The following is a 284,023-nucleotide window of genomic DNA, read 5'->3' as shown; positions in this document are numbered from 1 at the left end:
TGTTACCAACATAACCATGCCTGCAGATTTCATCAGTATTTATTTATTCGTTTATTTGATTAATTTGTGCATAACATTGCGTCCATTTGCCACTGCAAATACTGGTCCACCCTTCAGCTAAATCGCTTATCCAGTACAGATATCAGAGTGCAATAAACATCTGCACAATCTCCATGTCATTACCTTAGTATGTATAGAAAGATAACACATAATGACTCCCCCTGTATTCACAGCAGTGTCAGGTCAGCTGAACGTGACCTTGGCCGACTAATGAGCTTTATAATACGGCCATCATCTTTGTGTTGCCTTAGATTCAGGAAGAATGAGCACTGGAGGGTCAGTCAATGGCCTCTGGGGTGGGTCTCCCTGCTTACTGGAAGCCCCTTCTGGTCGTTGGGGTCTGTGAATTAATGTTTCACAATGGGGCCAATTATAACCAAGGAATCTAAGAGAGTCTAGCAGTGAAAGGCCGCTGTCACACAAAGGTCCATTCTCTGGGATTTCTTCTTGCAGGCTGAAGTAGCTCATTGATTGACACACTGTATTAAATGCTAGCATTTCATTATTTTTCTGTGGACTTGTGGGTAATGGCCATTGTTTCGGTCACATGGGTTTTCTATTTATTTTTCCCCTCTGATTTTTACAGCTGAATCACTCCACAAAGGTAAATCGCTCTTTTTGCTGTACCGCAGGGCTCATCCGTGGACTTTCAGAGAACAATACTGTAAGAGTTCCTCAGCTGTGGAATCAAGGGCCAAGTTTAAGATTTAACACAATAAAACAGAAAGTAGAATCAAGTAGAATAAAAATCCAAGGGCATATTCTAAAAATGAAAGGACCTTACAAGAAAAAGACCATAATTTGACATCATTGTAGTTTGGATTTTTTAATTTTTTGGCATGACTGGATCCTGGTATTTGCCACTTTGTTTCTGAAATATTTAAACTGAAATATTTTCCAGGAGCTCTATAAAGAAAATGTGGTTGGACAAAAGACATCATTAGTTGGCTTTCTTTGGTGTACAGAAGGACAGATGACATCATTAGCTGGGTTTCATTGGTGTACAGTATGACAGATGACATCACTACATAAGAACATAAGAACATAAGAAATTTACAAACGAGAGGAGGCCATTCGGCCCATCAAGCTCGTTTGGGGAGAACTTAGCTAATAGCTCAGAGTTGTTAAAATCTTATCCAGCTCTGATTTAAAGGAACCCATGGTTTTAGCTTCCACTACAATAGCAGGAAGACTATTCCATACTCTGACTACACGCTGTGTAAAGAAGTGCTTCCTCAAATTTGTTTTAAAATGTTCTCCCGCTAATTTCCACTTATGGCCACGAGTTCTAGTATTTAGACTAATATTGAAATAGTCATTTGGCTGAACAGCATCCAGACCCGTTAGAATCTTATAGACCTGAATCATATCCCCCCTTAGTCTCCTTTGCTCAAGGCTGAACAGATTCAGTTCCGCTAACCTCTCCTCGTAAGACATTCCTCTAAGACCAGGAATCATTCTCGTAGCTCTTCGTTGCACCTTTTCTAAGGCAGCAATGTCCTTCTTGAGGTGTGGTGACCAAACCTGCACACAGTATTCTAGGTGGGGTCTTACCAAGGAATTATATAAGTGTAACATCACCTCCCTTGACTTAAACTCCACACATCTAGAGATATAACCCAACATTCTGTTCGCCTTTTTTATTGCTTCCCCACATTGGCGAGAGTGGGACATGGAAGCATCAACATACATACCGAGATCTTTCTCGTAATCAGCTACCTTTATTTCAGTGGAACCCATAAAATATCTGTACTGTATATTTCTGCTCCCTGCATGGATTACCTTACATTTATCTGTGTTAAATTTCATCTGCCAAGTATCAGCCCATTCGCTAATTAAATCCAGATCCCGTTGAAGCCTCTCTGCTGCTAGATTAGTATCTGCTACCCCGCCCACCTTAGTGTCGTCTGCAAATTTAACCAGTTTACTGTATGTATTCGTGTCAATATCATTAATGTAAATTAGGAACAATAGTGGTCCTAAAATTGAACCCTGCGGTACCCCACTATAAACGGAGGCCCACTGTGACATAGTGCCTCTAATAACTACTCGCTGCTTCCTATCAGTTAGCCAGTTTTTGATCCAAGCTGCCACAGTTCCTAAAATTCCTGCAGCTTTAAGCTTTAACAAGAGCCGTTTGTGGGGGACAACATCAAAGGCTTTCTGGAAATCTAAGTAAATCACATCATAGGCCTTTTTGTGATCAATTTCACTTGTAGCTTCCTCAAAGAATTCAAGCAGATTCGTTAAGCAGGATCTACCTCTCCTAAATCCATGTTGGCTATCCTTTATAATGTTATTTGCATCTAGGTAATCTACCATTTTCACTTGAATTATAGCTTCCATTATTTTTCCAGTAATGCTAGTTAAACTGATTGGCCTATAGTTTGCTGGATTACTTCTATCCCCTTTTTTGAATATGGGTGTTATATTAGCATGCTTCCAATCTGATGGTACCACACCGGCAGATAACGATTTCTGGAATATTAAAGTCAAAGGTTGGCTAATAATATCCCTCATCTCTTTCAAGACTATAGGTAAGATGCCATCAGGCCCCTGCGATTTATTTATTTTGAGTTTAGCTAGGCTTAGTATCACATCAACCTCAGTTATACATATATTGGTCATAGACGATGCTGTATTTGTATTAATTGGTGGCAAGTTACTTGTGTTCTCTATTGTGAACACCCTTGAAAAATAATCATTAAACTCGTTTACCATATCAATTTCGTTATCAATTATAAGGCCCTTACTATCCTGCAAATTAGTGATTTCAGCTTTTAGTGCTCTCTTGGAGTTAAAATATTGGAAGAAACCTTTACTGTCATGCTTAGGTGGCTTTCTTTGGTGTACAGAAGGACAGATGACATCACTAGCTGGGTTTCTTTGGTGTACAGTATGACAGATGACATCACTAGGTGGCTTTCTTTGGTGTACAGAAGGACAGATGACATCACTAGCTGGGTTTCATTGGTGTACAGTATGACAGATGATATCACTAGGTGGCTTTCTTTGGTGTACAGAAGGACAAATAACATCACTAGGTGGCTTTCTTCGGTGTACAGAAGGACAGATGACATCACTAGCTGGCTATCTTCAGTGTACAGATGGTCCTGGGCCCTCATTCTCCACCCTATCCCAAACCCCGGAGGTATTAAACTCCTTTTAGTCCATTTGCTACATCCTGTGCATGTTTTACAGTCGCCTGTGTCAAGCAAATAAAGAACATCTTGTGTGTGTGTGTGTGTGTGTGGGGGGGGGCACTTTAAAATATTCAGTAAACAAAGGCTGGAAAAAAGCAGCATTCACCTGCATCTGTACTCCATGTGCTGGTATGTGAAAATTCTGCCATCAATCAAACAAGCCTTTTGCTCTATAGGTGTCCTTGTTAATGCCTGCTGCGAGAGACAGAGAGAGAGAGGGAGAGAGAGTTCACAATAACGGGGAAAGCCCGAAATTTCTGCATTATCATTGCATTATGAAATCAGAACATCACTTCCTCATAAATGCATGTGCTCACTGTCCTGTCACTCAGAACACCATCCCTCCAGGGACTGGCGTTCCGTAAAAAAGCAAGAATTAATGAATGAATGAATGAATATGCACCATAGAACAGTAGGTGTAGCAACATTAGATATCTTAAGCACATTGAATATTATATTCTAGCTTGCAGTTGAATCTTACACACAAATAAAATCTGAGGTGAAACGTTTCAACAGACAGCATCGATGTCAATACTGGAGTCGGTCCAACAGTCTGTTTTCTATGTGGATTGATTTCAAGCATGAATTAAAATCTGAATTTGATTTATAGAAAGCCTTACTGGAAAGGATGTGCCAGTGCACCTCACACCACAATTATCCCAAAGACTTTTGTTTTCAACCACAGGTTAACAAAATCCACACGAGAGATGTGTCCTCCATTCCTTATTGAAACCTGCTCGCAATTTCCAAGGTGTATTCAAGTTTCAACTTAGTCAGTAACATGAACTTAAGATATGGTTTGAAATACAACAGAAGACATGATTTAAGCTGTTACCCCAGGAATACCTTAGGAGTATTTGATTTGTTCTTACAATAGCGCCCTCTGTGGGAAGACCATGCATGAGCTCCTGACACTAATTAATCAAAATGGCTGGGTTGACGGAGGTTTTGAGAAAGAAAAACCTTCCAATCGTGGGATCAAGTGTTCTTTATTTGTAGTCAGTTCCCTGCAAAGTGTTGCTAGCAACTGAATTCATTCCACCTTCTGTGAGTTTTGCACCCCGGTGGGGCACTGAGATGCTCGTCTGTAGTGCTGACTTGGTCATGGAGATGCATGAGCAGGGTTATGGTTACAATGGTACAGAGGGAAGGGACATCAGTGACACCTGAGCCCTCGAGCCACACGACACGCTAACCCACTAAGCTTCACTGACTCTGCTAACAGACGGCTGGACAAAAGGGCCGCCATCCCAGGTCGAAAAGCACATTTATGTGTGACTTTTATAAGCTTAACATGCCCAAGGGAAGAAGGCCGCCCCCCCGCGGGCCGTTAATTCCCCTTATTCAGACATTCTCTGGCGACTTCATTTACCAACTCATCCCTGCTGAAAAAAACAACAGAGACCAACATGATTTTCATGGTTTGGTGCTGGTTAGTGTTGGTTTGCTGCTGGTGTAGCTCGTGCACCAGCATAGCTGTGCTGGTCTACCTACACATGAAGGTAGAGCAATATTTCATTAATGGTTCTGGTCCACTGCAGGACCAAAACACAGCACATGCTGGTTTAACCAGTATGCATTATGCTGGTCATGCTGGTAACCAGATATGCTGGTCTATGCTGGTTTTCTCAGCAGGGATAACTCATATTGTCATCCTATGAGCCTCCAACCATCCATCCATCCACTACCGCTTGTCCGGGGTTCGGGTCGCGGGGGTAGCAGCTTCAGGAGAGATACACAGACCTTCCTCTCCGCAGCTACCTCTACCAGCTCCTCGGGGAGGACGCCGAGGCGTTCCCAGGCCAGCCGAGAGATAGAATCCCTCCAGCGTGTCCTGGGTCTGCCCCGGGGCCTCCTCCCTGTAGGACCTGCACGGAAACCCTAACCCTAACCTCATTTCGGCAGCCTGTATTTGCGATCTCATTGTATCGGTCATTACCCATAGCTCATGACCATAGGTGAGGGTAGGGATGACGATGGACCAATAGATTGAGAGCTTTGCTTCCTGGCTCAGTTCTTTCTTAGTCACGGCGGACCGGTTAAGCGCCTGCAAAACTATAAACGCCGCTCCGATTCATCTGTCCAGCTCCCTATCTCACCTACCCTCACTCGTGAACAAGACCCCGAGATACTTGAACTCCTCCACTCTTACAGTACCTCTTCCCTGACCTGAAGAGGGCAATCCACCAGTTTCCGGCTGAGAACTATGGTCTCGGATTTGGAGGTGCTAATCCTCATCCCTGCCACTTCGCACTCGGCTTTGAACCGCCCCAGTGCATGCTGGAGATCCCCAGCAGATGAAGCCAACAGGACGACATCATCTGCAAAAAGCAGCGAGGCAATCCTGAGGCCACCAAACTGGACACCCTCAACACCCTGGCTGCGCCTAGAAATCCTGTCCATAAATATTATAAACAGGACCGATGACAAAGGGCAGCCCTGGTGGAGCCCAACACGCACCGGGAACACGTCCGACTTATTACCGGCAATGCGGACCAAGCTTCTGCTCCGTTCGTACAGGGACCGAATCGCCCACAATAGCGGACCCCGGACCACATACTCCCAAAGCACCCCCCACAGAGCACCTCGGGGTACCCGGTCGTAAGCCTTTTCAAAACCCACAAAACACATGTAGACTGGATAGGCAAACTCCCAAGCCCCCTCCAGTACCCTTGCAAGGGTATAAAGTTGGTCCAGTGTTCCATGGCCAGGACGAAATCCGCATTGTTCCTCCTGAATCCGAGATTCGACTATCGATCTCACCCTCCTCTCCAGTACCCTGGAATAGACTTTCCCAGGGAGGCTGAGAAGTGTGATCCCCCTGTAGTTGGAACACACCCTCCGGTCCCCCTTCTTAAATAAGGGGACCACCACCCCGGTCTGCCAATCCAGCGGCACCGTCCCTGACCTCCACGCACTGTTGAGAAGGCGTGTCAGCCACAACATCCAGAGCCTTCAGGTACTCTGGGCGGAACTCGTCCACCCCCGGGACCCGACCACCACGTAGCTTCCAACCAAATTTATTTTTGTATAGCGCATTATCACAACATTACATCGTCTCAAAGCGCTTTACAGCATCCCCACCCAAAGCCCCCAGTGAGTAAGCCATAGGCGACAGTGGCAAGGAAAAACTCCCTAGAAGGAAGAAACCTTGGGAGGGACCAGACTCAAAGGGGGAGCCCATCCTCCAGGGGCCAGCAGGGAGAGTCAAATACAGTAAATTTTGAGACACAAACGGGGAGCAGGGGGGAGATGGCAAGCCGGTGCCAACGCTCCCTCCAATCGCCAGGCAACCAGAAGGCAGGGAACGGGTCATACATGGAAGATGACACAGGCAGAACGGCAAGCTGGATGCACGGACGTCATTGGTAGAGGCGACGTCACATGTAGCAGGGTGTGCTGGACATCTTGATAGATTGAGGGCTCCAGGCTCCACAGCTTAATGCACCGAGCTGTGGGGCCACCAGTAGCCCCACCCCAGTCCGGCGTCGCTCACCTGCCTCAACTCCAGAAGAAAAGAGCGTCCAGCCCCTCTCCAGGAGATTGGTTCCAGAACCCACGCTATGCGTTGAGGTGAGCCCGACTATATCTAGTCGATATCGCTCAACCTCACGCACAGGCTCCTTCCCCACCAGAGGTGACATTCCATGTCCCGAAAGCCAGTTTTGTCAGCCGGGGATCGGATCGCCAGGGCCTCCCTTGGCCGCCATCCGATCCACAATGTACCGAACCCCTGACATTCCCCTTGCGGGTGGTGGGCCCACCTGGCGATCCTATGAGCCTGTTCTTGTTAAATCTTCGTTAATGTTTTGAACGATGATGCGTTTCTGTGTGGGACTGCTCGTGTTCTGCAGTCTGTAATGCACGGTGTGCTTCATGATAGGCAACAAGATTTATTAACCATGAATGTGTTTCGTTTGATTATACTTCACAATCTTCCCCAGTGTGGACTGGGAGGAAAGTTTTCCTGTTGGAATGACGTCCAAGTTCCTGTCCCAAAGAGGATTAGGAGGCAGCAGCGGATAAAGGAGCGGATCACATTTCCCAGTGCCATGTCTTGGAGGAGTTTGCCTACCACACGTCTGCCAGGGTCCAAAATAAGGAGATGGGCGGCAGCTGTAAGTGTCATTGAAATTACAGTAAAAGCCTCCTTCCATGCCAGTCACAGATCGCAGAGCTGGAGTGAAGCCAGGGGGTGAAGCCAGGGGGCGCTCCAAGGCTGGGGCTTGTGACGCAGGAAGCCGGTGTGCGGTCAGGCCTGCTGAGGCCGCGGGACGGTCAGCAAAGCCCGTTACGTCGTGTCATATGTCATCTTCTCCATTTGTTACTCTAATGGCTTCCTGTGTAATCCTATAATGCTAATGTACCTACCCATCAGTCCAAATCACTGACAGCTCAATTTCTACAGCAATTTCCCCCATACAGAAGGCAGGCAGGAGTGGTTAAAGGATTTAGACTTGAAGGTTAACTCTCCGAGTCTGCAAAAGGAGAGTTCTGCCGTTACTCTCCTGAAAGGTATGGGTTAAACACAACCAGAAAACACAGATAAATAATCTTCATAATCTCAGGCAGATTTAGGACCCAGGGGATACTACAAAGGTGTCTTGCTGGCTCTGATTGGCTGATTGTCTATCCTCTATCTGCCTGCACTTCTCCTTTTACACTGAATCAATATGGCAGAACAGGAAATGGAACAAAACAGAGCTGGGAAGAGCTCAGTGGTTATAGCAACATGGTAATAAATGCAGTCTGTTTTTTCTATAACACAATATGCAATTTGTTTAACAGACTTCCTCATTCAAAGGTGATTTACATAGCCGACCTTGTCGTATTTTACTTACTTAAACAACTAGACTTTTTTTTCAGCTGGTTAGTTTTTTGAAAGGCCCATTCAGCACCTTCCAAACCCTCACATCACGGTTCATTTTAGTCCTTTCCGTATTTTTGAAAAAACACCGTCCAGGCTCTTAGCCAATCCTGAAGGCCGAGACCAAACTGGGAAAACTGTGTGTTTATTTAATGTTCACCACAGTATACCTGCACAGAGCTTTATAAAAGGTTTATAAGTGATTTTTTTGGAAAAACCGTTAATTGATTTGAGAATGGAATTATTGCAGGGAGCAGAAATTCCACCTCACAGGCCATGAACACATGCAGCCGGCCCGCAGAGCTTTTCTGCAGAAAAATCTAAACCACATGTCCAAATTACAAAGGCAGAAATAGAGAGAATTCCTCCAGCTTTGACGATCCATGTCAAACCCAGCAACACAGTCACCATGTCGCCGCCCGCCTACAACCGGTCACCATCCAAGCCGCCGATCACTTCTGATCTCATAAAGTCTCTCGGCGTAGACGACGACACAATAAAAGTGAATAAAGCTTAGGGTTAGTGTCAAGCGGGAGCGCCGGTGAAGTGAGCTGCTCATGAAGGGGAATCAGCTGCAGCAGTGTAGCGAATAACAGCATCCACGGCGATGTCACTGTTTGGGGGCCATTTTTAAATTATTAAATGTGCCGTAAAATTAAATATAACATTCCACCAATTACACTTCACTATAGTTATGTATGCATTATGAGACATCCTTGTGTGATTTAGGACTATATATAACATTTTTGTTTTTCTGTAAGTTCCTCTGTTCCTGGTTCCCATATGGGAAAACTCTATTTTACAAAAATCTGTGACCGCAATGAAAAAGCTAAAAATGCAGAAACTCTTGTATTTTGTTTGGTTACTTATGGTTATGGTTAGGGCTGGGTAGGGGTTAAGGTTGTCATAGTTAGCATTAGCATTTTTCCCATAGAAATGAATGAATGAATCCCCAAAAAGATATGATTAGATGACTGTGTTTGTGTGTGTATGTGTGTGTGGGTTTGCATAGATCACATTTGGGGACCAAAATGTCCCCAAAGTGCAGTAAAACCTGAAACTTTCTTACTTTTGGGGACAAATCTGTGAATGCAATCAAAAAAGTTAAAGTTCCAAAAGTCTTGTATTTCGGGTGGTTACTTACTGTATGGTTAAGGTTAGGGATGGGTAGGGTTAAGGGTGTCGTGATTGGTATTAGGGTTTTTACCATAGAAATGAATGGATGGTCCCAGTTTAGATAGGTAGACCAACTTATGTGCACGTGCGTGTGTTTTTGTTGGGAATGTTGTAGCAGAGAACATATGTTCTTTAAGAGCAGAGAAGAAAAGAATGAAAATGATGTAAGTGTGCAACTTTCTACAGCTTCTTAACCACTCAAGCACTTTGAACTCCCAGGGCGATGTCTTCAACAGAAGGCTTCTAGATGTTTCTGTGTGCACTGACACGTGTAGACCAGGATCAAAACATATTGTACAGAACAGCTGGAGGCTCGATTGAGACTTTAGATATTCTCTTGGATCATAACATAGGAAATCGAAACATTTGCTGTACGTGTATAATATCCGCATCTCTTGAGAGCAGTGTTGGAGTATTGGAGAAGCAGGCTCTGCCATACTGTCACAACTGACCAGAGGCTCTTGCTCAGTTCTTCACCAAAAACACCCAACTAAAGCAATTGATTTTGAATAAATAATGTTCTGTTATTTTTGCAATAGCACCAAGGTTTTATAGATTATAGTTTTGGGGTACTATACGCTGCCCCAACATAACACAGATTATACAGTACACTGACTACCAGATAAATTTGGTTGTTAAAACAGTTTCTTTCCACTCTTTCCAAGATTAGGACCATTCTCTCACCAGCTGATCTGGAAAAGGTTATTCATGAATTCGTGACCTCTAGACTACTAGTTTGCTGTATCTTGAAATTAATCAGCCTCTTTTAACTAGGACACTATCACATCACCCTGACCCAGGCCTCTCTTCACTGGCTACCTATTAGAAATAGAATTAACTTCAAGATTTTGCTGCTGGTGTTGGAAGCCCTGCATAGACTGGCCCCATCATACCTTTCATATCTTCTGTCTCTCTTCACCATCACACTCTCTTAGATCATCCCACTAGTTATTAATTTCTCCCTGGTCTAGGGGGAAAAGGGGGTGATCACACGTTAGCAGTAGCTGCTCCAGAACAAGCTGTCGTTGCATGTTAGCTCTGTCTCCTCTGTTAGTCTCTTTAAGAGTAAGATAAAAACACACCTGTTCTCTGTGGCTTTTTGCTAAGTAATCTTATATGATTGTTTTGTTTTTGTGTGTTTTTTTTTCTGGAAAGCACTTTGGTGTCTGGAAATAAGTAAAGATTAAGTTGAGTTGAGCTGAGTTGAGCTGAGCCAAGTTGAGCTCACTTAGCCGAGCCGAGCTAAGTTGAGCTGAGTTGAGTTGAGTGCAGTTGAGCCGAGTTGAGCTGAGTTGAGTTGAGTGCAGTTGAGTTGAGTGGAGTTTTGTGCAGCTGAGTTGAGTGCAGATGAGTTGAGCTGAGCCATGTTGTGTTGTGTTGAGTTGAGTTGAGTTGAGCTGAGTTGAGCAGAGTTGAGCTGAGCTGAGTTGAGCATAGTTTAGCTGAGCTGAGTTGAGCTGAGCCAAGTACACTCACCGCCCATGGTATCTCTCTACCTCCTATCATACCATTTCCCCATTATAATGGCCCATCAGATGCGAAAAGGATGTGATTCGGCTCTTCCAGAAACAGAAAACCAGGAAAACACCGGGCCCAGATGGTGTCTCTCCCTCCTGTCTCAAAGTCTGTGCCGACCAACTGGCAACAGTCTTCATGCAGATCTTCAGCAGATCCCTGGAGTTGTGTGAGGTCCCCTCCTGCTTCAAAAGCTCCACTCTCATTCCAGTCCCCAAGAAACCCTCCATCAAATGAATGAATAGCTACAGGCCTGTCGCCCTGACGTCTCTAGTCATAAAGTCGTTTGAACGACTGGTGCTAGTCCACCTGAAGAACACCACTGACCACCTGCTCGATCCCCAACAGTTTGCCTACCAGACAAACAGGTCAGTGGACGACTCAATCAACATGGGTCTGCACTTGATCCTGAAACACCTGGACTACCCAGGGGCTCATCCACGGATCCTGTTTGTGGACTTCAGCTCGGCTTTTAAAACAATCATCCCCGAAATCCTTTCCTCCAAACTCTCACAACTCCACATTTCCCCTGCCATCTGCAAGTGGATCACCAGCTTCTTAACAGACAGGAAGCAGCATGTGAGGCTGGGGGACGTATCTTCTGGTACACGGACAGTCAGCACTGGTGCCCCACTGCTCTTCTCCCTCCACACTAATGACTGCACCTCCAATGACCCAGAGGTCAAATTCCTGAAGTCACTACAGTCATCGGACTTATCCTGGATGGTGACGAGTCTGCATAGCGGTGGGAGGTTGACTGGCTGGTGTTCTGGTGCAGTCAGAACAACCTGGAGCTTAACATGCTGATGACTGTGGAGATGACAGTGGACTATAGGAGGCACCGTCAGGCACTTCTTCCTCTCACCATATCCAACAGCCCTGTGGCGACGGTGGAGACCTTCAAGTTTCTGGGAACAACCATTTCCCAAGACTTGAAGTGGGAGCCCAACATCAACTGCGTCCTCAAAAAGGCCCAGCAAAGGATGTAATTCCTGCGGCAACTAAGGAGGTACGGTCTGCCACGGGAGCTGCTGAGCCAGTTCTACACTGTAGTCATTGAGTCTGTCCTTTGCTCATTGATCACAGTGTGGTTTGGAGGAACCAGGACCAAGGGAGACTGCAGCGAACAGTGAGGGCAGCGGAAAAAATCATTGGTGCCCCCCTGCCCTCCATCCAGGACGGAACGGGCAGATAAAATCATTGCAGATCTGTTACACCCTGGACACAATCTTTTCCAGCTCCTCCCTTCTGGCAGGCGCTACAGACCTCTGTACACAAAAACCACCAGACACAGGAGCAGCTTCTTCCCTCAGGCCGTCACCCTCATAAACAGCTAAGCTGTGTCTCCTGCCTTCTGTCAATTTCCCCCCTTAAACTCTGTTTGCACTCAACCTCGCACCTTAAACTTGTACAGTGTTACCCATGTGTGTATATTTTAAATGTTATTTCTTGTATAGTGTAACTTATTGTTTGTACAGTGTCATTTATTGTCTGTGTACTAGGGAGTCTCAAGCAGCCAAAAACAAATTCCTTGTGTGCCCCAGCACACTTGGCGAATAAAGCTGATTCTAATTCTGATTCAGATGGGTGTATAGTTTCATGTCAACATCAGGAACAAGATTGCTGCAATTCAACTGACCACAAAAAACTAAATAAAAACGATACTCTGAAGTGTACAAACGCGCTAGAGGCTCATGGGAAGCTTACGGTGTTTGTTACATGGGAATTGGAGTGTGTCTCCCTATAGTCCTCTTGTAGTAAAGTCTTGGGCCATGCCTGGAAAATCTAAGTATAAAGCTGACTTTGCTCACATGGACGGCCCTCAGCTAAAGAGTTTGTTGGGATTTCATGGACATTTTGAGTGGATAAACAAGTCTAATCAGAATCCAAGCCGTTCCATGCGGGTAGAAAATTACATAGGGACAATGACTGTACTCCCATTCTATGTGTCCCCCAACATAAAGGGACTGTTTGCTAAAGCATTTTAGGGTGGACAACCACCGTCCATTTGGGCTTTTTCAATGCAAATTGTTGTGTCCATTAAAAAAGTAGCAGAGACTATTGGCAGGCATAAAAACATTAAAAAGCCCCAACATTCCTGCTTAATACACACAGCACAAAGCACAGCAGAAAAACGGTTGATATTGGAGTTAATTGGTCATCTGTTTTTTGGAGATTTTTTTAACCCTAATGACTAAAGTGAATTTGCATTCAGGAGGCTGTAAATTATGGGATGCACACATAACCATTCTGAGGGACTGAGGACAATCGTGCCCTTTAAAGTGGGTACTGAAGACATTTCCCTTTTTTATTACTGAAACTGCCCATATTTCATTACTCCTTTATAGATCCCAGTCATGTGTCTGAATGCCTCGTGCGTGAGGGCTCACCCTGTAGGTTAAATCTTTATAGACCCATAAACGTCTGGCGAACTGGAGGGATGCTTCTCGTTTTAGCCCGAAGAGCCTTGATGAGGACTTGCTGAGGGCTGCTTTTCACCTGGAACGCGACTAAGTGCCTGTTTATCGAGTCGAAGGATACTTCAGGCGAACCGTTCAGCGTGACTTTCAGACAGGGGCCCGTTCCATTCGAGACACTTTGGAGCTTTTTGAAAGGTTTATGGGTCCAAGCAAAGACATTATATTTACACCCCAGCCTCTACAACCACCCCAAAGACATTTTGGTTTTGTAAGAGCATACTGTATGTGGACATTTTATTAATTCTACATTGTCCTTTTAGTAAAATGTGAAACCTGCTTTCTATACTGCACTTGATTTCACTGATGACACCTGCAATCCTCTGTGTATTACACTGAGTCATAATGACCTACCTACCATCTGTTTTGTTAATATGAAGAGTTAGTATAGAACAAATTTAAGCTGGACACTTATTGCACCCTTATACCACCTGAGAAATTAAAAAAAACATTACATCATTCATTGTGTAAAACTGCTTGTTACAGTAAGTGTGCACGGCCTATTAATCCGCAAAGCCTCCTGGAAGAAGATGATACTCCGTCTTCATATTCTTGAAGTTAAAAGCCAGAGGTCCTGGTGTTGCTTGTCTTAGAAATGCAGACTTTCTAACATCCATCCTGTCACTCCCAGCTCCGTACGATCCTCGTGTGTGCCACGCCCACCTCGTTACCTCGTGTTATTTCCTAATTGTTACCACCTGTTTCCTACTTGATTTTGACTTGTCTTGTGTATTTAGTCCACGTCTGTGTTATTATCCCCAGTCCGGTCATTGATGAGTGTATTGTCTTCAATTAAACCCCGTGTTCCCGACCCCTGGCTTCCTGCCCATTTGTCTGCGCTCCGGGCGCTTATGCATCTTGACACATCCATCCATCCATCCTTCCACTCTTCAAGCGCTTATCTTGGTCAGGATTACAGGAGCTTTATTTACTTAAATATCTTCATTTATCTTTCAAGTATTTTTGTACAGTATTTTAAAAGGTTCTTTTTAGCACCAAAATTTAAACCACTCTGCTCAGCTTCCAAGATTACCGATACCCACAGTTTGGTCTGATGTAACTACAAGAGTAATATTTAATGAGAAATAACTTTCTGTGTGCAGGTCAGTGTGGTGGCACAGTGCCTCACAGCTCTGGGACCAGAGTGTCTGCCATGGTTCCAGGCATGTGGAGTTTGCATCTTCTCCCCATGTCGATGCTGGGTTTCCTTCCCATTTTCTGGTTTCCCCCTACAGTCCAAAAACATCCATCCATCCATCCATCCATCCATCCATCTCTTTTCTGAAACCGCTTGTCCTACTCAGCGCCCTGGAGGCTGTGGCCGCAAGGCAGAGGTCAACCCAGGATGGGGCGGCAAGTCCAAAAACATGCTGAGCTTAATCGGAGTTACTAACTTGCCCATAGGTCTGCCTGTGTGAGTGAATGGTGTGTAAGTGGGAGTGAATGGTGTGTAAGTGGGAGTGAATGGTGTGTAAGTGTGAGTGAATGGTGTGTAAGTGTGAGTGAATGGTGTGTAAGTGTGCGTGAATGGTGTGTAAGTGTGCCCTGCAATGGGTTGGTGCCCCAACTTGTTCCCTCTCTTGTGCCGGGATAAGTGAATAGTAACAGGGTGTGTTTGCTGGAATACATTACATTCAGAAAGCCTATTCTGTCGTGAAAATTGGGAACACAAGTGAGCTTGAAACGTGGCCCAGGAAAAATAAGGCCGGGTGGGGGGGGGTGCCAGTCCATCACAGGACATCTTAAAGCGCATCACCACTGGGCACCATAATGCACACTTTAATCATAATAATAATAATAATTGATACTTTATTGATCCCCGTGGGGAAATTGTTTTTACACCTCCCTCAACTTGCTCTTTGTAGAGCAAGCTGTCCGCGAAGGGCAGCCACCCATAGCGGCGCCCAGGGAGCTGGGGATTGAGGGTCTTGCTCAAGGACCCACAGACGTGCTGAGGCTGGGCTTGAACTGGCGACCTTGTGATTACAGGCACACGGCTTAACCCACTAAGCCACACGCTGCCCCCAGTACTACAGGAGATACAGTACTATCTCCGCAAAAACAACCCAGCTGATCTTCAGCAATGCAGGGAATCATTTCAAAATACTGAAATATTATCTAGCATAAGAATGGATTGTCCAAAAATTGTTCACCAAATATGTACTTTTAGCTTTTACCATAAACGCAATAAGTGCAGTATTCAGATTTCAGCGACCATAATGCACTTCTGAATACGCCTTTTCTTTGATTTCACATCCAACCATTGGATCATTGTTCTGTAATATTTGAATGCCTGTTTGGGTTAAAAATTGGTTGATCCTGGGAAAACATAAAATATGGATTCAGAACCCAAGAAAGCAGCTCAATACGGTTTATTAACCTATTTATCTTGGTGGAGCACAGGTTACATCTTGGCTATCAAAAGCCATTTCCTGTTCTCACCAGGGTGGAAACTCTCTGCATCCTTTACGTCTGGAACAGTAGCTCGTAACACAAAGGTGCAAGTTGCTAAATGACAACAGATGTTTTTTTTTGGATAAGATTTCACATGAACATCATTTTCTCCCCCAAGTTTATTTTGCCTTGGGCAAGCATAGAATATCAAATTATAATTTTATATTTTAATTGAGGTTTGATTGGGTTTTAAATTGGATTTTGTGACTGGAAATTTTCTGTGTGAGTTTCTATTTCTACACAATCACAGCAAGTAATTTTACCCAGAATTCCTTTCATTATGTCATTGAAATATCTGTTCATATACGTCACTCTCAGCACTGGGCCATGTCTGCTTATATCATTGACTCCCATTTCCAGTGCAATATTCCGGATTCATCTTTATTTAAACGTATTCAGGATTTATGATATGGGAGAGACATAAAAACAGCCCTGAGCTTGAAATCAAAGTTTGGAATTCCATTTTAGTCATCAATTCAAGTTTCCATTAGTTCCATTAGTGTTTAAATAGTTTTGTAACTTCAGACGACTTCTAACCTCTGATTATTTGTGACTTTGTTTGTACATAATCAGTCTGTCTGATGTGCACAGATGAACATTTTCATTATTACTGAGATTTATACAACCCTTATATAATATAATGCAAAATGTTAATTATCCTTTAAGTTCTGTAAATGCATTGTTATGAGTCTTGTATATAAAATGTAAGGGTGGCTACTGCATCTGAACAAAGATCATGATGTTAAACCTCCAGCCATGGTTAGTGGTTAATTATACTTATTTATTTACCAGAGTTATGTGCTACCTTTGGCATATGCAAAGAAGATCCTTTTAGGCAGGGTCTCAAATGACGGCATCCTCTCTTCTCTGAACCTAGCCAAGGAACTGAAAAGAAAGGGAGTCAGTCAATCAAAATTGTGAGCCAATAAAAATCTTGAATGTTTTCATGATTATTACAAAAAATCAAAATGTTCAAACTATATTTGCATCATTTGCTTTTCAGTAATACATTTGGAATATGTCCATGTTGCAGTCAAGTGTTATTTATTTAAATGTCACAGGGGTCAAACTGAGCGATGTTATTAATTTATGAAAATTCAGTAGCTTCTGTGCTAAATGCGTATCCTTTATTTGAAGGGGAATTTGGCTTAAGAAGTGAAAGAAGCCCTTGTCTTCTGGAAATGCTTTCAGGGCTGTGATGTGGGATAAGAAGAGACCCAAACCGAAGAGGCCAAACTCTTTAAACTTTGTCTCGGCCACAAGAATATCACTGAAGCATGTGATTTTGGTTACACTGCTCCGCCATCCATCTCGGAGACTGACTGACGGCATCTTCGTGATAAATGATGTTCACGAAGATGTTCACAAAGGAAATGAACTGAGCTCTGGAAATGAAATCTGAGGCATCCAGCATCCTCCTGCTCAGCAGGTTATTGGTTTCGTCTGAGAATGACGACTTCTAATAAGGATGCGATAGGAAGAAATGACTATGCAGAAAAATATTTGGGAATTCATGAGTTTGAAGAACTGAAAGGTCAACTTCAGCTGTCAAACACCATACTTCATGTTTGCAAAGAGCGATCTGACTGCTGTGTCCCTCTAGGGCTTATATCGATATAGAATTTTCTGGAGAGGATTTACCATGTGCAGATGATATTTCCTTTAGTGAGCTGGACAATTCAACATGCTCCACAAAGTATGCTGATTTCCAGCTGAATCATGTTTCTCACATCACAGATCTATACCGATCAGCCATAACATTAATACCACCTGGCTAATATTGTGTAGGTCGCCCTCGTGCTGCCAAAACAGCTCTGACTTGTTGAGGCCTGGACTCCTCAAGACCTCTGAAGGTGTCCTGTGGTATCTGTCACCATCCATTACCAGCAGATCCTGTAAGTTCTGTAAGCTGTGAGGTGGAGCCTCTAAGGATCGGACTTGTTTGTCCAGCACGTCCTAAAGATGGCCGACCAGATCGAGCCCTGGGGAATTTGGAGGCCAAGTCAACACCTTGAACTCTTCTTCATGTTCCTCAAACCATTTATGAACAATTTTTTGCAGTTTGGTTGTATGCATTATCCTGCAGAAAGAGGCCACCGCCATCGGGGAATACCGTTGCCATGAAGGGTGGTACTTGGTCTGCAGCAATGTTTAGAGAGGTGGTACGGTGTCAAAGTAACACCCACATGAATGCCGGGACCCAAGGCTTCCCAGAACATTGCCCAGAGCATCTCACTGTTTCTGTCGGCTTGCCTTCTTCTCATTGTGCATCCTGGGACAATCTCTTCTCCAGCTAAATAATGCACACGGACCCGGCTGTCTGCATGATGTAATACAAAATGTGACTCATCAGGTCAGGCCACCTTCCATTGCTCCTTGGTCCAGTTCTCATGCTCAGAAAGTGTAAGCACCATTTTAGGCACTTTTGGTAGTGGACAGGGGTCAGCATGGGCAGTCTGACAGCTCAGTGATGCACTGTGTGTTCTGACACTTTTCTATCATAGCCAGAATTAACAGCAGTTTGCGCTACAGACCAGACGGGCTAGCGAGATCGGACCAGACGGGCTAGCGAGATCGGACCAGACGGGCTAGCAAGATCGGACCAGACGGGCTAGCGAGATCGGACCAGACGGGCTAGCCTTCACTCCAGATGCGCATCAGTGAGGTTTAGGTGCCCATGACCCTGTCAACAGTTCACTGGTTAGCCTTCCTTAGACTACTTCTTGTAGCTACTCAACAGTGCATACCGGAAACACCCCACACGACCTGCCGTTTTGGAGATGCTCTGACCCAGCTGTCTAACTATCACAATTTGGCCCTTGTCAAAGTCACTCAGATCCGTACTCTTGCCCATTTTAAAGAACTGACTGTTCACTTGCCTAATAAACTGTATAATGGCCCCCTTGACAGGTGCCATTGTAACAAGATAATCAATGTTATTCACTTCACCTGTCAGTGGTTTTAATGTGGGTATGGTGAGTAAAATCAACAGGTAGTACTTAAGGCTTCCAGAACAAGGTGTCTGTTGTTCCTCATATGAACCAAGGAACCCAAACACACGTCAGGGCAGGACTCGTATAGTCAGGTCAGCCTCGTCACCTGGTCCCTGTGGCCGAGTTCGACACCTTTAGAAATGAATATAAGCAAACCATTTCCAAATCATTATCTGATTGGTAAATATGTGCCTTTTTAATAGTGGCGTCATGATGAGATTTGAGATTTTATCTAATCATATGATATTTGTGGTTTGTAATTTTCACCAAAAGATTTTCATCCAATTGTTTTTCCCCCAGTGTGTCTCAGTTAAATGAAAATTAGGTTTATTTATTTTGGAATACAATGACCCCCCCCCCCCCCCCCCAAAATTGCACTCATTGCCATATTCACACCTTTTAATATCCCCTGGGGGTTTTAAAAATCTGCTTCCAGCTGCAGTGGAGCTTGGCGCGTGGTCAGACACCCACGGGGCAGCGGCGTTTGCTGGCCTGCTGCTTTCTCCTGGTCCCTGGGGGCAGAAGTGTAGGTTTGTATGGAGGTCTAATGGTGCCAATAATCATTTTATGGGCTGTGTGGACACATAGCTCCCTCTTTTCACTCATTTCTCCTCGTTATCAGATTTCCCATCATTTGGAAATTTCTCACGACACCCAAAAAAGCCGTCTGTATACTGAAATCCATATTGCTCTGTATTCTGGAATCCACATTTCTCAGAAACAGAACTGAAAGTTTCAGCTTTGCGTAGGGTTACAGAAGAAAAAAATCCTAAAAAATTCAATCCTCCCCCTGAAACCTGAACAGACACCGTCACCCATTCCCGTTTCTTTTAACTCTGGTCCGCTGTCTTCTTACACAGCTTGTCTGTAAATAACCAGGACCCCCCCCCCCCACCCCCATCTCCCACACACGGACAGGAGGATGTCAGTAGACTCTGAGTAAATTCCTCTCTGATCTATCAGTCGCAGGGACCTCAGCAGGCAACCCAGACCCAGGAGTGTTCACTAGTGTTCACTAGTGTTCACTAGCTAAATCTACAAAGCCCAAAGTTACTGCAGCTGTCAAATTTATTATTTTTCTTGCTTGTTTCTGTGCATAATCTGTCTCTAAATATGGTGCAAATTGGTTACGGTGCTTCTGGGTTTGAAATTCACCTTGAGATTGTGTTCTGCTGCAGAATGATGGGGACTGTATAGAATCATGTGTTTATATTTTGAAGCTGCTCAACGGCTGTAAGGAAAGTCATGAATGGTTCTGATTTTCACAGCTCATTAGCTCAGCTCTTCCCATTTCCATTGAGATTCAGCTTGAAGCAGAATTGTGAAGAACTCCCTGGGACACAGTGAAGTATGGATGTTAGGCAACAGATTCAAACAGGGAAGCCAACATTACGTGTTTGAAGTGGCGTATCTCACACTATAAGGGAGTAACAGGGCTTACCAATCCATTGTACCCTTGCATATTGTCAGTTATGGAAGTTCTGGAAAAATAGATGTGTTTTTAAACAGGATTATGTGAGAGAGAGTGCCTGATGTTTTTATGTGGCGTTACGTGCTGCGTGACACACACTGCGTTAACACCTGCGCAGTCAGATGTCTCAGCGTGTGACGGCTTTCTAATGATCCTGTTAGCAGGTTGTGCAAATGGCTCCTCACTGTCATCATGACCATCAGCATTTTTGTGGCTGGGGGAGCGGGTGTCTCTCTCACTGTCCCACACCATAACTCACTGTCAGGACTGAAATCCCAGCTTTTGACCACCACTGACTGGGCCATTTGAAAAAAGAAAATGAAACTACAGAAGGACGGAGGAAACTGAGAGAAAAAGGAGAAAGACACACACACACACACACACACACCAAAAGGTCACATTACGGCAATAACAATGAATCCACAGAAACGTCTATCTATGATAATTAGAGATGTCGCTTCGGCTGCTGGCACGGGCTTTGGTGACAGACAGGGGTCTTAAAAACACGGCCCCCGGGGCAGGCGTCAACCCCACGGGTCAAGGGGAGGAAGGAAGCACGGAACAGAGCGGCTTTGAGAACACAGGCCGAAGCATGGGTGCATCCGCTTACAGCACCGCGGCGCAGCCTGGACAGAAAGCCAGCGGGCCGGAACCTTGGGAGCCCAGGCCCGGAAACATTTACCACACGCGTCCCGGCAAACAAAGGCCCTGCTTTGTGGCCTGTCGGCATTCACCGGCACTCAGAACTCTCGCCCCGGCATAGTTGCCAGGCCAAAACACCCGTACCTCCAATATACAAGCTAGTTTGTCTAAAATAATCACCGTCAATGTCAATGAACTAGTGGTTACATGCTTCTACTGTCACACATGATCATCACATATTCTGCTTTTTATTCTGTGGGCCTCTGAACAAATGCATTCGAGACCCGGAGCATACAGAGTATTAAAATCTGCATGGACGTACTTGATTTACGAGTTTTTCCATACTGCCTCCACCCTCAACTTTCAAGAGAGTTTTTATCCATGATCTTTATTTAATTTTAAAAAAATGGCAGGCACCTTGGGAATTATTAGCAGACATGTATTCCGAATGTCTGAGGTAGCTCACTCGTCCACAAAACATTTCTAATATGAAGTTGACATCATCTAGATCAGGGGTCACCAACATGGAGCCCCTAAGGACCACATGAGTCGCACGCGGACCTGTTCTAAAAATAGCACAACTCACCAGTGAGCAGCGTCTAAAATTAAATTTTATCCTGTTGCTATTCTTCTTTAATCACATTTGCATTTATATAGATTTGAAAATGACAATATCTAAAAAAAGCATTTAAAACATGTTTATTATACATGAAGTTTAGATAAGTCTAGGTAAAGACTGTTCTGGTGGCCCTTCGTATGGCTCAGCACCCGCAAAGTAGCTCTAAGTTTCAAAAAGGTTGGTGACCCCTGATCTAGATAAAGACACTTCGGAAGTTTATGCTTTATCGAAAGTGTCCCACAAGCAGGGCATGTACTCTATATACAGCACCATCCCAAAAAACTTTGTTGGCAACTGTATTCTAAAAAAAATCACTGGTTTAGAAACCCCCCCACACTGATTTACGGCTCCCGATGGGCCGCGCAGCTCATAGTTACAGTTCAGCCACATTCTCATGTTCATTGTTTTGAGTGAGACATGGGAAACAAACATGAATTCACTGGTTGGATTTGCCCATACACCACTTCCTGCAAGTCTGCTCTCTTCTCCACTGCGCACAGCTGAATTCAGTTTCCCCGATGGAGGATTTAAGGGGGGCTTCACCTGCAGAAGTAGCAGCCAGGGTATTTGGTTGCTCTTTGCCTCAGTGGTCAGCATTTAACCTGCATGCATCTTTTACATTCATACGCTGGGGCCTGTTTCACAAAGCAGGATTACTTGCTTAGCCAGATAACTTGCCAGATTTAAGGTAGTCTGAGCTAAATGTAAGTTGATGAAAATAAGGTCTATTTAGCCCAGACTACCTTAAATCTGGCAAGTTATCTGGCTAAGCAAGAAATCCTGCTTTGTTAAACAGACCCCTGGTCTCCAAATATTTTTTTAAAAACTGTCATAAGAGTGCAGAGTTCCGTCACACCTACATTTCTAGGTACAGATGTGGAGATTTCTTACTGTTAAAATTGTGTATACGACTTCATGCAGGTGCCAGCAGACCTGGACATGAGGTAAAGGCTCTCTGGGTGAGAGACTTCACCATATGAGACACTGGATTGTTTAGTCCTTTTGCAGGTGACAGCTGTTCCTTTTGCTCTGAGCTGTAAATGTTTTTTAAAGCGTAGCACTCCAGACATGCTAGCGTAGCCTATCACTGTGAAAACGATTACCGCTGTTTATAGAACTCCGGAATACCTCGGCATGCTTCACTCTCCTTAAACTCACTCTTCTCTCTGGAAACACTCTTCTACATCTTCGTTTGGTGCGACTGAAACAGCCACACATCTACTGGAGGTCTCTTTCACCGCTTGGAGAACATGCAGGATGGAGATGCATAGTGACTTAGAGAGTGTGCTCTCTGCATGCGCTGCAGTCATTTCCTGGCCTTTGTAATTCTGCCCCATGCTTATGACAAAGTGCTAAAGAGCCCTTTAATGAAAAACAGCTCAGGGAGCTCAGGGGGCAAAGCGTGGCTGTTTCTTTATCCTGCTCTGTCACATATGCTAACCATGTGCCAGTGGAACGGAGGATGTGTCCTGTGTCTCTGATCGCTTGAATAATAATAATAATAATAATAATAATAATAATAATAGTCTTAAAATTAATAAGATAAAAGAGTTGGTTCAAACAAAACAAAAAAATTGTGCAATGCATGTTAATTGTTTTTGCAAATGTGTTACCAAAACAAAAGGAAACAATTAAGTTAAAGAATAAATGAACAACAAAGAATGTTGCCACTTCTATGTGTTTTGGTTCAATTCAACCATGTTTCATTAAAAACAGGGGATGAGATGCTTGCAAGGTGGTCAGAGGAACAGACATCATCAGCAGTGACAGGCAAATGTACACATCCCCCCTAATGCACTTTTATCTTATTTACTATTTTATATTGGCTGCATGTTGTCTGTTGACTGCAAGAAACTTCCCACTTTATATATTTCTGTCCTCTATACACCGTTCTCTTGTTTTATGTAATTTTAAGCACAAGGGCAAGACAAATTCCTTGTAAGCGTGAACTTACATACCCAATAAACACCATTCTGAGTCTGATATGATGCAAGAGAATCCGAGCAACGTGCTCAGGGTTAGTGTCTTATAGATCTCAGTCTAAGAAGGAAGCACATTGTGAGAAGATTCAGGGTCCTACAAACAGCTGGAAAGGTGACACACGAGCAGAGCTCTCTCTCTCTTTACAAGCTGTTTAAAACTCACAAAGATAGTTAGTGATGTAGCAGCTACACTACACACCTCTGGGGGTATCAGTGAGCGGCCTAGTCACTGTCACGGGGCACATTCACTGGTGAGGTCCACCGACTCAGTAGAAATGTACTGGACTTTATGCATGGTGCTGGTGTGGGCTAAGTATCATATATCCCGTTAAATGTGCTGAGGTCGAATCTCAGTAAGCAAATAAAAGAGGACTCGTTTGACATTTGTGCAAATGTGTTTATCTGTTTCGAATCGTAAGAGCTTGACAGTAATTTCACATTATTACGAGCAGCTTGCAGTTGCCACAGCACTTCCAGATGTGATCACCACAAATTATCAGTATGCATACTCTGAGGAAATGTACGTTCACAGTATTTCTGTTTGGAAGTGAAATGGCATCGGTGTTAACCAGCCGATTTCTGATTTTTTACCAAGGATCAGAAAGGTGGAAAATGCTCTTAAAGAATACAATGTACTCAAGGCTAAATGTAGAGGACCATCTAAAACAAAATGTGAGCAACATCTGTAATCATTATAAGAAGCTTTTGAAGTTCAAAATGACCGACAGGGAACAGAGCTGCTGTGTCACATATAGCTTAATGAAACCTCTGCATTAATCTGTGCTGGAGCTTACTTTACTTGATAGCTAACGATCACCAATCAACAGAACTCTGGTAACAAAGGGAGCACATTGATTCCGTTTATTTACACACAGTCTGTTAGCATAAGCACTAATGTTTTAAACTGATGCCGGTTCAGGGTCTTAAACTTTCAATAGCTTTGCCGCCACTTAGAGTGACATAAAACGTTCATTTTGAGAAGCAGTTTCCCCACCCCCCCCCAACATGGCTCTATATCTATCTTCCATCACACAAGTTTTCTGGGTGAACAATATCTCGGGGCACTTAGCAAAGTGAAAAAGCATCCACACATTTCAGCCTTGCTAAATGAATGCAATATGGAGCAACCCACCATTTTAGCAGGGAAGCATTCTTCAGATCAGATCTGCTTTGCATTGTGCCAATTCCACAGATACACAGTTCCACTTTTGCAAGGAAAAGGGATTCACATTAGAGTGCAAATAATGTGTGACCAAACAATAAATTAGATTTTACTACAAATTATTTTCTATTTATAGAAAATAATGAACTCGTATACATACTCATTGTCATGCTCCGCTCCGTCCGCTCCCGATGTGTGCCACGCCCACCTCATTACCTCCTGTTTCGCCCTAATTGTTCTCACCTGTGGCTCGTTCTCCGTGGCTTGTCTTTTGTATTTAGTCCTCGTCTGAGTCAGTCTTCCCCAGACTCGTCATTGATGTTGCCATTCGGTCTCCTCCGTCCTGTGTTTTACCCCAATAAACCCCGATTACCCGACTTCCTGGCTCCTGCTTACCTGCTCGCCCGGCCACCGAACGTAACAGAATGACGAGTCTCCCCAACAACGCTGCGCAGCAGCAAGAGGACGTTTGGCTCGTCCTGCTACATGAAGTAGCGCATTGGAGAGGGCTGCCAGAGGTCCAGGAGGACCCAGCGATGAGCGACCTGGTGAGCCAAAGCTGGGATCTCCTCCAGGGCGTACAACCGCACACGGAGGAACGCGACTTGGCGGAAGTGCGTTCCCTGTTGCGGCAGCTGGTCCTCCGGTTAGAGGAGAAGAGGCTCCAGCCGCTCACCTTTGCGGAGGAAACCTCGCCTCCACCTAAAGGAGCCGGGCGGCTAAAGAAAAAGAGACGCCGGGGAAAAGGGGAGGAAACTGCCCCGACGCTCTTCTTAGGGGCGTGCTCCCTCGCCGCAGCGCCTCTTCAGGCAGAGGCTCAGGAAGAGCCCCTCCTGGTTCAGCAGACCCCGGAGATCTTCACTACCGCACTGCCCCAAAGACCATCTACCTCGCCACTTCGGGACAGCCGCCTGGAGTGTGCGGGGATCGCAGCGGTGTGGGACGCCATTCCGCGGGTGCCGAGAACCCTTAAAGGGGCATCGCCGACTCACTCGGCGCCTCTCCTGCCGCCGGTACCGGACCTGCAAGCTCCGGATCTGCCCGCGGCACTGCCTGCTGCTGCCGCCGATTTGCCCACGGCTGCGCTACCTGCTGCGGGCGCCGATCTGCCCGTGGCTGCGCTACCGGCTGCTGCCGCTGATCTGCCCGCAGCTTCGTCTGCTGCGGTCGCCGATCTGCCCGCGGCTGCTCTACCTGCTGCTGCCGCTGATCTGCCCGCAGCATCGTCTGCTGCGGTCGCCGATCTGCCCGCGGCTGCTCTGCCTGCTGCTGCCGCTGATCTGCCCGCAGCACCGCTCGTTGCAGCTGCCGCCGCTCTGTCCGCGGCACCGCCTGTCCTGCCTGACCCGCCTGTCCTGCCTGAACCGCCTGTCCTGCCTGACCCGCCTGACCCGCCAGTCCGGCTGGTCCTGCCTGCAGTCCTTAGAGCTGCCACGGCTTTGCCGACGGTCCTGGCCGAGGTGGCCGCGGATGCGCCCCCTGCTGGCCGTGTGATGGCGACGCCCCCAGTTGGCTGCGTGATGGCGGCGCCCGCCGCGGTGCCCCCTGCTGGCCACGTGAGGGCGGCGCCTGCCGCGACACCCCCTGCTGGCCGCACTCCAGAGGCACTCGCCGAGGCGCTCCCTCCTGACCTGCTTGTTTCGCCTGTCCTGCCGGCACCTGAACTGCCTGTCTCGCCTGTCCTGCCAGGCCCGCCTGCGGCCACGCCCGCGGCTCCGGCTGCACCGCCTGCGGCCACGCCCGCGGCTCCGGCTGCATCGCCTGTGGCCACGCCCCCTGCTCTGCCTGATCCTACACCCTCGAGCACCTCCCTCCTGACTCCCTCGCCCTTGCCCCGACAAAGCCAACACCACCCGGGACCCCGCCTTTCAGTGTCCCGTAAGGGAAGAGGACACAGGCGTCGGGTCCGGGTCCCGCCCTCCCTGCATCCCTGGCTCGCCCGTTCGGCCCCTGGCTGTGGCCCGGTGGCTGCCTGCGGGTCCTCCGGCTCGGGGTCGGCGGTCTCCGCCGGGTCCCCCCCTGGTTCCGCGGTGCCGGCCCTCGGTCCCGCCTCCGGGTCCTTGTCGGCCGCCTCCAGGCCCCCCTGCTCCGGCTGCGCGTCGGACGGCGCCTTCCCCGGCTTCGCCTCCGCCTGTTGTGGCTTCCCCCTCCTGCCTGCCTGCACCGGTGTTCCCTCCTGCTCCCTCCAGGTCCCCTCCGTCACTCCCTCGTCCCGTTCCCTTGGCCCCTGGGTGGTCCCCTTCTGCTCCCTTCTCCCTCTCTCCTGCGGCCCCTCCGGCCGCTGCCCGTTGCCCGCCTGGGCACCCTCGGGCTCCCCTTTGTCCTCCTTCCGTTCCGGTCTGGTCTCCCCTGTCTGCTCCTCCTCCCTTCGTCCCGCCTGTCTTTGTTCCTGGTCCCTCTGTTCCTCCTCTGTGCACTCCTGGCCCCTTCGTGTCGCCTGTGGGTGCCCCCTCTGTGTCTCTTCTTTCTCTCTGCCTGTCTGCGTTCCCCGTCCTCTGTCGGGTCCAGTCCTTCTTCTCGTCCCTGTTTCTGTTTTGTGTCTCGGTCCTGTTTCCCTGGTCTCGTTGATGGTTTTGTTCTTGTTTTTCAGGTCCTGTTCCCTCGTCCCGTCCGTCGCCTCCTCTCGGGCGCGCCCGGTGTGCGCGCCTTTGGGGGGGGGTTATGTCATGCTCCGCTCCGTCCGCTCCCGATGTGTGCCACGCCCACCTCATTACCTCCTGTTTCGCCCTAATTGTTCTCACCTGTGGCTCGTTCTCCGTGGCTTGTCTTTTGTATTTAGTCCTCGTCTGAGTCAGTCTTCCCCAGACTCGTCATTGATGTTGCCATTCGTTCTCCTCCGTCCTGTGTTTTACCCCAATAAACCCCGATTACCCGACTTCCTGGCTCCTGCTCTCCTGCTTACCTGCTCGCCCGGCCACCGAACGTAACACTCATATACAGTTTTGTGATTTTTAAACTGTATTCATGTGTTCTGTTAGTATGGATTTCACAGGGGTGGTATGGTATTGTTGTCACAGCAGGGTATGAAGGAAGGACGACCATCAAGTAGAACTCAGACATACATGATATAGAAAGGACCTGGGGGGTCAAAACAAAGGCAGGCAAGCTGGAATAGGATAAACTAAGGCTGGAACTACACATGATGATAGGCGGGGGGGGGGGGGCAATGAGGGTCATTGACACTGACCAAACACTAGGGTTAGGAATAACAAGGAACAGGTGAGAGTCATTGACAATAATCAATTTTAAGTCACCTTATTCATAATAGCAGATACATTTAAGTGCAATTTATAATTACATTAATGGCAATGAAATAATATTGACATTTCTTTATTCAGCAGAAACTTTGGCTCACTGTATAAGTGAGGCAGACACTTATTTTACTAAAGCTGTTTAATTAAAGTCAACAAAGGTTTAGGGTGTAGCATGGAAACTGGTCTCAAACAACTTTGAATGTACTCTGTGAAAACACATTTAAATACTACTTTGGCCTCAACATGTAGGAATTTCTGCTGTGAGTCACTGCATATTTATGTAGTATACTGCGAAGGAGAGTTCATACAAGAAAGCTGCAGATCCATCATATGAAACAGCGACTCCTGCAGGGCTAGTTTGAATCTTCAAGACCACCAGCTCTGCTGTTGGATACAAGCCAAATCGGACAGAAGCGATTTGGGCATCGATGTATTGTGTTCTAAATTAGTTTGAGTTCATTCAATGGCCCTGTTCCTTTCCATCTTCTGTGATATTGGCAGAGCTGAAACTGGTGAAGAGCCGAGAGGTGAATTCATGCAGCCCATAGTTATGATCTGATGTTCTCATGAAGGTTATGTTCGAAAGCAGGTCTCCTGAGTTTTAATACTAGTACCCATGTGCTTTTGGACGTTTGGAGCTCCTGGTACCAAATTCTGATGTAGACATCTATTGAATGGCTATTTCAGGATCATACCGCATTCCGCATTTTAGTTTGCTAATCATTTGCTGACAGTCAAATTCATACCCTTTTGAACTGCAGCTCTAAGGTGAGGATTGTACAGCACTAGGAGAGTAAAAGGAATAAATGTGGATTTTATCAGTTCCTGCCGAGATATATTTGTTTTTAACTTCACTTTAAGGTGCAGAAAGGAACGGTTTGCACTGGTATTAAACACATGTTGGTGGTTAAGGGGAATGGCGTGGTACCATGACCACGGGACATGGTACGGCGTACTGTGATAGACACTGGGCCTTTCAGAAGCACTACAGCAAATCAAAAGGCAGCATTTTAAACAGGATGGAAGCAGGCCTCTCCCATGAAGAGACGGTTACCTGATACCCCACCAAGAGAAACCTGCCGGACTCACAGAAGAGCTTGCTGCTGCGATTTACACAATTAATAGCTTTTAAAACAGGTTTCTACAGCAGGAACGGGTATCTCAAACAGGATGTACACAAACGCCTGAGCTGTCACATTTAACAGGTGTTTTAAGCGCATATAGTCTGAGGTACACTGATCATCTCATCATTCATTCTCCTAAATTATCAAGAGCCTTCAAAAGTTATTTTTTGCTGTTACTCCCCTGTTGATCTTCTTATGACCCACCAACGTCGTACCATAAGCCTCAGCTTTCTGAATGGTTTATGAGGTATGAGACCTTGAAGATAAGTGCCCCAGACTCCGAAACAGCCCTTCTAGGAGAGGTTTTTCGTAAGGTGAACCTCCCGTCATGACTTTTCATGACTCCAAAGTGGGTCTGTACCACAAAACGGCGGAGCAGAGAGATATGCGAGCAGAAGAACAATGTCTGAGTTCATCATTCTGAATGACTCGTGCTCAAAAATGCTGTGTATGATCAAAGTGCCTTTCATAGTCAAAATGCCAGCTGCCAAATTGCATGGAATGTTCTGTATGTTAATGGTATTTACGTTACACTCATGTTCGTCACAAAGGGAAAAGGAGTTGCATAACTTCCCAGACAATAATGCAATATAATTTCAGAAATAACACAATCAACATAGTACACAGAGAGAATGATCTCCTGCCTTAATAATAGCATTTAATGTACTTTTGTGAAAATGCAGTACTCTATACCTTTTATTATATGCCAGCTAAACATTGGCCAAATTCACACAGATTTCATGAACACAGAAGCTTCACTCTGCTCGTTCACTCGTCACAAGCTTGTACATGCGTGTAAATTCGTTTTAAACCGTGTGAACTAATTTGCTGCTTGTTTTGGTGATTTTTTTAAAGCCTGTTTATTATTCAGAGGTAGCAACTCCAAAGGGACTTTTAATGTTCTAATAAATACTGGAAACAGCAAACGAAAGTGACACCTTGACAAAAAAGTAAAACTGTAGGACAATGTCAGCACGGAAAATGCTGAAATGAACCTGACTGTCATTTCCCCTAATTTATAAGGTGAGGGTGAACGTTCTAGCACTCACAGGTTACACGTCAGCACCACGCTGAAGGCTTAAGATTCAACCCCACAGAAGTGAACTCAGAAGGTTCCGTTAACTTTACCACTAAGTGTAAACCGTTTGTGGCGCCGTCTCAATCCTGCTGTCGTTGTTTTATTGTCAGTTAATTTTAGAAGTGGCACCTGTGAAGAGCACTTTTCAAAAAATGCAATGTGGGTGAGGCATGTCAAACCACAGCTCTGTAATGAGCACTAAATGCATCCTGCAGTTTTATCTGAAATATGCAGCACCTCTACTGGTAGGAATACTCAGGGATATCGCAGTAATACAATGATTTCAAATATGTTAGATACATCTGTGTACTGAGCTGGATCTATCATCTACTGTGTTCTCATCCCGCATATCTAGAAAGTTAAAAATCACAAAAAGAAAAAACTCTGGTTGCTTTGTGTTCTCACAGTGCCTTTGTTTGTGGCAACACCACAAAACAGGTCTCTGGAATGGCCATTTCAGATTTTTAAAGAAGCACAGAGTAGCCACGTTGGACATGTACATATTTATCGTGGTGACTCGCGAGTTGCCCGTTGACTGCAACGCGATGCCTTGCGAATCTCTAGCTAGGCTGGAGTTGCCACATTCCAGCACCCGAATGAAGTCAGATAGTTAAGGAAGAAATAGGCTGTTGCTCCAGTGGCTGGTTTCAGCAGAAATTGCCCCAAAAAGTAACAATATAAGATTGGGTTAGGGGTCACCTATCAGTAATGTACAGCAGGAAAATTTATTTTAAAAATGAATTATATTTTTCACAACTGAAACGGACTAGAGAGGTGTGTGTGCGTGTCTATATACATCACAACCCTTTATACACCTGTTTCAGTTATCAGAGTTAGGGCAAGGATCTCTGTCAGAAATTCCATTAGAAGATATCTCGACCAACAGCCCCTTAGGATGCAGTGCTCAATGGCCAATCGAAGTCAATCGCTGCCTGTCTTTTAATTCATTTTACCTTGAAGGCAAGATGAAAGTTCCCCATCATCTAAATGCAAAACTGGACTAAAAGCCCAAAAGGAATCAAGGACAGGCAATAAAACATACCTCATGGGGTGGAAAACATCACAGCTCCTGATGCTTGTGTCCTCACCCAAACCCCCCCCCCCCCAATGATGCACAGGAAGAGTAGAGGAGAAACAGAAAAGCCACAAGTCACGCCACGGTGGATGACAGGAAGAGGCACATGGCACAGGAGGATGTGGGGCGTTCAGGGCAGGGGGAGACCTCAGCCAGCCCAGCGAGGCACAATCGCTGTTTTATTTGCTTGCCCTTTTTCGAGGTGAACTGCGCTGGACTTCCTCAGACAGCAGCTGAAAGGGCAGTGACTTCAAACGAAGAGGAAAGATGTCCTGCAGGTTCTACTGCGGCCAGACCGCTGAGGGAGGATGTTTGGGGTTTTTTTAGGCGATTACTATCCTCCTTCGGAGCAAACTCATACCAAAAGCCCAAAAGACTATGAAAACTGCTTAAAACAAGGAGTCATCTGATAATTATATATAAGAAACATTAAATATACTGTATGCTTCTGTGCCTGAAAACCAGTTTAGACTGAGCAGATGAGAGCTAAGTGACTACACGCCGGCACAGGGTACCAGAAAGCAATACTTCAGGTCAGAGCTAGTTTTTTTCAGATGGTCCAAGATATTTAAACTGCATTTACATTTAAATGGTAAGTGGTCCTGATGTAAAATAAACTGTACTTAAAAAATACCACAAAACAGAACTTTTCCCACAACTGGGCCTAGCGTGTCCTTTGTGAAGTGTGAAGTTGTTGGTAGTTAACAGCAGAATCGTCCCTCAGCAAACATTTACACTCATATCCAATTACAGTTCAGATAAATGAACAGATGGAAAAAACTGCAGCATTGATTTGTAACGATTTATTGCTTTTTTCCACCTCACGCGGAGGTCTTGAAACAATTTGATTCTCTAGTTAGTCGTATCCGGAATGGGAAAAAACGGCTCATTTGTCAAAATAATTACCCTGTATGCAGAATCCAAGATGCATTCTCACTTCAGCCTTTGTGAGGACGCAGCGTTGCACGCGTGGCTCGACGTGGAAAGTCAGGCCCTAGTTTCGTGTTTTTTGTTCATTTTTTTGTTTTCTTCAAAAACCAAACTGATTAGTATGTTGTCTATGAGAACCAGACACAAACATGCGTGGTCCTGCTTGATTAAGCATGAGATTGCTCAGTTTCCTAAATCAAAATATACTGCAAGATAACCAAAAGAAATGACGACTTCCACCTCAAAATAAATCCCTTGGTTGTAATGCCATTTTTTCCAATGTCGGTGTTATTTTCTGCGTTGCAACCAAACGTGCAAAATAAATCAGATCAATGTTTTAGATCTGATCAAATAAGCAGATTGTCGATTTCAGACCACCGGTGGTAAATGAACTGCTTTTATAAAAGATCAGCTACCCCAGCAGCGCGACCCACTCCGGGCTTTGCGGGACACTGCGCGTCGCCCGTGAATCGTATTTTCTGGTGGAAGGTTGCCCCCTCGTGGGAGAAAACGGACTCGACCGAAGAAGCGCAACTGTTTTTAATAGTAAAAACGTGAACATTCATCACTTTACGTTTCTTTGTTTAAATAAATAAACAAACAAATAAATAAATAACTTGCGTTTCGGGTCATTTTATTTAAATGCGGAATGATTAGGTTAACTTAAGTTTAGGGATGTGAATGAACCCCTCGGACATCAACCCCGGGCGTCGAGTGGCATGGAGACCCTGGCAGATTCAGGGCGTCCAAGGTTACAGTTTATTAAGGGGGGCAGAATTTTTAGCTACGCCCTTATTATAATCATTAACCAGATCAATTAAGCAGGCAAGTGCCTGAGCTTTGTGTGCCTTATACGCTAATAAAAGAACAGTTAAGTAATCCTGTACAAAAATCAGCGAGAGGAACTAAGATCTGGAGTTATATATCACAAAGTTTATAATGCGCTCTGCGGTCCCTTCAAGTAGAGAATCGCAGTAATATAGCTATTTGCGTATGAAAGCAGGTATTAGCGTCATAAATAGTATGATACTGCCTAATTAGCTTGGAAATGTTTTGCAGTTGCAGGAAGCACGACTTTCATACTACGTCTAGGTTTGCATCAGAGACTTGATCTGTCCCCACAATGTAAACCCGAAAATTTACAATAAACTCGCCCAACCGTGGAGATTCGCTTTAAATAGAAGCCCAATTAAAGCTTAAAAAAGTCAGAACCAGTAGTATAACCCGTTCATGTCCATATAATCAGGGAAATCAAAAACAAAACCCTAATCCTAGGTTCGATCTTTTGTACCGGAAGCAATCGATCCTCCACACCTAACAAAACGGTCCGTGTACGCGGACCGAAAAAACACTGACGGTCCTTTTAAACTTTAAGCCTCGAAATAGTGACTTACAGATAAGTGTAAACAATATTATTAAGAACTTATTTTACATGTTCATAATCAGCCTGCTGAGTTTTGCCTAAACCAACATACTGCAGGCTTGGGATGATCTTGGAAATGTTTAACAGTGTTATAATATGTAGCGTACGACAGATGGCAGTACAGGTGTATCGTCACAGTAATCCTTATTATACACAATTCAAAAGTGGCAAAACCGTTTTTTGGGTTTGCATAATACCGCAGGTTAATATTGGACCTAATATGTGTTCCACCTCCATTCTCCAGCCAGTTGGGTCGTTATTGCCTGTAATCATTTTATTTTCAGACAATGACATGCAAATTGTCAGTACTAACGATATGTGATTGTGAAAATTGATAGATAGATTGTAAAATGCAGTAGTTACAGAAGAGCTACATTATAAACATTGAAAGATTAAAGAATGAAGTAGTATATTGTTGATACTAGAGGAAAAATCTGCAGGGGTATATCATCCATAATGAGAGTGAAGGGCTGTCCAAGGAGGCCTCAGATCAAGGCCGTCGTGCTCAAGGTCTCCTGCAAATTCAGGAAGATTCCACTGCCTCAGTTCACCTGACTCAGTAAGGCTGGTCCTTCCAGGTGAATTACAACAGGACAAATACAGTAGGAAGGAAAAGTTAGTAAAAGCAGCAATAATACCTGGTCAGTCCCAGGAAGGCCGTACTTGGTTTTTGTTGGTAGGGTGGGAAATATTGCTTCACCAGCTCAGTCTTTACCTAAGGCTGCATCTTGACATATCCAATCATGAAGCACAGGTAGTGAGCCTCAGTGAAGCCCAGGTGACATTTGGTTGGGTTAGCTGTGAGCCCCACCTGCCCGATGGAGTCCAGCATCCAGCAGATGCTAACAAGGGGCTCCATCCCACTGCTGCCATGGATGACTACTTCATTTTTTTACTTCACCTCAAACTGGGACCCAAGCGCCGCCAGGCTGCAGGCGACGCCTCAGCACTACACCAGCCCCAATTCCCAACAGGTCTGACCGTATTGCTCTCCGACGGTTTTGACTCATCTGGGGATGGGGCTCCCGAAGGCTTTCCCCAATCCCTTTCATGGTGCGTGCAGCCTTCCTACAACTGCAGAAAGCAGAACAGTATAGTGCTTGTTTAAATCAAGCAGTCATGAGTTGTTTCACAGTGGCTGCAGTGCCAATCCCACCACCAACCCCCAAAGAAATTGTTTCCCTGCAAGTTGGAGGACCACTGCAGGGCCAGGTGCAGTTTAACGTCATACCCAGGACTGAAATGTTTACGTAGAAATGTTTACAATTCATTATTAATTCTGGTCCGTAGATTGATCTTTTGTTTGCAGAATAAAAGTCAATCCATTAACTTGCACCAGCAAGTTCCATGTTAGAATACTAAAAGCAAGTTTCACCTCTTTTTCTGAATAAAAAGTTAATATTCGAGTTTAGTCAGGGACTGTTCCAGTCCTGTTCTGACCCCGCCCTCCTTCTCCTCCGCATTTGACCAGCAGGTATTGCTGGCCATCCTGTCTTTTCCCCTTTCTGTAGTCATAATCTTCAACTCCCATGTGTTTCCCTGCTCCCTGGACCACCGCATCAGGACCAACGTGTGGCTCAGAGTCTGAACTGGTTGTGGGTTTGAGGCTGTTATTAGTGTTTATTGGTTTCCCTCACATTTACTATGTTCCACCTTGATCTTGTTTATGTTTAAGTTTCTTGTTAATTTTTCCAAGGTTTTGCTTTGTATTTTTTTGATTGTGTAATACTTGTCTTTGTTATTTTCCTAGTGGTAAGATTCTGTCTCCTAGTTGTACTGTTAAGTCTTTTGGTTCAATGGTCAAGTGTATTATTAGTTCTACCTGTTGCCAATTTTCCTGTGCCTAGTGAATGTTGATTGTCTGTTCCTCGTTGTCCCACACCCCAGTGCTTCGGTCAGTTGTCTGATGTTCCACACCTGCCTTTCCGTAAACCTGGTGTAGCTTGTACATCTAAGTTGCTACTTGTCACATCTTGGGAAGGACAGAAACAAAGACAGGTGTGGGGAAAACTAAAAGGGGTTTTATTAACTGAAATTACAGGCAGGGCAAAAGGGAATGGACCACGAGGGGTTAATTCAATTTTAGGACCACTGTTGTTCCTAATTTACATAAATGATATAGACACAACAACAACAACAAATTTATTTTTGTATAGCGCATTATCACAACATTACATTGTCCCAAAGCGCTTTACAGCATCCCCACCCAAAGCCCCCAGTGAGTAAGCCATAGGCGACAGTGGCAAGGAAAAACTCCCTAGAAGGAAGAAACCTTGGGAGGGACCAGACTCAAAGGGGGAGCCCATCCTCCAGGGGCCGGCAGGGAGAGTCAAATACAGTTTAGTCTGAAACACAAACGGGGAGCAGGGGGGAGATGACAAGCCGGTGCCAACACCAATATATACAGTAAACTGGTGAAATTTGCAGATGACACCAAGGTGGGTGGTGTAGCAGATACTGAACTAGCGGCTCAGCAGCTACAGCGGGATCTTGATTTAATTAGTGACTGGGCCGGTACCTGGCAGATGAAATTTAACATAGACATCCATGACATCACGTGGAACTCCTAGAGATCCCTTACACTAAGTGTCTCTACTGGTGTATTGGATAAAAGTACAGATGATCCTCTTCTTACAAACTTTCAACTTGCGAACTTTCAGACATACGAACGAAGAGGACTGAAAGTCCAAATTGTGTTCATTGGGCTCCCGTTTCCTGTCCGCAATATCAATTTTTTTTTCCTGCACGCCAATAACTACAATTACAGAAAACTGGTTAAATTTGCAGACAGCACCAAGGTGGGTGGTGTAGCAGATACTGATCTAGCAGCAGAGAGGCTACAACAGGCTCTTGATTTAATTAGTGACTGGGCTGATACCTGGAAGATGAAATTTAACATAGATAAATGTAAGGTAATCCATGGTATGAGCAGAAATATAAAGTACAGGTATTTTATGGGACCTACTGAAATAAAGGTAGCTGATTATGAGAAAGACCTTGGTGTGTATGTTGATGCTTCCATGTCTCATTCTCACCAGTCTGGGGAAGCAATAAAAAAGGCCAATAGGATGTTGGGGTATATCTCCATGTGTGTGGAGTTTAAGTCAAGGGAGGTAATGCTAAGATTATACAATTCCTTGGTGAGACCTCACCTAGAATATTGTGTGCAGGTTTGGTCACCATATCTTAAAAAGGACATTGCGGCCTTAGAAAAGGTACAGCGTAGGGCCACAAGAATGATTCCTGGTCTTAGAGGAATGTCATACAGTACGAGGAAAGGTTAGTTGAGCTAAATCTGTTCAGCCTCAAGCAAAGGAGACTGAGGGGGGATATGATCCAGGTCTATAAGATTCTAACAGGTTTGGATGCTGTTCAACCAAATAGTTACTTCATCATTAGTTCAAATACAAAAACTCGTGGCCATAGGTGGAAATTAGCAGGAGAACATTTCACACTGGATTTAAGGAAGCACTTCTTTACACAGCGTGTAGTCAGAGTATGGAATAGTCTTCCTGATAATGTAGTACAAGCTGAATCCTTGGGTTCCTTTAAATCAGAGCTAGATAAGATTTTAACAACTCTGAGCTATTAGTTAAGTTCTCCCCAAGCGAGCTCGATGGGCCGAATGGCCTCCTCTCATTTGTATAGTTCTTATGTTCTTAAAACAGGGTAGGGTGAATCAAGCGAGAACACAGGGCAAGCTTAGGAGCACATGCAGGCAGCGATATCAATGACTGGACTGCAGAGCTTAAGACAGGGAGGCACTATATACACCACTGAGAAGCAGACGAGCGGCACCTGGAGTGATCCACACAAGGGCTGTAACGAGAGGCAAGATTAAACAAGTAACAGGTGTGGCTCATTAGAAATACAACTCGTTAGAGCCACAAAATGGAGAGAATGAGGGAGAAGGGATGCAGGGTGTGACACTGCCTGTGTTCCTTAGTGGGTCATTGTATGTGCTTGTGTAGGTGTTACTTTGTCAATAAACCCCTTGTGGTCATGTAGCCGCGAGTGGATCATTGCCTTCTTTATTCCTGCACCATACCATGCTGTAACAAATTTTCCTTATTGTGTTGCACTGTAACATACAATGCTGTATTTAAACCTGTCTTGAGTGATTTTAAAAGGATAGGTTGCTTTTGGGAAGATCAATAAATTTGAATGTGTAGCACTTTCTACTTAAGCACTTTTAGAAGCTGCTATTTTTTGTTAGAAGTTCTACTGGCCATAGATAAAACATCAACATCTGTCCAGCTCCTCACATCATTATTTCTGCCTTTCTGATAGGCAACAGATAACCAGAAGAAGCAGCAGGTGCACCATGTATCAGATCCAAGCCTAGAGAATTTGGATTCAACATTTTGACAAATGAAGTGTTACTGGCAGAGATGTTACGACCACTGATTACTATAAGCGAGTAGAAACAAAGGAAAACGATAAAAAGAGCAAAATAACGAATGGCCTTGGTAACTGGAGAATGAATCTGTCCTGTACTGATCCTACTCTATCAATAAAGGATAAATAAATCGTGACTGAGTATGTCACATCTGTCCCTGACTTTCTAATCAGTTAATTAAGCCTGTTCTGGGTTGGTGGCAATTAGAGCACAACCTTACTTAAGCAGAGCAGTGAGTAATTCTCACTGCTTGGTCGTCACCATTGTTCTTAGAGCATAGGGCTCACTTGGCTTTCAGTCAGAGGTCTGTTTTCTCTGTGCCTGTCAGTTGCCAGCAGGTACTGGTTTTTGGTGGCTTGGGGATCATGGTTCCTGTTGACAACTACCTCCACCTCCGGCAACTACCCTCCAACCTGCCTGCCCTTGGCTCAACGCGATGCCTCGCCATCCTTCGATGCGGCTGTGCCTCTATTAATCCTGCCATCGTGCATCAAGCACCCCGTGCCTGCAGCGGTCAGCCACTGCATTGAGACTTATATTTCAACCCCTGTATTAGCTTAGTCATTTCATCTTGTCTGTATTAGCTTAGTCATATCATCTTGTTTGTTTGACTCATCTGCCGGCCCCTGGAGGATGGGCTCCCCCTTTGGGTCTGGTTCCTCCCAAGGTTTCTTCCTCTTAGGGAGTTTTTCCTTGCCACCGTTGCCTTTGGCTTACTCAATGGGGGGTCCTTACGAGGCAGAAATGTAAAGCGCATTGAGACAATGTAATGTTGTGATAATGCGCTATATAAATAAAATTGAAATTGACTGGCATCTTGCTTTGGGTTTCTGATTAATTTCTGGTTTGGGGATTTTGTGTCCCAAGTAGTTGACAATCCACAGCTGGTGTGTTGTGCTGCTGGTGTCCTGTCTTTGGGGTTTTTAAGTACCTGCCCCTTCTAGGTTCCCTGGTTCCTGATCGTCAGCTCTCTGCATTTGAGTCTGCCTTCTGGTTCCCTTCATCCTGGAGCCGTCCATACAGTCAGTGGCTGGTCCTCATAGAACTCTGTCCCCCTGGGGGGGTATTCCATGAAAGGAGCTAAAAAAAAAACAGACTTTCCAGAAAAAGACACACTCAAACTAGCGGCATCCCTAAACTTAGCCTCAAGTCATCCCACTAACGCAGTTCGGCTTTAACTAATCAAGGCTCATACAAGACAGACTTGCATGTCCTCTTGCTCTCCAGGAGACCGAGAGACAGGGACCTGGCTGGGATCTGCCATGCTGGGGAGGTGGTCGGGGTGACCCACCGGAGGGATTCATTGGGGCAATCACCAGGGAAATCCCGAGGGGTCCCACTCAAGCTTCTCCATCTCCACCAAGGGGGAAGGAGTGTTGGTCCAACAGTCTGGGACCTCCTCAGGGCTTGAGAACTGGGACAGGAGTGGGGGCTGGATGAGGGACTGGATGCATGGGGACTGGATCTACGGGAGCCGGAACCGCTTGGACAGGAACCATGGGGGCTGGAGCAGGAACTGCCAGGACAAGTACCACGGGGGCTGGAGCAGACCCCCTTCTTATGCAGGACTTGGGGATCTGCAGGATGGCATCCTCGGACTTCCTGGCACCTTTCCTGGCTAATTGTGTCCCCAGGAAGTCACAAGCCTCGGACACGATCTCTGGTATCCGCAGTGCGGACTTAGGATGCCGATCTGGGCAAAGTGGCAGCAATGCGGCCTTCAGGTGCGAATACCGCTAAGTCGAGAACCAGGAGGGGTTCCTTCTGATGCGCAGCAGGAGAGGCAGCAGAAACCGACACAGGCCCCAGTGGTAAACACGGCCTTGTCCCAACTTTTTTGAGACGTGTTGCTGCCATGACATTCAAAATTACCTTATTTTTTCCTTAAAATGATACATTTCCTCAGTTTAAACATTTGATGTGTTTTCTATGTTTTGTTATGAATAAAATATGGGCTTATGAGATTTCCATATGATTGCATTCTGTTTTCCTTTACAATTTGCACAACATCCCAACTTTTTTGGAATTGGGGTTGTAAATATATCTTTCTGTTCATATTATTTGAACAGATTTTTTTTTTCAATTTTATTTCATGTTTGACCTTTGTAATATGGGTGCACTTTTATTTTAATTATTTTGGAATTAATTGGAATGCTGAGACGTGATTTTTTTATAGGCTTTATTATATTTATTATATGACATGATTAGTGAGATCACCGAATTTCATCCGACAGAACGACCTTTTGGGAACCTGTTCCCACACGTTGGACATTCTTTGAGACAACGCCTAAGCAAGCGTCACAGTTAACCTGGTCTGAAGCAGACTTGTTCACTCGTGTAAGTTACCATGGTAACTCAGCAGGAATTAATTTAAGACACGTTGATGGAATGGAACTCCAACTTCAGTGAGCCAGACTTGTCGAAATAAGTCAGACTTTCCCTTAATCCTGCTTCATGGAACACCCCCCAGGATAAATGGTTGGAAGATGAGTAATGTTGTTGTTGTTGTTGGTGGTGGCGATGATGATATCAGTGGTAGTGATGACAGTTAGAACTTTGTTGACTGCGGCAGGTATGAATGACAAACTACTGGCTAGCAGCTGCCTAGAGGAGCCAGGGTTAGTCTGCGCACTGATTGCTTCCAGATGGCCACTGTGGCAGCTTGTAGTAGCTGGACCGTGGAGAGGGAGGGAGGGAGAAGGAGAGCGATAGAGGGAGGGACGGAGAGAGAGAAGGAGCTGGAGTGCAGGGGGAAGCAGAAGCGGTACATATAATGTATCTGTAAGCATCTGATGTAGGGGTGGCATTCCTCTGTGGTTCAGGGTCCCCATCTTCTCCGTGGGCTTGGGGAAGGGTGAGGTCCCAAACGCAAGAGAGGAGAAGCATCAGGCTCCCTCTACCAGAAGCACCATGATGAGCTGGAAGGTGGTGATCGTGGCTCTCGTCTACTGGAATGTACACATGTGTGGAACTCAGCGCCGGACCCGAGGTAAGGACCTCTGCACCTGCCCATGGTTCATCATGGTATTTGGTTGCACCTGCATGTGCTTCATACTGGCTTCATTGCAGCTTGGTGGCTGGACTTTCCTTGAACCCACTGCTCAGCATTGACTTGACATGACATATTTGCGAAATACACAATATGGGCACGTCGACAGATACTTAGGAATGAACAGACCAGTGAAGGTCATCCTAACTGTAATAGGGTCTAGATCAGGGGTCACCAACCTTTTTGAAACTGAGAGCTACTTCACAGGTACCGAGCCATACGAAGGGCTACCAGTTTGATATACTCTTCTTAAATAACAAATTTGCTCAGTTTACCTTTAGCTAATGATACTCATCTATGTGAAGACACTGATCACATTTATGATTTTATCAATAAAATTATAAAATTAAATTTTAGACGCTGCTCACTGGTCCGCGGGTGACTGATGTGGTCCTTGGGGGCATCCTGGTACCCGCGGGCACCATGTTGGTGACCCCTGGTCTAGATCCTTTTAGAGGTTCTTTAAAATCATAATGACCTACAGTTCCAACACACCCAATGTTGAGATATCAGTAACAGAATTTGTGTCAGCATTTTCCAATTTCCCTATGACCATGTACTGGGATACACATTTAGAGGATGGATGGATGGATGGATAATCAGTGAGCTACAGTCAAAATTTGAAGTGGTCAAACCTTTGTATATATTCATATCGTATGTAATTAAGACCATTTGTTTGAAATCCATGTCGCATTTGACAGCAGAACACGCAATGAGGGCAAACATACATTTTTATTTGCAATCTTTGGAGTTTACTAATCAAGCCTAAGTAAATGTTATAAAATGATCAACAATCATAATGCAGATATTATTTAACAAATAATAGCTGCGTAACTTGTGGGTGTGAGTAGAGCAGTGGGAAAGGAGGAAGGGGGGGCTTTTAATTTCCCGTCAGTATCATTTCAAGCTTCCCATGTTTTCTTGAAAACAGGGCTGCCTGGATTCTCAGGAATTTCCTCTAATAGACAGAATCATGTTTCTGTTTAGTTCCCAGTTCACCCCCCACTCCATAAATTTTTACTGCCAGCTTTGAAGCTATGACTCAAACAGGACTCAGACAGGAGACACATTTGACTGCTGATTTCAGCCATCATTCTGTACACCTGCAACCAGGCCCACCTGAGCAAAATCAGATCTCAGATCAGCATGGTTTGACAGAACCAAAAAAATGGGTTTTATTCTGAGGAACGATACATGGAAATTTGTTTACTTTAACTATTACATAAATGTAAATATTTAAAACTAGTCTGTTTTTCAGCTTATTTCAGGCTTTCTACTCCTCTTTGCCTCTGCTCGCCCACATTTCAGGATCCTCAAGCTTCTATTGTCATGATCTTCTGCTTCGTCCCCTCAGCTCTTTGTATCTGCATGGCCATGGTCATCTAGTCGTTTGATTTCCTGGATCGTTGGCTCCTGCAGAAGATCCCAGTCCCTCTGGCTGTCCTCCTCTCGCTCTTTCCTGCTGTTTTTCTCCGGATCTTCTGGAACATTCTCTGGAACATTCTTCTCAGATTAGCATTAAAGCTGAAATTGTTTTTTTCCGCCACAAAGTAGCAGGGGTGTGTACAACACCATTAACCTGAGAGGATCTCCCTACACAATGTAAACACCCAAATGTGAAGCCACCTTCTTTTATCTGTTTGAGATACATCACACTTTGGATTTTAAAATTATTTTCAATATAATATAAAAGGGACCAGAATAGACAGTTGAAATCAATGTCTCATAAACAATCTCAGTAAATCCACAGAATTGAAGGTAAAATGTTACTTTACAGCTATCATTGGCTGTACACACGTGACTAGCAAGGCATATCTAACTGGCTTGTATCAAAACATTTATGCAAAAAATATACATATGAGTACAGTGTTTTTGTATCCCTATCAGAATTATTTGTTAAAGTGTTAGAGCTTCTGTCTTCTGCACTAATTTGATGTCTTTGAGTTGTGTTTAACTCAATCAATAGTTATTGCTAAAAATAACCACAGGTGTCTGGCAGTGGACCTTATACTTTGCTATCTGTGGCTGTGTCATTCAGAACTGGGACTCCTTGTAGTATCTATTGGTTCATCGGACCCAGCTGCTTGTTTATGCCGGAATAAGCCAAACATTCCTGGCTGTGCTGATTCCACCGCAGACCGGCTCGGAGTGAGAGCCTTTCCTCTGCATCCTGATCTCTACCTCATATGGCTCGTAGCTACGGGGCTGTGGAAGGCAGGAGCACCACGTTTGGGCGAAACGTTGTTTTTACAGCAAGCTAACATGCTCCTGCGGCTACACCTGGATCCAGGAGACGAATGTATAGCCCCAGAGTGAAAAGCTACGCTGTGCGTAGCTGCGGCGTATGGTTCTGCTTTACGCTCATCAAAATAATGTGGTGTCCCGCGACGTTCCAGCTGAATCGGCTTCCTTCGCATCGACGGCACCCTTGTCTGCTCTCCATGTGTCGGTTTTTCAAATCCCGTGGCCTCTGGACCCCCCTATTCCTTTGAAGCCTGATGTTATGCCCCATTGATCTCAGACATTCCCTTGGTCATTGTTAGGGGCTTTCAAAGAGAATCCGAGATACTGCTCAGCCCTGTTGTCTGGCACTCGTGGTGCTGGTAACAGTAGCAATAAAGCCCAGCCTGATGATCGTTAGATCAGGTTCATTCATCACACCTGCAAAGATGTATCTTGGGTGTCTATCATTCATCTCTGTGGTGCCATTCTTAATGCTCAACTCACTGAAGTTACACTCATGGTCTTTAAGGCAATGCAGATACTTAGTAGTAACTCAGTTACTACTGAAGTACAAATCATGAACAAATCATGAACAAATGTAATCGCTACATGATGAAAAATGTGTCGATTCATTAATAATGAACAAACATGAGATCAGTATTTCCCTTGTTATTTATTACTTGTTGCTTCAGTATTACACTAAGATTTACAGATATAGTGACAAATGTAGGAACTGATTAGGATAAATGATGCTTCACAATTCATTAATGATGAGATCAGTTTGTAACTAACAATTTGTGGTTAATTAATACATACATGCATAATATGATATAATTTTATGTTCCCTTAAGTGTCTTAATGGTCTTTCTCTGTCTTAGCTCTGTACCCCTCTGCATTGAGAGTGAAGAGAGGCACTGCATCCATGCTTAACCCCGTCTTCCAGAATTCCCTAGAAGATATCAACCTACTCTTTGAAGTGAGAGAACCCAAAGAAGATATCCATGAAGTGTCTGAAAAATGCTGCTTAGGTTACATACTGTCACTGTACGATTGCAGTTGGAATACACAAACCCTCCTTAACTCTTATTGGCATCCTTGTGAGTTGTTTTTTTTGTGCACTCAATGTTGTGCAAGACACTTCTGGATCTACCTATGAAGAAAATATTCACAATAAAAGAGAGCAAAAACAGCCGTCCTGATATGCAGATTGCAACGCTTCTGCTGGGACAGGCTGTCAGCCTAAAGATATTAAAAGAAACTTGAGTTTCAAGAAAAACAAAAATTATACTGGGGGTCATAAACAGTAATAAACCACAGATAAATTATCATATGTATTCTAATATAAGTGCCATTTACAATTTGGTATAAAACGGTGCCTGATATTCAGGAATGCAGAATGAAATTCAGGTAGGGTGTTAGTTAATTATCAAACCAATTTAGCTGTTTGTCTTATTGTGCATTTATGTGACCTTTTTGTACAAATGCTTGTGTGACCCCGCTTGATAAACACTCATAAAGACTATCTACACAGTTATTCATGTTTATTGACTGTTTACTTATTCCCACCCCCACTTCAGATCCTGATAGCGGGAGTGAAAATGGAAGATGAACGCAGCCCATTGACCGTACTGGATGAAGAACTGGCATCTCTGCGCCGCACCCAGAAGCTGGAGGCCATCTGCGAGGACGTCGTGCCCCGGAAGCTGACAGACATCCGACGGCTGACCTCCGACCTGCTCCAGTACCCGACTGTCCTGCGCAAGGAGGACTTTGAGCGCACTGTGTTGACAATGGTGTATGCCGCTCACAGGATGGGCAACACTGATGGCCACCAGAGGGCGGCCTGGACAGAGTCCTTCATAAACCTGTACAAGGCCATCAAGCAGGACCTGATAACTGCATGAGGCTGGACTGCGTCCAAACATCCAAATCTGTATTGCTCTCAGATTATGTATAATTGAGTATATTTTCTAAAGTAAAGTTATGAGAACTGCTGAGGGATGACATTAAAATGTGAAATTCTTAATTTTTTTTCTCAAGGATCCAAGGAACAAAATTCCATTGTGGCATCGTCTTTAGTGTAAAATACAACTTACTTCATACGAAATTGTCCAGGTTTTGTCAAATATAAGATACTTATATGTATTGTATATATTTTGAATCATGTTAGTTGATTTCAGTATACTGTAATTGAGTACTGATTTACACTATTTGACATATTCTTTCCTTATTTTTGTATTATAAGTAAATGTGACAGTTTTTCAATACGTAAGTTGTCTTAATTTTGTACAGGACTATCAACTCTCTTCAGCTAATTGAATATACAATAGTTTCAACCTCCATTACACGTGCAGTTACGCGATGCAAGGCCGTTAGACTCACTATCTCAGCTTTGAGAAGGAGACTCACAGACCGTTTGTCTTTCCGTCACGCTTGGACGTTAAACAGGCAGAGGCTAGTCAAACGGGGCAGGAATTCAGTTCAAATAACCTACACAGATATGATCATGTTAAAAATGCATATAACCATATCTGAGATAGATTACCCTCTATATATAAACCTGCGATGGACTGACATCCTTTGAATAAACTCCACAAGTAGTATTTCACAAGTAGCTTCACAAGTAGTATTGTTGCTATTTCCCTAGAGGGAAAAAATGGTCAGAAAACCAATATAAACCTATTAGAGACATAAAACATTAGTACTCAGGAAACCCCTTCAATCTGGCCAATAACTTGTTCAGAATAATTTTAATGATTGGCGTATTTTTGAAGTGACAACTTAGCGTGACCTAAAAATAGATAATTTGACCAAATACATAATAAATCAATAGCAGCTATAATTCATATGAATAGATACATAAATAAACACACAGATGCTATTAAAAAGGAAACAGAATATTCCATTGCCTTGTGTTTAACAAACAGGTCCGTCGGTGGGTGTCTTGATACCGGAAAAGGAGGGAGAATCCCAGCTGGGCTTTATTGTCTTACGACCCGCACAGAGGCGCACAGAGCAGGAGTCAGCATCCCTTCGGGTTCACATTGCAAAACACGGACAAAAAGCACTTCTATTGGGGGAAAAGTCACGGGGGCACTGCCCCTAGCTGAAAGCCGATTGGACACTGGAGTGCCCCCCTCTCCAGTTGCTCACAGATTCAAGTTATACCATTAGCAAATGATTAGGTTGCCCCCCGCCCCCCATCCTTCCACACCGTAAAAAATCCTTAAATTGCCTTGGACTTATAGGTTTGTGGACTTATGTTTAACTCACATCAAGAAGACTTTACGAAAGACCGTACATCACGCAAGCCTGTTTATCCTCTTGGCATTCATAAGGCCACTCCCACAATGACATGTGATGCATCAGGCTTCTCCGCCTCCTTGCTGTCCACAGTGCCGATGTCCGACTGGGCCACGGGAGTGACGGGACTGGTGGGGGGGCAAAAAGGCATGCGCTGCACCCAGGGAGAGGAGGCTAAAAAGCTAAGGCTGAAAGGAAGACCGTACACCTCCCCGCTGTCCAGGGTAACACCCGAGTCCTCCTCGTGACTGCTCTTCCACGCCACAATGCCTCGTTCCACCACAGATCCTGTAGGCACCCAAAGTAATTCAGGAGAACAGACTACCCTTGACTACCCTTACTGTACATCAAGTTAGTTACAAATTAGGGCAGGAAAATTTATCACATTTACCAAAAGCATTAATTTTAAAGACATTTATTATTTTTTCTTTGATCGCATTAATGCAAGTGGCATTTCATTACGCAAATGGGAGAATAATATGAACGTAGATTTTATTAGTAACCTGTAATAGTTCTTCCCAGTTGTAAACAAAGTGAGAGCTGGTATCATTATGTTGCACAGAATCTCAGAATTCAGAGCTAATATCAAAACACTCAGTCAGAATCTTGTTCAGTTAAAATTTAATGTGTTATGGTAAACTTGTGACTGACCAATGTACTCCCCTTTGTGTTAATTCTACATTAATTTGAGGATTCAGCATCTAAATATTTATGAGTATGGGTTTTACTATTAAGTGAGAATAATTGCAGTTTATCATAGAAAACAGTATGATTAATTAGTTACATTTTTTTAATCGATTCCCAGCCCTGAATTGGGACCACAGAGGAGGGGGAAGACATTTAACCCCAACATAAGTCTTTATATTTATCTTTATAGATCAATTTACCAGCACAAATTCTTCCAAACTAAGAACTGACTTACCTGGAATGGTGTTGTCAAGAATGAACCCAAAGAATCCTCCTACGAACATTCCAGTCGTCAGGAGAACATTAACCACCTGGTCAACCTCAACAATTCCTATGGATTGAAGTAAAAATTACTGCAGTACTGTAAAGTGATCTCTATAGGACGCAGAAATCTTGCAGGAACATGAGACATATTGGTGACACAGTAGGGTCTGCAAGGTCTGCTCCTGCAGCATGACTGAGGTCATTTCAATCTCCTATCTTTTACCCATCTCATTATTTTGTAATTGTGACTGTAATTGAATGACTAACTCCGAACTGAGCTTGTCTTGCTGTGGCAGATGGCCGTACCTGTTGCTATAGCTGCAGGATTCTTCAATGCCCAGTTGGGAATGGCCAACCCAGTTAACATGGAAAATCCAAAGATGAAAATGTTCCTGGAGGAGTTCATATCTGTGTACTGGACAGATAGCATAAGGTCAAAAGGGGGAAATCATCCTTCCTCAAATAACATCACCGCATGCTGTAGATCACGCTGTAGTTTCCCAATCAGGTCCTTGGGGACCCCCAGAAAAAAAACCTGGACTGATTGGGGTTCCACGCAGACTGGAACACTGCTGCAGGTAATACTCACACAGCTCTAGCTCAAATATCATTTGGCTTTGAGCTCCTTTTCCATCTTGCTGATTACTTGAAAATACCTGCAGGTTGGATACTCCAGCAGCTGATATAACCCCAAACATGACTAAGAGCATGCCGCCGACCACGGGAGTTGGTATGGTGGTGAAGATGGCGCCTATCTTGCCAAACAGCCCCACGAGAATCATCAAGATCCCACTGGCCAAGATCACTGTGCGACTTCCTACCTGGGGGGTCATATACAGAATTCATTCACATTGCATCCCATTTAAGGTCCCTGAATCCTTATTTGTTGACTTGTTAATCTCATAATGCTTCAGTAAATGCTCCTTTGACTCCCCTCAACCAACTATGTCCTTTATGAAGAAAGCCTTTATGACCTGTAGAACCTTAAATCATTTGAGCCATGCATTCCTATAATTTTAAAATGGTAAGAACCAGCAGAAGGAACAACAACAGCCCAAGGCTGGAGTACAATGACTTGTGGTACTCAGAAATTCTATCACCCTCTTACCCTCTTACCCTGGTGATGCCCAGCACTCCCACGTTCTCGCTATAGGAGGTGGTACCGTTGCCTGTGCCCCAGGCCCCGGCCAGCAGACAGCCCACCCCCTCTATGCCCACCCCTCGGTTGATGGCGTGCCTGGGCGGAGGAGGGGCTCCAGAGAGCTTGGCACAAGCATGGTAGTCACCTACGGACTCTACCATAGAGGATATCACTCCAGCCAAGATCCCGCACACCCCTGCCAAACTCACAGTTGGTACACCCCATTGACCTATGAGTGAAACAAGAATAGTAAAATCATTGCCTTTACCTTTCATCTTGTAAAAAAAATTTAAGCTTTATTACCTTTTGATAATGTATTTATTTAGATTACATAACGATTAATAATATTCTAGAAATACTTGGGAATTCAACTTTCGTGCCTGGGTATGGGAACCTGAACCAGGGGGTCTGGTTCACGACATCCCCCTTAACATCAGTACGAGCCAGGAAGCCATATTTTTTTGGGTCTGGTGGCAGGACGTCATATATGGTCAGGAGGTGGCAGAAAAGCCAAGAGATGGTGACACCAAGGAGCACCTGCCGCACAGAAATACACTGTCCTGTCCTGTACTGTCTTTAACAATCCAGCAAATTACCAAAACTAGCACACAGGTGACGATAAGCAGTCTTACTTTACTGAATCTTTTATCTCAAGCAATTACATATTTTATACTATATCTCTTAATTCTGTAAACCTCTATGAACTACTGAAGGAACTACTGAAGGAACAAGTAATGAATAACACAAGTGACATAATGATTGCATACCTTCTCAACTACAGACTATATTTGTTCATGATTTGTACTTCGGTAGTAACTGAGGTACTGTTAAGAATTTGTGCCCCTCAAGTAAAGTGTTACCTAAAGAAAATTAAAGCATACATTACTTTCCAGGCCTTCTTAACTTATGTATCAAAACATTTTTACACATTTCTAACTCTTACACATCCCATTAATGTTCTTATCACCATAAATTTTAATGCCGTCCCCTAACTTCATATCTATTCAGTCTTGAATAGATATTGATTTTTAAGGCATACATCTTGTGCTCTTTGATGTGCATGTCTCCCCTTCAACTTACAGGAATAACCTGAAACAGGCACATCCGCGAGGTGTGGAACTTCCTGGCCTTGCTGTAGGCAGGAATGGGAATGCTGACGTGTCGAAGGTACTGGGAGAACAGGATGATCAAGGCTGCTGTCCTGTGCGATTAGATAAATAGGCACCATGAAATACAATACGAGTGCTTAATATTACGCTTAGGTACATGTTATAGAGACTGAGCAACAGAGGAAGAGGTAGAGAACAGGAGTGTGGATGGTGGATCCTGGTGGCCACAGAAGATGCACGCACATGGCAGCGATGCCCCAGTGGTGCCCCGCACTCGACCCGGCTGAGTCGAACAGGGACAGCCCGATCAGGGAGATGGTGGGAGCGACAGTAAGAGGTCCGATGAACCTCATGAGGAAGCCAATGAGGCCAGAGAAGCCCACCAGGATCTGGAAGCAGGAAGCCACCAAGATGGAACCCTGCAGCTGAGCATGGAGAAACAAGCAGATGGGGAGGTTGGGCCTGGAGTTACATGGTGATGGGGCTGGAGTTACATGGTGAAGGGTCTGGAGTTACATGGCGGTGGGTCTGCAGTTACACGGTGATGGGCCTGCAGTCGTACAGTGATGGGTGTGGAATTACACAGTGATTGGCATGGAGTTACACAGCAATGAGCCTGGAGTTACACGGTAATGGGCATGGAGTTGCATGCTGATGGGCCTAGAGTGACATGGTGATAGACGTGGTGTTATACAGTGATGAGTCTGGAGTTAAATGGAGATGGGTGTGGAGTCACACAATGAGGAGCGTGGAGTTACATGGTGATGGGCCTGGAGTTACACAATGATGGGCCTGGAGTTATACGGTAATGGGCCTGGAGTTACACAATGATGTCTCATGACCTGCTTGTCCAATCCTCCTGTGTGCCACGCCCTCTGTTACCACATGTGGAGTCCAGTTGTTGTTAATTGATTCTGTGTATTTAATGCTTCCATGTCCGTCTTACCCCTGTCTGGTCATTGACATTTGTTTCTGTGTAATGTTGCTGTGTCTTGGAGTGTTACCCCGTAATAAACCCTGTTTGTTCGTATTCATGGCTCGCTTCGCCTGCTTCCGTGTACCCAATGTAACAGAATGACTGGACCAAGAACGAAGACGCCTCCCCTCAGCGAAGCAGAACACCTTGATCTTTTGGACGAGGTAAATTACTGGCTCGGACAGCCCGAGGTAAAGGAGGACCCCGCAGCGCAGGCCATTGCTTGCTGGTCGAGAGAGATCCTAGAACGGATCTCCCCTTCCGAGGATCCGCACCTCCTCCACATTTGACCCGACTTAGAAGCTGGGTCACTGAGGATATACTCCGCCAGGTGACCATAGACTGTGGCTTCCTTCCTCCCTTGCCGTGTGAGCTGCCGGACCTTGCAGCGCCTGCTCGCAGGAAAATTAAATGGAGAAAGAGACGGGAGGATGTGCTGAGCGTTTCCCTAGGGGCCGTCTCAATCTCCGCCATTTCCCCTACGGTGTGCCAGGAGGAGCCCAGCCCGGCAGTGTTCGCGCACGACGCCTGTCTGCCTGCTGTCTCCACAGTCCGTCTGCCTGCTGCTGCTTTGCCTGCGCCCCCGAAGCCCAACTGCCTGTTGCTGCGTTGCCTGCCGCCGAAGCCCACCTGCCTGTTGCTGCGTTGCCTGCGCCTGGAGCCCGCCTGCCTGTTGCTGCATCACCTGCTGCCGAAGCCCACCTGCCTATTGCTGCGTTGCCTGCGCCCAAAGCCTGCCTGCCTGTTGCTGCGTTGCCTGCGCCTGGAGCCCGCATGCCTATTGCTGCATCGCCTGCCGCCGAAGCCCACATGCCTATTGCTGCCTCGCTGTGCCCAAAGCCTGCCTGCTTGTTGCTGCTTCGCCTGCACCCGAAGCCTGCCTGCCTGTTGCTGCTTTGCCTGCGCCCGAAGCCTGCCTGCCTGTTGTGTCTGCTCCGCCCCCAGTGGTTCCTGATCCCGTGGACCCTGCCCCTGCCCTTGTCCCTGAGGAGGTCCCGGACCATCAGACCGAAACTCCTCCTCCATTTCCAGGGGGGGAGGAGCTTGATTGGGACCCCTTGAAGATATCCCTGGTGACTGCCCCGGTGAGCCCCTCTGGTGGGTTGCCCCGACCATTACCCCAGCGTGGCAGATCCCGACCTGAACCTCGAATCTCTGTGTCCAGAAGGGGGAGAGGACACTTATGTAGGGGTCGGGTCCCGCCCGTCCTGCCCCCTGGCTTGCCTGTGGTCCCCCTGGCTCCAGCTCGGCGGTCGCCTGCAGTGCCTCCTGCAGCGTCTCGTCAGCCGCCTTCGGTCCTGCCTCCTGCGGCATCTCGGTGGCCACCTGTGGTGCCCCTTGCTTCGGCTCGACGGTTGCCTGCGGTGCACCCTGCTCTGACTCGTCGGTCGCCAGTGCCTTCGTCTGCCGTGGCTTTTGCTCCCTTCTCACCTTCTCCAGTGTCCCCTTCTGCTCCCTTCTCACCTCCTCTGGTGTCCCCTTTGCCTCCCTTCTCGTCTCCTCCGTCTGTCCCTCCATCTTCTTCCGCGCCCCCTTCGTCGTCCCCTCCAGTTCCTGCCTCGCGGTCGCCTAGGGTCCCTCCTGCTCCGGCCTCATGGTTGCCTGCTGCCCCTGCGGCTCCCGCTTTCTGCCAGCCGGGGTTCCCTCCGGCTCCCTGCTTCTCGCCACCTTTTGCTTCCCTGCCTCCTGTGTTTGCTCTGCCCTTGTTCCCTCCTGGTCCCTTTGCTCCTCCTGTTGTCCCTCCGTTGTCCTCCTCATTAGGTTCTCTGTTGCTGTTTTTGGTGCCCCTGTGTCTTTCTGCGTTCCCTCTGGATTGCTTGTCTTAGTTGTTGTCTTGGTCCCTGTTCTGAGTGTCCGTACTGTTTCCTGTGGTCCGTTGATGTTTTTGGTTTTGTTTCCCTAGGTCCTGTCCTGTGCTGTCCCTGTTTCTGTTCCCTCCAGTTCCTTAAGGTGCGCCCAGTGTGTGCACCTTTGCAGGGGGGGTTCTGTCATGACCTGCTTGTCCGATCCTCCTGTGTGCCAAGCCCCCTTGTTACCACATGTGGAATCCCGGTGTTTTCAGCTGTGTCTAGTTGTTGTTAATTGATTCTGTGTATTTAGTGCTTCTGTGTCTGTCTTACCCCTGTCCGGTCATTGATGTTTGTTTCTGCGTAATGTTGCTGTGTCTTGGAGTGTTACCCTGTAATAAACCCTGTTTGTTCGCATTCACAGCTCACTTCACCTGTTTCCCTGTACCCGACGTAACAGGATGGGCCTGGAATTACACGGTGAGGGGCCAGGAGTTACATGGTAATGAGCCTGGAGTTACACTGTGATGGACCTGAAGCTAAGGCAAGAGTGTGGGTACAGTGGTGAATTTCACCTGCTGCTGTTGTAAATGTTCAAGTTGGGTGCAACTTCTACCTGACTTGGGTTCCTGTTTATAGATGTCACTGAACTCTAAAGCAGGTTTAGGGGGAGACACACCATTATGTTAGTGTAGCTGTCCCTGCTGTGCACAGGGTGATGTTGAAATGTGTGCTGCAATCAGGTTTAATGGGCAACTTCCATCACCATTCCACAACTGAACAGCAAATTTCCAAAATTCATTCAATCAAAGGGATATGTGATCAGGATTAGTTTGTAAGTACAGTAAGTACCGTTTCTGTGGACATGGTGACTTTCGGAATTTTAATGAAAGCTCTTGGATTACACAATGACTGAGTAAGTTTTGGTTCCCGATGCTGTAATATATGATGAGCAAGTCTGACTTTAGGTCTTTGGTGGTCTCATCTCAAACAACAATAAAATGACTGAGTGAGTTTAGGAAATCTGCATTTCAATCAGCCAATAAAACACTGTGCATATTCCTTCTGTCTTGGATGCTCTGCTTGGAATTCTCAAGTGAAAGTAAGGGTGACAATACACAGGACAACTTTTTGAGCAATCTTGCCAGGCGGTCTTGCTGATCAGTGTTGTTCTGGCACTTTCCCATTGATAATGGACAACAAATTTCAGTTTGAAATACTTAAATTAGCAATGGGCAACTTTTTTGCAAACATCCAGATCCAGATGAGTTGCCCTCATCCGGTTGGCAATGGCTCTGCAACATTGCTCAAAACGTTACCCTGTGTATCATCACCTTAAGGGAGAGATCCACAGAAACAGGTAGCCTGTGCAACATTCTGGGATACTTTCAGTTTTTGTCATTGAAATCCCTTCCAGAAACATGCAGGCCTTTCCATAATATTCCCCTCTTCTCAACCTCAATCAGCAAATGCTTCTCCTCTTGGAGACTTAGGGCCTATGGCTTTGATTGCTCACAATGAGAGACCCAATGTCCTCATGCCACAAAGAAGGCCTGTGCATGAGCTCAGAGACAGTGTCACTCAGAGTCACCTGACCGTGAGGTATTCACCGTGCTGGCATTTTCCGGTATCACTTAATCAGGGAGACGCCTGTGATTGAGACAAAACTTTATGCAAAAATTAAAAGAGAGATCATCATAAGATGTATGGAGGGCATGGATGTTTTGGGGGAGGGGCAAAGTTGCAGGACAAACCCCTGTAATTAGTTGAAATTATATAGAAATGGGGCAAAGTGAGAGAGCCAGGGAGTCATGGTCCTGCTTTTGGGGGGTCATGGGTTGTTTCTTCAGTTACTTTGTACATCTGCTCAGTTCTCCCAGCCATTGTATCCCGTGGCCGTCAATGAAATGACACTGTTCTATCCTCCAATCATGGCATCCCATGGACATTGTAGGAGCTTTAATATATTTGTGATTGATAATTTAAGTTACATATTGATTTGAGTTTATGGATTGAAGGTATAATAGGTCTTATGTTGCTGATGGAAATTATTGTGTAATTATTCTTTCCAGTGATATATCAGATGAATGTTTGTGCCTTTAAGGGCGTCATAGCGTGAGAGAGGAGGTCATTAATAAGTAATTAAGTAATTAGCCTGTGGAGGATGGAGCCACATGGTCTTTTGACCTCTTTCTCTCTCTCACTTTATTTTTGAAGTACCTCAACACCCTTTATTACATGGAAAACTTCATCTATACTGCCGTATTATTTAATTCGGTAAATCGTTCTAAGTTACGCGAATGATCTCATGTATTTTCCCCCCTTTAATTTTGCAGATCGGATGAGAGACAGTAAAAGCATCAACCTAAGGCTCTGTTTTCGAGACTGGAACCTACAGGCACGATGGCCAGACGTGGACTTTTTCTGCTACTTATGTGCTGTAATGCTGCCTTTTTGGTTTAAGCTGAGCCAATTATATTCGAAAAAGCCCGTGAACCTCTGTAATCTGTGGTAACCACTGAGGGGATTATATCTCACACGCAGTCAGGGAGAGGGAGCAGAGAATGAAGGAGAACATAACAAGTGTGTACGACAAGTTCATGGAAATATCTTATTTTGTGGACTCAGCGGTTATGAACAGGCTAAAAATAAGCGAGACTTTACAGTTGGTCTGTGTGTGTGCGTGTGTGTGTGTGTGTGTGTGTGTGTGGATTAGGTTTATATTACTTTGTGGGGACCAAATGTCCTGCCCTAATGTGATAAAATCCTGTTTTTTGACATTGTGGGAACCATTTTTGGGTCCCCACAGAGATCTGTGAATGCAATGAAAAAAGTAAAAATGCCAAATGTTTTGTTTGGTTACTTATGGTTAAGGTTAGGGCTGGGTAGGGGTAAAGGTTGTCATGTTGTGATTAGAGTTTTCTCCATAGAAATGAATGGAGAGTCCCCACAAAGATATAATTACAAACCTGAGTGTGTGTGTGTGTGTGTGTGTGTGTGTGTGTGTGTGTGTGTGTGTGTGCGTGTGGTTTTGTGAAATGCACTGAGTCATTTGAAAGACATTGTTTTAAAATAAAATGTGCAAGCTACCAAGAAAAACTGCAACCGTTTCAAGAAAGCAATTCCTGTTTAGGGAAATACTGCCCAAGCAATGAGAAAATGAATTTTAGTTTTCATACCACAGAGAACAGTCATCACCTCCCTACATCTGTGTGAAACAAAATTCTTTCATACTTTCACACTCTTTTTCATACTTCCATTCACATAGTTTAAATTTACAGTGAGATTCATTTCATCGTCTGGGCCTTTGGTGCGTTTTTGCTTCTAATGACTCAAAGTGCCTGGATGTTTCCGGAACTGACCTCCCTCAGGCGGCTCTGCCACTCCTCCATGAATACTGGTGAGGAGATGTTCACCAAGGAGGCGTTCTGAGTCCAGGCTGGGCAGGTCCACTTCGGGGTGGACAGTAGTGCCAGGGATGGCGCCAGAAATGTGAAGGTGCCACCCTGGAGGATGGGAAGTCTGCGAGGGGAGAAAATTAATCACGGGTGAAAATATTTTTCACGCTGAGGATAATGACTCAACAACCTGTCACTCACTCAGTTTACTCAGCCCCATTTCTGTCTGCAGCTAGAGGTGGCCGTGTTTCTCCCTATGGCTAGAGGCGGCCGTGTTTCTCCCTATGGCTAGAGGCGGCCATGTTTCTCCCTATGGCTAGAGGCGGCCGTGTTTCTCCCTATGGCTAGAGCCGGCCATGTTTCTCCCTATGGCTAGAGGCGGCCGTGTTTCTCCGTATGGCTAGAGGCAGTCGTGTTTCTGCCTGTGGCTAGAGGCGGTCGTGTTTCTGCCTGTGGCTAGAGGCAGTCGTGTTTCTGCCTGTGGCTAGAGGCGGCCGTGTTTCTGCCTGTGGCTAGAGGCGGCCGTGTTTCTCCCTGTGGCTAGAGGTGGCCGTGTTTCTCCCTATGGCTATCATCAGGCAATCATGTTTCTGCCTGTGGCTAGAGGCGGTCGTGTTTCTGCCTGTGGCTAGAGGCAGTCATGTTTCTGCCTGTGGCTAGAGGCGGTCGTGTTTCTGCCTGTGGCTAGAGGCGGCCGTGTTTCTGCCTGTGGCTAGAGGCGGCCGTGTTTCTCCCTGTGGCTAGAGACGGCCGTGTTTCTGCCTGTGGCTAGAGGCGGCCGTGTTTCTGCCTGTGGCTAGAGCCAGGCGTGTTTCTGCCTGTGGCTAGAGCTGTTCCTGTTTCTGCCTATGGCTAGAGGCGGCCATGTTTCTGCCTGTGGCTAGAGGCGGCTGTGTTTCTGCCTGTGGCTAGAGGCGGCCGTGTTTCTGCCTGTGGCTAGAGGCAGCCATGTTTCTGCCTATGGCTAGAGGCGGCCATGATTCTGCCTATGGCTAGAGCCATTCCTGTTTCTGCCTGTGGCTAGAGGCGGCCGTGTTTCTGCCTGTGGCTAGAGCTGGGCATGTTTCTGCCTGTGGCTAGAGCCGGGCGTGTTTCTGCCTGTGGCTAGAGCTGTTCCTGTTTCTGCCTATGGCTAGAGGCAGCCATGTTTCTGCCTGCAGCCTGAGCCAGCCATGTTTCTGCCTATAGATAGAACTGGCCCTGATTTTGCCTGGATCTGGCCCTGCCTGTGATGGACTGCCATCCTGTCCAGGGTGTACCCTAGCCTTGTGTGCAATGCTGCCTGGGATAGCGCCCAGCCCCCCAGTGACTCTGACTAGGGTATGCATGAATGAATGCATGTATTATTGTGCTTATTAATATAAACCTTGGTTAATCCTTAACTAAATGGGGAAGGTCCAGACCTTTGTCACTTACTGGACTTACTAAATGAGTGATATAAGGGATGAAAGAACACAGCAATAAAGCTTTGCCCCACCCCCACCCATTCCCATATCACACGGTTCTGCTCGCAAATATAAAAGGAGGAATAGCAAGGCTAGTGACCTCGACCATGTCATACGTCAGCAGCTGAGACGCCGGGGCCTCACCTGACCCCGACGGTGACCTGCAGCAAGGTGCACAGTCCTGAGACAAAAAAGATGGTGCTGATGAGGTGGCTCTGGGTGACACCGTCATGCTGTAGGCACAGGCTTTGCGAGAGGATGAGTGGGATGGCCACGATGCTACCAAAGGCGGTCAGGAAGTGCTAGGGGGGGTACAATAAATCCTTTAAAACTGCTACTCTCCAACCATGGACTGGACATCGTAACACTACAATGAATGCTAAAGATCAGTACTATCAGTATCACAATTCCCTGATGTCATTGTTACTACAATAAATGCTTAAGAGGAGCTTGATTCCGGGCTGTGATTGTTAGTACTCCTCTTTAGCATTCATTGTAGTAACAGTGATATCATGGTATCACAATACTGACAGTACTCCTCTTTAGCATTCATTGTAGTGTCAGTATCACAAGTCCTCGTTACTACAATAAATGCTAAAGAGGAGTACTGTCAGTATCACAATTCCCTGATGTCATTGTTACTACAATAAATGCTAAAGAGGAGTACTGTCAGTATCACGATACCCTGATGTCATTGTTACTACAATAAATGCTTAAGAGGAGTACTGTCAGTATCATGATTCCGGGCTGTGATTGTTAGTACTCCTCTTTAGCATTCATTGTAGTGTCAGTATCACAAGTCCTCGTTACTACAATAAATGCTAAAGAGGAGTACTGTCAGTATCGCAATTTCCTGATGTCATTGTTACTACAATAAATGCTAAAGAGGAGTACTGTCAGGATCACGATACCCTGATGTCATTGTTACTACAATAAATGCTGTAGAGCAATATAAGAAAGGGGTAACGGTAGGTTACTGGGATACTCCTGCCAAGCTGGGAACTGCATAATGGGACACACTTAAGAAATGGCCCTACTTGAATCCCCAGGATGATGCACAGGTACCAGGGTGGGACATCAGTGACACAATAAGCCAGTTTGTTCCTGTTCTTTTCTGCAGACTGGCTCCCATTCTTGGCACCTTCCTCAACAGGAAAATCAAAGATATTCTCCTCTCCCTCAATCTGTAGGAAAGACATAAAAAGTCCGAATTACAAATGCTACATAAAATAACACATGGATGGATGGATGGAAAAAAGCAAGTCTTTATTGGTCTAACAGTCATATGCATATTTAAGTTGTAATTTCACTGCACATTTAAGCTAATAACACTGCATATCTGTGCCATTTGTTATACATCTATGCTTACGTTTTTATTTTGTATCGGGTATTATTACAAGCAAGTATTGTACAAAGTACTTTGTTTTTCGATAATTATTCCAATCAAAAATGAAAAAAAGACAATGAATTAGAACCCCTGGGCAAAATTGTCTACAGGAAGTACAAAAAAGCAATTGTGTATAGTTTTTATGATGGAAGACAGAAAATGGGAGCAAGCAATAATCAGCCGACACAGACAAGTGTGTCAGCAAGTTGGATCATGCAAGATGCTTTCCAGGCACTACTGTCAGCTCTTTGTCTGGCCCAGATGATTATCTGCCATCTCAGGGTCGGGCTTTGTGTTGATCAATAGCCATTGCAGAGCTATCCAGGGGGGTATTCCAGAAAGCAGGTTATGTGACATACCCGGGTAAGTTTAAGGGTAAGTTAGTGATAACCTCAACTTTCGGTTCCAAAAACGGAGGTTAACTTTCTGGGTATGTACGTAACCATAGCAGCTTACTCTCTGAAGATAACCTGCTACTGAGCAGGTTATGTTCCAGGGTCAGTTTGTTGCAGAAGGTTACTGAGCATGGCGTGCCCTTTTGATGACGGTCCTGTGGACGTGGAGGCATAAATTATACGAGGTTTTTTTCGCCGGGAGAGAGTTATAAGACCACGTATTGATATCTTTTCATTTCCTAATGATTATTTGAAAAAGCGTTATCAGTTTTCAAAAGAATCGTTCATTTACTTAACATCTCTTGAAACCGCACATTGCAAATGTCACAAACCCAAACCGCGGGTCTGCGCTTAGCACAGAAAACATTCTGTACACAGCGCTTCGGTTTTTTGCGTCAGGGCATTTTTTGTGCAATATGGGCGACGCAGAGCATGTAGGAAAGGCAACTGTGTGTAGAGCCGTTCGCACAGTATGTCTGGTACTTAACGCTTCTTACACACGTTTGTACAGTTCCCTGTCCATAAAGCTCTGCGTGTTATTGAAGAGGAATTCCACAGAGTGGTAGGTTTGTCCTTTGTAGTAAAATCTATGATGCATATTTAATATGTAGTCATACTATTTATATCTATAGCCTACATGTATTCATCCTGCACACACACACACTTGATACTTCCATATATGACTTTCTATTTCAGGGTTTCCAAATGTAATTTGTAATACATGTATAGTGACAATAAAAGGCATTCATTCATTCATTCATTCATAATTGGGTGCATTGATGGCACCTACATTCCTATTAAAGGTCCTTCAATAAATGAGGGAGACTATGTTGATAGATAGATAGATAGATAGATAGATGCCTTTATTGTCACGATACAAGTACAGCGAGATAGCGTAGGAAATCTATTCATAGTATCAATGTGCAGGTAACTTGATTTTGTATCCTTAATTTTTTGCCTTGTTAAAATCATCAAACTCATTACTTTTTTCCACTAACTATAGGTAATCATTACAGGACAGTACAATGCTGGTTACCACTGGTTGCCCTCAGATGGGGTGAGGGGAGGTGGTGGTGGGCCCCCGCCAGTTAGACGGGCTTCAGCCTTTTTTCCATTAGCTACATGACAGAAGGAATATACTAAATCGTGTTTAATAAATAGTTAAGTGATCGTGTAATCAATTACCTTTTTGCAGAATGTTTTTGTGTTTCATTTTGACTTGGCTCAAAGTTCTTCTGGCTCCAGAAGGAATACACCTTATTAAATAAGAAACCATATATTCCTAGTCGATACACATTGTTATTTTAACCTAAAGAAATGAATGGCAGGAAAAGTAAATGCTTTCATAGTGATTTAACAGTCAAAAGGATACGGAAGGGTTACGTGTTTAATTATTTTTCATTATAATAAAGGGGGAGGCGATGTCAAATTTGCAATTTAATACACACGCATTTACTCTGTCCGTTATTTTTTGCCAAGCCAACTCTTTCTTTAGCCGATGCAGCCGTATTGCTTTTTTTCATTATTATTGGCTTAAATTCGTCATATGCGTGCATTAAAACTTCCAACTCCGCCTCTGTGAAGTATGCCGCTCTCTTTTTTTCACTTTGATTTTCCATTCTGACTCGTGAAATCGGCGATCAATTGAAAACGTCTTTATTTATGCACGGTGCACGCGCCTTAACTCTGGGTAACCAATAGGAGGTTGATTGAACTTACTCTTCTCAGGTGTTTTGGAACCGACATACTCATGGTATGCGGGTTTGGCGTATATCAACCCAGAGGTTAAGATTTACCAAATGGTAAGTTAACCAAGCTTTCTGGAATACCCCCCAGGTTAAACATTAGCAGAGATATCCAGGTCTTTCTATTAAAATAGAACAATGAAGGAATAACACAACCGTGACAGAGACCTGAGTCTGTCAACACAAGCAGAAGACATGAAAGAGCTTCTGAGGAACATTGTATACAATGTTAGAGTGACATTGGGCATTTGCGGGTAGATTCTTCCAGCAACAGGAACCCTGCAAGGGAAGGTTCTACTGCTATTTGCATTTAATAAAACATGGTACCCTGCATCTTCTCACTCAAGTAATCAGGGTGGAATGCAAGGGAAAAATACACACTGCACATTGCTACAAATCTATTTAGGGAAATTTACATCATGCAAATAATATCCCCAAGGCACAGCATATATACAGGAAGTAGTTTGCTGGATCCAAATCAGATCCCCGGGGAAGATACCAGCATATTTTTACAATTCATCATTTATTCTTAACAATCAGGGAGCCTTCTGACAGATATAAGCCCCCAACATTTAAAGCACCTGTCCACTGAGACTAACCAAAGATGATGGTGATGTGTGTGACTCCAGAACATATCCCACGAAAACTGTTGTTTTGTCCAACATGTTTCTTAGTGAAAAGGGGATGCTAATCCTTTGCCTAGGACCTAGTATATGTTTGCCAATGCCAGGTTAGAGCTAACATATTAGTTCTGTTAGATTACCTATTAACTCTCCTGTCTAAATGGTTATGAGCAGAAGTTTTGCCAACAAGCCTAGGCTGTCCAACACTGTTATTTATTAGCAGTTATTAATTCCTTTTGTCCACCACCTTCAAATTCAATTCAATTCAATTCAATTTTATTTATATAGCGCATTATCACAACATTACATTGTCTCAATGCGCTTTACATTTCTGCCTCGTAAGGACCCCCCAGTGAGTAAGCCAAAGGCAACGGTGGCAAGGAAAAACTCCCTAAGAGGAAGAAACCTTGGGAGGAACCAGACCCAAAGGGGGAGCCCATCCTCCAGGGGCCGGCAGATGAGTCAAACAAACAAGATGATATGACTAAGCTAATACAGACAAGATGAAATGACTAAGCTAATACAGGGGTTGAAATATATGTCTCAATGCAGCGGCCGACCGGTGCAGGCACGTGGTGCTTGATGCACGATGGCAGGATTAATAGACACACAGCCGCAGGATGGATGGCGAGGCATCGTGTTGAGCCAAGGGCAGGCAGGTTGGAGGGTAGTTGCCGGAGGTGGAGGTAGTTGTCTTGCAGGCCGCAGAGGCATAAACTCTTCAACGACATTGTGCTCCAGGGAGCACACCCCAGAAGGGGTGAGGGAGGAAGTAAGAATAATTGTGTATTAGCCAGAGTTGAGGAAATCAGAGGCAGTGCAAGCAAAATGATCGAGTGCAATATTCGTCTAGGCTCCGGCAGATCTGAGTATAGCAGCATGAGAAAGAGGGAGAGACAGGCGGGAACACAGGCATGGGGACTCCCTGAACATCAGCACTCTAGTGTAGAGCTAGAGTGACAGCACTGACGCCTCAGTTTATCCAAAGCCAATGACACCGATCCCCACCCAGCTCATCACCTCATACTGTTAGTCTGACTGGGAGTGAGCGACTAGCTGGAACCAGAACTAGGTTTCCTATACGCTAAGCTATACAAGTGCGTTTTTAATCTAGACTTGAAAAGCGAGAGTGTGCCTGAATCCCGCACATCCGCCGGGAGACCATTCCACAGCTGCGGAGCTCTGTAAGAGAATGCTCTGCAGCCTGCCATAGCCCTGTCTACTTTAGGAACTAATAGATATCCTGCTCCTTGTGAACGAAGCAGGCGAGAAGGGTTGTAAGGGACCAGAAGATCATTGAGATATTGTGGTGCAAGGCCATTCAGAGTTTTGTAAGTCAATAGTAATAATTTGTAGTCAATCCTAAACTTGACTGGTAGCCAGTGCAGGGAAGACAGGATAGGGCTAATGTGATCAAATTTTTTAGTTTTTGTTAGAACTCTGGCAGCTGCATTTTGTACTAACTGAAGTTTATGAACCTGTCTTCAAGCCCTGGGGCCCCAGTTGATCGACCTTAATCAGAGACAGTAGGTAAGATACTGAGTGAGGAAATCAGATCTTTAACCACCTTGGGTTTGTTGGATCAATGTTTTCCATGTGTGTTTCTCAACACTATAACAATAGTTGTGATCTTGGCAAGACCGATCTTGCTAACTTGCCTCTCTTCAACAAACTTGGGCTGCAACGAATCATGGGATTGGTCTTGTTTGGCATGGACACAACAGATGTGTCCTTGCTATTTGGAGTGAGGCAAGAACTATATCCAGGGATTTTTACCATCCTCTGTGCTCCTGTTCTTGAGTATTGGTTCTCATCTTCAGCATTGGAAGATGATGTAAAACGGGCACAAAAGAACACAAGTACGGTCAGGTACGTGTATTGAATTATCCGGACCGGAAATGCTGTAAGTGACGTCAGACGCCGGAGACTTGGCGGAAAATCTGAATGAACAGCGAGCTGAGCGAGGACAGCGAGGGGAAGTTGGAATCACTCGAAGAATACATTGACTGGTACTTCGACACTACAGTCATGAAGAAGAACATCAATACATCTTCCCCGGGAAAAAGCGAGACGCCGTCATCCAAAAGAAGTCGCCCGGCAGACTCCCCCGGAGCAACTTCGCCGACTAGTAAAGACTTCGCCGACATATTGGAGTCAATCGACAAGCGATTGTCCAGCTTCGACGCGAGGTTGTCTCTGGTCGAGATTTTGCATCAGGAGTTCACATCCCTGAGGGAGTCTTTGGAATTCAGCCAGCAACAGGTGGAAACACTCGCTGCTGAAAACGCCTCACTACGGGGCTCGGTCAAGTCTCTAACTGAGAATGTGACCAATCTAAAAGAAGAAAATAAAAAAATAAAAGAGACTGTCATCGATCTCCAAGCCCGTAGTATGAGAGATAACCTGGTGTTTTCAGGCATCCCGGAATCTGCTGAAGAGGACGCAGAAATTACGGTTAAAACATTTATCAAGACCCACCTGAAGCTTCCAGAGGACACTGTGGAAAGCATCTGCTTTGACAGAGTCCATCGGCTGGGAGCTAAGAGGCCTGGTGCCCTGAGACCGCGTCCTATTGTGGCCAAATTCGGGAATTTCAAACAGAAGCAGCAGGTGAAGAGCCGCGGCAGGGAGCTGAAAGGAACGGACTTTGGCGTAAACGACCAGTTCCCCAAAGAGATTCTGGAGCGACGCAAAGTTCTGTTCCCAATCCGACGCAGCTCCATCCAGAAGGGCTCCCGAGCTGTCATCGCCGTGGATCGGCTCTACGTGGATGGACAGCTCTACCGCGACCCTAACATCACTCCCTGGTTATATTAACGCCACCCCAGATAAGAACCTGTTATATTTTTCTTCTTTTCCCAAATCCTCTTCTGTTTAATCTAGCTTATACATGTTAATTCCCTAATTTAATGTTATGTCATAACAAATACACTGCCGTCAGTCTCCGCAGCGCTTCAGTCCTAACAATGTTTCCGTTTCTATGTTTCTTACTTACACCCTTACTCGCGTGCCCCTTTGTATGTCTTTTTCACTTCTCCCTGCTTTCCCTGCACCGATCACCTGCTTTAAATTTCTACTCAATCACACACAACACCCTCGATTTTTACACATCTGCACGACATGATAATGTACATATGTACTTAGCTTCACCACAACCACTCCGACCTTATAGTGCACACAGACATATAGGATACACACGCACACAAGCGCTCACACGCTCGTTCGTATCTGACTCATTTGCTCGTGCAATATTAGCTACACACACATGTCTATGGGCACACTAAGGTTTGTCTCATGGAATGTGCATGGAGCTGGCTCCAGAGAGAAGAGGTTAAAAATATTTAGCCAGCTTAAAAAACTACAGGCAGACGTTGTTTTATTACAAGAGACTCATAGACCTGCCACAGCTACAGATGAACTTAAAACACCTGAGTTTCCTAATGTGTTCTCAGCCTGTTATAACTCTAGGCAAAGGGGAGTAGCAATTTTAATACATAAAAATGTTAATTTCACATTACTCAACACAATTATAGATCCAGAAGGTAGATTTATAATCATTAAATTGTCTATACTTAACAAGAAGTTATGTATTGTTAGTATATATGGTCCAAATGTTGATAACCCTTCATTCTTCCACGTTTTCTTTACCGCACTCTCTGAACACCTAGATAGCGCACTCGTTCTTGGGGGCGATCTCAATTTCGCACTAAATAAAGAAATGGACAGGCTCAGTGCAGCTGCTCAGCGCAATTGGGAATCCATAAATATAGTTAAGCAGTACATGAGTGACTATGGTCTTCGTGATGCATGGCGTTCTCTTCACCCCAACCGTAGGGAATATACTTTCTTCTCACACGTCCATCACTCTTACTCTCGTCTGGATTATTTCCTAATCAGTAGCTCACTGCTGAGTGACATTTCAGACACTGAGATACACCCTATAGCTGTCAGCGATCATGCTCCTGTATCGTTAACCCTAATAAATAAGAAAGCCATTCCACCAATTAGAAACTGGAGATTTAATACATCATTGCTTAAAGATGGAGATTTTATTAACTATTTCAAAAAAGAGTGGGCTTTATATTTAGACTATAATGACCTGCCTGGAACATCAGCATCTGTTCTCTGGGAAGCAGGCAAAGCTGTGATGAGAGGTAAAATAATCTCATTCTCATCACATAAAAAGAAAAGAGAAAACAAGTATATTCAGGAATTAGAAGAAAACATCAAATCCTTAGAAGAAGCTTATGTATCATCCCAGGAACAGGAAATGCTGAATAAAATATGTAAAGCAAAATTAGAATTAAATGAAATTATTCATAAAAAAACACAATTCTTAGCACAAAGACTTCGCTGGCAAAATTATGAATATGGTAATAAATCAGGTAGATTTTTAGCTAACCAGTTAAAAATAAATAAAGAAAAAACAACTATATGTGCTGTTAAAGACTCAACTGGGGATACAGTATATGACCCTGAAAGAATAAACAACACTTTCAGGGACTTTTACAAATCTTTATACTTACCACAGATAAACCCATCTAAAGACGAAATTGATCAGTTTCTTGATAGTATAACCCTTCCGAAATTATCAGATAATCAAACGATAGAACTGGATTCTCTGCTGACACCAGGTGAACTCCAGGAAGCTTTGAACAGTATGCCCAATAATAAGGCTCCAGGCCCAGATGGATTTCCAGTAGAATTCTATAAAGAATTCTGGACAATTCTGTCACCAACATTCTACAGAATGTTGCAGGAAACCAAGGAAAATGGTAGACTACCACCAAATATGAATTCTGCCAACATTAGTCTCTTGCTAAAACCAGGCAAAGACCCTATATTGCCTACCAGCTATCGTCCAATATCACTTATTAATGTTGACCTTAAAATAATCTGCAAAGCTCTCTCAAAAAGAATAGAGAAGATAACCCCTCACATAATTCATCCTGACCAAACTGGTTTCATAAAAGGGAGGCACTCATCAACAAACACACGTAGATTACTCAATCTGATAGACTATTCGTGCAATAAAAACCTTCAAATCATAATATTGTCTCTAGATGCAGAAAAAGCATTCGATAGAGTTAGTTGGAGTTTTTTATTTGCAACATTACACAAATTTGGTTTTGGAACCTCTTTCATAAACTGGTTAAAAATATTATATAGTTCCCCAACAGCATGTGTTAGGACGAATGACCAAACATCCTCTAGCTTCTGTCTCAAGAGGGGCACCAGGCAGGGATGCCCTCTCTCCCCCTCACTGTTTGCAATTTTTATTGAACCACTAGCAGCAGCAATTAGACAGGCTATAGTGATTAAAGGCATCAAATGCAAGAATGTGGAACATAAGGTCAGTCTTTATGCGGATGATGTGTTACTTTTTCTCCAGCATTCACAAACCACTCTCTCTGAGGTAATTACATTAATAAACTCTTTCTCAAGAGTCTCAGATTATTCAATAAACTGGTTAAAATCTACAGTTCTTCCAATTAACTGCTCCTTTCAGAACTCTTCCTCCACTCCACTGCAATCTGGGGATATTAAATATTTAGGTATTAATGTTTCACCTAGGCTGGCAGACTTAACTAAATTAAACCACATCCCACTTTTAAAGAAGGTAGAGGATGAGCTGGTTAGATGGAAGTCCCTGCCCATATCACTCATGGGACGGGTTGCATCAATAAAAATGATGGTGTTACCAAGAATTAATTATTTATTTGCAATGATTCCAAGTAAACCATCACCTGACTGGTTTAGATCTCTGGACTCCGCCATCTCTAAATTCCTTTGGAAAGATAAACCACCGCGTATTAGCCTAAAAACGCTGCAAAGGACCAAGGACAAAGGAGGACTAGATCTGCCTAACTTTCACCACTACTTCTTAGCCAACAGGCTTCAAAACATCTCAGGATGGCTAAAACATACCTTCTTAGATGAACCTTGGCTAGACGTAGAACAGGCTCTATGCAATAACATAGACATTTCGGATCTACCATTCATTAGCTCAAACATTAAACGACATGAATGCTTCAAAAGCATCAGTATCAGCTCTTCTCTGACAGCATGGTGGGAGTTTCTTAAAATGACTGAGTCTTCATTAATCCCATGCAAACGTACTCCCATCTGGAACAACCCTGACATACTACTAAACAATAATATCATAAATTTCCCGGATTGGAGTTGTAAAGGTATTAAATACTTGGAACATATATTTGAAGAAATAGACTTTATCCCCTTTGACTTATTAGTTAAAAGACATGGGATTAACAAGAATAGATTTTTAGAATATCAACAAGTTAAATCTATAGTAAAAAGGAAATTCAAGTCTACTCAAATCAAATTACAAATACCACCAAGGGTGGCAGAATTCCTTAATCTCAAAACCCCCAAATTACTGTCTAAAATATACAGGACACTTTCTAAAATGGATGATTCAATATCCCTTCCTATTGCAAAATGGGAGGCAGATTTATCAATCAGCTGGAACCACAATTTCTGGTCTAAGACATGCTTAAAAACTTTTGAACTGATTAGAAGTCCCAATTTACAATTAATACAATACAAAATCCTGCATAGAGTGCACTATACAGGGCATCGGATGTTCAGGATGGGTTTTACATCTTCTAACAACTGCTCACACTGTCAAGGGGATACACCTGACAATTACATCCATGCTCTTTGGTTCTGTCCACCTGTTCAGATGTTTTGGCGCAGGATTTGTGAGGACTTATCAAAGTGTCTGAAATGTATCATTCCAGCCTCTCCTTCAGTCTGCTTGTTGGGTGACTTAGATGGTGTCACTACCGAGATTAACACAACCCACATGGCTTTCACTGCTTTATGCATTGCTAAGAAGACTGTCCTCATGAACTGGAAAAATAAAAATAACCTTAATATCAACCAATATAGAGAGAGTTTGCTGGACCATATTAGTCTTGATACAGCTTCTGCCGCCACATTAGACCAATCTCTCTGGGCTCCTTTGATCAGCTCCATCACCTAGTGGCGGTGGGGGGTCGCAGGTTTGTCCCGCTTCGGTCTTTGTTGTTGGTGTGGGGGGGGGCCTATGGGCTTGGGGTGTCTGGGGGTTCCCTGGGGGGGGGGGGGGGGGTTTCTGGGGGGGTTCGGCGCTGGGACTGCGGTCCTGGCCTGGATGGGGCTTTGGTGGCTCTTGGGTGGCGTCTTTCTGGTGGCTGCATGCAGCGCTGCTGGGGTAGCCTGTGCCGGCGGACGTAGGGTACCAGCCTGGCGGCCGTGCTGCTCCTGGGTGGGTCCGGGGCGGGCTTGGGGTTCTGGGGGCGCTCTGCCTTCGGGCTGGGGTTCCGGCTGGGCTGGGGGGGCTTGGGTCCTGGTGGGTGGGTCGCCGGGGTGTGGGCTGGCGCGTGCACTGGGGCCCGGCCCCGGCGCGGGGACCTTCGGCGCATTGGAGGGGCTGGGGGCCTCTTTAGCTGGTGGGGAGGTTGTTACCATCTGCCCGCAGGTGGTCCCTGCCTTAGGGGTATCCACTCTGCGGGGGTGGGGGGGAATCCAATAGAGTAGGAGAATGGACCAAACCTGGGTGTCTGTTGTCTTATGTAGTCTGGGAGTTGACTGAATGGTGGGGTGGGTGTAGTTTTTCCCTCTGTGGTGGGGTCTGGTTGGCTGCCCCGGGCTCTGTGGTGCCCGGTGGTGCCGCTGCTCTGGGCCCCCGGACTGGATGGGCCTCGGCTCTCCCGCCCTGGGTGGATTTCGGGGAACGGGGGTGCTTATGGGGGTCAGCGGGGGGGCTGGCTCCAGAGGGGGGGTACTTTGCCCCCCCCGATCCTTTCCTCCCCATCCCTAAATGCTTCCCTCCTCCCGCTCCGTCACCCCAACACACATATAGGGCTTTGAGGTGCAGGTGCGTCGCTGGGATGCAGGGGATTCCTCCTCTGTCCCCCCGTGGCCACCTGTGTCTCAATCACACATCACAACTTAGACACTCTCATTACTTACTCTCTCATGACACATACATTTAGGGCCTTGGGGGTGGGCACAAGGAATGGCGTCCAGAGGTCGGTCTGTTCATTCAGCCTTACCTCTGGTGCCAGTGCCCACTTCTCAATTTTAAGTTGCATATAGACATTGAGGGTTCTGGGGAGGGGCCGAGCTGACACCAGCTGCTGATTGGCAGAGGGTGGTTAGCACCATGCCCTTCCCCTGTTTTAAAGCACTTTAGAACAACACGCACCAACACCACATATGAGCGGGCGGAGGGAAGCATGGGGTCTTTTCACACCCCCGTTCTCTGTTCACCATCTGGGGCCGGGGGCTGGGAGGAGCTGGCCGTCCGGTCGGGGTCTGGGCTGGTGGGCTTCTCGGCTGCTGTGGGGTCCGGGGTGGTCTTCTTGTCCCCATGCCAGAGGAAAAAAGGGATCCATCTCCGAGGTCTGGTGGCGGATTGCCCCTCTGGGGGCGGTGGTGCCTAGATCTCGGAGTATAGAGTATATATGGGGAGTGTGAGTGTGTGTACGGCGTTCATTTCTGTGTCTTCATGTTGGGCGAATGGGTGAATATTTGTTTATGTGTGCATGAGGGTGGGAACGTATGCTTGTGTATGTGTGTGCCTGTCTGTCTATACGTATGTGTCAGGTTGGGTCTTAGACTCCACCTGAAATAACATCTCAGGCTCTATTACCCCCCGCCACACTCCCTGCTGGTGGATGAGGCCCCCGGCCGCCGATGCGTTGGTGGCTCTCGATGTCTGGGGCTGGATGCTCTGGTGTGTGCTGGCTCACTCTCGGCGGTTGCCTGCCGGGGCCTGGCCCTTCCGGCTCTGTCGGGGCCCTGGCTGGGGGGTGGGGGGTCCCTTGGATCTCTGGGCCCGGGGTCCGGTCTGCCCTGGTGTGGCCGGCCGCCGGCGGGGCCTGCGTGCTCGTCGCCACGGCCCCCTGGGGCTCCTGTGATGTGGCTGCCGGATGGCCCCCCTCCGGAGCGCTCCTCTGCCCTTTTCTCGGTGGGGGCTGCAATTGTCCCTGCGTTGGTCCTCCTGGGGTTCCCGTGCCCTGGGGGGCCTCTGGATATCTGGGGCCCGGGTCTCCCCCGTGTCGACTTCATGTCCTGGGTGGGCGGGGCTGTGGCTCCCCACACACACTACTAGACAATTACTTGGAGAAACCTTAGGAACACCAGCGCGCTGACACACAGGTGTGCACACAGGTGCTCACGGACACGTGCTCACGGACACACACTGTCTTGATCGGCTGTTGTTTCTGGGCATGGGTTGTAAGGCTGGTTGTGTGTGCTGTTCAACAACATTTAACGTTTGATGGTCGTTGTGATTAGTACAGATGTTGTATGTTGTCTTTCTCTTTTCAACAGACATGGAAGCAGATTATCTGTTTTGTTTTTTTCTTGGTTTTTTTGTTTTTTTTTTGTTTTTCTTTTGTTTTTTTTTTTTTTTTTTCTGTTTTCTTTCCATTCCTCTCTCTCCCTCTCTCTCTCTTCCCTCCTTCTCCTTTGTCCCCCCCCCCCTCCCTCTCCTTCTTTTGAGGAAGTAAATAAAAATATAAAATAAAATAAAAAATAAATAAATAAATAATAATTTAAAAAAAAAAAAAAAAAAAAAATAGATACAGTCCCCTGCAGAGGGGGGGTGGAGGAGGGAATATAAAAAAAAAAAAAAAAAAAAAAAAAAAGGTACGTGTATTGAGAAACAGCCCATGAATGGTGTCATGGGTAAAGAGAAAGAAGTATTGTGTGCATAAGGAAGAGCTGAGAGAGGAAGTGAGGCTCTGGATCTGGGGTGAGGAATGAGGAAATGGCTGGAAGGCAACACATACAGCGATCCCAAGCAGCAGGACAAGGAGGAGACGGCAAGAGGGCCACACAAGCAGTGATCCCTAGCAGGACGAGGGACACAGGGACAGAAATCTGAGAAGAACCCCTTCCTCCTCTCTGAGCAGCTGAACTTCTGGTTTAGGTGTTTGCATTATCTCAGCCCTTTACTTTATGCAGGACACAGCACAAATTCCACTTTATGGTATCGTCTGACCAATTTTAGTAACCATTTTGTTCTAGAACAACATGCCGCTAATAATAATATTACACCAGTTCCGCAGTATTTGTGTAGGGACTGGCTATATGGGTAGACGAAGAGATTTACTCATTAACTGATTAGGCTGACACTTTTTAAACTGAACTTGCTGGACTGACGTTCTCCCTTCTGTACAAACATGTAGTTCTCAGTGAAAGCTATACGCTGTTATACCCTGTTGTGGGCAGTGGTGGCTTAATGGTTAGGGAAGCGTACTTGTAATTGGAAGATTGCAGGTTTGAATCACCGACCAACAAGTCACCACTGAGCAAGGTATCATCCCCAAGCACTGCTCCCCGGGCACTGACTTAGCTGCCCCCTGCTATGTCACATACAGTATGGGTTAAATGCAGAGGACACATATTGTTGTTGTGCACTGTGTGCTGTGGTGTGTCAACAATGACCATTGATCACTAAATTCAAAAGAAGCAATCTTTGGCCTTCTTAAGTGCAACCGAAAACATGTGCATTTTCCAACCTAAATTAATCAAATTAGCCTAACATGTATGGATACATAGACAAATAAACCCAGCTACAAGACCTCTAAAAACTTCTAACAGTTTCCAACTAGTAACACTATTGTTATTACTGATCAAAGTCACATTCATTAGCTTATAACCTCACGTCATACCTATCGATTTGCACTAGTGACAAAAGAAATCCAAACAGCAGTAGCAGTAGCTATCCCGGGAGGACAGGAAATCTCATACTCACAGCGAAGCCATAGTTGTCCTGGCCATTGGAGTCCTTCTTGAGAGGCATGGGAGAGTGTGGAGCATCAGGACGTCTCAGGTGTGCTCAGGCAGAATGGGAAGGCGGAGCTGGATTTGGGGAGAATGTGAGATCGAGAGAGAGAGAGGGAGAGAGAGAGAGGAAGAAAGTAGTGGGACAGCAAACGACAAAGGTACAGAGGAAGATGAATACAGTTGTGCAGCCAGGTCTTGTTGGAAATCAAGCCTCAGCGCTGTTTCCCTTAAAGCCGACAGGAAGGAGCCTGCGAGGTGGTGGCAAGGCAGGCAAAATCCACGTTATAACTGCTGCCACGGCGGCGTATGCAGTATGAGCGGAAATACTCGGCTGTTTCAGGAAGGACGGTGCTCTGGTGGTGCTTCTGTGTTCGGCGCCCTAATCCCACAGGATTTCAGGTCGTAATCCTGCCTGAGCCACATGGTCGTGGATCTGAACTCACATTCTTCATTCTCAAATGCACCGAGGTCACGGCGAATGTGTCACTGTTTGTGTGTTTGTGTGTCACAGTGAACGTGTCACTGTGCATGTGTATGTGTGTGTCAGGCCTCTCTATTCAGTCTCCCTGATGGTCCGTGTTGGATGCTTAACTTGATTAGGACCCAGCGTAGAGCCGGATTAAATGTGGACTGTGGTTATGACCTTGCTTTGGTATTCGGATCCGATTTCTGCTTTTCTATGAATCCTTCATTATTACACAAAAGGGCCTTTTGTTTCCTTTTCTCACTGACATTTCAGTAAAACGAAATACAGTTCTGATGGAGATTTATATGTGTAGTAGTTTTTTCCTTCAAAAATGTGAACTGCAGCATAAAGATAAATAAATACCAGCTGAAGGCTGAAATCAACAGAAGCAAAGGTTTTTCAGGCATGTCTGTTTTGGAAGAGAAAGTCACCTAGATCATTTTAAAAGCTAACAGGTCTGAGTTCAGCTCTCTGGAAAATGTTTAACTTATTGTTCCTCAAGTTAGGGTTTTATAGCATAAAGTTCAGCTTATTTATTGTTTATGTGAATGCCATACATAAGCTATCCATCAAACTTCTACCTGCTTATCCAGTACAGCTTTGTAGAGAGCCTAGGATTGTGCCCTTGGCTTTATAAACAAACTTTAAAGATGTAAAGAAGTCTGGCTGACTTCAATGTGTAATGTCTATTTATGTCCTCTAGGTGGTAATATACTCCGTTTAAAAACCCACTTAATCACTGTATCAAAGCAACTGATTAACCCATCACAACAGCCAGCAGCATGCCAGACCTGAGCAAAGGTGAAGCAAGTCTGTAAGAGGCAGAGTTTCATACATATAATTCCAGTAATTAGAGATGAACACTCTCTATTGTATTATTATCAAGTAAGACATCTCTGAAGTCCATCAACTGCAGGAAAAGGTAGCCTTCCCTGTTAACCAGCAGGGATACACAGGCCAGAATCCTGCAGTCTTGCTCCATAATGGAATCCCTGAGAAAAACAACTATTTACCCTGGGAGCTTAAAGGACTGCAGCAAGATGGGCAGCAATTCAAGGGTGTACAACTGTGCATAAAGCTTCAGAAAACAATGTAAAATACACAAGTAACACTGTGAATGTTGGTAATTTGAGTGGCTGCTGATATGAGTGGGAGAGTATTTTAAGAGTTAAGAGTTATTTTAAAAACAAAGGTTAGAATTTGATAGACTTCATTTACTTTTCACCAACATCTATTTTGCAAGAATGGATGTTTGTGATCGGCAAAATAAAACAAAAAAGAACCAATACACTAAGGGTGTGTCCGAAATCACGCACTTGCGCACTTTTAATGCGCGATTTTAGGGCGTAGTGCGATTCACACTGACAACTAAGCCAAAATTCAGTGCACTGAAAGTACCCGGATGGTGCACTGAAAACGGCCAGAAAACGCAGTGCAGAATGATGGACACTACTCGCACTAAACGGACGCCATTTTTACTACGTAGCGGAAGAGGAGGGACTTTCGGCAAGTTTTTATTGTTAAATTAAGGCGGACAACAACACAGACACGTAAGCCCAAGCGGAGGCAACTGCTTCATATAAATCTAAGTAACGTTAATATAATTATTTTACTGATGTATACTGCGGTGTGTAGCCTGTCACTCTCTGACGACAGTCATAGATAATTTGTTTGAGTTGAGTTGTTTGAGAGCCCCCAGGTTCCCACCAATACCAGATACCCAATGAGAGAGCACCACAGCGTCAGATACCCAATGAGAGAGCGCCACAGGTTCCCACCAGTACCAGATTCCCAATGAAAGAGTGTCACACCCTCTCTCCAACAACCGGAGGCGGCCCTGTTCTCTGTCGAATTTGACATATTCATGTCTTGATTCACCTCTCCTGGAGCGGACACCTTATCGTGGTGGAGGGGTTTGTGTGTTTTATGCCCCTGGTAGAGTCACCCAAGGCAAACAAGTCCTGGGTGAGGAACCAGATGAAGTGCGGCTCATTAGACCCCTTATGATGACAAACAACATGGATTCATGTTTTCCTTCGCCCGGGCACAGGTCACCACCCCCCCCCCCCCCCCCTGGAGCCAGACCTGGGGGTGGGGCTCGATGGCAAGCGCCTGGTGCCCAGGCCTGTACCGATGGGGTTTGCCCGGGCAGAGCCTGAAGAAGGCTCGTGGATCCCCCCTCAAATGGGCTCACCACCTATAGGAGGGGCCATAGGGGTCGGGTGCAGTGTGAGTTGGGCAGTGGCCGAAGGCGGGGACCTTGGCAGTCCGATCCTCGGCTGCAGAAGCTAGCTCTAGGGACATGGAATGTCACCTCTCTGACAGGGAAGGAACCTGAGCTGGTGCGCGAGGTTGTGAGGTTCCGACTAGATGTAGTCAGGCTCACCTCGATGCATGGCTTAGGTTCTGGAACCAGTGTCCTTGAAGGGGGTTGGACCCTCTCCCACTCTGAAGTTGCTCGCAGGTAGAGGTGCCGAGCAGGGGTGGGCATACTTATTGCCCCCTTGCTGGGTGCCATAAGGTGGCCGGTGCCTGTCGCGACGGCAATCCCTGAACCCGCTCGTGGACACCGGCGGTGAGGGATGCCGTCAAGCTGAAGAAGGAGTCCTATCAGGCCTTTTTGGCCTGTGGGACTCCATAGGCAGCCGATGAGTACTGGCGGGCTGAGTGCAATGCGGCTTTGGCGGCTGCTGAGGCAAAAACTCTGGTGTGGGAGGAGTTTGGTGAGGCCATGGAGAACAAATTTGGATGGCTTTGAGGAGATTCTGTCTGCCATCCGGCGACTCAGGACAGGAAAGCGGTGCAACATCAACACTGTTTATGGTGGGGATGGGGCGCTGCTGACCTCAGCTCGGAACGTTGTGGGTCAGTGGAAGAAATACTTTGAAGATCTCTTCAATCCCACTGACACGCCTTCCAATGAAGAAGCAGAGTCTGGGGACTTGGGGGTGTACTCCGCCCCTGTCTCTGAGGCAGAGGTCGCTAAGGTGGGTAAAAAGCTCCTCATTGGCAGGGCCCTGGGGCTGGATGAGATCCGCCCCAGAGATCCTTAAAGCTCTGGATGTTGCAGGGCTGTCCTGGTTGATACGTTGATCTACAGCATCACGTGGACATTGGGAGCAGTGCCTCTGGATTGGCAGACCGGGGTAGTGGTTCCTCTCTTTAAGAAGGGGGACCAGAGGGTGTGTTCCAACTATAGGGGGATCACACTCCTCAGCCTCCCTGGTAAGGTCTATTCTGGGGTTCTGGAGAGGAGGGTCCATCAGATTGTTGAATCTTGGATTCAGGAGCAGCAGTGTGGTTTTCGCCGTGGAACAGTGGACCAGCTCTGTACTCTCGGCAGGGTCCTGGAGGGTGTGTGGAAGTTTACCCGACCAGTCTACATGTGCTTTGTGGACTTGGAGAAGGCATTTTACCGTGTCCCTCAGGGAGTCCTGTGGGGGGTGCTCCGGGAGTATGGGGTGCCGGGCTTCCTTATAAAGGCTGTTTGGTCCCTGTACGACCGGTGTCAGAGCTTGGTCCGCATTGTCGGCAGTAAGTCGGACTCGTTTCTGGTGAGGGTTGGACTCCACCAAGTGGGACCCTTTGTCACCGATTCTGTTCATAACTTTTATGGACAGAATTTCTAGGCACAGCCAGCAGCTGGGATGAGAATCAGCACCTCCAAATCCGAGATCATGGTCCTCAGCCAGAAAAGGGGGGAGTGCTCTCTCCGGGTCGGGGGGGGGGTCCTTCCCCAAGTGGAGGTGTTTAAGTATCTCGGGGTCTTGTTCATGAGTGATGGAAGGATGGAAATGGAGACCGACAGGCGGATCGGTGCGGCGTCAGCAATGATGCGGGCGCTGCATCGGTCTGTCATGGTGAAGAAGGAGCTGAGCCAAAAGGCAAAGCTCTCGATTTACCAGTCGATCTACGTTCCTACCCTCAGCTATGGTCACAAGCTGTGGGTAGTGACCGACAGAACGAGGTCGCGAATATAAGCGGCCAAAATGGGTTTCCTCCGCAGGGTGGCTGGGCTCTCCCTTAGAGATAGGGTGAGACTCAGAGTAGAGCCACTGCTCATCTACATCGAGAGGAGCCAGATGAGGTGGCTTGGGCATCTGGTGAGGATGCCTCCTGGACGCCTCCCTGTTGAGGTGTTTTGGGCATGTCCCACTTGGAGGAGGCCCCGGGGAAGACCCAGGACACACTGGAGAGACTCTCAGCTGGCCTGGGAACGCCTCGGGATTCCCCCGGAGGAGCTGGACGAAGTGGCTGGGGAGAGGGAAGTCTGGGTTTCCCTGCTTAGTTTGCTGCCCCCACGACCCAACCTAGAAAAGCAGTAGAAGATGGATGGATGGATTTATGGATGGATGGATGGATGGATGGCAGAAGCTCCGAAATGCTGGAGGTATGGGTGGCTTAGAGGAGGCGGTGGGCACATCCAGACCAAGTAACCCATCAGAAAGGTGAGCTGAAATCAGTCTAACTTCAGGTTGCTTACTGTGTACTCAGGGAGGGAAGGTGATCTCTGTGTCCAACCTGGTCAGTTCCATCCCACTGTGTCTGTCCTTCCCCGGATCAACCAAATTTCCCTCAGATCCACACCCCAGCCCAAGATTCAGCTGCAGCTGATTAGCAGATATCTCTGGACTGGACCTGTATCACTCTGGATCGTGCCCGTTGAGATTTATTTTCACTTAAATCACACCAATAAGCTTTTGCCATTATAAGACTGCTAACTGCTAAAGAACATGATGGTATTAAAGAGCATACTTTTCAGTATTACCCTTGAATGACCTCTGATTCATTAAGAGTCAGAATGCCATTCCTTCACCCCAAAGAGGGGGTATGAATATATCCACCAGCATCCACTAAACCGGCAGCAGATGGTCAGAGCTGACAGGTCTAAGTATGCAGGTCACAACTTCCATCACTGCAAAGAACCAAAGTGCAAAAAGACGCAGTGTCATAAAAGCTCAAGTTAAAGAGGCATAGGAGACTATTAGTGACTAGGGCAAGAAGAAGAGGGCAGGAGGATGAGCGCATATGAAGCTTATAACAGCATCTTAGAAAGAGGAACACAGACAAAACAGGAGAGAGCTCCATGAATATGAGGTATTTAATATCGTGTTATTTTTATAAATCTCCCAGCATGTGTTGTATAATAAATGGTGTTTCACTGCCCAAAATGGCTGAAATAACTGTGGAGGTTACTAAACAACCAAAAAATGCAGAAAGCCATGCTTCTTTCAATTTGTATCTCATGATACAGACCTGATCCCTTACCTACCATCCCGTTCTGCTCATAGTAATCAACAGTTCTTTAGCTGTTTACAACCCCAAATATGATATGATATGAGCCTCTCTTAAGTGAACAAACTCCCCTCGCTGTTAGAGAACTGACTCGTGTTACTATCACGTCGACATTAGAGTGCTACCCATGGTTTCCTGATTACAGCTGTTGACAGAGTGTACAGCAGGGTCCATAAAACAGATCACTTCCCAGAAGTGACTCACTTTTACCTGCTCTTCACTTTTGATTGACGGACACAGTATTCACCCTGAAGAGAGATACAAAATGACTAATGAATGACAGACCAAGATGAAGAACCTTGTTCTTTCCTAAGCAGTGTCACAATGTTCATTAAATACACTTGAATACAGAGAGACTTGTTTTTTATGGATTACTCTGAATTCCAGAGAAAACACAAAACCCATACCCTGTACCCCAATTTTCTTATTTGTTTTACCTGTGAAGGGTGCTGTCATGTTGTGTGGGACGGAGGATGCGACAGCAGGGGAGGTTGCAAAACTAAAGGGGGTTTTACTGACTCAGCGGAACAAAGACTGGAAATAAAATGGATCTCGAGGTATCAAAATAGGAGGAACGAAGGAAGGCAGGGCACAGGCAACACAAGGGTCTGACATCACTGACTGGACTGGTGAACACAGGACTGGGAAGCACTTATATACAAGACTTATGAGGGAGCTAATGAGAGGCAGCTGGAATGATTAACACAAGGGTTAGGAACAAGAGGCAAAACAAGCAACAGACATGGCTTGTTAGGGCCATGCCCAGGAGGAGACAGGAGGGTCAGGTGGACGTGGTGGGCAGGATGTGACAGGTGCATTGTGGGACAGTGACTCTGGACTGATCTCTGCAACTGCTTTTAGTCCAATGGCTTGTGTTATTGCAGCAGTTGTCTTGTTTCACTGTAAAATACAATATAACTTTTTAAGCTTTTAAACTCTTAAGCTATTCACCCACCTCCCTTGAGGTGTAGTTACTGAGTGCCATAGTTTGGTTACTCGCAAAATAGCACTGATTGTGGATATTTTAATCCATGTAAAAGAGTCACTGCAGATCAAACTTACCCAGAGGCTGAAATAATGTCATTAAGCCCATAAACAGTTACAGTTTGATATAATGTCTATTAACCAGTCCGGCATTCATAAAGAGTGCTAAATATGGTAGCAGGAGCTACATGGTTATAGGAAAACAAGGGGGATTTTGTATTTCACTGTTACTGTTTTTCTCAAATGGGGGTAGTAAATATAAGAAGATATAGATACAGTTTAGAAACATGGATTAGTCACCCTAGAAATGTACAAGTATGAAAATCACATTAATTGAATTGATATATTGGCAAGCATTCAGGTAAAGGCAACTTATATTCATTAAATGTAAACTTACAGTTTTGCTAATTCTATTAATTCTGGTCATTATCTCCAGGGTCATTATGTCCAGGGTTCAGAGACTGCAGGGACAGACGCCCACCCTAGGGCGCTAATGCAAGCCGCCACTCGGTTACCCAGTTCAGAGGAGACAGGGACAGACGCCCGCCCTAGGGCGCTAATGCAAGCCGCCACTCGGTTACCCAGTTCAGAGGAGACAGGGACAGACGCCCGCCCTAGGGCGCTAATGCAAGCCGCCACTCGGTTACCCAGTTCAGAGGAGACAGGGACAGACGCCCGCCCTAGGGCGCTAATGCAAGCCGCCACTCGGTTACCCAGTTCAGAGGAGACAGGGACAGACGCCCGCCCTAGGGCGCTAATGCAAGCCGCCACTCGGTTACCCAGTTCAGAGGAGACAGGGACAGACGCCCGCCCTAGGGCGCTAATGCAAGCCGCCACTCGGTTACCCAGTTCAGAGGAGACAGGGACAGACGCCCGCCCTAGGGCGCTAATGCAAGCCGCCACTCGGTTACCCAGTTCAGAGGAGACAGGGACAGACGCCCGCCCTATGGCGCTAATGCAAGCCGCCACTCGGTTACCCAGTTCAGAGGAGACAGGGACAGACGCCCGCCCTATGGCGCTAATGCAAGACGCCACTCGGTTACCCAGTTCAGAGGAGACAGAGACAGACGCCCGCCCTAGGGCGCTAATGCAAGACGCCACTCGGTTACCCAGTTCAGAGGAGACAGGGACAGACGCCCGCCCTAGGGCGTTAATGCAAGCCGCCACTCAGTTACCCAGTTCAGAGGAGACAGAGACAGACTAAACGTGTACTTCCATGCTTGCTCACTAAATTTTGCTTTTATGTAAGTATTGTGTCTTACGTTTTCTAGTTAACTAGCCTCTTCAAATTTAGATCTTCTTGGAGCTTACTACTACTACTTATATACTATTTAAGCTTAGATCTTCTTGGACGTATCACTGCTCTTCCTCCACGAGGAAACAAAGTTGATCTTCAGAGATTCCCTCCCAACGCACAGAATATTTATAAAAATAATAATAACTGGAATTTCACTTTTTCAATGACCTCTGCGCGTTAAAATCAGCATTTTACAGAGCCAAATAATATGACCCGATTCTGGGTGGGGGGAGATTCCAATAATATATATATATATATATACATATAAACCGATGTCTCTAGAGTGATGCCTGAACATTAAGAGCAGTAAGAACTGCAGCTTCAGTCCCGTTATCTTATCGAGAGCCCGGCGGAGACCGTGACGTCACCCAGCAGAGGGATGGATGGAAGCGGTGCGCTGCACACTCGGCTTTGGGGCGGCCGGGAGGCTCGGTATCTAGTTCTGCATGAATAAGCAAAAAACACAAGACAGTGGATGTCTGGATTATCGTGGCAAGGAAAGCATGCCATAAGGGGGCTTTAATACCTTACTGTTTTAACAGTAGCACATTGGGGGCTATTTGGATTCCTTTTTCTATCTTTAACGGATCTCTCTTCTTGCCGTAGAGAAGAGCGCCTGTGCGCTTGATCTTCATTTAGTCTTGGGTTCCCTTTAATCTGATACCACCGAAGAGAGATTTTCTTTTACTATTTTCTCGACCTCCGCCTCTCTGTCTGTCCGACGCCAGGACGGGTGTGACGGGGGAGAGAGAGCGTGCGAAGGACGATGGCCGCTTGCAGAGAATGCGGGGAGACCGTGGATCGGTACCGGGCTGAGGTGGAGCGGCTCACACGGGAACTAGCCGAGGCGAACCGTGAGAAGATCCGGGCGGCGGAATGCGGTCTGGTGGTGCTGGAGGAGAACCAGAGCCTGAAACAGCAATACACTGACCTGGAGGCGGACCAGGAGACACTGAAGCGGGAGTTGGAGAGGCTGCAGGAGGTACGGTCATTCACCGCCGCAGCTGTCACTGGTTCATAACTCCCAGTTATCGCGCTGTTTGTCTGATCGCAACATTTGTTCCTGATCGATAACGGAGAGTAATTTATTTTTAACGAGAGGTACGATGCAGACCCGTCCGGTTTATATTTATTTGTTGTTACTGGGGAAGTATATGTCCAAGGTACGTCAGAGATTCAGGTGAGGTGTATATATATATACTGCTTATTGTAGTAGTAGTAGTAGTAGTTGTTGTTATTATTATTATTATTATTATTATTATTATTATTATTATTATTATCCGAGGGCTGGCTGTGCATTTGGGGAGGTGCAAAGGAAAACTAAACTAGTCACTAATAAGTGCCATCGCCCTATGCGTCACTTACTATAGTGCTGTATTTGTGCGCATGGTTCCTGGTGCAAAGCGAGCAGAGGTGGCAGCTCTCGCTGTCAGGCGCGCATTCTTGCTCTATGCAGGCTGAGCTACTTACGTCGGCGTAAAGTGCTTGGTTTTCTGATTCCTGAAATGTCAGGTAGGGTCCAGAGTCACGAGAATGAAACAAATGTTTTCCCCCAGAAGCGTGTCCTAATGGAGGAAAACGCGTGTTACGGAAAAGTGACTATAAGGATTCTTTGTAAGAATAAGCCTTTGTGTCACAGTGCAGTGGCACCATTTTGGCGTTCGACTGGCACCTCTTCCTGTCCCTTACTTAATGCTGTGTACATGTGGGTCGTATAGGGGCCACAAGCCTTACATTTCCATGTGGTGAGAACCCATAACTTAACCTGAATCCACACTCCACACCTCTTTTTGCCCAGGGATGTGGACATCCCCACATCAGTAAGTGAGTCACATTTTATTCTGAGACCCTGTAAGTTATAATATTTAGATGTACTGTTATTGTGGCTTTGTGGTGTTGCTATGACAGTGTTGAGTTAATTAAGACACTCCACTCCACAGCAGCGCTTTGTGGTTTCCTGTGAGCCCTTCTGTGCCAGACCGAGCAGACACCCCCACCGCGTGGGCACCACACCCGGTGTGTAGCATGGCACAGTGTGATACTGTGATGGCCTCAGACACGGCATGGGTGCCTGCTGGACTGTTCAGCTGGGCAAGGGCCCATTTGTCCACCCTGAGTACAGGTGGTGACAGCGAGGGGGCACACTGCCAAAAGGGTCACAGCACGGCCCCCCAGTACTGACAAGCGTCTCAGCTCTGACAAACTCCAAGGCATTCAGAGGCCAGTTTGCGGGGTTGACATCAACCCCTGTCATATGGCTTATGCCTCAGATAGTTCAGTATACCTATTTCCTCTCAACATCTATCCATCAAAGATGGGATCTTGTATCAAAGATGGGATCTTCATTTTAATTGTGTAAAATTAATGAATGTTTATAAACTAGAGGGGTTTCAGATTTTGAACTGAGAATTGTTCAGCATCGAGTATCATTCAGCATGAATTACTGACTGTATTTAATAGGTGTAAGTCAGCCTGAATAGGCATATGTGTGTCAGTAAGGAGATGTGTTAGATATCACTGTTTTTTCAGTCCGTTAACCAAACATAGGGTTTGTGTGTTATCCCTGAACATGTTGCATGCAGGGGTACTGGTGTTGTGAAACTGGACTACAGGCTTCTCTATGTGCGGCCTGGTACATCACGGGGTGCTAAACTGTCATGGCGGAGTCTGGACATCAGCCTGCTCACCCTGTAGGTGTCAATCACTTGTCTCATGCCCCAACGTAAGCTAAGTTATTTTGGGAAATAACCTGTAGTCTTCTCTTTTTTACACGTTTGGTGTCAGCCTCTGGTCTCTGTACTTTTTCTGACGCTATTTATGGTCAGTTGCATAACTGGTGCTTTTACCCGAAGTGACTTCAGGAGACCTCTGCCAGATGGCGTCTCTGTAACCCCGAGACCCTCCCAAACGCTCTTAATGAGCTGGATAGAGGTGGGACACGCAGTATTTTTACCTCGCTGGGTAGTGTGGCTTCTGGGTGTGTGGCTGCTTGCTCTGTTTCTCTCCATGCTGGTTGTATCTGTCAGCCTAGTTCAGTGCTGATAGGGGAGGTTCCGGGCTGGTGGAGCCTCGCCCTCCTTATGGCTGTTCCCCTCATCCCCTTGCTGATACCATAAACAACCTGCAATAGCTTCTTCAGGTGTACCGTTCTATTTGACCTCTTCGGGCCACCATACGACTTCCTTCATACTCCAGGATCCCATATATTGGCTGTGTCCGAATTCAGGGGCTGTGTTCTTCGACGGTTGAACAGAAAGCAATTGTCAAGTGGGACCTTATGGCTACTGATAATTTGGTTTTTGCACCAGTTGTTCCCGCTCTCACCCTTGAGTCACAAAACACTGCTCCTATCGCCTAGCGAATGGGGTACAGGAATGGGGTACACGCCCATTTCAGCGCAATGAATCTTGGGATATGTTGGGCTGCAAAAGATCCCTTGGGTGGATCCTTTGCAAGTCGGCAAGAGAAGGACACATTTATGGACCGTATTTGAAGGAGCCTTCCAAATGGGAGGTTCTTGTTGTGCTGCTGTGATGTTTTCCGACTTTTAATACAATCTTAGAAGGATGCAGGCCCTGAATTTGACCACTGCCACTGAAACTCATTATTCTAACTTCTGAGGCTTGAGTTCATTTTAAATCCTTTTGTGTTTTGATCTTCCTGTGGCAGACCAGGCATCTCCAGCCACCTTTCCCTCCGTTCGTACCGACGGCCCTCAGAGATCCGTTACTTATGTTTGTCCATTTTACCCTAAAAGAAACGACTAGTCAAGCAGCTCTAATTACGGAGGACATGGCAGTGACTGATGAAAGGCACGGGTTGGACCTCACTCGTCCATCCATTCTCATCACAGGCCAGACTATCGATCTGCTTCGCTGCAAAGTCGGACCTCTCTTCAGGATCGCTTTCCCACAGTGGTACGACGGAAGCTGTCGACTTCACTGTCTCATCGTGCCCTTCTGCTCTGCTAATTCTGCAACCGTACTTCATGTGTCTGTTTAAGCTTTTCCTCCCTAAACTGAATAATCTCTTTCGATGAAACATAACTTTGTAGATCAAAGTAAAAACCTGGTGGAGTTATTCATGTCTTAGTGGTCCTGAGCTATTAGTTATGCAGCCTTTGAATGTGATCAACATGACAGTATTATTTAGCTACTTAGCTTTTCATGTCAGCTGTGAATATTACCAATATCGATAATAGTTTTCTATCCAGGAGGTTAATAAACTTGTTCATATTACAGGAGAAAACTAGATGCAATGTCTGTAAAGACTTAGCCAGCCTGTTCTAGAAAGGAAGATTATATAGCTGGCTGGAAAGTCGCAATGGGCTTGTTTGGTTTCCACAACCTCTCAAAGTGAACAAAATGCAGCAAGATGAGATTTGTTATTTTCGGCAAAGTTAGGCGAAGGTGTAGTTTTTTACTTTAGTTTTTTATTTTGATCTTCTCTCAGTTTGTTTGCATGCAGGTTTCCTCCAAGTCCTTTGTCTGTAGTCCAAAGAGATATGTGTCAAAGTTGCTCATAGTATATATGTGTGTGCGTTCATATGTGTACGTGCGTGTGTGTGTGTTCATGTGTGTGTGTGTGTGTGTGCATGCATGTGTGTGTGTGTGTGTCTGCACGCTTGTATGTATGTGTGTGTGTGTGTCTGCACGCTTGTATGTATGTATGTGTGTGTCTGTGTGTGTGCATGCATGTGTGTGTGTGCGTGTGTGTGTGTGTCTGCATGCTTGTGTGTGTGTGTGTGTGTGTGTGCATGTGCGTGCACCTTGTGGTAGACTGGCATCCAGTCTAGAGGTTACAGGTGCCCTGTGTTGCCTGGAATTGGTTCCAGACCCTCCCATGACCCTATGTTTGATTACCAATTGAAAGCTGGATTGATTGATTTAACCACAGTTGTCCAGGCAGACAGGAAGCATTTCTAGCAGTGGCCTGCAGTAACCAAAGCAGTGAGGAGAATGCAGAAGATCATGCATTAAGCTCCACAGCCACGTGGAAGCACCTTCCAGCAGAGCCCCAGGGGGGCGTCGCCTTGCTGCCAACCTGTGACGTCATCTCAAGAGAGACAGCAGACGGGTCCCAGAGGCCGTGAGGCCAGCCAGCCTCCTCATAGCAGCCATTTGTCCCTCATCACCCCGACTCTGCCTGTTGGTCTAGGTGGACCTTTCCCTGAGTTTGGTGTGGGGACCGGATCACAGAGAATAATGTTCAGAAGATTCATCAGACCACTAATGGGACATCATGCATAACTATGCAAATTAGGTCTTTAAGATAACATATGGATGAGGTTCTGCAGTGTCTCTGTTAGGGCCAAGCTCAGGGCGACACTACTGCCTTAAACGCACTGCAATGGCGGAGGGGTGGAGTGCAGTGTACTAAGCTACATAAAAGCTCCTTTCCAGAAACCACAGCCTTACTTAGCCTTCTTCATACAGCCTTCAGTCATTGTGCTTAACATTGTTTCATAGATTGTTCCGATTACAGTGAATATTTAAACCGCTACAGATTTTCTTGTAGTGTCACATTTAAAATCTCAATGTTATATTGAGAGCTAGGAGTTAACAGAGAGCTATAGTGTGGAGAGTAATGAAGAGAGGGTGGCTTCTGGGCCTGGTGGAGGAGAAGAGCGATGGAGCCAGCTGAGGGGAGGAGGAATGTGGATCAGCATGGTAATGTTCTACATTCACCGCTTACAGACCTTAGCAGGCATAGTGACCCTCAACTCTCTAACAAACGAAAGGAAACCAGGCCAGCAGACCAGAAGCCCAGGTCCAGGAGAATGAGGAACCTGGACCAACAGCCAAGATGGCTGTGAACCAGCAGAAGGGATCAGAGGTGGAATGTTTCAGGTACAAATGCAGACCAACATTTTCAGGTTCAGGATAAAAAGTCACATTCATATTGGACTTATTTGGATTGTTGGGACAAAATCTTGGCCTGGATTTGGACCCCTGGACCTGACCTTTCCACCTCTGGAATATGGAGGTCCAGTTCCAGGAGAAACGAGGAACGTGAAGCAGCAGCCAGGATGCCCGGTTCCAGTGGAAACAAGAGAAATGTGAACCTGCAGAGCCAGTGCTTGGTTCTGAGAGAGGTACAAAGTACATGGGTCAACAGAAGCCAGTGCTCAGTTCTGGTAAAGGAATGTGGGCTGGGTCGATGGAATAAGTGGATTATATATTTACATATTTCGTGCCCCCCGCCCCCAAGAGACTATCAGTGTCCCCAGCATGGGCCTCAGCTCAGATATGCGGGGACAAGGAGAGTGTACATTGATTTTCACCTCATTTGTGTTAACATATTGCTTTTCCCTGCATGTAGAAATCTACAGTGTTCTCTTTCTGATGTCCTTTGAATAAAAATCAGATCCAGGTCCATATTACATTGTTCCACTATTCGTATCGTATTTGTTTCAGGGCTGGTGAAAACAGTTAAATGTTGCTGAAATATGAGCGGCTAATGTCACTGGGACGCTGGATTTCGTGATGTTTGCAGGGACTTCTGTGGAGAAATTTGTACTGACTTCTTGAGAACGGACGGGTTTTGTTTCGGTTGGTCCATTAAATTTTTGGGTCAGTTCCAGTCTGGACCGCTATTTTGAATTATCATGAATGACACAGCCAGAACAACCAGTAATAATAAAGCTGGTTCACTATTGGCTGAAAACAGAAATCAGTCAAATCACGATGCTTGTTACTGTGCAGACCCATTAAATCCAGGTTTTTTATCACCCTCAGGCTCCTCCCCTCTCATGGCTCTGAAGTGAAACCGATTTCAGCTCAGCCTCTTGCAGGACTGTGGGGGAAATCAGGTGAATAGCCCTGTCCCCCAAGCAAGTGACATTGCTCAGTAGAGCCTGCAGCCCTGCATCGTGGAATGACGCAGATGGAAAGTGATGTGTGCTGGTCTGCATCCCCACTGACTTGGGCTGACTTGCGTGTAGACAGTGTCAGAAGGTCGAAACAGGGGCTCGTTTTGCGAGTGTTTCCAAGCAAGATGTTTGCCAGATGTTCAATGGCCTGATACTGAGGCTGATTTTTGTTCCAAATGACTAATGGTGTGTGGCAGCTCTCCATATTGGGCAGGAAGCTGGCTGGATTCATAGAAAGCTTGCTGTGTTAAACAGGAAGCTTGCTGTGCTGTATAAGAAGTTTGCTGTGTTAAACAGGAAGCTTGCTGTGCTGTATAGGAAGTTTGCTGTGTTGTTCAGGAAGCTTGCTGTGCTGTATAAGAAGTTTGCTGTGTTGTTCAGGAAGCTTGCTGTGCTGTATAAGAAGTTTGCTGTGTTGTTCAGGAAGCTTGCTGTGCTGTATAAGAAGTTTGCTGTGTTGTTCAGGAAGCTTGCTGTGCTGTATAGGAAGTTTGCCATGTTAAACAGGAAGCTTGCCGTGCTGTATAGGAAGTTTGCTGTGTTGTACAGGAAGTTTGCTGTGTTAAACAGGAAGCTTGCTGTGCTGTATAGGAAGTTTGCTGTGTTGTACAGGAAGTTTGCCGTATTAAACAGGAAGCTTGCTGTGTTGACAAATGTCCCCCGCCACGGCACAGGAGTGTGTTCCTCCCCTGACTTCTTTTCACAGCACACAGATGTCAGGTCTTCCCCTGCATGTCTCCACGGGTCTGGGTGTGAACAAGGTGCCAAGTATACAGAGCAAAGGAGACTTAGGCCAGCTATTAACAGGTGTATTTACTGCAGTCAATGTAAAAACAATGAGATGAAGGAAGGAGAGGAGTGGATGGTAGTTAACTGAAAAAAGCAAAAAATAATAAAGATAAAGGCTGCAAAAAGGATGTGGTTTTCTTAAATATAGTCATTTTTACCATATCTCATATGCAAACTCCACTCTGCTGCCCCTGAATGAGTACACCGTAGCTCATTTACACCTGTAAAACATTTCTGAGGTGATTTTTTTAGAAAACGAAAGTTGAGAAATGAGTATTCTGGAACATTTCCACAAACTCCTATACATCATGGGCTGAAAGTACCTCTGCTCCCTGCAAACTGCAAGACAGAGCATCTGCTTTCTTGAGGAAAAAAGTGTTTCATCCTTAAAAGCAGCTGTGCTGATTGTGGGTTTGGCCGTTTGGTAGCTGTCAGTTGCATCAAACGGTGCTGGCATGTAGAATCCGCCTCATCTTCACCTCTCTTCACCGTCTTCAACCTCACCCTGACAGCTACAGCAATTTCTGCAGCCGTTAGCTTGGTCTAAATGACTTCTGATTATTTATTTATGGTTCAATTTAATTGTTTGGTCTCCTAGCGTGGAACATACATTAGTTTAATGAATTGGATTGGGAGCCATTGGAACAAACTGGATTTTTCACTTTGAACGTCTGTCGGAGTTGTGAACACAGTGCTCTAACCCTCTGGCTCAGATGGCCAGTAGGAGAACTTAGACATACAGAAAGTCCTCATTAGCTTCCCGCTGGGCTGAGTGTCCCATCAAACCATACTGTAGCTGTGGTGTGAATCACTCATAGCACACGCTCTGAATCACAGTCTGCTTAAAGCTTAAAAAAAGCAAACTGATAAATCAATCTTACAAGGCAAATGGAATCCCTGGCGATGATAGTGTTGACAGTGTTGTCCGCTCAACATCGATCTCCAAGTTTGCCTTCTGCTATCACTTGGGTGTTCAGTGCTTTGCCTCAAACGGAAAGGCACTATCATCTATACTGATAATTGTCAGCCAGAGCTGAATTGAAGCCACAGTGACTTCCTGTATCTATATCTTCTTACAGTTTCATCCAGGACTGGAAATTAAGCTCGCCCGCTCACCTGACGTGAGTGATTTAGACAAAAGGCAAGTACAAAAACTGAACATTAGCCTAGGGTAGCAAAAAACATACTACAATTCAATTTTTACGGCACTCGGTTGGCTAGTAGCAAAAATTGTTAAGTTCCGTCCCCGTTTGCAGCCACTGTGAATTTTGTGAATGTGTTATGAATGACGGCATGAATCAACACACCAAAAGAAGATATTGAATGGAAGTGTGGGAATGGGCTATAGTGACGGCAGAGGGAGCATTGTGGCATGACAGAGCCCATTTGTGTTGGTGCAGAATCACGTTTGCGTGGGGCTGGAATCACAGCTGAGCTGGACAGTCTGCTGGGCTGGCAGTGAAGGACCTGCTTTGTTCAGAGGGTGACGTCACCGTAGCAAAGTCAGTCTACTGCCAACCCCCCCCCGTTTTCCCCTTGCAGAGCTGCTTTGTCGGGTCATTCAGGGTCCTGTCTGCCTGGGAGTTGTGGGACTTGTGTGTGGCTTAGTGGGTTGGGCCAATATTCCTGGAAGGTCGTCAGTTCAAATCCCAGGGTCATTCGATTGATTTCGCTATTGGGCCCCCAACCAAGGCCCTTAACCCCCAGCTGTTACAGTGATTGGCTGATCCTGCTTTCCTGAAATGTTCATCACTTTGGATAAAAGTGCCTGGTAAATAAATAAGGTAAATCGTGGCAGGACAACACACTGCTGAAAGCCTTGAAGTAGCATTTTAAATAAATGTTTGCTCTATCAATGTGTGTGAGAAGAAAGTTTCTTGACAGGTTGAGTCTGGCCGTGAGGCAGCAGACCTGGATCAGCATGATCAGAAGGATAACAGGTATGGATTGGAGGTGGATCCCCGGTGCTGGCAGCATGTCCCTCCTCAGGGCCCCTGTGTGGGTCTTGGATCTCAACAATGACAAGTGATTTGTGACTCAGTGTTTATGGAGCTCAGAAATGCATAGTCCAACATTGAGCCGGAAGGTTTGTTCAGAACTTTTACAAAACCTTTGAACTGACCTCCAGTGGTTCAGTGGGCTAAGTCTCTGTACCTCTGATCAAAAGGTCACCTGTTCAAGTCTCGGCCGAACTGTCGTTCATATGCTCATGGGCCCTTGAGCAAAGCCCTTAACTGTCAGCTTGACAGGTGTCGCAAGTTGGCAGGCCTCACATTGTGACCCCCCCAAACTATGAAGAGCAAGAGCAGGGAGGTGAAGAGAAAAATTCCAATGTATCTCTACCCATACTGTAGTTGTGTAAATAAAGGATTTCTCATTTATTTATTTTATCAGAATGTCTTTCTTGGCAACAATTCTATTGAGGGGACTCCGGGCCAACATGGTTCTCTACTCCATAATCAATCAATAAAATCAATCAATGGCACGGCTGCTATCCTGAGTTTCATTTTATGGGAGGGGTCTCTGACTCAGCCCGATCTATAATCTCGACAGAGCATCTCATTCGAGATATAGAGCGCCGCCATCATCATCTCATCCTTCATGCAGCCGCGGTGACTGGATTTCCTCTTCATTGTTGATTATGGAGCCTGACACCTGCCTTCCGGTCCCAAGTGCCTGAAGCCTCAGTGGTGGACGGTGGCCAAGCTGCACACTCAGAATGTTACCAAGTCACATTGAGGAATCATTCATTGGGCAGGCCGTGGCGATTGGACCTCCTGCGTTAAGGTGCCGTGTCCTCTCCAGCTCTGCTGCCTCTCGGCACCATGTGACCTTACGAGTGGTCACATGACCCTGGTTAAAAACACTTTGTCAAGTGACCATGTTCACGAAGAGACTTGGCGATTTGCATCCACTATTGGTGCTGCACCTCATGCAGTTTTGAGTGATGGACCAGAGAGCCGTTTTCAACAGGGTAGAGTTATGATAGCAGTGTTTATCAGAAAGCCTGTCATCTGGTCTTCCTGTAGCTCAAGTACAGCATTATGCTGACAATGCCAAAGTCTCAAGTTCAACTATATGTGAATAGTAGCCCTTTGCTATAATTTGATTTAGGAAAAATGAGTAAAGTAAGTTTCTCTGTCCATTTGTCTCACCACGTTTCCATCTCTTATGCCGTTCATCTAGGTCTCTGATTCAGTCTGCCTCTGATGAATTTTAGGTCTGCCTGTTACTCTTTGTCTGTTTATTTGACAGACGTTTCTCTATGCATGTTGACTTCAGTGATGTGTGTGTTGATGTCAGAGGTGACATCAGCATTGCGTGTTGACATTAGTGGTGTGCGTGTTGGTGTCAGAGGGTGTGCGTGTCGGCGTTTGGCCGTTTCTCTCCACACACTGTGCTGTCTCTCAGAGGATGGTTTACACAGCATATGTTCTCAGCTGTGGGGCCCAGTAACATCCCTGTAATCCTCATCCGGCCATTAAAAGAGCCAGCAGAGCAGTACATCAGGACAGGGTGCCAATAGCAAGGACAGAGTAATGTGGCTACAGATGGGATGGACTTGTCTGGGAAAGAGTCCAGTTTACTCTAATGTATGCAGGTCTACAGACCTTTTGTAGATCTATACAAAAAAGATAGTGGGCTAAATATGTAGTTTTTTCTGAGGACAAGGATAAACCAGTGACCTGGAATGAGTTGTCTCCTGCAGTGCCCAGTGCGGCGGACCGTAACGCACATTCTTTTGCCCGCGTTGCTATATCGATCCCTTTATTTTTGGGCTGGAGTCATTTGAATATCCACAGAGACACTGGCTGTAGGCTACAGGAGGAATCGGCGAGCACGGCGTCTTCCGGATTAGGCAGAGGGACGCCTTATATTTTACTCAGCCTGCAATCAACACTATGTGGCCAACCGCCTGGGCATCGCTGGGGGGGGGGGGGCTTCAGCCTCATTAAAAAAAAATCCCCCAAGTAAATGTATACTGATTAAGGGCCACTATGTGGCTCCATGGGCTACACCTCTGTGCCTGTGATTTGTTCAAGCCCAGCCTTGTAGGTCCTTCAGCAAGGCCCTTAACCCCCAGCTCCTTGGGTGCTGCAACAGGTGGCTGCCCTTCACAGATGGCTTGCTCTCATCTGTAGAGAGCAAGTCAGGGGAGGCGTAAAGAGAATTTCCACACTAGGATCAGTAAAGTATTAGTCATTATTATTAAACAGTGCGTTGTCATTCATTTTCATTAAAGTCAGATCTGCCTAGTGAAGGCTTAGCCCCCATATTCATAAATATCTGTTGTTTTTCCTGTCAAACTCAGGATCAGTTTCTGTCTGTCAGAAGGGCTTCCATGCACGTACATGCATCTGTACTGCTCAGAAGGGCGTCCGTGCGCGTACGTGCGTCTGTACTGCTCAGAAGGGCGTCCGTGCACGTACGTGCGTCTGTACTGCTCAGAAGGGCGTCCGTGCGCGTACGTGCGTCTGAACTGCTCAGAAGGCCGTCCGTGCGTCTCTACTGCTCAGAAGGCCGTCCATGTGCGTACGTGCGTCTGTACCGCTCAGAAGACCGTCCGTGCGTGTATGTGCGTCTGTACTGCTCAGAAGGCCGTCCGTCCGCGTACGTGCATCTGTACTGCTTTTACCAGCTGAGGTGTGTAGCTCACAACCCCTTGCTGAACCTCACATGTCAGGCACACTGTCAGTTACTGGCATCTTTCTGAGACACACATGCCTGAACCAGGACCCTTGAGGCCGGATCTTTCGTGCTTTGCAGCACACTGTAACTTATATTAAACACATTAGTTTATTTATAGCACTTTTTGCAGGTGATTTTGTGATTTTTCTAACAAACTCCTCTCAGCAAACTCAAAAGGGACCCCCCGTGACTTAAGGTGTCACCAAATCCCTGAAAAGGCTGTATATTTCACTGTGCTTGCGCTTTCTGTCTGGTACAGGAGGTTCTTTGCCTTTCCCGCCCACATCGATGCTGTGGCTGCTGAGGCCACGGCAGCTGATCTCCGCCCCCTTCCCCGCTGATGTGATGATACGTCACGATCTGTGATCTCGCAGGTCTCCCCTCTCCTTACATCACAGCCCACTTCATAAACTCGCCAACCATCAGGTTTTTGTTACTGGACTTTCTGATATGTCAAAATTTCCTGGCTCTTGCTGCCTGGGTCAGAATATCTACCAGACTTAAGCAACTGTGTGCATGTAGCTGCAAGCCATCGTTCCTGGCATGGTTCAACGTGATGGGAGGCTCTCCATCCATGCTTCACCTTCTCCATGCTGCTGAAATTCCCAGTGTGGTTCCACATTTCCTGAGCTAGCTGACGCTTCACCACATCCACGACCTCCACACCATGCCTCAAACACACCATTGAGATCACAGCACTGGGGCCACATTTAGAAGCCATTTTACTTCATTTAAAGCTTAGTCTCATATGTGAATAACAAGTGACATTTTACCTCATTGCCACATTCCGGGTTGCTACACGAGATTCCAGCTACATAGAACACACAAAGGCCTTTAGTCGTGGAGATTGTTCTAGAAATGAGTCATTTTACCATCTCATTGGGTCAGACACAATACATTGGATGCTGTGTGACAGTTCATTAATAATAGTGATAATAGCTGACCTTGAGATCTTTAAACGTTTCTTATTTGTCCCTAAAAACCAAAATACTAACCCTGAAACTGAATGCGGCCTCATTTCGTATTAGAGTGATGAGAGGAATTAGCTGTTATTTTTAACAAGTAATGGGATTAGGCAATGGGAACAGGACAGAGATTAACTACAGTTCCAGTATCATTTTGAGTTTGGCTGTTTCCCTCGTCATGCCTCCATGTTCAACAGGGACCCAGGGGGACCATCCCAGTGGTCATTTCTATCATAGCTGATTGCAAGGAATATGCTCACTAACGCTGAAAATTTATCTAATTAATGGATTTTACAGTAGTGGGGCACTCCGGGTAATGAAGCAGTGCGGCTCTTGCATCTGGATGAAGGGGTGGATGCCTGGTGACCAGACGGGTGTAGATCACCTTAAACAGAATCACTTTCATCAGGTGACCTGAACTGTGCAGCTGTGGGTCAACTGCCGATTATCTATAGAGCTTATTGGTCCCACCAACACAGAGTTTAAGTCTGGAAATGAAATTCAGGTCAAATTCTGTGCTCGTCCTCAGCTGTGGGGTCCCTTATTTGAATAAGAAGAAGCAGGTGGTTGCAGGAACTTCAAACCAAACACCTAGGAACTACGGTCTGTTTTCCTGGGGGGAGGGGGAGGAGGGGAGACAAAGAACAGAAGTTGATGTCTTGCTGGACTAGCTAAGCTTTGACGGAATATGACCCTTGTTTGGCTCATTTTGAAATAAATGAACTGCAATGACTATGTTAAAAACACTCATTGGGGCGATGGGGTCCATGCAAATGACTTTAATAAGATTCATGTTGTAGCAAGCAAGACTCACAGATTAGAGACAGATTACTCAAACTTCTACCGGCCTCATGTTACCTTTGACCGGCAGTTTTAATCTCCGATCCAAGACATGGATAAGAATTTATAAAAGTGACTGGCATGTGCTCTTTGCAGCACATCGCCGTGTGAGGTTAATATTTAACCTCTTAATATTTTATACTGAACGTGACGCTCCAGAGTACTCTCCCCAGAGTCCCCTTCAGAGGACCCTTCCCATAGTGACCCTCCCAACAGTCCCCTTCAGAGAACCCTTCCCATAGTGACCCTCCCCACAGTCCCCTTCAGAGAACCCTTCCCATAGTGACCCTCCCCACAGTCCCCTTCAGAGAACCCTTCCCATAGTGACCCTCCCCACAGTCCCCTTCAGAGAACCCTTCCCATAGTGACCCTCCCCACAGTCCCCTTCAGAGAACCCTTCCCATAGTGCCCTCCAGAGTACCCTCCCAACAGTCCCCTTCAGAGAACCCTTCCCGTAGTGTCCTCCAGAGTACCCTCCCAACAGTCCCCTTCAGAGAACCCTTCCCGTAGTGTCCTCCAGAGTACCCTCCCCACAGTCCCCTTCAAAGAACCCTTCCCGTAGTGTCCTCCAGAGTACCCTCCCCACAGTCCACTTCAGAGTACCCTTCCCGTAGTGCTCTCTGGAGTACCCTTCCCACAGTCCCTTTCAGACTGTCCTTCCCGTAGTGCCCTCCGGAGTGCTCTCCCCACAGTCCCCTTCAGAGGACTTTTCCCATAGCGCTCTCTGGAGTGCCCTCCCCACAGTCCCCTTCAGACTACTGTCCCCTTCAGACTACTGTCCCCTTAGTCCCCTCCCCATGGGGATATCCCCACAGCCCTCTCTTCCACTGACAAGCCAGCATTTCTTGGCTAAGGCTCATTTTTCTCCCTGTATCGAGTTAGTTTCTGTCTCAAACAGCAGGCAAATGAACACTGATGAATTGCCTCTGTAGGAGAAAAGTGCCTTGGCTGCTCATTAGCTCGTGGCCGGGGTCCTGAGCAGCGCTGTGGATTTTACACTCGTGCAGCCAATGCGAGATGCATTTATAAAAACTGCAAAACCAGCACGGGCCTCTTGCATCACAGCAGACATCCCTGGTGGTGTGATAGGGGGACACTGACTCTCCTGTTACCCCCAGCTGTAAAAATGACACAAATTGCAAATTGACTGAACTGTAGCACCGAGTGAAGAATTATGGGTATATAAATGGCCACACCCATGGCTGTATAAGAGGCACTTTGTGGCCCCCAGGTGCCATGACCCCTCCTAACCATCATCCCTCTGCAATATGACTACTTTCCAGTGACGGTCAGGATAGATGATTATAGTACAGCTTATGAGGACTTTAAGCTCTGCTGTGTGTATTTCAGGCTGCACAGTGGAATGATTCAGTGCTGGTGGCTTGTTTACGTGCCTGAATTGCTTTAGGTCCATGCTCATCATCCCCTTTCCTGCAGCCTTTGGTGTAGCCTTTCCGCCTGTCCTTGGGTCATGCTGATATACATTTTATTTAATTTCCCTTGATGGGTGTCTGTTGGCTGAGGCCTTCTTTTACCCAAATGCACTTTTTTGAGAAGCCTGGTTGTAGAGTATCATCCTCAGGACCAGCCCAAGGCTGAACTAAGCGGTAGATAAAGGTCCAGCAGCCACTGGGGGCGCCCCGACCTGATCATCCTGTCAGAATGTGGTCATTCCCACTTGGGAAGAAAGCTTCAGCGTCAGCCATGGTATCTTCCTCCTCCTCTTCCTCCCCTTCCTCTCTCTGAAAGTCTGCAATCAGCTTTTCCTTGGGAAAGCCTCTCCAGCTTCCCGTTCAACTCTCATACTGATGGAGAACCAGTGAGCTGCTAGGTGACCCTGCCGGGAATCAGAGGCGAACCGGGAGTCAGAGGCGAGCCGGGAGTCAGAGGCGAGCCGGGAGTCAGAGGCGAGCCGTGAGTCAGAGGCGAGCCGGCAGTCAGAGGCGAGCCGGGAGTCAGAGGCGAGCCGGGAGTCAGAGGCGAGCTGGGAGCCCTTAATCGGGTACCTGTGTTAGCTTGAGTAAACATTCCGTGTGAATGTCCGGCTCGCCTCTGACTCCCGGAACATATCATTCGTGAGGGCTTCACGGTGGAGTCACTTTATCGTAAATTCATCTGCATTTATGATAATAGATGGCTGTGATTGGTTGGTGCTGTGATTGGTGGATGGATGGATGGATGGATGACTAATAAGCATGGCCCTTGTGCTTGTATTTGCTGCCATAAGTACTGGTTATGTCATTCGAAACAGCCGCCAACACTGAAAGTGGCAGCAGCTCCAGGATCAGCCTGACTCTGGCGACCAGCCTCTTGGCCTTTGTCCAGCCCTGCACCACTCATCAGTCTGGAGGGAGCGTGGCGGGCGAGGTCGGGAAGGGCTCCGGTCGTGCTGTGAATGTAGCAGCGGAATAGCGTGAAACTCCATGTCATGTGACACGGCACCTGTTGCAGCATTGGCGGGAACATATCATTAGTGAGGGCTTCTGGGAAATGCATTTCACAACTGTTTACTTTTTAAGAATGTTGTGATTGGTTAGTTTTCGATGTAAGAGTGAGTCATGTGGGTGTGGTCAGCCTATCAGTCAGCCCCTCTTCACCCGGGCTCCTCCTCCTTTCTCCCTTTTACCAGGCGTTCGGGCAGGCGTACTCCACCCAGCGCAAGGTGGCGGCGGATGGCGAGACTAACGAGGAGCACCTCCTGCAGGAGTCGGCCTCCAAGGAGGCGTACTACACGAACAGGCTGCTGGAGCTGCAGGCAGAGCTGCAGCAGAACCGCGCCGTGGCGTCCAACGTGCAGGCTGAGGGCGAGCGGCTCAGCGCACTGCTGCAGGAGCTGCGTGAGGTGGGGCCCCGCCTCCCTGGGATGGGGGGGAGGGGAAATATGCGGCCAAGGTCTCCCCTCAGGGTTACGCAAGGTACCTCACCCTGGATCTAAGGGTACACCAGTCAGGGGGTGTGGCTACGGGTGCCACCCAACAGTGAGACCAAATGTACACAACCAATCATTACTGATTTTGTGGTATTCTTCCGGGACCCCCCCCATAAGAGAGAGAACTTTTACCATCACCTTTTATCCCCCCAGGGCCAGATTAAGAGTGAAGAGTATTAAGCGCAGGGTTCAATTTTAGGACCACTATTGTTCCTAATTTACATTAATGATATTGACACCAATAAATTTGCAGACGACACCAAGGTGGGTGGTGTAGCAGATACTGATCTAGCAGCTGAGAGGCTACAACAGGATCTTGATTTAATTAGCGAATGGGCTGATACATGGCAGATGAAATTTAACACAGATAAATGTAAGGTAATCCATGCAGGGAGCAGAAATATAAAGTACAGATATTTTATGGGTTCCACTGAAATAAAGGTAGTCAATTATGAGAAAGACCTCGGTGTGTATGTTGATGCTTCCATGTCCCACTCTCGCCAGTGTGGGGAAGAAATAAAAAAGGCCAATAGGATGTTGGGTTACATCTCTAGGTATGTGGAGTTTAAGTCAAGGGAGGTGATGTTACATTTATATAATTCCTTGGTAAGATTCTACCTAGAATATTGTGTGCAGGTTTGATACCTTAAGAAGGACATTGCTGCCTTAGAAAAGGTGCAACGGAGGGCTACGAGAATGATTCCTGGTCTTAGAGGAATGTCTTACGAGGAGAGGTTAGCTGAGCTGAATCTGTTTAGCCTTGAGCAAAGGAGACTAAGGGGGGACATGATCCAGGTCTATAAGATTCTAACGGGTCTGGATCAGCCAAATGGCTATTTCAGTATTAGTTTAAATACTAGAACTCGTGACCATAAGTGGAAATTAACGGGAGAACATTTTAAAACAAACTTGAGGAAGCACTTCTTTACACAGCACGTAGTTAGAGTATGGAATAGTCTTCCTGCTAGTGTAGTGGAAGCTAAAACCCCGGGTTCCTTTAAATCAGAGCTAGATAAGAGTTTAACAACTCTGAGCTATTAGTTAAGTTCTCCCCAAATGCGCTTGATGGGCCGAATGGCCTCCTCTCGTTTGTTAATTTCTTATGTTCTTATGCTCTCCTGGGCAACAGCACACGTGACGTGAAGAAATCCTGAAATGCATCAACCACAGAGAAAATTCACATGGGCTTTTCAGTGGAACAACGTACACTCATGTTAAAAGATTAACGATTAAATCACATTAACGCCTTAACAGATATTTGTGATTGGGAAGGTTGGGGGTTATGGGGAGTCACCCTGTCTGGTGAAAACACTACAAAACAAAAACAGACCTTGAGGGGTCAAAAAAAATAAAAGGATAACTAATGGTAGAAAACAAAGGATTAGGGACCAGAAGCAGGTTGGTAGACAGGAAAAGAACTAAACACAACTAACATACATCATATTCTGGCAACATACAAACTTTGCAGACATCTAACACTCAATGAACCACTAGCAAACTAAACAGAGGCAGAGACTTAAATACAGAGGGGTAACTAGACTAACAAGGGGCAGGTGAGGGTTGGGAAAACAGGTCACAGGTGAAACTAATAATTAACTCAAGGAACTAAAACTAAGAACTAACCAAGAAACAAGGAAAACAGAATCTAACACTGGGAATAACAAAAACCAATAAAACACAACTAAGGCTCCAAACAAAAAACCAAAACTGGACAAATACAAAAATCACCAGACACAGGAACTAGAAAAACTCATACAAATGAAACACAACAACAGAGGAGGCAGGATTCAAACACATGACAGAGGGGATCACAGACAACCACAGGATCAGTGAGTTGAGCCATGCAGCTAACAGAGAGCAGGGGAAAACACAAAGACTGACAACACGAGGGACAGGATGACCAGCGACACCTGCTGGCCAAATGGGGAAGGGTCACAGAGTGGGCATGGGGCTGACCCTGACAATATGAGATATATTCAGCTGTATATAATCTATACATAAGTGACACGGTCACAGTGATGTTGATGTGCTGTGCAATATAAGCACAATGTGTAAAAGACCTGAGACATGTACCGACAATTTAGACAGTATGAGCTGAGTGTAAACAGTACTCATGGGATTATGGGCACAATATGCAGTGTGCATGACAGTACACAGTGTGCACAGTGTGATGTCAGTGTGACGTCTCCCTCCAAACCTTTCTGGAATGCCCATCCGTGGATGGCGACGGGGCAGATAAATCTCATTAACAACGCAGCATTAGGGGAGCTGAGCTTTATAGAATACGAGGCTGTTAAATGGCAAAGGTGTTTCCTCCCTAATGAAACTGTAAGTGGGCGCAGTGATTCCCTGTTACTCACTCTGAGTGGGCCTTGGCACTCCCCAAATATGCCAGGCTCTGAGCCGGGTGATCGACAGAAACTGACTGAATGGAGAATGCCATCTTGCCGTGGGGGTGCCTGAGTGTGTGGCAGAATCAGCCAGGGGGGGGGTGCAGGGTGGGGGTCAGCTGGAGGGCACAGGCCCAGGGCACAGCGGGGTCACGCTCAGACAGCACGGCCCCCCATTGTGAGGCGCAAATCCGGCAGTAAGCTGGGGAACAGAGAAAGGGCCTGAGCTCGCACATTGGGGGGGGTAACGTGCCGACGCCCCAGCCCCCCCCCCCCCCCAAATTCCAACCCCGTGTGCTGTTCCAGCAGCCTTTTACCCAGGGGGGTTAACCTGACCTCTTGGTTCAGGGAAGAGAATGAACCAGGCAAAGGTCAGAAACAAGGAAGGAATATCAGCACACAGCGGGGAATATCCGTGCTAACATTTAGCACCCGTCGTTTGGTCCAGCAGGCACTCTTATACGTGACAGAAGGGAGAGATCAAGGCCACTGATCCCTATACCAAATGAACAGCAGACATTGCGCTGTGAGGACACCTGGAGGCAGGGAGGAGTTTCTGCCCTGGCTGGGGGCAGGCTCTGCTGTAAGATAAGTAGAACGCAAATATAAGTGTGCTGCTGGAAAGTGGGCGGGGCCACGCTGACCTGCAGCCTCAACAGAGGGCGGGGCCACGCTGACCTGCAGCCTCAGCAGAGGGCGGGGCCACGCTGACCTGCAGCCTCAACAGAGGGCGGGGCCACGCTGACCTGCAGCCTCAGCAGAGGGCGGGGCCACGCTGACCTGCAGCCTCAACAGAGGGCGGGGCCACGCTGACCTGCAGCCTCAGCACAGTGCAGATCGGTGCCGTAGCCCAGACCATGGGTCTGTGTGTATGAGCCCAAGGCCAGTCCTGAGTGCGTAGGCCTGCGAAGAAGAGACACACAGGGGGTCTGTCCTGGGGGAGGCCCCACCCTCCCCACCACCCTGTACAGGAAGAAGGAGGGCGGACATTGGGCTAAATATGGGGGAATAGCAGAAAATATTTGGGTATTATTTTAATATGCGCACTTGTGTACCTGTTTTACTCATGTACCTGGTTTACTCGTGTGCCTGGTTTACTCGTGTGCCTGTTTTACTCGTGTGCCTGGTTTACTCGTGTGCATGGTTTACTCGTGTGCCTGTTTTACTCGTGTGCCTGTTTTACTCGTGTGCCTGTTTTACATCATCTTCCATTGTTGAAGACCAGTTCCAATACCCAAGAACAGGATTACAGAAGACAGTAAAAATCCCCGGATGTCGTTCTTGTTCCACCCCAAATATCAAGGATTCATCAGTTGGCTCCCATGATTCATTACATCTCAAGATCGTTCTAGGGAGGCGAGTTAGCAAGAATGCTCGTCACGAATGCTTGTACGATCTTTGCATTCTTGAGATTGAGAAACACTTTTTGTCACTGAAGATTTCAGAATGAGTCTCTTACTCTTTTTTTGTTTCTGTTCTGGATTTCCTGTTGAATGGCCTCATTGTCCTGGCTGTCACTTATTAAGGTGAGACAGTGATTGATCGGACTGCTTAACTAGTACCAGAAGTTGTTAGCAGTGGTTTATGTGCCTCGAGATGCAGTTTATTTTGTTAACCAAAAGTCTTTGCTCCGGCTTTGTTGCAGAAAGCAGCTCATTAAAGTCAACAAACGTTAATAAATGAGAGTGTGAGCCAAAGTGTTCAGCAGCTAAATGTGTGTCTGGGGTGTGTCTGGGATATTTATATTTGCAGTGTGGTTTGCAGGGACTCAGTGACCTCATCCAGGGGCTCAGGCTTTGCTCTCTGCAGTAGCCAATGGCAGGGATCTGCTCACTGCACCCACACTGTTAGCCTGAATGGGCACCTGGAGGACCTGCTGGCCATTCTCCACAAAGCATCGCCATGCAAGCAATACTGTTTTATTGGAAATTCAGGCTACTGTAAGTACTAGAGTAAAACAGAATTACCTCTCCCCAGATCGAGGGCTGTAGCAGCAACTTCTGATCACTTGTGAAACTTTATTAATTGATTTAATTGGGCTTCAAAAACACAGTCATACATTAATTGGGGAATAATTCTTAATGGACTCGTTCATTTAAAAGAACAAAATCATTTAAGAACATCGGGTAATTATTCTTCATCATAACAGTGACAAACGACACATTTAATAACAAAGAATAATGTGTGCCTTCTGCCGGGAGATTTGAAGCAACAATTTTGATATTTCATGTTTAATAAACCATTGAAATATTTAAACTGTGTACATTTAAGCAATTCGCTTACCCGACAGCCCAATCAAACGTAATTAATACCGTTAAAGTACGTTCATGATAAAAGTCGCTATAGATTCTTCGATGGACTGGTGTGTTTTCTTTGTATTCTAAAAACTAATGTTTTGCTACAGTTTTCAAGTTAGTTCATGCATGTATGGAGGGAAGGGGCATCATGGTCAGCACTGTCGCCTCACACCTCCGGGACCAGGGTTTGAGTCTCCACCATGAATCCATGTGTGTGAAGTTTGCATGTTCACTCCGTGTCATTGTGGGGCTTTCTCCAGGTACAGTGGTATCTTGGTTTGCGAGCATAATTCATTCCGGTGTTACGCCAAAAAAGGCATCCCTGCCTTAGAATGCATGCCGGTGTTCCGACGAGTTGAGCTTTTAAGGGTTTTTTGGGGGTTAGGGTTAGAGTTTTACGGGTTTTTGGGGCTATTGATTAGCACTATGGTAGCCTTATTCGACAAAGTAGCTCAACTCGTTTCAGATCAGCGACCAATCGGTCATTTAGAGACAGGCATGCATTCTACGGCAGGGATGCCTTTTCCGGCATAACACCGGAAACATGCTTGTAATCCAAAGCGCTCGTATATGAAAGCGAATTTTCGCATTAGAAATAATGGAAATTGATGATTCGTTCCACAACCCAAAAATATTCATATAAAAATGATTAATATAAAAATATTATAAAGCAAAAATACATAAAACAAATTAATCTGCACTTTACCTTTGAAAAGAATCGTGGATGGTGTGAGGGAGACGAGAGAGAGGAGAAGAGGAGGGTTATTTTGTAGGACGACTTTCACTGTAACTAACAGAGTCACTGCTATCTGTTGGTTCACTGGAATCTTTTTCTTTTTGTGCGACTTTAACAAGGAACCTATCCAATGACAGCCGCTTCTGCCTCCTTTTCGATTTTGCGGAAATGTGGACATTGCATTGTCATCAAACAGATTCATCGCTTGGACTGCTACACCCTTATTCGTGTGGTGCTTTTATACTAAATTTTGACTATCTGAGTGAGGGACGCCGACTGAGACCGAACACGGTAGCCGATTACCCACAATCCCGCAGCGAGAGAGAGAGAAGAACCATTGGCTCAGTTGTGATCACGTGACGCTAGGTAGACAAAGCATATATGTAATACTCGTATTGCAAGACCTCGCTCGTTTATCAAGTTAGAATTTATTAAAAAAAATTGCTCGTCTTGCAAAACACTCGCAGACCAAGTTACTCGCAATCCAAGGTTTTACTGTACTCTGGTTTCCCCCCTGCAATCCAAAGACATGCTGAGGTTAATTGGAGTTACTAAATCGCCCGTAGGCATGAATGGTGTGTGAGTGACTGGAGTGTGAGTGAGCCCTGTGATGGGTTGGCATCCTGTCCTGGGTTATTCCCTGCCTTGTGCCCATGACAAGCAGTTACAGAAAATGGATGGATTTACGGAGGGAATGTTTTTGTGCTGAGAGGTCAGTTGGTTTGCCAGCGCCCGATGAAATCGCTTCATAATCACCACATGGATTATTTATGGCTGCGATTATGGCGCTCTGATTGATTAAATGTGTGCAGCAGGCCAGAGGGGCAAGCTGCCCCAGCGCGTAGCAGCGTCCAGTCTCCCACCCCAGGATGGCATTCCGCAGAGCCCCCCAGCCGCTATTCTCCTTACCCCTCCCTCTGTCTCGGCTCTTGCAGACCCCACAAAGTGTTTATTCTCTGTTTCCGTAATTATTAACAGCCCATGCAGTTTTTGTGCTGATTTTCTGATTCCTTGCCATGGGGACCAATATGTTTCAAAGGGTCGTGAGTGTTTGAGCTTCAATTCAAGCCCATTATCTGTATTTTTCAGTGGGTGTGATGGAGGGGAAGCTGTTTTCCTGTTGTTGAGGCTACAGCAGCAAGGTGTCATGGGAGCTGTAGTTCATTCAGTGGCTTCAGTGTCCCTGAGGGGCAAACAGCTGATATTGTTCAATATAGACAAGCGATGGACAAAATGATGCTTCATGAACCATTTGCTGTATTTCTTGACCCCACTAGATGGCGCTCTTGGTTAGCTTTGGGGCATGCCTTTGTGCCCTTTTTTGAAGGGAGAGCATCATATAGTGTAGTCAGAAAATACAGCAAATGGTTCATGAAGCACCATTTTGTCCATCACTCATACAGAAGTAATTAAGCTTGAGGTGCTTGTATCAATACAGTGATAGCACGTGCATTTTAAATGGATTAGGGACAATATGGAAAACGTTGTGTGAGTGTAATCAATAAAAAAAAAGCCTGCTCAGTTTTCCGTATGTGTGTGTCTGTGAAGGGCTTGGCTTCAAAGGGTTGCTTCAGGTTAGACACATTTAATAAGAAAGACAGTTGTGGTCAGACTTTTTTAATCTTTAGAATAAAAGGAGTTCATGTTTTCATGAACGAGAGAGGTGTAGCTGTAGCTGTAACTGATGCATGCTTTTGAGCCCATAGGCGCCTGGTCTGCATGAGTCAAAGCCTCCCTTATCTTTCCTGTGCTTTTCCCAGAGTAACGAGATGCTGGAGCTCCAGAGGAACCGGATGAAGGACGAGATCCGCGAGTACAAGTTCCGGGAGGCACGGTCGCTGCAGGACTACAGCGAGCTGGAGGAGGAGAACATCATGCTACAGAAGCTGGTGTCCACGCTGAAGCAGAACCAGGTCAGAGCCCGGCCCACAGACAGGGAGACGGACCTGTCCAGAGGCCCACATACCCTCACTGCTATCCAGAGGTGGATAGTTCAGGTCCAGAAAGTAAAAATCCAGATCAAGATTTTATATCAAACAACCAGTTGAGTACTCTTTGTGCTCAACTGGTTGGTTGAAACAAAATCTTGGTCTAGATTTGTAATCTCTGGACCTGATCCACCCACCCCTGCTACTGTCCCCCTCCTGTACTCTCCCTTAGGTGGAGTTCGAGGGCCTGAAGCATGAGATGAAGGTCCTGGAGGAGGAGACAGAGCTTCTGCAGAGTCAGCTGGAGGAGGCCCTGCGGCTGAAGCAGATCTCAGAGACACAGCTGGAGGAGGCGTTAGATGCACTGAAGAGCGAGTGCGAGCAGAAGAACAGCCTGCGCAAGGAGCTGGCGCACTGCATGAGCCTCAGCGACAGCGTGTACGGAACCCACCTGGCCCTTGCCGACGGCCTTAAGTTTGCTGAAGAGGCAGCGACCAACGGTACAGCCGCCACCGGCTCGCCCAACAACCAGGACAGCAACAAGTGTAACGGGCACACGGCCAAGGTCAACGGCGACTACCGAGCAGCCGGCCGGAAGGGCGAGACCGCCAACCTCGTGTCGGACCTCTTCAGTGAGCTCAACCTCTCTGAGATGCAGAAGCTCAAGCAACAGCTACTGCAGGTGAGCTAGTAAGGGAGGTAAGGGTCAAGGGTCATAGGTGATGTATTTCTCAACTAGACAGAAGCCAGTTGTGCTGTAAAGTGACCTTTTCACTTCATCAGATCCTCGCTATTGAACATCCAGGATGTCCAGACAAAATAAATGTATTGATTTTTTTCATCTAGAATATCTTCCCAACATGCCTACCTAGATTCACCATTCCTGACTGGTTTATTTTCTTCACACTCTACAGATTACATGGGGCAGAATAGCTGGTGCTGATTGGTCTATTTACATCCTATAGGTCACACGGTGCATAGAAGCTGGTTCTGATTGGTCTGTTTGTGAACTATGTCAATATGCAGGCTAGTGCTGATTCGTCCACCTGCTTTCCTCTCCTTGTCCGCTTTCACAAGGTGTTCATTCGGTGTAATTTTTTTTCCCTGAAACCAGTTTAGCGCAGATCACACCCCACAGCCGACTTTAGCGCAAACCATGCCCAGCAACTGTGACAAAGCACAACATAGAGCTCTGAAGAAACCTCAAGATCAATTTCATTGGACAGTATGACAATGCTCATCCAAACTGTAGCGCAAATGTATCCCAACAAAGAAGGTCACCCCAGACAAGAATAACTGAATTTAATTAATAGCAAATATTAATTTGGCTCAGATATGGAAGAAAGAGCAACCATATGATTTAAGATGGAATTTGTTATGTGGTGGCGATTTATTTGCTTCACTACTAAATCCAATGATATTTGTTTGACATGCAAATTCAGATGATGCTACATAAGATACAATCTCAATTGTTAATTAAAAGTGATGAAATTTCCTTTCATTAATATAATAAAATGTTCAGGGTAAAAGTCAATTTCTGGAACAGTATGAGCAACACATTTTACCAACGAAAGAACAAAAGTACATTGATAAATCAATGTAATACATCAATTATGATAAAATGTATTTGGGATGTTTACCTTCTCATATTTTTTTTATTTAAAACATTATAGATATTTTAAAAACATATAACATTTTATAGACCAAGGAAGGTTCTACGGAGCATGGGAGTCTTCTACGGAGCAGGGGGGTGTTCTACGGAGCAGGGGAGTCTTCTACGGAGCAGGGGGGTGTTCTACGGAGCATGGGAGTGTTCTACGGAGCAGGGGGGTGTTCTATGGTGCAGGGGGTGTTCTATGGAGCAGGGGGGTGTTCTATGGTGCAGGGGGGTGTTCTATGAAGCAGGGGGTGTTCTACGGAGCAGGGGAGTCTTCTACAGAGCAGGGGAGTGTTCTACGGAGCAGGGTGGTGTTCTATGGTGCAGGGGGTGTTCTACGGAGCAGGGGGGTGTTCTATGGTGCAGGGGGGTGTTCTATGAAGCCGGGGGTGTTCTACGGAGCAGAGGGGTGTTCTACGAAGCAGGGGGTGTTCTACGGGAGCAGGGGAGTGTTAAGAACGTTCATCTTTCATGGGACACCTTTCACAGTGGGCCATGTCAGAAAACATGTTGAGTATCTGGAGCATATTGACCCCCCACATCGATCAAGGTTACAAAAGAGCTGTGGGCTGTGCCAAAGCACAGTCAGGGGGGATGTCATCTTTGGGCACAATCGAGTACCCAACAGGTCATAGAAACCTTACTTCAGGCCGTTTCCCATGGCTCTGATGTCGTCTCTTCACAGCCGGGCCGTGTGCCTTTAAGACCTGCAGAAATGCCTTGTGTGTGACTGGATCATCTTAGAGGAAAATGCTCTTTCCTTTTAGCACTGAAAGCCAAGGGGTTGACCATGGCTGGTCGCTGCTCTTTACTCCTGTCCTCCGTTTGCTCATAGTTGTATAACAGCGGTCGTCAGCCAGTCGATCGCCAAAACATTTTTAGTTGACCATGACACAACTTCCAATCCCCCCATGCCCTGTTTGGCGAAACATACCAAGCCCCCCCCCCACTCTCCCCGGTTAAAAAATATGCCAATATAATGTCCTGGGGCAGCATGAAAATCTATGGGGATTCTCTGCTCACGCTCTCACCTCGTGGACTATAATAGATCAATGGGTAGTATACCTTGTTATTAAGTGCAGGGAACGGTGGCAATAGTTGGAATTGTAGATCGCTGTGTTCTAAATTTCCATATGATTGGATGGCTCGTTAGGAGCATTAGCATACAGGAAGTGATGCATTAACGATGTGTCTGCCCCAACGCAGGTGGAGCGGGAGAAAGCCCTGCTGCTGACGAACCTGCAGGAGTCGCAGACGCAGCTGGAGCATACGCAGGGAGCCCTGACGGAGGAGCATGAGCGCGTGCACCAGCTGACGGAGCATGTCGATGCCATGCGGCGTCTGCACTGTGACAAGGAGGTGACAGAGTGCGAGAAGGCAGCCAACGGCCACACGCACCTGGACGACACCCACGGCCTGGAGGTGCTGGAGTGCAAGTACAAGGTGGCCGTGACGGAAGTTATTGACCTGAAGGCGGAGCTCAAGAACCTCAAGGAGAAGTATAACCAGTGCGTGGAGGGCCAGGCGGAGGAGCGAGCTCGCGGAGAGGCCCGGCTGCAGGTGCTGGACGACCAGGTGAGCAGGCTGGAGCAGAGCTGCCGCGAGAGCCAGCAGCGCATCATCAGTCTGGAGGGCGAACTGCGGAGCATGACCATGGCAGCTGGCGAGAACCAGGCCCTTCTGAACGCTGCCCAGGACGAGCTGGTGACCTTCAGCGAGGAGCTGGCGCAGCTCTACCACCACGTCTGCCTGTGCAACAACGAGACGCCCAACCGCGTCATGCTCGACTACTACCGGCAGGGCCGGGCCGCCCGGGGGGGCAGCCTTAAGGGCCCCGAGGACCCGCGTGTCCTGCTCTCCCCCCGCCTTGCACGTCGCCTGGCCGCCGCCTCGCCTCCTGAACCCCGAGGCGATTCCCCATCCAAAGACCCCCCCACAAACAGCAGCAAGGACCTGCAATCGAGTCCTGCCCGTACCCCCATGGGCTCGCCGGTCATCAGCATCTCCCCCTCGCCATCGCCGACGCCCGCCACCCATGAACCCGGCGCCGACCCGCGTCGGGAGCCCATGAATGTTTGCAACCTGAATGCCATCGTGCGCGACCAGATCAAGCACCTGCAGCGTGCCGTCGACCGCTCACTGCAGCTGTCCCGGCAGCGGGCCGCTGCCCGCGAGCTCGCACCCGCATTCGACAAGGACAAGGAGGCCTGCATGGAGGAAATCCTCAAGCTGAAATCCCTGCTGAGCACCAAGCGCGAGCAAATTGCCACACTCAGGATCATCCTCAAGGCCAATAAGCAGGTGAGCCGGGGGGGGGGGGCGGAGCATCCACTTACCGCCTTCATCAGCTTCATCATCCTCATCCTCACAAATATTGCTTATTATCTTTTTTATTACAGTTATTTGCGGTAAATTTCAAATATCCAAATCAGATGCTGATGTTTAATGGATGAGAAGTTTTGCCAGGAATTCCCCCAGCAGCTCTGTGATTCCTCATTAACCCCGTAATTCATCCACCACCCGGTATTTCGGAGCCTCGTCTCGTCCCCACAGACCGCAGAGGTGGCGCTGTCCAACCTGAAGAGCAAGTACGAGAACGAGAAGTCCATGGTGACAGAGACCATGACGAAGCTGCGGAACGAGCTGAAGGCCCTGAAAGAGGACGCGGCCACCTTCTCCTCGCTGAGAGCCATGTTCGCCACCAGGTGAGGGGAACGGACCCCAGCCCATAGCGGGTTGCTATATTTTTTGCTGTTTGGCTGCTTGCAATCACATAGGATATATAATCCCAGGGATTTGAGAAGAAAGACCAGCCCACCAGGGAGATTCCCGGACTTCCCAACAGGCCGTCCTCCGGATGCCCCACTTTGGGCTGAGGAGCGTGTGGACAGAGCAGCTGGTCACTCCCTACCTCTGTGATCCCCTCCCCCCAGGTGCGACGAGTACGTGACGCAGCTGGACGAGATGCAGCGGCAGCTGGCGGCCGCCGAGGACGAGAAGAAGACGCTGAACTCGCTGCTGCGCATGGCCATCCAGCAGAAGCTGGCGCTGACGCAGCGACTTGAGGACCTGGAGTTCGACCACGAGCAGTCGCACCGCGGCCGCGCCAGCAAGGCGGCCAAGCTCAAGGCCAGCCCCTCCAAAGTAAGTGGAAAGGCAGCCTCCACGGCGCCCCCTAGTCCCACTGCCGCCTCTGTGCTCGTCTCGCCTGTGGCTCAGGGTCCCCCAGCCCCACACGCCGTCAGCCTTTCTGCTATCAGCAGCCCACCCCCCCTGGACACGCCCCACTCGGCCTCGGGCTGGGCGGGGTCTCCCCAGTCGTTCCTCCTGAGCCACCCACAGTGGGCCCTGGGTGTCCAGGCTCTCACCACTGATACCCACAACTTCAGCCTAGACTTCCATCCGCACCCGATTGCCGTGAGCCCGAGCTCCGCCCCCGCCTCGCCCTATCGCTCGCCGGTCCTGGGCGTCAGGTCCTCGGTACCCAGCGCTGGCAGAACTCGTACCCTTGCCGATAAAGCGCATGCCACCGCCCTGAGTGCCTCAGCCCCCACGCCCTGCCACCTCGACTCCCGCACCTACACTTCCCATCATCTCCATCACTGACTCTTGCCAGGAAGTGAGGCCGGGTGACACAGACAGGAAGACAGACTGGTTTCCTGTCATTTCCCACCAGTAGCCACCTTAAAGCCACCGGAATGGACATTCCTCAGGGTTTTGTATTGAGATGCCGCACATGATGGCCGCTTTCCCATGGATGCCGTTGGTTAGTCTCTGACAGGCTCTGTCTTAATAGCTATTGTGGGGGTTGGTTGTCTCTCCCCATCTTTTCTTGTCTTTCCACAAGAGGAGACATTAATTCACCTGCATGCACTGTCCCATCTTACTCACTTCTGTACCTGCAGAACTGAATATCACAGGACCAAAGTCCAAGTCAACCCGAGAGATTAAATAGATATTTTGGGAACCTGAATGTTTTTCCAAAGCTTGTGGGTTTTTCTTTTAGACATAAGTTATGATTTTATGTCCTTTTTTTTAGCGATATAAAACATCATAGCGTAGCATAGATAGATATTACTGATTATGATTTTGGACCAGGTTGTTTGACAACCCAGATAAAACATATCTGACGTTTCCATTTTTGACAGTAAAGATCACCTGAGTCTTAATAGTCAACTGTCTCTGCAATGCCTTTAAAACTGTCCTAGATTGATTTTGCAGAAAACTGTATGATTTTTTTAAATCCAACACGCATTAAATTGAAAACAATAATGTAAATACTGGGACTGTGGCCTTACAGCAGGAAATGATGCTTAAAAAAGATTTGTGCATCTTTGCTGCCACCCAGTGATAAACTTTGGAAATAACAAGTAAGGTTTATGCTAAGGTTTAGATGCCTTGCGACGTCTACCACTGCCTTACAAAGCAGAGCTCAAAATACGTCAGTATGTGTTATGTGCATGTAACTCAGGGACTTTAATGCACTGCCCTGAAGCTCATACACGCAAAGTGTGTGTGGAGGATACAAAACGTCATTTGGAGGAAGGAGGCAGGTAGTCATTGTTAGCATTGATAAAATAGATCGCAATTTGTAACAGACTTTGTAACAAAAGACCTTGTCAGCAGACCTGGGAATGCATGTTGTGTGAGGAAGCAGTTATTGGCAGTAGTTTCATAATAAGATTATTAGATTTAGTCACTTTATTTATTCATTCGTTCACTTTATTTGTTTGTTTATTTGATTGTTGACTGTGATATTTCATGCACACAAAGAGAATTCCAGAAGCAAATCTTCTAAGTGAAATTCCTGCTTAGGCTCACGGTTATCCTTCATGGAAAAACTGGGCTCTGTCATTATATATTTATCGGAGCAAAATGCATTTGACAGATATAATTTGGCCGCATGATGTTTTCACAAAACATCTCCTAGCCTGCAAAAAACAATAGGCACAATTCATGATCATTAAAAAAAACTTCAATCGGTCGGCATTGTGGTCATTAAGGTGGCAATATTTGGTCGGTTAGAGGAACTCGACCGTATTCGACTGCTATCCCCCGGTAGCCATGGCAACGCAAATGAAAGTAGGATCTAGCTGACTTTCTTGCATCCTCTGTATATCATGTACCTCAGTGTCTCCCCTGTCCAGCTCTGTTCTTATGTCTGTCAGTCTTGCCTGACTTTGTCCACCAGGGGGCAGAACACAGAGCATGGATACAGAAACCTGTTATAGCAATGAGGCGTCACACGGTGAGGAGACACAACTATAGCTGAGTTAGAAATCGTCGGGCTCCTGATAGGCTGCTTTGAATTATGGTGCATTCCTGCCTCCTGGAGTTTCCAGCCAACTTCAGCAAAATCGGCTCGTGATCCCGGCTTGGAGCCCTGACTGCAGCTGACTCAGAGCTCCCCAGTGCTCTACTTGTGACATCATTTGTTCTGGCATCTCTCCACTTTTCTACTACTTTTACGACGTATTTTCACCATTTGCAGATCCCTTCTGATAGGAGACACTGAGCGGCATCGCTACCCATAACGCCCTGATTTCAGTGACAGACGCAGTATCATCCCCCTATTTTCTATGCTAAACGATCCCACAGATGCATTTTTCCTGAATGACGAAGGAGACGGAAAGGATACTAGTAGAACTTCATGCAAGGGTGTGGTCGCTGAAAGAAGGGTATTCGAGAATCTCAGGGATTGTGTCTTGGTTAAAAATGCTAAATTTGTTAAACTAGAAACCAGTGTAACCTGTCTGTGTCGCCCAATATCTCAGTTTCGAAGACAGGAACATAGACACCCCCAACAAGCCAGCGCGCATATAGACCCATTCACATTCCTATGCATATGCAGGCTCCACCCGATCCTTTCAGCCAAGAAGACGCTACTGACGATAATCGGGTTTTCGCCACTAGGTGGCACTGTTTAGTCACTCCCCGTATTCCATGCACTGTCATTTAAGAACGTGTCTGAAAATTCCGTCTAATCTGTCAAATGCAGTTTGGCCTACGTATGGGTATTTATTTGGTTTTATTGGAAACGTTCTGTTAACTATTACTTCTTACATTATATGGTTTGGTGTATATGACTTTATATGTATATGAAGTTATATAGCTTTTCAGTATGACTGAAGGGGTCCTGAAATATTTTAAGATTCTGTTCATTAGACTGTGCTGGGGCGTTAATACGTTTAAGGTATTTTAAGCAGGAATTGAATGGTAAACGATACACTCTTTTTACCGGTTTACCGTCATGTTTGGTCATGTTTCTCCAGTCAAAATTTATGTTGTGTTTTGTGTGAAACTGTTCAGACGTGTAGTGTGTATAAATGAGTATGTGTTTTGTTTTGTCTGTCCGTTGAATGCACTATAAAATCTGTCTGCCGTAATGGTGTGGGATGGGCTGAGAGGAACGATTGCTCAGTTGTGGTAGCATAGTACGTTTTTTTTTTGCTTATTTTCAGTCTTTCAGATTTAATCATTTTATTTTTTTGCTTCCTTCACTGAATATTTCTCCGTTAATGTTAATATGTAACTGCAGGTAACTGAAATGGTAATTGTTCATGGAACATTGGTGTAGACTTATGGCATCATTTGTTTCGTGTCTCCCTGTAAATGGAAGTTGGATGTGCTCCGCCGCCTCAGTTTTTCCCTCCGCCTCTCCGTCTGTCTCCCCCCGGCCTTTTTAATAACGGACATTCAGGTTTTGTGCGATACGCACCGTGGTGTTTTGTTTAATATTTGAAAAGCAAAAATAAATGTACATTTTGCTCCATGTCAAAGAGACCGCTTATCCACAATAAAAAAATAATTTACCAGCTCTGCTGATTGGTTTGATTAGTCGTCTTGGATGGTTTTGTGTATGAGATTACCATATATTTCACCAGTGTAACAGACTTTTTAAAATGTGATACTATTTTTGTGTTGGAAACGAACGGCATACTCTTCATCAGTGGGGTGAGAAAACTGTCAAGGATCCTGCCCAAAAAAAAAATACCAAGGACCTCAGCCCTGTGAAGACTACAACAGGACATAGATGAAGAATGTCATAGGCATGGTTGCAGCTCTAGACCAGCAGGACTTCACAGCAACAACTGGGAAGATGCAGTGTCCCCTCCATCAGGAGCAGGACATTTTCACTGGTCACGGTCACACGGTTTGTTGCTGTTTGTGGTCTTTGCTGGAAATCTGATCCCAGTGTCAGACCACTTTGCGGTCCTGTGGCTGGCCCACAGGTGGAGTTCACCTGTCACCTGCGTGTGTGACTACCTCCCCCCTCCTGTCACTGTTGGTTTAAAGGGGACACCAGGATACTTATTTCAGCTATTCTGGTCTTCTGCAGCAATTCAACACTTATTATATAACTGCATTACTCATTACATGATTAATTACATTGTGCTTTTCAGTTAATAATTAATCAATTAAAGTAAATACACATTAGCCATTCCGCTTGACGGACCAGTTCTTGTTCAATGGCCCTGCTGACCTCAGCGTCTTTGGCAACCCATTAACCTGGACTTCCACTGTTCTGTACATATCGCCAGCCCAGGAACAGATCGAGTACCGTGCATCTTAATCATGCTGTTATTAAGTCGAAATATCCAAAGTCAGGCTTCCCCAATTCCGGTCCTGGGGGGCCAGAATCCAACACAGTTTGCAGATTTCCCTGAACAAACACACCTACCAAACCTGGTAATTAGCTGACATAGATTTGTTTCTGAAATCTGCAAACTGTGTTGGATTCCTGCCCTCAGTACTGGGGAACACTGGTGTACTGTCACAGTCTCTCTCTGCAGCCTTTTACCACACAGCTAGGGGGGGCACCGTCCATTTAGCATGCAGGTAACGTCCTGGCCATCTAGGGAATCCCTCCTGTTGTCACGGTGACAGCTGTCTGCTTCAGGCCATTGATGTGTATTTGTAGTTTTGAGGGTTTCTGTCCTGACTTGCTGGCCATAGATTCCCACATTCATGGTTTTGCTACTTTTTGTCCTGTAGGAGGCACTGTGCGGGTCCACAGACACTCTGTATTACCACGCCATTGTGTTTTCATTTATTACACTGCATTTATTTATGTAGCAGACACTCCCAATGCAACATATGTCAGGCAGATAATATTAAATATACTGTAGTATTAAAAGCAAGGACAGAACTGCAGCATAAAGCACTTCGCATAAAACTACTCTTAAATATAAGTGTCATACTTCTTACATACATTGTGCCAAATCCTTTCATCCCACATGTTTATAAAGGCGAAATACTTTCCCAGCAGGAAAAATATCAAAATCCATTATGATATGTCTCCAAGCTGTTTTTTCTCATGCCAAACAATCTGCTCTTTTGGTTAAACCCCTAAAATGGACTGTTCTCCAAGGTTTTAAACGGCTGGGCTGCACTGTCCCTCTGCCCTGTGTGTGTATGTGAGTTTTATTCTCCTCAGATTTCTCTGCATCTCCTTCTTCCAGCACCATTTACGATGGATCGTTGTGCCTCTTTTTCCCTGACGCATTTCATTACCTTTTTTTTCTGTGTGTGAACTAAGTACGACACCAGAGGACATATCTCTTCTTCCTTCTTCCCCTCTCCCCCTTCTTTTCTTTGTGTTCTTCCCCGCCCCCTCCTCTCGGGCCCCCACCCCCCGTCAGTCATAGCGCTGCGATGGCCGTCCATGTGGTCCCGGCCTCCAGTTCCTGGCAAAGCAACAGCAGAGGCGACAACGACAGCAGCCTTCCTTCCGGTTGGGCTTCTCACCTGTCACTCACAAATGTCTCCGCCTCCTGGCCTATAATCTGGGTTCATGGGTGACCCCGCCCTCCCCAGTAACTGTCAGCAGGCCCGTCCCACTGGCAGTGCTGCCCCATACTGGCAAGACAAAGACCATTCAGTGCGCAGGATATAGAGACAGCTCTCTGACTGAGACTCGCCATGAATTGTAACCCATGTCTTCCTTCTGCAGTTACTTTTTGTAACAGTTGCATTTTTTCTGAAACAAACGAACGTGTCCGTAGCTGGTGGCCACGCCTTGGGCTGCTCTTACGATTCCAAGGCCGTGGAGGTCAGCCTGCTACTTCAGATAAACAGACAGTCACTGCAGTTCAGGCAGCATGAAAATCTTTATTAAAATACTTTAACAGTAAAAATCCAGGGCATGGATGGTCTATTCCAGAATATTCTGAAAAGAAAGTAAAAATCATTACTGTGTGACCATCCAAAAGCTGAGAGACGCAATTTGCTTTTTACTGAGAGGTTGTGGACTGCTGAGACTCTCTGAAGGGATCCAAAACACTGCATGGCTTTTCCACAAACAAAATGTTACACATGTGATTTTCACATAGTCAGGTGAATTATAACTTTTTTCATTGGTAACTAAGTTTGGAGGAACTTGGCTGTATGGTTGTTTTGAGTTTTGTAATTAAATTTATTCATTTAAATTAATTAAACTAATGTTTACATTACAGCTTCACTCACTCAGGGTGCTTTGTTTTGTATACAAATTTTGCAAATGCTATGTAATAAATCTTGTATTAGTATATTATTTTATACCTACAATGTGATTCAACTCGTCCTATAAGGTCATTTGTTTTGGGTTTTGCTCTTGGTTGGTTGATTTTAACACAGAACATAGGTGTGGTTATGGAGAGAGGATCAGCGTGTGAGCAGAGAGGCTACAACGGGATCTGGATTTAATTAGTGACTGGGCTGATACCTGGCAGATGAAATTTAACACAGATAAATGTAAGGTAATCCATGCAGGGAGCAGAAATATAAAGCACAGATATTTTATGGGTTCCACTGAAATAAAGGTAGCTGATTATGTCCATGTCCCACTCTCACCAGTGTGGGGAAGCAATAAAAAAGGCCAATAGGATGTTGGGTTATATATAGGTGTGTGGAGTTTAAGTCAAGGGAGGTGATGCTACGATTATACAATTCCTTGGTAAGACCCCACCTAGAATATTGTGTGCAGGTTTGGTCACCATACCTTAAAAATGACATTGCTGCCTTAGAAAAGGTGCAACGGAGGGCTACAAGAATGATTCCTGGTCTTAGAGGAATGTCTTATGAGGAGAGGTTAGCTGAGCTGAATCTGTTTAGCCTCTAGCAAAGGAGACTAAGGGGGGACATGATCCAGGTCTATAAGATTCTAACGGGTCTGGATGCTGTTCAGCCAAATGGCTATTTCAGTATTAGTTTAAATACTAGAACTCGTGACCATAAGTGGAAATTAACGGGAGAACATTTTAAAACAAATTTGAGGAAGCACTTCTTTACACAGTGTATAGTTAGAGTATGGAATAGTCTTCATGCTAGTGTAGCGGAAGCTAAAACCCTGGGTTCTTTTAAATCAGAGCTAGATAAGATTTTAACAACTCTGAGCTATTAGTTAAGTTCTCCCCAAACGAGCTTGATGGGCCGAATGGCCTACTCTCGTTTGTAAATTTCTTATGTTCTTATCTGCAAATTGGGATCGAGATGGGAGTGAAGCTATAAAAACACAGTGAACAAAATCTATTAAAATAGAAATTAAAATTAGGCTTTTCTGAAACACAAAACTATACAAATCAGAATATTTTACGGTAATAAAAGTATCACTAAAACTAAAGTGGTATTAATTTTAGTTTTCTCTGTTTGGGTGTGTTATTTGAGAACATTTTGAATACAGTAACACTGCGCAGAGATGTAAACGGAGTAGAACTAGTGGCGTAAGAGTATCAGAAAAGTAACGCGTTAAAAAAAAAAAAAAAAAACATACAACAGCCTACTAAAAACGATTTAAGGCGACAGAAAGGGGCGCTATGACGGGAACAGAAGCAGCGCGGAGCGGTTTGCAGCCATCCTGACAGATACTGATGATCTGTTTGTGGTGCTGATCTGTGCAAAATACATCATCTCCCAAGACTGTCCAGGCCGTATGGGAAAGCCACAGACGAGCGATTAGTGTTTGCAGTGTCTTATAATGAAATCTAATATATGACTGTGTGTTTATAGCCATTGTCTTAAATTAATAAACCTATTTTATTGTGATGTGCAGTGGTGTTGTGCAGTTAGCTCTGCTCCTGCTTTATGAAGCACGACGTTCTCCTTGGGATCCACAGAGCAGGCGGGGTTTAACGGTGCGAAAACTCCAGATTCATTTGCACTAACTCTCTTGTTTGGGTTATTGGTTTGATAGTTATTGTTTGATAAAGTTCAACCCACTTTATATCGCTCACGTTAGTAAAATTGAAGGGAAGAGGGCGTTTTAATGCCTGGCCCGGGAACAGCTGAGCTGTTTGGCTGTGGTCGTTCGCGGGGGAGATTTATCTGTCTCTGATCCACGACTAAACTGACTGGGCTAATGAACGGCAACTCGGATCAATAATACATTCTTTAAATAATGCGCAGACTGTTTTTGATTTAACTCTTCGTACTACATTTAAACAATGTATTGCCTCCCAGTCTGAATCCAAATAAAGTGTCTGCACTGGTATTTCAAATTTTAATGTGTCCTTGTGACTTTATAGTGGCGCATGGTTAACACTAACAGCAATCGGTGTGTGTCCAGTTTGCATTGATCAATGGCAGTAACTCAAGCAAAACGGGAATATTCAGAGGCTATATCGTAATATAAATATATAGACTATTACAGGTATCCAGATACTGAAACCGGTTCTATATATGCATTTCTTATTAAAGTATTTTGTGTAACGAGCAGACTACGTAAGTATAGAAACAAATAAATTTAATGGTCTGGATAGTCCATCCGATACAAACTAAATTACGTTCCTCATAGATTATTCACAATTTACTATGCTATGTTCTGTTGTGGTTAACGTAATGTTTCGACATTAAACATGTTTTGCACCCCGTCCGGACATCGCATTCCGGGATGGAGCGCCGACAGACCCCGCGGCCGGAACGCCCCCGCCGGGAGGCTGCGCCCCAGCGGCCGGGGCGGGCTGCAGGTGGCTCCCGAGGACACACACCGCTGAGGATACGGACAGGGGGGATACTAATACCTATTACAGGAGGGGATGGCGGATAAACACCGCGGTACTGAGTGGTGATCACTGTGAACTTCCCCTGCTGGCCGGAGAAAAAAAAACTGGCAAGATCCTCATGTCGCAGTTAACTGCGTCTTAAACGCTATGAAAAACATTGTGGTTTGATCATTAGACGCGCTGTTAGATACTTTATGAATTAGACTGGGAGGAAACACGAATTCATTCATGAAAGGGAAAAAAGGTTTTCCGATGCACGACCCGAAGATTGCGCAGCATGTGGAGGAGCTGAAGCGGGCTACGAGCAGGAGACCCCGCCTGGGAGAGTCGGAGGAGGATCCGCCAGACGGCGCAGGTATGACGGCTGGGCTCCCGGCTTCTCACGCTCCTATCCTAAACACATGAATATCGCTGAAGGCCACGGGGATCCAAGGCGCTTAAAGCGCTCGGCTTTTAAACGGTGCACATTTAAGTTGAAAAACAAAAAGTTTTAAGCCGCCGTTCTGTTTCAGTTTTTGCGTCAGTTCGACACTAAAATTAACTTTCTGTACTTATTTGTTATCAATAGCTCATAACCCACACCATAATGGAGTAATAAGCCATATATTATTATTAATAATAGTGATAATAATACATTTAAACGAAATCTATAGATAGATTGATAGATAGATAGACAGACAGATAGATAGATAGATAGATAGATGTTATCTATAATACGTTTTCACACTTCTAAAATTAATATACATTTGTTCACCACAAGCTTCTTTGAATTATGTTAGCGTGATGCGATTATTGTCAGCTGTTGAAGTAAATCCAAATAAAAGGGTTTATCCTTTTCCGCGACGAAACCCTGTTTCCATCTCTCTCCTGTTTTGGAGCTTGGATCCGGCTACAGGGAGTCATACAGGCCAAAGTCTGCCAGAGGGTGTAGTGGGGATTTAGTGTGGCTCCCTTCTAGCTGTCACTAGAAAAAAATGCTTTGTTACTAAAACAAATGAGAGAAGCTAAAATAAACGGCAAATGAAGAGGGTGCAAAAGAATTAATCAGCAGCACAACAGCAAATCTGCAAGCGGCTGCACCCTGGAGCAGCAGTGAGCGGAGCTGAGTGGAGGAGGTGCTGATGCTGACACTGACACTCCAGCATGAGCTCACCGGGGTCACGGCCACCGGGATTTGTCAAATATTGTAGGGACATCTGTTACTCAGTCAGGAAGCCTCTGTACGTAGCGGAGCCGACGAAGCGCCTGGTGTTAAAGTTTAATGAGGACGCACAACTGCTGCAGTTTGGTGTATAGCCTATATGACTGCTGCAGTTTGGTGTATAGCCTATACGACTGCTGCAGTTTGGTGTATAGCTTATACGAATGCTGCAGTTTGGTGTATAGCCTATACGACTGCTGCAGTTTGGTGTATAGCCTATACGAATGCTGCAGTTTGCTGTATAGCCTATACGACTGCTGCAGTTTGGTGTATAGCCTATACGACTGCTGCAGTTTGGTGTATAGCCTATACGACTGCTACAGTTTGGTGTATAGCCTATACGAATGCTGCAGTTTGGTGTATAGCCTATATGAATGTTGTAGTTTGGTGTATAGCCTATACGAATGCTGCAGTTTGGTGTATAGCCTATACTAATGCTGCTTTAACTCCAGCCTGGAGAGAGGTCATACAACATATTTCAGAATAGTTCACGTAGTAAAAAATACAAGTTCACAATAGTAAACGCGGTTTGTCATGAGATCTGGGGCATTTTGTCAGTGACCTGCAGAATTTTGTGCGAATTATGTCATAATTATAAGAACCGCTCAAGCGGTTTTATGCATCTTGCGATTTGTTTTGCTGCAATCTGGTGATCCGTAAAGAACTGTTTTTTTTTTTTTAATTCCTCAGCAGCAACCGTCCGTGGCTGTATTTTTTAACAGTATGTCACACATCAGTGTTTTTTCTTTACTGTGTTATTGGGGAACACAGTTGTTTAAATTCTCACTTCTGTTATGGCTTTTCGTTCGGAATTCATCGTTGCCCTGGGACAGTTGACCTCAGGCTAATTTACAGATTACTAGCATTCTTGTATTTTTAAAATCTCTTCTGGCCTTTTAGCGGAGAGGCATGTGAATGCGAGGCTCGTTTGGCGTGGCTGACAAAGGGCTTGTGTCCGCCGGCGATGCTAATAAGGCGGACTTTCTACGCCGCTCAGCAGGCTGAGTTAAAGCCTCTGTAGCCTCATTGTTCCTCCAGTCACCCTTGTTATTGTTGTTATCGTTTCCTCACACAGGTCTCACATTCTGTAATTCTCATGTTAAATATTAAAGCGGACAGATGAGCGGTCAGGTTTCTCCAGACTATTCTGCAGTCTTCTCGTAACGTGGTGGAAAACATTACATTTATCTTGTGACCTCTATCCAACAAATGAATGATTGTGTCCGGTTTGCTCAGGAAGGAGCATCTGTGCAGTTACTGGTGGGCGGGTGCGGCTCTGTTATTAAGGGGATAGCCCCCCCTCTCCCAGCACCGCGCGACACCAAAACTCAGAGTTGGCTCCGCTCCCGTGTCAGAGATGCCAAGGTGTAATGTTTATTATTATAAAACCTCCCAGTCCCGTGGCTCGTATTTACTCAACAGTACTTAAAGTAATTGCAGACACAAATAGATATATCGTATATTACTCACTTTATATTAAGTGCGGTTGTCTTAAAGTTTCTTTGATATTAAGGTTTGTGCATTTACACACATAAACTTTTAATTTATTCAAGGCCCTGCCACATAATGTGCCGCTAGAGGGCAGTAAACACGCGCAGGACGAAGTGATGCTTCGAGAGTAAGGGAGGCATTACGAACTTTAAAACCTGCCTATGTAAAACCAATTAGAAAACATTGGATATAAAAATGAAAGCTTCTGATAAAAATGAAGCGATCATTGCATTTTAGAGACTGATAAATATCTATGATTAATAAGCGTTCCACTTGGCTTGTCAAGTTCGCGGTTTTCACGCCAAGTTGGGCACTCCATATGTCATCACTTTATTATTTTTTGCGAAGACCTGGCAACCCGGCATGGAGACATCCTGGGCCAGGTCTATGATGGTTTAACCGAGCATGAAACAAGCAGGAATCGCATGCGTAATTTTAAAATATAGCGTGAGCTCAGTCATGATCCGCTCATTGAACAGCATAATTACGGCTGCAGCTTTGCAGCTGGTCTTGGACCGGCTGTATCCACCCCGAGCCGTCATGCGGGCGGGGACCAGCTGCTCCGCGCCCCAAGCACCCGGATCGGGCACAATGCCCCCCCCCCTCCGCCTTGTTTGTTTGTCTTTAGTGAAAGTCTGTTAATCTAGCCTTAAGCTGTCCGTCCCCGAGATCCTTTCCAGCTCCCTTTTAACCGGAACCTTCTGCTAAGCCATCCGCGTTACTTGGCCGAATCGGGGATATGCCCCGTTTTAACAAATCCCCAGCGTGAAATGAGCCCTATTCATTTGTTTTACCGACTGATTAAACTCTTTATCTGTCGATAAAAAAAGCGCAGCCCGTGGCGTTTTCCTTGTAAATTAAGCGTTTTGTGTAAACGGTCAGTTCATAATTCACTGTAACTAATGCGGCTTGATATAATGGCATCGGTTGAAATGGCTTCTGCTTAATTTAGCGGTTTGTGGGCACCGTATGCTCATGGTCTGAGGTAATTTCCATGCAGGTGTTCGATATTTAATTGCTGACTCTTGTTTGTCATCACTGTTTTTAAAATAAACTGTATTATCTATAGTTAAATGTCATTTTTAGTTCTGATCTGGCTACCTGCTTTATTATAATCGTCCAAGAAGTCAACATCTCAAAATGTAAAAGAGTTTGAAAAACACAGTCTGCTAATTGAACTAGGAATACTGTTATCTTTAAATTCTAAACCAGCTGAGGTCTTTTCGTGACAGTCTGAAAGCCTGAGTCCGGATAAATACGGCAGATAGTTTAATAGGCATACTTGTCAGGTGTGTGTTAATTTGGTCTAACTGGGTTTGTCAGGATTAATTTTCTCACTGGTTGATGCTTGACCTCTGTGATTAGGCAGCCGTTTGTGCTGTTGTGTATATCAGCTGTGGCCAATCTTATCCGCAATGGGCCGGTGTGTATGCAGGTTTTTGGGATAACCTGTAAGTCAGCTGCTCAAACCCAGGTGTGAGGACTCTTCAGCCAATCAGTCCTCTAATTAGAAATATAATTAGGGAGCAGTGAGACCTGACACACACAGTGCCTCTTTCTGAATAAGATTGCCAACCCATGTATTATATTATAATATATCTATACTGCTTTATCCATCTGGGTCATGGGGAAGCTGGAGCCAATCCCAGCATCTTTGGGGGAGAGGCAGGGTACACCCTGGGCAGGCTGCCAGCCCAACACAGACAAACACACTCACGGGAAATTTAGAGTAGCCATTTGACCTAATCTGCATGTCTTTGGACTGTGGGAGGGAACCGGAGCACCCAGAGGAAACCCACAGATGCACAGGGAGAACATGCAAACTCCACACAGAAAGGCACCCTGGGTGACCCAGGGACCGAACCCAGGACCTTCTTGTTGTGAGGCGACAGTGCTGACCACTGCACCACCCTGCCACCCCATATTGTGTTACATTACATTACATTGGACAGCCAAAAGCTTGGGAGACTGTGGGGATCAGTGTAGGTCCCCTTAAAACACAATGGATCAGTTCCGCCATGGCCTTTCACGTCACATGCTGTTCCTGCAGTGAGGAACACGCAGCTCTGTTCCTCTATGTGCTCAGAATACTGTTCTTTCAGTTTTAAGTGGGCTGGACCCTATTACTGTTCCTTAGTTTTGTAACCTAGGTGTAGAAGTAAATCATGAGTAGCTACTTGCTCTGTTCATTTTGCCAGCTTGCTTACCCCTGTTGTTTTTTACGTAAAGAGTAAAAAGCCCAGGTACACCTTGAGGTCAGCCGTGACCGCTCATCCATCTGCATCAATATAGTGAAACAGGAGTCAGCTTTTAGGAGTTGGTATAATAACAGTAAAATAATTTTCTTAAATGTGTTTAGAAAAAAAAAACAGAAGCCAGTAAATCAGATGATAAAATTAGTATGTGAAATGCTGTCCACTCCCTCAAACTTCATAAATCTTTGCTCACTTAAAACTTCCTGAGAACGGCATCAATCGCGGCATTTGTTATCAAATGGTTTTGTTTTTCTGAGATAAGTGCACGGTGAATTGTGTTCTTTATGTAGCATGTATTCTCACTCTATTGGTCTTCCTGTTAGTCGGGCCAATCACAATGAGATGCTTCAGACTGTCAGCAGGGGGCAGTAGTGTAATCTATTCTTTTTAGAATTCTTGCTCTTCTTCCTGCTTTTCACATGTGCTTTGCAGTGTTAATCATTATCACCAGCATGTTCAGCAGAATGTTCATGTGCCTTTTTGTTTTTCATCATTCTTTGCATGAAGCTGAGTTATGTCCATGTGTGAGAATGTGAGGAGCAGTCGTAATGGATGTCCCTCCAGTGGAGAAAATGTGATGCAGTGCTGTATAGGGTGTCTGTCCATGTGTGAGAATGTGAGGAGCAGTCAGTCGTAATGGATGTCCCTCCAGTGGAGAAAATGTGATGCAGTGCTGTATAGGGTGTCTGTCCATGTGTGAGAATGTGAGGAGCAGTCGTAATGGATGTCCCTCCAGTGGAGAAAATGTGATGCAGTGCTGTATAGGGTGTCTGTCCATGTGTGAGAATGTGAGGAGCAGTCGTAATGGATGTCCCTCCAGTGGAGAAAATGTGATGCAGTGCTGTGTAGGGTGTCTGTCCATGTGTGAGAATGTGAGGAGCAGTTGTAATGGATGTCCCTCCAGTGGAGAAAATGTGATGCTGAGCTATATAAAGTGTTCTTACAATTGGGTAAACTTGAGATGCACTCTGGGTATCTTTATATCTTTATAGTAGAAAGAACTCATGAAGTGCCCCTTGCAGTGTCCTTTCAAGGGAGCAAACTTGGTTAAGTGCCCTTGTAATGGAGACAAAATATCTCTGATCGCTGCCCTTCCAGTGAAGAATGTGAAATCTGCTGGCCCACTATGAGCTGCAGTTTCCCATACACGCAAGAGGGCTACTTCACCTTGTATTGGGGTGGGGGTGGGGGTGCATGTCATGCAATAAGTGCCCTTTCTATTTTTTAGCCCCTATGCTTCAAACAGTCTGAGTGTGCCACTGTTTAAAAGAGGATGTCAACAGCAAACTGAAATCAAAATAATCTATCCCCACAATGGTGAGTGTTTCTCTGCACCAGCCGATGGAGCAATTCCCTTCCTTTATCATAAAGGGGAACCAAAAATGCAGTTGGTCACTCTTCGGAGAGTGCGCTTGACCGTACGCTTTCTACACTGTCACCCTTGCATTGGTCGTGCTGGAGTCGTGTGGAGGGCACCGCAGAAGGGCGACATTAGATATTACAGCCGTGCAGTATAGAGTTTCCTCTTCCTTTAGTGAAGTGTTATGCAGAGTTTTTTTAACACGCTGTCAGTAGCAGTATAACTTCATGTGGTGTAAGTTCAACACGTACAGCCACTCCATGCACATAAAGTGTCTTTGCGCTGTGAGTGCAGTGGGACTGCACTGACATTGCTGCCGGTAGCTGGACCAACGGGGTCACTGAAAATATGTGGTATTGGTCTGCCTGGGCTGTGTTGTAAGAACGCGTCACGTTTTGTAACTTTCTGGTTCCTTAGTGCAGTGCTTCTGTTTTCTGGAAAAAATCCTCGTCCTTGTAGAGGAAGAGGAAGAACGAGAGAGAGAGAGAGCAGCGCTACACTGGTCGGCATTTACTGCCTGTAGGCCTTTGGACTGTGGGAGAATATAGGGCTTAACTGCTATCATCTCTTGTCATTATGTGCACTTATGACATAATCTATATATATCGGGCTGCTATGAATGCAAACTATTATTGTTTAGGAGGAAATAAACTGTCATTTAGTTAGACATTACTTCTCCATTGAAAACCACCTCATTTTATTCCCATTTATATAGCTAGAATTTTTATAATCTGCTATCCACTCTTATCAACTTGCTAGTTGCCCACTACTATGCTACCTACTGCTGTCAGCTTGCTAGTTGGTCATTGCTATGCTACCTGGCTGCTGTCAGCTTGCTAGTTGCCCATTGCTGTGCTACCTACTGCTGTCAGCCTGCTAGTTTCCCATTGCTATGCTACCTGGTTGCTGTCAGCTAGCTAGTTTCCCATTGCTATGCTACCTGGCTGCTGTCAGCTTGCTAGTTTGCCATTGCTATGCTACCTGGCTGCTGTCAGCTTGCTAGTTGCCCATTGCTGTGCTACCTGGCTGCTGTCAGCTTGCTAGTTGCCCATTGCTGTGCTACCTGGTTGCTGTCAGCTAGCTAGTTTGCCATTGCTATGCTACCTGGCTGCTGTCAGCTTGCTAGTTGCCCATTGCTGTGCTAACTGGCTGCTGTCAGCTTGCTAGTTGCCCATTGCTGTGCTACCTACTGCTGTCAGCCTGCTAGTTGCCTATTGCTTTGCTATCCGCTGCTGTTGTCCTGCTAGCTTCCCACTACTATCGTTGTGTATTTTAAGCAAAAGTAAAATGACCTTGTTGGGTATTTTGTAGTCAGTGGGCATCAAGACTGGCCAGTAAACATTTATCCAGGTCATTTATCCAGGGTCACAGGGGACCTGGACCTTGTGATATGTAGCATAGTGGAGGTACACCTTGGATGGGATGCCAGTCCATTGCAAGACACACACGTACAAACACTCGCACACACATGCACTCACACACACACACACACACACGCACGCACATGTAGGGTAAACATATCCTTATGGGGACCGCTCATTCATTTCAATGGGAAAAATGCTGACGCTAACTATGACAACCTTAACCCCCACCCTGCCCTAACCATAACCATAACTAACCTAACAAAATACAAGAGTTTTTGCATGTTTAGTTTTTTCATAGCAGTCACCGATTTTTATAAAATAGAGTTTTCCCTTATGGGGACCAGGTAGCTGGTCCCCATAAGGGAAAAAAAAACGGATATTTATTACGTTATGGGGACATTACGTCCCCATAAGGATAGGTAAACCCATTCACACTCACACACGCAAACACACACACAGATGCACTCACACACGCTTGCATACAAACACACACAAATACAGACAGATACACACACACATACACACACACATGTGTTTGTATCCATATCATTGTGGGGACTCCCCATTCATTTGTATGGGCATAGCCATAATCCCAACAATAGCAACCTTACCCCCTACCCAGCCCTAACCTTAAATTAAATTTGTTTAATGAGTAAACAAATTACATACTTTTGACTTTTGACATTTGTAGTTTTTTGATTACAGTCACAGATTTTTTATAAAATTAAATTTCCCCTTGTGGCAACTGATTAAATATCCTCACAATGTCAAAATAACAGGATTTTAGTTAATTCATGGTCACTTGGTCCCCAGAATGGGACACACGCCCACACACTCACACTAGGGGCAGTGTGTAGAGGCCAGTTAGCCTGACTGCATGTGTTTGCACAGTGGGGGACGCCCCCGTAGCCCATGGAGAATATGGAGAATACATGGCGGAGGTGGGGGGGGGGTGCTGTCCACTGAGCCACACTGCCCCCCCATTAGTCTTCTCACACACAGTAATATCTGTAATTAAGCTGCATTGGTGAGCAGTGATTTATGCCATGTGATTGGACCAGATCACACATGCTGGTTCACTCCAGGACCAGACCTGTAAGTCAGAGTGCTTGCAGTTTGGAAAATAAAGGGACATTAGCACGAGCCTCCTGGGCTGCCTCTCGGCCGCGTCCCTGATCCCTTGCAATTCTAGCTGTTTTCTGGTCACGAGCCACTAACCAACTAGTGAAGCAAGTGATGTTTCGACATCAAGCTGGTCCCAGAGCTCGAGCCTCCGCTCCCCCCCCCCAGCTTAAGGTGGTTTAGTCCAGCCCGCATCAGGAAACGGCGCTGCTGGATAAATGACATTTAGCATAAAAGCTTATTAATTATGCTTTCGGTATGTTCTCATTACGCCGCTCTCCTGCAGGGCCGGGGGCTTATAATGAACCGATTATGACTTTCTGTGATGCCGATCTGTTGGCTGGAAGAAGCTTTGGGTCCCTTTTTTAAACGTGAGGTCTAATTGCGTCCAGGTTCAACATGAAAGACGGCGAGCACCGGCTCTGCCCCTCCTCCAGGGAGGGGGGCTGCTAACTGAAGTGTTTTTAACCAGGTCTGAGCCCATCAGGAGCCCTCAAGTCCCCCAGGGCTTTCCTGTGGTTTGTGTTGTGTACCTTTTTATTTAATCTGGTAGGCTGTTTGATCAGAAAATGAACAGTAGGGGGCATCGCTGTAAGTGTGGGTCCACTTCTGAGGATGGTATCATGCCTGGGGAGCAGGTTGAGTCACAGTTGAGCTCCCTGACTACTCCTGCTCTGCATCTGCACAGATTAACAGGCCTTGACCACCATGGTAAATACCTCAAATAAGGCCAAGACCTAACCAGCCAATCAGGGTCACAGATCCTAACCAGCCAATCGGGTTCACAGATCCTAACCAGCCAATCGGGTTCACAGATCCTAACCAGCTAATCGGGTTCACAGATCCTAACCAGCCAATCGGGTTCACAGATCCTAACCAGCCAATCGGGTTCACAGATCCCGCATGGTGGAATGTGTTTGGGATGTAATGGGACAGTCAGCAGCTAGCGATTAGTGTGTCATGGCTGCTGCAGTGGGACATGGAAGAACCCGTCTCACAAATGCTAATTTGCACAATAAACTGTAGAATACATCCTGTCTGAAGAGTGTAACTGTATCTAACAGGGATAACAGACATTTCCTTTGGCAGTTATTATGGCTTGTCCACCTGGTTCCTCTGACCTGCTGGTGGTGCTCCAGTATGGACCACTTCTCTGGCACCTAGCATGGAAGGGACGAGCTGTTGTGATGTTAGATATTTCAGTGGAAGCTTCTCCCCACAGTGTCCTTGGCCAGGGGGCTGCTGGGGCTGCTGGGATTGGAGCACTGGTTCATCTGCATTCAGAGGCGCTCGGCCGGATGGTTCCACCCCTTCCTGTCGGGGCTTTGAAGGCGCTGTGGTAGCTCAGGACCCCCCACCTTGCTAATCTGTGCAGCTTTTTGACTCTGTCTGTCTCTCCTTTGTGTACCCCTCCCTCCCTACGCTTTACAGACTGTGTGTGTGTGTGTGTGTCTGTGCGTGCAGGCTGTGTGTGTGTGTGTGCGTGCAGGCTGTGTGTGTGTGTGCGTGCAGGCTGTGTGTGTGTGTGTGTGTGTGTGCGTGCGTGCAGGCTGTGTGTGTGTGTGTGCGTGCAGGCTGTGTGTGTGTGTGTGTGTGTGTGTGTGCGTGCAGGCACGCGTCGGCCAGCACCTGCCAAACGACAGCAGCAGTGTTGCTGCGGCCACTTCCCCTTCTTCCCCTCTGACAGACCTCCCCAGCACAAAGGCGTCACTTGTGTGCATCCGTACGGGCTCTCTGTGCGCCCCCCGTCCCGTGTCCCCCGGTCGGCAAGATGCAGCGATGCTCGCTTTTGTAGAGTCAGAGAGGGAATTTACCCAGAGCTGCTGGGCAAGCACCTCAAAGCTGTGAGTGCTGTCTGTCCTCAGATATGCCATCGCCCCCCCCCGATCTGATGGCTGGAGAGAGGAAGAACGAGAAAGAGAGAGAGAGGGGGGGAACGTGGAAAGGAGAGAGGCAGCTAGCAGTGGCGATTCAGCGTGGACCCGAACTGCAGCGCAGACCTCAGCAGAGAGAGTGTGACTGTGCAGGGTGTCTCACGGTCGAGCACAGCCTGGATTACAAGCAACTCCTATCAGCTCAGTCTACTTCCCCAGCTGTATCCGGCTTCGCCCGGCTACCCTCACCTTCCCTTGGCGGTAATCTACCGCCGGTCCCGCATACTCCTGTGGGACGGACGAGGCTCAGACCTGGCGAACGGGAAGGTACGTTTCAGAACGAGGAAGGACGGCTGCTGGTAAACAAAAGGGCGGGGGGGGGATAATATTGTCACTGTCATTTTCAACAAGCATCCTCTAGTAGGGGGAATGGTAATTATAGAGTGTGTTTCACGGCTCTGCGCTGCTGGAGGTAAGACATGCACTGACCAGACTGATTTTACCTGTTAATCCACTGAGTGATGTTTCATGACAGAGATGTGCTTGTATCAACAGGGAACAAGTTTAAGGTTGCTTGACGCTGTGGTATTTACAGATTCTTGGATGTTTAAAACAAACAAAAAATACTTGTATGGTTTAAGGACAATATCCAAATGGGTTGTGAGGTCCTGAAGGACAGATCTGATGTTTGGGGTTAAATGTATTTCGGGGTTCTGTGCTGCCTGGGTCCGACAGAGCGGGACCAGGTCCTGCTGACGGTGCCTTTAACCAGTCCGACGTGGCATAGTGACCCGCAGCCCCAAAAGAGCTCCCCCAGCCTGAGAGGACAGGCAGGATGTGTGTGTGTGTGGGGGGGGGGGTTGTGGAGATCTAAGGGAATTTGAGGGGGGATTAAATGGGGGAACGGCTCACAAAGGGCAGCCAGCAGAGGAGGAGGGGGGGGCTTTTCATCAGCACGCCTGCTGAGCTCAAGTCCTCAGCCTCTAATGAGGCGTCGCAGCAAATGGGGACGGGAATCAGGCTTGTTTCGGGGGTCCGATCTCTAGTGCAAAGCCGGCCACTCTCACACCTGCATGCAGCTCGGCCCACACTGCTCTGCTGGTGCTCAGAGCAGCAGGTTTCACTCTTGTGACACAGTTTCTTGCGATGTCTGTGTTTTTTTTATAGTTGTAGAGGAAGCACCTGGGGGTGAACACGTTTCTGTTTGAGTCTGCGTCTGTCCTTCAGGTTCAGACCGTGAGGATGGGCTGTAACCTTTTCAGGGGGCAAAGTTAGCGATTTTTCAGTCTCCAGTCTTTCTCTTTCAGCCTGACTAATGGGCGTCACGCACCCCGAGTGCTGGGCCCGTTTCCTGCCAGTGACCGGACCTCTGGATCCGTTCCGTGGCCACATTCCCGGCCTGATTGCTGAGGTCAGGCTCCCCTCCTCCCATACACAAGGGCTCTTTCATGATGCCTTCAGTGAGGAACATTCTCTCGTTCATCTGCTCTTCCGTCCGTGCTTTCGGGCCATGCGATGTGGCCTCCCCAGGAGTGGTGGTTCTTACTGTGGCACGGTCATTTGTCCACTTCCTCCGTCGTTATTCCGTAAGCTAATCGCAGAACTGGCTTGAGAGAGGGGGTCAGGGAAGAGGCAGCATATCGAAGGGGTGCCTCGAGTTGCGTTTACCGCTGCCTTTACTCCCCCAGGGTCCCCGAGTCAGAGACCTCTGCCTCAGAATAGGGTCACTGACTCAAAGCGACTGACGAATGCACTTTCTTCACGATCTTGTGCAAAAGGGAAGTGGAAGTAGGAAAGGCAAAAGTCCACCTGAAATAGAAGCACAGAAGTGTGTAAGTAGTGGGCAAGTGCTGCCGGGGTGGACAGCAACTCGAAATCGCAACACAGGAAAGTTTGATGTGTCCCGTGTCATTCACTGCAGGTTGTGACCTTTGTGCAGAGCAGCTGGGCAACTTTCCAGCAAAGCTGCGTCTTGTACTCAGAATTGATCTCTCAGGTGCACTGCAGCAGGGGCCTCAAGACTAGACGCTCTTTGCATGGTTGGATTGTGGCCGTGGAGATCCGCTTGCCTGTGAGGTGTGAGCGAGGATCTTCTCGAGAACTTCATAGTCGTCGTCAGGCTCACTCTATCATGAGCAGGACTGTTCTTTATGGAAGAGTCACTGTTTATATTTGCGTCCTTAGTTTTTATTTGCTGTGGCTGAGAACCTGTGGTGGTTCAGATTGATTTGGAGATGATCTCATTATCACCACAACCTGTTTGGAGTGAATCTCCTGCATGTGGGGATTCATTTTCTGTGTTTTCTGTGCTTTAACATGAAGATTGATTTTGAAAATGATGATGTAGATGCAATCATTTTGGTTTTTGCAGACCTCTTTTAGCAGTTCATTGTGAACTGTTACCGTGTATTGCATTGATCCCATTGTGAGTGGATTTCACAGCCGAAGTGTTGATGTTTATTGTGAAAAACTCTCCTGTACGTTGCGTGTGGGTGGCCGTCGTGAATGGAGGCTTGTTAGCCAGCCTCAGAAGTGTGGGGGGGGGGGGTATTCCATTCTCGCTGCACCTCTTCATGACACCACTTTCCTCCCCCTGGATTCGAGAAGCATGTGATGAAGACTAACTGTTCGCGGAACCAGGTTTTGCGTAGAGGGTGTGACTCATGTCAGCAGATATTTGATCACATGGTGGACATCTCGTCGTTTGCTGAATTATAGAGCTCGGCTTCTAGCTGGGTCATAGGTGCCACAGAGGAATGAGGTGCTCCATCCACAGATCCAACCATCTAAGCACTTAGCCTGGTCAGTGCCACAGGAAGGGCCTGGAGCCTATCACAGGACAGCAGTCTGGAGGACACCGAAGATGGGATGCCAGTCTGGAAGGAGAGATCAACACACAGTTCTGCTATTATGTGACTTTTAGCCTGAAAATTATCCATCAAATGTTAAATAGGGGGATGATATGAGTATAACACAATTTGATCTGCAACATGTTTACGTTTTGCATTGTGGAAGAAGATCTGAAGCACTGGTCCGTGAAGGCGTTCCCCACGGCCCCCTGGCTCATGTGTTTTGTTTTGGAAATATGTATCTTCATCATATCTGCTTCTCTGACATAATATCGGGTGAAGAAGGTGACAAGAAAGTGTCTGAGAAGAGAATTTCGGATATAGATATTATTAAATTTGATAGTGTTGGATAGACATTTGGTTTTGAGTGATTTTCCCCAACCCTGTTTTTTTCTAAGCTGTTTTTCTATTGTGCAGTTTTGTACAAGGCAAGGTTTTACGCAAACATATCTGGTGTAGAAATCTGAGAGAAGGGAAGTCTTAAATACGCATTTCCTGCCTTCACTCAGGAATTAATGCATCTGGTCAAGTGTTTCCTGGTCAGAGAGCTCATTGGCTGATCTCCCATCTGGGTCAGACACTTTACTGCTGGTTCCTGAACACCAAATACAGATTCAGGAACCTCAAACCTTCATACCTTCATGGCTTTCACCTCCATTACCCTGACCCCATATTGTCGTTTGGGTTTGTCCTTCACCAACAGGGTGGCGCTGTTGTCACTCCTCTTGTAGGAACTCCATTGTTTCTTGTCAGGCTTTACTGGGTTGGGCATGGCCAGATGCTGGGCCCTGGATTGCTGACCCGCTGGCTGATCTAGATGGACGTGTCCAGATGGTCATTGGAGAACCTATAATCCTAGGTCTCAAAACACTGAACCCTGTAGACATCCGGTCCCCTCCCTGCTACCATCATCTGGAAGAGTCGTTGCGTTTTAATTTCGAATTCTCCAAGCAAAGCGATTTTACATGTGGCAGAGTGCCCTGATTACTAAGCAGTGGCTAAGTTTGCCTTCAGAATCGGTGCTGAAGGTATTCTGTCATGAGGCCACATCCTGGCTGTGACATTCAGTGACATGGCAGCAGGTGATATGTGGTTCTGTGACAAAGGCTTTCTCAAACTCACTGATCACATCATGTTTAACTGTGTAAGATAAATGCACGACTGTACGCTTGGTCAAAGTAGTTGTAGTCGTGAGTCCTGCAGTCTTCTAAAGCACTGACATTGGTGCATAGCTGGGTGTGAGTTTTGTGTCAGGCACTGAGTGGTTTGTGTTTATTTCAGAGGCGAATGACGTCCATGCGTTGGTGGATGAAGAGGCTGATGGTGGTGAACATCGGGTGAGGTTGAACGCCTTCCAACATAAAGGTAAGGGCTCGTTTACGGCCACTGCCCTCACACTCCTCACAGGGTCGTCTTTCTCCTTTTGGTCCAATTCGTCTTCATGTGATGACTTCATCTGGTTGACATCAGAGGCAGCTGCGTTGAGAATGGACGTGTTGAGCAGGCTTAGCGAATGACGTGGGCAGCTGTGAACCTTCACGCTAATGTTTGTCCTTAGGTACAGAGCAATTCTGTACTATTACATTTGTTGAAACAAAGTTCTTCTAAACCTCTTCAAAGAAATGTAACGTCCTGTGTGATTTATGTGGGGCCAAGATGAGAAGCTATTTTGGAATGAAGTGTGTCTTGATAACTGCAGAGTGTTAACCTCAAAGTGGTGGTACCGTGGGCTGCTTCCGAGCTACTGCAGACCTTCAGTTTTTCAGAGTTAACCTGCCTTTTAGGTTTCAGATGTAAAGGAGATTTCAGGGCCCAGGTACAAAAAGTGGCGGGGAAAAGGCTTCTGTACATGGTGGGTGGGATTATCATCTGCCGTTGGTCATCCATTGGTTTGATCCCTTTATTATGGGTTTTTATTGGTTCCCGATGAATTAAACCAAACATTGATAGGTCAGGTAGCTGTTATCATACCTTCTATTATTTTATTCATTTATCTGATGGTTTATGTGTCTGCCCCGGGATGTGAACCTACAACCTTTACATTGATTAGCACAATGCTCTGCTTGTTGAGCTACCAAGGATGAGACAAGGCCCTCAGCTGGTCCTGATGTGGTGACCCTCCCCCCAGCAGTGCATGGAATGGTGAAAGCCAAGCAGTGGGTATTTAACAGGCCAGAGGGTGACCGGTCTTCAGAGCTGAAAGGACACATGGCCAATCTACAGGGCAGCATCCCTAACTGGGAGGCTGGTGTTCCACTAAATGAGGAAGAATTCACAACAGATGGCAGGTATATATGTCTGCTTTTTAAGTACACCATGAATGAGAACCGCGAAGAGCATCTGATAGCACATTCTCCCAGTGCTTATCTGGCTTAGCCACCTGCTGTCTAGCGAGAGGCTACGCTGCAGTGCCCCCGGTGGCGGAGGCAGGTGCTGTTCACTGCAGCAAGGAGGAAGTTAAAGCCTCTCATTGCCAGTAAATTTAACCCAGCGCATAAATTGTCGAGGTGGTGCGTGCAGGCCAGAATGTGACAGATGTTGGCGTGAATTCCGGACTAGAAATGTGGCCGTTTGAACTTTTAGTTGTTTGAAAGAACCAAGTGCTCTTCAATTTTATAAAAATATACCGTTGGTCCTCCTTCTCTGTGAGGGATTGGTGCCAGGACCCCCGGCAGATACTAAAATCCGCAGATGCTCAAGTCCCTTATATAAAATGTCATAGTATTTATATTTACACAAATACGTACTGCTCAAATAACACGGGGACATACAGCAGCCAAATAAATGACTTGATAATGTAAAATAAAATTCTTTTTTTTTGCCTTCACTCTAAAGACACGGGATCATATGCCGAATTTAAAACAATATCTTTCATCATCAGCACAGTAATCATCACAGCATGGGTAAATGGGAAAGGGGAGTCTCTCTGGCGTTCAGTCTCACCGATACGGCAAATCCGAAGGATAGGAGCGTTTTACTTTTCTTGAATATTTTTCGATCCATGCCTGGCTGAACCCGAGGATATGGAGGGCTGGCTGTATATATGAAACAGGCTGTCAGTGACGTATCGCCTGTGCGACTCAGGACCACTCACACATACAACTGGAAAGAACAAAACGTAAATGTATGTGAAAATAAACTGCGGCTAGCTGAACGCCTGGCAGTCCTATCCTACCTAGCCGCTTACAGGATATACACGTGTGTATGTAATAACTGATCAACAGTAATAAAAATTTTGAAAGAGAAGTTACAGAATCACGTAAGAAAATGTCTAACAAGTCTACACTGTACTGTATAAACCAGGGGATCTCAAAGAAATGGACCGCATCACATTTTTGTTAAAGTCAGCATTTCAACTTTAATGAATTAACAAAAACTTTTGGTATTAGACATCAGTTTATAACGCAAACAACGTTACCCACTTCAGTCAGCTGGCTGGGGTAAGATTTTCAATTAGCGACAAGTTTGCACAAACACAGATGTAGTAGTTTTGGTGAATGTGATTAGTTGTTGAAACACCACAGCAACAAAATGCGTCCCCTGTCTTTAACCCATATGTGACACAGCAGGGGGCGGCTAATTCAGCACCCAGGGAACAGCACTGGGGGTAGGACCTTGCTCAGGGTAGCCCAGTCGTACCTTGCCAGTGGGGGATTCGACCCAGCGGCCTTCCAGTCACAGGAGCACTTCCCTAGCAGTTAGGCTACCGCTGCTCTTACCACCGTCACAGTTTGCAAACTACTCCAGCACTTCTGATGTAGCTAATTTTAGGTTTGTAATGGAATAGATTTGTCGTAAGGTTTCTTGCGCGAGAGTCTGAAAGCATGAAAGTTCACAGCCCTGTTTAAAGGCTGGTTTAACGCTGGCTGATCCTTTCGACACTTTGTCATTTGGGAGGAGGGGGACTAGGATGAGTTGTGTGTTTCGGGTTTGGTGGTTCTACATTGTATTTTTGCACTTAAAACCACATTAAGCCTTTTTACGTCAACCATATTGATATATAAGGTGCATCATCAGCTGCGTCCGGATTATCTTGTGGTTTGGCCTGTGGTCCGGACTTTGAGAATCCCTGGTATATACCAGTCCTGACATATGTCCATTTATAAATACACCCTGATGTGAACGTAACCCAGACACAAGTCGGGGACAATCTGTACGTGGGTCCTTTGAAGGTAAGAGGAAGTCCCTTTTTCACTCCCCCACCCCCCCCCCAAGCCGGCCAGGGTGTCCTTAGCGTGTCTGAGCCGCTACGGGTGGGTCACCAGGGGGCAGTGAGGTTCTCGCCCACACGGGCCTGCAGCTCTCGGCCTCGGTTTGTTCACACTCTGGGCCGCATTTTCCAGGTGCCGCTAAAGGGAAAAGCACAGGAGAAAACAGATAACAGCGTCTCAGAGGCAGCAGCACAAACTTCCTGCTCGAGGTGCAGCTCAAGCTCGCGGTGGCCTTCGCTCTCAGGAATTTTAGTGTTCATCTGACAGGTCGCGCGTGCTCCTGCATTTTTGTGCCGTGATACCGTAGTCACATGGCCGAGTTTCCCAGCGAATGAGCTGCAGGAGCTGCATGAGGGGGCGGGCGGGGCTCCGATCCTGGTACAGATCGGTGCGCTGTCGCGGGCCGTGAACTTAGACCCCGCTGGCAGGTTCAGGTAAGCGGACGGATACGATTTGCTCGTTTGCTCGGTACCTGCTTCTCCTGATGCCAATGCTTTTTGCTGACAGGGTTTAATTTAAGTTTCAGGAATGTTAACTGCAAAGTCCTCCAGGCTTTTTTTTGTGCCAGTTTAAACCTAGTTTATTTACATGCGTCTTGGGTATAAAAGCAGTCTATTCCAGTTTTTTTCTTCTTTTTACTCCTTGATGGGATCACCTGCCTCTGGACTATTTATTAAGGTTCTGTGTGAATGAGGGCAGATCTGGGGTCTGCCGTGTCCTCAGAGAGGAGTGTCGGGATGGGCTGACCGGCCACTTGCTGCCTCGTGCTACTGTGATTCCTGTTCTTACCTGAGATGAAGGCAGACATATCGTATCTCCCTGCTGTCTCACAGACTTAGTAAATGTTAAATCTGGTTTTGATAAGGCCCCGCCTTAATGTACTTAAGCAAAAACATGTCTGTCTGCTCCACCTGCTAATCTGGACTTGCTGAGTATCTTACCTGGGGCTAATGCGTATTTCATGTCATGTAATGCTTTGCTATCTGTGCCACGTACAGTCCACCGTCAGATGAAACGATCTTCCTCCTGATCTCACCGTGGAACATTTATTACACGACAGACACAGCAGTGAAAAACACAGAGTGATCTGTGGTGCAAAAAAAAATCCTGTACAATTATTAATAATTTAAGGGGAAGAGAGAGAGCAGGAAGGCCACTAGCAGTTTTTAGTACATAACATCCCATGACATAACGTAACAAACTTTCCACATTAGACAAACAATAAACAGGCATGCTGCGTAACCCTGGGATGTTTGTGCATGGAAGTTCTGTCCACATCCCTAAAGTGGAGCTTCGCAGTCAGCCATTGAGAGTCTCGGTTGAGGATCACATCACTCAGATGGCCGCCCTCAACACGTGCTGGTGGTTGCATTCATGAACAGGCCCAGAGCTCAGGTCTCTCTCCCTAAGCTTGGACACAGTCGGGGGCCTGTATGCGCAAAATGAGGACAATGTCCCCTTGTCCAGGCAGACCTGAGGAATATCTAAGTACATATCACCGTCAGTAGTGGCAGACATCTCCCCATTCGATGTACATCGTAAGTCTCTGCACACACTTCCTCATTCATGACAGCACTGTGTCAGACTTTGGTAAGTCAGGCCGTGTGCAACTGGGCAAATGTATTAGAAATGACTAATTCACTTACATAATTACAGTATCCTATGTTTAAATTCATATTTAAAATCAATTTCAAAGTCTTGTGGTGATCTAAAAATGGCTTATTCCACACCGCCATCAACATCAGCAGAGCCTTCCATAATTTCTATAATTTTTCATTCTTCCTCGCGCTGTCTTCCATGGTAAATGTGTATTTTTGTGTTCCCTACCTGGGGAAAATTTACCCCTCCTCGTCCCAGATACCCCAGGAGGTGGGGCGCTGTGGGTGGGGCTTCTGGTTATTGGAGAAGAGGACTGGGCTACGTCTGTGCTACGCTCTTTGAATATCCTTCCCCTAATTCTTTTTCACTTCTCTATTTTGTTAAATGCTCAATTTCTATGAAGTCACAGTGCCCAGCGCGGGCGGCCTCACACCCGGCAGGCCAATGAAAAGATTTAACCCAGCATCTGCGATTGGATGAGGCCGCCAGGTCAGTGAGGGTGGCACAGTACGCAGTGACTGCAGTGTCATGTCAGCAGCCAGGTTCCCCTTCACTGCAGACACAGTAATATGTCACACAGGTGTCTTTAGATGCTTTCTGCCATGTATATTTAATGTGGAAAAAGCAGTTATTTGTTTTGTCCCAGCAACCAGGTGACCAGGCCACTGTGGCTCAGAGTGTTAAGATGCTGCCTGTGTGTGGCAGGTTGCTGGTTCAAATCCCATGACTAGAAGGGTGATATGACTTTCAGAGCCTGGAGCAAGGCCCTTAATTCCCAGTTGCTCTTGGAAGTGATGCTGCTTACAGATTGTACCGTGATCCATCCATTCTCTATACCCACTTGACCTACTCAGGGTTGCGGGACTCCAGAGCCTATGGGCACAAGACAGGGAATAGCCCAGGATGGGGTGCCATCCCATCGCAGGGCACAAGACAGGGAATAGCCCAGGATGGGGTGCCATCCCATCGCAGGGCACAAGACAGGGAATAGCCCTGGATGGGGTGCCATCCCATCGCCGGACACCCTTCACACCTATGGGTGTTTTGGTAACTCCAGTTGACCTCAGCATGTTTTTGGCCTGTGGGGGTAAACTGGAGTAAACCCCACGATGACACGGGGAGAACATGCAAGCCAGTTGTTTGTTGCTTTGTATTAAATAAATAAATGGGAAGCTTGCTCTGCAAGTGATCCTCAGTCCAGATTACTCAGGTCACCTGTGCGTATAGATCAAATAGAATTGCTTTAAACCGTTTCTTCTTGAAGGTTGTGAATGTAATGCTGTAATTCTTGCTGCTGGAAAGGTTTGCATGCCTTGTGACTGGGGTATGCACTGTGTGTGTTTGTTCTTAATGAGGTGGTTCGATTCTGTGGGCGCCTACGGGGAGGATCTGAGAGAGAGTTGGTACGAGTGGCTGGGCTGTGCGGCTGACCTTAAGGGGTCGTGCTCAGTCACAGCCCCACAAATAGCAGAAACGCTCGGCCAGAAATACAGACGCCCCCTCAACGTAAAGGCCCCCAGAGCCACAGGCAAATGCAAAGACAGACTGTTATCAGCCATGATCACTGCCTTCATGAAGGCTGTCAGCCGCCTGGGGTCGGCTGCATGGAGGGAAGTATTTCACTTCCTCTTTCACTCAGTCATGTGATCTGGGCTCCAGCACTGACCTGCGGAGGCTTCAGGCCACTGGAATGCATGAGAGGCCCCTGAGATCCTGTGACCTCTCCTGGTTCTGAGCCTAAACCTGACCTTGATTAAAGCCAGAATTTGGTACCTGGGGTCGGTCCTCCAGCTGAATCTGAAGGACACAGTTCCATGTCGGTATGTTTCTGCAGTGATCTGTTTTCTGGTAACCACCTACTCCACGTCAGTGAGGACAGGTTACTTCAGGTTTTACAAACTTCTTTAAAACTGAAAGCTGTGTTTGGCTAATTAGTTCAGTTCTTCTTGCACTTTAACTGGTTTGTTTCGTTGATTGAAGGACTCGTCCAGCTGTTTCACGTTAACATCAGTGACATATGCATGATTGAAGGAGACTGACCAATCGGCACACAGCAAGAACTCAGCGCTTAAGTGAAATCCAGGTCTTTTTAATTGAAATGGCAGTTTACAAACCCTGTCCTATCTCAAAATGTCCTCCCTGACATGGTTTATCTGGACAATCTTTCCTCTGAGATAGTCAGGAAAGTCCAGGACCATAAAAAGCTGTAAATAAACAGGACAGATTCAGGTACCTTAAACAGCACCAGAAGTGGGTTCTTCAGAGAGAGCAGCGTTTCAAGACCACATTTCAGAGTTTTAAAGACACCGAAGAGCTAGGAGTGTGTAAGCTGACCCGGTTAATCAGAATCAAACATTTTCTATCCTCAGTGACTCCAAATAAGCCTGTTTATTTCAGCTTGTTAGATGTTTGCTCTTAGCCAAGAAAATATATGGTGATTTTTTTTTTGTTTAATTGTCTGATCTGTGCTTTCAACACTTACAGTCCCTCATGGAGCAGAACTCAAAGTAGAGAATATTTAAGAACCAACAGCATTTGGTTCTCTGTCAGAAAGGGCTCCCTAGTGCCAGTGATGTGGGGGACATATCGGCAGAGGCCAGGAATCCATGCCAGCCGTCGGAAGGTTGCCGGTTCAAATCCTGTGAATGCTAGGAATGATCCTACTCCATTGCGCTCCGAACAGGGCCCTTAACCTGCACTGCTTTGTCCTGGGTATGATGTTAACCTACATCCAGCCCTGCAAGCAGGTCCTCCAACTTACAGGGAAACATTTGGGGGTTGGTGGCAGGATTGGCACTCCAGCCAGCAGAAGAAAAGCTCACACTGTTCCATTCAGCCTAGTGTGGTCCTGAGGTATCACCTGCTGCACGGCTGCACTCGGGTTCTCATCCCTGGGGTGGTTTGCTCTGTGGTGGGTGCAGCAACGCGCCATATTGGTTCATGCTCCCTACCTCCTCCCACCGCCGGGGTAAATTTGGTCCCCCTCCCCAGTGCCTAGAGCCGACCGGCTCGCTGGATGCCGATCGGTCCGAGATTTCGGGGGAGGCTGCTCAAGGCAGGCATTTCCCTCCGCTGCCTTATCAGACAGGGAAGTAACACTTTTGCCAGGTCTTGGTGTGAGACTGGTGTGCAGCACACAGGCGTTTGTGGGAGTTTTCACAAAGGTCCTCTCTATAAATATCTTGGTTTCAACAGGATAAATGTGGCTATTAATGTGAATTGCTGAAAACGAAGGAAAATGTCATGCAGCTGTGTAAAATGTGTTGGTTGTAGCATGAGTTAATGTCAGCTTTTGACATTTCCAATAGGTCATCCATATTAATTGCATCCAAACTGTTTAAAGGGGGTGTTTTGGACTCAGTTCGTGTGTGTTATTGTTTTGGAAGAAGGTGTCATTAACTGTGCGGTATTTGTTTAAACTCCAGAATTTTTACACAGCATGATTATAGTTAAGTTCTCCCCAAGCGAGCTCGATGGGCCGAATGGCCTCCTCTCGTTTGTATAGTTCTTATGTTCTTATATGACTATAGTCTTGGTGTTTGTTTTAATGGCTCCTTAATCTTGTTGTATCTCCTTTTTTCCTTTGCACTGTGTTGTCATTCAGCTCTGGAACCAGTTTTTACATCAGTGGAAAACCAACACTTTGAAGTACCGTTATTTTTGATATAACCGGATGTTTATCGTGGAGGTTAAACTTTTTAAGGTGCACGATCTTTGGAGGGAATTTTGGATGGATTGATAGAAAGGTAGAATTACGCTTTGGCGGAATTATGGTAATATGGTAATGCCACAGGATCTGAAAATCTTGGCGACCAAAAAAAATCACTCGGCAAAATTTATCACTGTGATATTTCCAAATACCAGAATGGCGTTGCTTTTGAAAATACCACCTCAATTGCCTTGTCCAAGACTCAGCATGCATTGTGTAATATCTATTCTGTTCTGTGGCGATATGACCTTACCAGGAAGCAGCCATTAAGGAAATGCCATAAATGATTCTGTCATGGTTTAGAGGTCTTGTAGAGCCTTACGACTGAGGGCCCTTATAGGACTTTCGCTTGCCTGACCGGTAAGCACAGTGCTATCAAACAACACGTTTACTTCTGTCAGAAACATCCAGCTAAACAGCATTCCAGTTACCTTCACTAACACGCTGCGTTCTGCTTCACCAGCCACTATCCGCCAGCCCTGTGAACGTGTCCCATCCGGCGAGACAGCCAGCCATGTGCCTGGGAATGGCGAGAGGTGTTTAAATGGACGGGGACTGCCGCCCAAACCACCAGGTACGGGTCCAACCCGCACCCCCCGATCTACAGGCACCACTTTGCCACAGGAGGCATCTGTTCACTTAACATGCGACAGGAAAATGTACAATGATGCTCAAAGTCAACTGTATCGTCATTGCGCTCGTGCACCACGAAATGAGGTTGCAGACCCTCCGACTGAGAGTGTCAATCATTCTGAAAGTAATATGATAGAAAATAGAATAGAATAAGTAACATTTTTAAAAAGTGCAATAATTGTGTTGCACCGTGACAGTATTTGTCAGTACTTACCTAGTAAGTTGAACAGTACTTACAGTATCTGTGCTGCAGTGTTTGGCACATGGCATTATTTATTTATATTATATATCATATTATTTATTGGCTATAGCATTAGTTCTGTACTTGTCATACTTTCTTCATGGAAACATTTCTGTTGCCTCCCTGTGGCCCTTCTGTGATATGGCACTTTTCCTCCATCAGTGCCTACCAAGCCGCCTCAACTCCAGAACCTGCTGACAGAACTGCATCCAACTGCTGCCCAGACGGGAGATCTCGGAGGCGCAATGGAGGAGGGCAGGGTCAGGATCCGGGAGAGGAAATCCCAGGTGTCTGCCCTCATCAGCCGCTTTGAAGAGAACAGGTAGGAACTGGGAATCTTGGGCAGAGCACAGTGCAGGACAGGGCTGGGTATCTGTCAGTGTGGGCATCTCCGCTGACCTCTCTGAGAATGGTCTGGAAAGTCATTTAATCCTTCATTGTCATTATTCATACATTAGAACAGTGGTTCTCAAACCGTGGAACTCGGAGCTTCCCCAGGTGGTAGGCGAGAAAATCTATGATATAAACAGGTATTGAGCGTTTGAAATCAATGTTACATTAGGTGATATAAAATGTTCTAGTCATTTTTAAGTTGATTAAGATGTTTTTCATATTCTCTCCTTGGTTACTTTGGTTTGATCCGAAGTGGAACTCGGGCCAAAAAGTTTGACAGCCACTGTATTAGACAATATTGCACATGAGCAGTGCATGTAAGATGGATTTGCTTTTGGCACTCAGATCTTGGATTAAAAAACATTTAAGTCAATATAGCTTTTGAGACTTGACTGAGAGAGAAGAGTCTGCTGCCTAATTAGCTACACCTCAGCCAGAGTTATCTGCGGATTGCGGCACTAAACCTCTGCTGTACGGATGTCAGAGAGCGTGGGCAAATATCCCCAGATAATACCTGGACGTAGAAGGTCATGTCATCATTTCCTCCTCCTTAAATAGTCCTAATTGGGGGGGGGGAGCTGGAAATCTGCTGTTTCCTGCCGTTTGGGCACGGAGGGCAGGTGTTGGGCAGGTGGGCTGGATTGGCGATGCCGGTGGGGTTGGACGGCCTCCTCTGCCCCAGGTCGGGGGTTCGCCCAGTCAGCCACGCCGAGCTGGCCTCAGTCTGGCAGGCCTGCTTGTCCCCTGCACCCCCACAGTCAGCAGGTCAGCTGGGAGCTACTGTGTCTGTCTGTGTTTTCCTCCAGTTATTAATAATCCCTCGGAAAGGGGATTGTTCTGTTTTTTTTTTTTTTTTTTCCTCCAATGCATCTGCTTCAGGTCTTTTTCTGGAAGTGTCCGTGCCAAATTTAGCCCTCAGGGAGGTGTTTTCTGTGCGATTTAAGTAAAACAAATCAAATGTGGGTCAGGAATACAGCGGCACTGCGTACCGGCTGCCGCACTCTCCAGAAAGATCATCCTCGTTTGTCTCACTCCTTCGTTCAGCCACTTCTCTGGCCTGTAGCACATCCTCCACCAAAGCACACATACAGGAAGTCACAGTGCCTCCTTTCGCTGTATTTACCCTTCCCACACAGGCTCTAGTGCCCTACAGCTGCCCCCCCCCCCCCCCCCCACCGCCTGTTCGTTCTCTCTCTCTCTCGCTTTGTCTCTCTCTCTTCCTTTTGCTCTTTCACTCACTAGCTGTTGGGCTCAGTCTCCTGTTTCAGTCTCTGGTTGTCTGTTCTCTTGCCTCCTCCCCCCCCCCCCCCCCCCAGCGAGGTGAAAAGGGAAGGCTCGCTGCAGAGATCGCCCCTCAGATCACCCAGCTGCAACCCAGGGAGCAGACCCCCATCGAAGTGGAAGGAGCCCCTGCAGGAGAGACCCACCCTGAGCGCGAGCTCACAGACCGCGACGAATGCCCCAGAAACCGCCCCCGATGACAGCAAGATGGAGCCTCAGGCGGCCACCGTGGTCCTGGTCAACGGGGATGGAGAGGACAAGCACCCGGAGCCTTCAGCAGAGATCGAAGGCACATGTGCAGAGCTGAGTATAGCGACTGACATGCAGGAGACGGAGGAGGAGGAGGGGCAGCATGAGGATGAGGGTCCGCATGAGGATGAGGGTCCGCAGGAGGCGAGCAAAGACGAGGAGAAGGAAGAGGCAAAGGTGAGTGGTGTGGACGGGCTGCCCCATATTGCTGCTTCCCTGCTCAGACGCCGAGGCCTCTTGGGAACCTGCATTCGTGTCACTTTTGGTGGCATTTCAGCCACCTGGTCGGCGTTTTCTGCTCCAGAGGTCGCAGGGCTGCGTAACGGTAACTAAATAACACAGCTGGCTTGCATAAGGTCGCCTCATGAATAAGAGATACCACAGGTGCTCAAGCAGGCACCTGATCCGCCGCCTCATCTGAGCCCTGTCACTCATTTATTAATTCATCCTCACCTTATTCTCGGACCCGTTTGTTCTTAAGCGTGTTTTAATACCTCCGGTCTTCTTTAACTGAAGCTGAACCCGCTAGACATGACAGACGGAACGGGGTAGAGTTTCGAAGAGCGAGATAGAAATAGCTACAGGAAATGGTTTGCATGGGGCTCGTCTACATACAGAGCATAGTTTGCCCTGGGGCTCTGACTTTGTGCATCAACATCAGCCTTAATTGCGAAAGCATGTCCGCTGACGGCTCTGCTTTTTAGTGTCGATATCAGAGGTATTGCTTAGCTTTGGCTTCTGACAGTGTGCCAGTAGTAATGGTAAGATCATCCGCACCTGTCCAGAGCTTGATAGCCTAGAAAAATTCGCCTTGGCTGAAAATAGGACTCAAATAAATCCTGTTGTTCTGCAGGGAGATGCGGTGATTTCACTAGAGGACAAGTGTAGCTGTGTTAATCATTGCACCATGGTGGAGGAAGAAATGACGCTCTATACTGCTTTGTTAATGACGCTAAATATGTTTATAAATAATTAGGGTTGTGAAGCTTCGTCCTGTTGTTCACCTTACAGCTTCAGTTTTAACAAGGTCATGCAGCAGCAGAGCCATAGCGGAGTGCAGCATGTCTGCAGTCTCTGCTGTTGATGGTAGGTGAGGAGCGGACTGGTCACAGCACTATTATGGGAGTGTAGGGACAGGAGAAGAGAAGGTGATTGTGTGGCCTTCTGGAGGGTGATTGCATTTGAGCCTAGAGGAATGTAAAGGCTTGCTTAACAACAGACATCCGTTTTCCACTTGTTGGCTCATTCCTCATCCTTCCCATAATGCATCAGCATTTCGCCTCATTTCCTGCCACATTAGCCCTGCCAACAGTCAACCTTCAAACCCTTGTAGTGCCAGTTCCCATCTTAAATGCTAAGGACCGTTGTGAGAATCCTTGGCGCCTGGCGTATTTGTAGTGGGGTCGTGCACGTGGCCTTGTACAGAGGGCTCACACCATGGATTTGCAGACCATTCGTTTCAGTTCTGTCGCCATTTTAAGGGTCATGTCGTGCGGCTTGGGCTGAAGGGGAAACAGGCCAGCTAGGGGAAGTGGGCCCAGGCTCAGACTGGGCGTTCTCATGCAGAGTGGCTAAGAGCTGCATGAGCAAACCCACCTGGACACAATGGAGCTGGGTGTGTGTGTGTGTGCGTGAGTCTGTGTGTGTGTGCAGTCATTGGTTGTGTCTCCCACGGAACTGGAAGAGGCCTAATTGTGATGAAAATGGAAGTATGACAGGGGCTGTAATTTTTAGGAAGTCCTTTCAGCAGTAGAATGGTCTGATTTTATAGCCGGAAACATGGTTACGGAATTAGCCGTATTGCTCTACGTGTAGATTTCCCTACACTGGTAATGCAGAGCTGTCCAGTCGCCGCCCTGCCTGCTCCTACAGCAGCCTTTGCTTGTCATACACTCACTACTATGGGTCTTAATACTTAGTATGGTAATTTATGATTATTGAGGTAATAATTACAATACTTCATTGATTCCCATGAGGAAATACTCTTCATTTACCCCATATCGCGCTCCATGACACACATGTAAGTGGTGCCCATGGAGCTGGGGGTAAAGGCCTTGCTCAAGGGCCCACGGACGTGAGGCCGGGGCTCGAACCAGCAACCTTCTGATTACAGGCACAGAGGCTTTGCCTGCTGAGCCACACAATATCCCTTGTTATTCTCATGTCTCATGTCAGTACAGATTGTACTATAACTGTATATGTCACAAGTAAGAATGTGATTGGTTACAGCCATGGTTTAGGCAAATGAAACTCCTTTATGGGAATCCCCCAAAAAAACAGAAAACATCACTTACAGCTTTGAGGGATGATTATCAGCTCACTCGAGGACCATCTGTTTCGCTGTAGGAAAGCAATGAGGAGAAGCTGTACAAGATAGCCAATGAGCTGCTGATGACAGAGAGAGCCTATGTGGCCCGACTCAACCTGCTGGATAAGGTCAGTGATGAAGCCAGCTGCCATCCCAGCAGGCCATCGCGTTATCTGTGATCTGCTTTTGCTGTCTGAGTCCGTTTACACCCAAACATCCTTGGAGCAACAGGCTTCCCACAACTAATTGAAAGTTTTTCTCCAATGTGGCTTCCTGTTTGATCATCCATCTTCTCCGCCAATTAGCGTCTCACATTATGCCAGAAAATTTCCATTTGGAAATTCTTACAACTGATTTTCCAACTACCTTGGTTATTCTCTGGGATTGATTTTTATGGTCTTTTGGAGTTGGTAATGTTGTCTAGGGGTCTCTCCTGTATTTAATGTACATTATATTCACAATCTTTTTATTAAAGTAAAATGGAATCGTAATTGAGGGGTAATTAATACCACAGTCTTGTAGTACACAGAACAGTGTGTCAAATGAGTGGCCACATCGGTTTCCTGACAGCTGCAGTAAGACTCTGTTTTGTCACAGGTGTTCCGTGCTAAATTGACAGACGAGGGTCAGAAGGGCACATACCCAGTAGATGTGGTGATGAATATCTTCTCCAACATCTCATCCATCAACGCCTTCCACAGCCAGTTCCTGCTGCCAGACCTGGAGAAGCGCATGAGCGATTGGTGAGGCGGCTGGGACTGTTCGCGACGGGAGCGTGTTGCATTCCTGATGTGTCAGTTTGCAGTACGATGCTGGTTTACATATGTGTGGGAGTTTCACATGGGTGTGTCTCCTGCCAGGGCATCGCAGCCCCGAATCGGAGACATTCTGCTGAAGCACACACCGTTTCTGAAGATGTACGCTGAGTACGTGAAGAACTTTGACAAGGCCATGGAGCTGCTGAAGATCTGGACAGACAAGTCCCCTCAGTTTAAGGCCATCATTCATGACATTCAGGTCCGCAGAAGATGCATGGTGTTATCGCATTTAATGCATTATTCCTAAAACAAAGGGGGATCTCAACATCTTATGAAAAAAAGGTCAATTACACATACAGATGCGTTCAATCCAAGAAGCCATAGAATTTGCCATTTTTAACTAACTGGTTTACTTTCCAGACCTATGTAGCCAAGATCCAAAGTTGAGTTCACGTCAACATAGATCCTTAAGTGCTGTGCCCATTTTTCCCATAGAGCCAGGAGGAGTGTGCCAGCCTCACCCTGCAGCACCACATGCTGGAGCCCGTGCAGAGGGTCCCACGCTACGAGATGCTTCTCAAGGACTACCTGAAGAAGCTTCCCCAGGAAGCTGTAGACCGGCCAGATGCAGAGAGTAAGGCAGACCTCAGCGACATGCCTGAGATCTCCCCCCCGCCTTTTCATTACCCGTTTTGCTGTTTTTACTGCCTGTTTCAAGCTTCAGTTCCTCAGCAGTTTGTTGGTTTTAAACACTGGCCAATGTTGTTAATCAGAATCTTTGGAGATCATCGCCATGGCGGCAACTCATTCCAACAGCGCTATTCAGAAGACGGTGAGTTGGGCTATATTAATGTACCGTGTGGGTGCATTAGAACCAGTTTTCTCGTTCGAAATAGAGCTCTGCAGTGCTAACTGAATGAGTCAGTTAGCTTCGCTCTTCTTCGCTCGCTTGCATAGCCCTGTGAGGTTTAACACGGAGGTTAGATGTATGGAAACACATTTTTTCATGGGGAGATCCCGCGAGCTCAGGGTGGCACTTCTGCAAGCTCAGGACTTTCCCGTATTTTTGCTGAGAGAAACACTACCATGCTACTCGGTGACATAATACAGCCTGCAGTCGTGCTATTTTTGAGGTCCTGCTGGAAACAAATGGAGGTTCTGATCTTTATTCTTCCTCCCCTGAGTTATTAGAAACATGGTGAGCTTAGGGAGTTTATTAGTAGTGATTAGGTTCTGTTAATAAGAAAGAATATTGTGATGCTTTTGGCGATAGGGATGTTATGCTATTCCTGTGCTAAGATATCCATGAAAAAGTCCAGCTCAACTTTTGACATTTCCCTTCGAAGGAGAACCTCAAGAAGCTGTTGGAGATCTATGAGATGCTGGGAGGCGAGGAGGACATTGTGAATGCCTCAAATGAGTTCATCAAGGAGGGTAGCATCCTCAAGCTTGCGGCAAGGAACACTTCTGCTATGGAGAGATACCTCTTCCTGGTGAGGACAGAATGAAGGGCTCCCATGCAGCCCTTGGGCCTTGTTGGAGAGAGATGTCTGTTGTTCTGATCGACTCTGCCATCCACTTTTTCAGTTCAACAACATGCTGTTCTACTGCGTGCCGAAGTTCAGCCTGGTTGGACAGAAGTATACGGTCCGCACACGCATCGGCATTGAAGGTATGGAGGTGCGAGCCACCACCAATGAGGACTACCCCCACACATTCCAGGTGTCTGGGAAGGAGAGGACACTCGAGCTACAGGCCAGGTACGAATGACTGGTAATTCATCTCTGCATGAAGTTCAGGCAAAGAGTCCCTTGTGTTTAATTATCGAATGTTCTTCCTCTTTTAGTTCTGCAGAAGACAAAGAGGACTGGATAAAGGTATGCGATTTCTCAACCAATGACATCTCTATTGCTAATCCAGGGTAGTGAACAACTGATTTAGTCTCCGTTTTGCAGGCATTCGAAAAGACAATTGCCGTGTTCCACCAGAAGAACGAGACCTTCAAGACTGCATCAAAGGAGGCAGAGGATGATATGGCAGTCAGTATGCTCTTTGCTGGGCCCTTTTGTAGAAAAGCATAACATTTGAGAAGAAATCATACCCATACATTTGCGTGTGTGTGTTTAGACTGCTGAGTTGGGCAAGCGTGCCCCCCGCTGGATCCGGGACAATGAGGTGACCATGTGCATGAAGTGTAAAGAACCCTTCAACGCCCTGACGCGCCGTAGACATCACTGCCGGGCCTGTGGTTACGTAAGTGAGCCTAAATGACCCTTTTACAGACCATGTGTCATTTGGTCACCACCTGGCAGCCACATCCGTATGGCAGCCGGTATAGAACGAGCAGGCAATGAGGTCTGTGGAAAATCATATGATTCCCACATTATATGACTGTCCTGCTCTCTCTGGGGTCCCGATATAAAGGTGGTGTGCTGGAAGTGTTCAGACTACAAGGCGGCACTGCAGTACGACGGCCACAAGATGTGCAAAGTGTGCAAGGACTGCTACTCCATTCTGTCAGGCCAGACAGAGTGCGAAGAGAGAGCCAAGAAGAAGGGCATCTTGGAGGTGGGTTAGTGGGTTGGGGGCCAGTGTGTTGTCGGTCTCTCGCGAGGACATTGCCTGCCATGAGCTAATTCTTATCCCCCATCCTCCCCAGATTGAGGCAGCCCAGTTCTCGGGGAACAGCATTATGTGTGGCTTCCTACAGTACAGCGAGAAGACCAAGCCCTGGCAGAAGATGTGGTGTGTCATCCCTCAGACGGAGGCCCTGGTGCTGTACTTATATGGGGCACCTCAGGTAAGAACTCAAACTCACACTTGATGTTTGCAAGCCACACATGTCCACCCATGCCTTGGTAGTACCGACCTCCCCTACCTTCTTTCACAGGATGTGAAGGCTCAGTCCACCATCCCTCTGTTGGGCTATACCGTGGAGGACTCCCCCCGACACACGGACCTACCCGCCAGCTTCCGCCTCTCCCAGTCCAAGTCGGTCCACAGCTTCGCAGCGGAGACTGAAGACCTGAAGCAGCGCTGGCTGCAGGTGATCCGCATGGCGGTGAAGGGGGAGGTGCTTCAGCCGTCGCCCAGCAATGGTGGTACATCGGAAGGTGCAGAGGAACCCAACCCTTAGACGTTTGAGACGCCACGGTGACCACGATGGGTGTATTTGGGCCCAGTTGGAACTTTTCACACTCCTTCAAATATGCTCTCAAGAAGAACATTTTCTGACTTGATGAACACCAGACTCCTTCAATCTTCCAAATAGTGCCAATTGGCCTCTGCAAGGGCTACTCATCCTGGCTGGATGGTGCTGGAAACGGGTGCAGAACAATCAAATCAACACTAGAATCTGTGGTCTTCTATCACCTCCAACATGACCCTACTGAGGTAGAGTCCCAGGGACTCGCATCTTTTCCCATAAGGCAGAAGATTATTGGACATTGCTGGTAGGGAGAACAGACTCTGTATCAGAGTCTGAACAGGATAAAGGAGGACACAGCCACCAACCGTAGTCAGTTCAGTGGTACCTGGTGACCTCTGTGGTATTATCTGTAATCAGTCATACTGCCTGGCCACAAAATCAGCAAGAGGGAACTAGGACAGCAAGACTGGGCATCTATCATGGATGTCTCCAAACACTGCAACTCATGGCCGGTCAGAAGTGTTTTACTGACTTGAGACTATTTGCGAAATTCAGTTTGAGCTGCAAATAAGCAAACCCTGGTGGGGAATCAGAGCAGCTGCTGGGGACTTCCTACGCTGCAGCTGCCTCCCGTCCTTGGTACTCTGAAGGCAACTACATCTAATCCCTCAGGTCTGTCTCTGGGAGTGCAAGGCACCATGGGTAACTTTTTTTTTTTTGCACAGTTCTGTCAAACAGCTGGTGGCATCTGCCATAACATTTTTGCATTTGATGTGTACAGTATTTCAGCCTGCTGGATAGAGCAGTGGTCAGCCTTATTCCATCTTGTGTAATTAATGTAAAACTTGCTTTTGCTGATGTGTTGGCGTGTATATTGACAGTTAACATGGGTGCAAAGGGTTTGTCTTGCCGAGCTGTATGCACATAGACTAAAAACAATCAAGGCCTGTGAATGCCAAGGCCTATAGGTAGGTGAGAGATGCATAAAATGGTCTATTTTGCAAATTAAAGTTTGCTCTCTCGCATGTCCGTGTAATTCCAGCTGAGCTCTGCAAAGCTTTCAAGCTGCAGAATAAGTCACATGATGCATATTACATTTAACCAAATGTGGTAAATGGAGGTATTTCTTTAGCAGAGTAAATAAACAGCTTGGATTCACTATTTGTTTTCATTTGTAGAGGGGGGAATCCAGCATTGACATCCTAATGTGATGTGGTCAAACTCGAGCAGAGCGCTCAAATGTAAGAGCAGCACATTGAGCCCCAAGACGACTGCAGTATGATGTCCTTGATTTAGTGCCGAACCTGAAAATGAGCGCCGCTGTCCTTCCATCTGTTCCTCAGATAAGCCATACTTAAAATGTTAGTCTGGAAAATGTACTTTAAGTATAAATACAAAGCAGAATAGGGGTGGTTTTTGGGTACATAATTGTCTCCCCAGGTGGTATAAGCAGATGCCTGTTGAATATCCGTACATGGTCTCAAGTCCAATAAAGCAAACTCCTTGCCCCTTAAAGTGGTCTCGTCTAGGCGCCGTCCACAGAATCCACTTCAATTTGAGCCAAACGGGACAAAGGACTTTCACAGCACCTTTTATACCTTAGAAAATTTTATTAGATTTTTTTTTTTTTACAGAAAACAACCCACAAGCCTTTTCTGAGTGTAAAATGAAAGACACATCAAGGAGAAGCTGGTTAAATTGCTGGGTGGGGTAGAGGGGGGGCGGCAGTACCCAGGGGGTGGTCGGGGGTTAGCTCTTGGGGCGACACAGCAGACCGCGAATCCTGCGCACAAGGGCCTGGATGAAGGTGTAGCGTGAACGCATCTGGCTGTAGAGGCCCTCCACCTCCAGCAGCTTCCTCTGCAGGGACTCACTGAAGCAGCACGCCACGTCACTCTGAAGCTGGGGGTGCGAGTGGCAGGTCAGGCTCTGAGCATAGGGGGCGCTACACACCAGAATTGGCATTCTGCTCACCTGCTCCAGGTCCTGCTGGCTGACATGAGACAGACCCAGGCTCCGCCCACCACTCCCCTGCATCACACCAAAGGATTCTGGGAGACAGATTAGAGAAACCATGCAGTGGTTCTGCATGCAAGCTGTACATGTAAAATAAATTTCAGCATGGTAGAAGTGCTTACCATCTCCCACACGGGACCTGTATGCACTAACATTGGGCAGCAGGGAGTCTTTCGGATCACTGGGCATGCAGTACAGCAGGTAGTACTCCAGGTGGCGCCACAGCACAAACAAGCAAGTCTCTATGATATCTTCGTAAGTAAGCAGTTAAGGCAACCAGAACTGAATGAACCGTAGAGCAGAACCTTCTTCATTACAATGGGGAAGTTCACCAGATCTCACTTCTCTTGCCACAGACGTGTTTATATACAGGTGAGAGTAAGTTTTGGGGTCAGAGCACAAGGCCAGTGTCCAGTGCCAACTCTTGGCTGTGGGATTTGAACCCATGACCTTCCATCCATAGACACAGGTCCTTAATTCACCAAGCTGCGCACACGCCCTCAGTGAGGCCACAGGACCGCCCCGCCCGCCTAAAACCAGGATACATGAGCACAGAGCCAGCAGCTTGGCCCGATTGTTGATGAGCTGGACCAGGCGCCTTTTGGCCAGAACGCTCCGCTGGACCGAGGGGATCTTGTCCACGCCGCCGGAGGTCGACACTATGGCCTGGCAGAGCTGACAGGAAGAGGGAGGAACAGGGACACTCAGTCACTATTCTGACAACATTACCCAGAGAAAGAGCATGCAGACTACAGCTGTCACCATTACTCGATTACAAAAAAAGTATTGATTGAAATTTTCCTTCTCGATTCCTTAGTGATATGGCGAAATGGCGATGGGGCACAGCAGATGAACATGAGAATGAAGCGCGAAAACCAATCAGTTCTGTGGAAGCACTTCACGTTAAAAGTGAATGAAACTGAAGCCACCTTTCAGTTTTGCAAAGCAGAACTTCAATATCACCACAGCACAACTGCAATGCAAATGCATCTTAAAGACGACTTTCGGTTTGACAGACTCGCCCAATAATGCGAGCTTAGCCACAGATATGTGCCAATTAGCATCGCGGAGTAGCCAGCCTGTCACTGTCATCATGTGCGCTTAAATTATTTTGCTTAATTTCTTCGATCCCTCTATGTCAACATATTAATAATCACTGCTAAAACAAAAGTAAGCCCTGCCATTTAAGCCACATCTCAGGTAATATGGTAGATATTAACCATATTAATTATTTTTTGTGAACATTTTGATGTATTTGTGATATTTAAGAGTTGAAAATTGACTATATATCAAAATCAAACATCTACCAACAGAATCTGTCGAATACGTTGTCGGTTTTGCTATTAATTGTACCGAGACACAAAGCAGTGCTGGCAATCACTTGCTTTTGCTCAAAATCATCTCCATAGAGTGGAAGATGAGCAGTCTTCATGAGCAGCTCCTGTTGGCTTCCCTCCTCTTCATGTTTAATTTCTCATGAACGCACCACATGGTCTATGAGCGAGTCAAACAGCAGGACGAGCATGATTATGATTCTCAGAGCGTGCATGAAGAACTCGTGCAAAAGTGGCAAACTTTAGACAGATTTTTTAAACATATACTAAATATTTTTGAAAAGGAACCATCATTAGAATTGCAAAGCTTGTTCAATTTAGGTTCCCTGACCAAAAATGTTTTAGCACAACGTATTGATGGTGTGAACCCAGCAGACTATTGCGGTCCTTGTGAGGTGACAGCTGCCTATGCATCAAATGCCCTGTGGATATTAACATCGCACATCATGCAAGCCTCCCCGCGCTGTCGCTGCACACTGCCGTTGTGTGTGAGCGGAGTTTGAACGTTCACCCTGTGTGGATGGGGCTTTCTGGCGGAGTCTCCGGGTTCCTTCCACTGTTCAGAAATATGCAACTTAAATGTCTTAAATTCACCGTATGAGTGACCATGCAATAGTTGGTAGGATCCTGCCTGGCGCTAAATGCAACGTGTCATATATTATATACTATATAATAAATGATTATTCGATGGAATCGCCAGGTCACTCGTTTATTGATATAATAGACTATGACAGCCCTAGTACAGACTGACCACGGCTCATCTTCCTGCAGACATTCGGTCTACAAACCCAACAGTCAAGAGTGCAGGTGGGTGGGTGAAGCCTTACGCTACCAGGCTCACCTACCTCCTTGACCTCGTCCGGGGGCAGCTGCTCCAGGCCCTGCAGCTTGTCCAGGTTCTGCCGGTGGTCCTGATGGAAGCGGAAGAAGTCGGAAGCGGTGTTCCGTAGCAGGTAGAGCACGAGACCCAGGCTGGGCACGCGGGAACATGGAGCGGAGGGAAGAGGATCTGGAGGAAGGGGTGCGTGGATCCGTCAAGCACTAGTGAGGTTGTGGAACGTCATCTGGAACAAGGACTGCAATCTATGCGGGGGGAGTGCTGACCTGTACGGGGACCATCGCGGCCAGCCGGCTCCGCCACGGACGGGCTGAAGAGGCAGACGCTGAACTGGGCCTGGGCAGAGCTCTGCAGCAGCAGCGTCTGGCAGTACTCCATCACATTGGCACAGATCTGCAATGGGGCGGGGCCAAACACCGTCATTGGCCACCCGCCTCTCGGTAGGGCCATGTGACCGACGGGGGCGGGGCTCACCTGCTGCATGGCCACCTCCATCTCTTCGCGGCGGTTGGGGGGGTCGCGCGGGGAGATGCTCTCCTCCGCCAGCTTGAGCAGACGCACACGCTCGCTTCCCGCCAGGCGACCCAGCAGGGACAGGGACTGCCGCTGAAGGGACAGGCCACGTGTCACCGCCGGCAGCCATCACCACACCAGAAATTAAAGCTTATCCGGCGGAACAGTGTGTACCTGGAACCGGCTGATGTGACTCTTAAACTCCATCAGGGTGGGGCCGCTGGCATCCTGGCCAAGCTCCAGGGCACCTGACACACGCACATTAACCAGCAGTCAGACGATGCCGCTCGGAACGTTCCGGATGGCAAGTGGCTGTTTCCGGGTAAGCTTACCAGGCAGCGCGGTCTTGCTGATGATGCCAGTGAGCAGGGCCAGCTCCTGCAGGGATGCCACACTCAGCTCCTGGCAGCGCAGGATGGACTGGATAGTGTCCGAGTGCACGATCAGCCACTGCAACACCTGGGGGCGAGCACGCACGCACACACGCAGCTATAAGGGGCATTAACCTAACGACCACTGTAATGCTGGCATTTTAAGCACCTATAACCCACACATCTTCCAAAAATTGTTCAGCATACAAGAAATGTAATTTTTACCTGTGCTGCCCCCTGCTGGTGCTGAGTGGAAGTGGAGGTGAGGATGACCTGAAAGAGTTGAAGGGCTGGGAGCAGGATCTGTCTGTAGCGATCCAGGGGGCTGGGGATGAAGCCAGAGGGGTCCCTCTGGCTGAACATCCTGTAGGTGGGAGAGAGCCAATCAGGTGAGGAGGGAGGGGCTTGGCCAGTTATCCCATTTACCCACAATCCATCTCCACAGTGTACCTATGGGCGTCGCCCTCCGGCAGCATGTCGTACACCTGGCACTCAATCAGGTGGGCCACCAGGCCGCAGCGCAGCAGCTCCACGGCGCCCTGGGCCGTCCGCGCCACCCGTGTCAGCAGCGCCTGAGTCGAGGGAGGGGGAATGAGACTACAGGTGCACCGATGCAGACCTATGGGGCGGATTGGGCGTCGCAAAAGTTGTGAGGGAACGTAAAACTGACCTCTTAGGGGCTCCGTAGTAATATATCACTAATCGTGAACAAACATAGATGAGAAGACGTCATGCCCTTTGCTGCCCCAGCCAAACCCCAGTTAGACTTCGCCCTTGATCTTTTCTATAGCTGGAAACTATTACATATAACATACAAGGGGCTGCCATCGCATGTATGTGTCTGACTGCATTTTAATCGAGAATAGTGAGATCTCTCTCACACTCACCTGCGCGCTCGTGTGTGTGTGTGTGTGTGTGTGTGTGTGTGTGTGTGTGTACGGGGCAGCACACGCGCTCGCTCGCTCTCACACACGCAGCAACGTGCAGTGCACACACAGAGACTGCTTTTAGTGATGGCGGAGAGAACTCAACGTTCAAGAGTGTAATTACATTTCACTGGAGTCGATGCTGACAATGGCCAAGTCTTTTTGGATATAAGGGCAGAAACACAAGCAGCCTGCAAGGACATCTAGCAAAAATCCCTCACAAGCGTAAGGGGAAATGCACACTTGGCCTGCCCCGATCGATGCCAGCGGCCTACAGCCCACACGTGGTATTAAACTATATGAATATGGATTAATGAGTAAAAGTAAGCACTAGCTGGCTGATTGTAATAAATAATTCAGCGTATACATGTGTGTGTATTTGTTACACTGTCTTAAGTTAGGAAGACAGTATTTAAGCCTGATATTACTGTACACATAACAGAATAATTTCAGTATCGGATCGGTACTCGGGACCGGCCGATGCCAAGAACCCAGGTATTGGTATCAGTATCGGAACTGAAAAAGTCGAATCGGTGCATCCCTAAATGAGACCCAATAAGGGAGACTAAAGAGGGAATGACTGCAGTCTCTATGCTCAGCTGATCAGTTATGGTTCCCGGGGGCCCGACCCGGCCCCGCCCCACCTACAAAAACATCCTTAATATCTCAGAGGGATTTACATATCTAAGTTCAGGGTAATCCCTGCTGCGGGCCCTTAATTCTTGGGATAGGAGACAAGCGGGACCCTTGGCGCTCACCATCTTGGACTCGTAGATGTAGAGGGGTTTCAGCAGGGGGGGCTGCGGTCCCAGCAGCGCCTGCAGAGCCGCGTCGTCTTGCCGTAGGCTGTCCACCAGCACGCGCAGGTAGCCGCTGTTACACATGTAGATGAGCCACTGGCACTGGCGGTCGATGGAGAGGACGCGGTCCAGCACGGCCAGCGCCAGCATCTGGGGGGACCGACGGGGTCAGACGGGGGGACCGACGGGGCAGACGGATAGCCGCAGCCCATCATCCACCGAGGAGGAAACGAGAGCACCGGCGCCACCCACCCTGCCGATCTCGTGGCCGTCGCACGCGTCCCGGCACACCACCTCCATGAGTGCCGTGCCGTAGCTCTCGATGATGGCCAGGTTCTCGCGCTGCAGCTTAGAGAAGCCGTCCTCCGGGGCCGTCAGCCGCTCCCACATGGACGTGTCCCCTGGGCACGGAGAGGGAGGGGTGTAAAGACGACAGGCCCAGCGACCAGCCCTCCCATCCCCACCCCCCACCCACAGCACCTTTGGCCACTCCCATTCCCCCCACCCACTGCCTGTTTGCTCCTCCCACTCCACTACCAACCACACCCCCCCCCCACTTGCCAATCACCCCTCTCATAGCCCCACCACTGCCTGTTCCACTCCTCCCATTTCCCCACCCACAGCATATCTGGCCCCTCCCCTTGTCCTTCCCCCCATCCCTGTCACACCTGTCTGCAGTGTGTCTGCCTCCTCTGGTTTCTGGGCAATCTGCAGGTAGTAGAGTAGAGAGCCGTAGAGATGGGCACGCAGACGCTGGAAGCCACCACCTGAAACACACACACACACACACACACACACACACACACACGTTTGAATCCATAACCTTCTGGAAATAGGTGCAGATCCCTGACACACAGGGCATCACCAGCGTGTGGAGCGCTCACACGTGTCCACCCAGCATCTCAGGAAGGCTGCCTCACCGGTGCAGAGGATGAAGTCCAGCAGCTTCCGCAGGATCAGGTGCAGCGCCGAGTTGGCAATGGAGGCGAAGCCCGAGGTGGCCCCGCCCTCCAGGCCCCCACTCTGCTCTGACAGCACTGATTGGCTGAGCTGCGCCGTCAGGGTGAAGACCGCTCCAGCCACGATGGGCATGAGCTCGCTGGCGGCGTCCTCGGAGAGCACCTGGGGGATAGGGGCAGAGTCAGCATTCGGGTGACAGGCCCCCACCAGGACGACACGGGGCAAGGCGACACCCACCTTGTCGTGAAGGTCCAACAGCAGATCCCGGATGATCAGCTGCCGGATGTCTGGCGGGATGAGATCAGGGGGGCAAGCAGTCAGCATGGTCTCCACCAGCGCTCTCCACGACTGCAGGGCCTGCTGCTTAGCACTCAAGCTGCGCCGAACACGGTTCCTCTCCACGACCTGCTGCAGGATGGAGTTCACCTCCTGGAGGGGGTCAAAGGTCAGGGGGCACACACAACGGCACCATAAAACACTTTGTCACTGTTCTGAAGTCTGGAGTTGTCATCATTATGCAGCCAAAGGCAACGGAGTCGAACTGCAGTACATAAGAGGGTGATTCTGTGAAACAGGAAAACCTCAATGGAAGCAAGGATTGTCATAAATGTATTTTACATAAGAGTGGTACGTGAGGTATGTTCACATGTAACTTTTGTGTTTTTCCTTGAGCCTTAATGTCATCTCGATAAACAGAAAATAGTGCGTCTTGTCAAAGTTATCAAGTCGCAACCGTATGGTTAGTTGTGCAGCCGAATGGTAACATCATGGACAGGTGTTAAGTTGGTGATACCACAGTAATTTGTGTTAAAGGAAGTTTTATGGAGGTTAAATCAGACGTTCTGACTGCTGGAGGTGTCAGGCTTCAAACGTTAACATGAAGTTAGTTCTTGCCCAGCGTGGTCCTGGCGATGGGTCGTCCGGCAGAGATCAGGCCCCAGGGCCGGGAGGAGCAGCCCTGACTCACGTCATACCTCTTGGTAATACGAAATAATGAACTTGTGGCACTGTGTGTAAGTAAAACTAATTTGCTAATGTGCTTACATTTACATGACGTTAAGCTTAGTACCTTTTTCCTCTTTAAGCATCATCTTTGAATCCATCTTTGAGAGTGAATTAGAGAATGAGGCACTTGATTTTTTTTTTTTCCAATTATATGTCAGATATGCACTTATTTATTGCAGAAGTATGAGGGAAAAGGTGAATCCCTGTGTAAATGGACTGCATTTATATAGCGCTTTTCTACTCCTAATAGTACTTAAAGCGCTTTACAATACATGCCTCACATTCACCATCCACACTCACATTCACACGCCGGTGGCAGAGGCTGTTATTGAAGCTGCCAACCTGCTCACCGCGAGCAATTTGGGGTTCAGTGTCTTGCTCAAGGACACTTTGATGGGGTCAGGAGGAGCCAGGGCTCGAACCTGCAACCCTCTGGTTACTGAACGATAGCACCACCTCCTGTGCCACCATCTACCCCAACTGTGTACTGTGTACAGTGCTTGCAGTGCTCATGAATCAGAAGATGGGTGCTAGGAGTGTGTAAATATCCATCCATCCATCATCTGCCGCTTGTCCGGGGTTTGGGTCGCGGGGGTAGCAGCTTCAGTAGAGGCACCCAGACCTCCCTCTCCCCAGCTAACCCCACCAGCTCCTCGGGGGGGACACCGAGGCGTTCCCAGGCCAGCCGAGAGATATAAATAAAAGTGTGCAAATCAAATGCTAAAACAACCCATGTCTCTGCACTTAGTTAGCAGTTGTGTGGCTTTATGGATGTACTGAATAATTCACAGTTTAGGAGCAGCTGTAATCTTTCACCCCACTGCACCAGAAGCAGGACTGGGTGCCTCAGCAGTAGCCTGTCTCTTTATTACAGGTTCATCCTGGTCCTCGTGACCCCCTGTCCTGCACAGGTATTTCCTACCCAAAACACCTGACTCTACACTGATTGCATGTGTAGGACAGTGGATTGCGAGGACCAGGAACGAGTACCTGTTTCTACGGGAACGCCCCTCACTGCAATTCGACCCTTCTTGCCAAAGGGGACATCAGGAGTCCTACCCACCTCCATCAGCAGGGGGCGCTGGCCAATGGCGGCCACTCCTTGCAGGGCATTGACCTCCGCAATCAGCACCCGGTGGAGCAGCTTCAGGAGGGCGGAGGAAGACGGAGAGGTACGGTTACTGACAACGTCACTGACACAGACATAGCGGGCTGCAGAATCGGACAGGGACACGGACACCAAACAGACCTTGACGTTGCATACGGTATGGCCATGCTCGTTGACATGTTCACAGTTGCTGATGACCTGCTCGATCTGGGCACGCTCAAAGAAGTCCAGCTGCAACAGCTCAGGGACCTCCTGGCTGAAGTCGATGGCATCCAAGACGCTGAGGAGCTTCCTGCGCACTGAGGCAGGGACATCGTGACCATCACCGCCCCTGAACCCATCCCCGCTGCCCCTAGGGCCTGCCTCGGGACTCACCTTTAGTCGCCGTGTCAAAGTGAAGAAAGCCGCTGACTGACCGGTTCTCCTCATCAGTCCCCATCTCCCCGTCGGCTGCGGAGACAGAGAGGGGCGGCTGAAGCGGGGCTTGCGGCGCGGACAGGGAGAGCGCCCCCTGGTGGATGTGCATGTTACCTGTGTGCAGTGCATGCGGCTGGTCATCCAAGAGCAGGTTCAGCAGCCGCTGTGTATGGGAGCGCTGGCGGTTCAGCGAAGTCACACGCAATTCAATGGCCGCCGTCTTCATCAGCCAGGACATTTGCGAGAGGGCAGCGATCCCGTTCCCTGGTGGGGGGGCGGAGGGGTTAGGGCATGGACACATGGATGGACAAACGGACGGACACGAGGCCACTGAGCACGAAGCACCGAGTACCTGGGAGCACGAAGGGCAGATGCTGCAGGTGCGAGTACAGGAAATCCTGGCCGGTCCGCAGGTAGCGCATGGTGGGTCCAGACGTTTCCGGACAAGCGCACAGCAGGTAGATGACCTGGGCGGGCGGAGCACACGGAGAACACTCAACGCCAGTCCTCTGACGGCTGGCCCACCTGGACCAGGAGGAGGTTCTGAACCTCCGCCCGAACGCTTAAGTTAATGAAAGCAAATTGGTCTCTGGGTAACGGTGCTGTTAGGGGTGTAAAGTTTAAAAACCTACAAGCAGCACGACCAGCTGAGATCCGGTCAGCTACATTCACATTTGTTTTACTTAGCGAATGCTTTCGTCCAACAAGATGTACAAGTGAGGCAAACAACATTAGAACGTATCACAATTCAGGTGCGTTCGCAGGGATTCAAACCCACAACCTCTGTGTTATTAGCGCAATGCTATTCGTTGAGCTACAGGTGCTATTAAACATGCATGCATAAAAGGCCTTGCTCTGGGGGGAGGGTGTCACCTGGTAGCAGAGCTCGGCGAGGTGGGGGGCCTGCCGGCTGAGCAGGGGGCCCGAGCGTCTCTCACTCCCCCTCTGAAGCTGGCTCAGGATGGCGTGCAGGCAGCTCCGCGGGCAGCCCAGGACCCCTGACACCCACAGACACACGCCCATCACAGGGTCACAGATGAGAACGTATGGAGGGCCTATGCCTGCTTGGCAGTGCCAGGCAGAGGCGTCCCGTTAGGGTGGCATGTCCAGCGGCTCCCTGTGGGCGTGCCCGTACCTGGGTCCTGCAGGTTGGTGGTGGCGATGGGCTTCTTCACCTCGTAGCCCAGCAGGTACAGCGCCAGGTTGGGTGCCTTCAGCTCCAAAGACGTGACCAGGAGGTTCAGGATGTGCACCTGCGTCTCGTGCCGGAGCCGTTCCACGCATTTCTCCGGGTCGCCATCTGTGGGCGAGGTGTCCGTGAGCATCCGACAGGCGGCCGCGCCCCCCGGCGGGCACACGAGGGGCCCAGTCACTCACCGTCTCCCTTCTCCGTGCTTTCCTCAGTCTCCTCGTTGTCCAAACACTCCACAAAACCAGCCATGAGCTTGTCACTGACAGCCTAGAGGGGGGAGCCGCACCCCGAAACCTTTAATTAATCCGTAATACCACAGATCGGACAGCAGAGGGCAGCAGGGGTCAACCTCACCTGGTCGTGAGTGAAGTCGCCCACCAACCGCGCCTGGATGTTGGGGTAGCGGGCAATGTGACGCAGGATCTTGGCACTGTGGAAGGCGGCCTCCGGATTGGAGGTGCTGTGGTACAGGTACCTGGGAGGGACACACAGCGCCACTGTGAAGCGCTGGTAGGGGGCGACACAGCGCGGGTAGGCCGGAGCGCGGCGCGCCGTACCTGGCGATGTTAACGGTGTGGTCGGCACGCCGGCTCTGAGGGTTGACGCCCTGCAGCAGCTGCTCCAGCGGCGACACCAGCAGGGTGGCCTGGCTCTCCCGCAGAAGGTCCATGAACACCACCTCCTTCTGCAGGGCCAGCTCCAGCAGGCAGAGGCAGTGCAGCACGGCGCCCTCTAGCTGCTTCTTACCTGCATGGCGGACGATGCATATTTAACGCAAGCGACACGCAGCAGCGGAGGTGCCGGACACAGGGGCGACGGACTAACCGGGGAAGGGGGCGTAGGTGTCCAGCTGCCGCACCCCCTCCTCCAGCAGGGTCAGGCAGAGGGCGAGCGTGGGCGAGTCGTTCAGCAAGTGGAACATGAGGCTGTAGCCCGGCGGCTTGTAGCTCAGCACCTGCTCGCCCTGCAGCTCCACCATCTCCGGCACGAAGTCGCCGGGCTGCGGCTCATAGTCGCGCAGCAGCTTGTGAAAGACCTCCAGCACAGCCTCAGCCACCTCCCACTGCGGAAGGGGAAGGCGCCTCGTCAGGCAGGGCCGCATCTAGTTTCTCAGAGGCCCCAAGAAAAGCTTTACTTGGGAGACTTCCCTACTAAGAAAACTGGAGATTACTTCATTTCCTCTGCAGGTCAAGTAATTTGGGGCCCTAGGCAGTTTTTTGTTCCGCCTACAGCTAGAGGCAGCCATGTTTTTGCCTACGGCTAGAGGCAGCCATGTTTTTGCCTACGGCTAGAATCATACCTTCTCAGCGGCACGCCGGTACGCCCGCGTAGGAAAGGGCAGGAAGACTGCGTCGCGCAGGAAGGCCAGGTAGGGCTCAAAGCCGGGCGGCCGAAGCCCCGCCCCCAGGTTGACTGGCAGAGCGCTCTCCACCAGCGTGCTGATCAGATGGCAGAAGGCGCGGGTCAACGGATACTCCTCACAGCTTGACTCGATCTCGTTCAGCTCCACCTGCGAGGGCCACAGACACCCAGAAACGCTCAGAAGAGCACGGTCCCCACTATCAGGCTGGGCAGGAAATAGTGTTTGGTTCCTTAAGATTAGAAATCTGGACGGGACTGAAGCGTGATGGAAGGAGGAAGAAGTGGACTAGCTTACTCACTTTACAAGTGTTTATACAACTACAATCCAATATATTTACGCACTAATTTCATTTCAGTTCCAAAAAGTCTATATGACCCCCCACTGAGCGGTGGGTGGCTCAGTGTGTTAGGGTGTTGTGCCTGTAATCGGATGGTCGGCAGTTCAAATCCTAAACACTCCAGGGACTGGCTGACCCAACTCCTCCCCCGCAAAAAATTTTTTTTGTTGCTTTGGATAATAGCATCTGCTAAATTCCTACAGTCAGCGCCATTTATGGGTCATCATGCTTTGTAACAGGGGTGGGAAATCTTATCCACAAAGAGCCAGTGTGTATGCAGGTGTTTGGGATGACCTGGGAGATATCATATCGATATTATATGGTGCATGTGCAATAATCACCGGGGCTTCAGATCAAAGGCGAATCATTTGACCGGAAGTCAGCTTTTCGGTTCTATAAGGACATTTATTTGACATTTATTAGTAGTACAGCTAAAATATTAATGAGATGCGTTTTGTGACAATTTGGTTAGCGGAGCAAACCACATTATGCTGTTTTGGTATACTATGCTTGGTATACTTTAGTGCGATTTGCACTGAAGGCTCAGTGAAGAAAGGAGCAGCTCAGCAGCCATAACATCATTTGAAAGAGGAGATCTTGTGGATAAACAAGGTAAAAACACACCGGTGGTGTGACGGTACTTTTTGCAGTTTAAAGTCTGACACCTTTATTAATCATAAGGATGTGCAGAATTTACTAACTTTTGGGTGTCATACTATTAATCTGCTTAAATTGTGGGAGTAAACAAACATCCGTATAGTACCGAAAAGCTGGCGTTACGCCAAACGTTTTGCCCGTCATTCGAAGCCCTGATGATTATTGCGATATAATATCGATATATTGCCCGGCCCTAACCTTTAGCATCCCACACACACAACGGCCCTTTCCGAATAAGACTGACCACCCCTGCTTTATACGATGACAATAACACAAAATTTTTGGAATGAGGAAAAAAGGCTCAACTGTACCTCGATGCCTGCAGCCTGCCTTTGTCCTGGAGCTCGTACTGTCTGCAGGATCTGTGACAGACAGATATAGTAAAAACACAAACTCGCAGCGACACTGTCAGGCTACCCGGATTGCTCTCTTCTGCCGTCAGTGCCCCCCAGCTCACCTGCGTGTACTCCAGCGACTGCCAGAGTGAGGCGGCGATTTCAGGGGACTTGCCGAAGGCGGCCAGAGAGCGCAGGAGCTCCCCCTTCAGGATGGGAGGCACACTGCACTGCAAGAGGCCCAGCATCACCACCACCGGTGTCCACTGGGGATGCTCACACAGAGCCAGACGTGCATTCTCACTCTAGAAACACACATACACACTTGTTAATAAGACACAAACACACCTTAATGTTAAAATGTCCGGAGCTGAAAGACATCCCCGCCCAACACATACCCAGGTGATAATGGTGATGAGCAACTGCAGGAAGGCTGACAGACCATCCAGCTCCCTGTGTGTGATGCCCCGCAGTGGTGGGTGCCGGCAGTGTCCCGGATCCGCACTGGGGAGGTCCCGTCGCAAGTTCTCGTGGTACAGCATGAGTGAGTGGAAGAAGTGCTCCCAGGAAACTGGGCTGCCTGTCAGCGCCCCCTGTAGGTTCTCTCCTGTAACAAAAAAACATGCACAGCTTGAAAGTCAACCCAGGAATAATATAAATGTAATCTTCATGATTATTGTACCATAAAGTTGAGTAAGAGAACTGAATATATTATCTATCTACACAGATACATTTATTAAACGTAAGACCAACAGGCATAACAACAATCTGCAGTTACCAGATGCTAAACAAATAATTTTATTGTTTCATGTTAAATATTTGATACAGTGACAATAGAGCTGTTATATTAATTGTAACTCAAGGGTACAACAGGAGGTTTCAAGTCCGGCACTACTGTAAATGCTGTATAAACAATCATTTTTGTACAACACGGAAATTATAATTCTACAACTGTTTATAACTTGTATTATACTTATAGTTATAGCATATTCATAACATACCTTTATACCGTGTACATTGTAACATACCCGTAACACTCATATTTCTGTACCCTAATATCTATAATAGACCCATTTTTGAAATATATCTATATTATTGCTAATATATATTTTGTAAATATTATGGCTAAAGCACTTTCTGGGTGGATGCAAACTGCATTTCGTTGCCAGGTACTTGTGACATTCTATTCTATTCTATTCTATTCTTTTCTATGTCACCTGCTGGCCGCGCAGCACCTCACCGTGTGGGGTCCCGTTGCTCTTGAGCAGGCTGAAGCAGTAGTGGGCGCACTGGGACCCGTTGGCCAGGCCCTTCAGCATGCGCAGGTAGGGGATATAGAGAGTGGGCGGGAGCAGATCACCCATCTGCCGCACAAACTTGGACAGCACCACCTGCAGGTTGGCAACAGATATGCAGGCAGGGAGATCTCAGACCACAAGATGGCGCTGCATAAAACTGACTTACAATCCAGACTTACGCAAGTCTTTTACGGATGCGCTAATGCAATACAGTGACTTTATGCCTGCAAGTGAAATTGCACTTTATCTTTTCATTTATACATATCTGCATCAAGCACACCATTTTATGTGTATAATTTTTAATGATGATTATCATTGTCTTAATTGCCCTTGCTTGTTTTGCACAACAACGCAAAGGAAATAATTCCTTGTATATAAAAGCTTTTGGAGACAAAATTCCAATGTACTGAATGTGTCCTTTATTACATAAGGGTTTGTGGAAGGGATTACTTAGAGCTGCTTGCACTGCATGGATCATGTTTTTCTATGTTTTCTTTGGGGGGGGGGGGCTCCTGACCTGCTTATGAGGGGGCCTCTGCAGGGCCACACCCATGTAGGAGCCACTGAGGGAGGGGTGGTGGGGGTGCAGTGTCTCAGAGGGACACCAGAAATCCAGACCCAGCTCCAGGCCGAAGGTGTCTCTGCTGTAAAACTCCCCGATCTGCAGATGGAGAGAGAGCGTCATCCTTCCGGAAGGCACCGTGGGGAGCCGGAAAGTGGACGTAGAGTGGGACTCTGACCAGGATCATCAGGTGGTCCAGGTCCCTGCGCAGAGGGGTGGGGGGTTCGCCGCCCATCTGCAGTGCCATGTGTACCAGCCGGGCGTCCTCGTCGGCACGGTTACGCAGCTGCTTAACCTGGAAGAGCACACCGGGTGGGTGTTGGGTCACGTGCACATTTGCGTGGGGGGGTGCAGAATGTGGGGCCCCACCTACCTTCATGGGCATGAGCGCCAGGAAGTCGGTGATGAGGGAGTGCAGGCGGCGTGTGTAGAACTCCTCCTGGGGGAAGCCCTCGCTGGCCAGGACGCCCTCCGTCAGGAAGAGGAAGACGCCGTCCAGCAGGGCTTGATCAGCCAGGGACTCATCGCCCTCCGTAAATTCCAGCAGCACTGTGGGGGGGCAGGAAGAGTCCTTCAGATCACGCCACATCACGGGGTAAATAGTGTGTTCTGGGGCGGTGTGGTGACCGCGTACCGGCTCCCTGGGGCAGCTGGGAGAGGGCTCTCAATGCCAGGGCCCATGCCAGCCGGGCCACAGCCTGCAGACCCGGCAGCTTCCATGGCTGGCCGTCCACCAGGCGGCTGTGCACCGCAGACACGTAATGTCTCTCCGTCAGCAGGGGCAGCGCCTGGACCAGGTCTGCAGAGCAGAGGGGGGGGGGGGCTCACTGCAGGCCCTCACATGCGCAAAGCACCATCACTGACATCAAAACTTCAGAAAGGGCTTAAACTTATAACCCTCCCACCCTCTCGGTCCTCCGTCCCCTGCTCCAGGAAGGTGACGTCCAGGCAGTAGAGCAGGGCCATGAGCAATGCCAGGTTCACGCTGTCCAATGAGCCGTCGGCCTCCACCGTTACCGTCTCCAAGTAGCCAATTAGGGCCAAGGTGTCGTCCTTGCTGAGCGCCGATTGGCAGGTCCAGCAGAATAGGCACTCAGCTAGCGACTGGCGGCACTCCTTGATGAGGTCGGTGACCTGTAGGGGGCAGTGGAATGCACCTCAGCAAAAGCTTCTCAAAAAGGTGGCGGGGTACACACTGCCCTTGGCGTCTCCCTCTCACCTCCTTCCGGTGCTTCTCGTTGCCCAGGCCGCGCTCCTTCTGGAGGCGCTCGAATTCCCGCGTGACGCTGATCTCCGAGACCAGCGTCAGGATACGGCGCGCCAGGCCCTGCCTCATCAGCTCGTCCGTGAAGCGCGTGGTGAGCGACACCAGCTCGGCGCTGAAGGGGCCCAGTGGAGAACATGAGAAGGGGGTGAGGGGGGCAGCTCCGCTTAGAGGGAGCGAGAGGGAGCATGCCCAGAGCTCAGGGAGAAGCAAGGAGCACCGAGCGAAACACCGAAAGGAAAAGGAGGCAGGATTCGGGTCCATATCCAACCTGAGGTCCAGCGTGAAGGTCTTGCCATGGCGGGACTGGATGAGGGAGCGCAGAGAATTGGCCACGCACCGCTTCCCATCCCAGTACAGGAGTACAGCTACCAGCCCCCGCGTCAGTCCAGGGAAATGGGGCTGCTGGTGCTCCCCTGTGGGAGGAGAAAAACATACAGCGGTAAGGAACACCCCCCGGCCCCAGCGAATCATCCATTACCCCCCTGAGGGCAGCTGAGGAGGCCATAGTCACCCGCCAGGAGCAGCTCCAGGGCCGCCAGCTCCCCAATGTCAAAGAGGTCGCTGAGTATGAAGGCCTCCGTCAGGAGCTGTTCGGGAAGAAGTCGCGACCCCTGCTGGCCCTGAATGGCGATGCCTTCCGTGCTGGCTTTCCTCACCATCTCTCTCTGCTCCAAACTCTTTGGCTGCACGTGACGGCAAACACACACGGCCAGTTAAAGAGGCACCAACGTTTCCCATCCTTTAACTTCTAGATGTATAAAGAATCCCCCCCCCCCCCCCCACCCACCGGGTTCTTGAAGAGCGAGAGGAACTGCGGCTTGTGCTTCTTCAGCTGCAGGTCTAGGAGATGGATGCTCTCTTGCTGCCTCCTCCATATCGCCCCCTCCACGGTCTCCCACAACTCCTTCAGCGGCCCCCAGAGGCTGGCTCCTGCAGGCAGAACCCCACATGCTTTACACCGTGGCCGCCAGCACAGAGTGACAGGGACCGGAGAGATGGGGACCGGAGAGACGGGGACCGGAGCAGCCTTTTCCCCACACATGTATTACCAGACCTTTCTGCCAGGATCTCAGTGAGAACAGACAAACCAGGCAACAGCTACCACAACACTTCTGCACGTGTAAACAGACTCACTTCAAGCAGTTACGTTAAACAACCTAAACAAACGAAACCGAATTCTTATTTAATTCTAGATAAGTCATAAAATTAACATTACAGTGTGATACATCTGTACGGTACACAAACTTGGAGTCTGACGAGCATAAACATGCACTTTAAACATTTTAAAATGTAACACTGTAACCACAAAGAATATTTTTATTCATTTTATTTCTGGATTTGTACACGGTGTCCGTGTGTATGCTAAAAAAAAACTATCTACAGCTGAAATAATAATAATAATAATAATAATAATAATAATAATGAAAGATTTGTAACACCACAACGAATGTCATAACACGAGACGTTTCACTTGTTTTTAAACGGGATGCAAAATGTTTGCATTTTTGGGGAAATAATGGCACACTTTTCTGTGTATAACAGCCTTACTTTTGTTTTAAAGCTGGCTATCTGCCATTATGTAACCCCAACCGAGAGTAACTTCAAGCGTACTTTGTAGACTACGTGAAGTTAGTCGGAATACTTCCCTTTAATCGGGCCAATCGGATTTTATTCATTCCGTACTATTCGTTTGCATACAGTAGCAAAGCAGATGAAGTGCACAGATACACATATACAGAACAAATACAAGCACAGCGTGTGGAGAAAATACAGAGTGAAAAAAGGGTTGTAGAAAAACTGAACATACAAATATAAACACGCAGATAAATAAGGGGGTGTACACAGTTATTCATAGTCGTGTGTTCTCCTTTTCTATAAACGCTGCTCCAGCGTGGGCCGCAGCTAGAACTGCAGCGGCGGCGGCACGAAGAAAAGATCCCCGCCGGCGCTTCTCAGCCATAGTGAGCACATTTCAAATTAGTGTATTCATATAACCGATCTGAAACATTGCATTATCATTACTTACATAAATAAAATTAGCTGACTCGCCTACAAATTCACATATGACTAGATACTGAATAACGAGTCGGTTAACAAATAGTTTCCTTAATTCCGCACTACTACGGTCTGTACTTGACTCCACAGCTTTTTGCTACTGTTTGCTAGCAAAACAAGATACGGGTACCAAACTAACTACAAAGTCATTTGGAAAAAAAATATCTAATTTCACTAATTCATGTTATTGTGGCTCACAGTACTATTCACTATCTGAAATCAGAAAAAAATAAAACATTATACCTGAATTTACCGCCATCTGCGCCGCCATATTGAAGAGAAATCCGGCAGCCTGAGCTGTCCAACATAATGCCAGGTTTTAAAAAAACGGCATCACATCGTCATCCTTTAAAAACTTTATTTTAGGAAAATCGAACAATAGATTATATTTAATGCAATATAATAGAATGCTTATATTTTCATATTTTCCCAAAGCGGTTTTACAAATTCAACATTTGGTATCCCTGTAGGGCAAGGCCCCGTGAGCGTGGTGTAATCTTGGTAAATGTAGTCCAATTTCGATTTTATTCACACACGTGTTCTATATTTCAATCATTATAAGAGGTTAAGATCAGTTTTGTTGGATTAACAATGATGATGCTTTGAAGTAATTGAAAATAATGTCGCAGTAAATGTAATTCAAAACACTTACACGGAGGATTTCTGAATATCTTTAGTAGGAACCAAGTAACATGGACAACGTTTCCTTCCAGGGAGGACAGTTTTAGCGACGCAACTATTATAAGTAGCAGTGTGAAGTGTGCATTAGAAGGTGTTACGGGTTCATGATCATTATAAAGTACGGTACGTCAATCGTGATGAACAACTCATTTTTGTGGAGGACAGATTTGTGTAAATAAATTTTTGTAATTAAGACCATGGCCCGTGTGGTGAAGGTCTTGAGAACTCTGCGAAATCACTGGAAGAAATCAACCTTCGCGTTTTGTGTTCTGTCATACGGAGGACACTGGCTCTACGGAAAACATTGGTAACCCTATAACAAATAATGCAATAATAAATGTAGGAAGATAGGTATTTTATGACATTAAAAGCATATAAAGCTTCTGCTTTAATTTTAGAGGAAAGACCCTTTAACTGGGTCTGTTATGACAACCTTGGAACTGTCAGTGACATTATGATTAATTTTTACAAAACCTTATGTATAATACAATATATGATGATTTAATGCTTTGCAGTGACAGCGTACTACGAAGGGAGGCTTGTCTCGAGGCCCGGGTGAGGATTACGTGTTACTGCCCTTTATATAGCTCTGTTGTCTTTGTTGGTGATACCGTCTCCTCCGCCACCTCATTATTTATACGTATATGTTTTCCATTACCAAAGAGTGCTATCTGAGTATGCTCATTTCCATTTATTCAGGAATTCGGCCGTCAGCTCATATTACCGCAGGAGCAGCTGAAAAAAGCCACTGTCATTCTTAATCCCGCCGCTTGCAATGGGTAAGTGCGTTATGTGCGTGCGTGATCATGTGTGTGACCTAATGTCCACTCTCACACTTGGGGACTCTGAGGCGAGTTCCTGCTAAGTTCTTGAGGTCTTAGGGCTGTCCCATTGTCAAATCGTCAATTGCAATAGGGCAGTCCTGCAGACATTTTGAGCCCTTTATGCACAATTTGTGTAAATACGCTTTTATGCAGACGTTGTCTCACTTGGCGGCCGCGTTCAAATGTGTACCGCAAGTATCCAAGGGTGTCCCATCCCTCAAATAAGCTGAGTGCAGCTTGAGTGATGTGCACTTTATCAACACTTTGGCAAATTCAGGATGGAAGCAGTCTTTGGATAAGTATATAGATCACAATGCACTGCATTAACATCAAACATGAGGAAATCTGCCGGCTAATCAGAGTCCAACATGCCTCCTAAGAAGTTTCAGTTTAAGTGTGAAGAGTTGTATAACTAATGTTTACATAGCCTGGGCTGCAGTGAAGAACAACACCAAACGCAACCAACACAAATGACAACATAGTCATAGTCTGTTTCTTGTTCTCTGCTTCGGATATCAAGTGTGTCCCATTGTTTCCAAGAAATCACTGCGCACTTCAGCTCTTTACATGCACTTGCACACTTTGCATCTTATGTCACCATACATCAGCACAGAGTGTAGTATCTCAGTGCACTTGCCCCTAAGTGGGGCAAATGAGACAAAGCCTTTGATTTTACTCACAGTTCCTAGTGTTGTGACATGAATCACAGGGCTACCAGGGGAAGCCCAGTACTGTCAATGATAAAGAAACCATTTCTTTTAGCTGTTGCTTAATGATGCTTCTTTGACAGAAAGAGCACATTGATTATCCGACAATTACCTCTCATCCACTTTGCAAGGCAAGACCTGGAACACGTCCATATTAGGCAGTCGGTCCCTTAAGTGCCTTGGCTGTGAAGAAAGTGTAAATCTTAAAATAAAAAGTCCCAAAACCACAATAGTAAAGAACATGTTTTGACGTTGTCAAGGTAACCTTGCAATGTGCTGTCCCATTCCTATTAATGCCATTTCGAGCCCCTGCGGCCTCTCACACCCAGTCACTTACCAGGTGACGTCAGTTAAGCCTGTGAGGGTTCAGGGTTTAGGCCTTGGGGGACATTGGGATTGGGCCTGTCTGTGTCTGTCTGTCTGTGTGTGTGTGTGTGCATGTGTGCTTGCCCACCTGCTCCAAAGAATGCAAAGCAGATGCTAATCACATTGCTAAGCACTGAAAGCGACCCCTCTTTCCTCTTCCTGTCGCAGGAAAGCTAACAAACTGTTTGAGAAGAACGCGGCCCCGATCTTGCACCTGGCTGGGGTTCAGGTGACACTTGTTAAGGTGCGTGTTGTTTCCTTGGTGTGGTTCTCCTGTGGTCACACGGTAGCCATGGCGACACGTAACCGTCTATTTCATGCTGCCATGCAGACAGACTATGAGGGTCAGGCCAAGAAGTTGTTGGAACTTCTGGAACACACTGACATGCTGATTGTTGCTGGGGGAGATGGAACCTTACAGGAGGTACTGTGTGACATTTACTGTACTTTTGCTGTCCTAAAATAGTGAAGTGACAAAACTGTGACATCATTCCTTGAGGGCAGGGGGTTCAATCTCCACTTCCCACATGGGGCCGAAGTCTGTTCTTCCTATGGGTTTCCTCCCACCATCTGAAGGATGCGGTTCTGCTGAATTAGTGCTTCTAAATGTCCCATAATTATCAAGAATGAATGTAATATGTTACATTGACCTCTTGCCATATACAGGTTATTACCGGTCTGCTCCGACGAAATGACCAAGTGAGTATTTTATCGATCGCTTCCATGGCTACCATTCAGATGGAACAAATCGTAGGCTGTTGACACAGATTTTCCCTGTCCCTGGAATACAGGATTCCTTCCGGAAAATTCCCATAGGATTCATTCCCCTGGGCTCCCAGAATTCCTTGAACCAGAGTCTGTATTTGCCGACGGACAACCTTGTGAAGTAAGTCCTCCCGCCCCTCCCCTTCCCATCACAGAACCAGGCAAGCACGGCATTCGTGCACGGATAGGTCACATGATCTCGCGCGGACACTAGCATGTGCCCTTGTGAGGGTGATGTTCTCCCCGTGTCCTCAGAAGCATCACATCAGCTGCGCTGTCGATCCTGAGGGGGGAGACGATGCCTCTGGATGTTCTGCAGATCAAGGTGATTCTGGGAGATGGTTGAAACACGGCAGCCAGAAAGTCGTGTGTATTACCGGAATGGCCGTAACCCAACAGTTGTATAGATGGTTGCTTTTGATGAAAGCCAAGTAAATGAAATAAAATGCAGTGTGTAGTGAGGTTAAAGAGGGAGGGTGTTATTCTGATGGATAGTTGTCCTGGCCTCTGAAACTGAACTTCGATGAGCAGACGTTGCATCGGTTTGTCTGTCTTCTGTCTGTACACCCACAGGGAGAGAAGGAGCAGCCTGTGTTTGCTCTGCTGGGAGTTCGCTGGGGCGCCTTCAGGGATGTGTCCACCTCCATCAGCAAGTAAGAGTAACTGCGGTGACAGACCCCCCCCACTGTACCTCCGGTGGTGGTTCTGTGCTGGGGGAATGCAGGTTTCCTTCAGGCAGCTACCAGCGGTACACCAGAAAAATATGTCCAGTAAACAAACAACAACAAACAAATTTATTTTTGTATAGCGCATTATCACAACATTACATTGTCCCAAAGCGCTTTACAGCATCCCCACCCAAAGCCCCCAGTGAGTAAGCCATAGGCGACAGTGGCAAGGAAAAACTCCCTAGAAGGAAGAAACCTTGGGAGGGACCAGACTCAAAGGGGGAGCCCATCCTCCAGGGGCCGGCAGGGAGAGTCAAATACAGTTTAGTCTGAAACACAAACGGGGAGCAGGGGGGAGATGACAAGCCGGTGCCACCACTCCCTCCAATCGCCAGGCAGCCAGAAGGCAGGGAGCGGGTCATACAAGGAAGGTGACACTGGCAGAACGGCAAGCTGGATGCACGGTCGTCATTGGCAGTGGCGACGTCACATGTTGCAGGGTGTGCTGGACATCTTGATAGATTGAAGGCTCCAGGTAGCACCACCCAGGAGAAGGTGGTGGAAATAAATGCAATTAGTCAAAGTAAGGGAGACTATAGGCAGTGCTAAAAGTTAGATGAGTGCAATATGAAGTGCAATGCTCCGGCAGATATGGCTATGGCAGCATAAGTAGGAGGGAGAGGCAGGTGGGAATGCAGGCATGGGGAGTCCCTGAAATGTCAGCACTCCACTCCCACAAGCAATTGTGAAGCTAGAGTGACAGCACTGTTTAAGCATCAGATAAAGATGTTTGCCCACTGGAAGGTTCTGAATGTCACTGCAATGTGGCTCATTTTCTTTATTGCCAGGTATTGGTATTTGGGTCCTTTGAAGACAAAAGCGGCGCACTGGTTCAGCACGCTAAGGGTCAGTAGGGGTCGCCAGTGAGTCAGCATCTTCCCTGGCTCTTTTGAGTTCTTTATGAGTTACTTTGTTCTTCTGTATGTGTTGTTTCCTGTCTCATTCTTTTCTGTTGCTCCCTGGGTCAGGAGTGGCCCCAGAACAAACAGGTGTCCCTCTCTTACTTGGGTCCGACCCCCCGCCCCCCAGACGAGCCCACAGAAAAGCCCCCCCGGCCCCCACTGCTTAACCGCATCATCCGCCGACTGAGGCTTTACTGGAGCCCCGCGGTGGAAGGTAATCCCCCCCCCCCCACTGTCACCAGGGAAGGCCAGCGGGGACCCCGGTTGGGGTGACCCCGGAGCTGCCTGATCACCTGCTCCTCTGTGCTCACAGAGCCTCCCCGGGAGGAGGAGCCGGAGGTCTGGGTGCAGGAGGAGGTCAGCACGGCAGAGCTGTCAATCAGCACGCTCAACAGGAACCCAGCGCTGGAGGTGAGGCTGCCTGACTGAGAGGTGTTGGGTAGCTGGTCTGCCACAGACCCCCAGTGGTGCTTCTTATCAGTGGGTTTTTGGTTCCTCTCCTAGTAACTAATGGATCATCACACACTTTTGCCAAGTGCCTTGTGTTGTGAAAGGCTCTATATAAAAATGACATTGATTTGAAGTTGTTGAGCACAAATGAAGAGCGGAATGACACTCTGTCCCCTTCAGCGTCCTCAGGACTCCATGCTGGTGTGTATGGAGCCCGACACTCTGACTGTGGGAGAGTTCATCACCATTGGGTGGGTGTCCGTCAGTGAACACAGGGATGGGGCCACAGGCCCCTGCTGAAAGCTGATTGGCTTCCAGAGTGCCCCCTCCCCTGTCACACAGATTCAAAGCATATCATTGGCTAAAAATAAGATTTGTCCCTCTGTATGAACTGTGGTCCCTGTAATGCCCCCAAAAATCCTAGAATTGCCCATGGATTATGGTATAATTACACATTATTTTTCTACAATAACGTGAGTGATTGATTCGTGTCCTCTAACTGCCCGCGGCCTCAGAACTGAGAAGACAGGGGACGGGCGTCTGTGCTCAGCCCGGGGACAGCAGGTTCAGGCGAGCGTGTGCAGAATCGGCCTGCCTAAGGTCAGTTACTCAAAAATCTTTAACATAAAACCCAACCTTTAACCGCACAGCTGTTAGATGACCTGCACTTCTCAACCTGTCCACAGGAGGGCGCCAGTTTCTATAACATCGATAACGAGCAGTATGAGGCTATGGCTGTGGAGGTGAGGCTCCTGCCACGGAAGCTGCGCTTCTTCTGCAGCGCCGAGCGGAGGGACCAGCTGCTGTCGGAGCCACACTGAGCAGCGGGGGGGTGGGCTGTCGCTGCCCCCCCAGCGTTAAGGGGCCCTGGCCCCCCGGAGCAGGCCTGGGAGGTCCAGAGGCGCCGGGGCCGTAGGGTGACGGACTGTCACCGATTCACCCGCTTTCATCTGGAAATAAAATCAAACCAATAAAACATGAACTACTTAATTTCTGTCTAGATTATGTCTGTAAAAACAAACTGTGCCCTTTGTTCCAGCCTTCCCCACAGAAGGATGTCGATTTCCGTGAGTTTCTGGAAAAGCACATATTTTAATCTACCGCTTAAACCCTGAGCAAAGAGCAGCCTTATGGGAGGCCGGCCGGGGGCTGTTAACTTTTCGAGCGGCGGCTTGCTGTGTGTATATTCAGGGCGTGACCTTCAGCACACATTGACTCTCATCACCTCACATCACCTGACACCTGCGTACAGCTGAAATTCCACTGCGGCTCACAGTTACCCAGCCGCACAGTTACCTGTGGCTGCCGCCACACAGCCATCGACAGGCAAACACTGCCGTTTGGCTCAGTGTGTCATTGCTGTGACACGCCTTCCTGTGCGAGAGGCTTCCATTCCCTCCAGGCTAGAATGAGCTCCTGCCAAGAGGGACCATCTCCGGCTGAACGTGACACAGGCTTCAAATGATTCACAAAGCATCATATGAACATCACTGGGCCGCTTTGTCCTTTTGATGTGATTGAGCTACATCACACTTTATTGATCTTGCAGACAATTGAAAGGGCCCTGAAGCGGCTGGGTCTTCTCTCTGAAATCACTATGGAGTCTGGGACTTCAACCAGGAGCCTACTGATCACTTCACTCCCTGCATTAGCATATTAGCATGTTGTTGTTCATGTTAAACCCCTTAATTCCATCATCACTCCCCCCCCCCCCCCATCTCTGGTTGTAAAATATGTCATCATTACGGCCGTTCATGTTCCAGAAGGAAGCAGTGAGACAAGCACAATGGATGCTTATGGCATCACCAGGTCCATATGTGAGTCGCTCGCTTTAATGAAACAAAGCGGTCTTATGAAGTACCGTGCATACAAAGATGACCTCTGACCCCGGCGTCACGCCAAGTACATGCTGGCGATTCCAGGTCATTCACGACAGAAATTACAGTTAGGGTTGGTCAGACTAAAACCACAATAAATATGTTATAGTTGGTGGTCTAACACTCACCAAGTGGCTAAATCAGCCTGTTACTTTAACTCACGATTTCCAGGTCACAGACGTATAGTTCAGGTCCAAAAAGCAAAAATCCAGATCAAGATTTTGTTTTCGACCAACCAGTTGAGTACTCAGTGACTAAGAATCTTTATATTCAACTGGTGGGTTGAATAAAAATCTTGGTCTGGATTTTTGCTTTCTGGACCTGAACCGTACCTCTGACAAGTTATATCCAGTATAACTGGCAGTTTGAGGGTCACATTAACACATATATATTGTGCAAAAACATGTATCTTTACAGTCATTATGTAAAAATAACGTATAACATCTCCATGTCTCTGACAACATACAAATTAAAACTGTACTGTACACTCATCTCCAACTTGTGGATTCACACTATTCGTTTCCCTCAGCATTGAATGGCTAGTATTTAATAAGTAGTATATATTTAATACTTTCTTAAAGTACATCTATTAGCATCCTCAGAAAAAGAGGAACCGTATCATAGGTACACGTATGGAGGGGAGCTGCTCTCGGCTCTTTACACACACCAGGAACAGGCTGGGTCCTCAGTGTGTGCACGCACACAAACATACGCACGCACACACACACACACACACACACACACACACACACACACGCACACGCGGGCACGCATCACAGGAATCTCTCAACCACAAGTCACAGCTGTTCCTCCTCGGATCTCACGCGGCCGCTTCTGCTTCTCTTCTCTTCTTCCTCTGTTGTCGTGACCTAGACTTTCCCGAGACTTTCACCAATTCCTGTTCCTGACAGGCACCTCTTTGCTGCCGTCTTTCCGGAGCATAGCAGGTCCTCTCAGAAAAACAGAATATTCCTCTTTTAACACTCTTCAGCTGGCGGGCTCTCCTGCACACTCCTCTGGAGAGAGGAATGATGAACCTGTTGTTTTTTGTTTTTGAAGAAAGGCTAGTTTGTACAAACGATAAGCTGAGGTCACAAGGGGGATTTGCTGCTGCGGTTTGTGCAAACCCGTCACATCAAGAAGCGGAACACCCCCCACCCCCAGCACAAAGAGATGTCACCAAAAAAGCAGAAAATTATTTTTAAAATGAGTCTTAAAATAACGATTTCAGGTGCGTACCGAGGGGGGGTGGGGGCTAGAAAAACATGCAGCTGTGAATTTGGTTTAGTCACAAGGACAAGTTGAAAATCTCCCACAGTAAGACAACTGAAACTAGACTACAATTCCCAGAAGCCCACGGCAATCCATACAGATCACACCATAGGCCCAGTATTCCATACAATCAGTTGGCCGAGAAGAAACCATAAAGCGAGACTATACTTTCAGAGTCGGCAGTACTTGTGACGCAAGTAGCTGGAAGAGGCACATTAAATGGGGTGACATGTTGATGCTGTCCCCTCGTTATTCTAATCTTCTCGCTGACACTTCAGCAGACGTGAGAGGGACCCGAAGATTGGTCACTCCAGGTCAAACTACAGACGCACTGGCCGCTAGACCAACGCACTTAGCTGATTTCATACTAGGCAGGCTGCATGTCAAACGGCTTCACGTTCGGGGCACAGGCAGGGCCAGTCTCAGGGCTGGTTAGAGGAGGCTGTGGCTACACAGGGAGACAGTCTGTGAGCCACATAGGCACCCAGGAAGGTGCTTCTTTCCAAGTTCTGGGTCACCTAGCAGGAGAGGATTAGAGTTTCCGGAGGGAAAGGCGGTTTCTCCAGGACGGGATAGAGAGGATGACGGCGGCGGCTCCCAGCTTCAGTGGCAGCAGGGGTTGTCGATGACAAGCATGGCGTCGATGCCATAGAGCTCCAGAAGGTCCACCAGAAAGCCCTGGTCGCCCTGGGGGTCCAGGCCCATGGCTCGCACGTGCTCTGCCGTGAGGGTGGGGTCCACGCTGCTCGCCACCTCAGACAGCGTCTGGAAGATCCGGTTGTTTAGCTCCATGAAGAACCTGTTGCAGATAGAGGAGGAGCTTCAGTAACACAGTGCAGAGCTGGTCCAAACATCCAGTACGTAGGAGAACCCTTGGCATTGACCTCTGGTAAGAGATACACAGCCAGTCAATTCTTGGAGGGCATCTACTCACAGGATGAAGAGGTCCTCTTCACTGGAGGAACAGTCTCCATCCACTTCCTGTGAGTATAACAGCATCTGTCTGAAGAGATCATCATCATCTTCATCATTGTAGTCACTGTCATCATTGTCATCATGATCATCATCATAGTCACTCTCGTCATCATAATCATCATCACTGTCGTCACCATCCAGTCCTACCTCTGCTCTGTGAGCTTTCTGTACTTCTCCCGGTCCGCACTGTTGAGCCGTAGCATCGGCTGCAGGCTCTCTCTGTGCGTCTTCACGTTCTGGTTGTCGACGTAAACGTCATACAACTCCTTCTTCTCCTCGAATATCTTCTCTGTGGTGCCTTCAGGAGAAAACACGCCAGAGGCGGACCGTGAGCATTCAGGTGGTCCTCAACCGACCGCCCCGGCCAGAGGTCGGAACTCACAGGCCACGTAGGACATCTCGGTCTCCAGGGCGGCGATGTCAGCCACGTTGATGTAAAAGAAGGGGCGGAACTCCGGCACTGAGACCTCCATCCGCGGAAGGGAGATGTTGGCCAGGCAACAGCAGCAGTACACTGGGGGCAGTAATCAGGATTCATGGTTCACAACGTTCAACATCAAATTCAGTGCTTCTTAATACCGTTTTTATAACCTCAGCAAAAACAAAAATAGCAGGGTGTGTGACAGAGAGGAAGCACATCAGGCAGGATATGAGCAGTAGTCTCACAAGGTAGTACAGGCTCAAAAATCCATCAATCAAAAAATCGAAATATTTTAGATGGGGTCCAAATGGGAAGGTTCTGTGCAGCCAGCAGACCTTTCCAGGGTGGTGACCCCCCCACTGCTCTTTCCTACTTGAGTGGGACTCCACTTCAGGGGACACTCGCCCCCTCCCCCCACCCACCCCGTTCTTGGATTTTAGAGATTTTCAAAAATGTATCAGAAATACTCCCAGCACTTGCTAAACCTATTTTAAGATTTTATGGATTCCAGAGGAACCCCAGTAACAGCCGTGGGCGAAGCCAGTCCCTTGACATTTCGGTGTCAAAGCAGAACCCACAGCGGGCGGCCCGCATGGCATACGGCGCCCACGGCACCCACGGCGCCCACGGCACCCACGGCGCCCACGGCACCCACGGCGCCCACGGCACCCATGCCTCACACAAGCACCTGCACATGTAATGTAAACTGTTCACGTTTTTTTGTGACTGCACTAGTTATTGCATTAACGATATTTGTTTACACATCCAGGGACTGGGAGAGGAAGGAAATCACGTTTGTTCATTCTTTATTTCGTCAGGGTCCTTGTCGAACATAATAGGTGAATATACTGCATGTGTGTGCATGTGTGTGCATGGGTGTGCGGGCAGACAGACAGCGCTCACCTCTGTAGCACACCACTCCTACAGGCGGGGGCGAGAAAATGACGATGCGTTTCCGAAGCAGGGCGAACTTCCACAGCACCATGATTTGCTCCCCAAAGAAGCGGATGAACTGAGACATGCAGCCAGCCGGGTGTGTGATCTGTGGGGGGGGGGGATGGGGGGGGGGATGTGGGGGGGGGGGGATGGGGGGGGGGTGGGGTGATTCGGTCAATCGCCAGGTCAATCCCAGTAGGATTGAAATACACCGAACCGTGTTGACAGGAAAATCTCTGGATACAGCCATCAGTCCGACTGCTGAACATAAAAATACGACAGTAAAATTCGGCACCCACCTTCATCTCTGGGTTCATGCAACAGCGGCCATGAGGGGGCGCCGTGGAGGTGCTGGTAGGACAGGTAGTGACCAGGCCGTTCCCTCCCAGAGGCAGCACCGCCTTCTTGTCCTCGTAGAAGGCCTCCAGTGGCGAGTACTGTCCCGGACACTGAAGCTGATGCCTATGTAAAAAGAGCCATGGGGTAGTCAGGGGTCTTTATTGACACCTGGCGATCTAGGATGAAGCTATGGTCAAGACCTCGGATCTGAGTCACTGCTCAAAGGCACACAGTCTGCACTGAAAAGTAAACAAAAATTAGCTCAGTATCGATTTTATGGTGTGATTAAGACACTAAACAAATATTTCGACACCAGCCACAGTCATTATTTGTATGAACTGCATTATTTTGCAGTTAAAGACAATTTTACCTTATCATGATGTGCATTATATACCTGGAATGATTTTCACAAGAAATATCTGAACAAACTTCCACTTAACTAGATCAGAGACATTTGTTTCTGCTGGAAATATGAAGGTGCAAAAACTTTTTTTGTAAACCGTGACCATCTATGCAGGTGTCTACCGTCAGTCAGTCTGCCTAAACTCTTCTAAAAGGTCCCTCCTATTCTGTGCCCCCCATTCCCTGATCATTTCTAACGCTGGTTTTCCATTATTCCATGGTGGTTTTAAGAAGTAAAATTTGCGCAAGCCAGCTTTCAACTGCCTGTGATCCAGTGACCAAGCCAAGGCCCAAATGAACCGATTCGTGTGGCAGACTTTCGCCTCAAAGGCACCGGAGTTTAACATGGACTCCTGAGCTGGTAGCTGTGCTGGAAAGACAGAAGAAACAGCGATGTGGACCAGAAGAGGGGAGGGCAAGGGGAGAGTGTCACCCACCTGACCTGGTTCTCCAGGAAATGCATGTAACGATACAGTAGGGTGTAGGACGGGGTTAGAATGCCCACAGACTTCATACGCGCGCCTCTCTCCAGCTCGCTCTCCACGGGCATGTTGGCAAAACACGCCAGGCCAAAGAAGCAGCCCTTCCGGAAATATCTAGAAAGAGATGGGGGGGGGGGGGGGGGGAGATTGGTGGGTGGCTGTGGAGTGGCATGCGGTGCGTGCGTGTTCCGGAAGGGGGGCCCTTACATGAAGTCATTGGCGATTCGATGGGAGCCGCTGGCCATCGACTTGAACTCCACCCCTTCCAGGTTCACATCTGGGGGCAAACACCACTCCACCATGTTTCCTGTCAGCACAATGAGCACAGCCATGATACGGAGATCAGGGCAGCACAGAGCAAAACGCAGCCCATCATTACCCAACGTCAAAGGCACCCATCAGACACAGGAAACCCCCTCCGCCGTTCCCTCAAACACTTTTCAGAGTAACTTCACAATCACACGCAAATGAAAAGGGAAGTTAGGGGATAAAATCAAACGCAATCCTGGGGTCTCCATTTGTCACACGTCACACCGATGTGCAGTGCTCTCCTTCAGCACAGTGAGCATGAAGGCCAGCTTTTACGGGCCAGGCGGGTCCATTATGAAGAGGCGGGGGAGGGGGGGAAGAGACCACACAGCTCCGCACAGTCATGCCAGAGATCCTGTCGGACCAGCTAGGAGATCGACACATGTCCTGCACAGCATATCAAGTACAAAAGACAAAGCAAAATAGTACCAGTATCTGGGTGATCATTTGCATTTGAATTTGCAGCTTTTAATTAAAATGTGAAACCCAATCCATTCCTTTCAAACCTTTCCAATTAGGCCCTCTGCGGTCGAGTGCTAATCGTGCAAGGAGGAGGGTAAGGAAAGGGTGCAAGACGCACTAGTGAGTACAAGTCACCTTGAGAGTCTGTCCTGTAAATATATGAAAAGTAATTTTCAAAATGTGGCACACCTACACCACTGAGGATTTAAGTGGCCTATGATTTAAAATGTTTTAAACAACTGATGCGTCCTACAGTGAGCACAGTAAGTGGCCGTGAATGAAGAAGTCATTAAACAATCTGACGTCCAGACGTCGGCGCGTCTCCCTCATTAAAAATGAAAGGCGGAGTAATGGATCGGAGAGCTAGAGATCTGATAACTGGAATGGCGTCCCGTGACGCCTGAGTCACTCGGCTCCCTCGGGAAACGCGGCACGCCCCCGCGCGCGTGCACGCGCACAGGTATTTAGCCAACGCGCGAGTGCAATTCGCAGCTGCGGTCGGTCGCGTGGCCTCGGTTCCCCCCGACGTCACAACGTCCTGGGCACGAGCTGAGGCGCAGCTCACGTGGAAAAGCCCTTCCACCTGGCAAAGGTTCGGTCACCGCGGGTCCGGCATCCGGCACGCTGACGAGCGGCGGCTATTTATAATCCAAGCAAAACATGTAATGCATCTCCAGGCAAACCAAACAGATAGATTATGTCCCTTTCTCACACTGCACCGCGTTACAATACCCCACTGTACCCAGTAACCATTCCGAGAGCAATAACAGTTGCTTTGGTGTTTAGTTACTGGGCTCGTGATCAGCTAGACAGTCGTGGCACCCTGGAGCAACTGCTGAGTTTGTTTTAGACAGATAAACACAGCAACAAGAGGGGCAACAAAGGTCACAGAAAAAGCATACTATATATAAAACACAAAAGATAAACATACGAGCTACGCAAGACAAACATACTGACAATTTCAGGTTAATTGACTACTGATCTGTAGATTCCGCTGTGAGGTATAGTCAGCCTAACCGTTTATGGAGATACCCACTGCATCTTTAGCAAGTTTTATGTAAGATCCCCTTTACTCACCTGATCGTGTATCAAAGGTTACCACAAAAACAGCCACGATTTGGTCCTTTTCCTCCCACTCAGACAGTCTGCGGTCTTTGTCGGACACCGCTCCCCATCCAGAAAGCGTGCCATCTCCCTTAGCAGGGCATTTATTTTCCCATCCCGATCCGTTATACACGGAGCCTGCACAGGTGGTTGCCTCCCCGCCACCGACACCCGGGACAGGCACCGGACCCCCGGTGCTCGCAGTCCAGCCGGCGCCAGGGGCGGTACTGCCCCCCGACCTGCAGTTAGCGGGACCTGCTTCGGACTCATCCCTCTGCCTGGGAGCCAAAGTCGGCGGCTCCCCCGACGGAACCTCCTCCCAGTCGAGCAGCGGAGCATGGTCCGACTGCTCCACCATCGTCACCGGGACCTGTCCTCTGATATCCAGATAACACGAGAAAACAAGCCGAGAGAAACGAATGTGTCGCAGCTAAGCTACAACCTCGCTATTGCGGCGCGCCAACCAGCAAAGGCGATCGCATTAAATAAACGGAGTCTTCTCTGAATCAACCAGCTGCTACATTACTGGATCCGGCGTCGGTTCTCCCGATCTCCGTCCGCCTAAGTATGGCCGGTTACAGAGATACGGTGCGCCGACCTGCCGGATGTTAGTGCGCAGCGCGATGGAGGCGCCGGACGAGCGCCCCCTGCCGCTCATGCATATTATATTACCCGCTGCAATGTCTGTTATTGGTACTTTAAATGAAATGGCCACGCGTCGTGTGTTCTAATCCATATGTATCTGTAGTACGTATCATTTTTATTATTTTGTTGTTCCCGTATGTTACACATTAGCCAATAGCGCACCCGACGGGCCGGCCGGGCCGCTCAGGTGCAGCAGCTCGCTGGGCGGGACCATCTGTCTGACGTCCAGTTAATTAAAAGGATCCGGCTCCGTTCAGCCGAACTTCGCGGGAAATTTAAGCTTGTTGGAGTTCCGCAGTGAGTAGGTACTAACAAGAGTACAAATCGCCGTCCACATGCACGGATCCAAACGCGAAGGTAGATTCTTTTATTAAACGTGATCTGAAATGCTTAAGTAGTCCGAATACGGAGTTACTTCCATCGTCAAATGGAAAGAGGTGTTTACTTTAAAATTACTTGATTAGGAACTGCACTTCTCAACTTTTGTTTTTTCCTGTTTTTCCCGTCTGTGTGTAATTGCAGTCGGCTGAGATAATGCCGAGTCTTAACTTTTATGCACTAAAACGAACGTCCCAAAATATCTCACGCATAGGCCTTCATAAAACGCTAATTAAGCCATATTTCTCAAAGGCAGTTAGGCCGATCAGACAGGCAGGGGCTTTACATTGCAAGCGGCTCCTCTTATAAAATGCAAATTCCTGCGTTCATTTTGTTGGACCTTAAAATAAACATTGCGGAATCAGCGTAGATGAATCGTCCTGTCCGGGAAGGTGCGTTGTTACAGTCGCTTGTGCCTCCCCCGTTGTGGCAGTGATGGAAGTGGCCAACGTGAGGGAGAGGACGGTGCAGCAGCTCGATTACTCCAGCTGCGAGGAAGACAGCAGCGACAACAGCTGGGACTGGGGGCTCCCGGGCGCGCGGAGCCCCGGCCCTGCCTGCAGGACCCCGCAGACCGCGCGCCACTGCGCACGTAGCGTGCCGGACTCCCCCGCCAATTCCAGCACCCCCCTGCACTACGCCACCTGGAGGAAACTCAGGCTGTGCGACTCGCCCAGCACACCCAAAGTCCGTGCAAATGCAAACTATTAAAAATGGTTTCGACCAGTATAGCTCCACCCTAAAGATAACGTGCGTGACGTGTTTAATGCCCTCTATAGAGCCTGCTGTCCAAGTCAGCCCTGCCAAGCTCCAACGGGAAACTGTGTCACAGGGTCCTGCGTTTCACTAGTGCCTCTGACCCCACCCGTCAAGGTCACATGCCGTCAGTCAACGTGAACCCCTTCACCCCCAACACGTTCCGCCGTAGTGGGGAGCACAAGCGGAAGAGCCGTAGCGATGAGGATGATGAAGTCAGCCAGCTGAGGTAGCCAGACCGCGTGCTGGGTGTTGTTTTGCCTTTGCATCATTCCTGCAGTTTCCCTGAGGTCCTTTAAGCTGCTATCGCTATAAAGTATCATTTTGCTGAATAATGGATCCTGGCCAATAAGCGCTATGCTCCATTTCCCCCAGAGAGAAGACGGATGGTAATTCATCAGAGGATGAGGCTTTTCTTCCCTCTAAGGTATAAAATCTCGCAGTATGTTATGGTTCAGTGGGAATTTGGTCAGATTCCATCCATTTCTTTCTTTAGGAGAAGGTGAAACACCCCTACTGACCCCTCCCTTAAGTTTAGTGAATGCTAGTCCCACAAATCTTTGCAAGGCTGGCAGCTGATCAATATTCTGTCCAAATCTTTAAAATGGAGGGGAGGGGAGGGGATGGGCCCCAAAGAAACCATTGAATTTGGGCAGACTGAAAAGCTGAGATTTCAGTGCTCTTGTCAAGCTTGAGTTTCCGTAAAACGAGCCAAGAGGCCTGCGTCCCTTAACCGCGTTCTTCTTGCTGACGGATTGACTGACTGACTGTGACTCCCTCCAAACCCCACCTGCAGAGACTGGCTGTGCAGGCCTCCATGTTGTCACGCTACGAGAGCGAGTTCCTCGAGCTGGGCCGCATTGGCACCGGGGAATTCGGCACAGTCTACAAGTGTGTGAAGAGGCTGGATGGTTGCCTGTATGCCATCAAGCGCTCCCGCCGGCCCCTGGCCGGATCAGCTGACGAGTGAGTCCTTGTTGTGGGTTGGGTAGTTAGCTTAGCTTTCGTCCTGCTAGATTAGCATTGGTCTCATTAGCTTAGCATTGGTCTCATTACTTCACAGAGCATAACTTCCTTGTGGTTCCATCTGTCCCTTGTAAACACAACAAAATAGTTTTCTGAGTGTGGGGTGTTTTTAAGCAGAGAATCCTAATTTTTACAGGGGAAAATTTACAAAGTGGGACATTGGCGCTTTTCCACTGACATACAGGAACCAACCCATACCTGAGCCGTACCGCTAAGAGGGACTAGTTACAGCGCGGTTCCAGCTCGCTTCGGTTTTCCACTGCAGATGGGTGAACTTGGTAAAGGCGTTGCCAGGCTTGGAGAGCAACAGCGATGTAAAACCAAGGAGAAGCTTATTCACTGTTCACACGGTGTACATTATGATTTACTGTGTGCAATTATTATTATTATTTTACTATGCTAATTCCCATTAGTACATCTGTGAGAATTGCCACATTATGCAAGTATCGAACACTAACGGAATTAGCATTCGCTGCATAAATTTGAATTACGAATCCATTCTGTTCAGCTGTTCTATAGTACTTTTTTAAGTAGGAGAATGGAAATTTTCAAGTTCCGAGTTTTCGGGAATGCATTGCGATGTGCCCTGCTACTAATAATGAATAATATGTTTTTTCCTTCAGATAATCCATTCAGAGAACACTGGTATCTCAGTGCATTTCGACCAATCAGTGCGGTTACAGCTCTGGTACGGATCAGTTCTTGGTGGCAGTGGAAAAGCCCCATTAGTGATGGATCTTATTGAAACAGTCATGCTGGGATGTGGTCTGCAGTCTGGCTGCTGATTTTATTAGCAGGAAGGTCTCTTGCTAAAATGTCCTTTGTCTTTGAGTGGTTGCTTGGCATCTCAGAACCTGGCATGCAAGAAGGTCTTTAGTCATGACTGTCCTCCTGCTCACAGGCAGCTGGCCCTGAAGGAGGTCTATGCACATGCAGTGTTGGGTCATCACCTCCACGTGGTGCGTTACTACTCGGCATGGGCGGAGGATGATCACATGATCATCCAGAATGAGTACTGTGATGGTAGGTCTGGACACCTGCTTGGGGACGTGGCAGTGACAGACATGGCATCCAGTGGCACCGCCTTCCCTTTGCCTCTGCTGTCCAGGAGGAAGTCTCAGTGATGCCATAACAGAGAAGAAACGACAGGGGTTGCTGTTCGTGGAGCTCGAGCTGAGAGATCTGCTACTACAGGTCTCCATGGGTCTCAAGTACATCCACAGCTCTGGTTTGGTCCACCTGGACATCAAACCCAGTGAGTCTCAAATGCATGTACACACACAGGGACACAAACCCAATGTAATGAAGCCCATTTTTTTAAAATCATGAATCCGTTTGTAGGCAATATCTTCATCTGCCGCCAATCCACTCTGAGCTCCGAGAGTGTGAGCGAGGAGGAAGATGAGGAAGGCTGCACGGAGAGAGTCATTTATAAAATCGGTACCTTCCTCCAGACTCGCTTGGATAGATTTTAAACACTTCCAGTTCTATGAAGCTCGTTCCATTGGTATGTGTACGGTAGAGTTTCGCTTATCCGACATTATCCGATGTCCCACCGCAAAAAAAAAAACCACATCAATCTGCAAAAAGAACTGCAAGTTGTGAGCGCAGTTTGTTTTTTATTGCTCCCGACTCCACCGCAGCTAATTAGTTACCCCGCCACTGTACAGTGGCACACCCGTCTACACTATGACTCATGTGTCTGTCATTCACCCCACCCTCGCTCACTCACTGTCACTGTTTGACATTTAATACGCTTTGTCTTAACACCTCCCATTATCCAACATTTTCGCTTATCCGACGTTCTGCCGGCCCGTTTCTGTCGGATAAGCGAGACTCTACTGTGATATGTGCTCTGACAATCGGGAAATGGTTCTGTGTGGTCGTCAGGTGACTTGGGTCACGTGACCTCAATCGGCAGCCCCCAGGTAGAGGAAGGGGACAGCCGCTTCCTGGCCAGCGAGGTTCTCCATGAGGTACGCCTTCCCGCCGTGGCTGGGCATCGTGTTGACCCTGTAATCTGTTTGGCTAGTTCCCAGACCCTCATGAATCCATAATTTCTGCCCTAATTAAGCAGGACTTCACTCACCTTCCCAGAGCGGACATTTTCGCCCTGGGTCTGACTGTACTCCTAGCAGCAGGTGCTCCTCCGCTTCCTCAGAACGGAGACGAGTGGCACAGGCTACGGCAGGCCCAGCTGCCCCCCCTCCCCCAGGAGCTCAGTGCTGGTTTCCACAGCCTCCTCCAGGTACCCTCACCTCCTCCTTCCCGCCCCCACACCCCAAAAATCACTAAACAGACATGGGATGCTTGGTTCTTGTTTTCTGAGGGCTTTAGTGGTAAATGCTAATGCTATGACCTGCAAATGCCGATAAGCACTGTCCGTCCGCATGTCCAAGATGATGCTCGACCCAGAGCCGACCCTGCGCCCGTCTGCGTCTGTGCTGTGCAGACACCCACTGTTGCGTAAGGAAGGAACCGCAACTGTCGCAGATCAGCTGCGCAAGGAGCTCAACGTGGAGAAGTTCCGGACGGCTATGTTGGAGAGGTGCAGTCTGTTAATAGCCTGCATGGGCGAGTGTTAAAAAATTCCTGACAAATTTACTTTTCAGGGTCTAATAAGCTTTGGTTAGGGCAAATATTATGAACTCGGGCAGTACTTTTGTGATTCTGATTTGCATCCTCGAAAGAAACCCTTTCTCCTCTTCTGGTTTTCATACTCTATAATGCAGAGTCAGTATGTATTTTTGGGTGACACCACATCTAATGTATGTTAGGGAACAAGCAGATGCACGACTTACCAGGAATGTGTTAAAGGTCTGTCCCAAGCAGGGCTGTATGGAGGGGTGGGGTCACAGGGGTTGAGAGCTGATAGGGAGGAGGCATCCTGGGGGCCAATCAGTCACCAATTCAATTTGGTTGCCCCCTCTGATTGGTTTATGGCCTCTCTAATGCCCCCCTCCGTAAGAGATACTACAATCGCCCCTGGTCTCGATAAATGTGATACATGTCTCCCTCCCACCTACAGAGAGCTCCAGGAGGCCAGGCTGGCTGCCCTGTCCCCCCAGCAGCAAGCACGGCCTTGCCTGAAGCCACAGGCCTCTGAGCTCGGGTCCCTGCCCAGAACGGGCCGCAGACTCGTTGGCCGCAGTGCCGCTAGATCCCTGAGCATTGCTTGCCCAGGATATAGTTCCTGAATGGGCTATGTGCTGGACTCAAATGACTCTCTTGCATACCAAGTTGTCTCTTCTCTGGAGTACTGCTGCCCCCTAGAGGCAAGGAGGCCTCCTGTCCTCAGTTCACGTGCAGGAGTGCATCCCAGCGTTAAGTGTCTTCACAGCCCAGATATGTAGGTCTGTTGAGCTGCTTTTTAAATGCCATAAATTATTTTTTTCAATGTAAATAAAAGTTTTAAATGCTTTGATCTGGGATGTACCTTATTTCTATTGTACAGCCAGTTATGTAGTAATCAGTAAATGTTGGGATAATGAGTCAATTATACTATATTAGAGAGGTTTTGGTAAAATGTTGAAAAGTGAAAGGTTTGTGGGGGAGGGGCTTCCAAAAGAATTCTGGAACACATTTGAGCACAATTGGCAGGAGTTCTGAAATGGAGAAGTGAGGTAAATATTTCAGGCTTGGGTAAATAAATTCAGAAATGTAAAAATTTGGGACTGAATGTGTTATTTAGTCAAGAGAAGGAAGAGGAGAGTCATTAAGGGATGAATTGAGGTTTGAATCTTTTTTTTTTTTTTTTTGTAGGACACCTGAGTTGACGGCATGTAAACATAGCCTGGTGCAGTGAAGATGCAGAGGGGTCTTTATGGTGGCTGCTGACATAATGGTGGCGGGGGGGGGGGGGTTAAAGAACATCTTGCTAAAAAAAGATTACAGCGCAAATGGATGAAAGCTGCTGTATGAATCTGTATGATGTCAGACTCACACACAAGGCATTTCGCAAGGTGCTGTTTCAACCAGATTCTGAGGAAAACTGTTCAGATAATTTCACAAAAGACCTCATGGAAGACAATTCTGTTTTACTTCTTTATTGTTTTTGGACTTAGCAGATACAATTGGGTACAAATCACAAGGTTGGGGCAGCCATAGTACTTTTTTCCAAACATTTTCCGCAACTGCACATTCATTCCTGCACAATTAAAATCTATTTACCTATACGTACCAACATCTTTCCTGGAAGAAAAACTACCAAAGTAACTGCTGCCTGATGTCCCCTGAACCTCTCACCTAGTACTCTCCAGCTTGTAATTAGAGGTTATCTATACATGCTAACAGTTAACCAGGTCCACTACCATGGATGTATGAATTACGCATCATTACCCCTTAATGAGGGGTGTTACAGTCCACAGATGAAGGAACTACTCCCTGACACCAATCTCACTCCTGCCATGTAACAGAACCTCAACCTTGTGGCAAAATGTTCTCCTGCATTCTTAGACCTTAATTTGCATAATCTCTACACTAGCATCATATCGGACTGGGGTCTAAAGCGCAAAGGACTCGATCTCCGTGTTCAGAACGTCGCTGTTTCAAATTGACGGGTTCCCCGCTGAGGTTCCCTGCACCTGTTTGATGGTTCCTGTGCTGCTGCGATAACAGGATCATCAGCAGGCTTAAAAATAGCACCTGCGTTTGTTCTGCTGCTCTGCTTCACTAGATCCACACGGTGGTTACTACGCATTATTGGGTTGCAGCAGATCGACGCGAATCAGGGTAGCCCCTCCCCCATTAAGATTCGGGGGGGCTCAACCACGAGGCTGCAAAAGTCAGCCATGAACCTGACACTGTCGAACAGCATGGGTTTCTGTTTTTCAGACAGATTTGCAAAGCTGGCTATAATGTGACATTTCTGTACAGTTCTAACAGTTCTCCAGTGCAAAAAACTCTCGAGTGTTATGCAAGGGTTGTACGCCATTCGTGCCTGTGGCCAGAAAGCTCGCTCCATGTACTCAGAGTTGGACCAAGGGTGGCCATATTGGAGCGGATTCCCCAGAAAGGCCAGCAATGGCCACCGGGCCACAACCAACAATCCTTGGAACAACAGAACTAGGGAACACTAGAGTTTAGGTGCTGCTGCACTCAGACGGCTCTGCCAGGCCCAATTGGTCCCCTGAGTGCTGTGAGCTGTACGTGTGAAATAAAAATGACACCAAGGACCCAGACCCGGTCAGCAGGCCTGACATCCCAGTGAAAAAGAAGAAAAACAGAACAAGTGTCCATTCATCAAGAACAACGACAATCCTTACTTCCTTCTGTGTATAGCAGTGAATGGTTAGCAGAACCAGTCTGGATGAACAGATACCAGGTTGAACAACGGCTGTTCCTCTTTCCCAGAAGAGCGGAGTGTGGAGGGGGGGTCTATTCTTTGATGTCATGGTTTTCAGTACAGTTGATGCTGTCAAACCAAAGTACTGAAGAGTGTGTGTGAGTGAGTGTGTGTGTGTGTGTGTGTGTGAGTGAGTGTGTGTGTGTGAGTGAGTGTGTGCATGAGTGAGTGTGTGTGAGAGTGACTGTGTGAGTGAGTGAGTGTGCGTGAGTGTGTGTGTGTGAGCGAGTGTGTGTGCGTGTGAGCGAGTGTGAGTGAGTGTGAGTGAGTGTGTGTGTGTGAGCGAGTGTGTGTGCGTGTGAGCGAGTGTGAGTGAGTGAGTGTGTGTGAGAGTGAGTGTGTGCGTGTGAGCGAGTGAGTGTGTGCGTGTGAGCGAGTGAGTGTGTGAGTGAGTGTGTGAGTGAGTGTGTGAGAGTGAGTGTGTGTGTGTGTGTGTTACTCTGAGCTGTATGGCATTTGTATTTTTAACATGTTCCAGTCAACTACACATGATCTAAACCAGGTTACCCCCCTATGTTGGTAAATATTTGTCTGAGATTTACCAGGGTGGCTCTATGCAACATGAACATCGCACACGGTGAGCGGTTCTCCACAGTGCAGGAGCAAACTGGGACCTTACGGGAAAAATTCGGGAGCTGCTGAGAATGGAGCTGGGGCAGCAGATGAGAACAGAGAGCAAAAAGCCCAAAACGCCACCGCAGCAGACAGGGCAGAACACGTGACAGATGTATGGGGGGAAAAAACAAAGACGAAAGTGTGCGTGTGCGAGTGCGAGTGTGCCAGCAGCCCAGGGCCCCCAGTGTCCGCAGTATCCTGGATAACCAGAGCAACAGCGGAGAAGGATCTCTGCTACTTCCTCCTGTAGAGAAAGGCTCCATATGCCAGTACAGCAGCAATGGCCACCAGGGCGGCGCCACCGTACAGCAACACCGACAGCTCAGAAGGAGAGGACGACTCTGGGGGCTGGGGCTCTAGCTTTAGTGGGGCCTCCCCAGGGGGGACTTTGCAGGATTCCTGCGCAGACGTTTTGGGGGGGGTCGTGGCTGCAGGCTGCGGCTGCAGTGGGGCCTCCCCAGGGGGGACTTTGCAGGATTCCTGTGCAGCCTGCGCAGACGCTTTGCGGGGGGTCGTGGCTGCAGGCTTCGGCTGCAGTGAAGCCTCCCCAGGGGGGGCTTTGCAGGATTCCTGCGCAGACGCTTTGGGGGGGGTCGTGGCTGCAGATTGTGTCTGCAGTGGGGATTCCCCAGGGGGGGCTTTCCAGGATTCCTGCACAGACGCTTTGGGGGGGGTCGTGGCTGCAGGCTTCGGCTGCAGTGGGGCCTCCCCAGGGGGGGCTTTGATGGATTCTTGCGCAGACGCTTTGGGGGGGGTCGTGGCTGCAGACTGTGGGTGCAGTGGGGCCTCCCCAGGGGGGGCTTTGATGGATTCTTGCGCAGACGCTTTAGGGGGGGTCGTGGCTGCAGGCTTCAGCTGCAGTGGGGATTCCCCAGGGGGGGCTTTGATGGATTCTTGCGCAGACGTTTTGGGGGGGGTCGTGGCTGCAGACTGTGGCTGCAGTGGGGATTCCCCAGGGGGGGCTTTGATGGATTCTTGCGCAGACGCTTTAGGGGGGGTCGTGGCTGCAGGCTTCAGCTGCAGTGGGGATTCCCCAGGGGGGGCTTTGCAGGATTCCTGCGCAGACGCTTTGGGGGGGGTCGTGGCTGCAGGCTTCGGCTGCAGTGGGGATTCCCCAGGGGGGGCTTTGATGGATTCTTGCGCAGACGTTTTAGGGGGGGTCGTGGCTGCAGGCTTCAGCTGCAGTGGGGATTCCCCAGGGGGGGCTTTGCAGGATTCCTGCGCAGACGCTTTGGGGGGGGTCGTGGCTGCAGGCTTCGGCTGCAGTGGGGATTCCCCAGGGGGGGCTTTGCAGGATTCCTGCGCAGACGCTTTGGGGGGGGTCGTGGCTGCAGGCTTCGGCTGCAGTGGGGATTCCCCAGGGGGGGCTTTGATGGATTCTTGCGCAGACGCTTTGGGGGGGGTAGTGGCTGCAGACTGTGGCTGCAGTGGGGATTCCCCAGGGGGGGCTTTGATGGATTCTTGCGCAGACGCTTTAGGGGGGGTCGTGGCTGCAGGCTTCGGCTGCAGTGGGGATTCCCCAGGGGGGGCTTTGCAGGATTCCTGCGCAGACGCTTTGGGGGGTGCTGTAGCTGTAGGCTGCAGCTGGACCTCTGCTGACAGGATTGGGTGCTGTAAGCTTTCCCCCGGCAGCTCAGATTCTGGTTCCGGCACCAGGTCTGCCTCCATAAGAAGAGGGGGAAGATCCTGAGCTGGGGGTGGGGGCTCAGTGGGGACAGCTGTCACAGGAGCGTCGGGCGTGGACGACTCCATGTGGGACACAAGAATGGCATCTGCTGGGATGGGGTTGGTCTGCTCAGACGCCAAAGGCTCCTGGGTCTCAGTAGCCTCAAGGGGCAAAGGCGGGGGATTAACTGTGGGGGTGTGGCCAACTGAGGGGGCGGGGTCAAACGAGGGGGTGTGGCCAACTGAGGGGGTGGGGTCAAATGAGGGGGCGGGGCTGCTAAGCTCCACCTTCAGCTCCATCAGTTCACTCTCACCGCCCAGCACACTCAGTAGACTCTCCTGGAGTTCTGGGAGCACGGTTTCAGCCCCTGCTCCTTCCTCCACCTCTTCCTCTTCAGCCTCCTCTTCCTCTCCCTCAGCCCCAGACTCCAGCAGCTCCGCCTCCTCCCTCTCCACGTGGACGATGTCAGAGTTAGAGGAATTGTTCTCGCTGTGCTCCTCAGCCAGCACCGCACCTTCATTGCCATCCAGACTCTTGATGTCCTCGGGGTCCATGAAGTCCACCTGGGACCAGGACTCAGTGACTACCAGAGAAATGGGGGGGCTGCCTGTCTGCCAGGAGCAGGGCTCTCCTCGCTCAGTGCCTGAGGGTGACGCGGGGGGGCTGGGTCGGTCGGGCTGCTGCTCCATGGACAGGATGCAAATATCGTCACAGTCTTCAGCGATGGCGTCACATGGGTCCCCCTTGATCACAGAGCCCTGAAAGCATCACAGAGAGAAATGATGTCACCACCCAGGAATCAGATGAGGCTGAAGAAAGGCGGCGTTGAAAGGACTTCCCACAAACCGGCCGTAAAGGCTGCTGACGTTCACTCGCCTTCCCATTCACTTAAGCTGTCCAAATGTCCACTAGACATGACGTCCATTCAGAAAAGCAGGAACATAGACAGCTAGAATGATCTGGCTTTGTCCAAAATTTGAGGGTCTAAGATTTCAAATAGTATTCAATCGAAGGGCTCATTTTTGTGAGATCTGATCCCTACGAGGGAACTCATTGTTCACACATTATAAACAATCATCAAAATCCTCAACAGAAAGATTAGGGCTCAAAGTGAGCGTCACAGTACAAATGATGACAACAGACAGGCCTCTTAAAAAGACGTATCAAATCATATCTCTGAAATTATTCGCCAGGGGAGGGACCAGTATAGACCAGTATAGAAGAGAGAATCAACAGCTTGTTGCAATGGTGGTAGCACATTGACGCCTGCAGATTGTGGTTCATACAACTTGCTTGATGTTTCACTTGCAAGCAAAGGGTCCCGATCCACCAAGAGCAACAATGCAACATAATCCTTAACTGCCACACACACTTTAAAGGGCACGACCGGGAGAGATCTGAGTCTCAGGCACCGTATAGGAACCTCTGTCCACACACTTTAAAGGGCACGACCGGGAGAGATCTGCTCTGCGTCTCAGGCACCGTACAGGAACCTCTGTCCACACACTTTAAAGATCACGACCGGGAGAGATCTGCTCTGTGTCTCAGGCACCGTACAGGAACCGCTGTCCACAAAGGTCCCACATGCTATACCGCCCCCTTCAGCTTCCTAGATGTCGATAGCAGGAACATGTAGAGGGAAAAATCCCTCAGGAGGTGCCTCAGGCTGGGGGAAAAGCAGCCAGTGAGCCAATTATGGGGGGGCAAGTTTGTATCACATAACCAGAGCAATAGAATACAATAGAACAGAATAGAATAGAATTTCTGTTCATAATCAGAACATGTTTTTAATGCAGGTATTTGCAACAATTAATAGCTCATATCTAGTTTCATTTAATTGACTAGTTGCTGATATTCAAGGGCAAAAGCAAAATTATTTTACAAAAACGTCCAGTAAGCATGTTACCCGTTCAGACAAGCAGGAAAATGCAGATGCTAGAATGATCTTGCTTTGTCCAAGATTTCAAAGTAATAATCGATGGAAGGCCTTGTGTTTCGGAGATCTGATACCTGTCAGGGTCCATATTGGTCACACATTATAAATGATCACCATAAACGTCCAGAGAAAGGCTAGGACCCAATTCAAAAGATGAAGTTTTAGCATGAATATTTAGCAGACTTATTTCCATTTATTTATAGTAATATTAACACCCCCCCATAAAACAGTGTGAGCGATAAAGTCAAAATCACAATCTAACCAGCTCAGTTTGAAGAAAATCCAGCCATACTACAGAGAAGCTGCTTTAAAGTGACCATCAGAGATGCCACAGACTGCCACCATCGCTGCATGTGCGGAGGACAAACACTAGAGGTCACTGTTCTCATTGCAGACATTGAATGGGCTCATCGGAGCCCATTCTGCCAGTTCGGATCCCTCTGGCATGTGAGCTCCTAGCAGCCCCTCCCAGCACTGACATGCATCTCAGTTCCACAGCAGAGACAGGCTTCCTCAAACCGAGACGAGAAACCAGGGATTAAACCCCTGTGGCCACCTGGCACCACAGCATTAAGCCCATTTGCAGAGGGAGCGATATATTCATTTCCCATGATTCCCTGGGGCAGCTTTCTGTCTGAGTGCATGAAGAGGTCTTTTCCTACCAAAGCCCAGCACACACACACACACACACACACACACATAAAGATCAAACAGTACTGATGACATGCAACACACACACACACCGGCACACACATTCTTCCCTCAAACCAACGCCATAAAATAAGATTAAATAATTTCATACACAAACTGCTTGAAATTTCATATATGTGTCACCAGACAAAGTGTAAGCCAATAAGAAGCTGGCTCCACCAGCAGGGTAAGCCAATACCTGCTCCACGCTCCCTCTGTGCCCCGCAATCCCGCACCCCCTGTGATCAGAGAGACGTTACCGTCTGACATACCTCACAGAATCAGCACGCACCGCCCGCCAGCTGGGGTGCAGACTACCCGCAACAGGCCAGAGCACACAGGGAACCCCGAACGCTCCCTCGGTGTCTCACAGGCCCAGCATGCCGTGGGCCACCCCCTCACTCCCAGGTCTGAACGTCAGGTGCTCCTCTGTCCGCCTCCTCTCAGAGGAATTGGGCGTGGCATTCCCCCCCCAGGGCTTCAGAACATTTACCAGCACACCATGGAGAGGTTCCTCGCACAGGAACGGAGACTCATCAGATTAATATTTTACGGTTATATCCTCCTAAGACCCAAGGAAAAAAGTGTCCTTCAATTTTAGGTTATTTGTCTTTGGGGGAAATAAGACATCTTACAATTTAGATTTTTTTTAAATTTATTTTTAATTTCACAGCTTGTCCTCTTTAGTACACAACAGGAATAAATACGTTTCCTTACATGAGGAATAGATGCAAAAACAAAATGTCCACTGCAATGGACATAAATGAATGGGTGGGGTCTCAGGAGGATAGAAGCTAAAATGTGTGCTGTCTGTGACACACCCTAATATTAACAAAAGACAAGTGCAGTGAAACGTGTCTTCTTTGGGTGGAACTTCTGCAGCACTTTCTGATTTTATTTAGTCACTCACTCACTCTATACCAGAGTTTCCCAACCCAATCCTTGGAGACCCCCAGACTGTCCACCTAAACAGTCAATACAAACCAAACACGAAAAGCTAAAACTCTCCTACCTACCTGTCCTTGTGTTAATGGCAAGTAAGGCCCTCAGAGTCCACCGCAGGCACCCGTGCCTCAAGAAAAGGCTTCCAGAGAAAAGATACAGTGCCTGTTTCACACAGGCTGCCTCAAATAGTCCTGACAGCAGGACAGCCGAAACAGCAGCAATATCCCCGCTGCCGATGGGATGAAATTCCCCTCCCTGGCTGCCAGGCAGCAGTTACGCGGCACGTTACTCCCTGCCGGCACACGTTCGTCCCTGTGTAGCAGATTCCTCCAGGCCCAGCCTTCCTGCTGTGTACCCAGAGCTCCCCCTGCTGGCTGGTATAGAGGATATGCATCCAAGGTCCCCTAGTGAAAGACCAACGTGCTGCAGGGCCGTCTGGATTCTGCCTAATGTCACTTACATAACAGAGATTCGGCCAGGAACAGGCCAGAGGTTCTGCAGACACATCAGGCCGTATGCTTCTGAATGCTTTTGGACACGTTCCGGACCCTCCGGAACACGCAGTCACAAGCAGCCCCAACACTGTGACTGCAAGACGACACACACGAACGTGATGCTATCTAAAGCACTGAAATGCTAACTCGCTTTAAGACCTACAGTCAATAGTCGACAGTGACTCTTTTGCTTTTTATATGAGAGAAAATCAAAGACTTTTAGCCAGGCAGCATGCAAGAGACACACAGACAGATTTGTATTCATATCTTTGTGGGGACCCTCCATTCATTTCTATAGGAAAAACCCTAATCATAGCAATGACCCCCCCTACCCAGCCCTAACCTTAACCAAAAGTAACCAAACAAGATACAAGACTTTTGGCATTTTTTGTTTTTTGATTGCAGTCACAGCTTTTCATAAAATTAAGTTTCACCTCATGGGGACCAAAAAAATGGTCCCCACAATGTCAAAATAGCAGGTTTTTTTTTACCACATTGTGGGGGCATTTGGTCCCCATAGTGTCACATATACATAGCTTAGACACACACTCACTGACACCCCCAAGGACAGCCCTCTGGCCTGCACAGTTCCGTTTCTTCCAGACTCTGGTATTATTGTGACATTCCCTCATCAGCCTCATTAAGGTGCCCTGTCACACAGTTCAGCCGACACCGATACCAGGAAATCACATGACCAGTCCTGGGGTCCTAGCGACATGCCAACTCACCAAGGTTCACCTCGACGGCCGTCTCTGCTTGTGCCTGCTCGACCCCCCGTGTTGGGGGGTTTTTAGACAGCCGCGACGCACCCTCCCAAGTCTGACTGCACTTTCACACTCCCCGGGGCGATATTAAAGGACGGACGGGCTCCACCGGATCGACTCGGTAGAGCCGCCCGGTTTCAACAACTTTTTACTTTTGCATCAGTTAACCAACAAAACAGGCATCGGGATAAACATCGATAATCAGGCCAGCTTAGCGAGCTGGACAGCGACACAGCGAGGACCACAAGAAGAGCAAACTATATATTCAACTACGATGGCATTCATTTGTTCTCAGCCAAGTTAAAAAAAAATTACTTTAAATAATAGTTATGTTCAGGATTAGGGAGGGTAAGTGTTATAGGTGCCCTAACTACTGTCTTTAGATTCGATGGATTAGCTGTAGGACCCACATTTTCCCTTGACCTTGCCCAGATTTTCCCACCTTAACACGTCACACGGAATCCATCAGCACGTGCCCTTGCATCAATACCCCAGTTTGGGCTGCATCATTAATTTAGAATCAATTTTGCCAACACCCACTCCCTGGACAGCACCTATGTAGGGCCTGCCATTCCGGGGGGGGGGGGTTAAATCGCATCCGTTCCGCTAAGGACCCACGTGCCAAGCTCTGAAAGAGGCAGATATCCAGAGGACAAATTTAAAAGCTGTCCTACCTGAGCGCCGATAAGCCAGCAACCGCAGCTGTCAGAGGTGGAGTCAAGGAGATACCCCCCCCCCAGGGACGCCAAAGACTTGGGGAGGCCCGACAGGGAGTTGCCCAGGCAGGAGATCAGGCCGAGTCCGGAGTCCGCCACAGCAGTGACAGCCAGCCCTGCCTCCCTTTCCCAGCCTCACTCCCTCACTCTCTCCCTCACTCTCTCCCTGCCCCCACCCTCCCCCACCCTCAGACACAGGAATGCCGGTCTGTTGCCGGATGGGTGGTGTCTAAAGTAGAGAGAATAATGCAGAAAGACAATGTCACACCAGCCCTCGGCTGAAAACCACCTAATTAAATTCATCTACGCGAGTGACCCCTCGCACCACAGACCTGGGGGGGGCAGACACCACCCACACCAAGGGGGCACTAATCACGCGACGCTAGATGTTAATACTGCTTGATTACACACCCAGTCAACATTACTATAAACAGAGGTGGAAAATAAAGTAAAATTTTGTAAGATTTTGTTTCAACCAACCACTTGAGTATTAAGAGTCACAGTCACTGAGTACTCAACTAATTGGTTGAAACAAAATCGTGGTCTGGATTACTACTTTTTGGAATGTTCCACTTCTGGCTATAACAGGCCTGCATGGCTGCCCAGAGCTGGGGAGACACATTCCTGACAAGGAAACATGGCGCGTGTGTGTGTGTGTGTGTGTGTGTGTGTGTGTGTCCACACTGCATATGACCGCACAGGAGGGGAGGGATAGAGCTTAAGTACCAATGTCTGCAGCCAGAGGTCAGTGACAGATACTTTTTGTAATCAGTATTGAGGATCAGAAGAGGAGATCCCCCATCAGACTGGGACCCATCCCACAGGCACCCAATCAGGGTCAGGTACAGTCAGGGGGTCCAATCAGGATGAAATATAAGATGTCCAATACAAAGCAAGGTTCAGTCAGCTTGCCCTGGCAGCCAGGGGCAGATGTGACAGCAGCTGGGACATCAGCCATCAAAGGGATTAGAGTCACAGGCGGCTTATTTACAGACCGCCGAGGACGTCCAGTAAGCCACTGTCTGTGTGCGTCAGCCCGCCTATGCAAGTCACAGGTCCAAGAGCCACAGAATCCCGCGCCTGTGGTCTCTGTGCCTGTGGTCTCTGCCCGCGCCGTCATAATAAAGGTCCCACTGGAATCTCACTGCAAATGTCAGCGAAACATCAGAATACTATGCACCGTTATCAAAATAATGCTTTGAAAACCAACATACTCATAATGGATAACTGGCGCACCCTTGTGGATAAACAGTGTAATACGCTCTAGTACTTACAGTCTTATAAGGCATGAATTGAAAAAAGTGCAATAGTGCAATATAAACTAACAAAACTGTATTAAGCGGCATCGTCAAGGCAGCTTATTTACGGCAACACGGCCCCACATGGCCCCCTGCCCACCTGCCCCCTCGAACCCTTACCCAGCCACCCTGCCGAATGATGTAATCAGCCTCAGCCTCTTCTAAGTAGTGCACTCCCAAAGGGACCAGTGTTTCCAAGGGCTGGTTCTCCTCATGGAGGGCGTGCAGCAAAACCAAGGGCACTAGGACCTGTGTGGGGGGGTTGATGTCACTAAGGGCTCCATGGCAATGCCAGGGAAGGCCAATATGGCCACTCTTCATGGAGGGTCGAGAATGCTGACCTTGGTCCAGCCCCCTTCTGCGTGAGTGGACACATCCTGTACAGCAGCTTTGTAGAGCTCATAATCCAGGGGTCTGCAACACACACAGCTACGTCTTCACTGTGTTCACTCTGCAGAGGCTCTTACACAATTAACAAAGGGACAAGAAGGTCGTGTCTTTAGCATTCGTACTAGCGTTAGCATTCGTACTAATGTTAGCATTCGTACTAGCGTTAGCATTCGTACTAGCGTTAGCATTCGTACTAGCGTTAGCATTCTGGCTAGTTGACAGGGAGGGAATGAGGTACTCACGCACTGAGGAGGGTTTGCAGGGCACGACCCAGATGCTCCTGCAGCTCATGGGCCACGTGCAAGCCCAGCGAGGCGAGGCTCTTCCCCACAGAGCACCGGGGATCTGTTGAGCTGAACCCTAGAGATAGTGGGGGGCAGTCAGATTGTACGCTTGAGAAAACTGAACACACGTCTGCAGGAGGACTGGAGCGTCAGGCGGAAGTTAGACTGATTTCCAATGAGCTGCAGCAGCACACTCACACGTGGAGACACTGCCCTCCATCCGCTGCAGCTCCTCTCGCACCTCCTCCGTGATCCGGCAGCGCTCATCCTCCCTGTCCTCCGGGACGGACCGGGCCTCTGCTGCAGGGGGCACATCCGGGCAAGACGGTGTCACCCGCAGAGTACAGAAGACAGCAGCTTCAGCAAGAGGCATGGGGGGGTTAGCAAGCCCTCAAAGGGTTAATTACAGGGGGAACACTTTGCTTGACGGGGCACAAATAATACAGTACTATGCTATTTCTTATGTATTAATCAACCACAAACTAAGCCTTAATTACAGTACATACTGGTCTAATGTTAATTCATAATTAATGAATTGTGACAGATTTTATCTCAGTTACATTTGTTAAAATATCAGTTATTTCTGTAAGCCTCTGCGAACTACTGAAGGAACAAATAATGAATACGAATAGAATACCGATCTCCTATTTATTCATCATTAATGAATTGCGATGCATCTTTCATCCCAAGCAGTTACTATTTCACTACATCTGTTGATTCTCTAAACCTTTGTGAACTACTGAAGGAACTACTGAAGCAACAAGTAATGAATAACACAGGCGAAATACTGACCTCATGTTCGTTCATCATTAATGAATCGTGATGCATCTTTTATCTCAAATGGCGACTATATATGTTCATGAATTATTACTTGTACTTGTATTACTTGTAAGTATTTGTACCCCAGCAATAAAGTGTTGCCATTAAGGTAACCGTTCAAAGAGACAGTGACTGTCACAGCCACAGTCGAGCGCCATGCTGCCTTTGCAGGCTGATTGCTGGCTCTGTGCCAGCAGGCCTGTTCGCATGAGATCACGCCTGCAGTGATTCTCCCTGACAGACTGTCGGAACGCAGAGTGACTGGGTGGAAAATGGGGCTCAAAGACTCCCGTCCCTCGCCCACTCGCCGTCATCAGGCGGGATGATGCTGGCAGGCCTCTGAACCTCCAGCAGGCCTTATGACACCCCCCCACATCATCACCTACTGTGGAGGACAGAAACACCTCAACCATAGGTCGCTCAGCACCGGCCCTCAACAATCTTACGACGACAGCACTCGCAGATATTCCCTAACCTGATCTCTGGGTCAGAGTTACTTTCTCGACAACTCTGAGGAACAGAACCATGGAATGCTGGAGAGAATCAGTGTTCTGGTAGCATGGCCACCTTTCATAACTTAAGCACTCCTCCGGCTGCCACAAATTAAGCCACGATAACATTTAAAAGAAAATGAGAGAGGTTAAATTTCACGCATGAACTGTTTATGGTGGTGTCTGCAGTGATTATCTTCACCTTGGGAGATGTGTGCACGTGCAAGCCTACACGCGCTTTTACAATCCTGTGTGCAAATTAAAAACCAGAAAAACAAACCTTGGCAGGAGACCCATGAGAATGCAAGTTCACTTTTCAAGAGTATGAAGACTGTTTTTGATTTTTGTTTGAGTTTCTAAGGAAATCACAGCCTGCAAGATGTAATAATTGACTGATACCAACGTTTTTAGCATCACTCTTACAAATTGATGCACTTTGTAAATTAAACTGGTCCCCAGTGACCACTGTCTGTGGAGAAACATTACATGACATGTTTCACAATCAGCCAGATAGCTAACATCTATTTTCCCCAGGCACTCACATTACCGTGCATGTTCTCTCTCCCAGCCTCTCACCTTAAATCACTACAGGTGTTTCAAACAGGAACAAGTTCAAACTGTCATGGTACAGCATGCAGGCGGAAACAAGGTACAATGTGAAATAACAACACACTGGGAAATACAACACTAGGACAATTAATATGGAATAAAAGTACAAGCATAACCAGAAGAGAAAAGGACACAAGCAGGGCAAACCTTCAACAGGAAAACAAAGATACATAACAACAGATACTGGTGAAACAGAACCAATAAATAAAAACAAACTGGTGAGGCTGGTCAGCCTCGAACCCACAACCAGAGGGCTTCAGCTTCGGAGTCACACACTCAACCCATAGAGCTATGCAGGCCCAGGGAGCAGGGAAAACACACCAGGGCAGAAGGACTATGAGACAGAGAGGGGAAAAGCAGGATGACCAGCGACACCTACTGGCCAAAAAGGGAAGAGAGCTAAAGGGCAGGGTCGGACAGGCACTGACAAAAACAACTTACAGGAACAGACATCAGTGGGGAGTGGGCCATAATGTGCAAACTATGATAAATATCCGAAGACACTGGGCTATGACTAGCGTACATAGGGATTTTCCACTGTGACATGGAAAGCACAGACAGACGCATCACATGGTCCTTCCCAGGGTCTGACATTCACGTCCAAACCTCACATTCCCATAGACACTCATTTTCAGACAGGATCTTTTCACCAGTTTCCTTAATAAAATCATCCCATCATTTCAGGCTAGACGCTGCAGAGGCGACTGCCTGTCACATGATATGCATCCCCGCCAATCCAAGGTCTTCCTTCACATGGACAGGTCACACTGTGCCACGCCACACAGCTAGCAGTGCCTAGAATACCTGGAGGTATTACCAGGAACAGACAGGAAACAGTTCGACTCCAATCATAATCAAAAGGTTTTTGATCAAACCTTGTCAAAAATACCTATTTGTCAGAGGCTGAACCCCATGGGCGTAAATTACGGGGGGGGGGGGGGGGGGATGAGGGGGCTGTAGCCCCCCCAATAAATCAAAACCAGCTAATACAACCCCCCCAATAATCATGTTTCCCCCATAATGGGTGGAGACCTCAACCCCCCCAATGTTCCAGCCAAAGTTACGCCCTTGCTGAACCCCACAGCCCCACCCTACAAGACCCTGTCCATCATACTCAGGACTCCCAGCACATGACTGCGGACCCCTCCAACCCACACCGTCTTAGTACCCCCTCACCTGGGAGTTCAGAGGCGCATGCCCCCCCTGGCATGCTGGGCGAGGGCAGACCCAGGTAGCTGAGCACGATGTACTTGGTCTCCAGATGAAAGACCTCGGGCGTGGAGGTGAGGGAGCCAAGGGAAGCCATTTGGGAGCAGTTTGTCTTTCAGGCTTTAAAAGAACCGAAATCAGGAGGAAAGCAGGTGGTGCGTCTCAGGGCTGCGCCAGAGCGTGTCCCTGAAGAACAGGTCATAAAAGGCAAAAAGCAAAATGACCAAAGCAAATGCTGATAGAGAGCGATCGATGGAAATGCCAGGTAGCGCACCGAGGGCGACCGAGGGAAATGCAGCAGTCAGACAAACGGAAAAAACGTGTATCCGCAAAATATATGTTCGGTTCTATTTAATCGCAAAGTTGTGTTGCATTACAATAATACGCGTATAAGAGGTGATATTGCGAGAATGTCACCCAAAAACCGTATTCAGCACTTACTTTTACTATTCAGTAATCTGTTTTCTCAACACAATTTATATTAAAACAAATGAGTGACAAAAACATCATATATTGATGAAAGACCACACAATCTCTCCCCAGCATTTGAAAGCTGTTACACCCCTGCAGAGTTCAGCAAGAGAGAATACCTAGTAAAACCCGCTGCTTATTTTTACGGGCAATGTCCTCAAACACGTAAACATCTTTACGTATAACAGATCATCCAGGATAGATTATATAAAAAGTGTAGCCTAATGATAAATTTCACATTGCTTCTAGATTCAGATATTTCCCATATAATGAAGATAATAAGGTGGCGTTTGGTCGCATACCAGTCAAACGTCCTGCAGCTGAGACGTCATAGTCTCCCATACAAACTTTTATGCTGACTGGCTGCAATCCCCGAGTCCCCATACGCCCCGTAAACATACTTACCTTCAATCTTCGTTTCTCACGATCACTTATAATAGGTTAATAAATACACCTACTAAATTCACTCGTTAGTCCACTTCAATTAAACTAGCGTTAAACAAATGGGAAATACTTTGCGTCCGCTTCAACTATATACTGGAATTAATTTTTCGTATTTCACCCAGTAATCAGCTACATTCAGTCTAAAGGAAAAAAGCCGACGTGTGGCTATAGAGAGACCTACAGTCACTTCGTGAATACGGACACCAGGGGGATCATTCGGGCTCGCTGGGGAAAAGGGCTCAAAGGATGTTAACCACTTTATCACTCGTCTTGATATAGATAAATCCATATACGTTCAATTCCACGAGACTCCCTGCAATATCTGCATAAATCACTAACTTTGCAAAGACCGTGGTAACGCTGTTGAATCGTGATCAATGTTGCACAAAACCCTGAAAAGATTTTAAATAACTTTAAAAACACACAACGAGTAGGTGTGTACTGCCACCACGTGGTTCAGTTTTTTACTGATACTGCTGTATGCGGACATGTACTGAGTAAACTTTACTCATTTAGCCTAATTCACGTGATTTTACTAACTGTCGACTAAGTTATGCGAATCGAGGAAGCAGCGGGGAAGATGCCGGGTTAATACGTTGTTAATATATAGCGCTACAACTGAGATTTAATCTAACCAAAAGCAAATAAAATACTATTGAGATGAATGTTTCCAAATTAGGATCTAACCTTGCTCTCACGTAAAATAGGCCTAAACAAACATACAAACAAATAAAACGAACGAATGAATGAATTAACATATTGTTAAACTGCCTAAGTCAGTGCAGGGGTAATATGAAACAAACCGCTTAACCAGTATGTCGGGGCCTACATAGAAATTATTGGTTATTTACTCAGAACTGCTTACTGCTAGTAGGCCTATGTGAACATACTGGAATTGACTGTGGTCCGGTGCTAACAGTCAACACAGAAACGGCTACAGTGAACAGGATACAGTGCAAACAGGAATGAAAGACAACTGTCCAGTGCAAACAGGAATAAAGGACAACTGTCCAGTGCAAACATAAGAGTACGATAGGGTTCAAAATATTCATTTATTCTACAGACTTAAATGCAAACTTCATCAATGTACATATAGGATTATTATGATGATGATGATGATGATGATAAACAGCAATATTTAATTCTTAATTAATTCTCCGGTTAGCCGTCGGTCCGTAGTAGGAATTCTGTCCTTGATATGGAAATCTCTCTCTCTCTCTGTCTCTCGTTCCCTGGCTCACTACGCACCACGTGACACTGACCCGCTCCGATCGTCATACTGACTGGCCGGGGATCAGCTGATACGTCCTGGGCTTTTTTTTTTTTAAAACATAATCGTGACTGCGGCAACTGAAGTACATCACTAACCTGCTATCGTACAGAAACCTATTCAGCGAGGGCGAGACTCAGAAAATTACAGAGCATCGAAAACCCGAGGCCACACTGTAACTGCAGGGCGGAAATTGCACGACATTTTATTCCCGGCGATCTGAAATCCTCTAAGCAGCCGCAGCCATGGCGCTCAGCGATGCCGACGTACAGAAACAGGTACTCATTCATTGGCGTATATTTACACCACGTTAACGCGCACATCCGCCTGCTTGTCTGGGGATCACAAGTGTTTGTTTCCTGCATAATCTCGATCCGAAAATGTAACCTTTTATTCGTCCCCCGCAAATCAGCCATCCCTGTCAGTATTTCATTCGGGGCACAGTGATGCTTTTTATTATAGATACATTTTGATCTGTCCTTCTACGCTTGAATTAGATTAATTAGATGGGGGAACAGCTCGGTATAATCTGTAATTTCACACGATGGATGCAGACGGGGTTTCACGCAGTATAACAGGGCTGCGATGAGTGTCAGCTTGACTGTCTCCTCAATCGCTTCTCAGGGATAATATTGGTGGCATCGAGCAAACGTCAGTCCTGCGGAAGATTATGCTTGTAAAACAGCCGTTGTGTCACTGCCTATATTACATATGAATTCACCATAAGATGCACCGCAGAGTGATGCGATTGCTGGGGAGGTTCGTTTAATCACCCGGTTATGTCATGCTGATGCGCGTACAGGCAATAATCCACAAGACCGTAAGAGAAGATAAACAACACTTCCAGTAACACGTTGTGTCTCGATAAGACTTCAGCCCTTAGTTGGCACCGAATTGGGTTCAGTCACGATATTTTGCCGTTTTTTCTTTTCCTTTTTAGTGTCAACTTGTGTCGTTTACTGTGCAGTTTCCTATCTGTGTCGGATATGTTTCATAACGTGTCCTAGTGTATATAACAGTAATTGCTTAGGATTTTCAGGTGGTTTTTGAGTTATACTAGTGATTTACCTGGCACATTTCAAGTAAATCTGCAGAAATGTAGTGCATACAGTGGTCCTGCTGTGCAAGTGTTGTGAGAAATTAATGGTCTGTAATGGACGCCCTGGACTGACCGTGACTCTTTGGTTATGTGTCATCGTTCACAATTTCACCTGTATTTTTTGCCCCGCCGGAAAGATCAAGCACATGATGGCTTTTATAGAGCAAGAGGCCAATGAGAAGGCAGAGGAGATCGATGCCAAGGTAATATGTTTTCCATATTTAGCAGATGTTCATGGAAAAGTGGCTTCAATTATTTTCAAAAATAAAGTGGTCGAAGTCAGAGTTTACTGTAACAGCTATTTTTAGTAATTTTTAATTATGCCTATTTCGTAATTTTGGGTATCGTGTAGACTGAGCTTGAGTTGAAAGTGCTTACAAGGGTGTGTGTCTCCCCCTGCAGGCGGAGGAAGAGTTCAACATCGAGAAGGGCCGTCTGGTGCAGACCCAGAGGCTGAAGATCATGGAGTACTATGAAAAAAAGGAGAAGCAGATCGAGCAGCAGAAGAAGATGTGAGTCAGCTGACGTCCATACAGGACGAGACAATTCATCAGACCTTAAAGTGGAAGCATCGTCTGTGTCCAGAGAGGGGATTGCGGAGAAGCAACAGTTACTTAGCCAGTTAAAGAGGGTTTCCTTGTGTTTTTGAGTCCAGAAATGCTGTGTGCTTGTGCTGCTAACATCTCAGCCACTGTGTCCCCACAGACAAATGTCCAACCTCATGAACCAGGCACGGCTGAAGGTGCTGAAGGCTCGTGACGATATGATCATGGTGTGTAGCTTAGACCTTAAGAATAAGCTTCCTGATCGTATACTGATCGCCACCAAAGACCTAATGAGACAGAGGTGTCCTTTTCCTGCTCTGTGTGCCCAGGACATGCTGAACGAGGCTCGGCAGAGACTGGCTAACATCGCCCGAGACCCAGCGCGGTATTCGGTTCTGATGGATGGGCTGGTTCTGCAGGTAAGCCGCCCTGTGTGTTCCGTCTTTTTGGAACCTGTGGGAGGTTCCCCTGTCCAGGCGTGCTGCCCTGGCAGTCTCGCCATCGCTTCCCAAAAGGGATGTTTCTGACACGGTCCCTCTGCTGCAACTTCAGGGTTTGTACCAGCTTCTGGAACCCAAAGTGGCCATCCGCTGCCGCAAACAGGATGTGGCGTTGGTGCAGGTGAGTGTGCTTCGCACCGCGCGGCTTGCAGGGCTGCATGTAGGACTGCAGCAACTGCATTATTTGCATGGGGGTCTGTCTTTTTACAATTCTAGGCTGCGGTACAGAGAAATATTCCTGTCTACAAAGCTGCTGTCAAGGACAACATCGAGGTGCGCATTGACAAGGACAACTTCCTGTCACCTGACATGTAGGTGCCCCTCCCCTCCACCCTTTTCTTGGCTAGAGGTCCTGAAAGTTGCAGGTCTAAATCCCATGCAATGTCCTGCTGTTGTACCTTTGAGATACATTCTGTAATCAAAGGGCGTAGGTTTGGTTTCAACACTGGTACCGACCAGACTAATCCCGAGCTCCCCACCCCCTTAAAATTCTGATCCTTTCAAAGAAAATCCTATGCTTAGAAGGAAAGTGTAAGCTGGGATGTAAGTATTCAAAACAGAAATTCGTATCGTCATTGTGGTTATGACACGGTATAAGTGCGTGTCCTAGTGCAGGCAGTTGTGGGATTGCTGACATTCTGTAAGACGCACGGAGCCGTCCCAAAGGCCCCATGACTGTGTGTCTCCCCAGCTCTGGGGGAATCGAGATCTACAACGCTGATGGGAAGATCAAGGTGTCCAACACCCTGGAGAGCAGGCTGGACCTCATGGCCCAACAGGTACTGTGCAGGGTGACCTTCTACGCCCAGGACGGGCTTTGAGAAGGCCGGGAATAGACGAGTCCCCATGGGGAGAACGGAAAATGCAGATAAACAGCAAAGTAGGACCAGCGGGTCCTGAGAAGCTCAGAAGATCCATTTGTGCCAGATTCATGTTTAGCATCCATGGCTGTGAATGATTCAAATGCCACTCAGAAGGTTAAATCAGAAGGTTATATGGACTAGAGGTCGACCGATATGGGTTTTTTAATCGCCGATGCCGATATTTAGGAGTCAGGGTCAGCCGATGGCCGATATATGCTGCCGATATTTTTTGGCCGAAAATTGGACGTTTCCCCCTCTATTTGCATGATAAAATATCACATTAATAATAACAAACGGTACACAAAATTTCTCAACTTAGCATTTATTGAATACTGACTTGCGTAAATTTCAATATAAACTTAAATAACAAAAACACAACTTGTAAACAACTTAAACTTATAAACAATAAAAATAGCAGCATCAGAATCTCTTTAGCAGCAAACTCCTTCTTCAGCTCCCAAGCTCACCAGCCTGCAGCAGATATCACACCTGGCTTTTCCTGGTGTTGGCTTGGTGAAATGCTGCCATACAGGATTAGATTTTTGTTCAGCCATCAGACAGCAATTACTAAAGCAGAAGAAAAAATGCAAGGTTAGCATTTTTATTATAGTGCCTTCATCTTCAATTCATTCTACAATTCCAGTATTCCATGCACATTAAAACAATTACACTCTAATACATTTTGAAAGAAAAAAAACACTATTAACTAAGTGCACCATGGTGTGATGAGCAGTGTACAAGGCCCAAAACCTTTCACTAACATGTTGTTAGCAGACAGATAGCTTACAAGCCAAATTCACAATCAGAATCTAGCGATCGCGGAAAATAAAATAACTTTGTCGTATTACATAGCCTTGTATGCAAGGATAACATAAGCCCCTAGTGCAGGGTTATTCAACTCACGGTCCTCGAGGTGCGAGCACTGCTGGTTTTCCAGCCTTCCTTTACCTGTCAGTCAGGTGTGAAGCCTCTGACCAATCAGAATCAGCAATTATTAAACAACTACCTGGGGGAACTGAAAACACGGCCTGGATTTGGAATCGAGGTCCAGAGTTGAAGAACCCTGCCCTGGTGATTGTGACGTTGTCGACGTATAAGCCTGTATAGACATGTTTAATGAGGAAACTAACTGCGCAAAGTCATGCACTTTTTATCTAGACGTCTGACAAATTGTTCGAATCTCCGCTCTCAAATGCAAAAAAGTTGCACAGAAGGACCATTGTCAGCATCAGCCCAAGTGAATGGTAACCGCGCTTTTGAACAAACACTTTTCTCCGCCATGCACTGTTCTTAGCAGCTGTGTCTCCGAGGACGGCGCTGTCTGTGAAGGGGGCAGAGTAACGCAACTCTCACGCACGCCGCAGTGTTTTAGAGCTGCCTGCTCCACCCCACACAGACACACACACACAGTGAAACTCTCCGACACAAGAAAAAACAGAATTGATAACATCGGGCTGATATCGTAATAATTAAAATGTTAATTTAAATGATTTTTAACGATTAAAAAAACGTCTGTGAGCCCACCAACAAGCACACAAAACTAACTCTGTCAGAATCAATGATCCTTAACGTTACCTGTAAGCTACAGTTGGTTGACGGCTCATTATCATTACGCCAGTTCCCGACAGCGTAATTCACGTTCTCTTTCAAAAGCCCTCGCGTTTTCTTTGAAAGCAACATTTCATAGCAAACCAGTTAAATAAATAGGTCATTGAAAGAACAGAATTTAAGCCTTACCGTTTTCTCCCAAGACACTCACAAAACTTCTGGCTGGGCACAAGGCAGCATGGGTCACGTGTTCCACAGCAACAATAACACTGGGCTGCCCGCAGACATGCCTGTCTGTAAATCGGCATAGTGCACTCGGATATCGGCCATTGCCGATACATCAAATAATGCTAAATATCGGCCCGATATATCGGCCGGCCAATATATCGGTCGACCTCTAATATGGACTGTAGATGTTGATAGAGCAGTTCTTCTCTGCAGATTCAGACTTTAATAATCTCTTCTCTTCTCCTTTTGCCTAGATGATGCCAGAAATCCGAGTGGCTCTGTTTGGGAGGAACCAGAACCGCAAGTTCTTGGATTAACAGACTCTTTTCAGAATGGGTGGTGTCATTTAAAGCACAGTGATGTTTATCAAGGTATCGGTTTCAAGGTCCAGGATTCCATAGCCCATGTATGTTGGGGAGGAAAAAAAGACATTCCTGAATGAAATATAGGTTCCGTTGTTTGCTGCTGTTATTTGTGTGTGTGTGTGTGTGTGTGTGTTTTGAGGTAAAATAAATGTGGAACTTTCATAGCTACCCAAGGCACAGAGCTGGCAGACATGTTGGTTTTCTAAGGCGAAGGCGAGCCCAGACTCTGGATGCTTCCTTAAGTGTCCTGAAGCCTGTGTTGAATATCGATTGGCTGTTCTTTGCCATCCTGTGTAATTTCACTGTAACTCCTGGTGATACCAGGCTGCATGGTAACTGAATATTATTGAATAGTAGGGATTCCCTTCGGTATAAATGAATGTCCTTCTGCATAACACAGTACCCTCTCCACTGCAGGACCAATCCTGGCCCAACTCCAGTGTGCTTCGTTAAACAAATTATTTTATAAAACAAACAACTGCACCACCAATGATGAAATACTCCAGTCAGCTCAATATATTTTTTCTCGATCGTCACTATGTACAGTCAACCCAGCCGTGTTATAAACTGGTAAAATACAAGATTTAACCCCCTTCGGAAAATGTGATCTTAGTGATGTAAGCACCATGTGACCTGCATCTGTCTGCTTTCTGTATTGTACTGTACATTTGTGGAAATTTCATGTATCCTGATGGCAGGAGGGTGCATTCTCATTGTCCACAGCCTCTTTTTAACACTTTTGTTGTGTGTTGGCTATCGGATATTTGTTGAGGTGGAAATAACAACATATTTATGAGACAAAACGTAATTTTTTGTTTGATTGGTCTCCTGCACTCAGTTTATGTTAATATTAAGAAAACAATAATACCCGCAGCCTAGAATTGTAAAAAGACAGACCCCCATGCAAATAATGCAGTTGCTGCAGTTCTACATGCAGCCCTGCAAGCCGCGCCGTGCGGAGCACACTCACCTGCACCAACGCCACATCCTGTTATGCGACAAAATAAATATAAGAAGCGCTTAATCTGAGAAATTAATGGCAAAGACAAACAAAGTCTTTGGTTCCATCAAGGTTCAGATTCCAGCATCATCATGGTGGGGAAAAATGAATACAGTCACTGCATCAGAGCAGATTTATTTAGTTGAAAAATAACTATTTTAAATCACGCACCGACTCCCTCTGGTGGTGAAAAGTGTCCATTGCGGGATGCCCGGGTGTCCAGCTCCCAGCCACCAGCACAGCTGATTTCAAAAGCCGCCATCTGCTGGCCTTAATGACAAAGGCCGTTGGCCAGTTCGGCACTCGCTCGCCAGAACGGCCTTAATGTTGTGTTTTGTGTTTCTGTTTTTTTCTTTCAGACAGACACCAACTTCTGCCACAGATAAGTACATAACCCCCCCCCCCCGCTGCCCCCATCTATACGTAGCTTTCTGTCAGACGTCCAGAGAAATTCTGGGTACAGCAGGATGGTTTTTCTGCTCCCCCTCCTCCATTCAGCCTAATCCCTTAAGTGGCCACAACGGGAACAAACAGACTCACACCCACGAGTTTAAATTATGATTCAGCTGGGGGGTGGTGGGTGAATCACATGTGACTGACTTCTGCACATAGTCACTGGATCTGTCTCACATGTATGAGTGCTGCGGGGGCTGTGGTGGGGGTGGTGTTGTTAGTGGGGGCCTGACTGTGTGTGGGGACCATGGCGGAGTCTCACACACACACACACACACACACACGGGCAGGCATGCCACGGCCCGGTGACAGCGTAACAGCATCTGACCGGTGATGACAGCCATGCACCCGTGTGATTCTCAGGCCCAGCGAATACCACCCTGCGGGTTTTGCCGTAGGACAGTGTGTGTGTGTGTGTGTGTGTGTGTGTGTGGGGGGGGGGGGGGTAGCGGCCGTGTGAGGGTTTTCTATAGAGCCTGAAAGCTTCCCTCCCGGTCGCTCACGCAGCCCCGGGGTGCGACAGCTGCCGCGATCGTGGCTCCGGCTGCGCAGCCGGCCGTGAAGGGCTGCGGGGAAAGGGGGCCGGCCTCCTGCACGTCTCCCAGGCAACCCCGCTCTCCCCGGCCCAGTGAGTCTGGGCTTGATGGGTGAGGGGGGGGGGCAGGCCATGGAGGCAGGAGCTCCCCTGTGAAAGAGGACAAGGGGAGAGGGATTCAATCACGCAGCAGGACGTGGCCGGGGCGGGGGGGCCACACCGACTGATTCTGTGTTTACACAAGTGCCCCATCCCAGCGCCGACCGCCAAAGCGAGGAGAGTGTGTGACTCCTGGGTCATGTGGGAAACGTAACAATGTGCGACAGCCGTCCCGCCGTGGGTCAGCAAGGGCCCGTCCGGAGCCCGAGAAGGTGTGGGACAGACCCATCAGCCGCCGCACATTATTCTCCTGCCGGGATGACTGACACGCAAGACAGCATGACAGAAATGAGAATTTGAATGAGAAGATGAAAGTACGTCCCTTTGTCCGTCGCTTCCTGACCCCAGGGATACGCGGCTCGGGACCGACACATACGGAGGGAGAGGTCACCTGACTGTCTGCCAACCTCTGCTCCCAGGTGTCTCAGACCGGCAGCCTGGGCCAATCTGCCCCTCGCCCCCCCCCCCCACCCCCAGCAGGCTCTCTCCATCTTCACAATAGTGTACCGCAACTAAATATGTTCACAGAACCATCTCGATTGCTATCTTCCATTCTAGCACAGCAGAATACACTGCAGCGCTTCTATATTCATCTGCTTCCTCTTTGTTCATCATTCTTCTCTTCCTTTGGGGGTCCTCTCTTTTCCAGTTGGTCAGCCATAATCTCCTCTCTCTATTTTTTTTCTCCCTCTTTCTCCCCTTCTCCTCCTCACTCAGCTGGCCTCCTCTCCATTCCCTCTGGGCCCCTCACACCTTTCTGACTGGCCACCCTTTGCCACTACGCCCCCCCCCCCCCCAAATACCCCCCCTTGTTGAGTCTGGCCCACACCGGTGCCCAGTGATGTTCAGTGCCTCCCTTTCAGGCCGATGCTCCCATTGGCTACCGAGCCCCAGGTCACTCCCCCAAAGCTGCAGCCCACTGCCCATTGGCCGTCCTTCAAAATCTCCATTTAGACTGGTAATTCTGGTAAATCGGGACTCACCCCTCACATAAAACGAATCACGGAAAATGACATGCCTGTGTCGGGTGCCATCAGGTGAAGCCCTCATACTTGTGCATGAATGTCGACAGATCCACGGTTATCAACAATGGCCACCTTGGGTAATGTCACAAGAAGTCAGGGGCGCTAAGCTAACATGCTAACTTATTCTGCTGCTATTCCCCTTATCTATCGTCAAGTGCTCGATAGAGTGGGGTTAATTACTGATCAAACTATTTTTATCTATTTGTTAATCTATCTATCTATATCTATCTGTCTATTTGTAATATTGGGGTACATTCTGGATCATTCCCCATTTCATCTTGGTTGAATGTTTTTAATATATAAAATGGAGCATTGATGTGTTTAGCCGTGTCTTGTCAGTCTACTGTCACTGGCACTCATTCCTGACTCCTTAGACTGCATTAAGGGTTAATGCTTGGAGCCCCCGGATAGCCCCTAGCTGAGCCAGACGACCAATGGCAAACAGAGGGTAAGAGATAGGGCACCCCCCACCCTCTGAGGTCAATGGTGTCAGGTTACGACCAGTCACTTCATCAACCTGTTTGCTGGAGTGCCTGCATGTAATTGGACACCGCATGACCTGCAGCAAGCCAATCAAAAACAAGCAAAAAATCTAAAAGACCCGTAAAACTTGCCACAAGTGAAAAATCTAGCGATCAAAGGGCTTAAAGGAAAAAAAGTAGGTAGAGGACAAGCGAGACAAGGAAAAAATGATGCAGTTCAGCTGTTTGTGATGCATGCCGTAAGATGAGCATGTTTCTGAGTGGTGCACATTGATGACTGAAGCAGGCGATCACGGAAAGGAATGAAATGAATCTTAAACATAATTAAGACAAATGTCTGCAGTAATGCAAACGATCTGCTTCTCTAGTCCACACATAAAATATAGAGACTCCTGGAGAGCCAGACAAGGGCCACACTGACTCTAGCAAGAGATGAATCCCAAGCTCTACAAGCTAAAACAAGGCTTCATCACTGCTGACCTGAGCAGTGCTAGAAATCGTGAATCATCTTAGAAAACCAGACCTTCATGCCACTGGGAACAGAGATCACACATCCTCCTGTTAAGCTGCTTCTTCACGCCCCCAGGATTGTGGGTTCGATGCCCACTGCTTCCTCTATGTGTAGGAACCTCACTGTGAATTTGCGTGGGTTGCCATGTGTGGTACAAAAACATGCAGTTTAGGGGAAATGATTACTCTGTTTTACCCCTACTGTTTGACAGGATGTGTGCATGCACCCTCCAAAAGACTGGCATCTTGTACTGGGTGTATACCAGCATTTTGCCCTGTGGTACCAAAGACTGGCTCCATACACTCATATACCCCATGCAGATCAAGATAGACCATTAAAAGATGGATAGATGGATGGATGGTTGGATGGATTGTGTGAGTGTGTCCCTTGTAATTGGCTGAGTATCCCATGCAGGGAGTCTCCCGCCTCTTGCCTTCTGCATTCCGGAACAGGATCCAAGCTCTTTTGCTACTTGCATTGAATAGGCAGTTGTTGAATGTGAGTGGATGGACTGATACTAACAAAAAATGATCATTAACTCATTACCTCATCAAGGGTGGTATGTGGCTTAGCTGGTAACAGTGGCGTGCCTATCATCGGAAGGTCTATGGTGTGATCCCAGCTAACGGTGGCGTGCCTATCATCGTAAGGTCGCTGGTGTGATCCCAGCTAACGGTGGCGTGCCTATCATCGTAAGGTCGCTGGTGTGATCCCAGCTAACGGGGGCGTGCCTATCATCGTAAGGTCGCTGGTGTGATCCCAGGTAACGGTGGCGTGCCTATCATCGTAAGGTCGCTGGTGTGATCCCAGCTAACGGTGGCGTGCCTATCATCGTAAGGTCGCTGGTGTGATCCCAGCTAACGGGGGCGTGCCTATCATCGTAAGGTCGCTGGTGTGATCCCAGGTAACAGTGGCGTGATCCCAGGTAACGGTGGCGTGCCTATCATCGGAAGGTCTATGGTGTGATCCCAGGTAGCAGTGGCGTGATCCCAGGTAACGGTGGCGTGCCTATTATCGGAAGGTCTATGGTGTGATCCCAGGTAACGGTGGCGTGCCTATCATCGGAAGGTTGCTGGTGTGATCCCAGGTAACGGTGGCGTGATCCCAGGTAACAGTGGCGTGCCTATCATCGTAAGGTCGCTGTTGTGATCCCAGGTAACGGTGGCGTGATCTCAGGTAACGGTGGCGTGCCTATCATCGTAAGGTCACTGGTGTGATCCCAGGTAACAGTGGCGTGATCCCAGGTAACGGTGGCGTGCCTATCATCGGAAGGTCGCTGTTGTGATCCCAGGTAACAGTGGCGTGATCCCAGGTAACAGTGGCGTGATCCCAGGTAACAGTGGCGTGATCCCAGGTAACGGTGGCGTGCCTATCATTGGAAGGTCGCTGGTGTGATCCCAGCTAACGGTGGCATCTTCTGAATCTTCTGAATACAGCAGGACTAAATGTAAACATTTCAAATTATCAGTAGAAAAACGAACTGCAAAATTGGGTGTAACTGCTACATACAAAAATGTCAGCAGAGCTAGAAAATTTAAGATGAATGAGATGAGATCATACATTATTGATTTCTGGGACGAAATTTTAAAAATCACGTCAGGATTGTAGACAAATATGCCACATCACTTAAAGATCTATACTAGAAACATTAAATATTCAAGAGTTAAAGTTTTATTAAAAACAAAGCTATTAGACCATTTAAGTAGGCTATAAATTACTGGAAATTTAATTGCATTACGTTGCAATCCATATGGTTAATGACATGCGTACTGTACTAACAAATGCTTTGCGCAGAGGATGAAATTATGATTATTCCGAAAGGAGCCTACTTCTCAGGCTGGAAATGTTTCTGCATTGCCGCAACGCTCTAGCAGATGAGCGGTTGAAAGATAGATGGATGCTTGTATATTGTAGGTGTGTTTCAGGAGCACAAATAGCGATTGTCGAGGCGAAGTTCGTCCACCGTGGGCATCTTCACGCTCTGTCTCCTAGCAACATTGCGGTACAGCACGAGATGGAGTGTCCCCCGGGGGACGAGACCCCCATCGCAGCATCGACTGAACAGTGACAGCTGTCTGCCACCAGCAGCACCAATGTTATTCAGTTAAAGTGGGTCAAATCTGAATCCCTCCATTGGTCTACGGGATCCTGTGCATCACGCTACACTGCGCCTTCCCATGTGTCATGACACGCGGTTAAATGTAGAGTCTAATTTATGGGGGCTGGTTCGTTAACAACAAAGGGCTACTGTCTACCGACGGCCTGGCAAAAGATATAACTTAGTCTCTAGCAAATTTGTAGAAATTTTAAACTGTACGTACAGTAGATCTGGGAAAGTAACCACGCATGCATTTAACTTTTTCAGCTACAGGGGGAGTTAAAAGCATGAGATAACCCGTAAAGGAGAAAGGCGCAACATTAAACTAATACACAAAGAAAGAAAGATAAAATTAATAAAACGGATAGGCGGTCCACCTTACCCTGCAGGTTAGCGTGTAATTACATGTTTTTGTAAAATAAACAGTCGTTTAATATAACGGATTTATAACGGTTATAATGAACTACATTGCTGTCTAAAACCTTTAAATGAGCAAGTTTAAATGTTCATTAAACAACCATTTCGCAGTGTCACTGCAATAGAAATAAAAAGTAAATTAGACAGACAGACAGATAGACAGATAGATAGATAGATAGATAGATAGATAGATAGATAGATAGATAGATAGATAGATAGATAGAAAGAAAGAAAGAAAGAAATATCCCCCCACACTCTTTCTGACTTGCACTGTCCTTTCCCTTCCCTTCCCGCGATATGCCGCTTTACATTACAGGATCTCTTCATATGCACACAGAGCAAACCCCACTTTGCTCCCGAACTGGCCCACACCGCCCCACCATTCCCTTTAAATGGGGAGCCACCCACCCCGCGCCGAAGGTAGCTACTGCCTGCGCTACTTTGTCAGAACAGTTAAAATGTCGCCATATTCAAAGTGCCCGATTACAGCAGCCACTCTTTGATTAACACAACACAGAGTAACAGGATGATAATGAAGAATATAAGGACGAGAATTTAAAGTATCTTATTGACATATTTCGCTTGGGCCACCAGACCCCCCCCTTCCTCGAATTGGTAGCGCCCCCCCATCTGTTCCCTGCTTGTGAAATTTAGATTGAAGCAGATTGGAGCTCTCAGGGTTGCAATGGCAACTGGCCGGATGGAAGGTCAACAACAGCAACTTTGTTTCATCTGAACAAGTTATACATTTAAGCGGCGTTAGGCGCGTTAGGCTGATGCTGACCCGCTCTTCTGATGTGACAGACAAAGTTAGAACACTTGCAGTTGGAAGATGTCCCAGGGATGTACAATTTCTGTGGAAGAGATCCAGTCTTGGTGGGAAGTCCCCGCCATAGCGCACTTTTGCTCGCTGTTCAGGACAGCATTCAATCTTCCAGACTTTGAAATCGAGGTAAATTTGATGTGTTCATTTGCTCTTTTTTTTGGATATTTTCGCTTCACACATGCACGTCGCTCGTCTCCTATTCACTCGCCCCTGAAACCGTGAACAAGCCCACGACTAAACAGTTTAGAACTTCTGATATTGTTTGCTAGCCATAGTTAGCTAGTTGGGCTAATTATTTTACCAACCAGAAGCAGTTAATGATGGTCTCCTGACGATCGCAGCATAATGTACAGATAGTATTAATTTGCAGACGGGCGGTGCACCGGGCATTTCGCATGTACGTTTGAAACGTGATTTCTGCGTTTTCTTAATGAGGGCTTCTGATGGATGCGGTGCGGCCATGTGCTTCGGCGACTCCCGTTTGTTTTCCTTTTTTGTTCATTGCTGTTTTTGTTTAACGTCATGAGCAAACTGGCAAAATATTTACCCCGCGATCGGCAGCCCTATATGTTGCGTTCACATCTCAGCACTTTGTCAGGATATTAAAGCCGAATTGTTTGTTATTCCGTCACGCCGGACAGACAAATGTTTTCGTTTATCTCGCAGTTATTTACTGCCGGAGAATGGAAAGCGATCGGCGGCCGCTTGTCTGTTATTTCCTAGAAAGTCGCTAGTTTCCTTGTAATTTAAGGGGAAGAAAATTCAAGTTCACAACAGGGAGGCATTTTATTGTTGCCCGTCTATATGCCCCAGTTCGGCTTTGTTACATTCATGGTTAAAATATACGCCGTCACGTTCATCCAAGGCGTACTTTGACTTCCATTATTTAATCTGCTGTAATTTATTTAAGGCTGAACTAAGTTCAGATGTCGGAAAGGGTTTATTGGAGCCGGGATGACACGCGTGGTATTATTTATGTGCAAATAACTTGTGTAATTCATCATGCTTCTGCGCGTCCTATATTAAAGTCATCATTATGAATCCGGTATATCGCTGTTGGAAGTTTAACCAGGCAATTATCCCGGATTGCTTTGCCTGAAACGAACTCTGTTAGAGAAATTGAGCTTGTTTGATCTTTCTAAGAGTAATGGGACAGGGGAAAAATGATTAAGGTCAACATCATGCATCAACACCCCCCCCCCCCAAACAGCCCATTCCTCCTCTTTGTTATTGGGGTGAGGGGAGGGGGCGCGACCACAGGCTGTTTTTTTCAGTTTGGGAGAAGTTGGAAGTCCTTTGCTTTGTTAATAAGCTTGCTAGATCTTTGCAGCGTCGGCTTTTGTTAAGATGGAAATCGGCAGCGATCCAGGTCTGCCTACATATTGATATGCCGAATTAAACGCACAGGTAGCTGTTTTAACTTTGTTGTCCGGGCTAGTGGGGGATGGGGGAACATCATGTTTTTCACGATGGTTTGCTTTCCCGCCGTGTCGTCTTCTGTCGCCCCCGATAAAGACTTATTTAACTGATAAAACTCGTGAACGCGCTTTAAGGGACCTGGTTCCAGGATTATCTTAATCTGATTAGTAGGCTCGCTCATCCAAGGTGACACGCAACGTTCACAGCAAATTGAATGCCGTCATTTATCACTGTCAGCCTTGTTTACATTGCCACTTTGTCAAAAATACGCCTCTTTTGCCTCTTTTGGCCGTAAGCAAACAACACGGGCTGCTCCCATTACGCGGTAACGGCGCTGAAGTTAAGTCTGCCAGCGTCTCGTCTAACACCTTATTTATAAAACGGCACTTTTGCCAGGATCACAATCTCAAAATGCACGAAAAAAAGCACTTTCCCCACCTGGCTATAAGGTATTAATCAATGGCATGAGTATAACTTGACCTTACAGAGGGCTGTAGTATTTTAAAGTCCCGTCCTGGAGGATAACGCCAATGAACTGATAATTGGGGGTGACGACAGTAAGGCACATTCCGACACATCTGGGTGTGTAAAGGCTGTAAAGCATAACCTTTTATCCGCTAAGTAGGAATGCCTGGCCGCTTACTCAGTGCTGAGGCACAGACGTTTCCATCATGTGAAGTTGTCCGTCCGTCACTACGACGGTTCGGCGAACAGCTGATGTATCTCCCTGCTTGTCCTCCTCTGTCCTTTAATTTCATAAAAACCTCATTAAAACCCACGCAAATGTAATCATAAAGCTAAATTACTACTCTGGGTAATTATGCGGCTACAGTCACCTGGTGGTCTTTATGATTGACGGGAGCCTGGGAGTATGTGCACCGAGGATTGGTTTTATTAAAACAGTCTGTAAGTGATTTCCCCATTATCTCAGATTTCATAAGATGCTGTAAAGCTGTGTGTTTCCATTCTCTGCTGACTTTTCATGCTTCCTTTTGACCGCTTGGTTGGAAATCTGATCTCGGGCAGGTTTTTACAGGCTCTGACTCGTCAGCCGTGGCGTTTGTGGGAAGCCTGAGTGGTCATTTTGTTTTGGACATAACCATGTTTCTGACTGTGGGTCACATGACACACACACACACATACGCACACAGGCACGCACACGCACAGGAGAAGTTAACACAGGCCCTCTGAAAACCTGCTTTTAGACTGATGTTCTCTGGGGGTGGGGGGGTTACAGACACTTAAAAGGATGACACTGCTTCACCATTAAAAAGCAGGCAGTGGGGGGCTCGCCTGAGTCAGCGCCGGGCCCCTGCTGGTGCCTTTGACACATTCATCACTGTCGCTGAGGCGCGATTGATGTAGTGGGAAAACAGCGGAGAATTTTCTTTTATTACGGGGGAGATCCACGTGCTGGCAGGCATGAAGGGGGGGTGGGGGGGGCTTTCTGGCAAGCTCAGTCCCCTCTGAGGAAGAGATCTGTCTTTCAGCAATGCTGAGGAGTTTGCCTGACACATTTCATTAGTCTAAATTCGGTCATGTGATTTTAATGAAGCATCACATGATTGGCTGTTTATAGCACATGCATCTAAATAGTTGTCCTGTAAATAGCAGGAGGCCAGCTCAGTAAATAACGCTGAAATCCAGGTCTAAGCGGATCGGATTTGCCCCGCAGGGGGGCGGCCATCAGGCGATTCGGGGTAGGTGACCGCAATAGGACATTGCCTCCGTCAATGATCAACAAGGGACGGGCGAATGGAAGCGGAATGTCACATGGGGGAAGCAGGCGGCTCTGACCAGACACCTCAGCCTCTCCTCTCCTTACGCTCGCTCTGAAGTGTAAATTACCAGCTCGCTCCTTCTGAAGATGCGCTTTACCGCCTCAGCGGCTGGGGATGGCCCTTAAGCCCCCCCCCCCCCCCACTCCTCCTTTTCCTCCCCCCATTGAAATTTATTTAGGATCTTGCAAGAACCTTAAATACTTGCTCAAACCTACAGGCTGTAATAATGAGGTATAATTTTTGGTTTATTGTGTTACTATTTGTTGACTTTTTGGTTTTTTTTGGAGAGCCTCACCCCCCCCCCCCCCCCCCCCACCCCCAAAAGGCTCTTTGATGACAGCTGTGAAGCCCCGTAACCCTGGAAACTCCACCCCATCCACTGAGGCCTCTTGCCTTGAGCGAGCGCGTTGTCGGCGGAGTCCTTTGAGACCTTGCTCCTCAGTTCTGGCCTGTTTACATTGCGTCACGCGCTGTGCTGGTGTGCGGGGATAACGCGCCGCGTGACCCGAGCCCGGCCCGAGGCCCGAGGTGGCGTGCTCTTATCGATCTGCTTCGTTGTCCTTCAGCTGTTGGCCAGTCATTGTGAAGGTCGTGAGGAGGTGTTGGTTCTTGCTGCCATTCGCTGCATGTTAATTCTGTTTATTTCTTTGGTGCAGTGTTTCCCAACCCGGTCCTTGGGGACCCAGAGATGGTCCATGTTTTTGCTCCATACTGGGGGCTGGGAGGGAGCAAAAACATGGACTGTCTGCAGGACCCCAAGGACTGGATTGGCAAACACTGCTTTAGTGGATTGTGGGTCATACTGTAGAGTTGTTGGCTTGTTGAGCAAAGGCTTGCAAATCGCTACTTGGTCATCTATCTATGACCCGTCCAATGCCAAAACCTCAGCCAGGTTCTGGTGTTGTGGAAAACAGACCCTTTGTGTCCGGAGAGAGTCCTTTTCTTCATGAGCCGTGCTGCTTGTTGTGATGTATTTGGTCGTCTTCCTCGGGGGAGGGAAGTTCTTTAGTTCTTTGGGGTGATTTGACCTCCTGGCAAATGGCTCCAGTACCTTGAATAAATATTTCCCAGCTGTCCTGGGGTATCGATCCCGCGGTGACGCCGGTGTTTGTCCACGCCGCCCCCTGACATCCCGCTGGGCAGATCGCACTGGCGGCCATAGCCCCTGCATTCCCGCACTTCCTGTCTCTGCGTTCCCCACGGGGTCTGTCGGGTCTGGGCCGGCCTTGTCATTCCCAGACGCTTCCCGTAGGGAAAGCGGGGTGTGATTCGCGCGGGAGGCGGGTCATTGCCTGGCGGGAGCGGGAGGCGCCCTTTCTCGCCTTTCCGTGCGGAGCCAGCCTCTGATTGGTTGGTACCTCGCGGAGTGGTGACAGGTTCCCCGATGTGGACTGCGGAGCTGCCACTATCTCCGCCTTTGTCCCTGAGGTTCCGGTGTGCAATAATAGCCCCCACCCCTTTTGGCCGATGTACAAATCCACTCCTCAGACATTGTTCTCCGTTTACACTCCAATGTCTTTCCCGGAGCCCCCATGCTCCGCAGGGTGAAGACGACCCCCCCACCCACCCACAACCGGTTCCATTGTCTGGGCCCAGCATGCTCTGTTACGCACCGCCGGCATGCAGGACCACTGCGAGCCCGACCCCAGACTCCCCGGCCCGTGCCGGGTGCTCAAAGCCTGCAGTTTGTGCGGGGGTGGGGGGGGGGCACTCTTAACTAAACTCTACCCGCCTGTGTGTTTGTTATCACGATGACATCTAGAGGGCGGGAATGGGAGTGGGGGGATTTGACTTACCTGTGGTTATTCTTGTATCTGCAAGGTGTGAGTAGAACGTGGGGGCGCTGGGTAATCTAAGGGGAGACGGATTAAACATCTGCCCAGAGTTATTCGACAGTGACCGCTCTTACAGCGCTCGCTCTCTCTCCCACACTCACTCACTGAATCACAGTAAACCAGGCGTTGGGGAAGCTGGAGCCCCCAAACCCCCCCCCCCCACATAAACCCTAAGCCGGCTGAGGCCCAGGGCCAGTGAGTGCGCTGTACATGCAGTACAGGCCTGGGCCCGCTGAATTCTGGGAATGACAGGCTCTCTCCCTGACCGACTCCGCTTGCTTTTTGTCCCCGTTAAATCTCTGGGGGTGGGGGTGGGGGGCACGGCTGCTGCACCTGTTAAAGCCCCTCCTGGCCCAACAGGCCCTACGCTTCTGCTCTGAACAGAACATCTACTCCCCCCTGAAAGTGTCTACAGGAGGACCCCTCCCGCACCACCCCAACAAAATGGGCTGTTCTCTGAATTTCCAGTCCTTCTCCTCCCCATTGTGTGAATCCATGTTGTATCTTGGGCCTGACCTGCCCCCCCATCCCACCCAGGGGGGGGGGCAGACTCTGTGCCAGCTCTGGGTGCCCCGTGTCCCTCCCGAGGCCCAGTCTGGCTCGGCCCTGGCACCACCATGACTAACACGCAGATGGTGGCTCTCTCTCCCCCCGCCCCTCCCCAGAGGGTGGAGGTGCCCTGGCTAGCCGCTGATGTCGGTTGAGGGTGCGTTTATGCTGGGGGGGGGGGGGTGTTATGGCTCCTGATTGTAAGGGGGATTTAGCCCCATTATGTTTGGGAGGGAGGAGCTGACGACAGGCTTCCTCTCAAAACAATAAGCATCCTGACGTATTGCTGATTAATGCTGTGCGAGATTTAGGTTTATTTTTAAATAAATGAGATCCCCCACCCTGCCCCGTAACTTGGAAAGGACGTCCTCTGAGAGGAGGGGGTGCGGCCCTCCAGGCTCGGGGGCCACGGCTGAGGGCCGCAGTGGTTTGGGGAGGAAGTGAGCTGACCCTCCGTAGCCCCTAAAGACACCCCCCCCGTACGGCCATATCTCTGAATGTGGTCTTCCTTTGGTAGCCCCTCCCCCCTCCCAGAATCCATGTGTCTGGCAAACGACCACGGAACGCAGCGGCTGTGTTGCCCATGCACACCCACCCACCCACCCACCCACGCACTCACTCACGCATGCGTGCAGGTGCTCAGCTATGCGGCCCAGCTGTGGAACCGCTCTGCCGGCGCCCCCCCCTGGCAGGTGCCTGGTATCTTGCCTACGTGACACCTGCATATACTGAGTTTGCACACATTTCACTGGTTTGTGCCCAAGCACTATCACACATGCACAAACACACCCACAGGTACGTACAAACACACACATAGAATCCCAGACGCAAACACACACGTGCACACAGAAATCCACAAGTACAAACACACACATGTAAAGAAATTCACACACACACACACACACACACACAAACACACAAACAAACCTGCACGCATGAACCCGCACAGCTGAACTCACACATGCAAACAAACACGCACACAGAAGCCCGCATGTACACACACATTCACACGTTCCCGCTGCCTGCTAATGTTTCCCGATTATGCACAGTCACTCACGTGTGTCCTTGCCATCTTTCCCAAACACTCAGCTCTATCCTAGCACCCTCGCCCCCCCCCCCCCCACCCCCCCTGCAGGCCTGACTGACAAGTGCGCACAGCGGTACGTGCATCAGATGGTTTGGCAGGGTGGGGTGGGGAGTGGGTGAGGGGCTGGCCGTGAGCTGGGGTTTGTCCCAACTCTGCCCCCCCGCCCCCTCCATTGTTGGAGCTCCCCGCGGCTCCCCGTCTCCAGTCTGTGGCGGCCGCGCCCCCCCCACTCCCAGGGATTCAGATTGTCCCGCATATCAGCGGTGCGGCGGGAGTCGGGGAGAAGGCCGGCCTGCGGCTAAACCTACTTAACTCCCATCCCTGTAGTTAAGTGTTGATCCATTATTACTTTGGCCAAAACGTCTTCGTCCTCGTTTCAATATGGCCGCTCAGAAGCCAGAAATGTAACAAGGCTGTTTTATTGGTGCGGCGTTGGGTAGAGCCAGACTGGAGCGAACTTCTGTTTGCTGAGGAGTCACCGATTGGGGAGGAAGGGCTGTTTTGTTTATGCATGTGATGCAATAACCTGTTCGGAGCAGGTAAGGGGAAGGACTACGGCTCCCTCAGCCGGCGTGGCAACCGACAGGAATGTCACCCCACGGGCCCGGGGGGAGCTGGAGGCACCGGCTTGGGGAGTGTGGGAGGAATGGGGTGTGTGTGCGTGACTGGGGGGGGTGTGCAGCACAGCAGGAACAAAGAACTGGAGCTGATCGGCTCATCTGTTCCGGGGAAGCTGGTCTTTTGTGGGGGAACATCAGTGGCTCTGTAAAATCCTTTTAGCGCTCTGGGCTGGCGGGGAGCTCTGGGAGCTCTGGGAGCCGTTGGCCAGGCCCTCGGCCTGTGGCAGCCCACCTTCCTGCTCACCCCCCCGCGGGTCCCTTCAGACGAGCCAGCTGGGCCCCCGTGCGGATCCGCTTAGCCACCCCCCCCCCGCCTTGTTTCCATGGTGCACGTGTCACCTGATGGCCTGGCAAAATGTCCTCTGGGGTATGGCCCCAGCCTGACTCGTAACTTTGGCCCGATGTGGTGGGACAGACAAACTGACCATGTGTGCCGCATGCCGGCCATTATCTCAGCTGGTCCACACACTGTTCGCTCCTCATGGGACGTCTATTAATTTTACCTGGAGCCAAATTCGGCTTTTTGTCTCCAGGCGGTTTGACCGGTTTCGCCAAGGCAGCTTGATTGCCGAAAGGTCTCAGGAGTCTAACCTCTGCATAGCGGCTCCTGTGAAGCACTGATCACTCTGAGAGAGGCTGTCCGGCTCGGCTACTGCAGCGGAAGCCAGTTTGCTCATGGCCTGCTTGGGTCCGCTAGCCACCGTGCTCTGAGCTCTGTATCGTCTGCTGGGCCTGTGTTCAGCTTCTCCCTGGGGGTGAGGGGGACTCAGCCTCTTGATGGTCTTCACATGCTGCCCATTGACATGTGGACACCTCCACACATGCGTGCACCTGGCCCTGACACTGGGATACCCCCTTCCCCCTCCTAAAGAGGCTTCTGGGGTCTGACTCCCGATTGAACCCTCCACTGAACTGGGGCTCTTGGTTTTGGAAGAATGTAGAGAGAGATGTCCAGATGTCTAGTGAAGGCAGTCAGTGGAAACTTTTAAAGTGCTCTTGTCCTGGTCAGTCGATTTCCCCCCCCCACACCCCCCCCCCCCCCCCAACAAACACACACATCCACATCAGGTCTGTGCTCTCTACCCTTGCCAGTGAGGGGGAAACTCTCTGTGAGGCATTCCAGAAAGTACCGGTATGGGGGAGGGTGGAGCGGGTGGCCTGAGGAATGTGCCCTATCTGGACCTCTTGCATGGCCCCCCCCCCATTGTCCCCTGGCCCCTGCTTGATAGACGCTGCCTGCAGGAGGGATGCCGGATAGTTAGAAGCTGTAAGGTTTCAGTAAACACCCCACGTCTAGCGGGAGGTGCATGTTTCATGGGAGTGGGTCCCCACCAGGTCCCAGGACGTCTAGCGGGAGGTGCACGTTTCATGGGAGTGGGTCCCCACCAGGTCCCAGGACGTCTAGCGGGAGGTGCACGTTTCATGGGAGTGGGTCCCCACCAGGTCCCAGGACGTTTAGAGGGAGGTGCACGTTTCATGGGAGTGGGTCCCCACCAGGTCCCAGGACGTCTAGCGGGAGGTGCACGTTTCATGGGAGTGGGTCCCCACCAGGTCCCAGGACGTTTAGAGGGAGGTGCACGTTTCATGGGAGTGGGTCCCCACCAGGTCCCAGGACGTCTAGCGGGAGGTGCACGTTTCATGGGAGTGGGTCCTCACCAGGTCCCAGGACGTCTAGCGGGAGGTGCACGTTTCATGGGAGTGGGTCCCCACCAGGTCCCAGGACGTCTAGCGGGAGGTGCACGTTTCATGGGAGTGGGTCCTCACCAGGTCCCAGGACGTCTAGCGGGAGGTGCACGTTTCATGGGAGTGGGTCCCCACCAGGTCCCAGGACATCTAGCGGGAGGTGCACGTTTCATGGGAGTGGGTCCCCACCAGGTCCCAGGACGTCTAGCGGGAGGTGCACGTTTCATGGGAGTGGGTCCCCACCAGGTCCCAGGACGTCTAGCGGGAGGTGCACGTTTCATGGGAGTGGGTCCCCACCAGGTCCCAGGACGTCTAGCGGGAGGTGCATGTTTCATGGGAGTGGGTCCCCACCAGGTCCCAGGACGTCTAGCGGGAGGTGCACGTTTCATGGGAGTGGGTCCCCACCAGGTCCCAGGATGTCTAGCGGGAGGTGCACGTTTCATGGGAGTGGGTCCCCACCAGGTCCCAGGACGTTTAGAGGGAGGTGCATGTTTCATGGGAGTGGGTCCCCACCAGGTCCCAGGACGTCTAGCGGGAGGTGCACGTTTTATGGGAGTGGGTCCCCGCCAGGTCCCAGGACGTTTAGAGGGAGGTGCACGTTTCATGGGAGTGGGTCCCCACCAGGTCCCAGGATGTCTAGCGGGAGGTGCACGTTTCATGGGAGTGGGTCCCCGCCAGGTCCCAGGACGTCTAGCGGGAGGTGCACGTTTCATGGGAGTGGGTCCCCACAGGTCCCGGGACCTCTAAAGGGAGGTGCACGTTTCTCAGGAGCTGGTCTCCGTAGCTACCAGGACCTCTGACAGGAGGTGCACATTTCTTGGGGGGCGGTCCCCATTGGTGTCCCGGGGGTTTGTAGCTCACTGTAGCTGTTCTGTCTTGACCTGCCACCCTCAGAAACTTGATGAAATGTTCAGGTGGGAAGATCACTCGCTCAGATTACAATGTGCTTTAGCACATTTATCATCAGCAGCAGATTCCTCTGTTCTATAGGTTTGCCCGTAATTGCACGATACAGGGTCTACATGCTTTTACTAATATTTATCCCTACTGGTGCACAGTTGATGATGCAGTAGGGCCTTTGCTCTACTGTCATCCTTGGTGTAGATCTATGATTAAGGGGTATTAGGATAGGGATAGAGCTCACTTCGCGCTCTCAGGGTTAGGCACACCTCTTTGTTTCATCCTGGTAGCTAGAACCCAGAAGCATTTGTGTTGACTTGCTGCTACTCCAGGTCTGGTTTTGGTTTTGCCCTGGCCTGGGGTGGGGTGGGGTCCCCCCAGGACGGAGATCCCTGTTGTTTTTCTTCAGCTGTCAGTTGATGTTGAAGAGGCCCCGAGGAGCTGAGTTAGAGGAAGGGGGGGTGGGGTTGTTGTTCCAAGCCCAGTGGTGGGAGAGTGTGGCCCCCACATGAGCCCTGACACCCCTCCCCCTCTTTGCCAAATGTGTTGGTCCTGTGCCTCTGCTGAGCCCTGGGAGTGCTGATCTCGGGTCAGCCTTGCTCTGGGGCTGGCGATAGGCGCGAGGAGCACTTTGTTTATCCTCCTGCTCTGGCCTCTAACAATGGCTTCCGTTGGAATTGGACTCGGATATGGCTGCCATGTGGCCGAGCTTGTGGTGCTCGCCTGTCAGTCTGCATCTGCTTATCTTCACATGCAGCGTCCCTCGCCGGTGCCGCGGAGTGCCAGAGGCTCAGGGGACGCCAGGTTGTGTGGAGGTTGTTACCGTGGCTCGGTGTTGGGTTTATGATCACCCCTTGGGAGGGGTGTGGAGGCTGTGCTGCAGGGGTTTGAAGGCCATGCCTCAGTGTGCGTTGTGTGTGCATGTCTCGCTGTCTTTTGTTTGGGGGGGAAATGGGGGGGAAGTGAGTAAATGTTACAGATGCGGTGACTGCTTAAAGGCATTGTGGGAACAGCACCATGAAACAAAACGCCTTCTTCCACTTCTCACGTTTCTTTTATCGCGAAGCACCAAAACTTTTCCCAGTTTTATCTTTTTCTGCAGTTTTGTTGGAGGTTGGGAATCACGTTAAACTGTGAGCTGTTGGGAAAGTCCCCACGAAGGTATCCACATGTGAGATATGTCCGCTTAAGTATTTTAAAAACAGCTCTGTAGTTTAGGACGATGGCATTATGGTTGTATGTTTACATTTTTCATATTTATATTTTAGTGTAGAAAACCTGTCGCCTCCAGAATATTATCCAGATGTCCCAGGTGCAGCCGCACAACGTTGACGGCACAAACCATGAGTGTTTCCTGTGTGGAGGTGTTCTGGGGCATCCAGGCAGTCGGCAAGGCCACACACACAACCACAGGTGCTGAGAGCCTGTTCAGCTTGCAGAGATGGAGGTTCCGGCTCATAGGAGCCAGTGAGGAGGTGGGCCTGTTTGTTCTGACAGTGTGCTGCTTAAAGTTTATATCTGTGGAACACACATACACACACACACACAGACACACACACACACTCATACACACACACACTCTTCAGCAGCTGAGCAGCATATCAAAGGTGGCCTGCCTGCTCTTAATTCTCACACTTATTTCCCCCTTCCGGTGCTGGGTTTGAAGTCTAATCAAAGTGCTGATTACGCTCATGGACGGACGGGCTGCCGTGTGCTTTGGGAACCGATATGCGACGGCCGGTGTAATTGGTGTCCTGGGGAAGAGGAAGCTGGGCTGTGACAGCATCCCTCAGACCTTTTTCAGAAACCCAGACACTCCCAGTGTGCTCTTATACCCTGTTTCCACCAACACTGAGATGGTGCTGGGCTGGTTCTTGTTTGGTGTCTTTTGATAACCTTCCTGCATTTCCACCAGTTTTAGAAAAGAACGGAACAGAAATGTTCCGTAGGTGCAAGTGAGAGTAAAATCAAGGTTCACGAATATGAATTTTTTATTTATTTATTTTGATCTGTTTCGGACATGGTTATAATTCATAATTAACTCTAGCTAACAGATTGTTTATTCTGTGGAAAATGATCAATGTAACGTTCCTTTGCTAAGCTGGCAAGCTGTCACTGCCAGCACCGGTATTGGACTAAACTTTATCGGTTGTGGATTGAGTTTTCCAGCTATCTGGAAGATGTGGACCTGATGTTTTGGTTCCAGTCTTTTCTGTGGTACCATGCTAGACTCTTTTTTTTTTTTTTTTTGGCCCATGGCCAGTTTTTTGCAGTGGAAATACAATGGAACCAGTTCCAGATCTCTGGCACCGCCTGTGGAAACGGGGTAACGGTGTTTGATCTAGTGGCAAGGGGCTGCAGAAAGAAGCAGATCAGAGACTTCACTCTATAAGAGTAGTGGAAGCTCCTTTCTCTGGTTTTGAAGAATTGCTGATGAACCATGTAATGGCACTTTTCCACGGTCACCAAGAACCACGCTATACCTGAACTGTACTGACCGTTTACCACTGTAAATTATTGTACCTGAGCTGTCCCCGCGCTGACATGGTGCTGCTTACTAGCAGGGTCAAAAGCATGAGCAAATCGAGCTGGTTGTGTCACCACCATCTGATTGGTGGGATATACCATTGATCTCCGTCAATATGCATGGATCATTTTGAAGGCATATTCTATTACTCTTTATTAATAGTATCATATCATGATGTACCGGTGCATTCCCAAAAACTCCGACTACCTAATTAAAAAGTTTTCTTGAACAGCTAAAAGGAATGGATTCGTAATGCAATGGATGCTGAATGCTAATTCAGATAGCGTTTGATGCTAATATAACGCGGCTATTGTAGCAGACATGCTAGTGGAAATTAGCACATAGTAAATCCATGATAAACACCATCTGAACAGTAAATAAGCACCTCTTCGGTTTTATGTCGCTGTGGCTCTCCAAACCTGGCGATGCCTTTACTGAGCCAATCCCTCTGCAGTGGAAAACCGAAGCACGCTGGAACTGCACTGTAACTAGTGTCTCTCCACAGTACGGCTTGGGTACGGCTCGGTTCCTGGATGCTAGTGGAAAAACGCCATTAGTGCTAGTTTTGCCTTGCCTCCCATTCTCCTCATACATCATATTCTGTGCCTCTTATCAGCTATAGATCCAAAGATGGGCACCCTAACATTTTTTATAGTCAAACTGGTCTAGAGTCTGTTAGCGTTGTCATGATGTGTATCCACTGGAGTTCCACAGTAGTATTTACTGCACAAACCTAGTCTGTGTATGTGTGTCTCCAGTCGTCAGAATGGGGGTAAAACTGTGGGCTGTACATTTGTCAACGGCCAGTTCTAAGAGCCGAAATTCTGTTTGTGAGCGGCTGTGTGTGATCATGCTGGCCTATTGTTATCCCAGTGACCGCCACTTCCTGTATCCGGGCCTCCCTCGCTAGCCAGTAGCCTGTACGGTGAGCAGCTTTGGGGGGGGGGGGGGGGAGGTGGGAGAGGCAGTACTTGTTTCCAAAATACCCAAGTGTTCCTGCGTGTCGCTAGTATACAGCTGAAGGTTTGGGTGTATTTCAGCACCAGTGGAGAGGCTGTTCCTTGCCAGAGAGCAGCAGGTAGTTGTGAGAATGGGGGGGGTGGCAGGGTCTTGGTGACTGCCACGCCTCTGCTCCGTCATCGGGGGTGGGGGGATACTTGCCGACTTATTAACGCTTCATAAACGCTGAATGGGGGCCACACAATGCTGAACTTGAGCCGTGCACACCGACATGAATGCCTACTGAATGAAGGCGTCCCCTTCTGGGTTCATTGTGTATGTGCTTGACATTTAGGGTTTGATAAAATTGATAGAAGCGCCGGATCTGTATTGACCCATGTTTTGGGTGCGTAGGCTGCAGGCTGGGTGAGGTGAGCTGATGCAAAGCTTCTTTGGGGGGGGGGGATGAGCTCCCAGTCTGTCACAGCTTCAGCTCCGAATGACAGTAAACATGCGATGAGCTGAGGGTCCTGGGAAATGCGCCCCCTGCAGGAGAGCTGAGAGAGAGCTCGTCACTCCTCCGGCACTTTCACTGTGCCCTTTTCAGCTGCCGCTCCCAGCGGGGTGTCGGTCTGCCTTTTAACAGATGTGCTTGTCTCTCCTCTCTCTGGGACTCTCTCCATCCCCCATTTCACGCCACCTCTGCTCTCTTCTGTCCTCGCAGGAGCTGGAGGAGGCACTGCTGAAGCAGGACGGCGAATTCCTGGCTGAACTGATCGCCTCGCTGCTGCAGGGCTGCTATCAGCGCACAGACATCACGTGAGCTGCCCCCCCCCACCGGTCTCTGCCCTCCCCAGCTGGCCAGTCTGTGCCGGCATCTGACACACTCTCACGCTCTTTCATCCTGCTCTTCTCCCCAACACCTCTTTTTGTTCTACACTGAAGCTTGACTACGAGGTCCAGGAAACGACTATAGGTGTTAAGCCTTTACCTCAACGCTTGCGGGAAGCTTCAAAACTCTGCTGCATTTTTTTATTCTGGGTTCTGGTGGCCAGGATGTGTGTGGCTAATATCCTGAAGATCAGATTGGTTCAGAATACCACTGTGTGGCTCAGGTGTCCACACAGTGTTCCCAGTCCTGTGGAAGCAGGGTGGGGGTCTGGTCTCTGCGTTTTGGGCAGGACACTTTATTGGGTCAGACAGCTGCTGGCATTCCCGACGTAGCAGAGGTTCCCCTGCCCATTCAGGAGACGCTTCTTTCATCCGCACGCGTTAAACGCCCAGTCAGAGAAGAGCTGGGGGATGGGGGTGGGGGGGGCGCAGCTGTGAGAATGCACGCTGCTCTTTCAAAATAAGCCATTCTCTCTGCCCCACTGCCCCCCCCCCTGCTCGCCCCTAACCCTCGCGCTTGTACTAACCCCTGCCCCGAGCCCTTGTTTCTGTGCATTTGAGCAAGAACTGAAGGTCTTTGCGGGTCCGAATGAATCAGGCCGGGCTGACCTGGAACCAGCACAATTACCCGACCCACAGCCAACCAATAATGGGCCCTGACCCAGTACGAAAGAAACGGCTCTCGCCGCATTGCAAGGAACCTCTACAGTATGGCAGCATAAATTAGACTTTTATTAGGCTTCCACAAAGGCGCCAAAGGAACTCACACATAATGTGTGTTTTCTAAAACAAATACCTTGAAAGGGCGCCATTTGCAAATGAATGTGTTGTGTGTCCCACCCAGTGGATGGCTCAACATTAATGGTCCCACGGTGATGTTAAAAACCAGTTTGCTCTGATGGATTTTCTCTCAGAAACAAGAGAAGGCGTCCATTTTGTTGTAGGTCGTAGACACTTAGAGGAGTTCTGGGTATTTCTAGAAAACCCTTTCTGCAAAATCACGTTGACTTGGGCTGTGTTTCGCTGTGTGGCCCGTATTGGTGCCCCAGTTACTCCTCTCCTCCTCTGGCCATTTGACGCACGGCTTAGCTCTCTGTTCTTGCTCCCCTCAGACCCCAAGCGTTTAGCAGTTACCTCGATGACATCATCAACTACCGCTGGGAGCTGGAAGAGGGGAAGCCCAACCCCCTACGGCTGGGCCCCTTTGAGACCCTGCCGACTCGCACGCAGGTGGAGCTGCTCCACCGACTGTGCGACTACCGGCTGGATGCGGCCGACGTCTTCGACCTGCTCAAGGTGCCCAAAGAGCGACATAAGTGAATGTGGACTTCCTGTGGGGGCAGTGCAGGGTCAGGGTGGTAAATGACTCCCCAGGTAAAATGGTGAGGTTATAAGAGAGCTGTGATGTGCTTGTGAACATTCTCTTAAAACATAATTATTAAACTTTTTGGTCAGAATGGAATACTAATGTGATTGAAACACATTTATCTATCCTGAAGATATTGGTGTGCATCTTGCTGCTGTGGGTATACACATGTATATTGGTTCACACGAACCTGTCCTCCAGCCCTCCTTTGAATTCTACTGGTACACATGTGAAGCTTTCTCATATCATCGCTTTCCAAGGAAGAACATCTCCTAAAATCCTTTATTTTTTGAGCAAAAACTGCTTTCTAAAATAAACCTAAAACAACGTACTTAGACACCATTGTCACCACAAATAGAAACCTATCTTTACACAGCAATCAGTGATCTGCTTAATGCTTTAAATGGACCTATATGTATTGTCAGCAAGCCAAACAAGATACAAATTAATCTCGCTTTGTATTCATAGTTAACAATTACGCGAGCTAGCTATCAATGTTATGTTAAGATTAGCAATATGAAGTAACCCTTATGATCCTTACCATCATGAATACAAGTGTTAACTAGTACAAACATAAATGCTAGTTAAACTGATGGCTTAATAAAACATCTGCTCATTGGTAATATTTCATTTATAGTAAAAAAAACAACAAAAAGTCATAAATGACAAAAAGTGGATATATTCAGTTTTCATCAGACAGCAACAAAATGTTCCAACGGACTAGTCTGTGATTTTGAAGTTCAGTCTTTTTCTTTACTCTTCTCCCAGGGCCTGGATGCAGACAGCTTGCGGGTTGAGCCACTGGGGCAGGATGGAAGTGGTGCCCTCTACTGGTATTTCTATGGCACACGCATGTACAAGGAGGAGCCGGTTAAACCAAAGCCGGGTGAACTCTGGTACGGAGGCCGCGCCTTGGGGTGGAGAAGTAGAGTAGAGAGCACTGCTATCGGACATCGCCTCTGATACTGAATCCATGATTTGTATCAAGGTATTCTGATAAGGTGATTGATGACTGGCTGTCATACCTCAACAGCGAGGTACCTGAGGTCAGGGTGCCGGAGAAGAGGAAGAGAGGAAGACCACCGAAGAAGAAGAAGCTGGAGGAAGAGAAACGTCTGAGGTAATGCCTTGCTGGACAGATGCCCTGAAACATTGTACACTATATGGCCAAAAGTATGTGGACACCAGCTTGTGCAACATCTCATTCCAAAACTCAGGATATTAATATAATGTTGGTTGGCCCTTTGTTGCTATAATCACCCCTATGAAGACCTTCCGTTAGATGTTGGAACATTGGTGGTGGCATTTGCTGCCATTCAGGTTGGGTGTTGCTGTTGGGTGATCAGGTCCGTCATGTATGTCCAACCGCTTCGTAACTGAACTTGCTCCCAGATTTCTGACCTTCACAATCACTTCCCTTGCGGTTGACCAGGGCAGCTCTAACAGGACAGAAATGTGGTGAACTGACTTGCTGGAAAGATGCCGTCTGATGATGTTGCCAAGTGGAAAATCACTCACCTCTACTGTTGAACCATTCTGTTGTATATGTTTGCTGTAGGAGAATGTGGTACTGGGTAAAGAAACACACACCTTTCTCAGCAATGGATGTGACTAAATACTGTAATTCCTCTGATTAATAGAAGTGTCCACATACTTTTGATATATAGCGTAGCTTATAAACGCTTCTCCAAATCATACTTTGGGACCTTGACTCGCAACATGTCTGTCTGCACTTCTTAATGTTCAAATCGGAGCTGAACGTCAAGGAAGCTTAGTGTCCAGGAAGCGTAGGCGGCGTGGCGACTCAGTGTGCAGTGTGCCTTCTCGTCCTCAGTGAACTGAAAGCTGTGGTGGAGGAGAACGGGGTGGACCCTCTGCGGCTTGGCTCCGGTTAGTCAAATGCCTCATGCTTTCCTTGTTGAGGTTCCTTATTAATAATTTTTATGTAGCAGTTTCATTTTATGTAGGTTTAGGGGTGTATGGGGTGGAACCCTAATGGTCGTTGACAAAAGGGAAGAACCGTTGGGGTTACCATTTGTGATGGTGGTGCCACGTGCTGATTATCCTGACTCTCTCCTGTAGAGCGTGAGCGAGGTGCTTGGTCTCTGGTGTGTGACACAGAGGAGCAATGGGTCAAGTTGGCCGACAGCATCAAGGACAAGTCCTCTCCCCAGGACCGGCACCTCTACCGCATCATCAGCCAGAACTTCCTGCCGGAGATCAGCAGCATGATCGATCACAAGGTGCAGCTTGCAACAGCCAACCGTGACGCCACGCATTTGAAGTGGGCACGGTCCCATGGCTGCCTGTGTCTTTCCGGAACTCTCAGGTTCCATTATCTCTTGGGTTATGTGGGCCCAGGAATGCTTGAGGCACCTTATAGTTGATGTTCTCCTGTAGAACCTTCAGGAACATTGAGATGGTTAGGCTTGGCCGTGTGATTAGCAGGCCTGCTGTATTCCCTTCGAGAGAAGTGGTGGCATCATGTTCCAGTTCTCATGCATAGGAGTCTGTGGTGGGAGAACATGTCATGCGTACAACCCTCAGTAGCGTAGAGTGAACTCCCCTCTTTCTGAAGTTATTGGTTCATTCTACACATCGAGCCTGAGGTCGGTGTACAGTGGTGGAAATATGCCTACTCCAGTCAAAATTCAGTGGTTTGGTAAATGGACTGTGCTTAAATAACAGCTTTTTTTAAATGATATGTGTCAGTATAATAACTGCACGGCCTTTGACTCCCCTCCAAGTGCTTTAGGAGATAATCACTATAATTAAGCCTTTGGCCGCATGTGCCGGGTTTGTCCCCAGGGGTATGACCCCCACAAGCTCCCCAGGTCATGCTGGAATGGTATGGTCTGCCCTGTGTGCGTGACCCTGAGCTGCTCCTGCATTGCAGGAGAAGGAGCAGCGAGAAAAACGGCTAGATTCCACACCCCTGCACAGCTCCCACCGGCTGCCAGCAAAACATGTGACCCACAAGGAGGAGGTGAGAGGAAGCCTCCTACTGGCCCCCTGCAGTGGAGGAGGTGGTGCTAGGAGACATGGGCACTGACATGTGCATACATGTGTCCCAGGAGGACCAGACAGCCACCGAGCGGGCAGATCAGCACAAGCGGAAGGAGGATGACGCGGATCGCCAGGCTCTGCTGGCCGAGCAGCGCAAGGAGGAGGAGAGGATGGTGCAGGAGGAGCGGGAGCGTGAAGAGCTGGAGCGGGTCAAAGCCGTGGAGGGTAAGGTTTGAGCTCTGGAGGCCCTTTGGATCCTAGGGAATACCCCCCCCACTAGATCAAGGCGCTTCAAATAAGGCATTTTGGCCCCTCTACCTCATGTAGAGTTAAGGTACATCCAAAATCACATACTTGCTTGCTAAGTAGTAGGCAAAGTATAGTATGCAAAGTGCAGCATATCCAAATCCACAGTCTGGATGAGACGGTACATGAACGGTACACGGATAACATACTACATTCTGGCAAATGCTCAGTATAGACGAGACAGTACATGAATGGTAACCAGGCGACATCCTACATTCTGCAAAATTCCGAAGTGTACAGCCGATGGTGCAGCAACTAGAAATGAAGATTGTCACTTGCAGTGTTAATTTTGACAGCAGATTTCAACTTAGTTTTAGTCAGTCTTTTGACTAAAATGCAATTTTAGTTTTAGTCATATTTTAGTCATCTGTTTTGTTTTAGTTTTAGTCTAGTTTTAGTCGACTAAAAAGCATAAGATTTTAGTCGACTAAATCTACTGTAGATTTAGTTGACTAAAATATATTGGGTTTAATTTAAATGTAATTTAGTTAAACCGTGGTAATATACAAAATATTCTAACTTAAAATTAAATAAAGCCAAGTCTCATTAAATATGTGGAATATCGTCTTTCCATAAAAACCAAAAATTAGATATGCATTGTTTAGAACTTGCATATGACATTCTTCATTCTGTAAAGCAAAAGTGCAACTCCAAATTATTTAAAAGAAAAACTGTATTTGGCAGTAATGCCATTGCAAATACTGCATGACCTGAAAAAATTACCTTGCAGATGTCGCTTTAGATTTGTTGTATTTTTACCAGCGATTTCCGCTCCACACGGTTTACACAAGGTCTTGTTTGTCTTGACATCAAACGTGAAATTATTCCATATATCATCTCTTCTTTTTCTCCCAGCCATTGCCATGTCATTTTAGTTTAAGTCAGACAGACACCCACCAATGTATGCAAGATGTACTGTCGCATCTCACGTCGCAAGGTGAATCAGTATCTTAATTTTCCAAATGTGCGTGTGCGTCTCACCGCGCCACGCACCAAGATTAATTCTGATTGGATCATTTCCAAAAACGTCCCTCACTCACATTTTCGTCTCGTTTTTATTAGTTAACGAAAATGTCAATATATTTTTATTTTAGTTTTCGTCATCATCACTTAATTTTTATTTAGTTATCGTCTCGTTTTCGTCAGTGAAAATTTGTCGTTGACGAAAATTATAACGAAAATATTTCGTCAACGAAATTATCACTGGTCACTTGCTCAAATTTTTGTCGAGATGGAGGAAATGCAATCTCTGTACAAATTTAAGTAGAAAACAATACCCTGTTACAGAAGTTGCTCATGGGTTTTTTTTTGCTGGGGTCAAGCTACATCCACGCCAGGTAATATGCAAAGTGGCCACAGCAGTGAGTCTGAGTGCATGCATATTATTCACATGCGTACATACAGTATGTACTACGTTAGTGGATGAGTAGCAGGCCTCTCATGAAATTCAGTATGTGCTGTGTAAGTATGCCATTTTGGATGCACCCTTAGCCATGCTTATTTGGTGTGAAGGTGAGGCCTGACTTTGGGTTCCGGCAGCAAGTTCTGTAGGGAAAGTGAGATGGTCCACCCTGGTCCTTCTGTAGAGATGCTTATGCCCAAAGCCACTTGTCAGGGTTGGATAAAAGGCGACTGCGTATAAGTGCCATTATCAGTGTGTCATGGACGGTGGCCCTACGCCCTGTCATTCACCTCCAATGACGTTATCCTGTGTCCCGTCCGCAGAGCGCGCCCGTCGACGGAAGCAGCGGGAGGAGAAGTCCTGGCTGCTGTCCCAGGGCAAGGAGCTGCCTCCAGAGTTGCTCCATCTGGAGTCGCACTCGCCCATCCGTCGGGCACGGCGCACCAAGGAGTTGTAAGGGCTCTCCGCCAGTCTCCTGCCTGGGCTCGCTATGTTGCCGTGGCTATGGTTACCACTGTAATCCACAAATCTACATGACACCGCCCCGCCCCCCCCCCCCCCGCATAAATCCATATGACCCCCATCCCCCATCATAGCTGTGGTACCCGTTACCACTGTAATAGCAAGTCCTGGTGACCTGCAACTACGTTGCTGGTTCTCATTTAACCCCAGAAATCAGCCACTGACTAATGTTGATCTGAGCTTCTAACCTGGGTTGTCGGATAAAAATCAGGTTTTAAATTAAAACTCGAACCTCCCCTAGTTCCCTGTGCTGTTAATGTCCACATTTGGGGTTTGTCAGTAGGGATATCAATGAATGTGGCATCTGGTTTACTACATTTTTTTTTTTTGTTCCATCTTTCTTCTTCTGCCTTTTAGCTATGAAATCGACGACGATTACACAGCATTGTACAAAGGTACGCCAGAAGCCTGTGTAATATTGGTGATGTATCCATGTGACATCTTAACCTGGTGTTCATTGGGTGAGGGATTCACCTTAATTTCTGATTGGTCTCTAGTACTGGAGGCTCTGAAGGCACACAAAGACGCGTGGCCCTTCATGGAGCCCGTGGACGACTCCTACGCCCCTAACTATCACGAGATCATCCAGGTAAGTGTGAGAGACTGGCCACAGCCCGCACAAACCTAGGAGACATGAATAAAGTAGCCAGTGGTCCTTATTGGAGAGAAACACTGCTTGTTGTGTGCAGAGCCCAATGGACCTTTCCACCATCGAGAAGAAGCTCAACGAGGGCGAGTACATCGCCAAGGACGAGTTCGTGTCCGACGTAAAGCTGATGTTTGAGAACTGCCAGGAATATAACGGGGAGGACAGCGGTAAGACTCGCTGCACTCGGTTCTGTGGTTTACTGGTCATGGTGGGAAAGTTCTGGCCCCAGTGTGGACTCTGAGCCATGGACTGGGAGACCTCAGACGTATGTAGGAAATTCATGTCCTTCAGTAAGAGGCCTTGGGCAGATGAGGGGAGCTTGCTTGGGTTAAAGGTCTCTGTGGAACGTGGGTCTGTAGGCCATGTGACTTTGATTAATGGAGAGCGAGTAGATGGTCCTGTGAACTGGGGCCAGGCTTGGTGGGGGCTCTGCTGAGAGGCATTCCTGCCCGGTCCCTCTAAGGAGCCTCTGTGGAGCCAGCCATCCGTCTGAGGGCCTTCTCAGGGGAGGGGTATGGGGGTCAGAGGTCACCATGGGGCCCCCTGACCTGTTCAGTGATATACATATGCTGAAGAAACGAAGGCCTGTGTGTTTCTGTGTGTGTAACATAGTGAAGGAGCTCTGCTTTTTGTCTAACAGTCTCATGGGTGTATATATACATACACACACACACACACACACACACGTGCATAGACATTAGCTCCGCCCCTTCTTGTTTCCTAGAATACACCATGATGGCTGAATCCCTGGAGCGGTGCTTCACCAAGGCCCTGCTCAAGCACTTCCCCTCGGAGGAGGGAGACACGGACGAAGAGTTCCATATCAGCAGTGAGGACAAGGAGCGGAGGGAACGCCGGAGGAGCCGGGTGCAGCGCTCAGGGGGACAGACCGGACTCGACAGCCTGGTCCGTGCCACTGAGAAGCCGGCCCGGCGCCGGCGAGACTCCCAGAGCGGGAAAGGGGGCCCCCCTCAGGAGGAACACCGGCAGAAATCCAGCCCACCACCCCCCACCTCTCCATGGTCCAATGGGCCCCTGAGAGGTCCACCTTTCCCGGCGGGACAGCCGTGTCCTAGAGCTCAGGTCGGGCCCAACTCCCTTCGTCCAGCACAGATGGTAGGTGCCATTGTCACCTCCCGTGTGGGGCTCATGGGGACTGTCACAGTTATGCTGTCACAGGAAACTATAGCAAGGCACTGGGGGGGGGGGGGCGGGTTAAAAATGACACATTAGCCAGAGAATTGGTTAAAGTTGTTTTGTTTTTTTTTAGGTCTGTCCCTGACATTTTTTTTATATCCAAATTATGTGGTTTGGCACAATAATGGAAAGACTGCAGGCAGGCTGATGGTGCCACCTTGTGGTGGGTTGCTTGGTGGCATGCATGGTGCTGATGATGGTGATGATGATGATGATCCATACCTGGTGGCTCTTCCTCTTGCCCTGCTCCATGAAGCAGCAGCTCCAGCAGCCGTCTGGCCAGCGCTTCATGTTCCGCGGGCAGAGACCGCCAGACCCGCAACCTGGAGGGTTCAGACCAGAAGGCCTGGTGAGGTTCGGGCCTGGGGGGCCAAGCTCGTGGCACCTCCCCAGCTTCAGCGTGCAGGTAGGGGTGTCGTGGGCGTCTGTGGGCGGGGCCAGGGAGCTGGCTCACCTCTTTGGCCCCAAGTTGCTCATCCCCCCCGTCTGGCTCTTTCAGCACCCAGCTGGACAGGAGCAGCACCTCGGCCCCCGCTTCCCCATGGATGCCAAGCCCCGGCCGCTGCCTCCGCAGCACCAGCCGCCCCATTCCTACATGGGTCCCACTCATGGCCCTTCGCTGGGTCCTCGGCCGATGGCTCTGCAGTCAGGGGGTCTCTGTAGCCCGTCACAGGAGGGCAGCTTGCACCCGGCGCATCGTCGTCCCGAGGGCCAGGTTGTGCATGCCGGGGGAAGCCGCTACCCAGGTCCAGATGTCCCACCACAGCATAACTCATTCAATCGCTTCTGCCCCCCTGTGGAGGGGATGCCCCCGGTGTGGTCTGGGATGGGCGGCCAGGGACACGAGCGGCCGAGTGGCCCAGCTAATGAGGACCAGGGCAACCTGCCCCCCCAGCTGCCCTTTGCCTCTGGGGTGGGCCGGCCCCTCAAACCATGGCCAGAGCAGCCGTCCAGGTACCCTGCCCTCAATGGGCCATATCGGATGCCTCCTGCCCACTCCCCAGGGCCTCTGTCACAGCGCCCCCCCGGGCCACCCCACGAATCGCGCCCCCTGTTGGCATCCATGCTGGAAAGCCCGGAAATGATCGCCCTTCAGCAGCTGTCTGCCTCCTCGAGGGCCCCCCCTGCCGGCTCCCCCCGCCAGCCCCTTCCACAGCAGCCCCCGCAGGCAACCCCAGCCCCCGGCCTGCACCCCAACTTGCCTCCACTCGAAATGCGGCAGCATAGCCTCTCCGGGGACAGTGGAGGCGACGGCCGCTCTGCCAACGACCTGGACCCCGTGCCCAAAGGTAAGTCGGGGGAGGGGGCAGCTGCGTGGGGGAAACGCAGCCCTTGGAGCGAGCGAGCCGCCTGTATCGCACACTAATTATTTTCACAGCGAGAGGCTGGTGGAATATTCATGAGCTGAACGGTGTCCGTCTGTTTTGGGGGGGGGGCATGTTTTCTTCTTCCAAAACAATGGGAAAGTTTCCATTTGCTTTCTGTGCCCCAAATCTTGCCAGGTGTGACCCCCGTCGAGCCCCCGGCGGCCATCCAGCCGGCCCGAGTGGGACCAGTGCCGGCCAAGCAGGAGCGCCGGTCCGTCCCGAGCCCCACAGAGCACCCTGACCAATCCGGCGGGGGCCTTCAGAGCCCGTCTGGCCCGGACGTGAACAGGCAGCAAGAGCGGGGGAAGGGAGAGCCGGCGCCGGGACACCCCCAGGGCACAGAAACGTGTGACAGGGAGGGGAACCGCGTGGCACAGCCTCCCCACCACCAGGCATCCCAGAATGCACCTCGTCATGGTGCGGCTCGAAACCTGCCGCATGCCGGACGCCCACCCACGGCCCCGGGCCATGCTGCTCCGCGGCCCCCCGGGGACAGGAGGCCAGGGGAGACCCCAAACGGCAGCCCTGTCCCTCAGCAGCACACCGGCCCAGCCATGATGAGGTCACCGGCACCCCCCAATGGCCACTACGAACAGCCCACTTTCAGCCCAGAGATGCAGCATCCTGGCCAGGGCAGGCCCCCACATGGCCCCCGAGGGCCAGCAGCATCTCACATGCCCCCCCACCCCCAAGGGCAGGAAAATGGGGCCATGGTCCAGTTTGGCATGGGCAGTACCCCCCATGCACAGTACCGCCTGCCCGTCGGACGGTCGCTGCCCGCGTCAAACCACCAGGCTTTCCCCAGCCAGCCCCTACAGCAGACTCTGAACCCCCACACTGGCCCTGCCCAGTATCCTTCATATCACCGGCAGGGGGCGACGTATCCCTACCACATGGCCGCCTCCAGCCACCAAGGGAACTCCAATATGTTCCCACCGTACCAGCAGACGCACTACTACCCCCAGGCCCGGGGTGGCTTCCCATCAGAGGAGTGGCACGCTGCCCCCTACCAGCCTTGCCACCCCGTGCCCTCCAACGCCTACGTCTCCGCCGGCGCCGCCCCAAATGGCCCCGGGCACGTTAAGGACAGCGGCATGTCCCCGGAGGGTGCGGGGGGCTCCTTGCTTTCCCCAAGCCCCCGGCCTGAGGGCCCCCGGCCTGAGGGCCCGGCAAACAGCCGGGAGTCCGGCAGCCCGGTGAAAGTGGCTCGCGTGGAAGGAGGCCCCGACCGATCCGAGAGCCCCAAGGAGATCCTGGACCTGGACAGCCACACCGCCATGGCCCGAGGTCGATCCGGCCAGCCCCCCTGCGCCCCTGGCTTCCTGTACGACCCCCGTGCCATGCATCCTGGTATGCAGCAGGGCGGCGCCCCACCCCCCCACATGATGTCTCACCCTCCCTATTCAGCCCACCCATATCCCGGTGGTCACTATGCCCCTCAGCGACCCCACCCGCACCTGATGGAGGCCCTACAGCGCCCCCAGCACCTGCCTTATCCTGGTGGTCAGTCTCGCATGGCCCCATACAGACACCCTCAAGCTGGGGGCCACTTCCAGGGCATGATGGTCCCCCAGAGAAGCGTGGTGCCTGAACACTACCTTCACCCTGGGTAAGGGGAGCCACCGCACTCTTTTTGCCAGAGTTTATTCAGCAGATGCTAGTCCAACCCGTAGATGATCCACCAGAAGTTTCATATGATCAGAGATTGAGGCTCTTTTCCGTCCCTTTTTGCCCAACAGGCAGCAGGGGATGTGTGCCGGGTCGCCCAGGGATCACAGCGGCAAGCAGGGCGTGTGAACAGTCCATGGGGAAGTGAGGAGCCGGAGCTCTGCGGCATACGGCCCCACCGTGGCTTTTACCGCACGCCGAGTGAGTGGAAGTGAATGTGGCGGAGCTGCCTGCCTGTGTGCATGCGTGTGGAACGGCCCGAGCCATCAAGCAGGACACACAGCCTGTCTTTACTGCATCTAGAGAGATTTACCTGTGTTTTACTCCCCGCGGGAGCATCTGTTTGCTGTTGAAAGCCAGCCGTCAGTCCAGCACCCCTCCAACACTGGAACGGCTCTGTGGTCACACTCAGGTCCACGGCAGCTGGTACTTCTGCGACTGCAGTGAGTTTCTGCCGTATCTGAAGCGCCGAACCCCAGCCTCTTGGCCTTTTGTGTACTTGTTGAATGTATGAATGATATATTGGCAGCATGTGGCCCCTGTGCGGGCGCTCGGGGGGGGCCCTGTGTGGGCGCTCGGGGGGGGGGGGGCCCTGTGTGGGCGCTCGGGGGGGGGGGGGGGCCCTGTGTGGGCGCTTGGGGGGACCCCTGTGCTGCCTTGCCTTGTTTTGACACAGCTGTGGTGTCCCTCCAATTTTGCCTTCACTGTAAAAACGTTAAATCCGCCTGCTTCTGGGTACTGCACTGGATTATGATACTTCAGATACTGGAATTAGTGGCCTTGGATTTATTTATTTTCTATCTTTCGTTCGACGCTCTGTATATACAGCGTACAACGTTAGTGTTTATCTCTTCAGTTAAGGTGTACAAGTGACCATAGACTACATTTTACATTGTCTTACATGCATTGAACTCTGTGTCCCTGGCGTGTTCTGCTTAGGTTTTTAAACTGTGTCTTTTTAAACTCTTGTAGCTGCTTGTATGATACATGCACATTTCATTTAGGGTTAGTCATAGTGAGTAGATTTTTGCAAGCAAACACCCGCTTTTTTGAAGCTGAAAGTCCTCAGGGTATAGTGTTAATACGGGTATTTTAAAATGACTTATTTGATGAGTAACTCCACATCAGTTCATGCTGACGAGGTCCTGCTGGATTGTGTGTATGTATGTGTTTGTATATAAAATTTTATATATATATATCTTCAGTCTACTGCGAAGATGACTGCTGTCTTCACTGGACGCTTGGTTGCGGTCTCTCTGCTCTGTAAAAATCTGGGGAGTTTCAAAGGTTTGGAGGTGGTATTCTGACTGCTGGAGAGCAGGGAGGGGCAACGTATCCTGGTTTAGGAGGACGAGGACTTCTCGAGGCGAACCGCTGCATGGAGTGCTTCTCCAGGATCTGTCTGTGGCGGACCTCAGACGACTCCATGGTCTGGGAGTTTTTACTTTTCGTGTTTAAGTTACTGTGCTGTTAATGATCATTTCTGGACTATGGCGATCCCTCCATGGCATTTTCATCTACCTCAGAGGGTTTCCGGCTCTCTCGCTTATCGCCCTGCCCCCATTCCCACCCTCGACCTCCTTGGCTCCACAGCCGCCCTGAGCCACTCGGGGCCTCCCGCTTCCCCCCTCCCCCCTCCCCCCCACCCCCCCTTGCTCATGCAGGTGCCACAGGGTTTGAGCCAAGCCTGGCAAAGGAGTGTCAGTTGTTCGAAGTATTTGAGGATTCCTAGGACTTCAAAATGATAACTCAGAGGGAGAGCTACAGTTTCTGTACCTGTGAACAGACGTTCCTTTGTTGCGGAGTAAAGCAAGATGACGGAAACATTCAGAGCCATCCATCATACAATCTTTTTTTTTAAAGCAATAGTTGTTATTGGAGGTAAGTATGAAGGATATCAGCATTGAAATTGAGTTTCTGCTGCCACATGGTGGACAGAGTGGGTATAACACCCAGGAGCCTGCCGTCAGAGTTCTGTGTATTCATCTTCCACTGCTGTTGTCTGGTTTGTCTGCACTAGGAAATGCTAGACTGGATTTAATGTGAAACATATTTATTTGTTCCTTATATTTTGTATATTTGGACTTGTTCTTAATATAAATGTGACTCTCGTTCAGTCAACATTTACCTCAGTAGTAGGATGAAAACACAAAATCCCATCTTTCCTGTGATGTTTACGAGTTCTTGACTGACATAGATTATTTTGGAAATGGACTGAAGTATTTTCTAAACTGTACATTTCTTAGAATAAATAACTTTTACACAATTTGCGTGCTCTGCTTTGTCCATTCTGGAGAAATCTTCATTGTTCTTCCCCCCCCCCCTCAAATCAAATATATGAACACAGACCCCTTATCACATGTTGAAATTAGCTGTAAACTAGTGTCACGATCGGGTTGCAGGCGAACGGAAAAGCAGGGGAGAGGAGCCAGGAGGTAGGGTAAAACGGGGATTTATTACGGGAAACAGGACCGGGGAAGCACGACAGCAAACATCAATGACAAGTCTGGGGAAGACTGACTCAGACGAGGACTAAAAACAAAAGACAAGCTAAGGGTAACGAGCAACAGGTGGGAACAATCAGGCAGAAACAGGAGGTAACGAGGTGGGCGTGGCACATTAGGATCGGACGGAGCTGGGCGTGACAACTAGATCAACACAAGTGGTTTATGGAGCCTTTTGATTGCCTGTCAGGCTGCTGATTATAAGTCATAAGATCCCTCAGAAAATATCATTATTATACAATGCAGTTTATTGTGTAAGAAATGATTGGCGCTGCAGTCGTCGACCAGGATGAGAAGTCTGGCTGGGGTCCGGTCAATGATGCTGCGGACGGCTCTCCTGATGGCGGACAGAGCCTCATCCAGATAGACTGGTCAGGGAGGTCCTCTGGTCATTCTCTGCTCGCAGACCTAGGCAGTGACCCAGTTAAAAAGGAGAACTTACATGGTCTCTCTAGGGAGTGTTTCCCAATCCGGTTCTCGGACCCGCAGCAGTCCATGCTTTCGCTTCCTCCCTGCTCCCAGTAGGGACTGTCTGTGGGTCCCCGAGGACTGGATTTGCGGTGGGGAGAAACTGCTCTAGAGCTGTAATATCCACAACTCTGATATGAGCCACCTTGTGTCAATGCTGGGGGAGGATAGGGCTGCCTGTCTGGGCGGACAGATATTTTTGCATTGATTTACCCCTCCCAGTACCGCATTTTTCATACACGCTCATTCCCGAGTAAAGTGACCAATAGTATGGCCATTTCTAAAATGGTTACTTCAGAAATGCATATAAAACTCTCTTTTGGTTCAAATTTTAGTTCTGTCTGAATCACTGTGACTCGCGTATCAGCACAGGTTTGCCTCTGAAGAAGCAGCCATAGTCATGTATCCTACCTTTGTCTATCTGCTTGCTTTGCAAACATGTCCACTCAGGTTTGTTTGCTTTGGACACAAGCTAGAGAAAGACATTGTAAGGTGAGCATATGACAGGTGACATATGACAGCCCATCTCACTGTGTATTTTGTTTTACATTAGCTGGGGAAAATTTCCACTCCCTCTTTTCTTTTCATTTCTTTGTAAAGCCCTTAATCTCAGTTTTAAACACAAGAGGCATCAGCCAAATGGGACGGCAGCCTCCTTATGTGCTTTGGTATTCAACACGCTGCACACTTACCTCCCGTTCAGAAATCCCTGATCTTATGCTGTATCGTCCAGTGCTGACCGCTGCACTCCCGCATGACCAGCTGGTAACTGGAGCCTTGACCGATATTTATCTCAAGGCATCTGTTCGTGCCCCTGTTCTTTATCGCCTGTCCCTACAAGGACAGCAGGTACATTAGCGCATGGCGGGGGGGTGGGATTAACACATAGCGCTAATGGATCTAGCAGAATGTGTAGATTATGATTTTTGATATTTACAGTTTAAAGCTCGGTGGTGGTTCCTTACCAGAAACACATTTCTCAAATGATATGCATATAGAGCTGGACTGGGATTACAAACTGGCCCTGGACTTTTGCCCATACAAACCCACCACACATACATACCTACAATAAAACTGGCAGTGTGGGGAGTGAGCAACAGCCACCAGGACCACACCTGGTTTGTCAGGAACCTTGGAAAGCAATCGCCCTGAGCATTCTGGATCTAACTATTACAGCTTTTCTGAATTGCTAAAACGCTAAACCCCATTCTAGGAACAAAACTCATTCATCCAATCAGTCACTCATTTGGTGAAACCAATCAGTGTTACGTGTTACTTCAAATACAAGAACTTGTGGCCATAGGTGGAAATTAGCGGGAGAACATTTCAAACTGGATTTAAGGAAGCACTTCTTTACACAGCGTGTAGTCAGAGTATGGAATAGTCTTCCTGGTAACATAGTGCAAGCTGAATCCTTGGGTTCCTTTAAATCAGAGCTAGATAAGATTTTAACAACTCTGAGCTATTAGTTAAGTTCTCCCCAAGCGAGCTCGATGGGCGGAATGGCCTCCTCTCGTTTGTATAGTTCTTATGTTCTTATGTTTACCAACAAACCCCATTTTCAGTTAGGATACCTTCTAAAATGCAATAAAAACAAAAATTCACGATTTGTTAATTCACGTGAACCTTTCGTTAACTGACAAAAGTACAAAGAAAAGATTTTCAGCACTCAATAAAAGTTGGGATAGAAGTGAACAGTGCACAGAATATCCCAGTTACACCAGTTTGGAAGATGCCACAATAAGCAGGTGGGTCGTAGCAGGTGTGGTATCATGACTGGGTATGAAAGTAGCATCCATCAAAGGCTCCGTCTCTGCAAGCAGGGATGGGTCGTGACTCTCCCCTTTGTGTCAGAATTTGTGAGGGAATTATTAGTCAGTTCAAAAGGAACATTCACATGTGAGATTGCAGAGAATCTAGGTCTTTCAACATCTACAATACATAATATTGTGAAAAGATCCAGAGAATACAGAGAAATCTCAGTGTGTAAAAGGCAAGAACAGAAACCACTGTTGGTTGTGCGTGATCTTCGAGCCCCGAGGCGGCACGGTCTCAAAAACTGTCATGCTAATCTGACAAGTACAGCCACCTGGGCACAGGAGTACTTCGGAAAACCATTATCACTTAACACAGTCCGTCTCTGCATGCAGAAATGCAACTTCAAACTGTAACACAAGGAGGAAGCCATACATCAACTTTATGCAGAAACGCTGGCAAGTCCTCTGGGCCCAAGCAAATATAAGCTGGACCAAAAGATTGTGTATCCGTGTGCTGTGGTCAGATGATTTCAGCTTGTTTTTGGAAACAAGATTGATTTCTCCATGCTAAAGATAAAAACGCTGCCAGTCCAGATCTATCTCCTACTGAAAATGTACGGCGCATTGTGAAGAGGAGCTTCAATCAGACACAATGACCATTTACTGCTGAGCAGCTGAAACCTTGAATGGACAAAATTTCCAATTGCAAAATTACTACAATTAGTATCCTCAGTTCCAAAATGATTAAAATGTGTTATTAAAGGAAAGGGGATGTAACACAATGGTAAATATGCCTCAGTCCCAACTGTTGCAGCCATCAAATTCTAACGTTGTGGATATTTACAAAACTCAATTAAGCCGGCCAGCGAATCTGTTGAAAGTCTTTTCTTTGTACTTTTGTATTCATGTGATTCATGTGAATTAAAGAATCACAGATTTTTGTTTTTATTGCATCGTAGAAAATATCCCAACTTGTAGTTAGACACTGTTCAGATCTGAGTCGCCCATTTTGCAAACCTCTAAACATTCTCATTCATCACAACGCATTTTGCACCTTGGCAAACTTTGATGCAAAATTTTAAAAATAGGCCACAAAGGCCAAATATTGCAAACATTACATATGGCTCTATGTTATAATTGTACACAAACATTTTAGCTAGATGACTTTTTCTTCTTTTTCCCCAGTTTCCGATTTTGCAGCTCAACATGCAAAAGACCACATCCAAAGTAATCATGTTACTGCAACATTGTTCATTGGTAGTACTTTCATGTTTTTTCTTGCTGCAGTGTGTAATGGCTGCTCAGTAGTGTTTATGTACTGACAGGCTTGATGAGTGACCTCCAGCAGATTTTGCAAGATGAGTCGAAGGTTTTGTGAATCTAGTTTGAAAACTGGGTTCACCGTTCTGAGAAAAGTTTGGGAGGTTTCAGGAAGTGTGCATTAGCAATTCAGAAAAACTGTAATAATACATTTATGTATCATCTAAGCAGATTTAAATGTATATAAGGGGAGTAGTTGCCATGCCATCTGAAAAAAACAGTAAAATCACCTGTTTGAAGTCCCACAGCATGTGGAAGTTCTTACTCTGAGCCTCCGTGCAGTCATACAAACCGGGCAACTGTCCCACGCCGAGTTCGACGAGACAGCGCTGACTCTCAGACCTGTGTGACACCAGGTTGCCAATGTGGATCTGTCCACTCGAGTAAAAGTTACAGCGCTGTGCAAATGGGAGGAACTTATGGTTACACTGTTTCCGCTCGAGGACCGTCCACCTGTTCGTACATGCACAGATGTGTTTGAGGCAAAATGTTTTGATTGAGAAAAGAAAAAAGTATTTTAGCTACATTTGTCCAGTACAAAATTTCATTTTGATCAAGGTGTCTGTCAGAATTTGCCCCGGTGTTGACACCTGGTACGGCTCTCGTGTGTTTGTTTGCAGCGCAGGGAGCAGCTGGTCGACATGCAGAGAGCTGGCAGCTGCTTCCAAACTCCCAACACCGGAGGTCTGTGGCTGCAGTGCAGCCCCATTTTTCAACGAAATTTGATTGAACTACTTACGAGTATGTTTGTGCTACTATATCGGTTTATTACTTGTGAAATTTCAGTGGAAATGGAATACATGAAGAAATAGTGACCTTATTTATGTTTAGTAATAAATGAGCTAACTGCAGGATGATCAAGTAGTCACAAATTCATAGAAATTATTAAAAATATGATTTGACGTCAGTTCATGAACAATTACGACAATGGTGAGTCTACAGTTAAAGCAGCGTATTACAACCCAGCCCTCAGGCAGACTAACATGTCCTGTGAGCATTTAGGTCTCTGCCCCAATGTCTGCTTATAAAGGAAGCTTATAGTTACTCAGTCTTAATACACACCTGTGGTGCATGTGTATGACATCCGTAGATTATGGGTAAATTTCCTGGGATGGTTCCTTGATCGAGGCATAAATCCCTCTTTAGGTCATTAGATATCTGCCGGTTTGAAATAGGCAGCATAAAAATGTTAGTTATTACTCATGAGCTTAATTTAATAATTAACAGCAAAAAAAAAGCAAACGTGGAATACATAAACACTGTCTAATTAAAAACACACATCTGCAAAAAATGGAGTGTGAAAAAAACACATTTTCTCAAACAACTTTACAAAATGTACATAAAACAGCCTAATGAGACGCCCTTAATTAGCACCACAAATAGAAACTTATCTTCAAACAGCCGTCAGTGCACGGTTTCAAATGAAATTGAATGTTTCAAATGGACTTACATGGATTGTTGTCAGGGAGGCAAAAATGTCGGTGTCAAGAAGAAAGCATTTAATGGCGGTTTATATTGACAATTTACAGTGTTGTTAGTTAGCTAACTGTGAGACTATCAGTATTAAGTTGTTAAAATCAGCGATATAAAGTAATCCATACAAACCACTGTCATGCATAGAGATGTTAACTAAACAACATAAATACTAGTAATAATACTAATTAAATAGATGACGTCATAAAACATCGTTCCATTGTTCAATTATATGTCAGATGCTATCAGTAGACAGGAGAATGGGAAAATTCCATCTATTACAGAAAATCACGATTGTAAAATAGTGGACAAAGGCCTGAGTGGTTTTCATTGGGCAGCGAGAATGTAATAGATGTTCTATCCATCATCTATACCGCTTAATCCACCTGGGTCGCAAGGAAGCTGGAGCCAATCCCAGCATCTTCGGGCAAGAGGTGGGGTACACCCTGGGCAATCCACCCAGGTCGCCAGTCCACCACACTCACAGTCACACCTATGGGAAATTTAGAGTTGCCAGTTGACCTAATCTGCATGTCTTTGGACTGTGGGAGGAAACCCACGCATGCACTGGAAGAACATGCAAACTCCACATTGCCATTTTTTCCTCAACATTTGTTTATTTATCTATTTTTTGTGTGGGGGGGTATAATGTTACAGTCTAGATTGGCTACTGATACCACGAAAACCATCCCTATTTAGGAAATGACATCAGTGGCGAGTGCAGGCTGGGATAGGGAAGTAAAAAGAAAGGAATTGGATTGTGCGGGTACTGAATAAAGGAACCAGACTAATCGCTACACAGCTGGTGCGTGTCTGTGGTCTATATACGCACATCTACATGGTGTCAGAAGACAGCTACTCCGAAACATGGCTCGAGGACTACGCCGTATTGACCCGCTCGTCTTTGATGAAAACATCGCCGACAACTGGGTAAAGTTCAAGCGCGAATGGCGCGTGTACAGCAACGCCGGGCTATCAGCAGCGAGCGAGAAAGTAAACGCTTACACCTTTTTAAATCTCGCTGGTCCTGATGCATTGGATAAATACGACACTTTCTCTTTTGCGGAGGGAGAGGACCCAGAGAACTCCGATGTCCTGGTGAGGAAATTTGAAGAATTATACCTTCCTGTAAAAAATGTGATAGTGGACCGGCACGCATTTAATACAACGTGCCAGAAGCCGCACGAGACGATACAGTCATATATATCCACGCTAAAAACGCTTGCAAAGAAATGCGAATTTGGCACGCTACATGACGAACTTATTAGAGACCGCCTAGTGTGCGGCATTCAAAACGACAGCGTCCGCTCACATCTATTGAAAGAAAAAAAACTAACTCTAAACGCAGCTATTGAAATCTGCATGCTGCACGAACAGTCGGAAAAGGGCAACAGAGAGCTAAAGAAAGAAGCAGAGGTCTGTGCAATACAAATCTCATGCTCTAATTGTGGAGGGCATCATGCATCTGACCGCAGCAGTTGTCCTGCTTACAGCAAACGTTGTAACGCATGTGGGAAGTGGAACCACTTCTCCAAGTGTTGCAGGTCAGTTAAGTTGCATGCCAGGCCAGTGCAATCCTCACCCCAGTTCAATAAATCACAACCCAATGCAAGCAGGAGCAGGTGTGCACACAAGATAAATGAGCTTGACACGCAGACAGCCCAAGAACCAGCAGACCTGTTCTACTGTGAAAGCATAGAGATGCCAGCACAGAGAGGTGAGATATTCACTAACCTGTCCATGGAAAACAATGATAAGCAGTTGAAGCTCAAGATTGATACAGGAGCTAGATGTAACGTAATATCAAACATTCTACTACAGCGTGTTGACCCCGGTGCTCGCATTGACCACAGGCGTAAGGTCAACCTTGTAGCTTATGGAGGTCAGGTAATAGAGACTGTTGGTGTCACAGACATTACTTTCACATGTGGGACACTACAGTTTTACGTTTTAAATAGTGATGTGAAACCCATACTAGGTCTCAATGACAGTGTCAAGTTAGGTCTTGTACGCCTTGGGCCAGAGGTGCATGCCATTCAGCAACTGGCCCAAGAGCTCATTGAATACAAAGATCTGTTCGACTGCAGCACTATAGGTAAGCTGCCTGTCGTGTATCACATGCGTCTGGATAACTCAGTGCACCCCACAATATGTGCACCCAGACGAGTACCATTGGCAATGAAAGACAAACTTGTTGAGGAACTGGACAGAATGACTAAGTTGGGAGTCATCAAATCGATCCAGGAGCCCACTGAGTGGGTGTCAGCAATGGTGGCTGCCTGCAAGAAAGATGGCAGCATAAGACTGTGCATCGACCCGGTTCACCTCAACAAAGCACTTCTCAGGCCACACCATCCTATGAAAACTGTTGAACAGGTGATTGCAAACATGCCAGGGGCCAAGGTGTTCAGCATCCTCGATGCAAGGTGTGGTTTCTGGCAGATACCTCTCAGTGAGGAGTCATCCAGGCTAACTACGTTCATGACCCCTGTGGGTCGCTATTCATTTCTTCGTATGCCGTATGGCATTTCCACTGGCAGCGAAGTTTTTCAAAGGTGCATGGAGCAACTCTTTGAAGGGCAGCCATGTGCAATCGTTGTTGATGACATCCTAGTGTGGGGCCACACAGTGGAGGAGCACGATTTACGCCATCGCCAGGTCCTGGACAGAGCACGTGCTGTCAACCTCAAGCTAAATGCTGACAAATGCCGCTTTCGAGTGTCAGAGGGTATGTGGGCCATCTACTCACTGACCAGGGTGTGAAGGCCGACCCTGACAAAACTGCTGCTATCCGTCTCATGGTGCCCCCAGACGACAAACATGGACTCCAGAGGTTCTTGGGCATGACTAACTACTTGTCCAAGTTCATCCCAAATTACAGCGCAATCACAGCACCTCTACGACAACTCCTGCATCAGGATGTGCCATGGAGCTGGCAGGAACACCACATGACCGCCTTCACCAAACTCAAAGAACTCATCACTGCCCCTCCTGTGCTCCACTACTTCGATGTGCACCAGCCTGTTGTGTTATCTGCGGATGCCTCACAACATGGGTTGGGTGCCGTTTGCCTGCAGAACAACAGACCAGTGGCATTTGCTTCTAGGGCCCTTACAGAGACAGAATCACGTTACGCTCAAATTGAGAAGGAGCTCCTGGCCCTTGTCTTTGCTTGCCAAAAGTTCCACGACTACATCTATGGCAGACCTGTGACGGTCGAGACTGATCATCAGCCACTGATCACCATCTTACGGAAGCCCCTACACTCAGCATCTGCGCGACTCCCGAGGATGATGCTGAAACTGCAGCGTTATGATCTCCATGTCGTCTACACAAGAGGCAAAGAACTGTATGTAGCGGACACTCTCTCCCGAGCACACCTGCCCTCCACTGACCAGGCGGCGGCTATCGGGGACTTTGATGTTATGCTGGTTGAAGTTCTTTCCTCAGGGAGGATCGAAGAACTCAGACGTGAGACCCTGGTTGACCCACTTTGCATGCGCCTATCACAGGTTATCTGTGCTGGCTGGCCGGACTCATCGAAGAAGCTGCCACAGGATCTGAGGCCGTTCTATGCCATGAGAGACGAACTCACAACTGACCACGGTCTGCTTCTCCGTGGTCAGCGCTTCATCATTCCCCACTCGCTGCAGCACTATTATGTGAAGCAGTTGCATCAGGGTCACCCTGGCCTGGAGGCGACAAAGCGCAGAGCCCGGGAAACCATGTTTTGGCCCACCATCTACCATGATATTGAAGACAGTGTTTCTCGGTGTGCCCCCTGCAATGCTCTCAAACCACACCAGACAAAAGAGCCCCTTCACCTTCATGATGTGCCTGATCTCCCGTGGTCTCTCACTGCAGCAGACGTCTTTGAATGGGAGGGGAAAGCTTACCTTGCATTGGTTGATTCCTACTCTGGCTGGTTCGAGATAGACCAACTCCCTAACACAACCAGTGCCACCTTGATAAACAAACTTAAACGCCACTTCGCCACACATGGGGCCCCACAACAACTAATGACTGACAACGCTACTTCATTCACAAGTAGGGTGTTCCAGGAATCTGCCAAGGAATGGGACTTTTGCCATGTCACCAGCAGCCCTTACCATCCCCAATCGAATGGCCTAGCTGAGAGAGCCGTGCGCTCAGCTAAACACCTGCTGGAGAAATGCACACGCGATGGCACAGACATGTATGGAGCTCTGCTGAACCTACGCAACACTCCAAGGGATGGACTGGCATCGCCAGTCCAACGTCTGCTTTCTCGGCGCACCAAGGCACTCATTCCCATGACCAAGGTCATGTATGTCCCCAAGGTAGAAACTCAAGTTCAGGCAGCTCTAATGCAGGCCAGACAGAGGGGAAAAGCACACTATGATCGATCAGCCAGACCGCTGGTCCCGTTGCACACAGGACAAACAGTACGAGTGCAAACATACAGAGGATATGACAGATTAGCAACAGTACTTGGACGAGCACGGCAGCCTAACAGCTACCAGGTCCGGGATGGAGATGCTACTATGTGAGAAACAGGCGCTACCTCCTCCAAACACCTGAGAGTTTCGTCCCTCCTGCTGTCGCTGGATCTTCATCGACCACTGCGGAGCCCCCACCAGACACAAGGGCCGCTATTGTTGAACCAGCAGTGGTGCAGGCAGATGAACCTGTAGTCATCACACGCTCGGGGAGAGTATCGAAACCCAACCCAAGATACAAGGACTATATGGTCTACTCTTGAACCGTGGCACGCTAATGTGTGCTTGAGTTGTTAACTGTTGTATTCTATGAGTTGTTACTTTTGTGACATATATGTGTTCCTACTTTTCCACTTGGGTTGCGATGGTCCTGTTGGCATGTTTCACCCTTCTAACATTTGTTGGGAGTCTATGCATATGGAACCCCCACGTTATTCAGTCTTCAAGAAGGGGGATGTAGATTGGCTACTGATACCACGAAAACCATCCCTATTTAGGAAATGACATCAGTGGCGAGTGCAGGCTGGGATAGGGAAGTAAAAAGAAAGGAATTGGATTGTGCGGGTACTGAATAAAGGAACCAGACTAATCGCTACACAGCTGGTGCGTGTCTGTGGTCTATATACGCACATCTACATACAGCATTCTACAGAATGTCCTTTCTTTTTGACTGGGCTGTCCCTGGTGAGGTTGCCAGTGTTCTTAGTGTATAAGCCATGTTAAAAATTCTACAAAAAAATCATGTATATCCATCCATCCATCCATCCTTTTTCTGCCACTTATCTGGGGTCGGATACCAGGCTCCTTTCAGTTTGGAGGAGCAGCGGCTCTACTTTGAGCCCCTCCCGAATGTCTGAGCTCCTCACCCTAAGGGTGAGCCCAGACACCCCACAGAGGAAACTCATTTGTGCCACTTGTAACCACAATTTTATTCCTTCGGGAACGTTTTGAGTGGTAAATTGAAAGCTTTTCATTCCAGCTCAGCTCCGTCTTTACCATGACAAAACATTAGTGTCCACATTACAGCCGTCGCTGCACCGATCCGCCTGTCAATCTCCTGCTCCGTTCTTCCCTAACTCATGAACAAGACCCTGAGATACTTAAACTCTGCTTGTGGCAGCAACTCATCTCCCGTCAGTAGAGGGCAATCTACCCTCTTCCAGTCAAGAACCATGGCCTCAGACTTGGAGGTGCTGATCCTCATCTTGGCCGCGTCACACTCAGCTGCAAACCGCCCCAGTGCATGCCCAATGACGGCAAAAGGACCACATTATCTGCAAAAAGCAAAGATCTGATCCTGAGGTCCCCAAACCAGACCCCCTCCACCTAGAAATTCTGTCCATAAAAATTATGAACAGAGTCAGTGACAAAGGACAGCCTTACTGCTAGCAATGTGAACCAAACTCTCGCTCCGTTTGTACAGGGATCTGATCCCCCACAGGACCCCCCCAAGGGACATGGTCATATAGCTTTTCCAAGTCCACAAAACAAATATAGACTGGTTGGGCAAACTCCCATGAACCCTTTAGTATCCTTGTGAGGTTGAAGAGCTGGTCCAGTGTTCTGCGACCAGGACGGAATCCACATTGTACCACCTGGATGTGAGGTTTGACCAATGGACGGACCTTCCTCTCCAGTACCCCAGCCTAGACCTTCCCAGGGAGGCTGAGGAGTGTGATCCCCCTAAAGTTGGGACACATCCACTGGTCCCCATTCTTAAAAACTGGGAACACCACACCAGTCTGCTAATCCAAAGGCGCTGTCCCCAGCGTCCACACAATATTGAAGAGGTATATCAGCCAAGACAACCCAACATCAAGGGCTTTCAGGAATTCAGCGCGAATCTCATTCACACCCGGAGCCTTCACACCAAAGAGTTGTTTGACTACTGCAGTGACCCACAAAAATGGGTAAGTCCCCATCTGAGTCTTCCAGCTCTTCTACTTCTGAGGAAGGCACATCAGTGAGATTCAGGAGATCCTCAAAATATACTTTCCACTGCCTGACTATATCCCCAGTTGGGCTCAGTAGTTCTCCATCCCCAGACATGCCCCAGAAAGAGCAACCTGGCAGTGAATGCAGAGCCACAGGACCCTTGGCATTCTCATTCAAAGGCTGCTCCAGCGCGCCCATGTCGAGCCCAACTAACTGTCAGCCAACTGTTGACCAAGTTCACCAATGCTGATGACAATAACATCTCCTTGTTGATATCGGAACATACAAAACTGCAAAAAAAGAACAGCAGCCCAATGGTTATGCATATAATCTTTGTTCCTCGGGTACTGTGGGCATGAGGTCATGATGACAGTCTTTGCGATGAATTCTGTGCTGCAGTGCTGCATTGTATTGCTCCAAAGCTCAATTATGCAGCGAGGTTCTGCAGGGCACATTCACAGTCCGGTGGGGGGGCAGGTGTGTCCTACCCCTCCCTGTCCTGCCCCTCCCTGTTATTCTCTCTCACATATTTCTTTTCACCAACTTGGCCAAGCAGGGCATTGTGAGAGCAGTACTTGTTGTAACGTTATCTCCTAAACCAGATGCTGTCTGACAGACTGGCAACGCCCATGGATTTGATAAGCACCAGACACTTCACCTTCCTACTAACCAGCCTCACTGCCCTGCCCACACTGTAAATAAACCCACTCCTCTGGGCACTAAATGGCCTCTTAATCTTTCCCTCATGTGATAATGCAAAACGACAAACATGCCTCAGGTATAATGTAGGGCACCTAAAATCCAGCAAGCTGTAAATACGACGGCAGAATTTCCCCAAGCATTACGTACAGTGCCGTAGGCAATGCGGCCAGTGTGAGGTTCCAGGGCTGGATACACATTGTCCAGGTACCACTTGAAGGGTTTACACTTCAGTCTCTCCCTCAGCTGCTTCCTTTCTGAGATGTCGCCGATATCAATGCCATGGTCCTGAAGGCAAGCAGACGGGAACAGAAAGCTGAAAATTAATGGAAAGCCCGGAAATATGTGAGAAGACCACTGGCATCCAGCCCCATTCGCCATAGCTACTTCACCTTAATGGGAATGTTCCAGGCCACATTAACGTTTGACTTGTACTCGTCCATCCAGACCTCGGCTACTCTCAGAGCGTTCCTCAACATGGTGTCGCGTAAGTCGCGCTGGTAAGGTTTGTGGGCTCTCTCTATGTGGGCGATCTTGGAACAGGGTACCACCTCTATGCTGCCTCCGCACGACCACACCTGCAGCAGGAGACACACAAGCCTGAGATATAACATTACAAGGACTCCTCGTTTAGTGACCAAACTCCGTTCCAGTGACCAGGGGCATGTTTCCCGAAAGCTCCTGGTGGCAACTTACGTAGTTGGACCCATTCAGTTGCACGGTTCCAACTATGTAAATTGCTAATGTAGTTAGCAACTGTGCTTTAGGGAATTACACTCCAGGTCATTATGAAAAATGGTCGCTAAATGAAAATCACAGTAGCCTAAGCGTGACCATGACTGTGCTTATGACTTTTCTTCAGTCTTCCATACTGAATTTATCCTTCAGGAAGTGGAAATTTTTAACGACATTTTGTACATTATACTTCAGAGATCTGTCTCACTGCGGTTTGTGTTGTAGTGAGGCGTATGAAATTAGGTCATAAATGCGCGTGCAGAGAATGAAACAAGGAGTGGTTGTATATTGGTAGCTAATATATATTACAGTACTGTGCAAATGTCTTAGCCAGTCAAGGAAAATGTTTGAAGCTATTTATTTTTTTTTGCAAAAAGTTTGTGTATCTTGTTGGACGGCTAGATGAACACCACTTTGGTTCCCAAACCTCTCCTCAGGGGCACCTCAGCCATTCCACGTACCCGCTACGTTTCACCACCTGCTCTCTTAACTAATTAACTCAAATAGTTAAATAACTCAATGACATTGACAGACACATTTTGACAGACATAATATCATAGTTTTATACCAACATGAAGGTCATTTTAAACATCGTCTTTGAGTGTCTAAGACCTTTGCATATTTCTGTATGTTTTACATGATTTATGAATCACCAACTTCACTTCATCAATAACTTATGAAATGATTTGATTAATCACTTCCATTGAACTTACACGAATTCCCAGCTCCACATTCTCCCCACCGTACACTTTCATTCCTTTATCCAGTAATCCAATCTCTCCAAAGAAAAGCCTGTCGACCACAAGAATTCCCATGACGGACGGACTCCTGGAAATCAGAAGGGAAATATTTATACCACATTACTGCTGAATTCTACAATCTGATTGGTCAGAAGTATGTCGATTCATTTTCTGTAACCATAGTAAATCAATGTGCTATTATATTTGTTACTTAAAATTGCAGAAGTATACTACAATTAAAAATAAATGTAAAGTATAAAAACGAAGTAACTGCTACAAATCACTTACACAATTAACAGTTCTTCCAACTAAGGACCAGACCTATGGTCAGTGATTTAACACCAAAATGATTTACTGATGTAATGTAGCCCAGTCATATTTTACAGTCCTCTTTAATATGCCTATCCTAGTGGCACGCAAGTCCAGTTTTAATAAATTGTAAGTAAATAAACTGGGTTTTACCCATAATGCAATTTAATAGCAAAAGGTACATTAAGCTAAATTAATATAACTCATGATATGTATTTACATTTCTTTATCAGGCAGCTGTGTGTTTAAAGTGCATAATGTATAGCCTAAAGTACGTTAACTGACTTATACTACAGTTACTACACATTTGTACCGAAAAGTCGGTCTTTAGGTTTAACACCGGCCAATTTCGAACTAACGACTGGCTTATAACTAACAAACTAACAACGGTGGCAATATAAATGTATTTCCGTGAAAATTTTGTCTATACATACAAATATGTAGTAACATGGCACTTCAAGTGTGGCTTGTCGTGCATTAACCCTTACATTACAAAACTGTGTTTATTGTAGGAATAACAGGATGATTGCTTCACAGTGCTGGATTATAGAGATTGCAATAGATGTTTCACTGGGAAAGAGTCTTTGTGTTACTCACTTGCCAGGTTGAGATGGATCATTGAGTTTATACCACTCGGGTCTGAATGTTTCATACCGGCACGAGAGATCCCAGTCAAAACCATCAGCTGCTGCAATATAAGGGATGACCTCCAGGTTGTCATATTTCACGTTGTCGAAAACAGGGCTCAATACCAAAGTTCGGTTGTCCTTGATACGAGCCAGCAGCGGTTCTGCCCTGCAGAGGTAGACAGAACAAGTTCCTGAAGTGTTTATCCAAAGTGTTTTTCATGGCAATGGGTCTGTATGGGTAATGGAAGCTGTTCGTACCATTCTACATGGACTTCAATGTGAGCATCAAGGATGGCCACCACATCTCCAGTAGCCACCTCCCACCCCGACACTCGAGCTACAGCCAGTCCCAACTGCTTTGGGTGCCTCACCATCTTCACCAGACCAGGCCACTTTTCATGGATGAAAGCGATGTAGGCATTCAGCATGTCCTTTAGGTCCTCTGCAGAGCAACACATCATTTAATCATGCTTTTTATTTTGTCTCTATTAGCAATTATGAATCAGAGAAAACTGCCGTTATGTACAGAGTCCCACAAGGATCTGTCCTTGGCCCACTGGATGTTCGACCTGCACATGATTGAACTTGGTGAGATTTTCAAAGAGTACAAGGTTGCTCACCATAGCTATGCAGACAGCACCCAGATCTATTTAGCTCTTTCACTAATGATTATAGTCATATGGATTCACTGTGTCTGTACCTTGAAAAGGTTTATTACTGAATGCAATAATTCAATTAAATAAAGATAAAACAGAGATAGTATCAGAATCATAAATGTTTTGGAGAATGCAGCACCGAAAGTTTGGGACAAGCTAAAGGAGGTGGTTGGACATTGTACATTGCCTTGGCCTGCAAAGAAAAGATGGTCCCCCTTGTTTGGTCATCTTCTTCTTCTCTATGAGGCATTACCGTGACCAAACCTGGAGGGAGAGGAATTCTAAGATCTTCAGGGACAATAATCTCCATATTACTGAAGCTTTCTCCCTGGAAGATAAAGCGGCCAGGGGCAAATTGTGGCCCTTAGTAAAAAAGGCAAGAGAGCAGAGTAAGAAGGGTTACTGGCGAGGCGGCTCTGCCATCATCCATGGAAAGAAGATTAGAAGCATACCTGTCAAGTTTTGGATTTGAAAATAAGGGAAATTTTCCAGCACCTAGCGTGAGCCATCCCACCACCCCAACCAAGCTCCAGCATCCCTTACGTTTTAAGACAGGTGTACAAGAAATCTAAAATAACCAATTGTCATTTACATTTTATTTTCATTACACATTTTCTTTTAATTTCAATTGTTCACTCATGTGGCTCTCTGGCATTCACTAATGATAGATAGATAGATTCTTTATTTGTCACATGTAGTTATAGCTGCTACAACATACAGTGAAATGCTTTTTCTGGCAAAAAGTACCCCGGGATAAGTACTAACATCACAGAATGATAAGTCAAAGAAAGACAAAGTGCATATAGTATATATAGTATTAGGGCTGGACAATAATTCGATATCAATATATATCGCGATATAATTTTTTTCAATAACGGTGATACGATTTTTAAACATTTTACTGACATTTCCGATATTTCGATATACATATATACTGTATCATATAATATACAGTATAATCAGCCTGTTTTAGTTTAAATGGAAATATATTATTGTTAATAAGCTGAGTCTGAGAGTTTTATTTATTTGATAGTTTATTTCACATTTCTTGTTTGTAAAGGCTAAATACAAATAAAAAGTGAACCTTTATTTTTTAAAAAATTATATAATTTTAATAGGAGGAGCCTGGAGGTATTATAGACTTTGCAAATTCAGTTTGCAGACATCCATTGTGTGTGTCCTCGGCAGTTTTTTTCCTGAGGCTTTTTAATATTGTCCATATCGATATCGGAATTATATCGTATCGACCAAAATTAAGAAATATATCGTGATATAAATTTTTGCCATATCGTCCAGTCCTATATAGTATATATAGTATATATAGTACACATAGTATACATAACATAACATTGCACTGTGAAAGTATAAATATGAAGTATAAATTGCACTGTGAAGATATAATCTCACTGTAGATGTGCCATAAAGTGCAGATATGCAGATATTTTATAAGTTATGGAAATGGATAGTAGAAGACTGTGTGTGTCGTTGTCCGTTATGTGCTGTGGTTGAGGAGTCTCACTGCTTGTGGGTAAAAACTCCTCCTAAACTTATTATACTGATTTGTTGCAGACTTTGTATCCTTGTTAAAGTCATCACAGAAGGTGAAAGTAACGTTGTTTTTGGCACACAGCATTGCCATTTTAACCTCCGCATTTATGACCTGGTTAATGTTGTAAATGACCTGCAGGCTACTGCAGGTGGCAGTTCTCGCGAGGCTACTGACAGTTCAGTTTGGAGAGGCAGAGGAATTTTTTTTAAATGATATTATAATACGGGAGATTTACGGGAAAATAATAATACGGTAGTTTCCCGACCAAAACGGGAGACTTGACAGCTATGATTAGAAGTTATGATATTGACTAAACACAACCATAGGTACCTGTTGTTTTTTTCTTTTTTCCCGTTGTTAGCTGTATAACAGGTCATAGATAATTCATTGCGGATTTCTGGTATTGTGTAGCTACTGTCTACCTGTCTCTGAAAGTTTACCAGTCAACTTAGAACATAAGAACATAAGAAATTTACAAACGAGAGGGGGCCATTCGGCCCATCAAGGGAGACTTAACTAATAGCTCAGAGTTGTTATTCCACTATTCCATACTCTAACTACACGCTGTGTAAAGAAGTGCTTCCTCAAATTTGTTTTAAAATGTTCTCCCGCTAATTTCCACTTATGGCCACGAGTTCTAGTATTTAGACTAATATTGAAATAGTCATTTGGCTGAACAGCATCCAGACCCGTTAGAATCTTATAGACCTGAATCATATCCCCCCTTAGTCTCCTTTGCTCAAGGCTGAACAGATTCAGTTCCGCTAACCTCTCCTCGTAAGACATTCCTCTAAGACCAGGAATCATTCTCGTAGCTCTTCGTTGCACCTTGTCTAAGGCAGCAATGTCCTTCTTGAGGTATGGTGACCAAACCTGCACACAGTATTCTAGGTGGGGTCTTACCAAGGAATTATATAAGTGTAACATCACCTCCCTTGACTTAAATATACCATATACTCAATACACAAAACATTACGCTGATATTACTCTTAAAATTTTGACAATTAAAATATATTACTTAAATTACCAGTCTGACTTGCGATTTTATATATATGTCATTTTTGGTATACATTCTTATTATGGTGGGTGTATGGTGTAATTTTAAATAAATAAAAACATCTGTAAAATCCCTATAACAAACTTAAAATGCAATACATAGTAATGTTTTGAAGTCAAACTAAGCTGTTCCTTTTGTATTTAATGGTTTTCCGTTTCAGGAATTTGCAAAAAAAACTGCAGTGCATGATGGGTAAGATCTAAAGGCTGCCTAACGTCCTCGTCAGTCTGACGGCTGTATATAGCCCGATTATATGTCGTGGACCTTTTAATTTGTTTGTTTGCAAATTCGCCAGGTACGCTACCTTCTTTAAACTGCGTTTTAGTTAGACTACATATTTCGGGATGTTTTATTGTAGTCTTTGTAAAAATGTATATAGTTTAGCCTAACCCAGCCACTTAACGGAGCAAGCCAGCTCAACTAGGTGCCGGTGTTCTGTCGATATATGCTGCCTTGTCGAAAAATGCTACCGTAGTGCTAATCGATAGCCCTAACCCTAACTCTTACCCTAACCCTAACCCCCCCAACCCCTAAAACCCTTACCCTAACCGTAACCCCAGAAACCTAACCCTAATCCCAAAACGGTGGAACTGCACATGCGCAGAAAGGCTCGATAGCACGTCTCGATAGGTAGTATTTTATGACAGAATTTTGGCGTCAAGAAATAAAGAGACTATCTTCACTGCATCACTGATGTCAAAATGTGGGAAATATGTGGTTGTATAAATAAATGCGTTAAAGTGGGTTAATGATTCTGTGCTGTCTAAATTGTATAAAAAGTTAGGCTACGTGACATTTGAATGGGCTATACCCGGAGGCATGGACGCATTATGAGAATGAGAAAGACGGTGCGTGCACATTAATTATCCTATACCCTATTCACTTAGACAGTACACTGTAATTTTTGCAACAGAAATGGATGAGATGGGCAGGCAGCTGGAGGTGGAATTTTTGTCCTTGGTAAAACTCTGACGGTCTCCACACTGGTAACAACGTTGTTTTCTAGGCATAGCCAAACAAATCTCCTCCTGTCTGAAAAGTCGTAGAAAACGCAATTTAGCCACTAAAACTTTACAGTTTTTGTGAGGGACAGTCGAATTCTCTCGTTAAGTTTTTTGTGTTCTTGCACCCAGACTTTAAACTCGTTTCAGCGCCGCCACATACAGTATGCGTACACGTGTGTGTGCGTGGGAGGGGGGGCCCGATCGGTGTCTTGCCCCGGGGGCTTGCTTGCAGTTGTTCCACCACTGCTACTGTGCCACATCGTCACGCAGTAAGCGAAGCTGCTTTCTGTGAGACGGTATTATGTAACCGGCTCGGCTACCCCTCTGCGTTGTGTTGTATGTTGTGAAATAAACACCGGAGTCAATCTGCTGGATCACTTGTATTTTACGCTGCATAAGTAGAAAACATGCAGTTAATTATCCGTTGTGCAATCTTGCCTGCTCCTGCTCGCTCTGCTCAGACCTCCCGCGGACTGCAGCAAGAGTTCACAATACAGAGGATTTGTATTTACAAGAAGTAATTGTAATATAAAGAAAATAGTAGTAACTAGTAATCACTTCAGTACAACATGACCGTATCTGCAAAATATATCTTGTATATAACACTTTTCTTAATACAATCAAAGTTTCCAGCATATTATATAAACATAAAACCAATTTAAGTTTGAACACATATAACGAAATCATAAAAATACATAAAAAATTGTACCTGCATAAGTAGAAAACATGCAGTTAATTATCCGTTGTGCAATCTTGCCTGCTCCTGCTAAACATTCACACACAGAAGAAAAATCAGCAGTCACGCTTCACAGGCCAACTTTTACGCAGACAACGACACACTGCATTCCCTCGATTAAAACTACACTTTTGCAGGTAAAACAACTTTAAATTCGGTTCTAAGGAAAGACAACATATTCGCATAACTCATTTATCTATCGCAATAATACATAGATAAAATATATAGTAATTATTTCTCTTTTTACACATTTTCGAACAGGACTGAACAAAACGCATACCTCGCTCTGCTCAGACCTCCCGCGGACTGAAGCAAGAGCGCGCAACACGTCAATGACGTCACAGCAGCGACGCACACAGAACTCATCAAGAAATGAAACTTTCTCCCCTTCTTTTCTCATAAACAGATATACATATTAATTACTAACAGAAAAACATACAGATTTTGAGTGAATTAATAATAATTAATAATGTTGATTAGATTTCATTTAATCAACACCTGCTACATTCACCCCCTTCTGAATTCACCAAAATCGCACAACTTAATCAGTTCCACTGAAACATTTGACCAAGATAACCAAATTGTCTCCACCTATTTCAGCTTAAAAACGCTACCTTCTAAAAAGGTTGAGAGAAATTCAAGGGTGATCAGGCCTTAAAACCCTCCCAGAATAAAATGATGCCTGTTACACCATACCAGGTTTCAAATCGCAAATCTTTGGTCAATTATATCACATCTATAAATCATATCAAACGAATTGGTTCATAAACATAGGGATTGAGCTGTGTCAAAAGAAAATCTCGGAGGATATGAACTTGAACAATAAAATAACTCTAAAACAAGGTGAGTAATGACTGGGACTTTCTACCCAATGTGGTTGTAATTGATTTAAGTGTTAACGGTCTCTGAGTCATAGATTCAATGAGACGATTGACTTTTTTGACCACTCTACCGGCACGTGTGGCTCTTTCTTGAGTATTTTCAACACCCAGAGTGGCTAGGTTTCCAGTCTCTTGATTAGGTTGTTCAAGTTTAGACATGTCTCTTGTCTCTATAATGGGAGTGGTTCTGTCACTATTGGAATTGAAACAGCCCGTCTGACTATTACAAAGGTCTGTCATAGGACTTTCATCCTCAGAGGGCTTCTCAGAGCAATCATCACCTTGCCTCTGCTGTTCTCCCTCAGAACAGAACTGTACCGATCCAGTTTCACTTTGTGAGCTCTGACCCAGGGAACGTTCTGTGTCATCCAGCACCCAAAGACTTGTTCGTCTCTCTGAACTTTCACTCTCCAAACAATCTGTAAGATCCTGGGGCTGTGAGTGGGCGACTGACCCCCGTTCATCATCATTTCCATCAAGATGTGAATTACCGGTCCCTCCAGATTCCATCTGGACAGGTAAAAAACTAATGTCCAACAAGAGATTGCGATGTACAACTCTTGTAGCCCCTTTTCCATCTTGCACCATGTAGGTATGTGTCCGAGGGTTCCGGTTGATGACTACGTAGACGGTTGCCTCCCACTTATCAGCAAGTTTCCTCCTCCCCCTCTCTCCCTTATTAGCAATCAGTACACGATCTCCAACATTCAAGTGGGTACCTTTTACTCTTTTGTTATAACCCCGAGCTTGTTTTTGTTGCTCTTTGGTAGAATGCCTTTGTGCGATGGATGCTGCCTCATGAAGGTGAGAGAGCAGTGTCTTGGCGTGACTACTATAGTCCACTACCATGGGGTCTCGCAATACTTGCCTAAACATCACGTCTACCGGAAGTCTCGGCACGCGGCCGAACATAAGGTAAAAGGGTGGAAAGCCAGTCGTTTCGTGCACAGTGGCATTATAAGCAAACGTTAGGGACTGAATTTGTTGGGGCCACTGATGTTTAGCTTTTAATGGCAAAGAACGCAGCATAGATCCTAGGGTCCTATTAAATCGTTCAGTTCCTCCATTGCCCATTGGATGATAGGCTGTTGTATGCGATTTAGCAACTCCTGACAAATTAAGTAACTCTGCGATCAAACCACTCTCGAAATTAGCACCTTGATCTGTGTGTATACGTTCAGGGAATCCGTAAACACAAAAAATTTGATCCCATAGCTTTCTGGCCACCTGCTTAGCTTTCTGATTGGCACACGGAAATGCATGGGCCAATTTCGTGAAGTGGTCCGTCACTACCAAGACATCGACAGAGTTTTGCTTAGAGTCCTCTGCACTCCAAAAATCCAAGCATACCAGCTCCATGGGTGCTGAAGTTATGATACTCTCCAATGGGGCTCTAGCAGATGGTTCAGGTGATTTGGCGAGAATACATCTTTGGCAATGTTTAACATAGGACTTAATGTCTTGCTCCATCTTAGGCCAATAGAACCGCTGCCTTGCTAAATAAAGCGTCCTTGCTTGACCTTGATGTCCCACATGGTCGTGGATGCCACTCAAAGCTTTAGCCTTAAGACTTTGGGGAAGCACATACTGGTATCGCTTCTGCTTACTCATTGGATCTTTGGTCACTCGATAGAGTATACCATTCAGAAATGTAAGTCTATCCCATTGCTTACTGAGAGAGAGTGCACTTGGGCTGAGGTTTGCTTTTTCACGTCTGGAAGGTCTTCTCTTGCGAGCCACAAAAGGGACAACCACCGCTATGCTATGGTCTTCTTCCTGCTTTTGTTGGAGTTCCTGCATAGAGAGTTCCGATAACGTGTCCAGACTTGATGATGCGAACTGCTGAACAGACTGGATCAACTGCACTGCTCTGGACTCTGCTGCTAGTTCCCAGTTGTCATGTGCTTCACAGAGGGCATTTACTTCACCAGCATTACAAATACCTGAGCAAGTTACTGGAAGAATTTCTCTTGGGTCAGTCTCTGATTCCTGGCGGTGACATAAAACCTTTAGTCTAAATGTGTCCTGGATCCCTTCCTCGCTAACTCCTTCAGCCTCTGACAGCAGACTGTCATACTGTTCACTGAGCAACCTATGGCTGATCGTCTTCGTAAAAGGGTCACGGCTAAGTACATCAGCCACCACATTCTTGTTTCCCGCTATGTGTCGTATTTCAAAGGCGTAAGGGGCTAGCTTTGCAATCCAGCGTTGTTCGCAGGCATCTAATTTTGGTTTAGTCATTATGTATGTCAACGGATTGTTATCCGTCCATACGGTGAAAGTGTTTCCTTTAAGCCAATGACTAAACTTCTCACAAACACTCCACTTCAAGGATAAGAATTCTAGACGGTGAGCCGGGTATCGTCTCTGTGAGGTAGTAAGCGTTTTGCTTGCAAAAGCGATGGGCCTCGCTTTGTCCTCACCCAGGGGTATCTGAGACAATACCGCCCCCAACCCATCTAATGAAGCATCTATAGACAGGATGAAGGGTCTCGAAAAATCCGGATGCGCCAAGACTGCGCAGTTCAACAGCTTCTCTTTTAGAGTGCTGAAACTTGTATCGCACTCTGTTGTCCAGTCAGAGGCTTTCAATTTTCTAAAGGTACCAGCCTGTTTGGTGATCTTTCCCCTACATTTCCTCTTTTGACCAGCAGTGAGGACAAACAAAGGTCTAGCAATGGCAGAGCAGTTAGCTATAAAATGCTGATAATAAAAGATCATTCCCAGGAAGGACTTGATTCTTTTTGCTGAAGGAGTAATTTTGTCATCTTCCATGAGGTCAGACGTGGTCATGCGGGAGATCACCTCTACCTTTCCTGGGTCCACAGCAACTCCACCCCCTTTGACGACATGCCCCAAGAATCTCACAGAAGTTTGCAGAAGGTGACACTTTTTTGGGCTCAGCTTCAGATTGTGCTGGCGGAGTCTTTGGAATACTACTTCTAGCCTACTCAAAGCTTCCTTCTCAGTGGCTGCAAATACTAGTAGATCATCCAAGTAGCACAATAGCTGGGTGAAGTTAAGGTCGCCAAAAACACTCAGCATCATCCGCATAAAAGAAGCGGGACTATTGCATAGGCCTTGTGGCATGCGATTATATTCATGTAGACCTAGTGGTGTGATGAATGCGGTGTATTTTTTGTCTTCCTCGTGCATAGGTATATTATAAAAACCTGAAGTCAGGTCCATAGTACTGAAATAAACATTCCCGCCCAAAGACGCCAAACAATCTGACTGGTGCGGGAGTGGGTGCGCATCTTTTAGAGTCCTGGCATTGAGCCACCTAAAATCGGTGCAGATTCTCAAACTGCCATCTTTTTTCCAGACCATTACCAGTGGTGAAGCGAATTCACTGGTAGACTTCCTTATTATGTCTTGATCTTCCATGTCTGTCAGGGCTTGCCTCAGTTTTTGGTAATGGGCTGGTGGAACTCTACGGTAAGGAAGGCGAAAAGGTCGTTCGTCAATCAGGCGAATGCGATGAGAGAAACCTTTTGCCTCACCACAATCCAAAGCGTGTTTTGAGAAAATGTCATTATGGCTAATTAAAAGCTGAACTAACTCCTGTTGGGTGGAGTGACTGATCTGGCAGAAATTGATATCTATTCCTTCTAGGCCAACCTCTGCGAGCTTCTTTTCAAGATCCGCACAGTTTGATTGAGGATATGCTGCTGACTGATCCTTGGTCTCTACCTGACTGGTGTTCTGGAAAACTGTGAAATCTTCAGCAGCCACACAGGGTGACACATCAGCCAGTTTGCAATTCCTCTTCAAAGTTACGGGCTGACCAGAAAGGTTCATTATCTTCATGGGGATATATCCATCGCTCCACATGGATGTAATCACCCGTCCAACTAGAATATTTCGTGGCATGGACTTTGAAGATGTGGGTTCGACGATCACTGTGCTTCCTGGGGACAAAAGGATGTTTTTCGGCAGTCTACCCCACACAAGATGCTCGTGTCCAGCCAAGAGTGTTACAGCCTGAGTCAGCTTTACAGTCCCGACTTTACTAGGGATTTCGGCACCCTGCCATCTTGTCACCCCTGCCATCATATCGAGAAATAGAGAAGTGTCGGAGCCCTCTGACACGTCACCGTTTTGAGCAGTCACCCTCCAATAATCCTTGCTGCTTTTCATCTCATGCATGAGATACTTTATGACATTAGATCCAAGGATGAGGTCATCCTTCTGCCCTGGAACAACAAGAATGGGAACAATGCACTGTGTACCATACACATCTATCTCCACTTCATACGCACATTTAGGGTGGGTTTGATGACCCCCACAACCGATTAGGATGACTTGCTCACTCAACTGTTTGTCTTGAGTGATTACATTTTTTTTAAGCATACAAGATGCAGTGTCTTCACTTACTGTACAAGCCATGGAGCCAGAATCTAACATCCCTTTGACATGAAATGTTTTATTCACGATCACAGGGGCATAAAACAGATCACTGAATAGTTCAACTCTTTGTGAATTTTGCACGATTACTTGAACACCTTCAGATTTAGCTGCGGTTGTGTTCTCATACCATAACTCCCAATCAACATCTTTTTGGTCGAGGGTCTGATTTTGTCCACCCACACATCCCCTCTCCATATGCAGGTCTGTTAGTTTAACGACGGCTGCCCCTGGCTCGTATGCATACCAGGACCACTGGCCCCAGATCTTGGTTTGCGACACTCTCTCTTCCAATGTCCTGGCTTAAAGCAAGATAAACACAATCCATCACGTCTGCAATGCATTGCAGTAGAGTGGTCAGTGGCTTCGCAAACTCTACATGGCTTTCGGAATGGCTGAGGTCCACTTGACATGTATGGGGTCTGAACCCCATACGCTTGGTGGTTCTGCCTTAACACACGATCAAGCTGAGCAATGAGGTTCTGCAGACTGGTACTACCAGGCGATGTACTAACACCACCCACAGCTTCCATTTGATTTTGTGGACTTGCTAAAGTACCCACCTGGATAGATTCATCAATTGCAGCAGCCTGTACATTCGCAGTAGCATATCTCCCTACATCTGAACGTCTTGATTTAGCCCGTTGTTGCTGAATCCTCAGTTGTGTCTGATGCTCGTCGAGGCGTTCCTGAATCTCACTAGCTTTCCACTTATCCGCCGTTTTGAACTTTAACACGGCAGAGAGAGCTGGATCCGGGCAATGTTTGACGAACATCATCCTCACCTCTTTACTTGGATCTTCAAGGTTGCGGCCCTGCCTTTTCAAACAATCTTCTGCCACGTCAACCGCTTTATTCAAACGAATCCAGTAATCCATTGCGTTCTCTCCCACTGTAGGTAGAGTACTATAGAAGTCAGCAAGTGGCATTGCAGAATACGTCAGTTCACTGAAGTGCTGCTTTAGAATGTCGATAATAACTCTCGGGTCTTCACCAGGTTTTAGGGATGGGTTACTGCGTAATGTGACTCTGATTATGTCTCTTGCTCTCCCTCCAAGTCGTGACATCATTTCCTGAGCCTGCTCTTTTGTGGGCACACCTCTCTTCCTTAGATATACATCAACTTGCTCTTCCCATTCGTGGATAGAAAGTTTATCCGAGTCACGGCACCAATGTAACCGGCTCGGCTACCCCTCTGCGTTGTGTTGTATGTTGTGAAATAAACACCGGAGTCAATCTGCTGGATCAGTTGTATTTTACGCTGCATAAGTAGAAAACATGCAGTTAATTATCCGTTGTGCAATCTTGCCTGCTCCTGCTCGCTCTGCTCAGACCTCCCGCGGACTGCAGCAAGAGTTCACAATACAGAGGATTTGTATTTACAAGAAGTAATTGTAATATAAAGAAAATAGTAGTAACTAGTAATCACTTCAGTACAACATGACCGTATCTGCAAAATATATCTTGTATATAACACTTTTCTTAATACAATCAAAGTTTCCAGCATATTATATAAACATAAAACCAATTTAAGTTTGAACACATATAACGAAATCATAAAAATACATAAAAAATTGTACCTGCATAAGTAGAAAACATGCAGTTAATTATCCGTTGTGCAATCTTGCCTGCTCCTGCTAAACATTCACACACAGAAGAAAAATCAGCAGTCACGCTTCACAGGCCAACTTTTACGCAGACAACGACACACTGCATTCCCTCGATTAAAACTACACTTTTGCAGGTAAAACAACTTTAAATTCGGTTCTAAGGAAAGACAACATATTCGCATAACTCATTTACCTATCGCAATAATACATAGATAAAATATATAGTAATTATTTCTCTTTTTACACATTTTCGAACAGGACTGAACAAAACGCATACCTCGCTCTGCTCAGACCTCCCGCGGACTGAAGCAAGAGCGCGCAACACGTCAATGACGTCACAGCAGCGACGCACACAGAACTCATCAAGAAATGAAACTTTCTCCCCTTCTTTTCTCATAAACAGATATACATATTAATTACTAACAGAAAAACATACAGATTTTGAGTGAATTAATAATAATTAATAATGTTGATTAGATTTCATTTAATCAACACCTGCTACATTTACACACTGACCACAAGCTTAGACAATTGGGTTAGGCTGTTTTTTTCTTTTTTAGCTGGAAGGTGTTCAGTGACCAAGTAAAGATCTCTGTGATGTGACCCCCTAGTTACTAAAAAATGGACTCTCTCTGCCTCCTGTCCACGTTTATAAAGGGCCCTGTGCTCAGTTTTGAATTCCACGAACAGTTCTTTGGTTTTTTGTGTGTTGAGGTTTCCACAAGGCTGTAACTTTGGGTTGAACATTGGGGAGACTCCATTCATTTTGTGATTATTTGGGGGGGCTGGTTTTGATTATTGGCAAGGTTTATAACTCCACCCATCTCCCGTAATTTACGCTCATGGCTTGGTATCTTACCACCATCCTGTCGAGGTCAGGATGTTTACCCTTATGCTGCTGTACCAGCAAACTTGATACTGTAATTGTGTTTGAGCTGTGGATGAGTAAACGGGAAAGTGGAATATCTGTATGCTGACTAAATATTTTATTTTCATGCAGTCAGTTCAAATGTACATAAGTTGCTTTTCCTGTTACACACTATTTACTTGAAATAAATTAGGATTCTTAGGAATATGTAGGCCAGTTGTCACGCCCGGCTCGTACGATCCTTCCGTGTGCCACGCCCCCTCGTTAACCTCACGTGAAACCCCGATGTTATATGTTTCTTCTTGTTTCATTAAGTCCTGTGTATTTAAGTCCACGTCAAAGTATGTATCCCCAGTTCCGTCATTGACGTAGTGTGCCGTGTTTTTGCCTTATCTAATAAACCCCGTCTTCCTGATTCCCTGCTCGCCCGACGCGGTGTGACACCAGTTATTTCTTAATAGCATTGCGGTTTCATTGCATTTCCTCTGTGAGGGACGTGGGAAAATGAGTAGCATTTTATTAATGATTTTATTACACATATAGAAGACATTCATATGTTGTGCATTAACAGTACATTGCACCATATAAGATAGCTTTTTTTATTTAGGTAAGAGTGGTTAAAGTTCTTTTTTTTTAGGTCTGTCCCTGACACATTTTTCTTTATATTCAAATGATGTGGTTTGGCACAATAATGGAAAGACTGCAGGCAGGCTGATGGTGCCACCTTGTGGTGGGTTGCATGGTGGCATGCATGGTGCTGATGATGGTGATCCATACCTGTGGCCTGTACTACGAAGGGGGTTTAACCAAATCAGATTTAACCCGGAGTTAATTTGCGAACGCGGGGTTGACAAAATCGGGTTGTCTCAATCGGTGCTGATCAGTTAAGGCCACTTAAAATTAATAAACTGTTTTACATGGCCGCCCGCCTCAATTTTTTGGTGCCGCCTCGATTTTTTTAATATTTTATATTTTTCAAAAAATCCGTTTTTTTCACCTCAAAAACTTTCAGAAATCGTCAATGTGCCAAATCCTGATATCCTGTGCACTGTGAGCAAGTAGTCTCTTGTAGGGTGGTCCAATAATAGTGACCCTCATTGAGGTCAAACAACAGCACTTCTATTGTTTGAAACAATGGAAGTGCTGTTGTTTTGCTATTGTCAGGAGGACGCTTTTATTGGGCCATTGTGTGGCAAGACCATTAAACACTTAGACTAGGCATTTGTTTTGAAGGTTTCTCTTTTCTTGTAATTGTTTCAACTGTTGAGAGTTTAAAATGTTGAGATACTGACAAATTAAAGTTTAATTTTCTAGTTTTAGTACTGTATATCTCTGTTGCCGATCGTCTTTTCGCTAAAAATATAAATTATAAAATCCCCTACTCACCAATATTTTTGAAGTTTGAGTCATGTAAAACAATTTATTAATTTTAAGTGGCCTAAGACGCCAGTTAAGAAGTTGATTTGTTACATCAGAGTTTGTGCGCGTTCACATAAACGGAGCACGTTCGGCAGCGCGAGTCACCGTTTGACTCATGGCGCGAGCTCCGCGTTTCACGGAGGAAGACTGTATGCTAATTATGCAGGGTTATGAGAAGTTTAAATCGACGCTGTAAAGAAAGTCCAATACCACTGCAGCCAACAAAAGCATTCAGGCTTGTTGGCAACGTATTGCCGACCGAGTAAATGCATAAGTACATTTTCATGGTCAAAAATGTGGTCTAAAATATCTCACGACCGAGTATTAGACTATGAAGTGCTGTCTGAAAAGAATTGAAATACTGTTAATAAATACAGAGGCTCATAGATGCGACACAATTCAGAAGTAAGCCTATTATTTGCTGTTAAGTAATGTAATGGCCCCTAAAGTTCCATTACTGTGATGTTACTCATAATGTAAACCTAATGTTAACAATAACTTAACTGATCTGATTTCAAATGCAATAGTAGTGGAAAGCGTACGTGGCAGCAGATCAAAATGAAATATAAAAACATCATGTCAAGTGGTAGGGACTATATTTATATTTCTACTCATGAAAGATTTGTTGTGTCTAGCCTCCACTTAATAGTGTGTTTATGTTTTGCAGCTAATAAGAAAAAGGTGTCTGTTCATATGACACTTAATAGAAGGTGAGCCACTGTTTAACAAACAAATGATTTACAACAGGACAAAATAGAAGCAAATGTGTAGTGAGAAAACGACTCGGAACCTGTCACCGCAGTTAAGTTAGCCTCATATTCCATATTCAGTTTTCTGGCTTTAGTAACCTTTAATGGAAGTAAGGTAGGACGTTTTTAATGACAGAACCGTGATGTCTAGTACGCAGACATCGATGCACACCGATTATTTTTGCGCTTCAAACCATTTGGTGATTTATGCCAAATCATGTTAATAGCTAATATAATAGGTCCTTTCAGCTGTAATGACATGGTAGTTTAGCATTCTGGGCTCATGGTGACTGTTGCACACCCCTTTGTTTCCCATGCGTCGAGTAAAACCTACCCACCTTTCATAGTACGGGTTAATCGTGAAGTTACACCATACGTCATCAAGTTACTTGCAAAGTTACCCCGATAAGCCAGTAACCCTGCTTCGTAGTACAGGCCACCGGTGGGGTTCGGGCCTGGGGGGCCAAGCTCGTGGCACCTCCCCAGCTTCAGCGTGCAGGTAGGGGTGTCGTGGGCGTCTGTGGGCGGGGCCAGGGAGCTGGCTCACCTCTTTGGCCCCAAGTCGCTCATCCCCCCCGTCTGGCTCTTTCAGCACCTAGCTGGACAGGAGCAGCCCCCGGTGTGGTCTGGGATGGGCGGCCAGGGACACGAGCGGCCGAGTGAACCAGCTAATGAGGACCAGGGCAACCCGCCCCCCCAGTTGCCCTTTGCCTCTGGGGTGGGCCGGCCCCTCAAACCATGGGCAGAGCAGCCGTCTAGGTACCCTGCCCTCAATGGGCCATATCGGGTGCCTCCCGCCCACTCCCCAGGGCCTGTGTCACAGTGCCCCCCTGGGATACCCCACGAATCGCACCCCCTGTTGGGGTCCATGCTGGAAAGCCCGGAAATGATCGCCCTTCAGCAGCTGTCTGCCTCCTCAAGGGCCCCCCCTGCTGGCTCCCCCTACCACTATTTTTGCCAGAGTTTATTCAGCAGATGCTAGTCCAAACCGTAGATGATCCACCAGAAGTTTCATATGATCAGAGATTGAGGCTCTTTTCCGTCCCTTTTTGCCCAACAGGCAGCAGGGGATGTGTGCCGGGTCGCCCAGGGATCACAGCGGCAAGCAGGGCGTGTGAACAGTCCATGGGGAAGTGAGGAGCCGGAGCTCTGCGGCATACGGCCCCACCGTGGCTTTTACCGCACGCCGAGTGAGTGGAAGTGAATGTGGCGGAGCTGCCTGCCTGTGTGCATGCGTGTGGACCGGCCCGAGCCATCAAGCAGGACACACAGCCTGTCTTTACTGCATCTAGAGAGATTTACCTGTGTTTTACTCCCCGCGGGAGCATCTGTTTGCTGTTGAAAGCCAGCCGTCAGTCCAGCACCCCTCCAACACTGGAACGGCTCTGTGGTCACACTCAGGTCCATGTGAGTGGTACTTCTGCGACTGCAGTGAGTTTCTGCCGTATCTGAAGCGCCGAACCCCAGCCTCTTGGCCTTTTGTGTACTTGTTGAATGTATGAATGATATATTGGCAGCATGGGGCCCCTGTGTGGGTGCTCGGGGGGGGCCCTGTGTGGGCGCTCGGGGGGGCCCCTGTGCTGCCTTGCCTTATTTTGACACAGCTGTGGTGTCCCTCCAATTTTGCCTTCACTGTAAAAATGTTAAATCCACCTGCTTCTGGGTACTGCACTGGATTATGATACTTCAGATACTGGAATTATTGTCAGGGTGCGGGGCAAGCGAGCCGTGGAAGCAGGCGAGAGCAGGCAGATGGACAAGTAAACGGGGTTTATTCCAGACGATCAGGGTGAACAGGCAGGAACATCCACGAACCACACCAACAGTACATGACACTACAATGACGGATCTGGGGAAAACAGACTGAGACTCGGACTAAATACAAAAGACTATCCAGAAATAACAGGACACAGGTGATCACAACCAGGAATTGACACGAGGTAATGAGGGGGCGTGGCACACACAAGGATCATACGGAGCCGGGCGTGACAATTAGTGACCTTGGATTTATTTATTTTCTATCTTTCGTTCGACGCTCTGTATATACAGTGTACAACGTTAGTGTTTTTCTCTTCAGTTAAGGTGTACAAGTGGCCATAGACTACTTTACATTTTACATTATCTTACATGCATTGAACTCTGTGTCCCTGGCGTGTTCTGCTTAGATTTTTAAACTGAGTGTCTTTTTAAACTCTTGTAGCTGCTTGTATGATACATGCACATTTCATTTAGGGTTAGTCATAGTGAGTAGATTTTTGCAAGCAAACACCCGCTTTTTTGAAGCTGAAAGTCCTCAGGGTATAGTGTTAATACGGGTATTTTAAAATGACTTATTTGAGTAACTCCATATCAGTTCATGCTGATGAGGTCCTGCTGGATTGTGTGTATGTATGTGTTTGTATATAAAATTTTATATATATATATCTTCAGTCTACTGCGAAGATGACTGCTGTCTTCACTGGACGCTTGGTTGCGGTCTCTCTGCTCTGTAAAAATCTGGGGAGTTTCAAAGGTTTGGAGGTGGTATTCTGACTGCTGGAGAGCAGGGAGGGGCAACGTATCCTGGTTTAGGAGGACGAGGATTTCTCGAGGCGAACCGCTGCATGGAGTGCTTCTCCAGGATCTGTCTGTGGCGGACCTCAGACGACTCCATGGTCTGGGAGTTTTTACTTTTCGTGTTTAAGTTACTGTGCTGTTAATGATCATTTCTGGACTATGGCGATCCCTCCATGGCATTTTCATCTACCTCAGAGGGTTTCCGGCTCTCTCGCTTATCGCCCTGCCCCCATTCCCACCCTCGACCTCCTTGGCTCCACAGCCGCCCTGATCCACTCACCCCACCCCCCCACCCCCCCTTGCTCATGCAGGTGCCACGGGGTTTGAGCCAAGCCTGGCAAAGGAGTGTCAGTTGTTCGAAGTATTTGAGGATTCCTAGGACTTCAAAATGATAACTCAGAGGGAGAGCTACAGTTTCTGTACCTGTGAACAGACGTTCCTTTGTTGCGGAGTAAAGCAAGATGACGGAAACATTCAGAGCCATCCATCATACAATCTTTTTTTTTAAAGCAATAGTTGTTATTGGAGGTAAGTATGAAGGACATCAGCATTGAAATTGAGTTTTTGCTGCCACATGGTGGACAGAGTGGGTATAACACCCAGGAGCCTGCCGTCAGAGTTCTGTGTATTCATCTTCCACTGCTGTTGTCTGGTTTGTCTGCACTAGGAAATGCTAGACTGGATTTAATGTGAAACATATTTATTTGTTCCTTATATTTTGTACATTTGGACTTGTTCTTAATATAAATGTGACTCTCGTTCAGTCAACATTTACCTCAGTAGTAGGATGAAAACACAAAATCCCATCTTTCCTGTGATGTTTACGAGTTCTTGACTGACATAGATTATTTTGGAAATGGACTGAAGTATTTTCTAAACTGTACATTTCTTAGAATAAATAACTTTTACACAATTTGCGTGCTCTGCTTTGTCCATTCTGGAGAAATCTTCATTGTTCTTTCCCCCCCCCTCAAATCAAATATATGAACACAGACCCCTTATCACATGTTGAAATTAGCTGTAAACTAGTGTCACGATCGGGTTGCAGGCGAACGGAAAAGCAGGGGAGAGGAGCCAGGAGGTAGGGTAAAACGGGGATTTATTACGGGAAACAGGACCGGGGAAGCACGACAGCAAACATCAATGACAAGTCTGGGGAAGACTGACTCAGACGAGGACTAAATACAAAAGACAAGCTAAGGGTAACGAGCAACAGGTGGGAACAATCAGGCAGAAACAGGAGGTAACGAGGTGGGCGTGGCACATTAGGATCGGACGGAGCTGGGCGTGACAACTAGATCAACACAAGTGGTTTATGGAGCCTTTTGATTGCCTGTCAGGCTGCTGATTATAAGTCATAAAATCCCTCAGAAAATATCATTATTATACAATGCAGTTTATTAATTGTGTAAGAAATGATTGGCGCTGCAGTCGTCGACCAGGATAAGTCTGGCTGGGGTCCGGTCAATGATGCTGCGGACGGCTCTCCTGATGGCGGACAGCCTCATCCAGATAGACTGGTCAGGGAGGTCCTCTGGTCATTCTCTGCTCGCAGACCTAGGCAGTGACCCAGTTAAAAAGGAGAACTCACATGGTCTCTCTAGGGAGTGTTTCCCAATCCGGTTCTCGGACCCGCAGCAGTCCATGCTTTTGCTTCCTCCCTGCTCCCAGTAGGGACTGTCTGTGGGTCCCCGAGGACTGGATTTGGGGTGGGGAGAAGCTGCTCTAGAGCTGTAATATCCACAACTCTGATATGAGCCACCTTGTTTCAATGCTGGGGGAGGATAGGGCTGCCTGTCTGGGCGGACAGATATTTTTGCATTGATTTACCCCTCCCAGTACCGCATTTTTCATACACGCTCATTCCCGAGTAAAGTGACCAATAGTATGGCCATTTCTAAAATAGTTACTTCAGAAATGCATATAAAACTCTCTGTAACGGACCGCGAGTGTCCCTGTATGTGTTTTCTTTTCTTGTTATTTTGCTTTGGTAAAATTATATATATATGTTCATTTTCTAATTCATGTATGAATATTTTATTCTGTGTGTGCTTAGTACGGCTGTATGTGAATTTATGGATAAAATTTGAGCGTACCTGCGATTTTGAATTTTGTCCTGCGGGTGATCCCGTAGTTTGCATAAAAGGAGGTCCCTCTAAAGGTAGTTTAAAGACGTAAATGAGGGAAGCTGCTTTGTTTGTATTGGAGGCTTAATTTATACTTCGTTTGTATAAAGAAAAGGACTGTTATATCAATACATTTGCATTCCTTGGGGAGCGCAGCAAGGTACGTTTTTTATAGTTATGATTGTAATTTGTATTTATGTATCAGGTGTATGGCTATGTTTGTGTTTATTGAAGTTTGTATTTGTGTGAATTAGATTGCTAAATGTTGTGTATACGTCTATTCTATTCTATTCTATTCAATACAGTTTTCACGGTGCTAAGATACCTGACGAGACGGATAGAGTTGTCGCTGTCTGAAACTTCAAATAAAGGGAAAAACTTAAGCACCTGTCGAGATTCTCTGGGACCCAAGGGGCTGCAACAGTGAAAACTTGACGCTACATCTGAGTCGTCCATTTTGTTTTTGTTTGTGAATGAAGTTTGAGTTAAATGTTTGATGATATTTAAAATGTTTGCAATGTTTAATGTAAAATGTTTAATGTGAAACGAATGTTTAATGGCTTATTTTAAATGCAAATTGTTTATGGGTGAAATTACATGGTTAATATACGCCTTCTAGTAAATTAAGCAAGCATTGGTATAAATTATTGTGTGGTTTAAATAAGTATCTATTCGTGATGGACTTATTGTACCTTTATCCTTGATGCTCTAATGTTTAAGGGCAATAGAAAGGCATAGCTCACTTTCAGTCTTGTTTATCACTTAAACGTAATTACAAATCACATAGTTAGAAGTCTTAAATTAAAGATGTCAGTGTTAGAAGGAAAGGGTACATTTTGGTTCAAATTTTAGTTCTGTCTGAATCACTGTGACTCGCGTATCAGCACAGGTTTGCCTCTGCAGAAGCAGCCATAGTCATTTATCCTACCTTTGTCTATCTGCTTGCTTTGCAAACATGTTGACTCAGGTTTGTTTGCTTTGGACACAAGCTAGAGAAAGACATTGTAAGGTGAGCATATGACAGGTGACATATGACAGCCCATCTCACTGTGTATTTTGTTTTACATTAGCGGGGGAAATTTCCACTCCCTCTTTTCTTTTCATTTCTTTGTAAAGCCCTTAATCTCAATTTTAAACACAAAAGGCATCAGCCAAATGGGACGGCAGCCTCCTGATGTGCTTTGGTATCCGACACGCTGCACACTTACCTCCCGTTCAGAAATCCCTGATCTTATGCTGTATCGTCCAGTGCTGACCGCTGCACTCCCGCATGACCAGCTGGTAACTGGAGCCTTGACCGATATTTATCTCAAGGCATCTGTTCGTGCCCCTGTTCTTTATCGCCTGTCCCTACAAGGACAGCAGGTACATTAGCGCGGGGCGGGATTAACACATAGCGCTAATGGATCTAGCAGAATGTGTAGATTATGATTTTTGATATTTACAGTTTAAAGCTCGGTGGTGGTTCCTTACCAGAAACACATTTCTCAAATGATATGCATATAGAGCTGGACTGGGATTACAAACTGGCCCTGGACTTTTGCCCATACAGACCCACCACACATACATACCTACAATAAAACTGGCAGTGTGGGGAGTGAGCAACAGCCACCAGGACCACACCTGGTTTGTCAGGAACCTTGGAAAGCAATCGCCCTGAGCATTCTGGATCTAACTATTACAGCTTTTCTGAATTGCTAAAACGCTAAACCCCATTCTAGGAACAAAACTCATTCATCCAATCAGTCACTCATTTGGTGGAACCAATCAGTGTTTACCAACAAACCCCATTTTCAGCAAAGTTAGGATACCTTCTAAAATGCAATAAAATCAAAAATTCACGATTTGTTAATTCACGTGAACCTTTCGTTAACTGACAAAAGTACAAAGAAAAGATTTTCAGCACTCAATAAAAGTTGGCATAGAAGTGAACAGTGCACAGAATATCCCAGTTACACCAGTTTGGAAGATGCCACAA

The 284,023-nt window shown here is 47.4% G+C and overlaps 13 protein-coding genes across 31 annotated transcripts in view; 7 read left to right on the top strand and 6 right to left on the bottom strand.

Moving 5' to 3' along the window:
• The first annotated feature begins 40,622 nt into the window (after positions 1 to 40,622).
• On the top strand, positions 40,623 to 45,443 carry LOC111833312 (protein FAM180A). The gene is made up of 3 exons (XM_023791483.2): positions 40,623 to 40,893; positions 44,055 to 44,152; positions 44,754 to 45,443. The coding sequence occupies exons 1-3, from the start codon at positions 40,815 to 40,817 to the stop codon at positions 45,078 to 45,080; spliced, it is 504 nt and encodes a 167-aa protein (XP_023647251.1). The 5' UTR covers positions 40,623 to 40,814; the 3' UTR covers positions 45,081 to 45,443.
• LOC111833311 (solute carrier family 23 member 1-like) lies at positions 45,425 to 78,226 on the bottom strand. Of its 2 annotated transcripts, XM_072716784.1 has the most exons (13): positions 78,211 to 78,226; positions 72,208 to 72,314; positions 58,324 to 58,470; positions 57,431 to 57,588; positions 55,806 to 55,965; positions 49,924 to 50,105; positions 49,652 to 49,772; positions 48,952 to 49,108; positions 48,547 to 48,800; positions 48,087 to 48,251; positions 47,737 to 47,845; positions 47,402 to 47,497; positions 45,425 to 46,767 (listed from the first exon to the last, which is right to left on the bottom strand). In XM_072716784.1, exons 2-13 carry the CDS (start codon positions 72,253 to 72,255, stop codon positions 46,508 to 46,510), a joined length of 1,857 nt encoding a protein of 618 aa, XP_072572885.1. In that variant the 5' UTR covers positions 72,256 to 72,314; positions 78,211 to 78,226; the 3' UTR covers positions 45,425 to 46,507. The 2 variants fall into 2 exon arrangements, with proteins under 2 accessions (XP_072572885.1, XP_072572912.1); XM_072716811.1 differs by lacking the exons at positions 48,952 to 49,108; positions 49,924 to 50,105; positions 78,211 to 78,226 and having other exon boundaries at positions 72,208 to 72,506.
• A 2,437-nt stretch (positions 78,227 to 80,663) lies between these two features.
• LOC111851218 (protein bicaudal D homolog 1-like) lies at positions 80,664 to 113,187 on the top strand. The gene is made up of 7 exons (XM_072716748.1): positions 80,664 to 81,263; positions 97,065 to 97,277; positions 104,548 to 104,700; positions 104,948 to 105,397; positions 107,579 to 108,673; positions 108,926 to 109,077; positions 109,306 to 113,187. Exons 1-7 carry the CDS (start codon positions 81,048 to 81,050, stop codon positions 109,976 to 109,978), a joined length of 2,952 nt encoding a protein of 983 aa, XP_072572849.1. The 5' UTR covers positions 80,664 to 81,047; the 3' UTR covers positions 109,979 to 113,187.
• A 5,036-nt stretch (positions 113,188 to 118,223) lies between these two features.
• On the top strand, positions 118,224 to 151,555 carry LOC111851223 (FYVE, RhoGEF and PH domain-containing protein 4-like). 5 transcript variants are annotated; one of them, XM_023825927.2, is made up of 18 exons: positions 118,224 to 118,705; positions 133,148 to 133,231; positions 141,849 to 141,959; positions 142,422 to 142,581; positions 143,969 to 144,359; positions 146,529 to 146,618; positions 147,088 to 147,233; positions 147,351 to 147,507; positions 147,744 to 147,882; positions 148,022 to 148,080; positions 148,595 to 148,741; positions 148,836 to 149,008; positions 149,095 to 149,125; positions 149,204 to 149,287; positions 149,376 to 149,501; positions 149,673 to 149,816; positions 149,908 to 150,048; positions 150,139 to 151,555. In XM_023825927.2, the coding sequence occupies exons 1-18, from the start codon at positions 118,579 to 118,581 to the stop codon at positions 150,382 to 150,384; spliced, it is 2,556 nt and encodes an 851-aa protein (XP_023681695.2). In that variant the 5' UTR covers positions 118,224 to 118,578; the 3' UTR covers positions 150,385 to 151,555. The 5 variants fall into 5 exon arrangements, with proteins under 5 accessions (XP_023681695.2, XP_023681693.2, XP_023681698.2 ...); XM_023825925.2 differs by lacking the exon at positions 118,224 to 118,705 and adding an exon at positions 128,844 to 129,344; XM_023825930.2 differs by lacking the exon at positions 118,224 to 118,705 and adding an exon at positions 129,432 to 129,489.
• A 431-nt stretch (positions 151,556 to 151,986) lies between these two features.
• Positions 151,987 to 170,080, bottom strand: nup205 (nucleoporin 205). Of its 2 annotated transcripts, XM_023825924.2 has the most exons (42): positions 169,994 to 170,080; positions 168,483 to 168,625; positions 168,207 to 168,378; positions 167,964 to 168,108; positions 167,648 to 167,807; positions 167,334 to 167,562; positions 167,063 to 167,227; positions 166,802 to 166,977; positions 166,607 to 166,723; positions 166,384 to 166,527; positions 165,809 to 165,959; positions 164,967 to 165,175; positions 164,691 to 164,873; positions 164,545 to 164,595; positions 163,177 to 163,386; positions 162,702 to 162,939; positions 162,434 to 162,623; positions 162,231 to 162,351; positions 162,062 to 162,143; positions 161,820 to 161,984; positions 161,558 to 161,682; positions 161,037 to 161,151; positions 160,799 to 160,948; positions 160,643 to 160,717; positions 160,409 to 160,566; positions 160,223 to 160,303; positions 158,392 to 158,583; positions 158,115 to 158,316; positions 157,863 to 157,961; positions 157,447 to 157,595; positions 157,153 to 157,344; positions 155,919 to 156,040; positions 155,694 to 155,832; positions 155,430 to 155,556; positions 155,272 to 155,345; positions 155,059 to 155,190; positions 154,851 to 154,977; positions 154,592 to 154,755; positions 152,958 to 153,087; positions 152,535 to 152,663; positions 152,371 to 152,447; positions 151,987 to 152,298 (listed from the first exon to the last, which is right to left on the bottom strand). In XM_023825924.2, exons 1-42 carry the CDS (start codon positions 170,019 to 170,021, stop codon positions 152,146 to 152,148), a joined length of 5,991 nt encoding a protein of 1,996 aa, XP_023681692.2. In that variant the 5' UTR covers positions 170,022 to 170,080; the 3' UTR covers positions 151,987 to 152,145. The 2 variants fall into 2 exon arrangements, with proteins under 2 accessions (XP_023681692.2, XP_023681691.2); XM_023825923.2 differs by having other exon boundaries at positions 152,371 to 152,663.
• A 264-nt stretch (positions 170,081 to 170,344) lies between these two features.
• On the top strand, positions 170,345 to 176,163 carry agk (acylglycerol kinase). Its single transcript, XM_023825951.2, has 15 exons — positions 170,345 to 170,738; positions 170,947 to 170,986; positions 171,131 to 171,210; positions 172,497 to 172,572; positions 172,660 to 172,752; positions 172,995 to 173,027; positions 173,120 to 173,214; positions 173,349 to 173,418; positions 173,667 to 173,746; positions 174,610 to 174,667; positions 174,790 to 174,937; positions 175,037 to 175,134; positions 175,354 to 175,424; positions 175,689 to 175,773; positions 175,860 to 176,163. Exons 1-15 carry the CDS (start codon positions 170,629 to 170,631, stop codon positions 175,992 to 175,994), a joined length of 1,272 nt encoding a protein of 423 aa, XP_023681719.1. The 5' UTR covers positions 170,345 to 170,628; the 3' UTR covers positions 175,995 to 176,163.
• Positions 176,164 to 176,962: 799 nt separating this feature from the next.
• On the bottom strand, positions 176,963 to 184,444 carry dennd11 (DENN domain containing 11). The gene is made up of 9 exons (XM_072716420.1): positions 183,726 to 184,444; positions 182,085 to 182,184; positions 181,833 to 181,991; positions 180,954 to 181,116; positions 180,622 to 180,760; positions 179,680 to 179,811; positions 179,445 to 179,595; positions 179,257 to 179,325; positions 176,963 to 179,121 (listed from the first exon to the last, which is right to left on the bottom strand). The coding sequence occupies exons 1-9, from the start codon at positions 184,108 to 184,110 to the stop codon at positions 178,926 to 178,928; spliced, it is 1,494 nt and encodes a 497-aa protein (XP_072572521.1). The 5' UTR covers positions 184,111 to 184,444; the 3' UTR covers positions 176,963 to 178,925.
• Positions 184,445 to 184,559: 115 nt separating this feature from the next.
• On the top strand, positions 184,560 to 190,405 carry wee2 (WEE2 oocyte meiosis inhibiting kinase). 6 transcript variants are annotated; one of them, XR_002839970.2, is made up of 13 exons: positions 184,560 to 184,754; positions 185,209 to 185,462; positions 185,555 to 185,760; positions 185,907 to 185,958; positions 186,328 to 186,497; positions 187,459 to 187,580; positions 187,666 to 187,812; positions 187,899 to 187,997; positions 188,448 to 188,533; positions 188,632 to 188,805; positions 188,957 to 189,105; positions 189,586 to 189,910; positions 190,320 to 190,405. XR_002839970.2 is itself a non-coding variant. In XM_023825949.2 (12 exons), coding segments are annotated over exons 1-12 (1,629 nt in total). In that variant the 5' UTR covers positions 184,560 to 184,693; the 3' UTR covers positions 189,755 to 189,981. The 6 variants fall into 6 exon arrangements, 4 of the variants coding, with proteins under 4 accessions (XP_023681717.1, XP_023681718.1, XP_023681716.1 ...); XR_002839971.2 differs by lacking the exon at positions 190,320 to 190,405 and having other exon boundaries at positions 188,655 to 188,805; positions 189,586 to 189,712; XM_023825949.2 differs by lacking the exon at positions 190,320 to 190,405 and having other exon boundaries at positions 184,560 to 184,694; positions 189,586 to 189,981.
• Positions 190,406 to 190,587: 182 nt separating this feature from the next.
• Positions 190,588 to 205,891, bottom strand: bcl2l13 (BCL2 like 13). 3 transcript variants are annotated; one of them, XM_072716195.1, is made up of 7 exons: positions 205,704 to 205,891; positions 204,795 to 205,013; positions 201,898 to 201,999; positions 201,658 to 201,775; positions 201,367 to 201,439; positions 201,146 to 201,274; positions 190,588 to 194,940 (listed from the first exon to the last, which is right to left on the bottom strand). In XM_072716195.1, the coding sequence occupies exons 2-7, from the start codon at positions 204,922 to 204,924 to the stop codon at positions 192,751 to 192,753; spliced, it is 2,742 nt and encodes a 913-aa protein (XP_072572296.1). In that variant the 5' UTR covers positions 204,925 to 205,013; positions 205,704 to 205,891; the 3' UTR covers positions 190,588 to 192,750. The 3 variants fall into 3 exon arrangements, with proteins under 3 accessions (XP_072572296.1, XP_023681688.2, XP_023681689.2); XM_023825920.2 differs by lacking the exon at positions 205,704 to 205,891 and adding an exon at positions 205,601 to 205,650; XM_023825921.2 differs by lacking the exon at positions 205,704 to 205,891 and having other exon boundaries at positions 204,795 to 205,063.
• A 1,119-nt stretch (positions 205,892 to 207,010) lies between these two features.
• Positions 207,011 to 212,968, top strand: LOC111851217 (V-type proton ATPase subunit E 1-like). The gene is made up of 9 exons (XM_023825918.2): positions 207,011 to 207,290; positions 208,249 to 208,314; positions 208,514 to 208,623; positions 208,817 to 208,883; positions 208,986 to 209,075; positions 209,209 to 209,277; positions 209,373 to 209,467; positions 209,848 to 209,935; positions 212,050 to 212,968. Exons 1-9 carry the CDS (start codon positions 207,258 to 207,260, stop codon positions 212,110 to 212,112), a joined length of 681 nt encoding a protein of 226 aa, XP_023681686.1. The 5' UTR covers positions 207,011 to 207,257; the 3' UTR covers positions 212,113 to 212,968.
• Positions 212,969 to 219,512: 6,544 nt separating this feature from the next.
• On the top strand, positions 219,513 to 245,930 carry LOC111851227 (chromatin remodeling regulator CECR2-like). 2 transcript variants are annotated; one of them, XM_072716112.1, is made up of 18 exons: positions 219,513 to 219,792; positions 233,731 to 233,825; positions 235,010 to 235,193; positions 236,032 to 236,159; positions 236,297 to 236,383; positions 237,098 to 237,153; positions 237,346 to 237,506; positions 238,160 to 238,249; positions 238,338 to 238,494; positions 240,301 to 240,430; positions 240,857 to 240,894; positions 240,997 to 241,088; positions 241,189 to 241,315; positions 241,873 to 242,264; positions 242,605 to 242,751; positions 242,845 to 243,634; positions 243,848 to 245,321; positions 245,452 to 245,930. In XM_072716112.1, exons 1-18 carry the CDS (start codon positions 219,673 to 219,675, stop codon positions 245,507 to 245,509), a joined length of 4,326 nt encoding a protein of 1,441 aa, XP_072572213.1. In that variant the 5' UTR covers positions 219,513 to 219,672; the 3' UTR covers positions 245,510 to 245,930. The 2 variants fall into 2 exon arrangements, with proteins under 2 accessions (XP_072572213.1, XP_072572181.1); XM_072716080.1 differs by having other exon boundaries at positions 242,602 to 242,751.
• Positions 245,931 to 248,114: 2,184 nt separating this feature from the next.
• Positions 248,115 to 274,826, bottom strand: LOC111838695 (probable polypeptide N-acetylgalactosaminyltransferase 8). The gene is made up of 9 exons (XM_072715996.1): positions 267,403 to 274,826; positions 262,686 to 262,869; positions 262,396 to 262,593; positions 261,463 to 261,577; positions 260,407 to 260,592; positions 260,165 to 260,302; positions 252,492 to 252,587; positions 251,660 to 251,827; positions 248,115 to 249,186 (listed from the first exon to the last, which is right to left on the bottom strand). The coding sequence occupies exons 1-9, from the start codon at positions 267,419 to 267,421 to the stop codon at positions 249,052 to 249,054; spliced, it is 1,239 nt and encodes a 412-aa protein (XP_072572097.1). The 5' UTR covers positions 267,422 to 274,826; the 3' UTR covers positions 248,115 to 249,051.
• A 6,175-nt stretch (positions 274,827 to 281,001) lies between these two features.
• LOC111851231 (probable polypeptide N-acetylgalactosaminyltransferase 8) overlaps positions 281,002 to 284,023 on the bottom strand; it is a 30,205-nt gene continuing 27,183 nt past the window's right edge. For 3 of the 5 annotated variants that reach the window (XM_072715920.1, XM_072715897.1, XM_072715875.1), the window contains exon 12: positions 281,002 to 283,395. In XM_072715920.1, coding sequence (XP_072572021.1) covers positions 283,261 to 283,395 — 135 coding nt within the window. In that variant the 3' untranslated portion in view covers positions 281,002 to 283,260. The remainder of the gene's footprint in view (positions 283,396 to 284,023) is intronic. The other 2 variants (XR_011992826.1, XM_072715941.1) reach the window with 2 other exon arrangements.

This window comes from Paramormyrops kingsleyae, chromosome 1 (assembly GCF_048594095.1).
Source record: "Paramormyrops kingsleyae isolate MSU_618 chromosome 1, PKINGS_0.4, whole genome shotgun sequence".
NCBI classification, from domain to species: domain Eukaryota; kingdom Metazoa; phylum Chordata; class Actinopteri; order Osteoglossiformes; family Mormyridae; genus Paramormyrops; species Paramormyrops kingsleyae.
Note: the sequence above shows the minus strand (reverse complement) of the source record. Positions and strands in the feature narration are given on the sequence as shown.

Coding starts and splice junctions, on each gene's coding strand:
- LOC111851218 (XM_072716748.1), top strand. CDS start 81,048: ATGGCCGCTTGCAGAGAATGCGGGGAGACCGTGGATCGGTACCGGGCT. Junction 81,264..97,064: donor AGTTGGAGAGGCTGCAGGAG/GTACGGTCATTC, acceptor CCCTTTTACCAG/GCGTTCGGGCAGGCGTACTC. Junction 97,278..104,547: donor TGCTGCAGGAGCTGCGTGAG/GTGGGGCCCCGC, acceptor TGCTTTTCCCAG/AGTAACGAGATGCTGGAGCT.
- LOC111833312 (XM_023791483.2), top strand. CDS start 40,815: ATGATGAGCTGGAAGGTGGTGATCGTGGCTCTCGTCTACTGGAATGTA. Junction 40,894..44,054: donor AACTCAGCGCCGGACCCGAG/GTAAGGACCTCT, acceptor TCTCTGTCTTAG/CTCTGTACCCCTCTGCATTG. Junction 44,153..44,753: donor ATATCAACCTACTCTTTGAA/GTGAGAGAACCC, acceptor CCCCCACTTCAG/ATCCTGATAGCGGGAGTGAA.
- LOC111833311 (XM_072716784.1), bottom strand. CDS start 72,255: ATGCCTCTCAAGAAGGACTCCAATGGCCAGGACAACTATGGCTTCGCT. Junction 58,471..72,207: donor AGGACAACTATGGCTTCGCT/GTGAGTATGAGA, acceptor TCTTTCCTACAG/ATTGAGGGAGAGGAGAATAT. Junction 49,109..49,651: donor GCCTGTTTCAGGTTATTCCT/GTAAGTTGAAGG, acceptor TCTGTGCGGCAG/GTGCTCCTTGGTGTCACCAT.
- LOC111851227 (XM_072716080.1), top strand. CDS start 219,673: ATGTCCCAGGGATGTACAATTTCTGTGGAAGAGATCCAGTCTTGGTGG. Junction 233,826..235,009: donor TATCAGCGCACAGACATCAC/GTGAGCTGCCCC, acceptor TGCTCCCCTCAG/ACCCCAAGCGTTTAGCAGTT. Junction 241,089..241,188: donor ACTATCACGAGATCATCCAG/GTAAGTGTGAGA, acceptor TGTTGTGTGCAG/AGCCCAATGGACCTTTCCAC.
- wee2 (XM_023825947.2), top strand. CDS start 184,733: ATGCACGGATCCAAACGCGAAG. Junction 185,959..186,327: donor AGGCTTTTCTTCCCTCTAAG/GTATAAAATCTC, acceptor CCCCACCTGCAG/AGACTGGCTGTGCAGGCCTC. Junction 187,581..187,665: donor CCAGAATGAGTACTGTGATG/GTAGGTCTGGAC, acceptor TCTGCTGTCCAG/GAGGAAGTCTCAGTGATGCC.
- dennd11 (XM_072716420.1), bottom strand. CDS start 184,110: ATGGTGGAGCAGTCGGACCATGCTCCGCTGCTCGACTGGGAGGAGGTT. Junction 180,761..180,953: donor GCATGAACCCAGAGATGAAG/GTGGGTGCCGAA, acceptor CCCCCCCCACAG/ATCACACACCCGGCTGGCTG. Junction 179,326..179,444: donor AGAAAGCTCACAGAGCAGAG/GTAGGACTGGAT, acceptor TGATCTCTTCAG/ACAGATGCTGTTATACTCAC.
- LOC111851217 (XM_023825918.2), top strand. CDS start 207,258: ATGGCGCTCAGCGATGCCGACGTACAGAAACAG. Junction 209,468..209,847: donor AACTTCCTGTCACCTGACAT/GTAGGTGCCCCT, acceptor GTGTCTCCCCAG/CTCTGGGGGAATCGAGATCT. Junction 209,936..212,049: donor TGGACCTCATGGCCCAACAG/GTACTGTGCAGG, acceptor CCTTTTGCCTAG/ATGATGCCAGAAATCCGAGT.
- nup205 (XM_023825923.2), bottom strand. CDS start 170,021: ATGGCGGCGCAGATGGCGGTAAATTCAG. Junction 160,567..160,642: donor CTTTGACACGGCGACTAAAG/GTGAGTCCCGAG, acceptor TCCCTGCCTCAG/TGCGCAGGAAGCTCCTCAGC. Junction 157,962..158,114: donor GGACTTCATCCTCTGCACCG/GTGAGGCAGCCT, acceptor TGTGTGTTTCAG/GTGGTGGCTTCCAGCGTCTG.
- LOC111851223 (XM_023825925.2), top strand. CDS start 129,011: ATGCCATCGCCCCCCCCCGATCTGATGGCTGGAGAGAGGAAGAACGAG. Junction 148,081..148,594: donor ACAGCGCTATTCAGAAGACG/GTGAGTTGGGCT, acceptor TTCCCTTCGAAG/GAGAACCTCAAGAAGCTGTT. Junction 149,009..149,094: donor ACACTCGAGCTACAGGCCAG/GTACGAATGACT, acceptor TTCCTCTTTTAG/TTCTGCAGAAGACAAAGAGG.
- agk (XM_023825951.2), top strand. CDS start 170,629: ATGGCCCGTGTGGTGAAGGTCTTGAGAACTCTGCGAAATCACTGGAAG. Junction 173,028..173,119: donor TGCTCCGACGAAATGACCAA/GTGAGTATTTTA, acceptor CCTGGAATACAG/GATTCCTTCCGGAAAATTCC. Junction 174,938..175,036: donor CTGGAGCCCCGCGGTGGAAG/GTAATCCCCCCC, acceptor CTGTGCTCACAG/AGCCTCCCCGGGAGGAGGAG.
- bcl2l13 (XM_072716195.1), bottom strand. CDS start 204,924: ATGGCTTCCCTTGGCTCCCTCACCTCCACGCCCGAGGTCTTTCATCTG. Junction 202,000..204,794: donor ATGCGCCTCTGAACTCCCAG/GTGAGGGGGTAC, acceptor TGCCCCCTGCAG/CAGAGGCCCGGTCCGTCCCG. Junction 201,275..201,366: donor CAGAAGGGGGCTGGACCAAG/GTCAGCATTCTC, acceptor CCCCCCACACAG/GTCCTAGTGCCCTTGGTTTT.
- LOC111838695 (XM_072715996.1), bottom strand. Junction 262,594..262,685: donor ATTGAAGTCCATGTAGAATG/GTACGAACAGCT, acceptor CTACCTCTGCAG/GGCAGAACCGCTGCTGGCTC. Junction 260,303..260,406: donor CCTGGAACATTCCCATTAAG/GTGAAGTAGCTA, acceptor GCTTGCCTTCAG/GACCATGGCATTGATATCGG.